Source organism: Oncorhynchus keta, chromosome 36, assembly GCF_023373465.1.
Source record: "Oncorhynchus keta strain PuntledgeMale-10-30-2019 chromosome 36, Oket_V2, whole genome shotgun sequence".
Taxonomy (NCBI): Eukaryota; Metazoa; Chordata; class Actinopteri; order Salmoniformes; family Salmonidae; genus Oncorhynchus; species Oncorhynchus keta.
Window position 1 is genome coordinate 4,178,057 of NC_068456.1, and position 249,723 is coordinate 4,427,779.

Here is a 249,723-nt window from a genome sequence, read left to right on the forward strand (position 1 = left end):
GAGCCCGGATCTCAATCCCTTTGAGCACGTTTGGGACCTGTTGGATCAGAGGGTGAGGGCTAGGGCCATTCCAAAAATAAATATCCTGGAACTTGCAGATGTCTTGATGGAAGAGGTGGGTAACATCTCACAGCAAGAACGGGCAAATCTGGTGCAGTGCATGAGGAGGAGATGCACTGCAGTACTTAATGCAGCTGGTGGCAACACCAGATGCTTTTGATTTTGACCACCCCCTTTGTTCAGGGACACATTATTCCATTTCTGTTAGTCACATGTCTGTGGAACTTGTTCAGTTTCTCTTTTTTTGAATCTCGTTATGTTCATACAAATATTTACACATGTTAAGTTTGCTGAAAATAAACGCAGTTGACAGTGAGCGGACGTTTCTTTTTTTTTGCTGAATTTCCCACTACCACAACCATACTCCAGGACTCAAAACTCCAACTACTGAGGCTCCACTCCAACCAACTGTATTTAATTGTGTGAACATTTTAACCACCCTCCTCCTATGATTGGAGCATCCTACTTACTGTTTCTCTCTTTGCATCTCTCGCCCCATGCCTCTTTATAACTTGTAGTCCATCTGTGTTTCTGGAGCAGCACTGTGAGAAGGAACATTTCTGTGGGGTTTGAGTCCAAGAAACAAGCTGTCAGTCCAAACTGCAAATGTCTGAGCTGCAGAGTTCAGGTTGAGGACTGGAGTTGGAAAACACTGTGCTAAGGCAACAAGCGAATAAGGCAGTGATGTAAGAATGCCGGATGTCCCAACTCGACCATTTTAAGCTTTTTCCGTACAGACTTGTATGCCGGAACATTAGCGCATTGTGGGAGGCAAACCATCTGTCTAGAGAGACTACCAGCCTACTCCCGCTCCCCCTCCCTGGCACTCAAAGGCGCCAGGCTCCTCAGCATTACGCACTCCTGCCACCATCATTACGCACACCTGCCTTCCCCACCATCACGTGCATCAGCGATTATTGGACTCAATCACCTCTGTCATTATCTCCCCTATATCTGTCTGGTTCCCTGCTCTGTTCCCTGCTTCAGCATTGTTTGTCATTGTTTACCTGTGTGCTGACACTGTTCTTGTTTTTTTACCTCTCTGTTCCTGAATATATGTTGACTCGCCGTACCTGCTTCTCATCTCCAGCGTCGGTCGTTACAGAATGCTGAAGCCATCACACAATGCCTTGGAGTGCTGGCGTTCTGGTTGGTGGTGACGTCGGGTCCAGGGGCCGCCACCAATGGATCCTGCCTAAGCCAGTTCGTCACGCCCTAGCTGGCTCGAGATGTTCTTGGCTCGGAAGGTTCCCATCCCACGTCGGGTCTCAGCCAGCTTGTCAGGCTGCTACGCCTCCGCCGGATCATCAGGCTCCCAAGTCTCAGCGGGATCGACAGGATTTCACGCTCCAGCTGGAACCCATGCATCTGCAGGTTCGTTGGGGGTTTACGCCCAGCAGGCTCGCCCAGGTTGGACACCGGTTGGCACCACTGGGGGGGTACTGTCACACCTACACCCCCTCCCTGGCACTCGAAGGCGTCAGGCTCCCCAGCATTACGCACTCCTGCCACCATCATTACGCAACCTGCCCCCCTCCCGTCACAATATCAGTAATGTCCACAGAAACATGTCAAAAGTTTTTTATAATCAATCCTCAGGTTGTTTTTAAAATATGTAATCGATAATATCGCTGGTTGAAAACTGTTTTCTGCCCCTCCCAAAAGATAGAATTTGTAGATTGGCCCTCTTTCTGGGACTCAACAAACAGGATTCAAGCCTGACCTGCTGAGGAGTGCGGACTCCATCCTAGCTGGAGGGGTGCTCTCATCTTATCTGCCAACATAGACAGGGCTCTAACTCCTCTAGCTCCACAATGAAATAGGGTGCAGGCCAGGCAGCAGGCTATTAGCCAGCCTGCCAGCATAGTGGAGTCTGCCACTAGCATAGTCAGTGTAGTCAGCTCAGCTATCACCATTGAGACCGTGTCTGTGCCTCGACCTAGGTTGGGCAAAACTAAACATGGCGGTGTTCGCCTTAGCAATCTCACTAGGATAAAGACCACCTCCATTCCTGTCATTACTGAAAGAGATCATGATACCTCACATCTCAAAATAGGGCTACTTAATGTTAGATCCCTTACTTCAAAGGCAATTATAGTCAATGAACTAATCACTGATCATAATCTTGATGTGATTGGCCTGACTGAAACATGGCTTAAGCCTGATGAATTTACTGTGTTAAATGAGGCCTCACCTCCTGGCTACACTAGTGACCATATCCCCCTGCATAAAGGCGGAGGTGTTGCTAACATTTACGATAGGCGTCTTTTGAGCTTCTAGTCATGAAATCTATGCAGCCTACTCAATCACTTTTTATAGCTACTGTTTACAGGCCTCCTGGGCCATATACAGCGTTTCTCACTGAGTTCCTGAATTCCTATCAGACCTTGTAGTCATTGCAGATAATATTCTAATCTTTGGTGACTTTAATATTCACATGGAAAAGTCCACAGACCCACTCCAAAAGGCTTTTGGAGCCATCATCGACTCAGTGGGTTTTGTCCAACATGTCTCTGGACCCACTCACTGTCACAGTCATACGCTGGACCTAGTTTTGTCCCATGGAATAAATGTTGTGGATCTTAATGTTTTTCCTCATAATCCTGGACTATCGGACCACCATTTTATTACGTTTGCAATTGCAACAAATAATCTGCTCAGACCCCAACCAAGGAACATCAAAAGTCGTGCTATAAATTCACAGACAACACAAAGATTCCTTGATGCCCTTCCAGACTCCCTCTGCCTACCCAAGGACGCCAGAGGACAAAAATCCGTTAACCACCTAACTGAGGATCTCAATTTAACCTTGCGCAATACCCTAGATGCAGTTGCACCCCTAAAAACTAAAAAATGTCTCATAAGAAACTAGCTCCCTGGTACACAGAAAATACCCGAGCTCTGAAGCAAGCTTCCAGAAAATTGGAACGGAAATGGCGCCACACCAAACTGGAAGTCTTCCGACTAGCTTGGAAGGACGGTACCCTGCAGTACCGAAGAGCCCTTACTGCTGCTCGATCGTCCTATTTTTCTAACTTAATTGAGGAAAATAAGAACAATCCGAAATTCCTTTTTGATACTGTGGCAAAGCTAACTAAAAAGCAGCATTCCCCAAGAGAGGATGACTTTCACTTTAGCAGTGATAAATTCATGAACTTCTTTGAGGAAAAGATTATGATTATTAGAAAGCAAATTACGGACTCCTCTTTAAACCTGCGTATTCCTCCAAACCTCAGTTGTCCTGAGTCTGCACAACTCTGCCAGGACCTAGGATCAAGAGAGACGCTCAAGTGTTTTAGTACTATATCTCTTGACACAATGATGAAAATAATCATGGCCTCTAAACCTTCAAGCTGTATACTGGACCCTATTCCAACTAAACTACTGAAAGAGCTGCTTCCTGTGCTTGGCCCTCCTATGTTGAACATAATAAACGGCTCTCTATCCACTGGATGTGTACCAAACTCACTAAAAGTGGCAGTAATAAAGCCTCTCTTGAAAAAGCCAAACCTTGACCCAGAAAATATAAAAACTATCGGCCTATATCGAATCTTCCATTCCTCTCAAAGATTTTAGAGAAGGCTGTTGCGCAGCAACTCACTGCCTTCCTGAAGACAAACAATGTATACGAAATGCTTCAGTCTGGTTTTAGACCCCATCATAGCACTGAGACGGCACTTGTGAAGGTGGTAAATGACATTTTAATGGCATCGGACCGAGGCTCTGCATCTGTCCTCGTGCTCCAGACCTTAGTGCTGCTTTTGATACCATCGATCACCACATTCTTTTGGAGAGAGAAACCCAAATTGGTCTACACGGACATGTTCTGGCCTGGTTTAGGTCTTATCTGTCGGAAAGATATCAGTTTGTCTCTGTGAATGGTTTGTCCTCTGACAAATCAACTGTACCAGTGTTCCTCAAGGTTCTGTTTTAGGACCACTATTGTTTTCACTATATATTTTACCTCTTGGGGATGTTATTCGAAAACATAATGTAAACTTTCACTGCTATGCGGATGACACACAGCTGTACATTTCAATGAAACATGGTGAAGCCCCAAAATTGCCTGTCCAGAAGCATGTGTTTCAGACATAAGGAAGTGGATGGCTGCAAACTTTCTACCTGACAAAACAGATGCTTGTTCTAGGTCCCAAGAAACAAAGAGATCTTCTGTTGAATCTGACAATTAATCCTGTACAGTCCAAAACTGTGAAGTCTCTCTGGACCCTGTCTCTTTTGAAGAGCATATCAAGACCATTTCGAGGACAGCTTTTTTCCATCTAACATTGCAAAAATCAGAAACTTTCTGTCCAAAAATGATGCAGAAAAATTAATCCATGCTTTTGTCTTCTAGGTTAGACTACTGCAATGCTCTAGAGTACCCGGATAAAGCCTAAATAAACTTCAGTTAGTGCCGGCTGCTAGAATCCTGACTAGAACCAAAAATTTGATCATATTACTCCAGTGCTAGCCTCTCTACACTGGCTTCCTGTCCAAGGGCTGATTTCAAGGTTTTACTGCTAACCTACAAAGCATTACATGGGCTTGCTCCTACCTACCTCTCTGATTTGGTCCTGCCAGTACATACCTACACGTACGCTACGGTCACAAGACGCAGGCCTCCTAATTGTCCCTAGAATTTCTAAGCAAACAGCTGGAGGCAGGGCTATAGAGCTCCATTTTTATGGAACGGTCTGCCTACCCATGTCAGAGAGCTCGGTCTCAACCTTTAAGTCTTTACTGAAGACTCATCTCTTCAGTGGGTCATATGATTGAGTGTAGTCTGGCCCAGGGTGGGAAGGTGAACGGAAAGGCTCTGGAGCAACGAACCGCCCTTGCTGTCTCTGCCTGGCCGGTTCCCCTCTTTCACTGGGATTCTCTGCCTCTAACCCTGTTACGGGGCTGAGTCACTGGCTTGCTGGGGCTCTCTCGTGCCGTCCCTGGGGGGTGCGTCACCTGGGTGGGTTGATTCACTGTTGTGGTCGGCCTGTCTTTGCCCCCCTTGGGTTGTACCGTGGCGGAGATCTTTGTGGGCTATACTCGGCCTTGTCTCAGGATGGTGAGTTGGTGGTTGAAGATATCCTCTAGTGGTGTGGGGGCTGTGCTTTGGCAAAGTGGGTGGGGTTATATCCTTCCTGTTTGGCCCTGTCCGGGGTGTCCTCGGATGGGGCCACAGTGTCTCCTGACCCCTCCTGTCTCAGCCTCCAGTATTTATGCTGCAGTAGTTTATGTGTCGGGGGCTAGGGTCAGTTTGTTATATCTGGAGTACTTCTCCTGTCCTATTCGGTGTCCTGTGTGAATCTAAGTGTGCGTTCTCTAATTCTCTCCTTCTCTCTTTCTTTCTCTCTCTCGGAGGACCTGAGCCCTAGGACCATGCCCCAGGACTACCTGACATGATGACTCCTTGCTGTCCCCAGTCCACCTGGCCATGCTGCTGCTCCAGTTTCAACTGGCCTGGGCCCTAGGACCATGTCCCAGGACTACCTGACATGAGGACTCCTTGCTGTCCCCAGTCCACCTGGCCATGCTCCTGCTCCAGTTTCAACTGTTCTGCCTTACTATTATTCAACCATGCTGGGTCATTTATGAACATTTGAACATCTTGGCCACGTTCTGTTATAATCTCCGGCACAGCCAAAAGAGGACTGGCCACCCCACATATGCTCTCTAATTCTCTCTTTCTTTCTCTCTCTCTCGGAGGACCTGAGCCCTAGGACAGTGCCCCAGGACTACCTGACATGATGGCTCCTTGCTGTCCCCATTCCACCTGACTGCTGCTGCTCCAGTTTCAACTGTTCTGCCTTATTATTATTCGACCATGCTGGTCATTTATGAACATTTGAACATCTTGGTCATGTTCTGTTATAATCTCTACCCGGCACAGCCAGAAGAGGACTGGCCACCCCACATAGCCCGGTTCCTCTCTAGGTTTCTTCCTAGGTTTTGGCCTTTCTAGGGAGTTTTTCCTAGCCACCGTGCTTTTACACCTGCATTGTTTGCTGTTTGGGGTTTTAGGCTGGGTTTCTGTACAGCACTTTGAGATATCAGCTGATGTACGAAGGGCTATATAAATAAATTTGATTTGATTTGATTTGATAATATATCAACCGCAACGGTCTTGTTCAGTAGGAGAGGGAAAATTAACAAACAGATTCCACCATACCTTCTCCGCTATGCAATCTAGTTTCAGAGCTGGTCATGGGTTCACCTCAGCCACGCTCAAGGTTCTAAATGACATCATAACCGCCATCGATAAGAGACATTAGTGTGCAGCCGTATTCATTGACCTGGCCAAGGCTTTGACTCTGTCAATCACAACATTCTTATTGGCTGAACAGCCTTGGTTTCTCAAATGATTGCCTCGCCTGGTTTACCAACTACTTCTCTGATAGAGTTCAGTGTGTCAAATCGGAGGGCCTGTTGTCAACTAGCCTACCTGGTTAAATAAGGTGAAATAGAAGCCACTTCCTGGTATGATTTTTCTCAGGGTTTCACCTGCAATATCAGTTCTGTTATACTCACAGACAATATTTTGACAGTTTTGGAAACTTTAGAGTGTTTTCTATCCTAATCTGTCAATTATATGCATATTCTAGCATCTGGTCCTGAGAAATAGGCCGTTTACTTTGGGAACATAATTTTTCCAAACATAAAAATAGTGCTTCAAGAGGTTAATAAGGTTTAGGCAAAGACCAGATGCTTGGAAAATGTATTTATCACATCGACAGCTCTAGGAATCTGGTCAGCATCTTTCAAAAAGAGGGTTGTGTCATCTGCAAGTTGATTTATGATAATATCTCTGTCCGCAATAGAGATCCCTCTTATATCACTGGATTTAACAAAACGTGTAAGAAGTTGGGATGCAAGAAGGCGAAACTGGGCAACCTTGCCTAATTCCTCTTTTCAAATCAAATCTAAGAGAAGTGCCATGCTTTAACTTAATTGAACTGTTCCCATTCATATAAAGAGTTTTAATAGTACTACAAAATAACTCCCCAAAACCAAATTTCTCAAGGAAGAGAAATAGAAGCTCATGTTCCACTGTATTGAAGGCTTTTTAAAAGTCTCAGAAGACAATAAAACTATATTTGAAGATTAAATCAGAATAGTCAATAAGGTATAACACCAGTCGGATATTATTAGATGTATGTCTATTCCTCATGAAGCCAGATTGGGTCTCTTCTATAATTGAGTTCAATACTGCCTTCATTCTTTTTGCTAATATAGAGGCAAATATTTTGCAGTCAATTATCGAGTAGAAGTAGGTCTTTCTTGGGCTTAGGGATTAATGTAATCAGACCTTAAGTCAAACTGTGAGGGAGAGCATTATTTACAATGTTTTCAGAAAATACCTCCAACAGAGAAGGGGCCAACTGTTGAGAAAAAGTTTTGTAAAACTCAGCAGATATACCATCAGTCCCAGGAGACATATTATATTTAAGGTGTTCAAAATAATAAATGATTGCTTCAACTATAATAGGGTCATCACACTGTACCCTCAGCCTCCCCAATTGATTTCACATCCCCCAGAGAGTCAAAGAAAGGTGTTGAGGAAACCTCACAATACTTAGAACTATATAAATTCCTGTAGAAGTTGCGACTAAAGTTGGAGATGAATTTGGTATCATCTGTGATGAGACCATTAATATTTAATTGTTGAATTGTATTTATTTTTAGTGGTATTTTTCTAAACAGAAAAAAATATGAATTTTGTTCACCCTTTAGCCACTTCTTCCTAGATCTGAAAAAGGCTCCCTCTGCTTTCAGTTTATACATATCATCCAACTTGTTTTGCATCTCAAACAGAACAGATTTGTCCTCCTCTGAGAGACTTTCAACAGGTTTTTGAACGAGAGAGGTGATCTTTGTAATTGCACTTTCTTCTTCAGCTCTCCTTGTCTTGGCAAGAATACTCCCATATTTTCTTAAATAGTTTCCAACCTCATATTTAAAAAGGTCCCAGTTATTACTGTATGAATTGTCATTTATAGCTTTGTTCCAAAAGTGTGTAATTAAATTGTTTATCTCCATGTTGACCAACTCATATTTTAATATAGAGCTATTAAGCTACCAGTAGGATGCTCTGCCAAGGCTTTATCAGAGATAAAAAGTTTAATGTCAATATAAATAGCTCTATGATCAGTAAGGGGAGTGGCCAGGATGTTAACGGAAATACCCTGTTTATCAAAACATTTAGACACCAGCCAATAATCTATGCGTGATTGTCTGGAGCATGCCTTATTACTCCAAGTGAAAGACTTGTCATTAGGAAACTTTACTCTCCAATTATCTATAATATCAAACCTCTCCATAAACTGCCTCAAACTTGTATTCATAGAAGTGGACGACAGTCCCCGAGGCCATCTATCAATTAAAATATTCAAAGAAGTATTAAAATCCCCACCTAAAATAAATAAAGCATTCGGGAACTTGGTTAGTTTCACGTTCTGACCCTAGTTCTTGTGTTATTTGTTTGTTTTAGTTGGTCAGGATGTGAGTTGGGTGTGCATTCTATGTTTTGTGTTTCTAGGTTGGTTTTCTGTGTTCCGCCTTGTATGGTTCTCAATCAGAGGCAGGTGTCGTTAGTTGTCTCTGATTGAGAATCATACTTAGGTAGCCTGGGTTTCACTGTTGTTTTGTGGGTGATTGTTTAAAATGTCTGTGTTTGTTCGCCACACGGTCGTTTTTTTTTCACATTTATTGTTTTGTATTTGTGTTCATGTTGAGTTTTTCATATTAAAAACCATGGACACTTACCACGCCGCATCTTGGTCCGATTGCTACACCGCCTCTTCAGACGAAGAGGAGGAAAACCTTTACAGAATCACCCACCAACCAAGGACCAAGCGGCGTGGCAACAGACAGCAGCAGCAGCAGCAGCGGCCAGCATCACAAGACTCCTGGACATGGGAGCAGATTTTGAACGGAGAAGGACCCTGGGCACAGGCTGGGGAATATCGCCGCCCCAAAGCAGAGCTGGAGGCAGTGAAAGCTGAGCGGCGGCGAAAAGAGGAGGCAGAACGGCAGCGCGACAGGTACGAGAGGCAGCCCCCCAAAACATTTTTTGGGGGGCACACGAGGAGTGTGGCTAAGCCAGGTAGCAGACCTGAGCTCACTCCTCGCGCTGCTTATAATAAGCACATTACTGGTCAGGCACCGTGTTATGCGGTTAAGCGCACGGTGTCGCCAGTACGTGCCCATAGCCCGGTGCGCTATAGGGCAGCTCCCCGAAAGTGTCAAGCGAGTGTGGGCATCCAGCCAGGGCATATGGTGCCTGCTCAGCATGTCTGGTCGCCGGTACCCCGTTTCGGTCCAGGGTATCCTGCGCCGGCTCTGCGTGCTGTGTCTCCGGGGCGCTGGGAGGGTGCAGTGAGTCCTATGCCTGCGCTCCTCTCATGCCGGGCAAATGTGGGGGTGGAGCCTAAGGGAGAGGGGTGCGGAGTAGGCACTAGATCTCCCGTGCTTACCCACAGCCCGGTTCAACCTGTGCCTGCACTCTGGAGGGTCCGGTAATAATAAGAGTAGTTATCCAGCCTGGGGAGTGGTGACAAAGCTGGGCACCAGAGCTCCAGTGCTCCCCACAGCCCGGTCCTTCAGGTGCTTCCTCCTAACACCAAGCCTCCTGGAGGTCTTCCCAGCCTGGTGGGTCCTGTGGCAGCCCCACGCACCAGGCTGTCTCTCTGTCTCCTCCCTACAGGTGCTCCAGTCTGTCGAGAGCTGCTAGAGTCTCCCGTCTCTCCAGAGCTGCTAGAGTCTCCCGTCTCTCCAGAGCTACTAGAATCTCACGTCTCCAGAGCTTCTAGAGTCTCCCGTCTCTCCAGAGCTGCTAGAGTCTCCCGCCTGTCCAGAGCTGCTAAGGTCTCACGCCTGTCCAGAGCTGCTAGAGTCTCACGCCTGTCCAGAGCTGCTAGAGTCTCCCGCCTGTCCAGAGTTGCTAGAGTCTCCCGCCTGTCCAGAGTTGCTAGAGTCTCCCGCCTGTCCAGAGCTGCTAGAGTCTCCCGCCTGTCCAGAGCTGCTAGAGTCTCCCGCCTGTCCAGAGCTGCTAGAGTCTCCCGCCTGTCCAGAGCTGCTAGAGTCTCCCGCCTGTCCAGAGCTGCTAGAGTCTCCCGCCTGTCCAGAGCTGCTAGAGTCTCCCGCCTGTCCAGAGCTGCTAGAGTCTCCCGCCTGTCCAGAGCTGCTAGAGTCTCCCGCCTGTCCAGAGCGGCTAGAGTCTCCCGCCTGTCCAGATAGAAGTGGTCCTGAGCCGAACCCGGTCCTGAGCCGCCAGAGCCGCCAGTCAGCATGGAGCCACCAGGAGCCGCCAGTCAACCAGGAGCTGCCAGAACGTCAGTCAGCCAGAAGCTGCAATCAACCAGCCTGAGCTACCCCTCAGTCCTGAGCTACCCCTCAGTCCTGAGCTACCCCTCAGTCCTGAGCTACCCTCATTCCTGAGCATAACCCTCAGTCCGGGAGGTGTCCCTCAGTCCTGTGGGCATATTTATTAGGTTCCCAATGCCTGTACTGCAGGTAAAATATCAGAAGGGAGAGAACAAATAAAATGGCAAATATCCATTACTTATCCAATCACCTTAGAGCCGGGAGTGGGATCTGATCACATCAGAGGTAGCTATCTAGGTAGCCTATGTTGACCACCAGGCACAGTCTATGACAGTCCTAAAGGAGGAAGGTTGATTTCAGATCCATTGGTGAAAGTGCGCCCTCCGATGAAGTAAGCCGCTTTCCCTTCTTTTCGTGCTTTTTCCACAGCTGGCCACAGTTCCTCTCTCCTTTCTCTGTCTGCTTTCGAGAGGTCTTCAGCAAATCGTAGATTGTTATCGCGTAGGAAAGTAGATTTCTTGGCTGCTTCCCAAATGGCATCCCTGTAGATCCGTGATGTGACCTGGAGAATGACACCTTTTGTCTTGGAGTCACCCTTCCTTCTCGTGCCGAGGCGATGTACATTGTCGACAACATCTTCTTGCTTAGCCTTCTCCACAGGTAGGATAGCTTGGCAGACTTTGATGGTCTCTTGCCGCACGTTCTTCCCATCTGCTTCGCGAACTCCATACAGTCTCAGATTCCACTGTCTGGAGTAGCTTTAGAGTTCCGCGATTCTTCTTTGGCACAAGTCCATCTTTCCCTCCTCCTTTTTGACACGCTTTTCGATATGGGCTACCTTCTTCTTAACATCATTGATTTCCATGCATGCAAAGTCAACAGTTTTTTTTTAAGCCCTGGATTTTCATTGCGTTGTCACCGACCATTTTCTCTATGGCATCGGACCTTGCATTGATGTGCCTGGAAAGAGTGGCGATAACATCATTATTGACAGTGGCATCTGTGCCCAATTCAAACATGCCTTTCTTGGAAGTTGGAGGTTTGTGTGGGCTTATGGGCAAAGAAGGAAAATCCTTGTCTAGTCTGTCAGATCAGTATAGTTGTGGCAGTTGTCAATCAAAGCATTTGCCTCCTGTGTAACGACATTGGATGATGCCTGTACATTGCTAGCTGAGGAGTTAGCCAAAAGACTTCTCTTTCTGTCAGAGCGCTGTAACATTTTGGAAAATAATCTTAAATCATCAATAACCTGGTGTTTTTAGCAAGCAAAGTATGAGTTTGGTAGTTCAAAATAATACACTTTTCACTATCTTTCAAAAGTTGGTATGCAGAGCTCAGTAGGAAGCGTGCATTCAAGCTGCCATCTTGGAGCCTCCTCCCTTATTGGCTGTCCTAAAAGTCACTTGAAGTCACTAAATGACGTCATCCCCGAATTTGCATAATTGGCCATGTGCATGTAATTGGAATGGAGAGATTAATAATGTTGTTGAAGAGACAAAAAGTGAGTAAACAACTACAAATTAACTTTCTTCTGTCGATTCTTGTTTTTTTAATGTCATAATTCCAACCCTCCTCCTTTATCCGGGCTTGGGACCGGCAAAAGTGACCCAAAAGAGACACTCAGGCGGAGTTATTTAGTATTTAAAAAAAAAAAAAAAATGTAATTGTCTTTCTCTTAAATGAAAGTGAAATCTCCAAAATATTGTTACTTTTTAAACAAAGTGATAATAATTATTATTAATTAATTTAGAATTATGTAAAAGCCCCTTAGATATTCTCACAGATCCTTACGGAAAATGCCCCTTAGATATTAATTTAGAGTCCAATCCTCTAAATGTAATTATTGGCGGAGAGTCACATCTGTAATGACTTCCACCGAAGTCGGCTCCTCTCCTTGTTCAGGCGGTGTTCGGCGATCGACGTCACCGGCTTTCTAGCCATCGCCGCTTCATCTCTCATATATCCATTTGTTTTGGCTTGTTCCATTACACACCTGGTTTTCATTCCATAATTACTGCATGTATTTAGTCCTCTGTTCCCCACCATGTCTTTGTGTGTAATTGTTTATTGTTATATGGATTTTGTCAGGCGCTATACTTTTGCTAAATTCCACGTTTTTGGCACGTTATTGTTCTTATGTGCTGTCATTTTTGTACCAGAATTAAAGTGGGCCTGTTCATTACACTCTGCTCTCCTGCACCTGACTTCACCTCCCGTACACACCCCTGACAATGTCATTAAAAATATATTTTTTTCGATATACTATAGGCCCACCACAGGCAAAATTAGTCTCACAAAGTGTTGAGTAACGTGCTGTTAAAAATGGTGTAGGTCTTACTTATTTCAAGAGCATATTGAAGTTAGAAGCAAAAGCCTACAACTATCTTAGCACCTTTTCGTGCTGCTCTGAGGCAAGCATGGGGACTGGTCTTGAAAAATCAGTGAGATTTTTATTTTCACTTAATCTCCGTTTGGGTATTGGTTGGACAACAATTAGAGAATTAGGGTGCATAAATGTTATGCTCTTAGTGTAACCTATATTACTTTATATACTTTCCCATGTTTACTACAGTATGTATTGTAGACTGCACAGTAGCCTAATAAACAAATAAACATTTAATTAATAAAAAATGATTAAAAAAATACCCTTTCAAAATGCACATGTTTTTTAAATGTATTTATTTATTTTTCACCCCTTTTTCATGGTATCCAATTGGCAGTAGTTACAGTCTTGTCTCATCGCTGAAACTCCCGTACGGACTTGGGAGAGGCGAAGGTCAAGAGCCATGCGTCCCCAGAAACACAACCCAACCTAGCCGCACTGCTTCTTGACACAGTGCACAGCCAGCCACAGCAATGTGGCGGAGGAAACACCGTACACCTGGCGACCTGGTCAGCGTGCGCTGCGCCCGGCCCGCCACAGGAGTCGTTAGTGCACAATGAGACAAGGATATCCCTGCCGGCCAAACCCTCCTTAACCCGGACGACGCTGGGCCAATTGTGCGTCGCCCCATGGACTTCCCGGTTGCGGCTCGAACCCACAAGTCTGGGCTCGAACCCACAATCTCTGGTGGCACAGCATTCTGTGGCACGTCATTTAATTGTCAGCCATTTTTTCTGTTACTGCAAGTTATTACTAGTTTGACCATCAGAGGGCATCTTTGAGAAGCATTTGATAGTATTCCATATTGGCATTACCAGAGAATCTAAAACCTTTTTTGTAATAACACAGTATATGGCACTTTTTTTGCCCCACTGTATGTGAACAGACATTTTCAGTGATTAAATATAAGTTAAGGCACAGATCATCTCTTACTGACTCTCACCTCTCAGCAATCGTGAGCATAGCGACGTCAGAAACTATACCTGACTTCACTGATCTAGTCAATGCCAATCAGATACTTCACTCCTCACACAGATTGAGTAGTTTAAATGTAATGTTGAGCTCTCTCTCTATCTTGTGTTTTTGTGCATACTGGTTAACAAGAGTTATGTGAGTGTACAATAACGTTTTTATTTCCAGAGAACTGGAAGGAAAGGCGGCCAGAGGAAGAATTGGCTTTGGGATGACCAGTGAAATATACCTGCTGGAGCACGTGCTACGGGTGGGTGCTGCTATGGTGACCAGTGAGCTGAGACGGGGCTTTACCAAGCAAAGACTTGTCGATAACCTGGAGCAAGTAGGTTTGGTGACGAGTATGAAGCGAGGGCCAGCCAACGAGAGTGTACAGGTCGCAGTGGTGGGTAGTATATCGGGCGTTGGTGACAAAATGGGTGGCACTGTGATAGACTGCATCCATTTTGTTGAGTAGAGTGTTGGAGACTATTTTGTAAATGACATCGCTGAAGTCAAGGATCGGTAGGATGGTCAGTTTTACGAGGGTATGTTTGGCTGAATGAGTGAAGGATGCATTGTTGCGATATAGGATTCTATTTCGAAATAGGATTCTAGAAAATTCTAGATTTAATTTTGGATTGGAGATGCTTAATGTGAGTCTGGAAGGAGAGTTTACAGTCTAACCAGACACCTAGGTATTTGTAGTTGTCCACATATTCTAAGTCAGAACCGTCCAGAGTAGTGATGCTGGACAGGCGGGCAGGTGTGTGCAGCGATCAGTTGAAGAGCATGTACTTAGTTTTACTTGCATTTAAGAGCAGTTGAAGGCCACGGAAGGAGAGTTGAATGACATTGAAGCTTGTCTGGAGGTTAGTCAACACAGTGTCCAAAGAAGGGCAAAGAGGTATACAGAATGTTGTCATCTGCGTAGAGGTGGATCAGAGAATCACCAGCAGCAAGAGCAACATCATTGATGTATACAGATAAGAGAGTCGGCCTGATAATTGAACCCTGTGGCACCCCCATAGAGACTGCCAGAGGTCCGGACAACAGGCCCTCCGATTTGACACACTGAACTCTATCTGAGAAGTAGTTGGTGAACCAGAGGAGGCAATAGCCTAGTGGTTAGAGTGTTGGACTAGTAACCGGAAGGTTGCGAGTTCAAACCCCCGAGCTGACAAGGTACAAATCTGTCGTTCTGCCCCTGAACAGGCAGTTAACCCACTGTTCCCAGGCCGTCATTGAAAATAAGAATGTGTTCTTAACTGACTTGCCTGGTTAAATAAATGTAAAAAAATAATAAAAAAATCATTTGACAAACCAAGGCTGTTGAGTCTGCCCATAAGAATGTGGTGATTGACCTAGTCGAAAGCCTATGGCTGCACAGTAATGTCTCTTATCGAAGGCGGTTATGATATCGTTTAGTACCTTGAGCGTGGCTGAGGTGCACCCATGACCAGCTCTGAAACCAGATTGCATAGCGGAGAAGGTACGGTGGGATTCGAAATGGTCGGTGTCTGTGTTTGTTAACTTGGCATTCGAAGATTTTAGAAAGGCAGGGCAGGATAGATGTAGGTCTGTAGTAGTTTGTGTCTAGACTGTCACCCCCTTTGAAGAGAGGGATGACCGCGGCAGTTTTCCAATCTTTGGGAATTTCAGACGATACGAAAGAGAGGTTGAACAAGCTAGTAATAGGGGTTGCAACAATTTCATCAGATAACTTTAGAAAGAGAGGGTCCAGATTGTCTAGCCCAGCTGATTTGTAGGGGTCCAGTGTTTGCAGCTTTTTCAGAACATCAGCTATCTGGATTTGGGTGAAGGAGAGATGGGGAGGCTTGGGTGAGTTGCTGTGGGGGGTGCAGGGCGGTTGATCGGGGTAGGGGTAGCCAGGTGGAAAGCATGGCCAGCAGAATCATTTTTTAAAATTGAAATTCAAAATTTAAGGGGATTTATCGGTGGTGACAGTGTTTTCTAGCTTCAGTGTAGTGGGCAGCTTGGAGGACGTGCTCTTCTCCATGAACTTTACAGTGTCCCAGAACTTTTTTGAGTTTGTGCTACAGGATGTACATTTCTGCTTGGAAAAGCTAGCCTTAGCTTTCCTAATTGTCTGTGTATGTTGGTTTCTAACTTCCCTGAAAAGTTGCATATCACGGGGGCTATTCGATGCTAATGAAGAACGCCACAGGATGTTTTTGTGTTGGTCAAGGGCAGTCAGGTCTGGAGCGATCCAAGGGAAATTTCTGATCCAGTTTCTAATTTTTTTTAATTGGGCATGCTTATTTAAGATGGTGAGGAATGCACTTTTAAAGAATAACCAGGCATCCTTTACTGATGGGACGAGGTCAATATCCTTCCGTGTTTACGGATTTGGTGTTGTATCTGGTGGGATCATTGATAATTTGTGTGAGGTTGAATGCATCAAGCTTAGATTGTAGGATGGCCGGGGTGTTAAGCATGTCCCAGTTTAGGTCACCTATCAGCACGAGCTCTGAAGATAGATGGGCGGCAATCATTTCACATATGGTGTCCAGGGCACAGCTGGGGCAGAGGGTGGTCTATAGCAAGTGGCAACAGTGAGAGATTTGTTTCTGGAAAGGTGGATTTTTAAAATAGAAGCTGGAATTGTTTGGATACAGACCTGGATAGTAAGTCAGAACTCTGCAGACTATCTCTGCAGTAGATTGCAACATGGCCCCCTTTGGCAGTTTTATCTTGTCGGAAATGTTATAGTTAGGGATGGATATTTCAGTGTTTTTGGTGGTCTTCCTAAGCCATGATTCAGACACGGCTAGGATATCCGGCTTGGCAGAGTGTGCTAAAGCAGTGAATAAAACAAACTTAAGAGGAGGCTTCTAATATTAACATGCATGAAACCAAGGCTTATATGGTTACAGAAGTCAACAAATGAGAGCACCTGGGGAGTAGGTGTTGAGCTAGGCACTGCAGAGCCTGGATTGACCTCTACATCCCCAGAGGAACAGAGGAGGAGTAGGATAAGGGTTTGGCTAAAGGCTCTCAGAACTGGCCGTCTAGTACGTTCAGAACAGAGAGTAAAAGGAGCAGTTTTCTGGGTGCGATAGAATAGATTCAAGGCATAATGTACAGACAAAGGTATGGTAGGATGTGAGTACATTGGAGTTAAACCTAGGCATTGAGTAATGATGAGAGAGATATATATATATTTGCCGGACTCTAACATTGTTCATTGTGATATTTCTTAATTTTGTTCTTTTTACTTTTTGTATTATGTGCGTATTGTTTTGTATTGCCAGGTATTATCACTGCATTTCGCTGCACCTGCGATAGCATCTGTGTACGCGACCAATAAACTTTAATTTGATATGAGAAGCAGAGAGCTCCAAACCCACTGGGGTATTGTACTGATTAAGGGCCTCAGTGAGCAGTAATCAATCAGTTTCTTCATCCCAGAAACTCTACATCATGCCATGTCATCCACTTAAAAGTGGAATTGTGTACTGTGTGTGTGTGCGCGTGTACGGTCCACTTGAGACTGACATTTACCCTGGGCGGATGATGCAATTATAAACTAATGAAGTGTCATCGGTTTTACTCATGTGGATCGTGTCCTTGATCACCAGTGGAAATGAGAATAGATTCCTAATCTATTTTGTGAACTGAAGCAGGCTCTCCTGCCCTATGTCTAGCTCCGAGCACATACACACTCACACATGCATGCGCGCGCAAATGCATGCATTTAGTTATTATCCTAAACCCCTATTGTAATTTTGGGGTACTATCCAGAAACCAAGCTATTATTCTAACCTGACCACGGATACCCCACAAAGATAGACAGTGCATTAATATTGCACTAAGACCTTCAGTGAAGCGGAGGTTTCACTCTGTCACCAACTAGCTGCTCAATGCTGGATACACACACACTCTGACATCTCTACCCAAAGGATAATAAAGACACTTCACACACCATCAGTAGCTGTGTCAATCACACACACACACACACACACACACACACACACACACACACACACACACACACACACACACACACACACACACACACACACACACACACACACACACACACACACACACACACACACACACACACACACACACACACACACACACACACACACACACACACACACACACACACACACCATTAGTGGCAGTCTAGACAGCCTTCTCACCACCTGGCCAAAAACAGACCTGGCAGAGCATAGACACAGATGGCTTTACCATATACCCCTTGGCACTATACACACACAGATAGACATAGACACACACACAGAGACACATAGACACAGAGACACACGCACACACAGTAATGAGATTCCCACCCATCACTCAGTGAGACCATTAGACCATCAGGTAGTAGGAGGACTAGTGTTGCGGTCTGTAAGATCAATATACTAGACACTAGCTCAGGTTGTTCATTGGAAAAGAAAGGCCATCCGTCGTTATAACACAGAGAACACTGACACAGCATGAATACAGCACTTTCACAATGTCACTGCAATGTATGTGGGTGTCTGGGATTAACCCATCCCATTCCAATGTTTTCCCCCTAAACTGTAACGACCAGAGCATTACCTATCCCAAGAGACCAACTGGCCACAACTTCAGCAGGGGCGACAGGAGAGAGAAAGAGAGAGAGAGAGAGGGACTGATGGAGAGAATGAGAGAGCGAGATGCAAAGAAAATATGTGAAAGAAACGATAAGAGTGACAACGAATGAGAAGCTTTTATACAGAGAAAGAGTGAACCTTTGTAAAAATAAATGTACGTGTAATATTCACAGCTTTCTGGGAGTTCAGCACCGTTTGCTTTGTTTGGAGGATTATCACATTCCACTTCTATGATGGAGGGTCATATTCACTTATGGTGAGGGGTTTAAGGTAAGCTTGGCTGAGCCGCACTCTATCGATTCCTACACTATTACCAGACTGACAACACACACATACACACACCCACAGGAAATAGAGTGAGGAGCAGATATGCCCTGCAAATTAATCCGATTTATAGTGTTCTCCTGGCTGAAATAGATTCACTGGGGCACACCTGCACAAGCGCGTGTGCACACACACATGTCAGGCAGGTATTACTTAATAAACAGTCTAAAGCATCATATTCCTTAAGAGAGATTGAAGTGCCCTCCACACCACCTCTCCATTCTGCAGAAGAAATATGGAGAGGATGAATGGATAGGGGGAGAGGAGAGGATGATGCAGGATAAATATTCTAATGCGGAATCTACCATTCCTCCGTGGGCCCTAGATTAACACACATCACCTCAGTTTGTTTGCCTCCTGAATGTGTTGGATTTGAGAAACGGTTGGACTCTTATTCAGGGACCTGTGTCGTACTGCAGTCAGATATCTTGGCAGAACAGATCAACTATGCTGTGTATACAGTACTTTGCTGTCCACCAAGGCTCTTAAACTGGAAAGCAGGTGTCAATTTTAAAATGCATTAGCCATTCAAATACCACCGTCATCACCGTACAGCACTTTTCAACCCACCACTTTCATGGTTTCCCACTTTCCTTTCTCAATGTGTCTACCCGAGGGCCTGAAGAAGACATGACATGCAAAAGAGGGAGGGGTTATACAGTGGGGCAAAAAAAAAGCCACCAATTGTGCAAGTTCTCCCACTTAAAAAGATAAGAGAGGCCTGTAATTTTCATCATAGGTACACTTCAACTATGACAGACAAAATTAGGGGGGGGAAATCCTGAAAATCACATTGTAGGATTTTTTATTAATTTATTTGCAAATTAAATTGGAAAATAAGTATTTGGTCAATAACAAACGTTTATTTCAATACTTTGTTATATGCCCTTTGTTGGCAATGACAGAGGTCAAACGTTTTCTGTAAGTCTTCACAAGGTTTTCACACACTGTTGCTGGTATTTTGGCCCATTCCTCCATGCAGATCCCCTCTAGAGCAGTGATGTTTTGGGGCTGTTGCTGGGCAACACGGACTTTCAACTCCCTCCAAAGATTTTCTATGGGGTTGAGATCTGGAGACTGGCTAGGCCACTCCAGGACCTTGAAATGCTTCTTACGAAGTCACTCCTTCATTGCCCGAGCGGTGTGTTTGAGATCATTGTCATACTGAAAGACCCAGCCACGTTTCATCTTCAATGCCCTTGCTGATGGAAGGAGTTTTTCACTCAAAATCTCACGATACATGGCCCCATTCATTCTTTCCTTTACACGGATCAGTCATCCTGGTCCCTTTGCATGATGTTTCCACCCCCATGCTTCACAGTAGGTATGGTGTTCTTTTGATGCAACTCAGCATTCTTTGTCCCCCAAACACGACGAGTTGAGTTTTTACCAAAAAGTTATATTTTGTTTTCATCTGACCATATGACATTCTCCCAATCTTCTTCTCGATCATCCACATGCTCTCTAGCAAACTTCAGATGGGCTTGGACATGTACTGGCTTAAGCAGGGGGACACGTCTGGCACTGCAGGATTTGGAGTCTCAGCCCTGCAGGGCGGTGTAGTGTGTTACTGATGGTAGGCTTTGTTACTTTGGTTCCAGCTGGGCTCTGCAGGTCATTCACATCCAGGTCCCCCGTGTGGTTCTGGCTCTCTCCACTGGCTTTTTTGCTCAAGACCATGGTGCTTCTTGTGATCACCTTTTGACACCACAGGGTGAGATCTCTGGCTCCCCAATGGTGGAACACACTCCCTCACGACGCCCAGATCGACCACCTTCCGGGAGATTATCAGTGGTCTTAGCAGACGCTTTTATGTCTTCCATTTACGTATGGGTGGTAATCAAAATTGCTACAAGCGCCATGCCACAGTTGTAATTTCTTAAAAGATTTTCAAACTGTTCCAAGCTGCTTACTTATAAATGACTTAAATGTAATGTAAAGATTTTTTCAGTCTTCCCAGGGTGAGATCCTGGTCGAGGGAGCAGGTCTTCCACAATTTTGTTTCTGCAGATTGTCTTCAGCTTTGACAGCTCTTTGGTCTTGGCCATAGTGGAGTTTGGAGTGTGACTGTTTGAGGTTGTGGACAGGTGTCTTTTATACTGATAACAAGTTCAAACAGGTGCCATTAATACAGGTAACAAGTAGAGGACAGAGGAGCCTCTTAAAGAAGAGGTTACAGGTCTGTGAGAGCCAAAAATCTTGCTTGTTTGTAGGTGACCAAATACTTATTTTCCACCATAATTTGCAAATAAATTCATTAAAAATCCTACAATGTGATTTTTCTGGATTTTTTTTAATCCCTTTGTCTGTCATAGTTGAAGTGTACCTATGATGAAAATTATAGGCCTCTCTCATCCTTTTACGTGGGAGAACTTGCACAAATGGTGGCTGACTAAATACTTTTTTGCCCCACTGTATTCTTTGCCAGACAGCAACGCCCTTAGAACTGACCCCAGGACTCTACCAGATGGACAAATGAACGCGTGGAACGAGGAGAAGAGAGGGGGGGGGGGTGAAGAGACAAAGGAGAAAAGTGCTGAATTTGAAAGAGAGTGAAGGATGAAGAGCTGGAGGGATGGAGGGTAGATATCTCCTGGGGTGGAAGGAAGAAGAGGGGAAGAGAAAGAGACGGGACTTAAGGGAAAGGAGGGGTATCCCTCTCTTCTTGCTAAAAGACCAGTGGGATGATTCCCATTCCAGAAATGATGAAAGGACGAGAGGAATATAAAATGAGAGGAGAGTACTGTTACAATAATGGAAAGAAGGAGGGCACGGATGAAGAGTCGCAGAAAGAGGGAAGGTTACAGCTGCCTTCATAAACGAGAGTCACACATGCACACACACTCACTTTCCACCGAACCCAGATAGAGAGAGTAAGAGAGAGAGAGGTCACGCAGAACCATTTGGGGTTAATTTAGTTTCTCCCCTAAAACCTGTAAGAAGAAATACCATTTTAGGATCAGAGACATGAGCAGGGGAACAATTTCCTTGTGGCATTTAATCCCTCAAAATAAACATGCTCAGTGGCCTTTGGACAGCGGCTGGTGACCTGCCTGCTCTAACCTTTCACGAGAGGAACCAATGAATCAAAGCATGATTTTGTACTGTGGGGACTGGGAAAACTGTTACACTGTGCTGCAAGGATCTAAGAGTGGAGAGGGATTCAAATAGGGAATTCAAACAGATCTGTGGTCTCTCTTTCTCTGATTTGTCTGCCTCTCTCCTCCACAGCCTCTCCCTCTCTCTATTCCATTATCTGTCTCTCCCTCTTTATCTCTCTGTCTTTCTTTTCCCTCTATGCCCTGTCAGTCTCTGAGCAGGTGTATGTGGGGGATTGATTGTTCCAGACAGAGCACTGGAGTATCTCTTTCTGTCTACCTCACTCTCCTATGTCTTTCCCTCTTGGAGTGTCTCTCTGAGGGGATCATGCAGGATCTTCAGTCAACACAGCCCTCCTCTGAACTGACCGAGTTAGAACACTGATCCACCCTCTGAGGGAGGAAGGGATGGAGGAAGGTAAAAAAGATGATGATGAAAGGGAGGTGAACAAGCTGCTCTTGCTTGCTTTCGTTCAGCGTCTCTCAGTTAAACTCACTCACACACACACACACACACACACACACACACACACACACACACACACACACACACACACACACACACACACACACACACACACACACACACACACACACACACACACACACACACACACACACACACACACACACACACACACACACACACACACACACAGCAAAATGCCCCTGAGGCGATACTTGTTTTGGAAAGAAGCGCTTTTCTAGCTTAACAGTACAATTTGTACTTGGACATTCCATCATATGCCTACTATAGAACATCCATCATTATTCAACCGGACCCATTGCTCTCTCTCTGTCAGGTCAAACTACAGTGAATTCAGAGTCATCTATCTGGGCACACACTGGTTGAATCAACATTGTTTTTGTGTCATTTCAATTGAATTATGTTGACCCAACATGTAATAGATGTAGAATTGACATCTGTGCCCAGTCGGATATAGATGACACACTCATACATGTCTCATAGGTCAAAGTAAAAGTAAATCCGGACACTCAAATTAGTATGATATTGTGGGGTTCTTGCTTGAAATACACTTATTTAATGTTGCCATACTAGAACTTATTGATTACTTGTATGTATGTATAAGGACTGTTGGGGTCAATGGCAGGGGTGTAATAACTAGGTGTATGGAAAGTAACTGAGTGAGGAAGGGGGAGTGCAGAAAATCTCATGGCTCCTAAAGAGGGAGGCAAAGGGCAACAGTCTGGTTGTAGTCACTGATAAGGTAGGACAGTCGTGTGTTGGGGAGGAGTGACGAATTTGGCCCTTCATCAAGTCAGATGAAGTGAGAAGGAACAGTCCTATCCCACACACATACAGTGGAAGTCGGATGTTTACATACACCTTAGCCAAATACATTCAAACTCAGTTTTTCACAATTGCTGACATTTAATCCTAGTAAAAAGTCCTGTCTTAAGTCAGTTCGGGGTGGCAGGTAGCCTAGTGGTTAGCACAACAAACTTATAACCGAAAGGTTGCAAGATTGAATCCCTGAGCAGACAAGGTAAAAATCTGTCGTTCTGCCCCTGAACAAGGGAGTTAACCCATCGTTCCTAGGCCGTCATTGAAAATAAGAATTTGTTCTTAACTGACATGCCTAGCTAAATAAAGGTTAAAAAAAAAATATATACAGTCAGATGTCAGAATAATAGTAGAGATAATTATTTATTTTGCTTTTATTTTATTACATACACTCAATTAGTATTTGGTAGCATTGCTTTTAAATTGTTTAACTTGGGTCAAATATTTCAGGTAGCCTTCCACAAGCTTCCCACAATAAGTTGGGTGAATTTTGGCCCATTCCTCCTGACAGAGCTTGTGTAACGGAGTCAGGTTTGTAGGCCTACTTGCTCACACGCCTTTTCAGTTCTGACCCCAAAATTTCTATAGGATTGAGGTCAGGGCTTTGTGATGGCCACTCAAATACCTTGACTTTGTTGTCCTCAAGACATTTTGCCACAACTTTGGAAGAATGTTTGAGGTCATTGTCCATTTGTAAGACCCATTGGAACCAAGCTTTAACTTCTTGACTGATGTCTTGAGATGTTGCTTTAATATATCCACATAATTTTCCTACCTCACGATGACATATATTTTGTGAAGTGCACCAGTCCGTCCTGCAGCAAAGCACCCCCACAACATGATGCTGCCACTCCCATGCCTCATGGTTGGAATGGTGTTCTTCGGCTTGCAAGCCTCCCCCTCTTTCCTCCAAACGTAAAGATGGTCATTATGGCCAAGCAGTTCTATTTTTGTTTCATCAGACCAGAGGACATTTCTCCAAAAAGTACGATATTTGTCCCCAGTTTGCAGTTGCAAACCGTAGTCTGGCTTTTTTATGGTGGTTTTGGAGCAGTGGCTTCTTCCTGAGTGGCCTTTCAGGTTATGTCGATATAGGACTCGTTTTACTGTGGATATATATACTTTTGTACCTGTTTGTTCCAGCATCTTCACAAGGTCCTTTGCTGTTGTTCTGGGATTGATTTCAACTTTTCGCACCAAAGTACGTTCATCTCTAGGAGACAGAACACATCTCCTTCATGAGTGATATGACGGCTGTGTGGTCCCATGGTGTTAATACTTGTGTAGTTTGTAAAGATGAACGTGGTACCTTCAGGCGTTTGCAAATTGCTCCCAAGGATGAACCATTTTTTTTCTGAGGTCCTGGCTGATTTATTTTGATTTTCCCATGATGTCAAGCAAAGAGGCATTGAGTTTGAACGTAGGCCTTGAAATACATCCACTGGTTCAGCTCCAATTGACTCAAATGATGTCAATTAGCCTATCAGAAGCTAATAAAGCCATGACATAATTTCTCGGATTTCCCAAGCTGTTTAAAGGCACAGACTAAGTTGACTATGTAAACTTCGGACCCCCTGGAATTGCGATACAGTGAATTATAAGTGAAATAATCTGTCTGCAAACAATTGTAGGAAAAAATGACATGTGTCATGTACAAAGTATATGTCCTAACCAACTTGACAAATCTATAGTTTGTTAACAAGAAATGTGTGGAGTGGTTGTAAAGTGTATGTAAACTTCCGACTTTCAATTGCATACTTCCACGCATCAGGCAATGTCATGACTACACCAGTGAGACAAACCAATTTAGTTTCTGACTAGCAACAGAGATGTATTGGCTGTCTAGATATGCAAGGAGTTGACTTGTAGGAGGCTATACATAGATGTGCTTGTGTAAACATGCATTTGACTTTGCAGCTGTATGACCCAGTAGGTGAATAAACTTGGTTTGAGCTTTTCCTAGTTGTCCATGAGTTTTTACTCTGTTTGTTCAGAACCCAGAACTCCAACCCGCCTTACAACTGCAGAACATGTGTAATCACACCAGCCCAGGACCTCCACATCCAGCTTCTTCACCTGATCATCTGAGACAAGCCACACGGACAGCTGATGGAACTGAGGAGTATTTTTGTCTGTAATAAAGCCCTTTTGTGGGGAGAACTCATTCTGATTGGCTGGTCCGGGCCCAGTGGGTGGGCCTGACTCCGAAGTATGTGGGCCTATGCCCTCCTAGGCCTACCGATGGTTGCGCCCCTGCCAGTCATGTGAAATCCATAGATTATGGCCTAATTTATTTATTTACATTAACTGATTCCCTTATAGAAATTGAAACTCAGAAAAATCATTAATTGTTGCATGTTGCGCTTATATTTTTGTCCACTACATTTTGTTTTTATTATACAGTACCAGTCAAAAGTTTGGACATACCTACTCATTCAAGTTTTTTATTTATTTTTGTGCTATTTTCTACATTGTTGAATAATAGTGAAGATATTAAATGCAATTACATAGTAACCAAAAATGTGTTAAACAAATGTAAATATATTTTATATTTGAGATTCTTCAAAGTAGCCACCCTTTGCCTTGATGACAGCTTTGCACACTCTTGGAATTCACTCAACCAGCTTCACCTGGAATGCTTTTCCAACAGTCTTGAAGGAGTTCCCACATATGCTGAGCACTTGCTGGCTGCTTTTCCTTCACTCTGCAGTCCAACTCATCCCAAACCATCTCAATTTGGTTGAGGTCGGGTGATTGTTGAGATGTGTCTGTTACTTGAACTCTGTGAAGCATTTATTTGGGCTGCCATTTCTGAGCCTGGTAACTCCAATGAACTTATCCTCTGCAGCAACTTTCCTGTGGCGGTCCTCATGAGAGCCTGTTTCATCATAGCACTTGATGGTTTTTGCGACTGCAAAGTCCTTGAAATTTTCCGGATTGACTGAACTTCATGTCTTATTAAAGTAATAATGTACTGTTGTTTCTCTTTGCTTACTTGAGCTGTTCTTGCCATAATATAGACTTGGTCTTTATGTCACAACACAACTGATTGACTCAAATTCATTAAGAAGGAAATAAATTCCACAAACTTTTAACAAGGCACACCTTGTTAAGCAGACTGTGTTTGTCTATTGCTGTGACTTAGATGAAGATCAACTTTTATGACCAATTTATGCAGAAATCCCGGTAATTCCTAAGGGTTCACATACTTTTTCTTGCCACTGCATATGTAGTAGAAATTGATGGGTTAGAAGAATCCTACATAACCAACCCAGAAAGTAAAATGTAACATCCATATATCCCTGGCTATGTAAACTTTAACAATGATTTATACTGCAATAGATGTCGTTCAATTGGTAACATACATTTTTGTCCTCTTCTAATGCCTCTTAAGGGAAAAGTAATCTAAAAGTAACGGAATGTAATCAGATTACGTTACTGAGTTTGGGTAATCCAAAAGTTACGTTACTGATTACAATTTCGGAGAGGTAATTAGTAACTGTAACGCAATACATTTAGAAAAGTAACCTACCCAAACCTGGAAGCATAGTGCTGGCTACGTCATGCTGTGGGGATGTTTTTCAATGGCAGGGACTGGGAGACTCGTCAGGATCGAGGCAAAGATGAGCATAGCAAAGTACAGAGAGATCCTTTATGAAATCCTGCTCCAGAGCCCCCAGGACCACAGACTGGGGCGAAGGTTGACCTTCCAACAGGACAGCGACCCTAAGCACACAGCCAAGACCACGCAAGAGTGGCGTCGGAAAAAGTCTCTGAATGTCCTTGAGTGGCCCAGCTAGAGCCCAGACTTGAACCATATCGAACATCTCTGGACAATATGTTTAGAATTGTATTTATTATTTTATCAGTTACAATAGGCCAACATAGGCAAAATATTGATCAACATGAGAAATAAAGGTGATAAATAATGGTGAGATCATTTGATACAAAAAAATAGAGCCATAAGCCTAATATAGGAACCCGGCCAGCCTTAAGTGTGCAGAACCCATTGATTCTTAGAAATATTAACACTTGCAAAAAAAAAAAGTAACAAAATGTCATATATCACGTAAAAGATAATTACTAAGGCTTTAGGAAATGCAACCAACTACAGAAATTGATTGGGAGGGGAGCGGGAGAGGAGGGGGACACATGGACCCCGCTTCAATCAAGCAGGCCTCAGTCACACACTTGGGTTCAGTCACCCCCACGATTGAAGTGGGAGACAAATCCAGCTATGGCCTTCTCCTTGTCAGGCCTCTCACACTGGGCAGACAGGGGATAGACAGCTCGCACAGCTTCCCCACATACGGTGCTGGATCAAAGGTGACCTTGTTAAAGAGAAGATCCAGGAGCCTGCCTACATAGCCTTTAGTGTTTTTGGAAAAGGAAATGTTAATTAAATGGGTAGTGAAATTAAGTTGCTGTTCTGAATTATGATGCCATCAATTCATTGATGCTGTGATCTAATCATTCTATGATGTGTTTTTGAAGTACTCAGTTTGAAATATGGTCACACACTTATTTGGTTGAGAAACTTTCAATGTTTGTATTTGGAATTGTGTGTGCATGAAATGCTCAGTTGATGCATATTTGAAACAATAACTATGACTTTGTAATGGGGACGCTGAGAGTCGAGAAGCAGGTGCAGGTGAAACTTTTAATGAACAACAAACATGGAAAAGAGACAACGTAACAGTAGCGTCTACGCATAAACACACAAACAATACTGACTGGGGAAAGAACCTAATGGAGTGCCGGATATAGGGGAGGTAATAAGTTAGGTGAGCAGGCTGGTCCGGGCTACATAAGTGGAAATCACGGATGATGTTGGGATCTAGAATGTCCTCCACCGGAACCCAACACCGCTCCTCTGTGCCATACCCCTCCCAGTCCATCAGGTACTGGAGCCGACCTCCACAACGTCGGGAGTCCAGTAGAGATCTGACGGTATATGCCGGACCCCCCTCATTGTCCGGGGGGGAGAGGGGAGTCGTAGGGTGCAGCATCAGCTAGGGGACCAGCAACCACCAGCCTGAGAAGGGAGACATGAAAAGAAGGTGAGATACGATAGTCACTGGGAAGCTGTAACCTATACGCCACCTCGTTGACCCTCCGCAGAACCTTGAATGGCCCCACAAACCAGGGGCTCAGTTTCTTTCAGGGCAGGTGGAGTTGGAGGTTCCTGGTAGAGAGCCAGGCACGGTGGTCGCACTGCGGTGGCGGTCTGCCTGCTTCTTTTGATGGTGGACAGTGCGCTGGAGTTTCACGTGAGCGCCGGTCTACACTTCTTCTGTGAGCCTGAACCACTCATCACCTGCAGGAGCTTCGCTCTGGCCGGGAGTCCACGGAGCCAGGTCCCGGCTGAAAACCCAAAACACACTGGAAGCGGGTCAACCCAGTTTAGGAGTGTTGTAGCAAGCTCTGGGCGTATTCTGCCCATGGAAGGAATCAAGCCCACTCTCCCTGCCTGTCCTGACAGTGACTCATCAGGAACCTCCCCAGCTCCTGGTTCATCCTCTCCACCTGCCCGTTGGACTGAGGTCTATACCCAGAAGTGAGGGGGACCATGACCCGAGCTTCTCCATAAAGGCTCTCCATACCCCTGATGTGAATTGGGGGCTACGGTCGGAGACGATGTCTTCCGGAAAGCCATAATGCCAGAAGACCTGCTGGATAGTGACTCAATGACCTGGAGACCAGAAAAAGGGATTAAACGACAGGATTTTGAAAATCTATCCACAACCACCAAAATGGTGTGAAACAATCAGAGGAAGGGAGATCAGTAACAAAGTCAATGGACAGATTGGGACAAGGGACGCTGAGGCACGGGAAGGAGTTTCCCTGCTGGAGCGTTCCGGGGGGGATTTGGTTTGGGCACATACGGAACAGGAGTTGACATAGCGAGTGATGTCCTGCGCCAACTTGGGCCACCAGTACTTCTCAGAGATCGATTGGGTAGTGCGAGAAATACCTGGATCCAGTTACGACAACTGTGTGCCCAGGTCAGCAGCCAATCCCTTATCTCTGTGGGAACGTAGATGCGCTTTGGAGGACAGTTAGTGGGTGCACCAGTGGGTGAACCAGGGTGCATTTTTTGGTGCGCTCCCTAGTGGGATAGTGTTCACACCAGTCCAAACTATCCGAAATAAGGGGGTAAACACAGCAGAGTTTGGAAAAACCACACCAAACCATTTTGGTTTGAAAGCCCCCTAGAGTGAGTGCTTTATCTTATTCCTGATTTATTTCCATTCTCCCTCTTGCAGTAAATCTAGAAATGGACCACTGAGCAGCGACCAGAGGGTTGGTGGTTTAAATCCAAAGTGCCGTTCTCTTCCGTTGAACAAGGCACTACTCCAGGTGCACCGTATTGTGGCTGACCCTTTGCTTCCAACTTTGCAATTGGTCTGTTTGTTTTATCAAGCAGAGACAAATCTCCAGTTCAATGATTAAACTGTAAAGCACTTTTCTAGTATCTATGTCAGCTACAGTAATTCCATAATTCTTACACTGTCAAAGTCTGCTCTCAAGTTACCTTAGCTAATTACTTTTTCTATTGTTGACACCTTAGCTAATTACTTTTTCTATTGTTGACACCAGACAAGACAGAGACAGCAACAGAAGAATAGGTAATGGAGAGAGACAGCAGACAGAACACAGAGACCGCAACAGAAGGATACGTGATGGAGAGAGAAACTCCACACAAGACAGAGACAGCAACAGAAGAATAGGATAAGACAGAGAGAGACACCAGAAGAACAGAACACGCCATAACAGAAGAAACAAAGGAGACAATAACATAGAATTCTAAAAGACAGCAACAGAAGAGGGCAGACAAGACAGACAGCAACAGACGACAAAGAGAGGCGAGGAGGAGTGAGCACACAGTAGACTGTATCACTTAAAGCTGCTCTATCGATTCGAATTACTGCAGAGAGAGAGAGAGTGTGTGTGTGTGTGTGTGTGTGTGTGTGTGTGTGTGTGTGTGTGTGTGTGTGTGTGAGTGTTTGTTTGTGAGAGAGATAGAGAGTGATGGTCACAGAGGCTCATTGGACAGGTCACAGTCTATGTTTGAAGTTATTGAGCGGTTTTTGGCAATACACTGTAGCATAGCAAGCCTTTGACATTACTGTTACACCAAAAACACCTAATTTCTAATGAGATTTTAGGATTGTTAGATGGAGCTGAAAAGTCCCCCCCAAAATATAATTTGCCAAAACTCAGGATATAGTGGTTGCTCAACTAAAGGTTTTGTGATTATGCTGCGGGACATAGAGGTAATTTGTGGTTTAGTACGGTACCCTGCATCATTACTTCATTGATTCAGACCAGTGCAAGGGGGAGTTAGAGCACTGATTATGTCTTTGGGTCCCAAGGTGCTACTATGTCTCTAACGGACACTTACTTTTGTGTTACTACTCGTCAGTATTACTTACTAAAATTGTGGTTACACTAAGATTTTTATTCTAAGAAAAATGTAGACTACAATTAGTCTAAGTGTTGGGATTATGTTGGGATTATTTTTGTCACGTTCTTTCAAAATCGAACCCAGAAGCAGACCAGGACAAGGAGAGCAGGAAGATGAGTATTTATTTACAAGTGAATGTGAATGGGTAGATATATCCAGGTGGCGTAGCGGGCAGCGGTGGTGAGTTGATGGGAGTAAATAGGTGGATCCAATGGGGTAGCGGAATCCTCCGACAACCAGGCGGGAATGGGGTAAATGATCCGGGTGAGTAACTGAAGACAGAACAAACGGAGGTAAGTTTAAGGCAAGCAATACGTAAAAAACAACAAAACAAATTCTATCCAACTTGAGGCTGACACTATGGCACAACATACTGTTCATGGCTAATGATCAGGCAGGGAATGGATGTCAGGTCCGGGCTTATGAAGAGGAGAGATGATGATCAGGACCAGGTGTGCAGACAGCTGATGGGATACAGGTGCGGGTAATCAGAACTCCCAACTGGCTACATTGCCCGGCAACCAGACAGGGTGCGTTCCAGGACTCCGGAAAAAACACTCCAGGACAGAACACAGGCAAAAAACAGACTCAGGAAACAGGATTCGTGACAATTTTGTTCTTACTGTAGTATTGTAGCCTACTCCCGACCATGTTGGACACTGCCCGAGTGGCACAGTGGTCTAACACACTGCATCCAGTGCAATCTGCAATACCTGTGCCGGCCACGACCGGGAGAACCATGAGGTGATGAGAGGCTTTTGATTTCTCTCCCTCTAAAAACAGAAATAAATCATTCTCAATAACAAACTGGCTTTATTTACAAATGAGTAACAATGTCTCACCTCAAGTTCAAGAATGGCCTTTTTCCTCGATTACTTTACACAACGTTTCAAGCAGGACAATATATATTGGTCATATTGGTCATGGCTCCCGAGTGGCGCACAATGGGATTGCCTTGCAGTTCTCCAGCTCAATTCACTGAGATAGCGGTAGGCGCACGAGATTCAAGGCACGAGGGAAGGAGGCACGGGATGGGCCACAGAGCAGCGCACCGAAGATGGACCTAGCCCATGGGGAAGGGAGGAGGAGGAAGGGGGAGCAACACTCTAAGAGGCATTGCATTAATAATGGCACTGACTAGGAAAACGTTCCTGCTGTTCTTAGCGCCTGTCTGCGTGTTCAAACTAAAACAATGTAACTAATAATGGCGCGAAAAATTCCCCTTAGATATGAATTCGGAGGGCCGAAATGATCCAATATTAGAACATTAGACCTCTCACTCAAGGCGTTAGTCAAAATGTATACTTAAATCCGAACTGGATTTAATGAAAAATGACATGAAAAGCGCACATTTGTAAATCCTAAACTAAAGGTAATTGGAAAGGTAGATACAAATTATTTGTAACATTGTGGTTACAATAAAGAATGGTAACAGGATGTAAAAGAAATGCTGACACCAAAGAGAACAGACAAAATGGACATCGTTTTCATCAAGCCAACTTTTTTGTATGGTGCTACCTATTCCAGGGTTAGGATTTTCAAGAGGACTTGAGAATGAAACGGAGCTGAGAGGATCACCAAAACTAAAGGTATTTTGGTTTCAGTCCAAAAAATTAAATAGTAAGAAAAAATGATAATTAATTTTTTTTTTAAATTATAATTTTGTACTAAAAACATGAAAGTGTTTTTGCAGAGCATACTGTACAATCATGTCGACAACCATCAGTGGACAAATGTCTGGACAACAGGCTGCACCGAAAAAACGCATGGTTGCCAAGAAAGCCATTAGTTTTGCTAGATTCTTATCATGTGTATGCAGCATTTGTGTGTTGGAGTCAATTTTAATTCTTAATTGATCTATCGTTTCTATCATAGACCACTGTAATCGATGGGGGCTGAGGGCAGGACCATTCTGCTCATCTGATGAATGTGCACATGGATCAGATTCAAACTTTGAAGACCGAGATCGAGTCACTGAAGGGAGACCAGCAGAAGAGAAACATCTGAGGGCAGAGATACAGGCGACAGCTGATGCATTGGTCTAGAGGCAGGCGGTATTGGCAGAGAATCAGGCGGATAATGGCACGTTGAAGAGGGCAAGAAACGAGATGGAGTCACAATCCATGCCAGGCACACCTGTGAGCTTTGGAACTCCACCTCCGACAGGCAGATTCAACATACGTGGCGGGTTCGTTAGGTCGTCGGTTCACCCTGACATTTCCATTCCTCTTCTGACATTTCTTAAAATCAATCCCATATACTATGTTCTTAAATTCTCTAGTAATGCCAATATTGAAGACTATCAAATGCTTCTCAAAGATGCCCTCTGTTGGTCAAACTAGCATTAATGGAAAAAATGGCTGACAATTAAATAACATGCCATAGAATTCTGCAGCAGCCCACAAGGTGTGCTGCAGTATGACGCAGGTTTTAAAGGAGGAACCACTGTATGTGCTTTGATTGAAACAAAATGCAGAAAAGGCTAATAGTTTCTTAACATCATCTGCTCTAATTCTCTAATGAAACAGCAATTAAAGATGTAAACTTATACAGTGCATTCGGAAAGTATTCAGACCCATTCACTTTTTCCACATTTTGTTACATTTTGTTACATTTTGTTACATTTTGTTACATTTTGTTATTTTCCCCCCCATCAATCTACACACAATACCCCATAATGACAAAGTAAAAACAGGTTTTTATAAATGTTTGCAAGTTTTTGTTTTTTAATACCTGAAATATATCACATTTACAAACAATACCAGTCAAACATTTGCAACACACCCACCCATTCAACAGTTTTCCTTTATTTTTACTATTTTCTCAGTACATTGTAGAATAATAGTGAACACATCAACACTATGAAATAGCACATATGGAATCATGTGGTAACCAAAAATGTGTTAAACAAATCAAAATAGATTTTAGATTCTTCAAAGTAGCCACCCTTTGCCTTGATGACAACTTTGCACACTCTTGGCATTCTCTCAACGAGCTTCATGAGGAATACATTTCCAACAGTCCTGAAGGAGTTCCCACATTTGCTGAGCACTTGTTGGCTGCTTTGCCTTCACTCTGCGGTCCAACTCATCCCAAACCATCTCAACTGGGTTGAGGTTGGGTGATTGTGGAGGCCGGGTCATCTGATGCAGCACTCCATCACTCTCGTTCTTGGTCAATTAGCCCTTACACATCCTGGAAGTATGTTTGGTCATTGTCCTGTTGAAAGATAAATGATAGTCCCACTAAGTGCAAACCAGATGGGATGGCGTATTGCTGCAGAATAATGTGGTAGCCATGCTGGTTCAGTGTGCCTTGAACTCTAAATAAATCACTGAGTGTCACCAGCGAAGCACCCCACACAGCAAAGCATCCTCCTCCATGCTTCACAGTAGGAACCACACATGCAGAGATAATCTGTTCACCTACTCTGAGCCTCACAAAGACACCGCAGTTGGAACCAAAAATCTGATTTCCACAGGTATAATTTCCATTGCTCGTGAAAGCAAGTCTCTTCTTATTATTGGTGTCCTTTAGTAGTGGTTTCCTTGCAGAAATTCGACCATAAAGGCCTTATTCATGCAGTCCTCTCTGAACAGTTAATGTTGAGATGTATCTGTTACTTGAACTCTGCGAAGCATTTATTTGGGTTGCAATTTCTGAAGCGGGTAACTGTAATGAACTTATCCTCTGCATCAGAGGTAACTCTGGGTCTTCCTTTCCTGTGGCGGTCCTCATGAGAGCCAGTTTCATCATAGCTCTGGATGATTTTTGCGATTGCACTTGAAGTAACTTTCAAAGTTCTTGAAATGTTCCGTATTGACTGACCTTCATGTCTTAAAGTAATGATGGACTGTCGTTTCTCTTTGCTTATTTGAGCTACTCTTGCCATAATATGGAAATAGGGCTATCTTCTGTATACACCCCCCCCCCTCCATATGTGTTATTTCATAGTTTTGATGTCTTCACTATTATTCTACAATGTAGAAAATAGTAAAAAGTAAAGAAAAACCCTTGAATGAGTAGGTGTTCTAAAACTTGACCGGTAGTTCAATTTATAACAGGGCGATCCAACCCTGTTCCAACCCTAGTCTAGCACATCTGATTCTAATAATTAGCTAGGTTTATAAGATGAATTGGGTTAGTTACAACTAGGGTTGGAGTGATGGTATTACTCCAAGAACAGCGTTGAAGAGCCATGTTAAGCTATTCAATAGGCTACATCTGTCGGTACAAACTTTGAGGAAATGATGATGTAATTTACATACTTTTTGCACCACGGCAGGTAAGATCTGTGGTAGGTCTGTAGCCGGTGATGTCTGTCTGCTGCATGTGTTCCCTGCTGGCTTCATCCATCTGAGCAGAAGCCAAAATGCAACTGTCCCATGCTCATTACGAACAGGGTAAATACAGTACCTTGAATGACATCCCCATGGACAACTCCTCCATTCACCTGGAGACTTTGTGCCATTATTTTTGATCTGCCGCTGACCATATTGTAGCCTTCTTCTCCATTTACATTGTGTCATAGCCTACCCTTGGATTAGCCTACACTGTAATTCATTACACTGGACACATTTATTTTACCGCACCATCATGGCAATCCAATGCATGCACGATTTATGCAATAAACTAAGATATATTGTGGCTCTGTACAATTGTTTTGGGCTGTGCTATAGAAGGCTATGTCAGTCCGCTAATATAGGACTAGTAAAGGCCCAGTGCACTACTTTTGTGACCGATTCAGGAATCTAGGCATATGTCTCAAGTCACGACTTCACAGGAGAGCGGTTTGAATGTAAAAAAATTGGGGGTTTTTCTTCTTCTAGAAAATGTGAACTTTCATGTGCCTTAATATCAAACGTGTATGCCATCTGTAAATATGAATAAAATAGTTAAATTACGACCCTAGTTGGTTTAGCCACAGAAAAAGTGAGCAACCTTCCCGCTAGTCATGATTGGCTGAGATAATGAGTGGGCTAGACATGCCGAGAGATGAGTTTGGATTGGTCTGCCAAATAGCACGCGTCTGTCTATTGGAGCTGGTCAGTATGTCTAGGAAATTCTGTCAAACGCTGCTTTTTCATGTATAGTGTAGTAAAACTGCATAAACCTAAATGTCAAGTTAAAGTGAACGGTTAGCTATCTAATGTTATGTGTATGCTCTCCACTTTCTGGAGGACCGAGTTTTGAAATCAGTGGAATTCGAGAATGATAGATAAGGAGATGGAGAAAACACCAGCCCGGGTCAGACAGGAGACGCGTCCAACCATAATGTATACTGGTAAGATAGTCTAGCTAGCTACATTTTCAGATAATACACATTTCTAATTTTGACAGAAAGTGATTTAATTTCAAGTGTACTGTTAGCTAGCTAACATTAGCTGGCTGGGTCGCTAGCTAACGTTATGTGTATGATCTTATTCTTCGTATCTCAGATGCATTTGCTTGACTAGTTATAACCATAAGTCCTGGTTAGTTAGCTACCTGCAGATAAATGTATTCATTGTTTAGCTATCTAGCTACATTTCTTAACAAAATACTCTCATTTTAGCATGCCAGAGTGCAGAATAACTGATTAATATTTGAACTCTCAACACCTGTTGAACATGTCCGTTGTCAGTAAACATCGGAAACAAAGCGTAATTCAATTGTAACGCTCTGGATAACATGAAAACAGCCAAACCAGCTCTGCAAGGAAGAGTAAAATGGTCAAAGTGGGGTGTTCTGTCATTACGGCAGGGTAGCCTAGTGGTTAGAGTGTTGGACTAGTAACCAAAAGGTTGCAAGTTCAAATCCTGAGCTGACCAGGTACAAATCTGTCGTTATGCCCCTGAACAGGCAGTTAACCCACTGATCCTAAGCCGTCATTGAAAATAAGAATTTGTTCTTAACTGACTTGCCTAGTTAAGTAATAAAAAAATTAAATGTGTCTGGAAGTAGCTAGCCAATGTTTGCTTGACTGTTCTCTCGTTATGTAGCTGGCAAGTTAGTACAGAATGCACAGATCAACCCTTTAAGAGATGGTGGGCCTAAAGCTTAAGTTGGTGTGAACAATGCTGAATGGGTGTAGACAAAGAAGGGCTCTCCAATAATAGTAACAAAACATTGAAAGACTGTTTTCTCATAGTGAATTTACAAGTTGATCAACTTTCAAAGCAGAATTACTTTCCCATTGACTGTATGATATACCATTTTGTAGCACTGTCTCTACTTTTATCTATTGCAAAAAAACCAAAAATTCAAATGTTGCTACATAAGACCGAATCCAGGTGGTGACTCACTTTTGTGAAAAACATTTGTTTGTGCCTATGCTAGAGATTGCTATATAGGCAAACTAATATAATACTAGTAAAGGCCCAGTGCACTACTTTTGTGATTTGTTTTTATTTTTTATTACGATTTTCAGGGTTTGCTGCACCACCCTCAGCACCCCATTTCCTGCGTCTATGGAGAGGAGTATCGCTTTTGTGCGCTTGCGCGAATCAATCCGGTGACCAAAAACCTGATAATCCTAGTGTGTGAGTGTGTCTGTAAATGTGTGTGTTCGCAGGCAACAAGCGCGTGTCGCTCACTGGTGGAGAGAGACAGAAGCCACTTTGGGTAGAGGAGAACGCACATCACCAGAGCAGTCCGGTCTGAAACTGAAATAACGAATTAACAGGCTACCAACGGGCTTGTCATTTAATAACATTTTATCAACCGTTAACTACACATGATTAAAGGAGAGAAAAAAAACAAAAAACACCATAAAACACAATTGAGATTCATCCTCAATAGTTTCCGTTCCAGCACCGGGAAATATGAAGACTAAAAACCGGGAGCAAAGCTTGTCTGATTCCAGAGAATTGGATGGATCGTATGACCAGCTGACTGGTGAGTGATGGGCTTTCCCAGCCCCGGCTTTATTAGACCAGTGAAAGATGCCATATGACTCTCGAAAAACTGGAATAGTTCTGTAGCCAATATATCCTAAAACGGTTTGCTTATAAAATTGTTTTAAGCTTGTGCTAGTCTACTTTCGATGCTTCTCAATTGTCATTTAGTGCGCGACCTGTTGTAAATAAAGTGTTGAAGCAGACAATGAAGGCTATATCGAAGTCTTTAAAAAAAGCGAGCAGCCTTTAATAACCTCATCTAATTACACAATGTATATATTGATTATGATATATAATTGTACATATATGTCATATTGTATCTTTTGTTGTGTTCACATGCATGTTGTTGCGTGAATTGTTAGTGCATGGCGATGGAATCTGTGCGTGGCGCTCAATTTTGCTGACCTGGCTTTTCTACGGGAGTCCATTGGCTGTCAGATTGAGATGCCCAAAGCGCATCTGGATTGGAGAAATTGGTGCTGGCCTTGAAGTCTTGGTGATATAAAATAAAGTTAGTCATGTTAGTGAAAGTGTGCCTTTTCTAATCACACAAACCAAATTCTGCTTTCTAATTTTTAGGACTGTTTTGCAAAATAGTTGTTGACTTATTATCTTGGGGTCTATATTTAATGAGCTTTGCCATGCTAAACTATTTGAGTTTGTAGTCCTACTGGTTTTTGCCACACATTATGTTTATTTTCTTGTGTGTGTGTGTGTGTGTGTGTGTGTGTGTGTGTGTGTGTGTGTGTGTGTGTGTGTGTGTGTGTGTGTGTGTGTGTGTGTGTGTGTGTGTGTGTGTGTGTGTGTGTGTGTGTGTGTCCATCAGGATTTTAGAATGTCACCTAGATGTGTGTTGCCAGAATGTCAAGACACTTTTAATTAAAAACAAAAACTGTGTGTGTGTGTGTGAGTACAGACATTCAGCAATACCAAACCCTCACATAATATAAGCAGAGTTTAGAAGAGGAACTGCAGACAATACTATTATTGTTATATAATTAATGGACTGTATAGGTGTGTGTGTGTGTGTGTGTGTGTGTGTGTGTGTGTGTGTGTGTGTGTGTGTGTGTGTGTGTGTGTGTGTGTGTGTGTGTGTGTGTGTGGTGTGTGCACATGCCTATGTGGATGTAATGTGTGTGCTTTGCAAGCTTTCCAAACACTGCCATTCCTTAATGCTCGGTGATGTACCATGAAACACCATTTGTCTGTTTAGTGCCAGCTGCTGGATTGAAATGATAGCATTTGTGGCCAAGGATATTGTTACTCTACAAGAGGCAGGCCATGCACTGGCTGCCGGACACACACAAGCAGACACACACCCACACCCACACACACACACACACACACACACACACACACACACACACACACACACACACACACACGCACATGCACACACACGCGCGCACACGCACACGCACACACGCACATACACACACACACTTTGTTTGCCCAGAGACTGTGCTGGGCCAATCTAATCACTACTCTACTGCTGCTGCATTAGGAGCTACACAACCATTTGTAGCCAATTTAATGCATAACAAATAAAGCTATGATTCCATTCCTGGGTCCTAGCCAGGAGGTCTGTCTGTGCGGGCTCACATAGAATTAGAATGAGTTGTTCTTAGAATTAGTAAGTCTAATTCTATGGATTTTGCTCTGACGGGTGTGTGTCTGTTTGTGCGTGCATGCATGCGCGCGTGTGTGTATTTGAGGATCAACGCCTGTCTAGTCTGTAAGCTTTGACTTGTTTTGGGGGGTGACGTTGTGAGGCTGCACATGGGAAAGTTCTTCCCGGAAAGATCATTTAGAATCAGTCTGTCCCTCGGTTCTGTATGAACAGCTGAAAGGCAGGCTCCAGAATCCACTAGAGGGATTATTGGGGAGGCTCTGTGTGCTGTCTCTGTTACTTTAAGCCAAGACTGAACCAAAAAAGACATTCCATTGGACAAACGGAATGGTTTAACGTTTAATAGTAATCTCTAAAATAAGAATTTTGAGATGTTCTTTAGAAGTCGATGCTTTTGTTCCTGCAATAGCCTGACAATGGCCTATGCTCTCCAAACATATTCTGTCAGCGGCAAATAGATGAAGGATATTTTTCCTGTCATCTCGTGAACATGACCCTGGACTAGCCACAATATGCTTTCTCCTAATTTTTCTGTACTTCTCCTTTGTCTTGCTCACTGACCAAGTTTTCCTGAAGGTCCCTTCTTCGCTTGTCCTTGTGGAGGGAAGTCAGATGACTTTCTAAAGTGAAGGTGTGAATAAGTGAACTAGTGCAGGGGAGCAATTCCCATCCTGACTTTGTTTAATGGGTTTTAGAAAGCTGTCAGTAGCTAAGTTTCCATCCAATTGGTGACACATTTATATGCAAATATTCTAAGATCTACATTTTAAAAAATATCCGTATTTTCCCACTAGTGTTGTTTCCACCAAAAGAACTTGTTGCGGATAAAAGTCTGTGCGTGATGAGGTAGTGCACACAAAATGTACTTTTTCATGTACCAAATAAAAATCTAAAGTTCAATGTGTTTCCATCGTATTTTCAACTCTACCGATAGATTTGTCACAAAAACTATTACATTATTAAATAGCAAATGTGCCTACTCTGATCTTTGCATCTGCGCTCTAGCCAACAGCTCGCAGATACAGTGCGGGCAGGCTAGTCTATTGTACATGATGATATTATTATGGATAATATTTGTATCTGTCAAACAGCAGCATCAATCATGTCACCAGAATTATACCCTCAATATTTCTTTGAAAGGAGCATCAAGATCACCGTACACTTTCACCACCCTGTTAATTTCCTCATTCCATCTGTAACCTAGTAAACTGCATGGTTTCCTGAGTCATAGTGGCAGGACCACACACCATATCATCGCTTGACTCCAAGTTTACTTTGATATGATGGTTATTCTATCAATATTTTCGCGTAAAGGTATTTCCACCACCATTTCTCGCATCGTTCATTTTACAGACACAAAAAGATGGACTGGATGTCGAACGAAAAAATTATCTATTGGCATTTATTGTACCAAAACTACCTGTTCCCATTACAGCTGTCGTGAATTGTTTTCTACGGTATGACTTTAATTGCATAAAAACTGTGGATGGAAGCGTGGTTTGTATGGCTAAAGGGATTGCCGTGAATTTGACAATATCTTAAAGATAGCAAAGTTGCAAATAATTTACTGTCTTTGTCACGCCCTGGCCATAGAGAGGCTTTTATTCTCTATTTTGGTTAGGCCAGGGTGTGACTAGGGTGGGCATTCTAGTTTCTTTATTTCTATGTTTTCTGTTTCTATGTTTTTGCCGGGTGTGGTTCTCAATCAGGTACAGCTGTCTATTGTTGTCTCTGATTGGGACTCATACTTAGGCAGCCTGTTTTTTTGTGGGTACTTGCCTTTGTTAGTGGTCTGTATAGCCCTAATCAGCGTCACATAAGTTTTTTTTTGTGTCTCTTGTTTTTGTTGGTGTCATTCTAAATAAAGGAGAAATGTATGCTTACCACGCCTCACCTTGGTCCGGTCATTTACCTGACGACGTTCGTGACAGTTTCATATTGCAGTACACCTACCTACTGCAGTACACCTACCTATCTAGAGTATCAAAGCAAGTACTGTGTAATGAAACACATTCTACAACAGGTTGGTCAAAACAAGCATTGTGATAGGTTGAGACGCATTCTAAGCCATACTAATAAACCAGTTTAGCGTGGGTAAGCCTATGACTCAAAAATGGGCATCTCGTTTTCTGTTCCATCTGAGAAATCCCTATGCATCCAGAGTCCCATCAGCCCAGCCAGCCAAATCATTTGATCTCACCTGTAAAAAAACATCTAGACATTATTTCCCCTTTCTTCTAGCCTAACCTGTGGTTTGCAACAGCAAAATGTTTTTTTTTACAAACTTTGTTGTCTATCTCTCGACATTTGCAGCATTGTTTCAATATTGAAATTCGATAACCAATGTCCTATTGAGAATTAATGTGTCAGGACTAGATGGACATATTTTCTCAGCCAGTCAAAATCATGAGTAAGCGTACTTATATGGATATTTACAAATAAATTAAATCAAATCAAATGTATTTATATAGCCCTTCTTACATCAGCTGATATCTCAAAGTGCTGTACAGAAACCCAGCCTAAAACCCCAAACAGCAAGCAATGCAGGTGAAGAAGCACAGTAGCTGGGAAAAACTCCCTAGAAAGGCAAAACCTAGGAAGAAACCTAGAGAGTAACCAGGCTATGAGGGGTTACTACCGCTCCTGCGGTAGAGACTAGAGAATTGAAAACAGCAAGTCTGGGACAGGTAGCACGTCCGGTGAACAGGTCAGTGTTCCATAGCCGCAGGCAGAACAGTTGAAACTGGAGCAGCAGCACAGCCAGGTGGAATGGGGACAGCAAGGCATCATCATGCCAGGTAGTCCTGAGGCATGGTCCTAGGGCTCAGGTCCTATGAGAGAGAGAAAGAAAGAGATAATTAGAGAGAGCATACTTAAATTCACACAGGACACCGGATAAGACAGGAGAAGTACTCCAGATATAACAGACTGACCCTAGCCCCCCGACACATAAACTACTGCAGCATAAATACTGGAGGCTGAGACAGGAGTGGTCAGGAGACACTGTGGCCCCACCGATGATATCCCCGGACAGGGCCAAACAGGCAGGATATAACCCCACCCACCTTGCCAAAGCACAGCACCCACACCACTAGAGGGATATCTTCAACAACCAACTTACCACCCCGAGACAAGGCCGAGTATAGCCCACAAAGATCTCCGCCACGGCACAACCCAAGGGGGGCGCCAACCCAGACAGGAAGATCACGTCATTGACTCAACCCACTTAAGTGACGCACCCCTCCTATGGAGGAAGAGCACCAGTAAGCCTGTGACTCAGCCCCTGTAACAGGGTTAGAGGCAGATAATCCCAGTGGAGAGAGGGGAACCGGCCAGGCAGAGACAGCAAGGGTGGTTCGTTGCTTCAGAGCCTTTCCGTTCACCTTTACACTCCTGCAGACCTTGCAGACCATTCCATGAAAATGGAGCTCTATATGAGAAAGCCCTGCCTCCAGCTGTTTGCTTAGAAATTCTAGGGACAATTAGGAGGCCTGCGTCTTGTGACCGTAGCATACATGTAGGTATGTACGGCAGGACCAAATCGGAAAGATAGGTAGAAGCAAGCCCATGTAATGCTTTGTAGGTTAGCAGTAGAACCTTGAAATCAGCCCTTGCCTTAACAAGAAGCCAGTGTAGGGAGGCTAGCACTGGAGTAATATGATCACATTTTTTGTTTCTAGTCAGGATTCTAGCAGCCGTATTTAGCACTAACTGAAGTTTATTTAGTGCTTTATCTGGGTAGCCTGAAAGTAGAGCACTGCAGTTGTTTAACCTAGAAGTAACAAAAAAAAGCATGGATTCATTTTTCTGCATAATCTTTGGACAGAAAGTTTCTGATTTTTGCAATGTTACATAGATGGAAAAAAGCTGTCATTGAAACAGTCTTGATATGTTTGACAAAAGAGAGATCAGGGTCCAGAGTAACGCCGAGGTCCTTCACAGTTTTATTTGAGACGACTGTGCAACCATTAATATTAATTGTCAGATTCAACAGAATATTTCTTTGTTTCTTGGGACCTAGAACAAGCATCTGTGTTTTGTCCGAGTTTAAAAGTAGAAAGTTTGCAGCCATCCACTTCCTTATGTCTGAAACACAGGCTTCTAGCGAGGGCAATTTTAGGGCTTCACCGTGTTTCATTGAAATGAACAGCTGTGTGTCATCCGCATAGCAGTGAAAGTTAACATTATGTTTTCGAATGACATCCCCAAGAGGTAAAATATATAGTGAAAACAATAGTGGTCCTAAAACGGAACCTTGAGGAACACCGAAATTTACAGTTGATTTGTCAGAGGACAAACCATTCACAGAGACAAACCGATATCTTTCCGACAGATAAGATCTAAACCAGGCCAGAACTTGTCCGTGTAGACCAATTTGGGTTTCCAATCTCTCCAAAAGAATGTGGTGATCGATGGTATCAAAAGCAGCACTAAGGTCTAGGAGCACGAGGACAGATGCAGAGCCTCCGTCTGACGCCATTAAAAGGTGATTTACCATCTTCACAAGTGCAGTCTCAGTGATGTGATGGGGTCTAAAACCAGACTGAAGCATTTTGTATACATTGTTTGTCTTCAGGAAGGTAGTGAGTTTCTGCGGAACAGCAACAGAGGAATGGAAGATTCGATATAGGCCGATAGTTTTTTCTATTTTCTGGGTCAAGATTTAGTTTTTCAAGAGAGGCTTTATTACTGCCCCTTTTATTGAGTTTGGTACACATCCGATGGATAGAGAGACGTTTATTATGTTCAACATAGGAGGGCCAAGCACAGGAGGCAGCTCTTTCAGTAGTTTAGTTGGAATAGGGTCCAGTATGCAGCTTGAAGGTTTAGAGGCCATTATTATTTTCATCATTGTGTCAAGAGATATAGTACTAAAACACTTGAGTGTCTCTCTTGATCCTAGGTCCTGGCAGAGTTGTGCAGACTCAGGACAACTGAGCTTTGGAGGAATACGCCGATTTAAAGAGGAGTCCGTAATTTGCTTTCTAATGATCATGAACTGTTCCTTAAAGAAGTTCATGAATGTATTACTGCTGAAGTGAAAGCCATCCTCTCTTGGGGAATGCTGATTTTTAGTTAGCTTTGCGACAGTATCAAAAATTAATTTAGGATTGTTCTTATTTTCCTCAATTAAGTTGGAAAAATCGGATGATCGCGCAACAGTGAGGGCTCTTTGATACTGCACGGTACTGTCTTTCCAAGCTAGTCGGAAGACTTCCAGGTTGGTGTGGAACAATTTCCGTTCTGATTTTCTGGAAGCTTGCTTCAGGGCTCAGGTATTTTCTGTATACCAGGGAGCTAGTTTCTTATGAAAAATGTTTTTAGTTTTTAGGGGTGCAACTGTATCTAGGGTATTACGCAAGGTTAAATTGAGTTCCTCAGTTAGTTGGTTAACTGATTTTTGTCCTCTGACGTCCTTGGGTAGGCAGAGGGAGTCTTGAAAGGCATCAAGGAATCTTTGGGTTGTCTGAGAATTTATAGCACGGATTTTGATGCTCCTTGGTTGGGGTCTGAGCAGATTATTTGTTGCGATTGCAAACATAATAAAATGGTGGTCCGATGGTCCAGGATTATAAGGAAAAACATTTATTCCATGGGACAAAACTAGGTCCAGAGTATGACTGTGACAGTGAGTAGGTCCAGAGACATGTTGGACGATGATGGCTCCGAAAGTCTTTGGACTTTACCATGTGAATATTGAAATCACCAAAATTAGAATATTATCTGCTATGACTAAAAGGTCCGATAGGAATTCAGGGAACTCAGTGAGGAACGCTGTATATGGCCCAAGAGGCCTGTAAACAGTAGCTATAAAAAGTGATTGAGTAGGCTGCATAGATTTCAAAGATTACATTTTTTTTTTTTTTGTAAATTGAATTTTGCTATTGTAAATGTTAGCAACACCCCCGCTTTTGCGAGATGCATGGGGGATATGGTCACTCGTGTAACCAGGAGGTGAGGCCTCATTTAATTTAACACAGTAAATTCATCAAGCTTAAGCCATGTTTGTCAGGCCAATCACATCAAGATTATGATCAGTGATTAGTTCATTGACTATAACTGCCTTTGAAGTGAGGGATCTAACATTAAGTAGCCCTATTTTGAGATGTGAGGTATCACGATCTCTTTCAATAATGGCAGGAATGGAGGAGGTTCTTTATTCTAGTGAGATTGCTAAGGCGAACACCGCCATGTTTAGTTTTGCCCAACCTAGGTCGAGGAACAGACACGGTCTCAATGGGGATAGCTGAGCTAACTACACTGACTGTGCTAGTGGCAGACTCCACTGAACTGTTAGCTAACAGCCTGCTGCCTGGCCTGCACCCTATTTCATTGTGGAGCTAGAGGAGTCAGAGCCCTGTCTATGCCCTGTCTATGTTGGTAGATAAGATGACAGCACCCTTCCAGCTTGGATGGAGTCCGTCACTCCTCAGCAGTCCAGGCTTGGTCCTGTTTGTGGGTGAGTCCCAGAAAGAGGGCTAATTATCTACAAATTCTATCTTTTGGGAGGGGCAGAAAACAGTTTTCAACCAGCGATTGAGTTGTGAGACTCTGCTGTAGAGCTCATCACTCCCCCTAACTGGGAGGGGGCCAAAGACAATTACTCGATGCCGACACATCTTTCTAGCTGATTTACACGCTGAAGCTATGTTCCGCTTGGTGACCTCTGACTGTTTCATCCTAACATCGTTGGTGCCGACGTGGATAACAATATCTCTATACTCTCTACTCTCGCCCGTTTTAGCTTTAGCCAGCACCATCTTCAGATTAGCCTTAACGTCGGTAGCCCTGCCCCCTGGTAAACCGTGTATGATCGCTGGATGATTCGCTTTAAGTCTAATACTGTGGGTAAGCTGTTTGGATACATCCATAAAACAATGAGCTAATGAAGTCGTAATGGATTCGCCAATGACTCCATTACTTTGCTGTTATTCCTAGCTGCACGGTTTGCAAGCAAGGTTTCATGAACGTTGCTAGCCAGTATGGCAACAGCGCATTTAGAACTCGTGACCGGGTCGTGTACATAGATAAAGAACAAAAAGACTTCACGACGACTGTCTGGCAAACGATCGAATGAACGTACATCTTTTCTCAACCAGTTTAAATCATGAATCATTTCTATGGATGTATGCAAAGAAATGTCCATAGAAAAACAGGTAAAACAACCATGAAACGCAGCTAGTTTGTTGTATTACCAGCTTCGGTTTGAAGTGATTGCGCTAGCGGTGTAGTTGTCTAGCTCCTCTGAGCAGTGGTCCTGACGAGCGGGCACGTCGTCTATGCCAGGCAAAATCGCACATCATTAGCTCATTGTTTTATGGATGTATCCAAAGCAGCTTAAACAAAAGCAAATACAGCTATTTTGCTGTTATTGTAGCTGCACTGTTTGACCTGAGTGTGTTAGCCGTAGTTGGCTAGCTATCACGCAAGGGATAAGAGACAGCATGGCAACCGAACACGTAGAATGAACAACTGGGTCGCGTCAAGAGCTATAGAACAAAAAGACTTAATGACTTGGTCGCGTTTCTGGCAACCCAACCGATAGAATGAACGGCCAGCCGGCTTGGCCAGTAACCATAGATGTGCCTATATTTTTGTTGAGGGATGAAATAGTAGCCTATGAATACATTTATCAAAATAACGTTAATTTTTATTTTTTATAATTGGTAACCCGTTGTAGAAAAGCAATTGTACACATGAGGTTGTGCAAACCAACTTTTTTACCATGACTGTGCTGATCTATGGTACTCGCCTCTGACTCATAACTATGACGCAGCGCAGCAATGCTAAATAAGTTGTCTTGTGTGCAATTGCTTTAGTACAATACTGTATAATTTACTGTAAAAAAAGGCTATAATGCTACTGTAAATGTAATGAATGAATAGATGGATTAATTAAATTCATTGAGGGGAGATGGAGTTTGTATTTTACCTTTATTTAACTAGGCAAGTCAGTTATGAACAATTTCTTATTTTCAATGATGGTCTAGGAACAGTGGGTTGGTTAACTGCCTTGTTCAGGAGCAGAATAACAGAATTTTACCTTGCCAGCTCGGGGATTTGATCTTGCAACCTTTCGGTTACTAGTCCAACACTAACCACTAGGCTACCTGCCACTCCATTTAAAGTTTTAAGACTTGCTGCCACTCCAATCTGTCTCCTATACAGTTTAAATTGATGGTGCACTACTACCACATGCCAGTTAAATTGGTACATCACTCTCACTCACGGATGCAACCAGGGATACTGTATATAATGACGAGGTGGTCTTGTCTTGCCCTAACAATGGGAGTCGCAGAATAAGCCCATTATAAACTCATTCAATATTGCTGTATTTCCCACTTGGACAGATTTTGACGGGAGTGGAATGGACCCTCTTACTTCATCTCTGTCTCTCTTGTGCAACAAATATAGCCACGTTTCAAAATATGTAAATGAGCCAGAAACAACAGTACCATGCACCTGGTCAAAAGGTTTTTGGCGTTCCAAAGATAATGTATGTTACTGTTTTCTGTGGGATTGAAATACAGTACAGTTTGAAATACAGCAATTTTTCCACCACCCACAACATTTTCCCATAATGCACCATCAATTACAGTATGGTGCAGTAAAATGTTTCACAGTGTTTTATTGTTCATAATACCCCAAATGACCGCATAAATTACAGTTTTCCGTTACAGTGTATCATGATGCATTGCACCACAGGGCCCGCCCGATGCATATTTTAACACCCATCCCTAGATGGGTTTTTAGAAATTAGGAACTGAAGAATGGGTGGTCCGTATTCCACACGACTGTGCTAGCCTAATAAGCTAAAGCCTATGAGGAGAGCTCTGGTAGATAGTAATGTGGTGTGTTTTAATGGTATGTGTCAATACATGTTTTATGTAGATCAGCTCCCCTGTGGTGAAACAACAGATGCAGATTAGCTACTGGTCTCCATCCCTGGGTCTATTGTGGAAACAAACACATGAGATAGGATTTGACAGTACTGCTGTCTGTAAGTGCATGTGACTTGCCTTTAAGGTAGCATGGGAGGAGGAAAGTACAAGCAGAGGCACAGCTAATGGTCGTCTAATCACACACACACAGCGATCTCAGAGTTGTCAGTCAGAGCTGTTCATCGAGTTGATAGTGGATAATTAGAGGGTTCATATCCTAGCTGCTGATGTGAAAGCTGTCCATCTGTCTATCATTATACCTGCCTGCTACATTACATAGTCCGAGAGAGAGAGAGAGAGAGAGAGAGAGAGAGAGAGAGAGAGAGAGAGAGAGAGAGTGAAAATGAGAGAATGATATGTGTGCGAAGAAGGACTGGTGACTCAGAACTCCTTCTCTTAACTCTGGAACTCTGCTTGCATGCTGTGTGTGTGTGCCTTTGTGTGTGTATGAGATGTGTGCTTGTTATGAGTCTGACCTGTGTAACTTTAAGGTAGTGTGGGTGGTCTCTAACCATCAGCTTTTGATAGAAGAGAAATGTAGCCCTCTAGAAATACTCCCTCGCAGCCCGTTGTAGCATACTGTTCCCTGTGTGTGTTTCTTTGTTAGTGTTTTTGCACATATGCATGTATATTTCTCTGTGTGTATGAGATGTGTGTGTGTGTGTGTGTGTGTGTGTGTGTGTGTGTGTGTGTGTGTGTGTGTGTGTGTGTGTGTGTGTGTGTGTGTGTGTGTGTGTGTGTGTGTGTGTGTGTGTGTGTGTGTCTGTGTGTCTGTGTGATGTGATGTCTCTTGAGTATCGTATCTGAGGCGGAAGAGCAGATTACCATACAACACTCCTATAATTACCTCATCTTTCAGCAAGCGCTCTCAAACACAATGGGGAATGATACCACATGCACGCACACACGCTCGCTTGCACGCATACATGCATGCACACAAGCACGCAATGGTGTGTGTGCGTTATGCCATGTCAACAGTCAACCCAGAGGACATCATGGTATTGAACACTGGTTGTAGAATGAAATTGTGTTAACCAGAAAATACGTATGTATTTGTTTGTACTCTGACCAGATAACACCCAGCATATGACTTTCCCATGATTCCTTTACCTGGTTGTTACAGAGACCATGACAACAACGAGTTCACAACCTTGTGCCACATTTTTCTGGGAAAGGGCTTCCACTCTTGATCTCATCTCCTTGTGTCAATCTACCTCTGGTATTCAAGTGACTGGATGACCTGTAAATGTCACATGCCCCTCCATGGCCCTCTCTGGTTTGGCCTCTTTCTTTCTCCTCTCCATTGTGGATTAGAGCTTAAACCCACTAACACTCATGCTCTCCCGTCGTCGTGTTTTTCTAACCCATTACACACTATAACACACCTACAGGCTAACAAAGAGAAATGCCCTGTGGAAAGACAGAAACATATGCAAGGTAATAGTGTGTTTTTGTATAGTATGTGTTTATGCATTGTTTCAGGGAAAGTGTGTACATACCTTTATATGGAAAAAAAGAAAAAAGAATGATGCTTTGGGGGGGAAAGAGACTAGTGTGTATTGGAACTTGTGAGTCGTGTAGTGTGTATGTCTGTGTGAGTAATGTATTGTGTTTGTGTGTGTGTGTCCAGGTTTGCGTGCGTGAGTGAGTGAGTGGGTGTGTGCAAGTTAAGTGAGTGTTCTTTAAGCACATTAGTTGTGTGTGAGAGCATAAGTAGGATGTTGCTGACTACACTGGATGGTGGGCAGTCTGCCTTTTCTGCCAGACACGAATATCCAATTAATTTAAGAGCTGGACATGATCCTCCAACCCACCCACACACACACACACACACACACACACACACACACACACACACACACACACACACACACACACACACACACACACACACACACACACACAGACAGAGGTAAGACATTTTAAATCAAATTTGACATTTGTTATTGTGACAGTGCAAGGAGTGTTACACTGTCTGGGGGTCGGGTATAGACATTGACTCAAAGGTAAAGTCATTATTAGACAGGAGCTCAGTGCAAACAAAAAGGTTGTTATTTAGAAAAAGGAAAATGCAGTCCTGGCTCTTCAGCTTTACAAGGTTCTGACTTTTACAGAATTAAGCTAAAACTTAAACACAGCAAAACACAAATGTCCCAGCCATACCGCTCACGTGTACTCTCAAGAGTGCTCTTCCTATAACAGAGTGAGAGCCTCACACCTTGAAGGGAGTGAATGAGGTCATTTGATTAAGCTGGCCCTGGTGGGCGGAGTTTGCCATCGATGAAAAGTGATTGCATTCGTTTTGGAACCGGGCTGCCTCCCGGCCGTGATCCTGGTGCCCCGCTCTGGCCGACGGCAGAGTCACCTCAAAAGAAAAGTGACGTATTTTAAGCACATGGAGTAATGAGTAGGATTCTGTGTTTTCACATGCAAAAGTCTAATGTGCCTTTACCTTTGAGTCAATGTCTATGCCCGACCCCCAGACAGTGTAAAACCCCCTGATAAAAACGCTTTTTCTGTTGTCCCAATGAAAACTCATTTGAAATTTCAAACATGTATTCTATGGAAAAGAGTTGTTGACAATATGACTGCGTAGATTAGTATTGGATTTGAGCAAGGCACACCTCCCTCGCCGGCTTCGCATGGTCACGTGACAGGCCAGAACCCGGTGCAACCTGGGCCAGTTTAATCGAACCCCCTAATTTAGAGGGCTGCCGTGCTGCACCACAGGTGTCTAGCCTCCTTTTTCTTCCACATCCCTTCCAAGCCCTCTACTCCCTCCTCTTTATCATCCCTTCTACTCCTCCCCCCTCCCCCTTGTCGCCTTCCTTCTTGTTCTCTCCCTACCACTGAATCAATAGGGTTAGGATCTTCCACTCCAAATGTGAAGACTTCACTGGACACAGGGCACAAAATGTACAATACGCACAACAGTCTTACAAAATACAGTAATTTGTTGCTTGTTGATTTAGAAGGTTGAGGCCAAGGGGCACATCTTTCCCACACCAACCGACATAGATTTCTTTCTGGTGCAGGTTTGATCTGGGGTGTGATGGGGGTTCTCTGTATGATAGATGATGAAGAGGTCCTGTTTTTCAGTTTTAAAGTTGGTAGAGTATGGCACTTAATAACTTCAGGATCTTTGGTTTGATTACCGCTAGGGTCAATCCATAAGAAAATATATTCACACTCTGCCACTACTGTAAGGGTTTTTGGATAAAAGCATATATTATATTTGTATTATTGACGTGTATTGTGATTGAGTAATGTGAATTGGCATTCATTTGGCTGTATGACAGTTGAATTGACCCAAGGTAGTTAAAATCATCTTTGATGATAACAAGACAGGAGTTTTGTCTCTACATAGTAGAGATGGTCCTACAGTATAGTGATAACTGTCATAGACACTTTTCTCCATGGTCACCTTCTAGCTATGTGTGTTGTTGAAATGCAAAATTCCTACTGGCGCTAATTGGTTTGCTTCAATGTGTCACCTAATTTGGCATGATGAGTTTGACACATTTCCCTGTCCAGCGCTCTCTAGTCTGGGCTAGTTGAAGCGTAGGAAGCATGCGTTTTCACTCGCTAAAGTAACAACACAACGTGGTCAAAGATTTAGTAACTTGGTTGCAGACACAATCTGGTTACCTATAACTACAACCATACTCATGTTTTAGCATTTTTACATATTTACAAATGTATTTGGGGATATCTTCTGACCTACCCACAATGCACTATTGAATTTGACTTTACTGCTATTAGCCCATAGAAACACATTGAAAAACAGCTTCATACATGGGATAAAAAAAAACAGCTGGTCCCGGCTACTATAGAAGTCATAACGCAAGTGTCACTATGCTGTCAAATCCCCCCACATTTCTAGTTTGACCAGCTGTGTTCAGCAACTAATATTTTTTAATTCGGTTGTCATATTGGCTGGTATGCTAGCATCAAACTATTAACTAGCTTCTAGCCTAGTGTTTGATATGCAATGCGATCTCGTTGTAATGAACAGTGTCGAGTGTCCTGGCGAAAAGGCAAACTGTTCTAGCTATGCCAGGAAAAATTGGGCATTATCAGCAAAATAAATTGATGCATGCCAGCAAAGCCACTACACAACACTAAACAATACATTTATTACACTTTAAGAGTGACAAACGGTGCCCAGAAACTGTTAGGGCTTACATAAAGCTTGATGAGGTGAATCCTTACTACTGCTATACCTGGCTATCAGCAGAGCCTTGTCTGACAGCAAAAAAGTTAACTCAGTCTCATTTACTGATATGTCTGACTTTATTAAATACATATGGTTTCTACTGACTCCTTGTTGATTTGTATAACTCGATAAAAAAAACTCATTCTCCTTCAATAATAATGAATGCCGAAATGAGTTTTGACAAAACTATACTAAATATAATCACTTTACCAGATAATTGACTGAAACATACTATTTTGCAATGAAGGTCTACAGTAGCCTCAACAGCATTCTGTAGGATAGCACCATGGTGTAGCCGGAGGACAGCTTCCGTCCTCCTCTGGGTACATTGAATTCAATACAAAGCCTAGGAGGCTCATGGTTCTCAACCTTCCATAGAATTACACAGTAAATTATGACAACCTCCGGAGATGTCCTCCAACCTATCAGAGCTCTTGCAGCATGAACTGACATGTTGTCCACTTAGTCGAAGGATCAGAGAATGAATCGAGTACTGAAAGCATAAGATACAGCTAGCTTGCACTGCAGTGCATACAATGTGGTGTGTAGTTGTCTCAAAAGAGAGAGAAAGACAATAGTTGAACAGTTTTTACAAAATAAAGAAGCAAGAAAGTTTCACTTATTTAGCTAGCAAATGCAGCTAGCTAGTTTAGCCTACTCAAACAACCTGCTTAAAAACAGAGGGACAGTATGTTAGCTAGCTGGTTATGACTATCCAACACAATACTGTAACTCTTCCAAGTCAAGGTAAGCTTTTGGTTTGATTAATTTATCGCTAAACTGCTTGCTGACTGTACACTGTAACTGTCATGCATAGGTGTAATAGGTGGCAGGGAAGTCAGGCGCAGGAGAGTCAAATGGAGTGTAAAATGGAGTCTTTTAATAAGGTCCACGGAGTATGCTCCATAACACTAAACGTACATAAACAAACAAACATGGGTACGAGGACCCGACGCTCACCTAATACAACAAACACACTATACTGACAATAAAACAATCTCTGACAAAGACATGAGGGGAAACAGAGGGTTAAATACACAACAGGTAATGAATGGGATAGAAAACAGGTGTGTGGGAAGACAAGACAAAACCAATGGAAAATGAAAAAAGGATCAATGATGGCTAGAAGACCGGTGACGTCGAACGCCGAGCACCGCCCGAACAAGGAGAGGCAACGACTTCGGCAGAAGTCGTGACAGTAACTTTACTGCATGTGTAACGTACTGGGTGTAGTGGGTGAGAAGTCAGGCACAGGAAGCAGAGAGTTCAGGGTAGTGCTATATTTAATGCACATAACGGCGAACATACGCCAAACCCACGAAAACACGTAACCCACAGACGTGCACACAAGTTACACAAAACATTCCCGCACAAAGATCAGGAGGGCCTACTGGGAAATAAAACGTGACTAATCAGCCTAAAACGCAAACAGGTGAAACCAATAAACAGAAAGGGGAAAAAGTATCAGTGGCAGCGAGTAGGCCAGTGATGACGAGCGCCACCCGAACAGAAAGGGGAGCAGCCTTTGGTAGGAGTCGTGACAGTACCCCCCCTGACGCGTGGCTCCCGCAGCGCGCTGACACCGGCCTCGAGGGCAACCCGGAGGGCGAGGCGCAGGGCGATCCGGATGGAGGCGATGGAAATCCCTCAACAGTGACGGGTCCAAGATGTCCCCCACCGGTACCCAACACCTCTCCTCCGGGCCGTACCCCTCCCAGTCCACGAGGTACTGCAGGCTCCTCACCCGGCAGAATGGCACGTATCGTGTACGCCGGGGACCCCTCGATATCCAGAGGGGGCAGAGGGACCTTCGGCACCTCATCTTCCTGCAGGGGAGCAGCTACCACCGGCCTGAGGAGAGACACATGAAACGAGGGGTTAATACGATAATAGGAAGGGAGTCTATAACACACCTCGTTTATCCTCCTCGGGACTTTGAAGAGCCCCACACACTGCGGCCCCAGCTTCCGGCAGGGCAAGCGGAGGGGTAGGTTTCGGGTCGAGAGCCAGACCCTGTCCCCCAGTACAAACACGGGGGCCTCACTGCGGTGGCGGTCAGCACTCCTCTTCTGCCGTCCAGTGGCTTGTTTGAGGGATTCCTGGACGGCTCTCCAGGTCTCCTTGGAGCTCTGCACCCAATCCTCCACAGCAGGAGTCTCGGTCTGACTCGGATGCCAAGGTGCCAGGACCGGCTGGTAGCCCAACACACTGAAATGGTGAGGACCAGCCGGACACTGAGGAGGCGCAGGTTCCGCCCGTAACGCCCGCTCGATGTCCGAGTCCAGCACCCATACCACTGGTGCCACCAGCCTAGAGGCTGTGAGGATGGGAGTAGGATCGGTGGGCCGATCCTCCGTGTCATAGAGACGGGACAGCACGTTGGCCTTCGTGCTCAGGGAGCCTGGTCAATAACACAGAGTGAACCTGAATCGGGTTTATCCCACCTTGCCTGATGTGGATTCAGTCTCCTAGCTGCCCGGATATACTCCAGATTCTGGTGGTCGGTCCAGATGAGAAAAGGGTGACTAGCCCCCTCAAGCCAGTGTCTCCACACCATCAGGGCCATTACCACTGCTAACAACTCCCCGTCCCCCACATCATAGTTACGCTCCGCCGGGCTGAGCTTCCTCAAAAAGAACGCGGACGGGCAGAGTTTTGGTGGCGTAGCCGAGTGCTGTGATAGCATGGAACCCACCCCAGCCTTCGATGCATCCACCTCCACTATGAATGCTAAAGAGGGGTCCGGATGCGCCAACACAGGTGCATCTGTGAACAGCACCTTCAACCTATTGAAGGCTCGGTCAGCCTCTGCCGACCTCCGCAAACGCACCCCCCTTCAGCAGTGAGGCAATGGGGGCCGCTACCTGGCCAAAACCCCGGATAAACCTCCGGAAGTAATCGGCAAACACTAAGAACCGCTGCACCTCCTTCACCGTGGTTGGAGTCGGCCAAATACGCACAGCCTTAATGCGGTCACACTCCATCACCACCCCCGAGGTGGAAATGTGATAACCCAAGAAGGAGATGGCTTGTTTGGAGAACACACACTTCTCAGCCTTGACCATATAGGTCATGCTCCGGCAGTCTACCAAGCACCAAGCCCACCAGAGACACATGCGCGGGTGGCGGAATAGATCAGAATGTCATCGATATAGACAACCATTCCCTGCCCGTGCAGGTCCTTGAGAATCTCATCTACAAAGGATTGAAAGACGGCTGGAGCCTTCCTTAACCCATACGGCAAAACGTGATTTTCCACTCGTCTCCATCCCGAATAAGTACCAGATTATACGCGCTCCTGAGGTCCAGTTTTGTGAAAAAACGTGCTCTGTGAAATGATTTCACCGCCGTAGCGATGAAGTATTGGGTAACTAAACCCCACCGTGATGGCATTTAGACCTCTATGATCAGTGCACGGACGCAGACCTCCCTCCTTTTTCTTCACAAAAAATAAACTCGAGGAGACGGGTGAAATGGAGGGCCGAATGTACCCCTATCCCAGAGATTCCGTAACATATGTCTCCATAGCCAACGTCTCCTCCTGCGACAATGGGTACACGTGACTCTTGGGAAGCGCAGCGTTTACCTGGAGATTTAACGCACAATCCCCCTGTCGATGAGGTGGTAATTTAGTCGCCCTCTTCTTACAGAAAGTGATTGCCAAATCAGCATATTCAAGGGGAATGGTCCGTCGGGAGCGCAAGACGGAGAGCGCCGGAGCCGGATGCGGAGGGAGGAGAAGGTGGATTCGTCGGAGGAACCGGAGGTGAAGAGAGGAGACCACTCCTTTCCCAACGGTCCATTCTCTCCATCATCTGATCCATCGCCGATCCCATCCGATGGAGGACGGTGGTATGATGGAGGACACGTTCCTCCATCGATGGAAGGGGGTTGGCAGCTGCTCCTGCTGACTCCATTACAAGGTGCGGGATTCTGTAACGTACTGGGTGTAGTGGGTGAGAAGTCAGGCACAGGAAGCAGAGTTCAGGGCAGTGCTATATTTAATGCACAAAACGGCGAACATAAGCCAACCGCACGAAAACACAGGCCGCACAACAAAACAAATGCCCCAAACACGGGGACTTAAACTGTCTAGCAAAACCCACTAAGTGGGAAACACGTAACCCACAGATGTGCACACAAGTTACAAAAAACATTACCGCACAAAGAGCAGGGCGGGCCTACTGGTAAATAAAGCCCAAATAATCAGAAAATACACAAACAGGTGAAACCAATAAACAGAAAGGGGAAAAAGGTAGTAGGCCGGTAGTAGGTCAGTGGCAGCTAGTAGGCCGGTGACGACGACCGCCGAGCGCCACCCGAACAGGAAGGGGAGTCACATTCGGTAGGAGTCGTGACAGCATGATTGTAGCAGGTTTACTAACGTGTTAGTCCTATTAGCTATGTTGACTATGACATTACTTTAGCTGTTTGTAGGAGTTACGATATGGTTTGGCTTGGAAAGGTTTTTTCACCTGGTCACATACAGCTGATGCGTTGTGCATTGAAGTCCACAAATGACAAAGGGAAAAGATGAGAGGAGGAGAGCGCATAGGTGCGAAAAGGAATGCAACGTGGCTGTTATGAAAGTGATCTGTGTTTACACGTGATCAGGGGTGTATTCATTCCATCGATTCTGTTGAAAAATGTTTCCTAAACCGGACAAAACATGAATAAACATACTTGCATTTGTCTAATAGATACTCTTGTTTGCAACTGTTGGACTAATGATTACACCCTACATCAGCTAGATGCAGACAAGAGTGTGCAAGGCGGTATTGAATGTTTCACTGTCTGTCCATGTGTCACTGTGATGTCACCTCACATTTTTCTCTCGATCTGTGTGGACCTGTTGTAAACTTTTATTCATAGGCTAGGTTGTAGCAACCTCATGATGGGCTTAGGGAAAATTTCAGTATCATGTGATAGCCTAAACCTGTAGTTGTTACATTTAACTGGGTGAATTAAATATGAATGACAACCATCCAATATGCTGTAATATATATAATTGAAGTCAGGCGTTTACATACACCTTAGCCAAATACATTTAAACTCAGTTTTTCACAATTCCTGACATTTAATCCTAGTAATAATTCCCTGTCTTAGGTCAGTTAGGATCACCACATTATTTTAAGAATGTGAAATATCAGAATAATAGTAGAGAGAATTATTTTTTTCCAGCTTTAATTTCTTTCATCACATTCCCAGTGGGTCAGAAGCGTACATACACTCAATTAGTATTTGGTAACATTGCCTTTAAATTGTTTAACATGGGTCAAACGTTTCGGGTTGCCTTCCACAAGCTTTTGGCCCATTCCTCTTTGACAGAGCTGGTGTAACTGAGTCAGGTTTCCTTGCTCGCACACACTTTTACAGTTCTGCCCACAAATTGTCTATAGGATTGAGGTCAGGGCTTTGTGATGGCCACTCCAATACCTTGACTTTGTTGTCCTTAAGCCATTTTGCCACAACTTTAGAAGTATGCTTGGGGTCATTGTCCATTTGGACGACCCATTTGCGACCAAATTTTAACTTCCTGACATGTCTGGAGATGAGGCTTCAATATATCCACATTATTTTCCATCCTCATGATGCCATCTATTTTGCGAAGTGCACCAGTCCCTCCTGCAGCAAAGCACCCCCACAATGTGCTTCACGGTTGGGATGGTGTTCTGTAAAGTATGTAAACTTCTGTCCCACTGGAATTGTGATACAGTGAATTACAAGTGAAATAATCTGTCTGTAAACAATTTTTGGAAAAATTACTTTTGTCATGCACAAAGTAGATGTCCTAACCGACTTGCCAAAACTATAGTTTGTTAACAAGAAGTTTGTGGAGTGGTTGAAAAACAAGTTTTAATGACTCCAACCTAAGTGTATGTAAACTTCCGACTTCAACTGTATATGGCCATGCTCATTAAAAAAAAACTTCCTCCTTCATCTTTAACGGCACTGGCCACTACTGCTCTCTTAGGTCACTAGTGGTCTGTGGGGTAATAGTAGAGGCAGCCAGAATCAATGCTAATGAGTTTTAATCTGGGAGTGTATCTTGGGAGGGAGGACTGGGATCGTTAATTAAAATAAGCACGGCTCTCCTCCTCCCCTGTAAATGCACACTCATCTATATATGCTTACTGTGCAGAGAAGAGAGGGGAGGAGGAGAGCAGAGGAGAGATTTGGGGTTGTGGACACATTTCTTTCCCTGCAGTGTCACGCTGTTGAAATACCATATTTCAAAAAAGTATCAGCTTTTTATGATGAAGTATTAATACAGAAGGTTGCCACAAAGCACCACTCCTGAGTCGTTAGTGTCTCAGTCTCTCTCTCCCTCTCTCCTTTTTAAGCACTTGTTCTCTGTCTCTCTCGCGCTCCTCGTCAGTCAGGTCAGAGAGAGAACATGTATTAGTGGATGGCATTCCACCATTAGCTCAGTCGGATTGTATTATACTAACAGCAACCATAACCGTGTACGTAAGTGAAGAAGACAGGAGCATATGATTCAATAGTAACTGCATTCACACTGGATTTTGACATTGTTCACAAGCTGATGAGCCCTCTACCCAAACAAAACCCCTGTCTGTATCTACGTAATTACCAGTGGGTTTTTGGGAGGGATGATATAAAATTCAATACTAATCATGGCTTGTCAGTGAACTAGTGTCCTCACTGTCCTTCACTCTCTCTTCTTTTACCCCTCCTCGATATTCATGACTCATGCAGTGTGTTATGTGTGTGTTGAAAGTCGTAGTGAGTATTGTCTTGTCTCATCATCAGGGTTATAATCACTGATCAGATGTAGTCTCTCGTCCTTTCTCTAGTCCTCTCTCTCTCTCTCTCAAACCCCTCAAACCATACAGTGTGAGATCGACAAAGAACAAGAGGATGGCAGGAGGAGAGAGAGGAGATAGAAAGAATGGAGAGGGAAAGCGGAGGAAGTTGGCAGTTATAGTATAAACTGCCCAAAGCGCTAGCTGTGCTATGTACCTTAGAGTATTTTACCGCCTGCCATATAGTGAATATAGTCAATATTGTCAATACCCTAACCCCTGCCTTGGACTCATACCCAACTGTAGCTTTATACTCTTATACACTGCGAGCACACACACACGCACACACACACACAAACACACACGACTCAAAAACCCACATGCAAATAGGGGCACACACACAGACGTGTACACATGCACATACAGACACACAGAGTGACACGTGTACCTACACACACACACGTCCTGTTGTGAGCTGAAAGATACCGCCACAGGGAAACACTGTGGGTGGACTGGTAGTCAATCAGTCAGTTAGTTTAGACAGGAGAAGAGCTGTAGTCAATATTTAGACAACACCAAAGTGGACAGGTCCTAGTCGATATCTGTCAGCCTGTCAGTCATTTTGCCAGTATAAACAGAACAAACCAACTATTTCTTGCTTGCAGCCCACTCAAACGTGTCATGTGACTAGGTTGTTGTGAGATTGCCCTCAAACAGCAGGGTTGCTGGTCCAAGCCACACTCTGATCATTCACCCTCAATAGCCTCAGTGATAATGTATATTATGAGTGATTATGGTTTGTGTCCTACATCATTTTTATTTAGTTGAATAATAGTGACACCCTGTAGTTGGTTGACTCTGAAATAGGTGCCAGTTTAAGATAAGGAAAAATCACCACGGGTCCCATTTTACAGGAAACAGTATGATGATGACATCCTTACACAAACACCAAATTGAAACAATGAAAACATTCATAGATGAACGTGACCCAGATGGTACGCACATCATGTGCACACACTAACAGAATGCGTACACACACAGATTCACACACTCGTTTCATTCATGATCAGAGGTGTCAGTGACAGTGGGAAAGAGAGGAACACCTGCTGCTGCTAATGGCATTTTGAATCAGCTGTTTTATGCAATTCATAGTATCGCCACAACAATCTCAGAATGTCACAAACGTGTCAACACTCACTGTTCTGTGGCGGCATGCTGAGAGCAACAATCTCCATTTCAGTTGTATTAGTTTGTGGACTTGACATCCTGCAACTGTGACCCTCCAAATAAGCAACCCCAATGTTGAGAAAAAGTTGACAAAATAACTGCAAAACAGCTGCGTTTTTGGCACAACCAAAAATTCCCATCTCTGTTGTGTTGTAGTCTGCCTTGCCGGTACTGCCAGGGGTAGAACAGTGTATCTGCTTCCAAAATGGCTTCCATCACCCTTGTCACAGCCTCAGGCCAGGTTGCCATTAGAGATCCTGACTGACAGCTTGTTACCACACAAATCCACACACACACACACACACACACACACACACACACACACACACACACACACACACACACACACACACACACACACACACACACACACACACACACACACACACACACACAGTATAATATTGACATGGCTCTTGACAAGTTAGACACTTCTCCAGACCCTTTACAAGGAAATGTAATCTGTACACACTTGCCTATGTGTGAATCTTGACTTGAATGTGATACCATACTAAAGTACTCCCATCTCTACTACAACACAGTCAGTCAACCCTCAAACCAATCAATACGTTTCACAGACAAAAGAGACAAGAAAACCCCAGAGAAAGTAGTTGTAAACGTTTCGATTATTTTACTGAATCATGTATACAGCCAACAGCAAGGCGCGGCACTCCGGGTTCAGGGTATGGCACTGGGAATCCTATTTTCCCAAAAACCCGGTTAAACGGATTACACACATCATATTCCACCATTCCAAGACTTGGTATCCCAAGGCACAGAGTTCACCACGCTCAAATTTCTTTCATAAGCTTTAATAATGGAGTCCCCAAACACAGACACACAAATAAACATGTACACACACACACACACACACACACACACACACACACACACACACACACACACACACACACACACACACACACACACACACACACACACACACACACACACACACTTGATTGATTGGTAAGGCAGCTGACATGACAGCAATGCAATTGGCCCAGACCTGGATTAGAGCAACCAACCAACAACATTAACATCAACATGGCATCGTACATAAAATGATTAACTGAGCGGGAGAGTGGTAGGAAAGAAGGGTGTGACATAGGGGAATAGTTGTTTTTCCCACTAGACACAGTTTCTTGATTGAAGACCCATTTAAAAAAATATATATTCTCTCGTGGTCATAATTTCCTACTGCCTGGGTGTGTGCGTATGTGCGTGTTTGAGTGCACGCAGTGAGCCGCGATGACAGACAGATTAAACACGTGTGAGTGAATGGTTTTAACAGTCTGGCTTGGCATCGTCTGATCTCTCTCTGCCTTCATCTCACTGACTCAGTCGTTTTCTCTCTCCCTCTCTTTATCGATATATTATAGGTCATTTATATAATGCTGCGCTAGGCTACACATCAACGTTTTGATTTAGTACGGGATGAAGCGTGACAAGTGTATTGGGGAATCATCATGTTAGCCAGAGACACAAAGGAATGTAAATAGGAATGGCTGGCTTTTCATCTCATTCAAATGTACATTTCAGTCATTTGTCAGATGCTTTTATACAGAGCGACCTACAGTAATGAGTGCATAGATTTTTATACCCCCCCCCCCCTGTCCCCGTGGGAATTGAACCCACAAGTCTGGTGCCATGCTCTACCAACTGAGCTGCACGTGGGGTAATCAAATGCCATTTATACATGCTGAGCTGACATTCAATACTATTTTTGCTACGACTGACCGTTGACTGACAGTTCTTTGAAACCCATGTGTCAAGCAACTTGGATGCAATATTGCAGTGAGATCATCTCAAGCTAATTCTCTGATACACGAAGCAACTCGAACCAAATGGAAATGCATCCAATCCTGTAGTTTATCAAATGATTTGTTTATCCAACTGTTTGGTTATCGTAACAGCATCGATATAAACAAAATGCTAGCTGTTCAGTTTAGCTGGCTAGCCAAAATGAAATTGCCACCACCTTTTATCAATTTGATTTAAAACTGGATAGGGAATGGTCTGCATTCACTTCATAAATATGTCACCTGGTAATGCAGAGTTTAGTTTTATCCTCTCACGTTTGCTGTGTTCGCATGTTTTTGAAGAGTGTTTGCTGTGCTCACATATTCCCAAGTGCTGTGTGTTTGATAACTGAAGTGTGAAATCGCACACGTGCTACCAATATGCATGTTCGCCAATGATATGCTCTAACCCAAATTGAGAGACAACATTCCTGCCTCTCTTTCCACTCTTGATTGTGCACAGGTGGACACGTGGAAGACTTCAACCACATAGATACAGTGCTCCACGACATCCACACAGACACCACCCCACCCATATGAGAATGTCCTCCCTCCCCCCGCACTCTATCAGGAACTGCGTGCGCAGCCTTCTGAAAGAGACGTTGGCTAGAGGAGCGGTGCGTGAGAGTGCTAGCCATTGGGCTGCACCTATTGTCCTGGTCAAGAAGAAGTATGGTACTTGCCGTTTCTGTGTTGACTACAGAAAGCTCAACGCAGTGACCCAAAAATGATGCCTATCCCCTCCCCTGGATTGAGGATTCCTTAACCACACTGAAAAAGGAGGCCTGGTACTCCACTCTTGACCTCCCCAGTGGCTACTGACAAATGGAGGTGGACATCCGTGACCGGGAGTAGACTGTTTTCACCACCCTGCTTTGGGTTGTTCGAGTTTGAGCGGATGCCATTTGGGTTGTGTAACGCACCAGCTACATTCCTGCAACTGATGCAAAGGTATCGGGGGAACCAGGTAGGATAGCCATTGCTGTTCTACCTTGGTGATGTAATTGTCTATTCCTCAGACTGAAACGCACTTGGCCCACTTGGAGGAAGTTCTTGAGCAGCTCTGGAGCCATGGATTGAAACTACAACATCGAAAGTGTCACGGAGGCAGGACACTTACCTTTGGCATGTGGTGGGCGCCCAGGGGGTCACGCCAGACCATGGTAATGTTGAACCAGTAAAGAAGGGGCTACCTCTACCACAGTGTGTAAGGTAAAATCGTTCCTGGGCTTTGTGGGGTATTGTCTGCCATGTATCCCTAAATTCTCTAGGGCACTGGTTTTGAAAAGTAACCTTTTTGCAACACCCAGTTTTGACATATGCAGATTTTTCTCTCCCCTTCCGGGTCTCAGTAGATGCAAGCTGTAGGCTGTGTTGTCTCAAGTGCAGGATGGACTGGAAAAGGGTCATTGCCTACGGCAGCCAGAGCCTGAGCCCAACTAAGTGAAATTACCAAAACTATAGCTCCTTCAAGCTGGAACTGCTGGGACTGAAATGAGTGGTAACAAAAACGTTTAAACCTTACCCGTGGGGCTCCAATTTCACTGTGTACACTGACAATAACCCACTTGTCCATCTACATACATCCGTCTCAGGGAAGTTGAGCAGTACTGTGCCACACAATTGGCAAACTACCAGTTCGGCATTGAGTACCGTCCAGGAGCCCGCAATATCAATGCTGATGTCCTCTTGCTTCCAGAAAAAGGAGTTGAAGAGATTCCCCAGACCCAGTTCATTGGAGGGACTTCAGTAGAGGGGGACCCCCCAAACACATGACCATGGAGTGTTTGGCAACATACCAACGATACCCTTCAAACAGTGGGAGCACTGTTAAACCAGGGCCAACCCTTCGACAACCCAGCATGGCAAGCAGTGCCCCAGCCCATCAAAATCTTACTGCAGAAGTGGAACCTGCTAAAAACATCAAGAGGGGGGATAGTCAGGCAGGTGCCAGATGAATGGACAGGGGGAAAAGGCAAGACGTATGGAAGCACTACAACACATGGGGGCAGAGAAGACCCGATCTGCACTACAAAGAGGTTTCTTTTGGCCAACCATTAGAGCAGATATTCAAATGCTCGATGTCCACAATGTGTGGTTACTAAACCTAGGCTCTCTATCCATGTGCCAATGCTTTGAGTGTCAACTAGTGCTCCAATACAAATGGTGGCCAGACTACCTTCCCCTGTGTCCCACCACTGGTGATGTTTGATGTGCTTTCCAGGTACGCTTGGGAGGTGCCCACAAAGGACCAGAAGGTCCACACCACAGCCCGGGTGCTATGGAAGCACCTCTTACAAACCTTCAGTTCTGCAGTGGTCAACAATTTGGGACTGGGTACACTACACACTTCCTAATGTTTGGTAGACATTCACTGTTGCCCATTGAATGTACCTTTGGAGTCAAATGTATCCAGACAGGTAGATCAGTGAGTGTAGCATCATCATGGGGTCCTCCTGGGGCCTATGAGAAGATGGGGAAGGCGGCCCGACAACGACGAAACTCCAGGCCACTGGCCCCACCTCTACTGCCGCAGAGCGTGTGCTTGTTTGTTGTTTCCACAGGAGATCATACGAAAAGTTGGTGGATCGTTGTGCGAACACACAGCTCTCTGGTGGCTGTCTGCTAACATTGTGCTGAAAATATAGAAGTTAAAAGGAATTCATATGGGGAAACTGTGATACCTACCTGACTTTCATAATTACACCGCCTTCTTCCTCCCGGGGCCGGACCTGAACCCTCCCTTCATGGAGACCGAAACCTGTGGAGAGAAAGAGATTCAATTGAGAGCTAAGGAGAAAAGGCTTAACTAAAGGGGAGGTACTGACACTACGGGTGGACACGAATACAGAGGCTACATTTGGATCATCAATCATTACTCGCACCTGCTTCTCATGATTAGGCTCACCTGGACTCCAGTTCCTCTCTCATTACCTCTCTTATATCCGGAACTCCCTTAGGTCTATTCCCCAGGCAGTATTAATGTTGTACCATGTCCGTACGCTACACTTGTGTCTTGCATTGTTCTCTGTTACCAGCGTCGTCTATACAGAATACTGCCTCAACAAATGGAAGCAGACGGTCAATGAACAGGAATGCTTACTTCGTAAGCACTACGACCAGCTGGCGCAACTGAAGACGGCTATGAGGATACTCTGCCACCAGTCGACCCAGCGAGCCAGCACATCAGTCTATTTAGCAGTCCGCCCACGTCAGAGATGCCCGTTTGTCCTTTCTGTATAAATATGACAGAATCCCATCTAAGTGCCGTGGCTTCCCACTCCATTGCTCCCTCTATTTTACGCATCAGATGGGAGCATTTACCATTGAGACATCCAAGGTTGCCATGGTTAATTCTCTGCTGACTGGGCGGGCGTTGGAGTGTCCAACATTGTAGTGTAGGAACTTTACTTTCATTAATCTGATTACTGTTGGTTATCTAATCAACTAACTATGTTTAATTGTTCAATTAAATGTATCATGTAACAATTAACTCATTAGGAATTTAGGGCACCACGAGCAGTTCTTTAAAGAGTTACCATCTCCCGAATTAAACTATAAAAGGTCTTTACCTATTACATCAATAAACATACAACTGATTAATCATTACCTCGTATCATATCATCATTCTAAACAGCTGTAACGTGCATCTGCAAAAACCCCAGCCGTAGTTATGATTCAGTACTGCATAAATTGGTTTAATTATTTAAACATACACACTTAATACATCAGTAAAAGGTTCCTATCTGACTGTCCCAATATGGCGGCTTGTTGCAAAATAGATGGGGGAGGCCTAGAGGGACAGACACATTTATAAACTATTCTCACAGTAATCATATACTTTGCACACGAACCGCCTCCCATTTGGAGTAAGAAATCATGAATGTATTTACTTGTAAATGTTTTGGTTTGTCGCATAGTTTTGATCAGAACTACAGAGTTGATTTCCCTTCTATTCGCTCCTGAAGCTACCTCGTTAAAGACTAGCCAGCCGTGTCGATGGTTCCAATTGGGGTGATGAGGGTGCTACGGGGATTTGAGAAGAGTAGTAGAATGGTCCCACTTAAGTTCACTTTTCTAGATACTTTACTTAGGACAGCTAATCAGCCGCACCAGTGTTTTCCCCGGAGGTGACGTTATTGTCTCTCGCAGAGAGTTTGAATCACTTTGGAAGTGTGCTGCAGCTCAACCCCTCTCTGGTCTGATATGTTCATTCTTAACCCACTGTTTAATACAGTTCATTCAAAAGGAGCGGTTCATGAGGCTGACACGCTCTCTGACCTCACTCAATGGACTACTCACTTGTACAAAGTTATAGAAACAATTTCCTCTTATAGTTTATGAGATCACATTCCTCTCTTAACCAAAACAAAAACACACATATTTCATACACAACATAGAGGATGGAGACTTTGTATATGTAGTGTATATACTTTTCAAGTTACAGTATTTCCTTTGTAACATTTTTAATGACATCACAAAATAACAACCAAAATGACAATATTATTCTTTAGATCACCGCTGACCATTCCCCATGTTCTATGATAGAAATATTGTTCCAGTATTCGCTTCAGAATGTCATAGAGTTTCGGCGGGAAAACGTCTGCGAAACAAAGGCACATTCTTGTTACGGCGAGAGAGTGTCTGGATGAATTCATCCATTGCCAAGCTCATCTGACGCATTTGGTTCCTCACAGGACAGTCATGGCAGTAGCAACAGTTTGGGGAAGGTGCTTTCCTGTTTCAGCATGACAATGCCCCTGTGCACAAAGCTAGGTCCATACAGAAATGGTTTGTCGAGATCGGTGTGGAAGAACTTGACTGGCCTGCACAGAGCCCTGTCCTCAACCACATCTAACACCTTTAGGATGCATTTGAACACTGACTGCGAGCCAGGCCTAACCGTTCCAACATCAGTGTATGACCTCACTAATGCCCTTGTGGCTGAATGGATGCAAGTCCCCTCAGCAATGTTCCAACATCTAGTCAAAAGCCTTCCGAGAAGATTGGAGGATGTTATAGCAGCAAAGGGGGGACCAACTCCATATTAATGCCCATGGTTTTGAAATGAGATGTTCTACCTGCAGTTGTCCACATACTTTTGGTCATGTAGTTCATGTTGACATGATAACTGTATTGGAGTTCCAAACAGAGTCATGTACACCCCCCTCCCTTTTTCCATGCAGGCTGAAGACCTTGCTAGCTTACACCAGACACAAATGAAAGGGGAGATCTTGAAGTATCTTTGCAACAGATGAAAAGGGAAAACACATAATGATAGTTGCTAACACACTGCAGTGAAATCTTAGCACCAGTGGACTAGCAAGCTTGCTATGTAAACCACATCCTTCTGTTAACACGCCAGATGCAATGGTGGTTACAAGGCGGTACTTATTGAACAAGAGAGTAAGACGTTACCATTGGGGTATTAAAATGAGCGGCTTAATGTCATGTCTCCAATAAGCTGGCTTCTTGAATTCAGGTTTTTGATGCAGAGGAAGCCAGTCATTTTGTTATACAACTTTATCCATGTACCAGTTATGGTTTATACTTTGGTCATCCTAATTTTAATCTAGATTCATCCGAATATCATCGAATTTGATGGAAAACATTATTTTGACTGTTTAGGACCTTTAAAAGATCAAACTTGGGGAAAGTTTCAGCACATTTTTCCATTGACTTCAATAGAGCTCTTTGTCTTCCTACGTCCTTAGACTGAAAATGTAATGTTCATGGCTGCTGCCCCTAGATGTTGGTCTTCGGTCAGTTTAATATTTCCCATCCTAATGGTGAAGGTTAGGATTGCAGCTGGGAAAGGTGATCCTAGAACTGTGCATACGGGAAACTTCACCGAGGAGTTGAATAATGTCCACTATCACATAGTGCTAAAGGTGACAGGCAAAGAGATAAATACATCACAAAATAATCAGCAATAATATTTTGTTCAGAGTAGATTTTGTGTGCTTGATATAACAAAGTAAGGCAAGAACATCTGTCAATAAGTAATTGTTCTTAACTAACATGCCTAGTTAAAGGTTCAATTTTAAAAAAGAGGAAAAAAAGATATCTGGTATCTGATTTTAGTGCACAATTTCACACATCTCTGAGCTAACAAGATAACCTAGACACGTTGACTGCGTTTACACAGGCAGTCCAATTCTGATATGTTTCCACTAATTGGTCAATTGACCAATCATGTCAGCTATTTTGCCAAGAATTGGGGAAAAGGTCAGAGTTGGAGTGCCTGTGTAAACACAGCCAGAGAGAAAATAAAAGTCTCCCACTGTCACGAATATTACCGAAGGTGGCTCCCCTTCTTGTTCGGGTGGCGCTCGGGTGTCGTCGTCGCCGGTCTACTAGCTGCCACCTGATCCTTTGTTCCGTGTTCGTTTGGTTTTGTCTAATTGGTTTCACCTGTTCATTGTTTGGTTGTTAGGGTGGGGTTATTTAAGTTTGTTTAGCCCGCTTCTGTTTGTGCGGGCTTGTTCTTCTGTATTTGTGAGAGGGGTTAGTGTTTTGTTGGGTTTTCTCGATGTTCTAGTATTTCACATAAGGGTACTAATTTGTTTTATAGTTACACCTGTGTTGGGTATACTATTTTGTTCCTGTGATTTTTTGGACATTAAAGTGTGTTTTTTTCCCGCATCTTTTGCTCTCTGTGCCTGACTCTACACCCATTCACTCATTGGGCGTTACACCCACTTGCATTGCTTCATCGAAGTTCAACATTCTACATAGCCCTTTGCCACATTATACAGTAGTTGTTTCATAGAACTTTGCATCAAAATGGTATATTTATGTGATCTATTTGCCTGAATATGCCTCTCATGAAGAGTGAGTATTTCTAGTTCATAATGTCAGTCACTTGCAACTCACTTTTGATGTAATTATTGAAAAATCAAGGCCTTCAGTGGTGTGTGTGTGTGTGTGTGTGTGTGTGTGTGTGTGCGCCACCCCTCACCCTTCGCTCCACCCTCATCCCCCTTCTCACCCCTACCTCTTTACTTCTCACCCCTCTTCTGTCTATACTGTATAATGGTTTGAAGAAAATACATTTGTGATGACTCCATTCTCTCCTCTTCCAACCTCTCTTTTCCTCTTCTCCCTAAGATGAGAGGTCTGCTTGGTGATTAAACTCTGTCTAAAGAGTCAGCTCCTCATTCCTCTCCTCACCTGTCAACCTCCTCCCTCTTCAGATGATCTCTGTAAGGTGATTAGGCTAAACACTCTGCAGTTAATAGTGTCAGGGGGGCTGTTATGCTTGTACGGTCTGCTGACGTTAGGGGACCGAAGGGGCAGCTGATGGAGAGGAATGGTTCGAGCATTCCATCAGAGTGTGTGTGCGTACATGTGTGGTTTATGATGCATTCACAGGTGAAACCCGTTAACAGAAGAACCTAAAGGGAAGACATACAAGGACTCAGGGTCCAGGCTAGAGCAGTGGTTCCCAAACTGAAGACGGACAGTGCATTCGGAAAGTATTCAGACCCCTTAACTTTTTTCAAATGTTGTTACGTTACAGCCTTATTCTAAAATGGATTAAGTAAAACAATTTCATCAGCAATCTACACACAATACCCCATAATGACAAAGCGAAAAACAGGTTTGTATACATTTTTGCAAATGTATTCTAAATAAAAAACAGATACCTTATTTACATAAGTATTCACACCCTTTGCTATGAGACTCATAATAGAGCTCAGGTGCATCTTGTTTGCATTGCTAATCCTTGAGATGTTTCTACAACTTGATTGGAGTCCACCTGCGCTAATTTAAATTGATTGGACGTGATTTGGAAAGGCACACACCTGTCTATATAAGGTCCCACAGTTGATAGTGCACATCAGATCAAAAACCAAGCCATGAGGTTGAAGGAATTGTCCGTAGAGCTCCGAGACAGGATTGTGTCGAGGCACAGATCTGGGGAAGGGTAACAAACCATTCTGCATTTCTGCTGTTATGGTCCCCAAGAACACAGTGGACTCCATCATTCTTAAATGGAAGAAGTTTTGAACCACCAAGACTTTTCCTAGTGCTGGCCGCCCGGCCGGAGGTGACCAAGAACCCAGTGGTCACTCTGACAGAGCTTTGGAGTTCCAGAAGGACAACCATCTCTGCAGCCACCACTCCACCACTGACTTTATGTTAGAGTGGGCATTCTGTAGCCACTCGTCAGTAAAAGGCACATGACAGCTCGAGTTTGCCAAAAGACATAACAAGTAATACAAAAAATATTGTGGTTAAACTCAAACTAATTGATCATTTTAAAATTATATTATAAATAGGACTGGTGGAGTTGTGTCACACATGCAACTAACACAAATGTGGAAATGTCTGCTCTACCCAAAGTTATAACCAACTGATTGCAGCATTACAGCCAAAATGGAAGAGGCAAGTGGAAGGGGGGAAAAGTAAGGAACTTGTCTGTCGGCCCTGCACTAAAGACCATAATTGGTTAAAGAAAATTGTGATTATTAAAAATATATACCCGTTTCATTTAAATACCAAAATATTGACAGCTGTGCTATATACATTGCAAAATAGTTGGGAAGAGATTTTCTTTGTACCGATTCCATGGCACATGGTTTATGAATTGACATGCAAAATAACACCGGATTTGAAACTTTGAATTTTTCAATTTCAATGAATATACAACATTTTTGCAGCCAATAGAATGCTACATAAGTTATACAACCTTCGCAGCTCTGCAGATTCGGCTGTGAGGGGGCAGAGTCATTAGATCATTTATTTTGGTACTGTCCATATGTAGCTCAATTTTGGTCACAGATCCAGGAATGGCTGAAGAATTGCAACATTTACTTAGAGCTAATGCTGCAGATAGCAATACTGGGTGATTTGAAAAGTCATTGTCAATCGATTAATAATAATTTGTGACTCACAACCTGGATTTAGTCTTATGTAGCAACATTTGAATTTCAGTTTTTTACATTGGATAAACGTAGAGACTCAGAGGTTCAAAATGGTATATCATACATTGCATTTGAGGTAACAATGAGAAAGCAAATTCTTATTTGAAAGTTGATCAACTTGTAAACTCACTTTTGAGAAAACCGTCTTTCAATGTTTTAGTCCTACTGTTGGAGAGCCCTTCTTTGTCTACACCCATTCAGCATTGTTCACACCATCTTAAGGTTGTTCTGAAACCTCTGACCTCACAACTGCAGTAAAGGACCCAAGCTAACTGGCAAACATTGGCTAGCTACTTCCAGACACATAATGAGAGAACACCACACTTTAACCATTTTACTCGCCCAAGTAGAGCTGGTTAGGCTGTTTTCATGTTGTCCAGAGACTTGGTGACTAACTGTGCTGCTGGCAACAATTTAATTACACTTTGTTTCCAACGTTTACTAACACTGGACATATTCAATGGGTGTTGATCATTCAAAAATGCATCAGTTATTCTGTGCTCTGGCACATTAAGACGAGAGTCTTTTGATAAGAAATGTAGTTAGATAGCGAGCTAGGTAAACAATGAATCCCAACGCATGATGTAACGTTAGGGAATTTGTAAAAAGAAAAACCTTGTCTTAGGTCAGATAGGATCACAACTTTATTTTAAGATTGTGAAATGTCAGAATAATAGTTGCGAGAATGATTTACTTCAGCTTTTATTTCAGCTTTTATTTCCTTCATCACATTCCCAGTGGGTCAGAAGTTTACATACACTCAATTAGTATTTGGTAGCATTGCCTTTAAATTGTTTAACTTGGGTCAAACGTTTCGGGTAGCCTTCCACAAGCTTCCCCCAATAAGTTGGGTGAATTTTGGCCCATTCCCCTGGACAGTGCTGGTGTAACTGAGTAAGGTTTGTAGGCCTCCTTGCTCGTACACGCTTTTTCAGTTCTGCCCACATATTTGCTATGGGATTGAGGTCAGGGCTTTGTGATGGCCACTCCAATACCTTGACTTTGTTGTCCTTAAGCCATTTTGCAACAACTTTGGAAGTATGCTTGGGGTCATTGTCCATTTGGAAGACCCATTTGCGACCAAGTTTTAACTTCCTGACTGATGTCTTGAGATGTTGCTTCAATATATCCACATCATTTTATTTTCTCATGATGCCATCTATTTTGTGAAGTGCACCAGTCCCTCCTGCAGCAAAGCACCCCCACCACATGATGCTGCCACCCCTGTGCTTCACGGTTGGGATGGTGTTCTTTGGCTTGCAAGCCTCCCACTTTTTCCTCCAAACATAACTATGGTCGTTATGGCCAAACAGTTCTATATTTCTTTCATCAGACCAGAGGACATTACCCCAAAAAGTATGATCTTTGTCCCCATGTGCGGTTGCAAACCGTAGTCTGGATTTTTTTATTAAGGTTTTGGTGCAGTGGCTTCATCCTTGCTGAGCGGCCTTTCAGGTTATGTCGATATCGGACTCGTTTTACTGTGGATATAGATACTTTAGTACCTGATTCCATCAGCACCTTCACAAGGTCCTTTGCTGTTGTTCTGGGATTGATTTGCACTTTTCGCCACAAAGTACGTTCATCTCTAGGAGACAGAACGCGTCTCCTTCCTGAGGTGTATGACGGCTGCGTGGTCCCATGGTGTTTATACTTGCGTACTATTGTTTGTACAGATGAACGTGGTACCTTCAGACGTTTTGAAATTGCTCCCAATGATGAACCAGACTTGTGGAGGTCTTCAATTTATTTCTGAGGTCTTGGCTGATTTCTTTGGATTTTCCCATGATGTCAAGCAAAGAGGCACTGAGTTTGAAGGTAGGCCTTGAAATACATCCAAAGTTACACCTGCAATTGACTCAAATTATGTCAATTAGCCTATCAGAAGCTTCTATAGCCATGACATCATTTTGTGGAATTTTCCAAGCTGTTTAAAGGCACAGTCAACTTAGTGTATGTAAACTTCTGACCCACTGGAATTGTGATACAGTGACTTATAAGTGAAATAATCTGTCTGTAAACAATTGTTGGAAAAATGACTTTGTCATGCACAAAGTAGATGTCCTAACCAAAACTTGCCAAAACTATAGTTTGTTAACAAAAAATGTGTGGAGTGGATGAAAAACGAGTTTTAATGACTCCAACCTTACTGTATGTAAACTTCAGACTTCAACTGTATATATATTTTTAAAGGTCCGTCATTAAACTTTCTCTTGAAAGCTATCATAGTAGAATGCACAAGGTGCAATTTCGAAATTGCATCATCAGTTCCTCTTGTCATGTTAGTCATTGCATACCTTCGAGAGCTATTCATAACTTGACAGAAATGTCCAGTTCAACAAGCCCATCCCAGCTAATGTTTTCTTACCTAGGTTTTCAGCCCATAGATTTTGTTTACATTGTTTTGTCACTCAAATATCACATGAATACACATTAGGCATAGCAAAATGTATAGAATTGCATGAACATGTGCTTTAAAACTGCTTAAATTATCTTATCAAATACTTGTCATGCAATAAAATCCAAATTAATTACTTAAAAATCATACAATGTGATTTTCTGGATTTTCATTTTAGATTCCGTCTCTCACAGTTGAAGTGTACCTATGATAAAAATTACAGACCTCTACATGCTTTGACCCGAAACACACAGCCAGGGCAACTAAGGAGTGGCTCCGTAAGAAGCGTCTCCAGACCTGAACTCAATAGAAAATCTTTGGAGGGAGCTGAAAGTCCGTATTGCCGAGCGACAGCCCCGAAACCTGAAAGATCTGGAGACGGTCTGTATGGAGGAGTGTGCCAAAATCCCTGCTGCAGTGTGTGCAAACCTGGTCAAGAACTACAGGAAACGTATGATCTCTGTAATTGCAAACAAATGTTTCTGTACCAAATATTAAGGTCTGCTTTTCTGATGTATCAAATACTTATGTCATGCAATAAAATGCAAATTAATTACTTAAAAATCACACAGTGATTTTCTGGATTTCTGTTTAAGATTCTGTCTCTCACAGTTGAAGTGTACCGATGATAAAAATGACAGACCTCTACATGCTTTGTAAGTAGGAAAACCTGCAAAATCGGCAGTGTATCAAATACTTGTTCTCCCCACTGTAAGTGTTCCTTTTGTCCAAGTGGGAAACGGCAGTGTGGAGTGCAATAGAGATTGCGTCATCTGTGGATCTGTTGGGGCGGTATGCACATTGGAATGGGTCTAGGGTTTCTGGGATGATGGTGTTGATGTGAGCCATGACCAGCCTTTCAAAGCATTTCATGGCTACAGACGTGAGTGCTATGGGTCAGTAGTTATTTAGGCAGGTTACCTTGGTGTTTTTGGGCACAGGGACTATGGTGGTCTACTTGAAAAATGTTGGTATTACAGACTCGGTCAGGGACAGGTTGAAAATGTCAGTGTAGATACTTGCCAGTTGGTCAGCACGTGGTCGGAATACACATCCTGGTAATCCGTCTGGCCATGTGGCTTGTGAATGTTGAACTGTTTGAACTGATCTTACTCACATCTGCTATGGAAAACGTGATCACACAGTAGTCCGGAACAGCTGGTGCTCTCATGCATGCTTCAGTGTTGCATGTCTCAAAGCGCGTATAGAAATCATTTAGCTCGTCTGGTAGGCTCATATCGCTGGGCAGCTCGCGGCTAGGCTTCCCTTTGTAATATGTAATAGTTTGCAAGCCCTCCCACATCCAAAAAGCGTCGAAGCCGATGTAGTACGATTCATTCTTAGTCCTGTATTGAGGCTTTGCCTGTTTGATTGTTTGGCGCAGGGCATAGCGGGATTTATTTTAAGCGTCTGAGTCCCGCTCCTTGAAAGTGGCAGATCAAATCAAATGTATTTATATAGCCCCTTTTACATCAGCTGATATCTCAAAGTGGTGTACAGAAACCCAGCCTAAAACCCAAACAGCAAGCAATGCAGGTGTAGAAGCACGGTGGCTAGGAAACATTCCTAGAAAGGCCAGAACCTAGGAAGAAACCTAGAGAGGAACCAGACTATGAGGGGTGGCCAGTCCTCTTCTGGCTGTGCTGGGTGGAAATTATAACAGAACATGGCCAAGATGTTCAAATGTTCAAAGATGACCAACAGGGTCAAATAATAATTATCACAGTGTTTTTCTTCGAGGGTGCAACAAATCAAATCATATTTTGCAGATGTTAATGCGAGTGTAGCGAAATGCTCGTGCTTCTACTTCCGACAATGCAGTAAATACCAACGAGTAATCTTACCTGACAATTCCACAACAACTATCTTATACACACAGTGTAAAGGAATGATGAATATGTACATACAAATATATGAATGAGTGATGGTACAGAATGGCATAGGCAAGATGCAGTAGATGGTATCGAGTACAGTATATACATATGAGATGAGTAATGTAGGCTATGTAAACATATAAAAGTGGCAATGTTTAACCTCTCTGGGATATGTGGGACGGTAGCGTCCCACCTGGCCAACATCCAGTGAAAATGCAGAGTGCCAAATTCAAATAAATTACTATAAAAATTCAACTTAGATGAAATCCCACATTCAATATACCAAATTAAATCCAGCCAACATGTCAGATTTCAAAAATGCTTTACGGCGAATGCAAACGATGCTATTATCTGAGGATAGCACCACAGTAAACAAAGAGAGAAAAGCATATTTCAACCCTGCAGGCGTGACACAACGCAGAAATAAAAATATAATTAATGCCTTACCTTTGACAAGCTTCTTCTGTTGGCACTCCAATATGTCCCATAAACATCACAAATGGTAATTTTGTTCAATTAATTCCGTCGATTATATATCCAAAATGTCAATTTTTTGGCGCGTTTGATCCAGAAAAACACTGGTTCCAACTTGTGCAACGTGACTACAAAATATCTCAAAAGTTACCTGTAAGCATTTTAAACTACTTTTGTAATACAACTTCAGGTATTTTTTTACGTAAATAATCGCTAAAATTGAAGACGGGATAAACAGCGTTCTATACAGGATGATAAAGTTTAGCGAGCATTTCTGGTCAAGCGCCTCTATCTAACAGTACACTTCAAGTTACCCTCGTTCTGGATGGCCTAACTTCTTTATTACACAAAGGAAAAACCTCAACCAATTTCTAAAGACTGTTGACATCCAGTGAAAGCGATGGGAACTACAAGCCACTGCCTTAGAATTCTAGATTCCCAATGAAATCCTTTGAAAAGAGTGACCTAAAAAAAAAAGTCCTGGATGGTTTGTCCTCTGGCTTTTGCCTGCCAAATACGTTCTGTTATACTTACAGACATCATTCAAACAGTTCTACAAATGTCAGAATGTTTTCTATCCAAATCTACTAATAATATGCATATCCTGGCTTCTGATCCAGAGTAGCAGGCCGTTTACTTTGGACATGCTTTTCATCTGGATGTGAAAATACAGCCCCCTATCCCAAAGAAGTTAAAGTGGCTAGTGATACATTTTTTTACATACATTTTTACATTATTAAAGTGGCTGGAGTTAAGTCAGTATGTTGGCAGCAGGCACTCAATGTTAGTGGTTTCTGTTTAACAGTCTGATGGCCTTGAGATAGAAGCTGTTTTTCAGTCTCTCTGTCCCTCTCTCTGTCCCCATGAAGCCCATGTCAGTGACTTGACCACTTGACCACTCAAGTGATGCACCCATCCTAGGGACGGCATGGAAGAGCACCAGTAAGCCAGTGACTCAGCCCCCGTAATAGGGTTAGAGGCAGAGAATCCCGGTGGAGAGAGGGGAACCGGCCAGGCAGAGACAGCAAGGGCGGTTCATTGCTCCAGTGCCTTTCCGTTCACCTTCACACTCCTGGGCCAGACTACACTCAATCATAGGACCTAATGAAGAGATGCGTCATCAATGAAGACTTAAAGGTTGAGACCGAGTCTGCGTCTCTCACATGGGTAGGCAGACCATTCCATAAAAATGGAGCTCTATAGGAGAAAGCCCTGCCTCCAGCTGTTTGCTTAGACATTCTAGCTCTACCCTTTAGCTAGTGCGGATGTTGCCTGTAATCCATGGCTTCTGGTTGGGGTATGTGCATACTTTTTGATGATGCCGTGACTGATGTGGTATACTCCTCAATGCCATCGGATGAATCCCAGAACATTTTCCAGTCTGAGCTAGCAAAACAGTCCTGTTACTTAGCATCTGCATCATCTGACCATTTCCGTATTGAACGAGTCACTAGCACGTCCAGCTTTAGTTTTTGCTTGTTAGAAGGAATCGGGAGGATATGATTATGGTCAGATTAACCAAATGGAGTGCAAGGGAGAGCTCTGTACATGTCTCTGTGTGTGGAGTAAAGGTGGTCTAGAGTTTTTTTCCCTCTGGTTGCACATGTAACATGCTGGTAGAAATGCGATAAAACAGATTTAAGTTTGGTTGAGCATTTTCTTGTTTGTTTATGGTCTTATACAGGTCGTTGAGTGCAGTCTTAGTGCCAGTATCAGTTTGGTGGTAAATATAAACTTTATTGGTAAATTGTGTGGTCTACAGCTTATCATGAGATACTACTTAATGTTAGATTTTGCGCACCAGCTGTTATAGACAAATAGACCCCTTGTCTTAGCGGAGGCAGCTGTTCTGTCTTGCCAACGCACGGAAAACTCAGCCAGCTGTATACTATCCATGTCGTCGCTCAGCCACAACTGGGTGAAACAATAGATATTACACTTTTTATTGTCCCGTTGGTAGGATAGTCTTGAACGGAGCTCATCCAGTTTATTCTCCAATGATTGCACGTTGGCCAATAGGACGGATGGTAGAGTCGGGTTTCCCACTCGGCAACAAATTCTCACAAGGCACCCGGACCTGCATCCCCTGTATCGGTGTCTCTTCTTCATGCAAATGACAGGGAGTTGGGCTTGGTCCGGTGTCCACAGTAAATACTTTGCATCCGACTAGGTAAAGGAAAAGCTTTGTCTAGTTCCAGGTGAGTAATAAGAGACAGTGCCAGAAACTGGTCACGCACTGACCTTAGAGAGCTTTTTATGTCTCTATTTTGGTTTAGTCAGGGTGTGATTTAGGTGGGAATTCTATGTTCCTTCTATGCTTTGTATTTCTTTGTTTTGGGCGGGTATGGTTCTCAATCAGGGACAGCTGTCTATCGTTGTCTCTGATTGGGAACCATACTTAGGTAGCTTTTTCCCACCTATGCTTTGTGGGTAAGTTGCACCTGACAGGACTGTTTCCGTTCCGTTTATTCTCTTTGTTATTTTGTTATAGTGTTCAGTTTAAATAAAAAGCATGAACACTTACCACGCTGCGCTTTGGTACGATTATTCCTCATCCGACGACGACACCCGTTACAGAAACATTATGAACAAAATGAACAAATTATGTTACAAACAAGGCGAAAAAACACACAAAATAGCACAATTAGTCATGGAGCCCGTAAAAATGCAGCCATCTCCTCCGGCGCCATTGCTGTATCCCTGCACCTTTTCCCTGCTGCACTTGACTAATAAAGTCAATCACAACAACAAGAATATGGATAAGATGTTGCTTCTGTTTTTACATTTTTACATCCCCTTTCTGTTAGTCGGAAGAGTGAAATTGTTGGAGGACAAAAGTTTATTTTCAAACTTTATCTAGGATCTACAGTGAATTAGTGAACTTGCGGTTAGATTGTCCGCCCTGAGATTGGAAGGTTGGGAATTCGATCCCTGGCCGTGTCATACCAAAGACTGTAAACATGTAGCGTCCGAATGGTTTGGTTTGGCCTACAAAACTAATACAACCACTCGTACAACCCCCACGGGACTCGTCTGAAGTCGGTAACGCTGATGCGAACCGTCTGGGCTCTATGACCCCCAAAAGTGCCAACGGACTCGTCTGAAGATAACCCAAACAAATGAATGGAAGTATGGAGGTAGTTTTGTGCCAACAAAAATAAGGGGTTAAATATGTGTCCAAAAATATTTACCCTAGATATAAGACAGACACTTCAAAACCTTATACCTTATGATTTACTGTCTTTTTTGCCATTTATGGATGTGTTATTCATTGCGTTTTCATGGGCTACAGTAGTAAAGGTCAAATTCAATATTTTCTGTATATGTGTATATTCTTTTAGATATACCTAAAGGGGTCTTAAAATCTAAATCAAATAGCTAATTGATCCATATGTTAGCTTCGTAGACCCCCTCAATGACTTATTAAGGACATAAAGTGGGGGTAAGGCCCTGCAATAGACTAGCGTCCTGTCCAGGGGGTGTACTTGTACATCAAGCTGCCTCACGCTACAGAAACAGGAGGTTCCTGCTCCTATGAGCCGTTCGGGCTCGCACAATCCAAGGCTTGTGCAAGGCTACTTACTTACTTTACAGTCAATTATGCTGTGTGTGTGTGTGTGTGTGTGTGTGTGTGTGTGTGTGTGTGTGTGTGTGTGTGTGTGTGTGTGTGTGTGTGTGTGAGAGAGAGAGAGAGAGATGAGGATCTAAATTCATTTATGCAGTCTTCCATGCGGGTGGTCTCTACAAGCAGAGTTTGGAGGATCTGTGGCGTCCTGCTGTTTTCTTGTCAACTCTGATTTAACAGAAGTAAAGCATCGGGATGAGTCTGAAGAGTTGGGGGGGCAAACTAGGACAATCTAAGACTTGCTATTTTTCCTTTTTTTAAAGTTAGACCATAAAAGGGAAACAAGGAAACTGTTGCTTCCTCACTTTCCCCTTTCCAAGGAGAGGAGATGTAAGACTAGAAGCCTGTTTTCAATTTGCAATTTGACATACAATTTGGTCTTATGTAGCAACATTTGGAATGGTATTTTTGACATTGGATAAAAGTAGAGACTCAGAGCTACAAAATGGTATATCATACATTGCATTTGAGGAACAATGGGATAAAGTAATTCGGCTTTGAAAATTGATAAAATTGCAACCCCACTTTTGAACGCTTCACGGCAGTGTGTCTTTTCCATTGGGTTTGTAGCTAGCTACAGTTTGTATGGCCCGTTGTCAAGTCACTCTGGTTGACTATGACCATGTGCAGAAAATGGTCCATCTCAACGTTTTCTCACTGATTTTTGTTGATAGCACCGGTTAAATTCTGGGCAGCAATGTTGTTGAGAGGATTATCGACATGTACTGAGCTGCTCCTGTTATAGACAGAGTCCGAGATGGCAAACCAATCCAAACTCATCTCTCTGCATGTCCAGCCCAGAGAGCAAGAGAGATAGAGTGTGCGTGTGTTTGTCAAGTTGTTTGGACCCCCACCCATTCACCCCACTCTGTGATCATGAAATATAAACTTTGACTATGTAGTCTGATGGCCTCTCATCTCACTCTCTGATCTTCTCTCTGTTTCATCACTCAAAGAGCAACACACACACACACGCACAGGCACTGTAATCTGCCAGCCAGCTGATAATACCCCAGCTAGCAGCTAATTCGAGGGAACTGCCATAAATACAATCAAATTAACTTCTTGCGTCGAGCCAACCCGGATCCGGGATCATGACTACAGCCTCAAGCCCATTACCATAACACAACGTTAACTATTCATGAAAATCGCAAATGAAATGAAATCAATATGCTAGCTCTCATGCTTAGCCTTTTGTTAACAACACTGTCATCTCAGATTTTCAAAAATATGCTTCTCTACCATAGCAAAACTAGCATTTAGCATTTAGCATTTAGCGTTAGCATTAGCATTTAGCATTAGCATCACCAGGCAACATTTTCACAAAAACCAGCAAAAACATTCAATAAATCATTTACCTTTGAAGAACTTCAGATGTTTTCAATGAGGAGACTCTCAGTTAGATAGCAAATGTTCAGTTTTCCTGAAAGATTATTTGTGCAGGAGAAATCGGTCCGTTTTCTGCGTCATGTTTGGCTACGAAAAAAAACGAAAATTCAGTTATAAAAACGCCAAACTTTTTCCAAAATTACTCCATAATATTGACTGAAACATGGCAAACGTTGTTTAGAATCAATCCTCAAGGTGTTTTTCTACATATCTCTTCAATGATGTATCGTTCCTGGAAGTGTGCTTCTCCCTCTGTATTGCATGGTAAAATGAGTGCTACTGAGAATTGCGCACCAATTTAGACAAAGGACACCAGGTGGACACCTGGCAAATGTAGTCTCTTATGGCCAATCTTCCAATGATATGCCTACAAATATGTCACAATGCTGCAGACATCTTGAACGAACGGCAGAGAGCATAAGCTCGTTCACAGCACATTCACGATAGTAAAACAGAGCTTCAAAAATTCAGCTCATTTCCTGTTTGATGTTTCATCTTGGTTTCGCCTGTAGCATCAGTGCTGGGGCACTCACAGATAATATCTTTGCAGTTTTGAAAACGTCAGAGTGTTTTCTTTCCAAAGCTGCCAATTATATGCATAGTCGAGCATCTTTTCGTGACAAAATATTGCGCTTAAAACAGGCACGTTTTTTTATCCAATAATAACATAGCGCCCCCATAGGTTGAAGAGGTTAATAGCTGTCCGGATGTGTTCAGTGGAACAATGGAAAAGTGCAGTGTACATCCAATCCATTGTTATGATTAAATTTAGCTTTTTAAGCATTTCTTATGGGACCTCAGAGAATAGATCATCTTGTCTGCAGCATAATGCGAGAGACTGAAAGGATATAAGTATATTCAGGGTTTGCTCAACAATCGAAAGATGTAAGCTTGAGCCAACAGAAGCTATTCTGCCGAAGAGTGTGTATGTGTGTCTGCGTTTGAAATTAACTGACATCCTCTGCTGTTGCATGATTCTTTCTCTCTTCTCCTCAAACACTGACATCCACATTCTTTCTCGCCCTCCCTCTCGCTCTCTTCCTCTCTGGCTTTCTCCCTCCCTACATCTCTCTCTCTCTCTTTCTCTCCTTCCTTTTCCCTCTGTCTTCTCTTCTCTCATGGTTGTTGTAACAAGAGCCCAAGAGTGTAGTCACGCACCCCAGTTGTGGTTGGTGGGAAACAGATATCCCCTAAGTACCACATTCCAGACCGAGATGTACAGTTCTGTTATTGACAGCACCCCCTTTCAAGCCACCACAAGAACGAACAAACGTCTCTCCCTTTCACTTTTTTACGAGTGGCACTGAGGGGGGTTGCAAGGCTGGAAACGGACACCTACTGCAAATCAGCAGACCATCTTATGACCTGCGTATGTATTTCAGGGGATGAGAAGTCAGGGATGTTTTTTTCCTTTGTAAAAAAAAAAAAAAAAAAAAAATAGTGCAAGGACATTTTAATACACCTTTCTGAACAATCTACAGTATTTAAAATGTACGGACTAATTACATGTTCAGATAACTTGAAGCATACTGTAATATTTCTCTTCTGATTATCCTACGTCGTTAAAAAGGATATTGTGTGCATGGAATGGAATGTGTGTATTTTACCCAAAGCATGTTTAGAACTTTTACAGGCTATGTATTTCATCCTGGGGACTATCGAACTATTTTCTGTACCGTATAAACATTCTGTGAACAGATTTATCTCAACGTCTGCTGTATGGATCTATCTTGAGGTTTCATAGCAAGAAAACAAAAACGCTGTATGCAATGTTTGTGCTGCTATTACTTCCCAAGAAGGGGAGAAAGTGAAATCGTTCAATACCATAAACCTAATTACTCATTTTGAAAGTGCATCGCCCCCAGACGTTCAGCGACTACTTAGGAAAAAAGCAGGGAAAAAAACTAACCTCCAACAACTAAACAATTTCAAGTCGAGCAGTCATTTGAAAGAGAAAGAACATTTCAAGTAAACAACTCAAAAGGTGAAATCCATTAACACCAAGATAATGGGATTCATTAACCTTGACAAGCAACCGTTCTCTGTCGTGGAAGATGTTGGCTTTCACCGACTGGTCGAGCACCTCGAGCCCCGGTACACACTACCAAGTAGGCGCTATTTTTCCGATGTTGCTCTACCGGAGTTACAAATTATTGTTGAAACGCACATCCGTGAGCTACTTGCTATGGGCGTCACTGCTATTAGCTTCACGACTGACATTTGGACCAGCGATGTCAGCCCCATGAGCATGTGGAGTCTGACAGCATGTCACGGTTTTCATGTGGTGAAGGAGAGTCGGACCAAACTGCAGCGTGTCTATTGCGATCCATGTTTATTTAAACAACGTAAACACGAATAAACACAAACACTACAAAACAATAAACAAAACGAAAACAGCCTATACTTGTGTCAACTAACACAGCACAAGGAACTCAGGACAATCACCCACAATACAACCAATGAATATGGCTGCCTAAATATGGTTCCCAATCAGAGACAACGATAAACACCTGCCTCTGATTGAGAACCACTTCAGACAGCCATAGACTCTCCTAGAACACCCCACTAAGCTACAATCCCACTAAGCTACACACCACATACAAAAACCCATGTCACACCCTGGCCTGACCAAATACATGAAGAAAAACACAAAATACTTCGACCAGGGCGTGACACAGCACAGTGGGTCGATGAGGATTTCGTACTGAGGAAAGCTGTATTTCATGCTCAAGAATGTGCCGGTTCACATACCGCTGCTGCCATTTCAATGACATTTGAGAACATTGTTTGAAACTTAGAAAATCCCCAGGAACAAAGTATACACTGTGCTACGTGGGCACGTAACATGACAAAGGCTTTGGAAGAATGCGGAGTCGCCAGTTAGTGTGCATGGCACACGCTGGAACTGGCTGTGAACGATGGCGTTTTGGACCAACGCGGCCTATCTGACAAAGTGGCAACAGGTAGGAAGATAGTGGGTCATTTTAAAACACTCACAGCTAGCATACAGCCGGCTGCAAGCAATACATGTTACCTGCAACAATCAGCACATACCAGGGGACTCTCACTGAAAACATGAACACACGCCAAGCTCCATTCGAACAACTGCCTCGAGAAATAAGCTCATCAACTGCGTCTGCAGCAGACACGATACCCTCTGTTATGGCATTGAAACACCTGTCAACAAAACTGCCGACACAGCCCATGGGGTTAAAACTCGCAAATGAACTCTAGTAGAACAAGCGATTCGGTGGCATTCTCACTAAGCCTCATGACTGTGTTGCCACCATGCTCGATGCTAGGTACAAGGGCCGCTACTTCGATGCAGACAAGAAACAGGGTTTGCGTGAAATGTTAGACACAGCTGGACAAGATGGAAACAGTGACAGTGCGCTCCGACGAAGAGGACCCACAACAGAAGAGGCCACGGACAGACAGAGCTGAAACTTGACATGTATGATGAAATCCTGGTTGAGAATGAAACGACGGAACAAATTAACAATGAAACAGCACAGCAAGCAAGTGAAATAAATAGGTTTTGATTATGTTTTACTGGTAATGGGGACATACGTACATGCCACCAAAATAACTTTTTGGTCATTGTCTGTGTGTGTGTTTGTGTGTGAGAGAGAGACATTGTATTTTCATTTTATGCTACTACATCAGCCAACCTTTGCCAATGTTGATCTATGCCTAATAGAATGCAAGAATAATGCAGTATGTTGTATTAAATGTACCCTTTCTGTCAGGACCCGGTTACGAACCCGGGTCTCCAGAGTGAGAAACAGTCACTTAACCAACTGAGCCACGAATAGTCGGCAGAACCCAGAAGATGAGGCAGACACAGCAGTACTTGAGACGGTGTATTTAATGAAGTAAAAAAGTGAAGTCCTTCAGGAAAACATGTAACTCCACAACCTCAAAAGGAATTCCACAAGAACAAAGGTAATCCTCCAAGACAAAAAGGTAAATCCACAAGGTGGTAGGTATAGCATAAAAAGCCTCAAAAGATACTCAAAAATAAATAAACAAGAACAAAAAACAGAATTCCACAAGAGAGTCCACCGGGATCAACAAGAGTTCACAGAATACTAGGGCTGGGTGCTAACATACAAACACAGAGCAAAGAACTGAGGAAAACTAAGGGTTTAAATACAATCAGGGGAAACGAGGCACCGGTGCAAATAATAATGGGGATCAAGGGAAAACAAAAGGTCAAAAAGCACAATGGGGGCATCTAGTGACCAAAAACCGGAACAACCCTGGCCAAATCCTGACAGAATCCCCCCCTAGGAACGGCTCTTGACGTTCCTACCAGCTCTCTCGGGGTGGAGGGCCCTGAACTGACGAATGAGGTCAGGGTCCAGTATGTCTTTGGCAGGAACCCAGGAGCGCTCCTCGGGACCGTAGCCTTCCCAGTCCACCAGATACTGCCAGGACCGCTGCACCCGGCGGGAATCCAGTATCCGATGGACGGTATAAGCAGGCTGGCCTCCAATGACACAAGGCAGAGGGGGAGGTCTGTCTGCCGGGACAAGGGGAGAAAAAACAACAGGTTTTAATAAGGAAATGTGAAACGTGGGATTAATCTTAAGGGATCTGGGTAAGTGTAGGCGATAAGAAACTGGGTTAACTCTCCTGGCAACCTTAAAGGGACCGATGTATTTTTGGGACAGCTTGCGAGACTCCACCCATAGTGGTAAGTCTCTTGTGGAGAGCCAGACTCTCTGGCCGGGGCGCAGGGTAGGCCCGGAACGCATAAGATTAAGACGGGTCTTCCTCCACATAAGCCGACAGCGTCTGACGAACTTCAAGGCTGAAGGCACTCTGACTTCTGCCTCCTGGTCCGGGAACAATGGAGGGGCATAGCCAAACTGACACTCGTGCGGGGACATACCAGTGGAGGAGGAGCGCAAGGTGTTGTGCGCGTATTCAGCCCAAACAATGAAGGACGACCATGTGGACGGGTTGTTACGAGTCATACATCGGAGGGTGGTTTCCAGCTCTTGATTCATCCTCTCTGTTTGGCCGTTGGACTCCGGATGGTACCCTGAAGATAGACTGGCAGAAGCCCCCATGAGTTGGCAGAAGGCCTTCCAAAACCTTGAGGCGAACTGGGGACCTCTGTCAGAAACCATATCTTGAGGAATGCCGAAGACTCGGAACACATGATTAATTACCAACTCAGCCGTTTCCTTGGCAGAAGGTAACTTAGTCAGAGGGACTAACCTGGCCGCCTTTGAAAACCTGTCGATTATGACTAGGATAGTAGTATTGCCATGGGATGGAGGAAGGCCAGTAATAAAGTCCAACGAGATATGGGACCAGGGTCTGTGGGGAACAGGTAAAGGGTGAAGGAGTCCTTGAGGGCGGAGGTGAGAAGATTTGCCCTGGCAGCACACGGGGCAGGCATTGACGAAAGTGGCAACATCTTCTCTTATGGTAGGCCACCAGAACTTACGCTGGATGAACTCCAAGGTGCGACCTACGCCCGGGTGACAGGTGAGGCGAGAGGAGTGCCCCCACAGAAGGACCTGAGTCCTCACTGCCTTGGGGACAAACAACCGATTGGCAGGACCTCCTTTCGGGTCCGGTTCGATAGCTTGAGCTCGTCTCACGGTATCCTCAACTTGCCACGAGATCGGAGCCACGATCTTAGCAGCAGGAAGGACAGGCATGTCCGTGTCATCTCGAATGGCAGGAACGTAGACTCGGGACAGGGCATCCGGTTTGAGATTCTTCGACCCGGGCCGATAGGTGAGGATAAACTGGAATCGATTGAAGAAAAGAGACCATCTAGCTTGTCTAGAGTTCAACGGCTTCGCCTGCTGGATATACTCCAGATTTTTGTGGTCCGTAAGCACTTGAAATGGGTGAGAAGCCCCCTCGAGCCAGTGTCTCCATTCCTTCAATGCCATCTTAACCGCTAGGAGTTCACGATCCCCCACATCGTAGTTCCTCTCAGCCGGGGTAAGCCGGTGTGAGAAGAAAGTGCACGCATGAAGCTTCTTGTCTTCACCCCTCTGAGACAGGACAGCTCCAACACCAACCTCTGAGGCGTCTACCTCCACCACAAACAGTTCATCCGTAGTCGGTAGTATCAGGATGGGAGCAGAGAGGACGCGCTGTTTGAGTCCTTGGAAGGCCGTCTCAGCTTCTCTTCCCCACAAAAACCTTGCGTTGCCACCCTTGGTTAAAGCTGAGAGAGGGGCTGCCACCAAGCTGAAGTTCTTGATGAACTTGCGGTAAAAGTCTGTGAAGCCCAGGAAACGCTGAACTTCCTTAACGGATTTGGGGGTGGGCCAATCCGCTACCGCCCCTACCTTCCTGGGGTCCATTTGGACTCGACCGGGTTCCACTACAAATCCCAGGAATTGTACTCGGGATGAATGGAATTCACATTTTTCCGGCTTAACGTACAGATGGCTGTCTAGTCTAGGAGGCGTTTGAGTACTTGTCTGACATGCTTTGTGTGTTCTTGAAGAGAGCTCGAAAAGATGAGGATGTCATCCAAGTAAACAAACACAAATATGTTAAGCATATCCCTAAGCACATCGTTTATGAGCGCTTGGAACACCGCTGGGGCGTTGGTCAGGCCGAAGGGCATCACCAAGTATTCATAGTGACCAGTAGGCGTGTTGAAAGCGGTCTTCCACTCGTCACCAGGTCTGATCCGCACAAGATGGTATGCGTTCCGCAGGTCAAGCTTAGTGAAAACAACTGCTTCCTGGAGCAGCTCGAAGGCTGTGGACATAAGGGGTAGCGGGTAACGGTTACGGACGGTTATGGCATTGAGTCCCCGGTAGTTGATGCAAGGACGTAATCCACCGTCTTTCTTGGCCACAAAGAAAAACCCTGCTCCCGCCGGGGAGGTGGATGGACGCATGAGGCCTGCTTCCAGAGCGTCCTTGATGTAGGTATCCATAGCAGCTCGTTCGGGTGGAGATAGGGAAAAGATCCGACCCCTGGGGGGGCAAGTGCCCGGAAACAGTTCGATGGGGCAATCATAAGGTCTATGGGGTGGTAGCATGGTGGCCCTCTGTTTGCTAAATACCAGTTTGAGGTCATGGTAACACTAGGGAACTCGGGTCAGGTCGATGGATTCTAAAGACTCGGGAGTAGAACTCGGGGAATTCGGGAAAATACAAGTAGCTTGGCACGTAGGACCCCACTGATTGATAGTGCCCACAGACCAGTCGATGTGAGGGTTATGGCTGTGAAGCCAGGGGTATCCAAGGACGAGAGGGAACTCGGAACAGGAGATCAAATGAAAGTTCATCAATTCCAGGTGTTGTGAAACTGAAAGTCGCAGGGAGGTAGTGACATGAGTGACAAGTCCAGATCCCAAAGTGCTTCCATCCAATGTAGTAACCCTCATGGGGTCACTTAGAGGTTCAGAGGGAACGCCATTCTCCTTCGCCCAGACACCATCCATGAAGTTACCTCCGGCTCCAGAGTCTACCAAGGCTTGAAGGTGAAGCTTGTGGTTGTCCCAGGAAAGGGTGACTGGAATGAGCAGACGGGAGTTGGACGGATGGGAGGAGGTTATGTTTCCCGTTACAGTTCCCCCCGGTCTGTACGGGACAGAGCGTTTCCCTGGAGCCCGGGACACGTGGAACGGAAATGGCCCAGTTTGCCGCAATATAGACAGCGTCGCTCCTCATCCGGCGGTCTCTCTCAGCCTGGGAGATGCGTCCAATCTGCATGGGTTCCGGTGGAGCCAGCGAGGATAAAGGTGGGGACTCGGAGCTGGGACTGATAGGGGCTAGAGGTCTACGGTTGAGTTCTCTCTCTCAGACGCTGGTCAATGCGTGAGGCCAACTTGATCAGGGACTCAAGATTGTCCGGTGGTTCCCGAGTGGCCAGTTCATCTTGGATAGTGTCGGAAAGGCCTTTCAGAAAGCACACCGTGAGCGCCTCGTTGTTCCAGCCACTCGCTGCTGCCACCGTGCGGAACTGGATGGCATAGTCCGTCACGCTGCGCCGACCTTGGTGGAGAGTCAGGAGCTGTTTGGCTGAGTCAGGACCACTGCTTGGGCCTTGAAACACTCGTTTGAATTCCTCAGCAAAGGCAGAGTAGCTGGCACAGCAGGAACTATGGGCATCCCACACAGCAGTAGCCCAGGCCAGAGCTTTTTCCGACAGCAGGGTGATGATATATGCGATCTTAGACCGGTCGGTGGGGAACGACGAGGGTTGCAGCTCGAAGGAGAGAGAACATTGGGTGAGAAACCCTTTACAAGCACTTGGATCACCTGAGAACCGTTGGGGAGGTGGAAGACGAGGTTCAGCCAGGGGGTTAACTGCCATGGGTACGTGAATCTGAGGTACTGGGACGGGAACTGTTGCCGGGGTAAGTCGATCAGATATCTGCTTTATGGAAGTCAGCATCTCCGACAGAAGATGAGAATTTCTAGCCATTAAGGCCTCTTGCTGAACCAGGGCGGCTTCGTGGCGTTGGACAGTCTCCTGGTGGTGGGACAGCATGGCAACAAGGTCCTGGGAACTGGCTGCCTCTGGGTTCATTTTTGACTCTGTGTTTCTGTCAGGACCCGGTTACGAACCCGGGTCTCCGGAGTGAGAAACAGTCACTTAACCAACTGAGCCACGAATAGTCGGCAGAACCCAGAAGATGAGGCAGACACAGCAGTACTTGAGACGGTGTATTTAATGAAGTAAAAAAGTGAAGTCCTTCAGGAAAACATGTAACTCCACAACCTCAAAAGGAATTCCACAAGAACAAAGGTAATCCTCCAAGACAAAAAGGTAAATCCACAAGGTGGTAGGTATAGCATAAAAAGCCTCAAAAGATACTCAAAAATAAATAAACAAGAACAAAAAACAGAATTCCACAAGAGAGTCCACCGGGATCAACAAGAGTTCACAGAATACTAGGGCTGGGTGCTAACATACAAACACAGAGCAAAGAACTGAGGAAAACTAAGGGTTTAAATACAATCAGGGGAAACGAGGCACAGGTGCAAATAATAATGGGGATCAAGGGAAAACAAAAGGTCAAAAAGCACAATGGGGGCATCTAGTGACCAAAAACCGGAACAACCCTGGCCAAATCCTGACACTTTCCAATTATATGCAGACACAGCATACCGGACAGAACCTACTATTCACAGGAATTAAGATACACTTGGATACTGGAGAAGTAACAAGCACCGTTTCCACATCCTAGCTAAAGCTGTGCGCAAGTATCTTGGTGCTCCCTGTACTGGTGTGGACAGTGAGCACATTTTCAGAGCAGCTTCACACATGTCACTAAGCAGAACAGGTCCTCGTTGTGAAGAAAAACCTCCCCCAAACGTTAAAATTGTAAATGGACAGTCATTTTGTAACCCAGCCATCTAGAGTCAATTTGACCTAGCCAAATGGCTTTTCTGTTGTTTATTCATGGCTGGAATAGGACAAGATTTGCATTTAAAGTAAAACAAAGCATTTTTGTTATTTTGAGATGATATGTTGTAAATTTTCTCGCATTTTCTAGTCAAGTCAGTTGAGCACATTTGAAAAGTTTAAGTTGTGTCATTTATAGCAGTTTTTTCATGCAGTTAAAGGTAAAATGATTAACTGCATTTTAGTTTAAACCAATATTCTTTCAAAGCATTTTTAAGTTTCTCCGTACTGTCAAGATTGGATAGTAAAGAAGATCCACCAACAACTTAACAATCTTTAATGCGGGGCAGCGAAAATATTTGTCATTAATATCTCTTGTGCGATAAAATACATTAATGGATTTGTCATTTTTGTCATTTACAAAAATCTGCCAGTCAGCCAGGATCCGCCATTCAGCCAGGATCTGCCAGTCAGCCAGGATCTGCCAGTCAGCCAGGATCCGCCAGTCAGCCAGGATCTGCCAGAACTGCCAGTCAGCCAAGATGTGCCAGAACTGCCAGTCAGCCAGGATCCGCCAGGATCCGCCAGAGCCACCAGTCTGCCAGGATCCGTCAGATCCGCCAGTCAGCCAGGATCCGCCATTCAGCCAGGATCTGCCAGAGCCGTCAGTCAGCCAGGATCCGCCAGTCTGCCAGGATCCACCATTCAGCCAGGATCCGCCAGAACTGCCAGTCAGCCAGGATCTGCCAGAACTGCCAGTCAGCCAGGATCTGCCAGAACTGCCAGTCAGCCAGGATCTGTCGGAACCACCAGTCAGCCAGGATCTGTCGGAACCACCAGTCAGCCAGGATCTGTCGGAACCACCAGTCAGCCAGGATCTGCCAGATCCATCAACCTGCCTGAGCTTCCTCTCAGTCCTGAGCTTCCTCTCAGTCCTGAGCTCCCCCTCAGTCCTGAGCTTCCCCTCAGTCCAGAGCTTCCGCTCAGTCCCGAGCTACCCCTCAGTCCCGAGCTACCCCTCAGTCCTGAGCTACCCCTCAGTCCTGAGCTACCTCAGTCCCGAGCTGGGGCCCATTGTTAGGGTTCCTAGGCCAAGGTCAGCGGCGAGGGTCGCCACTCAAGGGATGCTAAGGAGGTGGACTAAGACAATTATGGAGTGGGGTCCACGTCCAGCGCCAGAGCCGCCACCGTGGAGAGATGCCCACCCAGACCCTCCCCTATAGGTTTAGGTTGTGTGGTCCGAGTCCGCACCTTTGGGGGGGGGTACTGTCACGTTCTGACCATCGTTCTTGTGTGTTTTCCTTGTTTTAGTGTTGGTCAGGACGTGAGCTGGGTGGGAATTCTATACTGTGTGTCTGGTTTGTCTATTTCTATGTTTGGCCTGATATGGTTCTCAATCAAAGGCAGGTGTTAGTCATTGTCTCTGATTGGGAACCATATTTAGGTAGCCTGTTTTGTGTTGTGTTTTGTGGGTGGTTGTTTCCTGTGTCAGTGTTTGTACCACACGGGACTGTTTCGGGTTTGCATGTTTCTTGTTTTTGTAGTCTGTTCATGTATAGTTTCTTTATTTAAAAAAAACATGAATCATAACTACGCTGCGTCTTGGTCCGATCCCTGCTTATACACCTCTTCTTCAGAGGAAGAGGAAGAAGAGAACCGTTACACAAGTTATTAAACAATCTGTCCCTAACTGAACAAATGAACATATGACACTTTGTTTCAACTATTTAACTGTACTAGAATGCTTAAAAGGCAGACACAAATTTGAAATATCGTTATCGGTATCAGGTTTTTTTTGTCAAGGAAAATATTGGATATCTGTATTGGCCAAAAATGTCATATCGGTGCATCCCTAATCTCCTTTGTTTTGTTGACGTAGAGTGAGAGGGTGTTTTCCTGACACAACACTCCGAGCTCTCACCTCCTCCCTGTAGGCTGTCTCGTCGTTATTGGTAATCAGGACTACTACTGTTGTGACGTCTGCAAACTTGATGATTGAGTTGGAGGCAGTCATGGTTGAACAGTGAGTACAGGACGGGGCTGAGCACGCACCCTTGTGGGGGAGCAGTGTTGAGGATCAGCGAAGTGGAGGTGTTGTTTCCTACCTTCACCACCTGGGGGGCGGCCCGTCAGGAAGTCCAGCACCCATTTGCACAGGATGGGGTTGAGACCCAGGGCCTCAAGCTTATTGATGAGCTTGGAGGGTACTATGGGCTTGAATGCTCGGCTATAGTCAATGAACAGCATTCTTACATAGGTATTTCTCTTGTCCAGATGGGGTAGGGCATGTTTTGAAGCAATGAGCCCAATCAGTCCTCCATGACAAAAACATAAACAACACAGTAGCCTAATAAGTCTTTCTTTTTGGTAAAATAATACAATAATTAGACAAACCTATATTTCCATATTTCCAAGTCCCATTCTTGAAGGTCAAGGGGTATTCAATTAATTGGAATGACGGGAAATGTGACAGACTTTGGTTTTTAATGTAAATATATAGCCTAATGTTTTTATTATCTGTATTGAAGTAGAACGCAATGGGTTAGACATCTTTTTAACCCATAATGTAAAATGCAACGTCCATTTATGGCCAGCTATGTTAACTCTAAAATGTTCACACTTTATCTTGCAATAGATGTCATTCAATTCATAATATTCATTTTAGTCTTATTCCAATGCCTCTTAAAGGGGAAAGTAATCTAAAAGTAACTGAAAGTGATCAGATTGTTACCGAGTTTGGGTAATCCAAATATTTAGTTACTGATTACATTTTTGGACAGGTAACTAGTAACTTCAACTGATTGCATTATCCCTCTCTCCCGATTACCCACTCTCCCGCCCTATCTCTTGTTCGCCGCTGTGCTTGGAGACCTAGCACACTGTGACATTTACATGATAGCTGTGACAGCAATCTTTACCCCCCACCCCAGTACAAAGACCATTCTGTGAGATCCAGACAGCTAACTGTCAGGGAGTGAAAGGAAGGTTTCTGATCTCACAAAAGCTCACCTGCTGTATGAACACTGATACTGACTGTAGGAGGGATGTTTGGTGGGGTGAAATGGGCCATTGGAAGCAGCTAGGTGGATCTGTCTGGGGATTGAGTGGAGTGTGCGTGCAAGTGCAAGTGCGTAGGTCCATTCATGTGTGCGAGTGGGTGGGCGTGTGTGTGACTATTCCATCTCATCCAATCCCCTCTCCAGTCAATCCCAAGCTTACAGTGACAGTCGGAATGAAGTTCAGTCGATTTGACAAGAGTCAACTCTTCACCTCTATTTTAGGCTTATTACCATTCAAACTGTAGGCAGCAGTGAGATTGGGATTCACATATTTCTCCCACTTTAGGATGGCAAAGTCTAATGATGATGTTCATTGATCCATGTCTGTGGATTATATTTTGGTATGATAGCCCCGCATCGGAAGTAGCTAAATGTGTCACTGCATTATTCTGTATGTTGTGTTATTAACTCCATAATACAACACATATTAAGGTATGAAACAATTGGAATGTTAATGACATCTCGATGGCTCCACCTCCAGGGATCAAAGGTCATACATGTATGCATTCATGGTATGATAACCACACCAAATTTCACACAAAACAACAAGAGTCATCATAGACATTGTTTTCAAAATTAGTCCCAGCCATAGAGATAGATCGAGGACTCATCTTTGTATCAGTGCCATTATACTGTCTGTGAGAACATGAGCAGTGCCCTTGAACCCTGGCTCTGACCCCACTCTCCGAGGGTGTCTCAGGGGGAATGGAATATGCACAAAAAAACTCATTTCTAATTCAAAGGTGTGAAATAGTAAAACTTTAAGCACCCCACCAATTATTATGGCTATATCCATTTTAAAGTAGTCATTTTTCTTCTTCGCGATTGGCTGATCCCTTCTGATGTGTTACAATGAGGACAAAACCAAATGGTGGCCCAAGTATGTCAGATATACAGTACCAATCAAAGGTTTGGGCACACCTACTCATTCCAGGGTTTTTCTTTCTTTTTACTATAATCTACATTGTAGAAAGACATCAAAACTATGAAATAACATATGGAATCATGAAGTAACACAAAAAAGTGTTAAACAAATCAAAATATATTTTATATTTGAGATTCTTCAAAGTAGCCACCCTTCACCTCGATGACACTTGGCATTCTTTCAACCGGTTGCATGAGGTAGTCACCTGGAATGCATTTCAATTAACAGGCGTGCCTTGTTAAAAAAATCATTTGTGAATTGCTTTCCTTCTTAATGCGTTTGAGACAATCAGTTGTGTTGTGACAAGGTAGGGGTGGTATACAGAAAATAGCCCTATTTGGTAAAATACCAAAAACAACAAAACATCCATATTATGGCAAGAACAGCTGGAATAAGCAAAGAGCAACGACAATCAATCATTGCTTCAAGACATGAAGGTCAGTCAATGTGTAAAATTGAAGTGCAGTCACAAAAACCATCAAGCACTATGATGAAACTGGCTCTCATGAAGACCGCCACAGGAAAGGAAGACCCAGAGTTACCTCTGCTGCAGAGGATAAGTTCATTAGAGTTACCAGCCTCAGAAATTGCCCCCAAATAAATGCTTCACAGAGTTTAAGTAACAGACACATCTCAACATAAACTGTTCAGAGGAGACTGTGTGAATCAGGCCTTCATGGTTAACTTGCTATAAAAGAAACCACTACTAAAGGACACAAATAAGAGGGCCAAGAAACACGAGCAATTGACATTAGAATGGTGGGAATATGTCTTTTGGTCTGATGAGTCCAAATGTGTGATTTTTGGTTCCAACTGCCGTGTCTTTGTGGAACACAGAGTAGGTGAACGGATGACCTCTTTATGTGTAGTTCCCACCGTGAAGCATGGAGGAGGAGGTGTGATGGTGTGGGGGTGCTTTGCTGGTGACACTGTATGTGATTTATTTAGAGGTCAAGGCACACTTAACCAGCATGGCTACCACAGCATTCTGCAGTGAAACACCATCCCATCTGGTTTGTGCTTAGTGGAACTATCATTTGTTTTTCAACAGGACAATGACCCAACACTCCTCCAGGCTGTGTAAGGGCTATTTGACCAAGAAGGAGAGTGATGGAGTGCTGCATCAGATGACCTAGCCTCCACAATCACCCGACCTCAACCCAATTGCTATGGTTTGGGATGAGTTGGACAGCAGAGTGAAGGAAAAACAGCATATGTGAGAACTCCTTCAAGACTGTTGGAAAAGCATTCCAGGTGAAGCTGGTTGAGAGAATGCCAAGAGTGTGCAAAGCTGTCATCAAGGCAAAGGGTGGCTACTTTGAAGAATCTAAAATATTCAATTTATTTTGGCTCCAATTTTTGAGGGTGGTATCTCTAATGAACTTATCATCTGCAGCAGAGTTAACTCTGGGTCTTCCTTTCCTGTAGCGATCCTCATGAGAGCCAGTTTCATCATAACGCATCATGATGATTTTTGTGTTTGCACTTGAAGAAACTTTCAAAGTTCTTGATTTGTTTAACACTTGTTTGGTTACAACATGATTCCATATGTGTTATTTCATAGTTTTGATGTCTTCACTATTATTCTACAACGTAGAAAATAGTACAAATAAAGAAAAACCCTTGAATGAGTAGGTGTGTCCAATCTTTTGACTGGTACTGTATATGTTAACTACAAAGTAGCCTATGTCTACCTGGTAGAATGATACAGTATTATGATTATTTAAATCAATCCAGTAGCCATTTGTTTTGCAGATTTTGCAATCACACGAGCACTACAGAAACATGCTAACCCAACAATGTTCTCTGGCTGGTGCACAGTTTAATTTAAGGGTAACTACACCAACAACAAAACATGTATTAGGTCTCCTGATTTGGTTTAAGCATTGTTGTGGACTTAGAACATCCAATGGTGTTGTTTTTCTACAACACACCCTCAACACGGGGGCCCCTCAGGGGTGCGTGCTTAGTCCCATCCTCCTGTTCACCCATGACTGCGTGGCCTCGCACGACTCCAACACCATTATTAAGTTTGCTGAGGAAACAACGGTGGTTGGCCTGATCACCAACGACAATCAGACAGCCTATAGGGAGGAGGTCAGTGAGCTAGCAGTGTGGTGCCAGCACAACAAGCTCTCCCTCAACGTCAGCAAGACAAAGGAGCTGATCGTGGACTGCAGGAAAGGGAAGGCGGAGCACGCCCCCATTCACATCTATGAAGCTGTAGTGGAGCAGTTTCGAGAGCTTCAAGTTCCTCAGTGTCCACATCATTAAGGAATTATCATGGTGCACACACACCAAGAGAGCTGTGAAGAAGGCACAACAACCCCTCCTCCCCCTCAGGAGGCTGAAAAGATTTGGCATGGACCTTTTAGATCAAAAAGTTCTAACAGCTGCACCCTTGACAGCATCTTGAATGGCTGGCTCACCGCTTGGTATGGCAACAACTTGGCAAAAGTCAGCAAGGTGCTTCAGAGGGTATTGAGTACAGCCCAGGCCATCACTAGGGGCCGAGCTCCCTGCCATCCAGGACCTCTACTACAACAAGCGGTGTCAAGGGAACGCCTAAAAATTTGCAAAGATTCCAGCCACCCAAGTCATAGACTGTTCTCTCTGCTACTGCATGGCAAGCGGTACCAACGCACCAATTCTGGAACCAACAGGATCCTGAACAGCTTCTACCCCCAAACTATAAGACTGCTAAATAGTATGTTAAATAGTTAACCAATAGCTTCCCGGACTATCAGCATTTGCCCTTTTTGCAGTAACTCTTTTTAACTTATCACATACTCTGTTGCTACTGTTTATTATCTATCCTGTTGTCTATCCCTACCTACACTATCAAAATCTAAATGCTACATGCAACAATTTCCAAGATTTTACTGAGTTACAGTTCATAAAGCCCCCGCCTTATCTCAACTCACTGGTCACCATAGCAACACCCACCCTATCACGTACTCCAGCAGGTATATCTCACTAGTCAGCCCCAAAGCTAACACCCACTTTGGCCGCCTTTCCTTCCAGTTCTCTGCTGCCAATGACTGGAACGAATTGCAAATATCTCTGAAGTTGGAGACTTATATCTCCCTCACTAACTTTAAGCATCAGCTATCTGAGCAGCTTACAGATTGCTGCAGCTGTACATAGCACATCTGTTAATAGCCCACCCACCCAACCATCTACCTCATCCCCCATATTTATTTATTAACTTTTTTGCTCTTTTGCACACCAGTATTTCTACTTGCACACACACTGTATATAGATTGTTCTATTGTTATTAACTGTACTTTTGTTTATCCTATGCGTAACTGTTTTTTGTCGCACTGCTATGCTTTATCTTTGCCAGGGCGCAGTTGTAAATGAGAACTTGTTCTCAACTGGCCTACCTGGTTAAATCAAGGTTAAATATATTCATTTTTATTTTTAAATATAAGGAAATCAGTCAATTGAAATAAATAAATTAGGCCCTAATCTATGGATTTCACATGACTGGGAATACAGATATGCATATGACTGGGAATACAGATATGCATATGTTGGTCACAGACATCTTTAAAAAAAGTGTAAGGGTGTGAATTAGAAAACTGGTCAGTATCTGGTGTGACCACCATTTGCATAGAGTGGATCAGGCTGTTGATTGTGGCCTGTGGAATGTTGTCCCACTCCTTTTCAATGGCTGTGTGACGTTGCTGGATATTGGCGGGAATTGGAACACGTTGTCAAAAACATTGGTGTCTGGTGAGTATGCAGGCCACGGAAGAACTGGAACATTTTCAGCATCCAGGAATTGTGTACAAATTGTTGCGAATGGGGCCATGCATTATCATGCTGAAACATGAGGTGATGGCGGCTGATGAATGGCACGACAATGGGCCTCAAGATCTCGTCACTGTATCTCTGTACATTCAAATTGACATTGATAAAATGCAATTGTGTTTGTTGTCCTTAGCTTATGCCTGTCCATACCATAAATCCACTGCCACCATGGGGCACTCTGTTTACAACGTCAGCAAACCGCTCGCCCACACAATGCTGTACATGCTGTCTGCCATCTGCCCTGTACAACTGAAACTGGAATTAATCAGCGAAGAGCACACTTCTCCAGCATGCCAGTGGCCAACGAAGGTGAGCATTTGCCCACTGCCAAACGGCAGTCTGGTTAAGACACTGAGGAGGACGATGAGCACACAGATGAGCTTCCCTGAGATGGCTTCTGACAGTTTGTGCAGATATTCTTCAGTTGTGCAAACCCACAGTTGCAACAGGTGTCCGGGTGGCTGGTCTCAGATGATCCAGCAGGTGACACGTGGTGACACGTGGTCTGCGGTTGTGAGGCCAGTTGGACGTACTGCCAAATTCTCTAAAACAATGTTTGACGCAGCTTATAGGTAGATAAATGAACATTCAATACTCTGGCAACAGCTCTGGTGGACATTTCTGCAGTCTGCAGTCAGCATGCCAATTGCACCCTCCCACAACTTGACATCTGTGGCATTGTGTTGTGTGAAAAAAACGGCACATTTCTGAGTGGCCTTTTATTGTCCCCAGCACAAGGTGCACCTACGTAATGGTCATGCTGTTTAATCAGCTTCTTGATATGCTACACCTGTCAGGTGGATGGATTATCTTGGCAAAGAAGAAATGCTCACATAACATGGATGTTAACACATTTTTTCACGATTTGAGACGAATAAGCTTTTTCTGGGATCATTATTTTCAGCCCATGAAACATGGAACCAACATTTAACAAGTTTTTTTTCATTTGTATTTTTCTTCAATGTATATGTACATGTCTACTGTACCTCAATTACTTTGTTTCCCTGCACATCGACTCGGTACTGGTACCCCATGTTTATAGTTATCGTATCTATTCCTTGTGTTATTATTTTTCTAATATCTCTCTTTCTGCAATGTTGGGAATGGCCTGTAAGTAAGCATTTCACTGTTAGTCTGCACCTGTTGTTCACACAGCATGTGAGAAATAACATGTGATTTGAACCCAATGTTTTTTTTTACATTTTAAAATATGATACAATAATCCCACAATAACTCTTCAACATCTGAAATGGCGAGACTGACTAGCTACCACATGGACATACTTCATTAGTGTGTCTGTGTCGGGAGCATTTACATTACATTTACATTTAAGTCATTTAGCAGACGCTCTTATCCAGAGCGACTTACAAATTGGTGCATTCACCTTATGACATCCAGTGGAACAGCCACTTTACAATAGTGCATCTAAATCTTTTAAGGGGGGTGAGAAGGATTACTTTATCCTATCCTAGGTATTCCTTAAAGAGGTGGGGTTTCAGGTGTCTCCGGAAGGTGGTGATTGACTCCGCTGTCCTGGCGTCGTGAGGGAGTTTGTTCCACCATTGGGGGGCCAGAGCAGCGAACAGTTTTGACTGGGCTGAGCGGGAACTGTACTTCCTCAGTGGTAGGGAGGCGAGCAGGCCAGAGGTGGATGAACGCAGTGCCCTTGTTTGGGTATAGGGCCTGATCAGAGCCTGGAAGTACTGAGGTGCCGTTCCCCTCACAGCTCCGTAGGCAAGCACCATGGTCTTGTAGCGGATGCGAGCTTCAACTGGAAGCCAGTGGAGAGAGCGGAGGAGCGGGGTGACGTGAGATAACTTGGGAAGGTTGAACACCAGACGGGCTGCGGCGTTCTGGATGAGTTGTAGGGGTTTAATGGCACAAAGGGAGCCCAGCCAACATGCAGTAATCCTGACGGGAGATGACAAGTGCCTGGATTAGGACCTGCGCCGCTTCCTGTGAGGCAGGGTCGTACTCTGCGGATGTTGTAGAGCATGAACCTACAGGAACGGGCCACCGCCTTGATGTTAGTTGAGAACGACAGGGTGTTGTCCAGGATCACGCCAAGGTTCTTAGCGCTCTGGGAGGAGGACACAATGGAGTTGTCAACCGTGATGGCGAGATCATGGAACGGGCAGTCCTTCCCCGGGAGGAAGAGCTGCTCCGTCTTGCCGAGGTTCAGCTTGAGGTGGTGATCCGTCATCCACACTGATATGTCTGCCAGACATGCAGAGATGCGATTCGCCACCTGGTCATCAGAAGGGGGAAAGGAGAAGATTAATTAGGCATCTACGGTGCCTTGCAAAAGTATTCATCCCCCTTAAGGTTTTTCCTATTTCCTAAAAAACTGAAAAGTGGTGCGTGCATAAGTATGTATTCACCCCTTTGCTACGATGCCCCTAAATATGATCTGGTGCAACCAATTACCGTCATAATTAGTTAGATTGCACACAGGTGGACTTTATTTAAGTGTCACATGATCTTAGTATATACACCCGTTCCAAAATGCCCCAGAGTCTGCAACACCACTAAGCAAGTTGCTCTCCAAACAGGTCAGGGACGAAGTTGTTGTACAGATCAGAGTTGGGTTATAAAATAATATCCGAAATGTTGAACATCCCACGAAGCACCATTAAATCCATTATTAAAAAATTGAAAGAATATGGCACCACAACAAACCTGCCAAGAAAGGGCCACACACCAAAACTCACGGACCAGGCAAGAAGGGTATTAATCAGAGAGGCAATAAAGAGACCAAAGATAACCTTGAAGGAGCTGCGAAGCGGAGATTGGAGTATCTGTCCATAGGACCACTTTAAGCCGAACACTCCACAGAGCTGGGCTTTACGGAAGAGTGGCCAGAAAAAAAAATAAGCCAACACATTTGGTGTTCGCCAAAAGGCATGTGGGAGACTCCCCAAACATATGGAAGAAGGTACTCTGGTCAGATGAGACTAAAATGTAGCTTTTTGTCCATCAAGGAAAACGCTATGTCTTGCGCAAACCCAACACCTCTCATCACCCTAAGAATACCATCCCCACAGTGAAGCATGTTGGTGGCAGCATCATGCTGTGGGGATGTTTTTCATCTGCATGGACTGGGAAACTGGTCAGAATTGATGGCATTATGGATACAGGGAAATTCTTGAGGGAAACCTGTTTCAGACACCCAGAGATTTGAGACTGTGACGGAGGTTCACCTTCCAGCAGGACAATGATCCTAAACATGCTACTAAAGCAACACTCGAGTGGTTTAAGGGGAAACATTTAAATGTCTTGGAATTGCCTAGCGAAAGCCCAGACCTCAATCCAATTGAGAATCTGTGGTATGACTTAGAGATTGCTGTACACCAGCAGAACCCATCCAACTTGAAGGAGCTGGAGCAGTTTTGCCTTGAAGAATGGGCAAAAATCCCAGTGGCTAAATGTGCCAAGCTTATAGACATACCCCAAGAGTCTTGCAGCTGTTGTTGTTGCAAAAGGTGGCTCTACAAAGTATTGACATTGGAGGGTGAGTAGTTATGCACGCTCAAGTTATTTTTTTGTGTCTTATTTCTTGTTTGTTTCACAAGAAAAAATATTTTGCATCTTCAAAGTGGTAGGCATGTTGAGTAAATCAAATGATACAAACCCCCCAAATCTATTTTAATTACCAGGTTGTAAGGCAACCAAATAGGAAAAATGCAGAGGGGGGTGAATACTTTCGCAAGCCACTGTATCAGTGCATCTATTTAGTCAGACTATACCTACATTATTCTGATATATTTTGGAATGTAAAAATAATGTGAATGTCAAACCATAATGACATTGGGAAGGCCAATAAAAAATGCATTATGTTAATGCATACTTTTTTTGCGTTTATTTTTGCGTTCATAAGATACTTGCTCAGCCCCAATGGAAGATAAAATCACCTGCTAGTAGCTTTCTGTTGGCACAGGGCTGGTGTGCCACTGACAGATTTATCCTCAATGTCGTGCCCTGATTTTGTTCATGCGTTATGATAAACTTGGACACACGGTTTTCTATTTAATTCAATGCATTTAGTTGATTTTCTACTAAGTTCAATACATTTGGAATATTGTTGAATTTCTTTTTAATGTCTGGATTCAAATCAAATCAAATCAAAATTATTTATATAGCCCTTCGTACATCAGCTGATATCTCAAAATGCTGTACAGAAACCCAGCCTAAAACCCCAAACAGCAAGCAATGCAGGTGTAGAAGCACGGTGGCTAGGAAAAACTCCCTAGAAAGGCCAAAACCTAGGAAGAAACCTGGAGAGGAACCAGGTTATGTGGGGTGGCCAGTCCTCTTCTGGCTGTGCCGGGTGGAGATTATAACAGAACATGGCCAAGATGTTCAAATGTTCATAAATGACCAGCATGGTCGAATAATAATAAGGCAGAGCAGTTGAAACTGGAGCAGCAGCACAGTCAGGTGGACTGGGGACAGCAAGGAGTCATCATGTCAGGTAGTCCTGGGGCACGGTCCTAGGGCTCAGGTCCTCCGAGAGAAAGAAAGAGAGAATTAGAGAGAGCATATGTGGGGTGGCCAGTCCTCTTCTGGCTGTGCCGGGTGGAGATTATAACAGAACATAGCCAAGATGTTCAAATGTTCATAAATGACCAGCATGGTCGAATAATAGTAAGGCAGAACAGTTGAAACTGGAGCAGCAGCATGGCCAGGTGGACTGGGGACAGCAAGAAGTCATCATGTCAGGTAGTCCTGGGGCATGGTCCTAGGGCTCAGGTCCTCCGAGAGAGAGAAAGAAAGAGAGAAGGAGAGAATTAGAGAACGCACACTTAGATTCACACGGGACACCGAATAGGACAGGAGAAGTACTCCAGATATAACAAACTGACCCTAGCCCCCCGACACATAAACTACTGCCGCATAAATACTGGAGGCTGAGACATGATTCTGTCCGTGTTTTCCACAACGCAAATGTTATAGGGCCCTGATTATACTGATTATACTCTACTCTGCCTTCCCTCTCATTTCGTGTCCATCCAGAGCCATATATTTAGAGCCATATATTTAAATAATGCTATGTACCTGAATGTCTAGAATTGGAACAATATTCAAAGTTCTAAATGTTGGCCCAACCCTCTAAATACATGGCTCTGTCGCCATGGCATCCCTCTTCCCTCTCCCTCTCTCTCTCTAAGTGCATTGGCTTGTCTTTCTTAATGCAACTGAAGAGGAGACTTCTTCCATTTAAATGTAACCCAAGAGGACAGCAGCCACTCTGTCAGGATACACTGCTAATGCTGTTCTACGGTTGTCCTTGAGAGACTAATAGAGATGCAGCCGATACCGAAGATCGAACACCTGAGTAGTTAACCCCCAAGAGTCTAAATAACATAATCATCAAGATCTGTCAGTTTGAACTTGAGATGTGTTTTTTTTTATGTTGCATGGGCTGCTTCCCAATCCACCACATCCGCCAATGTCGTCCCTCCGCATCTGCGGTGGAAAGTGGCAGAGCTGTAGCAACGTTTGTCAGAACAGGAGACATCAGAAAATCTGTTTTCTCACGAAAACGTTGGTAGCATCTGAATGGTTTGGCCTACAAAAATTCATATCACTCTATAGAAAGGGGAGACTCTCACAAACACGATGGTGTTCTTCGTTTTGCTCTAAAAACCCCACAAGTGTCACGGGACTTGTCTATGTATCCCATACAAATGAATATAAGTATAGAGGTAGTTTTGTGGCAACAAAAATAGGGAGTTAAACTTTTACCCCTCATTTAATGTAAAAATAACCAAAAATATTTCCTGAGCTTTCTTATATCTCTAACATATAGGACAGACACTTCAAACCCTTATTCCATTTGACTGTCTTTTTTTGCCATTTATTAATGTGTTATTCAATGTGTTTCTATGGGCTATGGTAGTAAACACCAAATGTTATATTTTATTTTTATTAAAGTCTATATCCATTTAAATTAAGCTGCAATAAGTTCTACAATGAGAAGATTATCGTAAAGTTAATGCCAGTATATTTCCTAAAGTGGATGAATTCTGTTGTATAATAACGTTTTATGAGATTTGGCCAGTCAACTCAATTAGTCAGAGGATATGGAGGAATAGAGGTGCTGAGGAGAGGAAGGAGGGGGAGGGGGATAGAGAAAGGAGAGTGAGTTTCCTTCAGTGACACAACACACTGAAAAACAATGAATGTGAAAAGGTCAACTGAGACCCCAAACCCCATCCCTCTCTCTATTGTTCTCTCCATCCCTCTATCTGTTTGTTGTTTCCATGACCCTTCTCTTGTTAAGCTCTCCTGTACTGTTGGTGATGATGGTTGTCCCTAATGCTAAGAGGGTGTGTGTGTGTAAGTATGTGTTTGTGCATACATTTCATTCCCCTTTCATTCTCCACCATCTTTGTGCAAGTATAAGCAGAGAGGGACAAACCGTAGATTTAATCCCAGCTTGATGGCAACAGATGTCTTTACCCCCCCTCTCTTACTCTCTCTCCTCCTTCCCCTACAGGTGCAAATGTGATTAGATGTGGTGTCCTGGAGAGAGAAAGGCTGGAGTTTGACACTCACCATTAGGGGGGGAACAGAGGAACAGAGGATGATAGAGGGGGGTAAAGAGAGAGAGAGAGAGAGAGAGACAGAGAGAGAGAGAGAGAGAGGGGAGATCAATTTTGTAACAGATAAGAGTTGTAAATGGAGTGAGATGGAGGAGGATGAAGAAAAGAGCGATAGGTAATAGAGGAGTAATAGCCAGTGATGGATGAGAAGGTAGAATCCCCATACCATCTTTTTAGAACTCAAGACAGACTCGCAACTATTATTTGTTTCCGGTGAGGAGGAGGTTTTAAAAATGAAATGAGCCTTTGCACATCTCCATATGAAAGGGAAACTAACAACTCGTGTTTGTGTTTGTTAGACTGGGGAACAGGAGGGTATAGAAGCATTTACGATCAGTCCCAACTTTTATACAGTACCAGTCAAAAGTTTGGACAGACCTACTCATTCAAGGGTTTTTCTTTATTTGTACTATTTTCTACATTGTAGAATAATAGGGAATACATCAAAACTATGAAATAACACATATGGAAGAAAAAATTGTTAAACAAATCAAATTATATTTTACATTTTGGAATCTTCAAAGTAGCCAACCTTTGCCTTGACAGTTTTGCACACACTTGTCATTCTCTCAACCAGCTTCACCTGGAATGCTTTTCCAACAGTCTTGAAGGAGTTCCCACACATGCTGAGCACTTATTTGCTGTTTTTCCTTCACTCTGCGGTCCAACTCATCCCAAACCATCGCAATTGGGTTGAGGTCTGTAGATTGTTGATGGAGCGTTCCAGGAGCCTGGAGGAGTGTTGGGTCATTGTCCTGTTGATAAACAAATGATGGTCGCACTAAGCACAAACCAGATGGGAAGGTGTATCGCTGCAGAATGCTGTGGTAGACATGCTGTTTAAGTGTGCCTTGAATTCTAAATAAATCACAGACAGTGTCGCTAGCAGAGCACCCCCACACCATCACACCTCCTCCATGCTTCACAGTGGGAACCACACATGTTGAGATCACCCGTTCACCTACTCTGCGTCTCGCAAAGACACGGCGTTCAAAACCTAAAATCTCAAATTTGGACTCATCAGACCAAAGGACAGATTTCCACCAGTCTAATGTCCATTGCTCGTGTTTCTTGTCCCAAGCAAGTCTCTTTTATTTGCAGCAATTCGACCATGAAGGCCTGATTAACGCAGTCTCCTCTGAATAGTTGACGTTCAGAGGAGTTGATTACCTGAACTCTGTGAAGCATTTATCTGGACTGCAATTTCTGAGGCTGGTAACTCTCATGAACTTGTCCTCTGCAGCAGAGGTAACTCGGGGTCTTCCTTTCCTGTGGCGGTCCTCATGAGAGCCAGTTTCATCATCACCGCTTGATGGTTTTTGCGACTGGAATTGAAGAAACGTTCAAAGTTCTAGACATTTTCAGGATTGACTGCCCTTCATGTCTGTAAAGTAATGATGGACTGTCGTTTCTCTTTGCTTATTTGAGCTGTTTTTGCCATAATGTGGAATTGGGCTGTCTTCTGTATACCACCCCTACCTTGTCACAACACAACTGATTGTCTCAAATGCATTAAGAAGGAAAGAAATTCCACAAATGTACACCTGTTTATTGAAATGCATTCCAGGCGACTACCTGAATGAAGCTGGTTGAGAGAATGCAAAGAGTGGGCAAAGCTGTAATCAAGGCATAGGGTGGCTATTTAAAGAATCTCAAATCTCAAATATTTTTATATTTGTTTAACACTGTTTTGGTTACTGCATGATTCCATATGTCTTATTTCATAGTTTTGATTCTACAATGTAGATAATCGTAAAAAATAAAGAAAAACCCTGGAATGAGTAGGTGTTCTAAAACTTTTTACACGTAGTGTATATATTATCTATTAATATTGAGTTGTTCTTTTGTGTGTCTTCTCTCAGATCTATTTCTAACTCAAACTTCACACCTGTTTTTTGTTGCGATTCCCTTTAGTTGTTTCTGTGGTCTTCTCATGGTGAGACATTTTTGTACCCACAATGATACCAATATATACGCTGAGTGTACAAAACATTAGGAACACCTGCTTTTTTTCCCAAGAGTGACCAGGTGAATCCAGGTGAAAGCTATGATCCCTTAGAGATGTCACCTGTTAAATTCACTCCAATTAGTGTAGATGAAGGTGAGGAGACAGGTTAAAGAAGGTTTTTTAAGCCTTGAGACAATTGAGACAAGGATTGTGTATGTGTGCCATTGAAAGGGTGAATGGGCAAGACAAAAGATTTCGGTGCCTTTGAACGGTGTACGGTAGTAGGTGCAAAGCTCACCAATTTGAGTGTGTCAAGAACTGCAATGCTGCGCGGTTTTACACGCTCAACAGTTTCCCATGCGTATCGAGAATGGTCCATCACCAGAAGGACATCCAGCCAACTTGACACTACTATGGGAAGCATTGGAGTCATCATGGGCCATCCCTGTGGAATGCTTTCAACGCCTTGTAGAGTCCATGCCCCAATGAACTGAGGCAATTCTGAGGGCAAAAGAGGGTGAGAGAGAAAGAGAGACGTGTGTGTCGGGTTACACAAACCAGAGACAGCCAGGAGTACAGACACTTCATCAGGAGAGGGAGTGACCAAGGCGAGAGAGTCAGAGCGAAAGAATGAGAAAGAAAAAAAAAGATGTGGAGTTGAGTGTGCTCAAATAAGTGTTGGTTGAGAGACAGAGAGCTCCTTGAGAAAGCTCTAGTCTAGTAGGTGTAAGGATGGCTGGGTGTCTAATAATAAGCACTGAGCTTTGTTAACAGAGCAGTGCAGCTTTCCCGCAGCTACTTTTGAGGATTTTGCAAATTTGTTTCCACAGGTCATAAAAAGCTAAATTACCATGACACGAGCTGAATTACTACAAAATGCTTGTGGTACGCTCGGTGCTCTTTTGACAGTTCACAGAGAGACGCTTGTTTTTGTGGGAAAGGAATTTTGCATTGACATGAAGTGTATACTAAAATATGAAAATGCTACGTGGTGTCTCAAAATCTATATCTAATCTTACCTCTATGTTGTTTTATGTCCTGCGATTCGAGAAGAAAGATGACGAGTTCAATGAGAAAGTAAGCTTATCAGGTAGCCTTCAGTTTTTTTCCTCTTGCCTCCATTGATTTAGTCACCTTCATTTTGGCCATCATATAACGATAAGCACTCCAATAACGTTTGAACGGATTATGATAGAGATATATGGTTTGGACCATCGGGCTTCTTAAAGGATTATTTGCACAATTAATTGGTCAAAATATGCATGTTTGATTGGACACCCTACAATAACTGTACCTAACACAACCCTGTTACTGTCAAGGTCACCTCCTGTCCTAGTTAGTCTCACCTGTGGGATATGATGCCTCTTTCTCCTATCAGAACAGTGTGTGTGTGTGTGTGTGTGTGTGTGTGTGTGTGTGTGTGTGTGTGTGTGTGTGTGTGTGTGTGTGTGTGTGTGTGTGTGTGTGCACGTACTTATGTGTGTGTGACAGAGGGTGATTATGTAGTTATTATGATGCTATTAAGATCCAGATGGGCTGTTTACCCTCTACATCTGTCTTTATCAAACCATCAACCAGCCATGCTAATGATCCATGTCATTAGAAGGATGTAGAGAGAGGTAGATTAGAGACAACCACTTGATTTGTCACATTAGTTTAAGACTTGGTCCCAACCAGGTCATAATCCACTTTCAAATGTTATTATTTTGTTCCACAGGGCACTGGGAGCAACTGTGAAGTTGTTGACGTTCACAGGCAAGCTACTGTAGATGGGTAAGAGAAATAGGGAGAAGGAGAAGGGGAGGCTGCAGCACATGGCGTATTGAGGTTCTTCTCAGTCCAATTTCCTTTATCAAAGCCCCTGTAACTGTCTTGTTGAAGCTAATGAAGTGCAATTACAAAAACCTAGAGTTAGCAAGAGGGGGAGAGGGTGGGGGGGCTGTAAGGTCAGCAGCTGGGGCTGGGGGGGTGAGAGGAAGAGAAAAGAGGGGATTGAGAAGAAGAGGTAGTAACATGAAAGGTGGAAGCAGGCTTTCCCTTCATGGAAAACACTTTCGTTTTTATAAATTGTACGTCTGCTGAATTGCTGAACTACAAATTCAAGAAAAAGAGACATACTTAAAATACAGAAAGTAAATGCACTCCAAGGAAGTCTCCCTTTCATGTTTTATTTTTTTATTTTTTAGGTTGTCAGTCGGGGTCTCCACTTAATGTTGCGAAAAGTGGAATTCACAAGGTGCAATTTCGAAATTTGGTTGTGCATCAGCAGTTGATCTCTTGTTATGCCAGCCACTGACTGTCGCTCAATTAGCCAACCTTATTAAGATAGATAAATTAGTCTGGCCAGCTATCTAAACTTGTAGTAATCAAGGTCAAAATACAGATCGGGGGGCGCATTGATTTTGTTAGTATCAAAAGTAAAAGTACAAGTATAAATCATTTCAAATTCCTTATATTAAGCAACCAGATGGACACATTTTCTATTTTTATTTTATATATGGATAGCCAGGGGCATGCTCCAACTCTGACATAATTTACAAGCGAAGCATGTGTTTAGTGAGTCCGCCAGATCAGAGGCAGTAGGGATGACCAGGAATGTTCGCTTCATAAGTGTGTGAATTAGACAACTTTCCCGTCCTGCAAGTACTGGAAGCTTTTTAATTTTACCTTTATTTTACTAGGCAAGTCAGTTAAGAACAAATTCTTATTTTCAATGACGGCCTAGGAACAGTGGGTTAACTGCCTGTTCAGGGGCAGAACGACAGATTTGTACCTTGTCAGCTCAGGGATTCGAACTTGCAACCTTTCGGTTAGTCCAACGCTCTAACCACTAGGCTACCCTGTCACCCCGGTGCAAAACACCAGTCTGAATGTCAACAGTGAAGGGGCGACTCCGGGATGCTGGCCATCTAGGCAGAGTTGCAAAGAAAAAGCCATATCTCAGACTGGCCAATAAAAAGAAAAGATTAAGATGGGCAAGATAACACAGACACTGGACACAGAGGAACTCTGCCTAGAAGGCCAGCATCCCGGAGTCGCCTCTTCACTGTTGTCGTTGAGATGAGTGTTTTGAGGGTACTATTCAATGAAGCTGCCAGTTGAGAACTTGTGAGGCGTCTGTTTCTCAAGCTAGACACTCTAATGTACTTGTCCTCTTAGTCAGTTGTGCACCGGGGCCTCCCATTCCTCTTTCTATTCTGGTTAGGGCCAGTTTGCACTGTTCTGTGAAAGGAGTAGTACACAGTGTTGTATGAGATCTTCAGTTTCTTGGCAATTTCTCATATAGAATAGCCTTCATTTCTCAGAACAAGAATAGACTGACGTGTTTCAGAAGAAAGGTCTTTGTTTCTGGCCATTTTGAGCCTGTAATCAAACCCACAAATGCTGATGCTCCAGATACTCAACTTGTCTAAAGGACAGTTTTATTGCTTCTTAAATCACCACAACAGTTTTCAGCTGTGCTAACAGTTGCAAAAGGGTTTTCTAATGATCAATTAGCCTTTTAAAATTATAAAGTTGGAATAAGTAACACAAACTGCCATTGGAACACAGGAGTGATGGTTGCTGATAATGGGCCTTTAATGGGATTTAGTTTCCATTCAACTCATCTTAACAGTAGGCTACAGTTACCTTGACATGCAATAGGCCCATTTGAAGTCCCTTCTTGTGACTGTCAAATTTGTATCGCGCCTTACAATCATCACACACAGCGTAGCCGGCACTGCTATCATCCTCTTTTACCACTTCACCAAATATTTTCCAAACATTACTTTTCTGGACCTCCCTTCTCTTTCTTTTCAACTCTCCTTTCGCAGCGTTTTGTCTTGTTGAATTAAACTTCAACAATGTCCCTTTTGCCTCCGTGGATTGAGGTTAACTTTTTCTGCCAGTTCCCAAAACTTGGTGATAGGCTGTGTAAGCTATTAGGAGCGCATACACTTAATCCCTAAAGATTAGGTTGATTCACTAATACCAGATAGCCTAAAACAATGAAAGAAAAACCTCAATGTAGCCTATACATTGCACAAGAATTACACATCTGTTGATTTTTCAAGGTATTTGTTTTTCTTTATCCTACCAGCCTGCCACCCACCAGCCCTTCAGCCACACAATATTTAATGACCCTAAACCGTCTGCACCGCCGATATAACCGCGGGGACTGCTGGTTATGAGTCAAGTCGCGCATCGCTATTGACCAGCGTTTGCCTCATGAAGCGATACACATCTCCTTCGCATAGAGTTGATCAGGCTGTTGATTGTGGCCTGTGGAATATTATCCCACTCCTCTTCAATGGCTGTGCGAAGTTGCTGGATATTGACGGGAACTGGAACACATCGATCCAGAGCATCCCAAACATGCTCAATAGGTGATATGTCTGCTGAGTATGCAGGCCATGGAAGAACTGAGACATTTTCAGCTTCCAGGAATTGTATACAGATCCTTGTGACATGGGGCTTTGCATTATCGTGCTGAAACATGAGGTGATGGCGGTGGATGAATGGCACAACAATGGGCCTCAAGATCTCGTCACTGTATGTATGTGCATTCAAATTGCAGTTGATAAAATGCAATTGTGTTCATTGATCGTAGCTTATGCCTGCCCATACCATAAGCCCAATGATGCCATGGGGCACTCTGTTCACAACGTTGACATCAGACTGCTCGCACATACTGTACATGTTGTCTGCCATCTGCTGGTACAAAACTGCTGGTACAAACCGGGATTCACCCGTGAAGAGCACACTTCTCCAGTGTGCCAGTGGCCATCGAAGGTGAGCATTGGCCAACTGAAGTCGGTTACGACGCAAAAAATGCAGTCAGGTCAAGACCCTGGTGAGGACGACGAACACGCAGATGAGCTTCCCTGAGATGGTTTCTGACAGTTTTTGCAGAAACCCACAGTTTCATCAGCTGTATGGGACCGGTTGGACATACTGGCAAATTCTCTAAAATGATGTTGGAGGCAGCTTATGATGGAGAAATGAACAATAAATTATCTGGCAACAGCTCTGGTGGACATTTCTGCAGGCAGCATGCCAAACAACCGACACTGGAGTCAACCCGCACATTACTAACGTAAATACTCACACAAACACACACACACACACACACACACATACACACACACACACACACACACACACACACACACACACACAAACACACTAGTGTTCAAACTATGTGACCACAGGGCCGGTATACACACACACTGTGAAAGTTCAGTCTCTGACATTCACACGCACTCACTCATACACACACGTCTCTCATATATGGAAGGTAGGAAGTAGAAGACCACTGTGGTAAGCTATGCACGGAGGTCCAGAGGTACTGTGGTCAATGGCTCATCTGTGGAAGAACATTGCGCCACAGAAAAAAATCTGCCTGGATTTAAATGCGGGAGAGATGGAGAGAGAGTATTGGAAAATGTGTGTTTGTGTGTCATCAATATTTCAGAGCGGTGTGAATACCACTGGTTCCCCAGTGAGGTAATCAGAGTCGGTCCCAAGACATCAAAGCCCTCTGAGCCAACTCAATCTGTACCCTGATAACCCCCCCCCCCCCAACCACTCTCTCTGTTCCTCTCATCCCTCTCTCCTCCGGAGCCCTAATGCCCCAAACCCCTTCTACTTACCTGCACACTAGCTGTATCTGGTTTGTGTTAGCCCTGGTGTGGGTTCACGTGCACGTTCACACACACGCAAACACACACACGCCACATGAATTAGGTCACTTTCTCGTATTTTGGACGAGAATAATCTCTCGTGGACACACCTACGTAAAAATAACTGGTACCGTAGAATTTATCGGGAACTAATGGGATGTGTAGGATAGCCAGCATCAGTAGTTCTGGTGTTTGGCTTTTTCGTCAATGGTTATCTGGTGTTAGTCTTTCGTTTTTCGGAAGGAGATGGGACATTCAGCCCGTCACTTGCAAAGAGAGAGGGTGGAACTCCTCGTTCTGGTCCCAGTCATCACTCTAGCATCTCTTCATCTCTTCTCTTAACACGTATAGACCCAGAACTTAGTCGAGTAGCTGACCATTTACGTGAGACTTTAGTTCTGGGTTAACCTAGACCAGAATGACAATAGGACTAGAATGACAATCTCTCGTGAATAGACAGCATGGGCGGAAGAGAGGGAAGTAGAAGGGGAGAGTGGGGAGATGGAAAAGGACACAGCAAAAAAAGATAGTGAAAGCAAAGCCGAGAGAGAGAGGACAGCAGTTCTATCCTAATCTTGTTGACACTAGTAATCTTTACTCTGGTATTACCACTGGTTGCTGCTGCTGCCGTGGTGCACATGTGTGTGTGGAGCATTTACTGTTTCCCTTTTAAACACTGGCCTGCTGTGACCCCTACCCTGTAACATTAGCTTGATATACATTATATCATAACACTTCAGTGGTGGTCGGTGCTGTTTAAGATGAGGGAGGACGGCAGTATTTTCTATGATCACGGCCTTATTTCTATTGAAACATTTTGGATGACTGTCATTCATATTCCATTCACCCAGTTCAATGTAGCATCGATAGATTTAGGCTACTACATGATACTAAATATGTACCAATAACCATCCTGAGGTTGCTACAACCTAGCCTCTGAATGAAAGTTTACAACGTACTGTAGGTGCACAGTTCGAGAGAAAATTTGAGTAATGAAGGTGACCGACATTGACACATTCAATACCGCCTTGCACACTCTTGCCTGCATCTATACTGAACAAAAATATAAACGCAACATGTAACAAGATTTTACTGAGTTACAGTTCATATAAGGATATCAGTCAATTTAAGTAAATTCATTTAGGCCATAATCTATGGATTTTACATACAGATATGCATCTGTTGCTCACAGATACCTTAAAAAAGGTAGGGGTGAGAATCAGAAAACCAGTATCTGGCATGACCACCATTTGCCTCATTCAGCAACACATCTCCTTCGCATAGAGTTTCTCATGCTGTTGTTTGTGGCCTCTAGAATGTTGTTCTTCAGTGGCTGTGTGAAGTTCCTGGACATTGCTGGGAACTGGAACATGCTGTCATACACATTGGCCCCAGAGCAGGCCATGGAAGAACTGGGAAATGTTCAGCTTCCAGGAATTGTGTTTCAGATCCTTGCGGCATGGAGCTGTGCATTATCATGCTGAAACATGAGGTGATGATGAATGGCACGACATTGGGCCTCTCATCACAGTATCTCTGCATTCAAATTGCCATCAATAAAATGCAAGTGTGTTCATTTTCCGTAACTTATGCCTGCCCATACCAGAGAACCACTGCCACCATGGAGCACTCTGTTCATAACTTTGAAATCAGAAAAACGCTCGCCGACATAACGCCATACACTTGGTCTGCGGTTGTGAGGCCAGTTGGACGACCTGCCAAATTCTCATCAATGACGTTGGAGGCGGCTTAAGGTACAGAATAGGCTGAATGAATAAACAGAAACACAGTTCACTTTCATAGCAGCCACATACAAACAGCATGATCCCTTTAATCATTGTATAATTCCTTCTGGCATCTACACACTCTCTTCCTCTTACCTTTTCCCTTCACTTGTGGACTTCAGTGTACATCACATCAACACATCAGCTATCTGTGACCAGGCGAAAAATAAAAAAAAACTTTCCAAGCCAAACCTTCATATCATAACCGGTAACCGTTACACACAGCCTACATCGTTGTCACCATATTAGCTAGCGTCATAATCAACATAGCTACTAGAATTAACATGATAGTATACCCGCTACATTCATGCAGTACAGTGTACAGTCAGCAAGCAGTTTCGTAGGTACACTGGTGAGCCATGTGGCAATAAATTAATAAAACTTGGAAGAGTTCCAGTGTTGGATAGCCATAGTCAGCTAGCTAACATAGCATCCCTCTCTGTTTGAGCCGGGTGTTTGAGTAGCTAGCTGCATTCGCTAGCTAAATAAGTGAGAAATAAAATACAAACTAAATATAGTTGTCTTTCACTCTCGCTTCTGCTTAATTTTTGAATAAATTCATGTTTATTACTGTTTTTCTCTCTTAAAAGAGTCAACTACTCACCACATTTTATGCACTGCAGTGCTAGCTATCTGCAGTTTATGCCTTCAGTACTAGATTCATTCTCTGATCCTTTTATTGTGTGGACAACATGTCAGTTCATGCTGCAAGAGCTCTGATAGGTTGGCGGACGTCCTTACTGCTACCCTATAGAGTGCTGTTGATGCTACTATAGGTCTTCATTGCAAAACGGTGTGTTTGAATTATTATTTGGTGAAGTGAATATATTTAGAATAGTAGTTTTATGTTTCACCATTTTTATTTTTTATTAAATTCACTGAGGATGGTCCTCCACTTCCTCCTCTGAGGAGCCTCCACTGTGACACTTGCGTCTCATTTCATAGTCAGAAGGGAATTTAACAAAAGGTCAAACAAAAAAAGTATGTTTTTACTCTTGTTTTGTGAAAAGGACACCCGGGCCCGTATCCAAAAAGCATATCAGAAAGGTCCTATGAATCCTTTTAAACCCTGTTTTAAGAAAAAAAATAACTCTCCGGTTAGAGTAGGTTTTATAAGACACTGCTAAGGCAATGAGTAAAATCAACCCAATTTATAGGCATGCCCAATTTAGGAATATTTTTTAAAGAACTTGATATTGTGCTCCAAAGGAATAAATTGAAATAACATCATGTAGTTAGTTAACCCTTTGACTTGTACTATCAAATTTTTGTGATCATGATCTGCACATCTATCACCCCAGTGTTAATTTGCTGAATTGTAATTACTACTATGGCCTATTTATTGCCTTACCTACTCACTCCATTTGCACACACTGTACATAGATTCTATTGTGTTATTGACTGTACTTTTGTTTATCCCATGTGTAACTTCTGTGTTGTTTGTGTCGCACTGCTTTGCTTTATCTTGGCCAGGTCGCAGTTGTAAATGAGAACTTGTTCTCAACGGGCCTACCTGGTTAAATAAAGGTGAAAAAAAAATGTAATCATTGTTGAGTGGTCCCTGCAATGTACCACATCTTTGGCGATCAAAGGGGAGAAATGTAATATTGTTTAGAAAAGAGATACCTGTCAGCTAAGCTCACGGAGGAAAAATCCCAAAATGCCATTCACTATAAAACGCACAAAAGCAAAGTCAACGATGATAATAAGATCAACTTAGTTTGGCCACTTTTCAGATTATTACAAATCTTCAATGTGCTTGTTACAGTGTATGCAAGAACCGGAGCACATAACTTGACAAGTCATTTACAGTTTTGACAAATCACAAAACAAATCAAATGTTAACCTCACAGATTATCACCTCAAAATACAAGCCTAATGTCTAGCCTAGCCATAGCGTGAAAGCTAAACTGGGTTGACAGATTTGGGTGAAACTATTTTAGGGGGGTTTGAAGTCAGTAATACTTGAAGTTTATACAAATGTAACCACATTTTGAAAGGAGATCAAACACTGGTCCACCCACGTAACATTCAGCGCGTAGATGAATTGATCCACCCTGTTCTCATTCTCCTCTGCCCCGACCAGGATAAAACCTATCCAAGCCATAAAGCCAAAGGGGGTGAATACTTTTGCAAGGCACTGTACATGTCCAATGGTGATACGTTTACATGATGATAAAATGTAGGCAGTGCTGTAGCCTAGTTTTTCAGGGCAGAATAAATTAAATGAATTAAAAAATGAACTAAAAGTATTTTGGACGCCAGCATTTTTCTTAACCATGGTCGACATATGTAATATATGCTCATACCCCTCTCTCACTTTGTCTGTTAGCCACCATTGCACCTCAGGTTTCCCACCCTGTCTCACACTCGCAGCACCTCAGACTGGCTATTACCAAAGCTTTGTTGTGATAATAATACATGTAATATAGATGATGATAATAATAATATTTATATCATTATCAATAATACTATGGATACTCGCTGCTACTACTATAGGCAGAAGGTTTCACGTTTCAGGAGAAGACCCAGATGCAGACAATGTCGAAGTATCAAAAGTGTATTACTAGAACAGGGGGAAGGCAAAACGACAGGTCAAGAGCAGGCAAAGGTTAGTAATCCAGATCAGAGTCCATAAGGTACAGAACGCCAGGCAGTCTCGAGGTCAGGGCAGGCAGAGGTCAATAATTCAGGGTGGTGTGACAAGTTACAGAACAGCAGGCAGGCTCAGGGCAGGCAGAATGATAAAAACCGGGAAAACTAGAACACAGGAACTAGAAAAAGACAGGCGCAAGGGGAAACCACTGGTAGACTTGACGAACAAAACGAACTGACAACAGACAAACAGAGAACACAGGTATAAATACACTGGGGATAATGGGGAAGATGGGCAACACCTGGAGGGGGGTGGAGGCAAGCACAAAGACAGGTCAAACAGATCAGGGTGTGACAGAAAGGATAAGAGATTGAGTGGTTAAAAATATGCTTGTCTCCACTAATATTAAGCAAAACATGCGGTCTTGATGCAGTGAGGGGTGCAGAGAATAGCGGCAAAATGCAACAATCAAATTCTAGAACAGCGGCATATAATTCTGGTCTCGCTTGCAAAAGGAACTCACGCTGTAAGGGCCATTATTATTTTTTTTATTTTTTTTGCGTCAAAAGGTTAAATAATCGAAAGAAAAACAGGTTTATTTATTAGCCTAGTGGTTCTAAGTATTTAGGCATATTGTGTGAAATAGGCCTCATGAAATCATTGTCAAAGGCTTTCATAGGACCTTTACTGAGATGCTTTGTGGATACTGGCCCAGAGCCCGTAAAAGCTATACATGAATCCTCTTTAGTCATAAGAGTACCAGCTAAACGACAGATACACTACATGACCAAAAGTATGTGGACCCGTGCTCGTCGAACATCTCAATTGAAAATCATGGGCATTAATATAGAGTTGGTCACCCCTTCTCTGCTATAACAGCCTCCAATCTTCTGGGAAGGCTTTCCTCTAGATGTTGGAACATTGCTGCAGGGACTTGCTTCCATTCAGGCATAAGATCATCTGTATTGACATTGCTTTGTGCACGGGGGGCATTGTCATATTGAAACATGAAAGGGCCTTCCCCAAACTGTTGCCACAAAGTTGGAAGCACAGAATCATCTGGAATGTCATTGTACTGTATGCTGTAGCATTATGATTTGCCTTCACTTGAACTAAAGGGCTTAGCCCGAACCATGAAAACAGCCCCAGACCATTATTCCTCCTCCACCAAACTTTACAGTTGGCACTATGCATTGGGGTAGGAAGTGTTCTCCTGGCATCCGCTAAACCCAGAGTCGTTCATCAGACTGCCAGATGATGAAGCGTGATTCATCACTCCAGGGAACGCGTTTCCACTGCTCCAGAGTCCAGAGTACAATATATGCCATTTAGCAGACGCTTTTATCCATAGTGACTTAGTCAAGCATGCATAAATTTAACATATGGGTGGTGCCGTGAATACAACCCACTACTCTGGACTTACATGTGTCTGTCCTCTATCTCTTTCTTCCTTTTCATAAATGTTTTTACTATCTGTTTTGCCATGTATGAATTTACTGGGCTCTGAGGTGTCAACTAATGTGATTTCAACATGAAATCTCCCCCCAAAATTCCCCATGTCTTTGGATTTTTGTAAAAAGTTGGGTGATTGTTTTTTAAAAATCCAATCAGTTTTCCACGTTGATTCAATGTCATCATATTGAATTTTTGGGGTTAAAATGACATCTGTTTCTGCCAAGTGAGTTTCTGCCAAGTGGCTTGTTATGCAATGCTTTTCTATGGGCCAATAGCAGTAAGGCCAAATTCAATGTTTCATAAAATAATTTGAGGATATATTTTTGGGATATATTTTTGATCCCTACACGGGTCCTAAAATTCTAAATCAAATAACAGAACAATTATCCTTGGTATGACTATTTACAAACAGTTCCATATGTTATCTCAGTTGAAACCCAGCACTGGGCCCTTAATGAGTGATCTTTCAAACTTTTTATGCAACATTATCGGCAAGTCACTTGGTGCCTACTCTGTTGTTGAACGGGAGTGACGAGTGTGTTGATAAAACAGTAATATAATAAAACATTATTCAAAATATCAAAACATTGTAATAAATAAATAAATAATAAAAAAATTTAACAAATTAAAAATAATAAAAAGGCCAAAATACATACGAGGCAAAAATGTAAATTAAGCAAAGTGATCTTGCCAAGCAAAAATTATATTTACATTTACATTTAAGTCATTTAGCAGACGCTCTTATCCAGAGCGACTTACAATGTTTTTACCATTGCAACATTTCATGTACAGTCACATTCATAGAGTTCACGGCTAGTGATGCCTCATCGCAATTGGTTATTACCCATCAGTTGCAACAATGTCAATGGTGGGTAATAATGTGTCTTCTGCACTTAAATCGTACTCCACTCTCTTTCCTTTGCGATACTTCAAATTGTTGTGATTAACAGCTGAGAAACTTTTACGACTCAATTTTACTCATGGCTCAGAGTGTCTAAGCAGTATTTTAATTTCATCCTAAAACCAATTTTTTTTGTCTTTTTATCAGTATTCCCAGGACCTTTTATGAGATGCTTTGTGAACACGGGCCATGTGATGAGTTGAGCAGTGGTGGAAAAAGTACCCAATTGTCATACTTGAGTAAAAGTAAATATACCTTAAAAGAAAATGACTCAAGTAAAGGTGAAAGTCACCCAGAAAAATACTACTTGATTAAAAGTCAAAGTATTTGGTATTAAATATACTTAAGTGTCACAAGTAAAAGTATAAATCATTTCAAATTCTTTATGCCGACCAGACGGCACAATGCTCTTGTTTTTTAATTTACACAATGCCAGTCAGACTAATTTACAAACGACACATTTGTGTTTAGGTGAGTCTGCCAGATCAGAGGCAGTAAGGGATGACCAGGTATGTTCTCTTGATAAGTGTGTGAATTATACAATTTTCCTGTCCTGCTAAGCATTCAAAATTGGGTGTCGGGGAAAATTTAAGGAGTAAAAAGTACATTATTTTCTTTAGGAATGTAGTGGAGTAAAAGTAAAAGTTGTCAAAAATAGAAATAGTAAAGTACAGATACCAAAAAAAACGACTTAAATTGAACTTTACATTTTCTTTACTTGGGTACTTTACAACACTGGAGTTGAGTTTATGGATGCACTTTTTCTTTGTGGTCCAACACTACCTTTTAGTGGGTATTCGAGGTAAAGCCACCTGGCTCTACCTTGTTTAGGCTGCCCTCTGTTGGTACCAATCGGTCAGTACATGAAATTCACCAGGGTTGAACAAATTGGTCCAAACAGTTGCGTTTTGCAACAACAACAAAAAAATTCAGGTAGGTCCCTCCCTGTTTTCTTCCGTTTAAGAAATGTTTTGCAACAGAATCAGCGTAATGAATACGCCCCCAGTGCTGAATTCCAGATCAAACCCTGGCTTTAAAAGGAAAGGGGCGATACCTTGTCAAATGCACAACCGAATGCATTCAACCTAAATGTGTCTTCCGCATTTAACCCAACCCCTCTGAATCAGAGCGGTGCGGTGGGCTGCCTTAATCGACATCTATGTCATCAGAGACTGGGAAGCAGACTCTTGTTCCTAGCCATTCTTGTAGATGGATTGGATGGGTGGGTACAACATGGCAATTTCTTTCCCCTGCTAATCAGAAGGCAATATCATGAGATTACCATATCGTTTATTTCTATCCAATCATCAGATCTACACGAATGCCCACTTGGCAGACACGTAATAAAAGCTAAGCAATTTACAGTACAGGAGCAAGTGCATATACTTTTTGCATGTGTGCGTGATCCCTGCGAAAATTGAACCCATTACCTTGACATTCCTTGCCCCATGCACTTAACAACTGAGCCATACACATCATTTGGGAAACATCTGCCTTAAAATCTGCCTTACTTTATTCAGATGGAACCAACTGAATGGTAGACTTTAACTGAGTATATGTTGGTGTGTCTCAGCTGTAATACAACATCTGAACCAGTAGATGTGACCAGAGACTTAGTTTAGTGTGATCAGAGTCCTACACGTCAACGACATGTTGTTCCAGTCCTGAACTAACACACCGGATTACACCAACCAGCTGCTCATCAGGACTGTGATGAGTTGCGTCAAGTGGGTTAGTGTCGGGCTGGAACAGGAGCCAGCACACCCTGTAGCTATCTGGGACCAGGGTTGCCACCTCTGTGTTAGTGCATTGTTATTTTTGGCAGCATCATCTTTTTTTCCAAATTTTTTTCCTTTCACTAACCCTGTCTCCGCTCCTCTCGCTTCCTCTCGCTCCCCTGTTCTCCTTCCTCTTTCGCTAACCCTGTCTCCGCTCCTCTCGCTTCCTCTCGCTCCCCTGTTCTCCTTCCTCTTTCGCTAACCCTGTCTCCGCTCCTCTCGCTTCCTCTCGCTCCCCTGTTCTCCTTCCTCTTTCACTAACCCTGTCTCCGTTCCTCTCACTTCCTCTCGCTCCCCTGTTCTCCTTCCTCTTTCGCTAACCCTGTCTCCGCTCCTCTCACTTCTCCCGCTCCCCTGTTCTCCTTCCTCTTTCGCTAACCCTGTCTCCGTTCCTCTCGCTTCCTCTCGCTCCCCTGTTCTCCTTCCTCTTTCACTAACCCTGTCTCCGCTCCTCTCGCTTCCTCTCGCTCCCTGTTCTCCTTCCTCTTTCACTAACCCTGTCTCCGCTCCTCTCACTTCCTCCCGCTCCCTGTTCTCCTTACTCTTTCACTAACCCTGTCTCCGCTCCTCTCACTTCCTCCCGCTCCCCTGTTCTCCTTCCTCTTTCACTAACCCTGTCTCCGCTCCTCTCACTTCCTCTCGCTCCCCTGTTCTCCTTCCTCTTTCACTAACCCTGTCTCCGCTCCTCTCACTTCCTCTCGCTCCCCTGTTCTCCTTCCTCTTTCACTAACCCTGTCTCCGCTCCTCTCACTTCCTCTCGCTCCCCTGTTCTCCTTCCTCTTTCACTAACCCTGTCTCCGCTCCTCTCACTTCCTCTCGCTCCCCTGTTCTCCTTCCTCTTTCACTAACCCTGTCTCCGCTCCTCTCACTTCCTCTCGCTCCCCTGTTCTCCTTCCTCTTTCGCTAACCCTGTCTCCGCTCCTCTCACTTCCTCCCGCTCCCCTGTTCTCCTTCCTCTTTCGCTAACTTCTGACATACTGTCATCGTCCTGTGCTCCTGCTTTATGCAGAGGAGCAGAGGACTTTTCTAATCCTGCTGTAGTCTGGATTATAATCTACAGATTCCAACCGGTTTTCTTGTCTGTGTCAGGCCTTAAAAGACCTAGTGATATGAGTCATAAATTCAAGTAATCCCTTTAGAGCGCAATATCTTGTTGTTTAAAAAGATCCCTAAATTGGGCATGGCTATGAATTGGGAAATTGAGAGCATCTAGGGGCTATGTGTTCGGTGACCCCCTAGAGCAAGGATGGGCAACTGGCTGCCCCCCTTTTGTAGGCCCACGGACCAATTCAAAAATTCAAATGGAACTCAGTTCCAGTCTCAAGTTACTGTTGAGAGTTAGAATAATAGAATACACAAGGTGCCATTTAGATTTTTTTGGGTTGTGCATCAGTAGTCACTTAATTAGCCCAAGTCAGCAACAAAAAAAATAGATTGGTAAATTAGTCTAGCGGCCAGCTATCTAAACTCGTAGTAAGCATGGTTGAATTACCGACCGGGGTGGGGCCCACTGATTATCAGTTATCATAATAAAACTTCAAACCCTCGCCTCTCTCCTATTGCAAAATGTGTAGAATTGCAGGAAATTAGCTGTATACCTGCACATTTTTCTCTCTGCCCCATGGCAATATGTGTAGAATTGCTTAAAATGAGTTAGAAAATGTGCATAATTTTCTCTACGCCTATATCAAAACTTGCAGAATTGCAGGAAATTCACGTAAATTGTTTCTCTGTCGCTGTCAGCAATTGTTGTCGGGAGTGGCCCCCACCCCCATCAAACTATGGACCTTTTGGTTACTGGCCCAGAGCTCTTAACCACGACACCACCTGCCGCCCGTCTGCGTAAGGGTTCCACATTCAAGCAAAACTTTTTTATAATACTTGCATTGTTTAAATATTCTCCATGTAATGGCTATGGGGTGCTAACATGGCTGCAATATCATTTTGTATTGTCATGTAAATGAATTATAATGCAGAAACCTCAGAGTCCCAAATCTCTAAATACATGGCTTCGGTAAAACCCATTCATTTACATGCGTTTTGATTCAAATGAAGGTGCTATATTTGGGGGGTTTAAAACGTATTCAAGCAATCTCAACTGGCTGTATAGTTGATCCTTTGCCTCAGCACCATTACATCTAACTTCAACTTGAAAAATGCCTCTTCTGTACTAGAAATAGCTAAAAGTATTATGCAGGCTATATTGTGTCTAGCTAGCAACCTTGGAAAGGCTATCAAATGAATATCTTGATTCAAAAATTGTTAGCTAGCTAGATGGCTGGCTATAGGTTGCTTGAATGTTGTCATGTAGCTTGAGTCACTCACTTTTGGCCGTGCAGTCCGTCCCGGACGTAAATCTGATCTGCTATCGATGGCAGCTAGCTGGCTCAGGTCTTTGAATTGAACACAACGTGATGATGTTGTTTTCTCAACAATATGTCTGATTTCTGATGATGAGGAATGCCACTGCTTCTGCCTTGCCTCAGTATAGCTATTGCTAGGTCTACATGACATGCACAACACTTCACGAAAGTTCTTATTTTTTAGTTTATCTCAAATCAATTACAGTGATGCATATCATTTTTGCCTCGTCGATATTAGCTACTTTACAAGTAGTACTTAGCAGCCAATTTCATGCCTGGCTGGCTATTTTACCAGCTAATGTGTACAAGTTATTTTCAGTCCTAGCCTTAACTGCAGTGGAGAAGAACCAAAGCAAAAATACATGTGGTCATGTTCCCACTCATATTAGATACAAACCCACCAGACTTGTATGTTTTTATAGAGGCACGGGTCCTCGTAAGCATGCAGATGCTGTATTGAATTAGCATTTCACCACCTTGGCGTCATCGATTGAAATAAGTGACAAAAGTGATTTGTATCTTGACATTTGACTTGGTAACTTGCACGTCACATGTTAGGCATCAACTTGGTTATATAGACAGATCACATGGTTATGAAAATATTATTCTAAACCATTTAATGCAGCACTAAAAGGAAATGGATTTCAATGAGATTTCAATTCCCTTTTCTATACCCTTAATGGGCGAGACCGAAGCTGTTGCCAGGGACTCAAGGCCTTAACACGTCCGAACGTTTGACCTTGTCTTCCTCCATAGTATTCTAGGAGTAGTTCTGCGCTCAACTGCCAACAGATGAGATCACTCACTCAGCAGAAGCTACCACAGACCTGACAGGAGCAAGGACAAACACATGCACACGTAAACACACACACACACACACACACACACACACACACACACACACACACACACACACACACACACACTCCTCTTCTACAAACGGGGCCAAAGAGTTGCTAATGAATATTCATTACAAATCAACGCTGGTTCTATTTCTCTCTCTGTGGAGGAGACATGCATCATTAGTTTAGTCTAATGGGCTCCTTTAGACTCCATTACAACATCTTCGTTATCTCCCTCTCTCTTTGTCTTTCTACCTCTCTAAGGAGAAACTTTTCCTTCTGTTTATCACAGTGTTTCCCTTTTTTTCTATATGGGTAGATGCGTAGAGTGGAGGGAGAGGGGATGGAGTAAGATATATAGTAAGACATATATATTTGTGGGCGTGTGTGTGTGTGTGTTTGTTGTGTGCATGCACATATGTGCATGTGCATTGGTGACCTCATAGCATTGTCCAACGTTAGTCAGCAGTCTTTTGACACAAGCACTTCCACCTGGTGGCTCCCTCTTTCGTTCTCTCTATCTCTCTCTCTCCCGCCATCATGTTCACATTGAATCGAGTGTTGAGTCTGTCATACCAGCTGTTGCTTTTGCCTGCCACAGGAAGAGGTTGGGTGTGAGTCGTATCACATATGATCACTGGCTCCGTATCTCATGCACAAGGTTGTAAATCTCACTCTCTAAATCTATCTTTGTCACTCTATTTTCTGCTTCCTCTTTGTGCCCCCTCCACCTTTCTCTACATTCAATTCAGTTCTCTCCCGCTAGGTTTCCTTCTATGTCTGTCGCTCTGTTTCTTACTCTCTGACACTTACCCTCTCACCCCCTCCTCTGCCATCAGTGAGTAATCAATCCCTGTGATGAGTAAAGGAATGAATAAGCTGTTCAAAGCAGCACAAAAGGGCATCAGAAGGGCAGATTGTTTGCTTGCGTTTGTGACTGTCTGTATGCTATAGAGACAGACCATGGCTGGAACTTGAGGAAAAGACGATATCATCACTCACTCACAGGATTTGCATAATCTGATCCTAGATCTGTGGTTAGGGAAAACTTCTGCAGGCCAGGTTAAGAGAATGGGACTCAAGAGAAGGGTGATGTCACAATGAGACAGGTTGGTTTGTAAATCCAGATCGAATCAACGTTTAGTTGTCGCATACAGAGATTAGCAGATGTTAAAGAAGTTGCAATTCAATTATATTTCCAGCCCCCCTGCCGAGAATACAGTATGTACATATAAAGTGAGTAATCCATTTGTTTCATTTCTCAGAGAAGAAATTGAATTTCAACAGCTGATCGCTGTGTTTTGGCTCATCTCCTGTACATGTCTCACACAGTTAGAGGAACAACACCTCCGGGCCCCCACACACACACCTCTCGGCCCCCACACACGTCCCATGTTGGTTCTCACTCCTACCTACCGTCTGTCTAGACCTTTATCGGTGTTTGTGTCTCTGTGGTTAGGTGTCTGTACTGGTGCTAATTGATTCATTAAAAAGATGATGTATCTAAAGGTTTAGGCTATGTTGAAATCAATATGGCTGGACAGTCTAGCATCAGTTACAGCTTCACTTGGAACAACCACTCTCCCTGTCACGCCCTGATCTGTTTCACCTGTTCATGTGCTTGTCTCCACCCCCCCCTTCAGGTGTCACCCATCTTCCCCATTATCCCCTGGGTACTTATACCTGTGTTCTCCGTTTGTCTATTGCCAGTTCGTGTTGTTTCATCAAGCCTACCAGCGGTTTTCCATCTGTTCCTAATTGTTTCTGTTTTTCCAGGTTTTGACCTTTTCTGTCCGTCCTGAGCCTGCCTGACGTCCTGTACCTTTTCCCCACTACTCTGGATTACCGACCTCTGCCTGACCTGACCATGAGCTTGCCTGCCGTCCTGTACCTTTGCCCCACTACTCTGAATTACCGACCCCTGCCTGCCTTGACCTGTTGTTTGCCTGCCCCTATTTCTGTAATAAACATGGTTACTTCAACACTTGCTGTCGCTGTCACTCGTTCTCAGATAGAGATGAATGATGGGTAGTCCTCTCTCTCTCTCCTGAATTTGCCTCCATCAAAACTACGTACTGTACAGTATCATCAGATCACACTGACGCTGTGTGTGTGTTTGCTTGCGTACATGTGTTTGCATGTTTGTTTGTGTTATAGTTGAACAAAGTTGGTTGGAAAGAGTGAGTGCATCCTCCAGCTAATGTTGGCAAGGGGGCGGGGGGTCTGTGTGTGTTGTACTGTAGCTCTGTATGTATAGGTTCTAATCTTAGTCTGGCAGGATGCTTAGCTGTTCTTCAGAACACACACTTGTGCTGGGACCACTCTCAGAAGTACTCTGAATATTGACTTGCAAGAAAGTGAATGTGACAGCAAGTCGGTTGGTGGCACTTTAATTGGGGAGGACAGGCACATGTTAATGACTGGAGTGGAATTAGTGGAATGGTATCAAATACTTTACATCAAACACACGCTCGTTTCCAGCCATTACTATGAGTCGTTCTCCCCTCAGCAGCCTCCACTGCTGCAAGTGTGTGTTGTTTTTTCCACTCTACTGGCTGTGACAGGTCAGGGACTGAGAGAGGACGAGAGAGAGGACAGAGAGAGAGGACGAGAGAGAGGACGAGAGAGAGGACAGAGAGAGAGGACGAGAGAGAGAGAGAGAGAGAGAGAGAGAGAGAGAGAGAGAGAGAAAGATTCTTCTCCTACTCTCTTCTTTAGAGTATTAGAACCCTCATCCTCTCCTTTGACAGACTGATACCACCCTCATACCTTTCATTCTTTCACTCCATCAGCTGGGATTTCTACTACAATTGGAAAAACAACTGATTCACCTCTCCTACTGGGGTTTCTGTACTACACACAGAGGGAGAGCTCACGTCTTTCCTCCTCTGGCTCTACTGGGCTCTGGACATTTCATGCAACTATATTTTAGGAGAGAAAAACCAATTAAGACCAGATTAATTGACCAGGTTCTCCTACTCCTCTCTCTCTCTCTCTCTCTCTCTCTCTCTCTCTCTCTCTCTCTCTCTCTCTCTCTCTCTCTCTCTTCCCTCTGGTCCACACGAGAGCTGAGCATAGAATGGGAGAAGAGAAGAGAGGAGACGGATAAGATAGCGAGAGAGAGAGAGAAAAAACAGAGATTGAGGAAGGAGAGGGGGGCAGCGAATGACGCTAATTGCCGTGTTGGCTTTGTTTCTCCCCGTCACATTACTTACTCTCCCGCTGGAACACACAAACACACACACACAAACATGTACACTTACTCTCCCGCTGGAACACACACACACACACAAACATGCACACTCACTCTCCCGCTGGTTCACGCCAAAACAAACCTCCCAGGCAGTATTTGTTTCTTTGAAAGTAGCAAGTAGAGAAAAACAACAGGAGACAGACGAGAAGGAGAAAACAAATAGTCGCTGGGGGAAGAACAGGATAAAATTAAAAAGAGGAGAAGATAAGAGAGGAGAAAAACCTGTCACTCAGAGTACAGTAGTTGTATAGTAGACATCACTTGGACCGGAATTTTCCGCCACTCTCCCAGCCAATCAGATCGTGTGAGGGGATTCTCACAGGGTAAGGGGGAGGAGACAGAGCACTGTTGTTGATTGACAGCAGGAGGCCTAGAGGTGGAGCCACGGACGAAAGGAGATAGAGAAGGTGGAGAGAGAGAGAGAGAAGAGCAGCAAGCAGCTACACTTTGCACACCCTTTCCTTTTTCTCCCTTCTTTCTCTCTTTTCACTGTTTTTCTGCCTTGTCGAATCCCCCAACACTCGCCATTATCCCCACCTTGTGACTATCACTAGCCACTACAGAGTCAAGATGAGCCATTGCAGGAAGAGATGCAAGAGACAGCTGACCAAAGTGTTTCGCTTTTTCTACCGCTTCCTCACAGGGACACTCGAGAAAGGTAGGCAGTCTCTCCACTCTACCCCCCTCCTGGTCCTAACCCCCCTACTCCTAACCCAGATCCCCACAGCTGGCTCACCTCCACAGGTAAGGTGAGAGCAGAGGTCTGGGTCTGCTCCCGGTTCTTGCTTCAATACAGGAGTGCTTGGGACTAGGGGCCGGGGTGTTGTAGATCTATGGTTTTACATCTGCTGTTCCAGCTTTGTCATTCTATGTCTAAGAGCTGAAGTGTTCTAGCTGTGTGGTATTGTTGGTATCTGATATTATATCTCTATTGGTTCTGTGTGGTTTTCTGTGTAGGTAGGTGTGTGTGTGTGTGGATACGGTAAATGTACGTGTGTGGGTGCTTATTTTTGTCCTATTTCATACATACGAGTGTGTATCATACGAATGTCTGAATTGGAAATGTTACTTTTTTAATAATCTGAGACACCCTCTGGATAATGGGGTCACGGTCACTGGTGTGTGTGTTTGAGAGAGAGAGAGAGAGAGAGAGAGAGAGAGAGAGAGAGAGAGAGAGAGAGAGAGAGAGAGAGAGAGAGAGAGAGAGAGACTCTGTGCATAGAGATTACATGGTGATTATTAAATTAATTGAGCTGTGGATGTACTGTACACTGAACAAGAATCTAAACACAACATGTAAAGTGTTGGTCCCATGTTTCATGAGCTGAAATAAAAGATCCCACATTTTTTTACATATACACACACACATTTGTTTACATCCCTGTTAGTGAGCGTTTCCCCTTTTCCAAAAATAATCCACCCACCTGACAGGTGTGGCATATCAAGAAGCTGATTAAACAGCAAGATCATTACACAGCTGCACATTGTGCTGGGGACAATGAAAGGCCACTCCTAAAATGTGCAGTTTTGTCACACAATACAATGCCACAGATGTCTCAAGTTCTGAGGGAGCGTGCAATTGGCATGCAGATAATTTGATGTTGATTTCTCTACCATAAGCCAGCTCCAACGTCGTTTTAAAGAATTATGTCCAACCGGCCACACAACCGCAGACCACGTTAAGGGCATCATGCGGGCGAGCGGTTTGCTGATGTCAAATTTGTGGACAGAGTGCCCCATGGTGGCGGTGGCGTTATGGTACGGTACAGCTAATGAACACAATTGCATTTTATTGATGGCAATTTGAATGCACAGAAATACCGTGATGGGAGGCCCATTGTGAGGCCCATTTCGTTTTTAAGGGTTCTGTGAAATCCATAGATTAGGGCCTAATTCGTTTATTTCAATTGACTGATTTCTTCATATGAATTGGAACTCAGTTAAATATTAGACATTTTTACATGTTGCGTTTATAAATTTGTTCAGTACAGAATGAAAGGAAGACTGAGTCAACTTTTTTTTTTTTCATGAATCACTCTCTCGCTCCCCTCTTGTTTTCACTCCCTCTCTCGATATTTAAGCTTTTTACTATCTGAATCACTCTCTTTCCTCAGCAGAATTAAAAGACAATCATCCCCTACAAACTGTTGAGCAATGATATGATACCAGTATAGTTGACCTGTTCAGTGGGTTACTGTGATACGCTTATTTTATTGATCTACTTGACAAGGTACTTATTGCATCCTCTGTCATTACTCTTTCTTTCTTTCTCTCATTAGACTTTGACATCTAAAGAGGAACATGTTCATATTCAGAAAGCAAGTGCGTACACACACACACACACACACACACACACACACACACACACACACACACACACACACACACACACACACACACACACACACACACACACACACACACACTCAAACGCAGCAGAGCTGCTATCAGAAACACTATGCATAAAGAAATACTATAGTGTCCAGTAAGTCAGTGGTCTTATAATCATCAGATGCATTAAGTATTTATTAAATACTGTGTGTGTGCGTGCGTGCGTGCGTGCGTATGTGTGTTCATGTGTATTTCCGTAAGTTTACCCAGAGAGCGAGGTTTCCATGACAACCGGTTCCTGCGTGTCTGTTCCAGGAAGAGGAGGGTGACAAAGAGAGAAGGGTGTGGAGATGGAGAGGGGGATGTAGAAAATAGAGAGAGAGAGAGAGAGAGAGAGAGAGAGAGAGAGAGAGGTGAATGTGGTCCTCTGTGTATAGGAGCTAGCTAATAGTAGGCCTTTGCCATGATTTCATCAAAGTCCATCGTCGTTTGTATTTCGTTATCGTGGCATTTCAGGACATGCTAATGTCAAAGTGCCCAGCTAACAGACAGACTAGATGGATACACCATTTGTAGACCTCCAGTCCCTGATTAGAAGGGAAGGATGAAAATCTGTAGGCCCACAGTTCAGTACAAATGAGTTCAAAACAATGCCTTTTGTGAACGTTCGTTGTAGGGGACCACTTTTAATGCCACACCGTTTGAGCAAGCCATAGGGATCCCACATGAAATGATTAGGAGAGTGAACCAAATGTGGTTTTTCTGCCTTCCACCATGTCTGAGGGAGAGAGAGAAGGATGAAGGGAGGGAAAGAACTCTAACTGTGATAATTAACTCTGTCTGGTAAAGCTATAATTAAACTGGCTTGCGCAGCATAGACCTGATTTCTCAGGTGTGTGTGTTCTCCTCTCTGCACTAGGGCTCTGTTATATTGTTGTGTAACTATCTCTACTTTGACTAACAGGCATGAAACACTATCTGGCGAATCTCTCTCTCTCTCATTTTGTGTTGTCTGTCTGATAATAATATAATAATATATGCCATTTAGCAGACGCTTTTATCCAAAGCAACTTACAGTCATGTGTGCATACATTCTACGTATGGGTGGTCCCGGGAATTGAACCCACTACCCTGGCGTTACAAGCGCCATGCTCTACCAACTGTGCTAGATATTCATTGGGTTGTGTTATTCTCTGAATGGTAAGATACCAAATATTCAGGCAATCCTCGGCCTATATCTGATCATTACATGGTAACCAGCTGAGCTAAACGCCTAGGCATTAGCTCAGAGAGCTGACACAAGTCTTTCAGGTCTCAAGCGAGGTTACTCACTACCAGTTCAATGAAGCACCTCTAATATAGCTATAATCGATGCCAGCAGAGTAAGTAACAGAAGCACATATTCTATTGCCTTGTTGTTTTGCCAGACGGCTAATCTGCTATTCTCCGATGGAAGGGTATGAGCGTTGTCTTTTTGTTGCGTTTTGTCTCTCTCATTAGCTTCAGGTAGGGGCCGATTCCGACCTGAGTTAAGCATGTGTCATGTGCCATCTAAGTATGGGCCTATGCGTCGCCATTTCAACACCATCTCCTTGACACACAAAACATGTTTATGAAAGATATACAGTGTTTTGATTCATTCTGAAAAGTGCCACATTCAGCTGTTCAATAATCACAGGAGTTTTTGGTGGCACCTTAACGGAGGACAACGGGCTCGTGGCAACGGCTGGAGCAGAACTGGTGGAATGGCATCAACGACATCAAACACCTGGTTTCCATGTGTTTGATGTCATTCCCCTGCACTCCTTCCGAGCCATTATTATGAGCCGTCCTCCCCTCAGCAGCCCCCACTGATGGCAATGTAGGAAGTGTATAGAATTATGACAGGAGAATGGTGTACAATGGTAGGCAATTGTCTATTTGCCTGTGCTAACCATGGAACTGTGCGATGACAGAGCCAAGTGTTGTGTCGGGTTTAAACTGTTACGGCTTGGTCTCCGCTCTGCTCCTTAAGGATTTAGGTAGCCTAGACCGTTTAAAAAATGTTTATATTATCAACTGTTCCTAATGATCCTCAAAAACCACATGGCCATGACGGCATTTACAGAAGAAACGAATGAAGTTAAACGAATCAATGTAATTAAATGGAATGATAATGTAGGCTTTACCAACTGAAGGGAACGAACAGTGAATTGTCAGTGTAATATGTGTGGTTGTTAGGCCTACTGACGGTCGATACTGATAGTGGTATTTAACACGGTAGAAATAGGAAAACAGAGAAAGTCAGAGTAGCCGACAATGAAGACATTCGAGAGTGCCCATCCCTTCAAGTTAAAAGGTTGTACATGTCATTTAAATTCTGCACAATGGCATAGCATTTCTTAAACTTTACTGTGGGAAAGTTGATATGTTAATATGCTTCAGATTTCTGCCATATGACTGGTTTCACAGTTGTCACCAGCAATTATGAGGTCAAATAGATCGAAAAACAAGTGTAATTTACATGTACAATTCCCTTCTCCAAATGGATGACTCATTTACCGAGATCTTATCGATAGCTCCTATCAAGTTGTAAATTACGGTGCATGGAGAATGGTGCTATTTCTAAAGGAACAAATGTCCACTTGGAAACGGGTGGGTTCGGAAACGATAGGCTCGCTACTGTCACGTTCTGACCTCAGTTATTTTGTTATGTCTTTGTTTTAGTATGGTCAGGGCGTGAGTTGGGTGGGTTGCCTATGTTAGTTTTTCTATGATTTGCTATTTCTGTGTTTGGCCTGGTGTGGTTCTCAATCAGAGGCAGCTGTCAATCGTTGTCCCTGATTGAGAACCATATTTAGGGAGCCTGTTTTCTATTGTGTTTCGTGGGTGATTGTTTTCTGTGTCTGTGTGTTCCACACGGAACTGTTTCGCTTTTCGTTTCTGTCTTTCAATTTGTTATTTTGTATTTTCGTGTTCAGTGATTTTGTTCATTAAAACATGACGAACACGTACCACGTATTGGTCCGATCTCTCATACTCCTCGTCAGAGGAGGACGAATCCCGTTACAGCTACACCTTATTAATGGGTTTCGAGTTGGTCAGATTATGACATATCTGTAGACACACCTTCATGTATTCAATCCAAGACAAATAGCAGGTCAATAGCACACTATTCTCATGCTTAAATTCCAGGTCAGAATAACGCATAGAGAGAAAAGTTTATAAAAATTTACGCACGCTTAACTCGGGTCGGAATCAGGACCATAGAGAACAGGGCTGACTGATAGCAAACTAATTTACTGGAGACAAAGTCTTGTACACATGCACGGCAAAGCACGCACGTGCACACACACACACACACACACACACACACACACACACACACACACACACACACACACACACACACACACACACACACACACACACACACACACACAACACACACATACACACACACACATGCTGTACAGACACACACACGGACACACATACACGCACACACAAAGCCCCTCACTGTGGTGATGGAAGGGATATAGGATAGGGAGGGGAGGAGAAGAAGCACAAACCGTGGTAGAGATGTCGGCAACACAGCAACACACAGCAACACAGGGAGTCGACCAGTAGCAGCTATCAGTCAGAGAGTGACACGGTTGCTAAAGGAAACCCAAGGGTTCATTCCTCAGTCTCCCGGGAATGATAATACACACACTCCTTATTAATGACCTCTGATTACACAGCCCATATGGTGCTATACTTATACACACACACACACACACACACACACACACACACACACACACACACACACACACACACACACACACGCACACACACACACACAGATATCCTTATCTGACTTTTAATGCAGCAATAAGCCTATATTATCATAGTATAATATTGATGATGTCACCTTCTGCGCCGCTCTCTTTCTCTTCCTGCCCATCTCTCTCGCTTCGGTCGACCCGTCAAGTTTCTCTTCTTTACTGAATGGATACAAACTGTCAACATATAATAGACCATGAATAAACCATACGCTGGGTTACGTGAAAAGCACTGAAGAGCTGTTTGTGTGAAACGACTAACGGACCGTAGCATTTTATCCCAGCATGTGTTATTAATAGTCTCCACAGGAGAGGAAATGTTTACTTCCATAAAGAGAAATCACTCAAAACAAACCTCATATCTTCATAGTGGGACTCCCTGTGCATCTATCTATTTCTTCAGAGAGAATAGAGGAGACACTCAGCTGTGTGTTGTGTCGCTGTGTGTGTGTGTGTGTGTGTGTGTGTGTGTGTGCATGTGTGTAAAGCTCTGATATGACTGTATAATAGGCAATATCAGGACCCAGCAGGAGGCCAGAACAAAGCCTGGGGGTTGGATAGAGACGAGGATGGAGGCCAGAACAAAGCCTGGGGGTTGGATAGAGACGAGGATGGAGGCCATAGTGAGGACTGTGGGTTTGATAGAGACGAGGATAGAGGCCAGAACAAAGCCTGGGGGTTGGATAGAGACGAGGATGGAGGCCAGAACAAAGCCTGGGGGTTGGATAGAGACGAGGATGGAGGCCAGAGTGAGGACTGTGGGTTGGATAGAGACGAGGATGGAGGCCAGAACAAAGCCTGGGGGTTGGATAGAGACGAGGATGGAGGCCATAGTGAGGACTGTGGGTTTGATAGAGACGAGGATAGAGGCCAGAACAAAGCCTGGGGTTGGATAGAGACGAGGATGGAGGCCAGAGTGAGGACTGTGGGTTGGATAGAGACGAGGATGGAGGCCAGAACAAAGCCTGGGGGTTGGTTCGAGATGGATCCCAGCCATGGTGACAGGTTTGTGATGGCCAGAGTGTCGCTTGGGGGTTGGATAGAGATGGATCTAGGGCCAGGTCCAAAAACAAACCCCTCTTTCCGCTTGTATAGATCCGAGAGGATTGGATTGGCAGGCTAGTCAATATGACTGAAGTTCCAACATTGCTTATCAGCGGTGGTTACAACCACTTTGCTTATTACTTTACAATATTTCCACAAGTCTTATATAATTTTATCATTGTTGTATAGTGTTTTTAAAAAATAGGATATTGTTCAATGAGGACTAGTGTTTTATTTACAGTTGATCATTTAAGTACATCTAAAGTTATAGTAGCAAGCTTATACTCACTGGGTAGTTTATTAGGTACATCGATCTAGTACCGGGTCGGACTTCCCTTTTTTCCTCCAGAACAGCCAGAATTCTTCAGGGCATTCTACAAGGTGTTCGGAAACATTCCACAGGGATGCTGGTCTGACGCGCCTGGCTGAGAAATCAGCTGCAAAATGTAACGATGTAAATCAAAATGTAAAATGTAATATTATATTTGCACTTACTGAGTGCTGGCTTTAATTGCTACAAAGAAATAATTTGATATTGAAATCAAAATGGCTGCGTTGGACACCACTGAAAGATCACATCCAATTTTAAGGACACACTTTTTCTCCCTCCAGACGTAGAGTTGTGAAGATTCTCACTCATTTTCTCACCCATAATTGAATTTATTCCCTTTCTAAATCTGTAGCCCCTCTGTCGCTCACTGACACCTCCTGCTCTCACCTCACACACACACTTGCACATATGAATAGATGTTTTTTAAATATTATTTCACCTTTATTTAACCAGGTAGGCTAGTTGAGAACAAGTTCTCATTTACAACTGCGACTTGGCCAAGATAAAGCAAAGCAGTTCGACACATTCAACAACACAGAGTTGCACATGGAATAAATAAACATACAGTCAATAATACAGTAGAAAAAGTACATATACAGTATATGCAAATGAGGTAGGATAAGGAGGGTAAGACAATAAATTGGCCATGGTGGCAAAGTAATTACAATATATCAATTAAACACTGGAATGGTAGATGTGCAGAAGATGAATGTGCAAGTAGAGATACTGGGGTGCAAAGGAGCAAGATAAATAAATAAATACAGTATGGGGATGAGGTAGTTGGATGGGCTATTTACAGATGGGCTATGTATAGGTGCAGTGATCTGTGAGCTGCTCTTGCAGATGGTGCTTAAAGCTAGTGAGGGAGATATGAATTTCCAGCTTCAGTGATTTTTGCAATTCGTTCCAGTCATTAGCAGCAGAGAACTGAAAAGAAAGGCGACCAAATGAGGAATTGGCTTTGGGGGTGACCAGAGAGATATACCTGCTGGAGTGCGTGCTACGGGTGGGTGCCTTTATGGTGACCATTGAGCTGAGATAAGGCGGGGCTCGACCTAGCAGAGACTTGTTGATGACCTGGAGCCAGGGTGTTTGGCAACGAGTATGAAGCGAGTGCCAGCCAATGAGAGCGTACAGGTTGCAGTGGTGGGAAGGATATGGGGCTTTGGTGACAAAACCGATGGCACTGTGATAGACTGCATACAATTTGTTGAGTAGAGTGTTATTTTGTAAGAATATTTTGTAAATGACATCGCCGAAGTTGAGGATCGGTAGTATGGTCAGTTTTACGAGGGTATGTTTGGCAGCATGTGTGAAGGATGCTTTGTTTGCAAAAAAGGAAGCCAATTCTAGATTTAATTTTGGATTTGAGATGCTTAATGTGAGTCTTGAAGGAGAGTTTACAGTCTAACCAGACACCTAGGTGTTTGTAGTTGTCCACATATTCTAAGTCAGAACCATCCAGAGTAGTGATCCTAGACGGGCGGGCAGGTGCCGGCAGCGATCGGCTGAAGAGCATGCATTTAGTTTACTTGCATTTAAGAGCAGTTGGAGGCCACAGAAGGAGAGTTGTATGGCATTGAAGCTCGTCTGGAGGTTAACTGAGACAGTGTCCAAAGAAGGGCCAGAGGTATACAGAATGGTGTTGTCTGCGTAGAGGTGGATTAGAAAATCACCAGCAGCAAGAGCGACATCATTGATGTATACAGAGAAGAGAGTCGGCTCGAGAATTGAACCCTGTGGCACCCCCATAGAGACTGCCAGAGGTCCGGACAACAGGCCCTCCGATTTGGCAAACTGAACTCTATCTGAGAAGTAGTTGGTGAACCAGGCGAGGCAATCGTTTGAGAAACCAAGGCTGTTGAGTCTGCGGATAAGAATGTGGTGATTGACAGAGTCGAAAGCAATGGCCAGGCTGATGAATACGGCTGCACAGTAACGTCTCTTATCGATGGAAATTCTGATATCGTTTAGGACCTTGAGCGTGGCTGAGGTGCACCCATGACCAGCTCTGAAACCAGATTACATAGCGGAGAAGGTTTGGTAGGATTCGAAATTGTCAGTAATCTGTTTGTTAACTTGGCATTCGAAGACCTTAGAAAGGCAGGGTAGGATAGATATAGGTCTGGAGCCGTTTGGGTCTAGAGTGTCTCCACCTTTGATGAGGGGGATGACCACGGCAGCTTTCCAATCCTTGGGAATCTCAGACGATACCAAAGAGAGGTTGAACAGGCTAGTTAATAGGCGTTGCAACAATTTCGGCAGATAATTTTAGAACGAGATGGTCCAGATTATCTAGCCCGGCTGATTTGTAGGCGTCCAGATTTTGCAGCTCTTTCAGAACATCAGCTATCTGGATTTGAGTGAAGGAGAAATGGGAAGGCTTGGGCGAGTTGCTGTGGGGGGTGGAGGGCTGTTGATCAGGGTAGGGGTAGCCAGGTGGAAAGCATGGCCAGCCGTAGAAAAATGCTGATTGAAATTCTCAATTATAGTGGATTTATCGGTGGTGACAGTGTTTCCTAGCCTCAGTGCAGTGGGCAACTGGGAGGAGGTGCTCTTATTCTCCATGGACTTTACAGTGTCCCAGAACTTTTTTGAGTCAGACAATTTTGGTCATAAAGTCAGTCTCGTCTAAAATGTAGTTTGGAACCTGAGTACGTCACAACAAGTAAATGGAGGTTGGGTTTGGATTTCAATCATTTTAACAATTCATGCCCCCTTTTGCCAAACTCCAAGTGCAAATCGCCCCTCCACCCACTTAGCTTCCCTTCATTGAATGGGGCTCCGTTGTTTCATGCACGTTCAAAGGATCACAACCTTTTGAGACTGGTAAGCCCTGTATGGATTGATCAAGCCGGCTCCAGTTCGACAACGCATGCTTCCAGCAGGATGCACAGCCAACTATGGTTTGCATGCCCTGCTGAAGGACCCTATCATAGAGAATATGTGGTTGGAGATCATTGGTCCCCAAGTCTGTACCAGTAACACTACCTTACTTGAATAACTTGAAATTATCTTAGCTGACGACGTTAAATAACATTATTGCTGGTTGAATAGTTAGCTATCTTTGATAACGCAAGGCAGGCTAGCTAACATTTTAGCTAATGTTAGTGTAACTAGCTAGATAACAAGCTCGATAACTAGCTAGTTAACTACCTCAATACAACTTAGTGAGGTCGAAGCTCATACAGGTTTGTGTATGTTCGAGATGCTGCTGGTTATGAACCATATCATTTTATCATGCTAGAAAGGCAGGCTTGCTCATGTTATTTATATTGGAGCTGGGTGCAGGGTGAGCTGCGCAAAGTGGTCTTCCTACTAGGGCACACCGCCTCAGTGTAACAGTGTAACTCTGGTTCAAAGGCTCATGATTACTGCATACAATAGCTGTAGGATCAACAGAGGTATTTGGGGGAATTAGGGGGACATAAATTAAGTTACTTACATTGTGTCTGCCAACGCCCCTAGCATAATGTACATTTGATGCAGCATTATGAAGACTCATTGTCACAATGGTAGGGGTTAACTGAGCTGGTCTTGGGTCATTGATAAGTAATTGTTTCCAGAGTCCAGGAGCCAAGATGATTTGGATGGAGTCCGTCATTCCTGTAGAGTATCGTCTGTTTTCAGAAGGTGTCAAAGTTATCTATAAATGTGACTCCAGCAGAGCTAAAATAATGTTTTAGCCAGATGTGTAATGCCAGTAGCCTGCAGAATCTTTCACACCCGCTGCCCAACGATGGTACTGGACCTGAAATGATTGTCCGTTTTTCGTCTTTTAATGCTAAAAGCAGTTCTGTTAGGGATGTCGAGAATTTAAGCAGCTTTTCGCAGCTTTTTGTTAAAAATCGCGCAACATTTCAGCGCCCTGCTATTCATGCCAGGAATATAGTATATGCATATGATTAGTATGTGTGGATAGAAAACACTCAGACGTTTCTAAAACTGGTTAAATCATGGCTGTGACTATAACAGAATGTGCGTTTCATCGAAAAGTGCAGGAAAATCTGATCACTGAAAATGGAAAACAATATCCATGCACGACTTCCAGGAATTGTTATAGGTGAACCGGATTAAATGGGGCTGAGGTTGCAGTACCTACAGCTTCCACACGATCAAGGTCTCCGACCGGATGTTTTGGTTGAGATTTCTCAGGACAGTATTTCAAGAAGGACACCTATAGAATTGACATCGCCTCGTGATCAATTGTATCACTTATTAACGTGTACTAATACCTAAAGTTGCATTACAAAAGTATTTCGAAGTGTTTTGTGAAAGTTTATCGTCGACTTTTTTAATTAAAAAAATGACGTTACGTTCTAAAACGCAGTTTTTTTCCGTTGTTCACACAGTGTTCATAGATCGATATCTAGGCTATATATGGACCGATGTAATCGAAAAAAGACCCAAAATGATGTTTATGGGACATCTAGGAGTGCCAAGAAAGAAGCTCGTCAAAGGTAATGAATGTTTTATATTTTATTTCTGCGTTCTGAGTAGCCCCCGGCTATCGCAAAATCTGTCGTTAGGTGACGGTGCAGTATTTGTGGATACATGCTATCAGATAATAGCTTCTCATGCTTTCGCCGAAAAGCATTTTACAAATCTGACTCGGTAACTAGATTCACAATGAGGGTAGCTTTAATTCAGTATATTGTATGTGCATTTTAATGAAAGTTTGAGTTTTATCAAAAACTATACGTGGCACAATTGAAATTTCCGCTGATATATGTTCCCACCACGGGACCACTGCCCTAACAAGTTTAAAATACATTTTCAGATGTTCCGAGCTCGGCCTCCTGATGTCGTTTGACCCCACATAGGTTTACGACAGTGTCAGCTCCCGGCATCTATCGTAGAACAGTCGGAAACAGCCTACTTATGTCCTGTACTCGTGCTCCTGGGTAGCACAGAGTTTCTGCCTTGGGGACCGAGATGTTTCTCACCATAGAGCTGCCTATGATGACAGCTGGCGATGTTAAATGGGCCGGTCTCTCAGGCAGCCTCACGGTCTGGTGAGGGTGGGAGCTCCGAGGATCTGAACCCGAGGTAGAAGCCACCAGAGAGGGAGACAGAACAGAGGACGAATACGCAGGAACATCTGGATCCGGGGCGTCAAAGACGTTTCTGGTCTGTGTCAGGTCCGGGCTCACCATCTCCAAACAGATCCTCGTTATCAGAGGACTCTTTCTTCGACCTCCGCGGCGAGTGACGTATCTCCACGGCTGGTTGGGTCGAGAACAGCTCCGTTCTCCAGGGAATGAGTCGGGGTCTCCCCCCTTCATTCTCCAGCTCCATTCTCCAGTTGGCAGCCGCACATGTAACATAGAGAAGACTAGCAAGGGGACCCTCAACATCACGCAGGCATGCCCTCACTGTGAGCTGTAAATGGAGCAGTGAGGACACTTGAATCAGGTTGGTGACATTTGACCTGGGTAAAGGTCAAAACAGTTTCTAGTTCCTGTCCCAATTCACCTTTATAACTTTGCCTGGTGCAATCAGCCTGATCGCTGCGTTTTCCATTCTTTTTCACTTCACGTCTTGATATCTGAAGTGAAATAGAAAGGTGAATGCAGCAATCAGGTTGGTTCCATCATGCTAATCATAACCACCATTGATAATGTAATCAGTGCTCTGTGTGTGTGTGTGTGTGTTTGTGTGTGACCGACCAGTATGTTTGATGAGGGGCCAGAAGCTGATCTAGGCTGCCATGCCCATCAATGTGGCGCTGGCAAAGACCTCACCTCTAGACCTCACCTCCAGCTTCACCCCTTGCCTGCTCACCAATGGCCGTCAATGGGGAGACCGGGATTAGGTAGGTTTAGTTTGACCGGTTCAAACTTCAACATAGTATATGTTTGTTTGTCCAATATCACGTATCCTGCCATTGGTGATAGAACAGTGACTGTGTGTACGTGTTCACAGATGCATCTATGGAACCAGCACTTGGAGACTTGCAACATGATGTGATGTAGTTCTGACCGACAGAGAGGCTTGATACTGACGTCTCTGAATGGAGAGAGACCTGGCACTCAACACATCCACAATGTGGAACTGAAGGTGACTAGTAATGATACAGTACAGCAGAAATGTCCAGTATTTGCAACACCCTTTCATTCCGTGAGTAACTGATATACTCTGCCTATTTTTTACAGATGGAGAGATCTGTAGATGCTTTTGCCAGACGACGGCCTCGGTCGTTTGATGGGGAGTCTATAATTGAGTGGCTATTATCTGACCTGTTCAAACATTATCATACTACCTGTTTGTGTTTCAGATATTACATATCCTGACTGCCATTGGTAATGGAACAATGCCTATGTGTTTATGTGTTCACAGAAACATGTATTGAGCCAGCACATGGAGACTTGCAAGATGCGATGAAGTCCAGACTGAGAGACGGGCTTGATAATGTTGTCTCTGAATGGAGAGAGACCTGGCACTCTGCATTACAATTTTACTAGACATAACTTTGACTTGTATTGTCTTTTTTTATTATTGAACTGAATGGTATCAGTCAATATGGGGAGGGAGAAACCCGGTGTATAATTCATTCAGGATTAGGGTACTCCTGTTGAGAACAGAGCACACAGGAAGTTATGACCACCCTGACATGTTTGCCAAGATAGCCACATTTCCACCAGGCAAAATGTTGATAGGCAAAGTATCTGTATATACATTGTTGTATTAGCAGAACACTGCTTCTATGGTAATTATGTAAATAGTTGGACCTGTTACTACAATTGAAAGTTATCAAAACACTTAGTTTAGAATATCTACATGAATTCAACACTTGCATTCTCGTATTACTCTGTAGGCTACTGACCTGTTCAAAACTTCCTCCGGCATCACACAAAATACATCTGCCTGTAGGTGTTGAATTCAGCCTTTGTGAGGTTTGTTTGTTGTGATTGAGTGGTGGGAAGTATCTGCGGGCAAGGTTCTGACAGATGGGTGTGTCTTGGTGGTGACAATGGCACACCCAAGATGCACCCACATCAAACCACACCCCCAAGCCAACTCACGTACGCCTTCTGTCAGGGCCGCCAGCATTTCCTGAGGAGCAAGCCAAGAAACGAGGCTAAATCAGTGGGTGCAGATCCCGTTTAACCCTAACCAATCAGAATTATTACAAAAAATGTAATCCAATGCCTAAACTTCCTGAGGAGCTCGGAATGAATGCCTAAACTTAAAATCAAGGTTAGTTTCAATTTCACTTTTGCGCAGTTTGGCTTACAGCTAACAGATGGCAAAGCATAATTAAAAGGCCAGCACATTCGGTGATCTCTGTTGCCTACAGTTACGACAAATGTCTCCGTTTGTCTTTGAGGTTACATTGCAAATGTGTATTCTCTATCACACACACTGACTCTCCACTCTGTTCTTTTGGGCCATCAGAAGTAGAAGGTCTCACAGCATGTGTCCTTGTCTACCACCCTCCATCCCTTCGTCTCCCTTCCCACCTTCCCCCCCTCCCCCTCCCTCTTTCCCCTCCTCCCTTACGAGAAAGCTGTGAAACATCACCTTCATCCATCATCGACACACACACACCTCTCACACACCCACCGAAAATACGCACTCGCACACACACTAAAAATGAATTCCAATTAACAGCAGTCTGCCTGGGAGGAGGGGGAAGAGAGGAGAACAGATAAAAGAGACAGCGTGTACATGTCCGAAAGAAGAGGAGAAAGGTTAGGGAAGGAGAGGAGAAATAAGGAGTGAGCTGAGAAGGGAGGATAGGATAACAGAGAAAGAGATGACATGATGAAAAGTACAAAAAAAAGAGGGAAAGGGGAGGATAGGAGAAAGAAGAGAGAACTGAGATGAAGCATGCACAGACAACAATATATCACAGTTTCATGTAATTTATTGACGTCCTATAGTAAACATCGATTTTTTAATAGTAAACTGACCTCATGTCCCAAGGTTCTGTATTGTTTTTTTTTATAAACTAGGGTACCTGTGAGGATTTCCTACACTGGTTATTACAGCTGTTGATAAGTCATTGATAATAATATGGCAATTTCTTTTCCCCCTCCGTTACATTAAGATATGTGACCGACCGCCTCGATTCAGTCTTATGTAGCAAAATTTGAAATTGTGTTTTTTACATTGGATAAAAGTTGAGGAACACTCCAGCTGTTGAACAATAGGAAAGTCATTCTGATTTGAAAATGTGTAAACTTGTAACTCCACTTTTAGAAAATTGCTATTGAATGTTTTGGTACATCTACTGGAGAGCTCTTCTTTGTCTACACCCATTCAGCATCGTTCACACCCTTTTAAGCCTTAGCCCCGCCCATTTCTTTAAGGATTCATATCTGAGGCCATGTGGTAAACACACGCTATGTCAAATAAAAGTTTATTTGTCACATGCACAGGATACAGAAGGTGTAAATGGTACAGTGAAGTGGTTACTTGCATAGTAGCAATGTCAAAAACAGGAAGTGTCCAGATAAAAATATTTTATAAATATTTTATCATTGTTAGTTGACGCTTACCCGACACACTTGTCTAAATTGATGGGTCATGTGAAGGAAATGATATAACCACCCCCCCAGCCACATCTAGTGAAGTGGATGGGTCACTATTGTCTAGACATGTTCACATTTCATGAAATACAATAGATGGCCGTAATCAACCCCAGACACACCTGGCTAATTTGATGGGTCATGTAATAATCTGGCCGAGATGGAGTCTTTTGGTAGCTTTTGGTATTTTATTTAGCTAACTAGGTAAATAATGAACCGGCAAAATCCCAACTCATACTACTCATACTACTACCAATACAAACATTGTCTTAACTGTAGTATGAGTCTGCAGGTAAAGCTAACAAACTAAGTTCAATGTAAGCTAGCTAACATTAGGCTATAACTAGCAATACAAATGGGTTTCTGATTCAAATAATATTGCTACACAGAACATACACGTAATGTTAGCTAGCAAGCCAGCAAGCTAACGTTTGCTAGCTAACTAACAGTACGCTTTATCTTGCAGTAAAAACAACTTTCTGGGCCTCCCGAGTGGCACAGCGGACTAAGGCACGGCATTGCAGTGCTAGGGGCGTCACTACATATCCGGGTTTGTTCCAGGGCTGTGTCACAATCGGCCATTATTGGGAGTCCCATAGGACGATGCACAATTGGCCCAGCGTCGTCTGGGTTAGGGGAGGGTTTGGCCGGCGGGGCTTTACTTGGCTCATCGCGCTCTAGAGACCCCTTGTGGCAGGCCGGTGACTGCAGGCTGACCTTGGTCATCAGTTTAACGATTTTTCTGCCGACATAGTGGTGTGGCTGGCTTCTGGGTTAAGCAGGTGGGTGTTAAGAAGCGTCGTTTGGCGGGTCATGTTTCGGAGGACGCTAGACTCGACCTTCACCTCCCGAGCCCATTGGGGAGTTGCAGCGATGAGACATCATAGAAATTGGGGAGAAAAAAGGGGGTAAAATACAATAATATTAATAATAATAAAATAAACTACTTTCTGACAAAGTTAGAAAATGTAGCTAGACTCTTACCCTTAAACATTGATTAACGCTTCACAGCAGACTGGAACCACTTAACTCAGTTTTGTTTAAAGGAACATCTTGTTTGTGGCGTGTGCAGAAAGTAGCCCGTCACTTTTTCCAACGGATCTGTCGATACCGCCTGCTAAATTCAAGGCATCAATGTTTTTGATAAAAGTAGTAAAACATTTGTAGTACTCAATGGCTAATGTTATATCTTTCATAAATGGTGCAGTAGAAAGGACTGTCAACACATACTGAACAGCTTACATTGTAGACAGTAGCATGCTACAATCCAAACTCATCTCCCAGCATGTCCAGCCCAACCATTATCTCAGCCAATCATGGCTAGTGGAAAGGTTCCTGTCTTTTTCCGTGGCTAAACCAACTAAGCTCGTAATTTAACAATTTTATTCGTATTTATGGATGGAATATAAGTTTGTTATTAAGGCACATGAAAGGTCACATGTTCCAGAAGGCATTTCTACCTAAAAAATGTATGTTAAAATGCTACTCCTGTGAAGTAGTGACGTGCGACATACGACTAGTTTCCTGAAATGTGTCACATATAAGGGGGATCAAACATATGTTCAATAAAATTCAAGAGTTGATTAATTTTCTGTCCTTGCATTTCTGGCAGTGTAAGTTGTCATTATATTATATATTAAGCATTAATCAATTCAATTAGACATTGAACTTCATGTAAGAATCCTGGATCGAGCTGTCGGACATTTCTTTGTGTAAAGATCTCAGAAATGCCGTGTAACATTTCAAGTCTCCTTATGTTACGGGGGAAAACAGTTTCGTTTTCACGGGCAAACAAATCCCAAATAATGTATGCATTGCGAAATCGAATGCCTCTAAACGAAAGAGTAACCTTACTTCGATAATTAAAACCTAAATCGATACTGTAATTAATGCGGTTCTTCAATAATACTTGTTGGATGCACATGTGGTGTCCAGATGATTAGTTATGCTGTGTTATTTTCACACATCATCATCTGATCCAAAAGGAATTTTCTGAGTGACAGTCAAGAGACAAACAGCTGTTGTGATAGCACATGCTGGAAAAAAAAAGGTGTTTGCAAGGAATGTCCAGAATACTTGTGTTGTCTCATTCGTTACGCCGGTGAAGACAGCTGTGCCTGGATCCACGTTGGATCTAATATCCTAGCAACTTGATGTTGATCATCGGTTGTCTGCTTTATTTCCAGCAGGGTCTTGTTAGATTTAACAGAGAAAGCATCAAGGTAATGAGTTCATGTTTTTGTAGTGGGCAGTAATATTTGACATACAGTATTAATGATATAAAATCCTCACGTATGACTCGTAATAAGACTAAGCAGTTAGCCTAGTAAAAATCTGACTTCAAAGATAAAATATACACTCGAGCATTAGGCAATACGTCGACGTAGACCAGCAGTAATTGGTCTGAGAATGGTCTATATCAAAGGCATATATTTAATTAACATTGTACAATGAATGGATTAAAATACAAGGCACAAAGCTGAAGGTACAAGGCATTACCAAGCATTACAAGACATTATTCCTAGCACACAGATCCTAAGGTTAACTTACAGGACAAAGCATGAACAAAGATATTCTTACTAGGCCCGAGGCCTAGGTGTAACGGTTTTCTTCCGTTGAAGGAGAGGAGGACCAAAATGCAGCGTGGTTAGAGTTCAACATGTTTAATAAAGACCATAAACGTGAACACTACAAAATACCAAAACAACAAATGTCAAAAAACCGAAACAGTCCTATCTGGCGCATAGACACAAAGACAGAAGACAGAAAACAACCACCCACATAATACCCAAAAAACATGGCTGCCTAAATATGGTTCCCAATCAGAGACAATGATAAACACCTGCCTCTGATTGAGAAGCAATCTAGGCAACCATAGACTTAAATAAACACCTAGACTAGAAAACACCCCATAAACATACAAAACCCCTAGACCAGACAAAACACATAAATCCCCCTTGTCACACCCTGACCTAACCAAAATAATAAAGAAAACAAAGATAACTAAGGCCAGGGCGTGACACTAGGACATCAGAACTGATCATCCAACCTTCCTCCATGGACTGGATACATGATAAGAGAGAGAGAACAAAGGCATTTCATTCCAGTTATAACATCTGAAGCTGTAACCTTTCAACCCAAGACCAACCACCATTGACCAATCAAGCGATACCAATTTTACAGTATAACCTGACCACCAAGGCCCAATCTCCACAGGGTTTCACAGCATCTAAATGCATATGTGGGGGATGAGGCCAATGCAAATGAGAGGACGATATAATAATTTTGAGAGTCATTTAGAGTTCACCTTGTACAGATACAAGTTACCACAGTGATAATACATCCATATACTGTAGATTGCATCAGAATGATCCTCATTGAACAAGTTTCAGATAAGTGTAGATACCAAACATAGAAACTATAGGACTATTCTATCACATTCAACAGTCAGTCCTCTGAATACTGTAGAAACATTTTGCCCCTCGGAAGTGGGAAAGGGTGACTTGTCCTTTGGCATTGTTCTCGGTCTTCCAACTCCAGGTGTCAGAGAGCACATACATTATGGCCAAGCCTACATTTTCATGTTTCTGTGCCTCGGATTGGACACCGAGGCTACAGTGCCCAATTGTGTAGGATAGACTAGTCTGTTTTGAAGTGTCTGTCCTATATCTGAGAGATATGAGAAAGATCAGGAAACTTCATAACCCTTTTTTTTAGGCACTAAACTACTTTCATTAATTTTTTCAACTGGTACCGGGCTACCTTCAGGTGAGTCTTGTGAGGATTGTGGGCTTCCTAGAGCAAATTGTATTAGTGTGTAGCCCAAACTGTTTGGACGCTACAGACAGAGGTAGGCAGATCAGTGATACTGAATTCAGACGGTTCCACCCCCCTTTTTGGGGTCTCGGTTAGTTGTTAGCAGGATGTCGTGCATAATGTCACTTCCTCCAGAGTCCATAGAATGGGTAAGGCCTCTGGGAATAGGACACGGGGCTTTTATTCCATGTTTTGAACATTTTAAGCAAAATGAAATGGCGAAGAGCAGGAGCAGAGAACTCAGAAACACTGATTTTGGAATGAATGATCACTTCCCCACGGAGATCAGTGAAAGGAGAAAAAACTGTATCCCATCATGAAGGAAAAGCGTTGAGTCTCGTTGGTGATTAGGGTTGGGGAGGAACGGATTACATGTAATCCGTTACATGTAAGGGATTACAAAAAAAAAGGTAACTGTAATCCGTTACGTTACCAGCAGAAATATTGTAATCAGATTACCGATACTTTTGAAAAACTAGATGATTACTTCGAGGATGACTTGAAATTCAGAACGGATGTTGGCGGGGAAAAAAAATCTTTGACACTTCTCCGTTTTCTCAATGACATTCAAATCAGCATTTAAAAGGCTCAAGTTTAAGTTTGTTCCACCTGAGCGAGTCCGACCACAAGTCAGAGACCATTATGATCACACACAAAATGTTTTTGATGGATCATGGGAAAAGAGCAGGAATATCCTTTGGTTGGCTACAGTCCAAGCTATGCCTTCCAATGGTGCGACTGCTGTAGGCATCCAAAGATTAAATAAACGCTTGGAATAAACGCTTGGAATAAACGCTTGGAGGTAAGGATGATAGTAGGGGTGTAGTTTACAGCGATACGGCCATAACTTGTTATTGATGTGAATCACACTGCTGCTCTCTCATTTAGCAACTTGCGCCTTGGTTGTTGTGGATGGCTGTTCACAAATCTAAATCTGTATTGAATCCAATGATGGTTGAATTCAAGAAGTTTCAGCTGCCTATCAATCATTGTTTTTGAATCCAGTGGACAGTCAGTGAAAAATGCGCTCTTGTAACAGCTGCATAGTGTGGATCCCAGCCTGTGGAATAAAAGTGGGGCTTTCGTTGCTCAATTGAATTCATTCTGATAAAACAAAAATCCATAGGCCCAATGGAAACATGCTCAAACTTTGGACACGTTTGATAGACTTAAAGGGACAATCTATAGTTGCTACATCTATTTTTGGACTTACAAATAATATATACAGTACCAGTCAAAGGTTTGGACACACCTACTCATTAACGGGGTTTTCTTTATTTTTCTTACTATTTCCTACATTGTAGAATAATAGTGAAGACATCAAAACGATGAACTAACACGAGGAATCATTTAGTAAACAAAAAAATGTTAAACAAATCAAAATATATTTTATTTTCTCCAAAGTAACCACCCCTTTGCCTTGATGACAGCTTTCCACAGTCTTGGCAAAGCATGCCATTCCACGAGCGTCGCATTTATTTTTCAACTCAAGTCAATGAGCCCAATCAGTCCTCCGTGACAATAAAATCGCAAACAACAGAGTAGAGCTGGCTAATAAGTCCTTAGTTTTGAGATCATGCTCAGGTAAAACAATTTGACTAATTGACAGTATAATTGACAGTATACTTCCATATTTCCAAGTCCTATTCTTGAAGATCAAGGGGTATAACATTTATTGGAATGACTGGAATTCTGATATACTTTGGTTTTTAATGTAAAGATAAAATGTTATCGTATTATTATATGCAGTAGAGTGATGGGTTACAAGAAGCCTACATAACATTTACATTTACATTTAAGTCATTTAGCAGACGCTCTTATCCAGAGCGACTTACAAATTGGGGCATTCACCTTATGACATCCAGTGGAACAGCCACTTTACAATAGTGCATCTAAATCTTTTAAGGGGGGTGAGAAGGATTACTTTATCCTATCCTAGGTATTCCTTAAAGAGGTGGGGTTTCAGGTGTCTCCGGAAGGTGGTGATTGACTCCGCTGTCCTGGCGTCGTGAGGAGTTTGTTCCACCATTGGGGGCCAGAGCAGCGAACAGTTTTGACTGGGCTGAGCGGGAACTGTACTTCCTCAGTGGTAGGGAGGCGAGCAGGCCAGAGGTGGATGAACGCAGTGCCCTTGTTTGGGTGTAGGGCCTGATCAGAGCCTGGGGGTACTGAGGTGCCGTTCCCCTCACAGCTCCGTAGGCAAGCACCATGGTCTTGTAGCGGATGCGAGCTTCAACTGGAAGCCAGTGGAGAGAGCGGAGGAGCGGGGTGACGTGAGAGAACTTGGGAAGGTTGAACACCAGACGGGCTGCGGCGTTCTGGATGAGTTGTAGGGGTTTAATGGCACAGGCAGGGAGCCCAGCCAACAGCGAGTTGCAGTAATCCAGACGGGAGATGACAAGTGCCTGGATTAGGACCTGCGCCGCTTCCTGTGTGAGGCAGGGTCGTACTCTGCGGATGTTGTAGAGCATGAACCTACAGGAACGGGCCACCGCCTTGATGTTAGTTGGGAACGACAGGGTGTTGTCCAGGATCACGCCAAGGTTCTTAGCGCTCTGGGAGGAGGACACAATGGAGTTGTCAACCGTGATGGCGAGATCATGGAACGGGCAGTCCTTCCCCGGGAGGAAGAGCAGCTCCGTCTTGCCGAGGTTCAGCTTGAGGTGGTGATCCGTCATCCACACTGATATGTCTGCCAGACATGCAGAGATGCGATTCGCCACCTGGTCATCAGAAGGGGGAAAGGAGAAGATTAATTGTGTGTCGTCTGCATAGCAATGATAGGAGAGACCATGTGAGGTTATGACAGAGCCAAGTGACTTGGTGTATAGCGAGAATAGGAGAGGGCCTAGAACAGAGCCCTGGGGGACACCAGTGGTGAGAGCGCGTGGTGAGGAGACAGATTCTCGCCACACCACCTGGTAGCGTGACCAACCCATAGAGTAAAATGTAACATCCATATATCCCTGGCTATGTAAACTTTAACATGGATTTACCCTGCAATAGATGTCGTTCAATTGGTAACATACATTGTTGTCTTCTTTTAATGCCTCTTAAGTGGAAAGTAATCTAAAAGTAACAGAATGTAATCAGATAATGTTACTGAGTTTGGGTAATCCAAAAGTTACATTACTGATTTTCAGTTTTTTTTAAACTGTAAAGGGTCGAGAGAAACTAACTGGCTATTTTAATCCAATGTTCAAATCTGAGTTTGTGTGTTGTAGTGTATGTTGACAACTTCAACTATAATGAATTCATGCTCTTTTGATCTTCACTTGACAAGGAAAGGGTTGCATATAGCTCAGGTTAATGTATGTAGCCTTCCTAACAAAATACACGAGGGTTTTTAACTTGGTCAACATAAATACTATTCATATTTTTAGCTTTGACCCAAACACATTTGGATGCATCTGTAAATGATGGGAAAATGAACATTCATGGATATAGTCTACTGAGAAGGGACAGGAATCATGGATATAGTCTACTGAGAAGGGACAGGAATCATGGATATAGTCTACTGAGAAGGGACAGGAATCATGGATATAGTCTACTGAGAAGGGACAGGAATCATGGATATAGTCTACTGAGAAGGGACAGGAATCATGGATATAGTCTACTGAGAAGGGACAGGAATCATGGATATAGTCTACTGAGAAGGGACAGGAATCATGGATATAGTCTACTGAGAAGGGACAGGAATCATGGATATAGTCTACTGAGAAGGGACAGGAATCATGGATATAGTCTACTGAGAAGGGACAGGAATCATGGATATAGTCTACTGAGAAGGGACAGGAATCATGGATATAGTCTACTGAGAAGGGACAGGAATCATGGATATAGTCTACTGAGAAGGGACAGGAATCATGGATATAGTCTACTGAGAAGGGACAGGAATCATGGATATAGTCTACTGAGAAGGGACAGGAATAGGAATGGTGGGGGTGTAGCACTGTACATTCAGAATCACATACTTTTTAAGAGGTGGGATGACCTTAATGTATGTCAAATAGAGGCACTATGGGCTCAAGTACATCTGCCTCACCAGGCACCCATATTGGTAGGATGTGTGTATATAGACCTCCTAGCTCTAAGGTGTCCTATCTGGATGACTTATGCACTGGGTTTGACCAGGCCACAGATAGTAACAGAGATGTATTTATCTTGGGTCATTTTAATATAAATTGGAAGGATCACGATAATTGAAATAGAACTCAATTAATGAGATATGCCGAGAGCTGTGGTTTGAAACAAATGGTTAATGATACTACTAGATCATCAACTAAGTTAGGTCACCGTTCAGACACGTGCATTGATCTGATGTTCTGTAATATACCATTGCAATGCTTAAAAGCCAGATCAATGCCAGTGGGCTGGACACTGAGGTAATGGCCCATCATGCCCCAGTAAGAAAGAGTACAGTCGGGGCTCGTCCATCTCCATGGACTGATGTTGAACTGGGTGAGGCATTTTCCTCCCAAAAAATATTGTAAAAGTCTTAGCAGCCAAATCTAAACTAGAAATTGATTAACAGAATTATAGAACACGACGTAATTATGCAGTTAAATTAAATCGAAGGGAAAAAAACAGGATTTTACAATAATGCTTTTTAAAAAGGTATGGGATACAGTAAAGGGCTTACTTGGTTCATCTATTTCATCATGCCCAACTAAATCAAATCAAATCAAATCAAATCAAATTTTATTTGTCACATACACATGGTTAGCAGATGTTAAATGCGAGTGTAGCGAAATGCTTGTGCTTCTAGTTCCGACAATGCAGTGATAACCAACAAGTAATCTAACTAACAATTCCAAAACTACTGTCTTATACACAGTGTAAGGGGATAAGGAACATGTACATAAGGATATATGAATGAGTGATGGTACAGAGCAGCATACAGTAGATGGTATCGAGTACAGTATATACATATGAGATGAGTGTGTAGACAAAGTAAACAAAGTGGCATAGTTAAAGTGGCTAGTGATACATGTGTTACATAAGGATGCAGTCGATGATGTAGAGTACAGTATATACATATGCATATGAGATGAATAATGTAGGGTAAGTAACATTATATAAGGTAGCATTGTTTAAAGTGGCTAGTGATATATTTACATAATTTCCCATCAATTCCCATTATTAAAATGGCTGGAGTTGGGTCAGTGTCAATGACAGTGTGTTGGCAGCAGCCACTCAATGTTAGTGGTGGCTGTTTAACAGTCTGATGGCCTTGAGATAGAAGCTGTTTTTCAGTCTCTCGGTCCCAGCTTTGATGCACCTGTACTGACCTCGCCTTCTGGATGATAGCGGGGTGAACAGGCAGTGGTTCGGGTGGTTGATGTCCTTGATGATCTTTATGGCCTTCCTGTAACAACGGGTGGTGTAGGTGTCCTGGAGGGCAGGTAGTTTGCCCCGGTGATGCGTTGTGCAGTCCTCACTACCCTCTGGAGAGCCTTACGGTTGAGGGCGGAGCAGTTGCCGTACCAGGCGGTGATACAGCCCGCCAGGATGCTCTCGATTGTGCATCTGTAGAAGTTTGTGAGTGCTTTTGGTGACAAGCCGAATTTCTTCAGCCTCCTGAGGTTGAATAGGCGCTGCTGCGCCTTCTTCACGACGCTGTCAGTGTGAGTGGACCAATTCAGTTTGTCTGTGATGTGTATGCCGAGGAACTTAAAACTAGCTACCCTCTCCACTACTGTTCCATCGATGTGGATCGATGTGTGGATGTTGACGGGAGAACAATAAGAAAACCAGCTGATATTGTCAATCATTTTGCAGATTTTTTTTTACAAAGAACTTTTATTTACTGAGCAATAATGTAAACACCCATTCTTCCAAACAAGCTATTGTCCAATGGAATGATGATCATATTATGAGCAAAAAAAACAACGTTCCCTTTCAGTCTACAAATGGTGTCAGTTTTTGAGCTATTAAAGCTATTGAAGTTATTACCCAATGGTAAATATACAGGTTATAATTTTATGGAAAAGATCGCTATGCTGCTCCCCAGATTGCAGCTTCACTGAAATACATGTTTAATTGGTCACTGGAAAAGGGGACATTTGCAAATGTATGGAAGCATGCAAAATTGTGTCCAATCCAGAAAGACAGCAATGAACCCATTACTCCTGCCAATAGTCAACCAATTAGTGAACTCCCTTCACTCAGTAAGATATTGGATTTTATTATGAGTAGACAAGTATGGGAGTACATGGAAAATAATAATCTGATTACAGCCAATCAGCATGCTTATCACAAAAAAAACATTCCACTACTACTGCATTGGTTGACATGACTGACCAGTGGCTCAATGCTATGGATAATGGCAGGTTTGTGGGTGTACTATTTTTAGATTTTAGTGCATTTGATTTAGTGGATCATGAAAAAAAAGACAAAATTATTGCATTATGGGTTTAAGAAGGCAGCATTGAATTGTGTACAGTCGTATATAACTTACAGGAAACAGTTCACCTAGATCAATGGGTCGTTTTCTTCCCCTCGTGCTTTAAACTGTGGAATACCACAGGGCAGCTGCCTTGGGCCACTTCTTTACTTAATATATACCAACAATCTTCCTTGTGCCTTATCTGAAACTCAAGCTATTATATTTGTAGATGATATTACAGTTCATACAGCAAGACAGTTCTGGGGAAATGCATCAGGAAGTTAAATTAGGAGGCTGCAGATTGGACAGCAATGATTGTTTTAAGGTGGAGATATGGTTCTTCTGTTGTAGTCATGCTCAATGCTCTTGGTTGGTCATTAAATCAACAAGATAATTGAAAAAAGACATGCTTATATTATTTCACAATGTACACCATTTAAAATGGCCAAACTCTATTCACAACAGTATTCAGCTGGTAAGAGACAGATATTCAGTAAATACTAGGAATAGATTGTCCACCATCTATGTGTTATCTAGACAGAAAATAGACAAAAAAAACAGAAACCTTTCAATATATAAATTCAAACAATACTTTAGAACCATTTAAATATTATAAATTGGGAGGTTGTGCGGGACTATGATAGATGAAGGAATCAATCTATCTTTTCAGACTGTTAGAGTATTTATCTGGTCAATATGTCAGTGTATTATGTTTGTTTGTGTGTTATATGTGTGTTATATGTGAAAATGATTGTATTATATATTGTATTTTAATGTTTAAGGACTCTTGAAAGATTAGTCCAAATGAGGACTAAAATAGATCCTAATAAAATATAATCAAATATCAAATGGTTCCACCCCCTTTTGGGGGTCGCAGAGCAAAACGAGGAACACCATCGTGTTTGTGAGAGTCTCATCTTTCCATAGAGCGGTCATATTAGTTAGTAGGCTGTTTTTGTTTTTGTGACAAGACCAATGTTTGGGATGTCTCATGGTCTGACAAACAGCTGTAGCTCGGCCACCTTCCACCGGAAATGCGGAAGGCCGCCATTGACGGCCTTCAGATATATGTAGCTTAGAGACAGATTTTGATGAAGATTTGTTTTATTATGCTAATTGGATTTCCGTGAGGCGCGGACATCAACTCTAGAGGGAAACAATACAAGGGGCTTGAAGTAGCCTTCTTGAACATGAGTTTGGAGCTCAGAAACGAAAGTACTGGAATAGGCCTACCTTGAAAATGAGACATTTCCTCAATTTGCTGCTTGAAAAGTTCTCCTGCTCCCTCATAATTATCTGTGATTACATTTTTGTATCATTTTTTTTTGTGAGAGATGTGGCAACTGTTGTTTGTTTCCCGCCACTTCAATTGTAGGGTGTTGTGCTACTCTCTTGCGGTAAAACCACATGTGTTTATTAAACTTGAAAACGTCTCATAATAAAAACAGCGACGTTGATATTCAAATGATGAGATGAATGCTATTTGTGGCTTTATTATGTGTGCCTGTGTAGGCCACATACTGTAGGCTACAGAAAAATCGCCATTCATGCATCCAATCTATTTAGTCAGGCAATGTCCGCATTATTCTCACATATTTTAGAATGTAATAACAATTTGAATATCAATGCATTGGCAAGGCCAAAATAAATCATACTTAAAGTGGTAAAGGCCTACTTTAAAACAATTTTTAACTTTTGCATGCTTTTGGGTGAGGGGGGGTTCTATATTATGCCCTATATGTATAATGATATAAATTATGCAATTTTTTAACACTGATGTCCTTAATTTACAATTAAGTGCTTGAAAGAGTCCCTGAAAGTCCTTGAATTTGACTTGCCAATGTCTGTATGAACCAAAGGATGTATAGTCCTAGGCAGAGCCGTTGCCAAGAAAAAAAACCTACCGGGCCCCTAACATAGAAATCAGAATGTTTCAGATTAAATAACGTACTGAACAATATGTGTTTTTAAATGTGCTAACTATAAGCTTCTGCTGCTCTATACTAATACTGTTTAATAGTATACATATCAAATAGAATACGTGTTTAAGTGTGTAATGCTGCTGCTGCTACAAAACAACTGCCTCACCTCCAAGGTCCTCTGTTTCAACTTCAGGTAATAGACACACGTCGGAATTTTTGTCTATAGCAGTAGTAGTAGTAGTAGCATCTACAGTATGGATAGGGAGGCTACATGTTAGGTTTCAATTTTAGTCTAGCTAGCTAACAAATATCACGCAAATATTGGGGAATACAGTTATAATAATATCTAAATAATAGCTAATTAGCTAGCCATAGCTGTTAGTGGTGGCTCATCATCATCATGTTAGTAATTACTGCTCTGCCCGAGCCGAGTGAGTCCACGGTAGGTATCAAGCTATCAAGCTAGCTATATTGGCTAGCTAGGCTACTCAGTTCGGCAAGCCGTCTGCACTGACTTACCACGCAAATTATTTTTTTCCTCGTAGTGAGTTTCCTTTCTTTCCTTTTTCTGGAAACCCAATTTCGTTTGTGAGGGGGACATAGTGGTTATCTCTCGTGAATGCTTAGGCTAGATGCCTGGAGCAACTGTCAGATCAGACACGCCTAGGCCTACGTTGTTGTATCGGTGGAGTTATGGGCCAATTTGCATATGTTCACTTCTAATTCCTCTTAAGTACACATGTGGAACTGCATGAGCATCCTTTTTCTTTGTGTTTCAAACCATTTAGAAATGTTTACTCCAATGTCACACATTTGCCCCATTATTTATAGAAAGACCCATTTAGGCACACAGCTCCCACATGAGGTCTAGACAGTTTAGGCTCACAGAAACAACCCTACGGTTTAGTTAATGGATTCCTTCTACTGGGTTAAGCGTTAAGGTTTTGGATAGGGTTCAAACAAAAAACAACTCGAGTTAAATTCAAACATTATTTCCGATTGGATTAACAGTTCAGGGTTTCATTCTGATTGGTTAAATTAAGGATTAAGGTTTGGGATATGGTTAATTAAGTTCAGCCATTAATTCTGATTGGTTAAATGAAGGATTAAGCTTTGGGATAGGAAAAAAACAGAAAAACAACTCCATGGTTAAGTTTAGCCATGAATTAAGACTGGCCTAACACATTTCGGATGGATTGCGCAGTGGTCGAAGCAGTGAGCCCTTGCTCCATAGGCGGTGACTTCAATCCCAGGTCTAGGTATTTGTTTAGATTTTTTTATTGTATTTTTTAGTACGGTTTGACTGCTTCTCCCAATGTCCTGGGGACCTGCAAAACATTACATCCCATCTAGAATATGAAGGAATCTCTCTGGCACAGAAGGAGATGAATGGATACGGGAGGACAGGGTGAGGAGGAGAGGAAATGACAAAAGAGAAAGATGATGAGAGAAGAGAATGGAGGAGTGTAATTCTTTCATTCATGGTACTGGTGAGCTATAGGGTGTTCGGGCTTTATTTCCAGCCCTTCACTAACTACCTTATTACACTAATCACAGTCTTTATGATTATATTGGTGAATCGGGTGTTGCTTTAGGACCAAGGCTGAACCTAAAGTCTGCACACACTGTAGAGCTCTCTCTATCCCTCCCTCTCTCTAAATGTTTCCAAAATTCAGATGTTGATGTACTAATGGTTTCCAGGGGGAATAGGGGGATAGAACCCTTGCCTCATTGATCATTATCTGTGTGTGTGTGTGTGTGTGTGTGTGTGTGTGTGTGTGTGTGTGTGTGTGTGTGTGTGTGTGTGTGTGTGTGTGTGTGTGTGTGTGTGTGTGTGTGTGTGTTTGCGTGCGTGCGTGCGTGCGTCCATGCATGCATGCGTGAGAGCAGAGAAATGGTAAGAGAGAGAGTGATAATTTCAAGATGCTTAATGATCTGTCCCTGCCTTTTTCTGTCTCTCCCATGGCTGTCGTATGCATCTCTCTCTTTCTCCCCCTCTCTCCTTCCTTTCCCTCCCCCCTCTACTTCCCCTTTGAGAATTTATGAGCTTGGGAAAAACACACACACACACGTGGTTGTGTGACTGAAATTCTCTAGGCATTTAGGAGAAAGAGTAGATGCCAGCCTCTTCAAGTACCACCAGCTGTTGGCCCTGTGTGAATGGCAGGTGCAGCACACTGTGTGTCTGTGTGTGTGTGTGTGCTTTTAGTTTGTATGTTTTGTTTACTCTCTCTATCCCTGTCTTTGGTGCTGAAGCAAGGAGAGCTCTATCCTTAAACAGCTCTAGCCCTGTCTGTGATGCTGAAACAAGGAGTGCTCTAGCCCGAAACAGCTTTAGCCCTGTCCATGGTGCTGAAATAAGAGGCTTTACTCTTAAAACAGCTCTATCCCTATCCCTGTCCCTGGTGCTCTCCTAAAGAGCTCTATCCAGGTCTGTGGTGCTGAAATATGCAGAGCTCTCCATTTCTATCTCTCTTTTGCACATTTGCCCCGTCATCAGTATGTGTGAAGTAGCTGTCTCCTCTCTCCTGACCTTTCTGCTCAACCCCACATTGGTTGTGCGTATAAAAATATACCTTGCGCTCTCCCCTCTTTCCCTCTCTGTCCCCAGTCTCATTCTGGGTGTTGAAACGCAAGCCTATATCTCTTATCGAGACCGATTAGCAATAAATCAATACAGGCATATATCACCAGGCTTTTCTGGGCGCTATTAGACTGTGTCTCTACTGTATATACAGTGTACTACACCTAGAGAATGACAGGGGCTGTACGTAACGATCACATTCCGTTCATCGCCCTTCACCTCTGTACTCTTCTTCGCCATGTTTTTCCTCTTCTTCTACTCCTGTCCTCCTTATCATCTCCTCTTTCGCTCCTCTCAATCTTCACTCTCTTTCTCATTCTATGAAACGCTTCTCACTTCTACATTCGCTTCCTCTCCTCCCTTCATCTCCTCCTTTCCTTCTGTCCAAACACGCAAGTACGCATGTACGCGCACACACCAACTCAAACGCAACCACACACCTGCACATCATCCGTAATCGACAGTCAGAAAATACACTTTTTTAACATAATGACTAGCTCATGATTTCATGGACATTGTTAGTAGTATTTTGGTAAATAATACATTTTCTAATCAGTGTCTTTTCACACAGATCTTTAGTCATTAGAAGCTTAGAAAGCTTAAAGTAACAGCTAAACCTATGACGTGTTCTTCAGTGTGTGTGTGTGTGTGTGTGTGTGTGTGTGTGTGTGTGTGTGTGTGACGTCCTACTATGGCAGGTGGATAAATGTAATCTAACTATAGCTATCACAGCGGTGAATAAATCTAGTCTAACTATAGCTATTAAACGCCTGAGGGATCTCTCCATTCACACACACACACACCTCGTTCCCTGTCTCTCTCTTCCATTAGATTTGGATTAACTTTTGGTTCGTAGCCAAGATGAACCTATATGCGTGCATGTTTGTCCGTGCGTGTGGCCCAAATTTGACCTCTAGAAGCAGGATCTTCCGAACACAGACACACTCAAACACACACACACAGTCGTTGTGTGTGTGCCTGCCTGCGTCCCTTGTTTGTGTGTGTGTGCATGTGTGCGCCTGTGTGTATGCGAGTGTTTCTAGACCGGTAAAAGTGTGTGACTAGCTTGTGGGAATTGCTTGTCTACTCCAGTCAGCTAGCGAGACGAGATCTTGGAGAGAGATGACCTTGAAACACTCTCACTATGACTCCTACTGAGTACTGCAGAGAGAAAGCAGGAGGGGGAGTTGAAGTTAGGGAGAGGTATTGGAGAGGGCAAGAGACAAGGGAAGAGAAGACCGTGTGAAAGGTGGGAATAGAGAAATGGAAAAAGATAATGTTAACAAACAAAGTGAGGTGAGAGAGGGAGCTGTGGGGATAGAGCGAGAGCACTACATTGCTCCCTGGCATAAGATGAGGAACCGTGTCTGACAGACCAATCAACCTGCACAAGTCCTCTATGCTTATTGTTATTGTTCAATGTATGGCTATTTTGATCCTTGATTATTGTTGTTACTGACAATAATGATCATTATTATGTTAATTATGTTAATATTGTAAATCTCCAAAGAAAGCTTTGGCAATTATTAAAGCAAATTGAATTTAAATTGAGAGAGAGAGAGAAATGGACAGAATGTCTATGGAAGAGGGAAGGATGTTTCTCAATTAAGACACTTAATTGAGCTCCTTATCATTTATCTCCTTCTACATCAAGTCAAGCCTTTTTCATTTCACTCTCATCCAACCATCTGAATACTCAATAGATTTGAAATCTGTCTCAAAACGTTCACATTGTTTAAATGCTAGTGATTGCATTCAGAGGTTGGGGGTTGCATTCAGAGGTTGGGTTGTCAGTGGAATACTAACACAGCTCAACCAGACTTATTGTTTGTAAAGAGGTTTTCACTTAGTCTCAAACTCATATGACACTTATGGGCTTTAAGATAAACAGGGCTGTGTTCATTAGACACCAAACAGAAGAAAACATACTGAAACCACGAGGAACAACCTGAACCTCTCAAATGTGACCGATTCAGGAAACTAGGCGTATGTCGCAAGTCACCACTTCCTAGGAGAGCTGTTTGAACTTTTAAAAATATATATTTTTATAAAAGTGTGTTTTTTGGCAGAAATTCCTTCTCGAACATGTGAACTTTTATGTGCCTTAATATCAAACTTGTATGCCATCTGTGGGGCGGCAGGGTACCCTAGTGGTTAGAGCATTGGACTAGTAACCGAAAGGTTGCAAGTTCAAATCCCCGAGCTGACAAGGTACAAAATCTGTCGTTCTGCCCCTGAACAGGCAGTTAACCCACTGTTCCTAGGCCGTCATTGAAAATAAGAATTTGTTCTTAACTGACTTGCCTAGTAAAATAAAAGTTAAAAAAAACACGAATAAAATTGTTAATTAGGAGCCTAATTGGTTTAACTATAGAAAAAGTCAGCAACCTTCCCACTAGCCATGATTGGCTGACATAATGCATGAGCTGGACATGCCGAAAGATGAGTTTGGATTGGTCTGCCATATAGCACGCTTCTGTCTATTGGAGATGGTCAGTATGTCTAGGTAATGGTGTCAAATGCTGCTTTAAAAAAAATATATATCGCTTAGTAAAAATGCATAAACCTAATGTCAAGTAAATGTCTACTGTTTGCTAGTTAAAGTGTACTGTTAGCTAGCTGACATTTGCTGGCTGGGTCGCTAGCTAACATTGTGTATGATCTTATTCTTCGTATCGCAGACGTAACAAAAGACTCCACGCAAGTATCCATTTCAATTGAATGTCACAGCAACTGTTGATAGATGTACTACCTGGTAAATTCGCTCTGGCTACCTACTCCAATTTCAGGCCACGCGTAAGATAGTCTAGCTAGCTACATTTTCAGATATTACACGTTTCTAATTTAGACAGAAAGTGGTTTCATTTCAAGTGTACTGTTAGCTAGCTAACATTAGCTGGCTGGCTCGCTAGCTAACGTTATGTGTATGATCTTATTCTTCGTATCTCAGACACATTTGCTTGACTAGTTATAGCCAAAGAACCTGGTTGGTTAGCTACCTGCAGATTCATGCATTGTAGTAACGTTATGAGTTGTGATTACGGTCCATTGTTTAGCTAGCTAGAAAGCTACATGTCGTAACAAAAGACTCCACTCTAATTTTGACAAATTATTTTAATTTCGAGTTAGTGTACTGTTAGCTAACAAGCTCATGTTAGCTGGCTGGCTCACGTCACATCATGCGTTGGGATTCATTCTTTACCTAGCTAGCTATCTAGCTACATTTCTTAACAAAAGACTCTCGTCTTAGCCAGAGTGCAGAATATCTGATGGAATATTGAACAATCCAAATCTGTTGACGTCGGCAACAAAATGTTATTCAGTTGTTGCCAGCAACACAGTTACAGTCACCAATGCTCTGAGTAACATGAAAACAGCCTAAATAGCTCTGCTAGGTAGAGTAAAATGGTCAGAGTGGGGTATTCTCTCATTATGTGTCTGGAAGTAGCTAGCCAATGTTATCCAGTTAGCTTGGGTGCTTGACTGTCGTTGTGAGGTCAGAGCTTTTGAAACAACCCCACTTATTGACCGTAGCGTCCAGTGTGCGCTCTGAATTCGAAATGCTCAGAGGTTACGAACGGACAATCTGCCAGCACGGTTGTAGTCACCAATGCACTGGATAACATACCAGCCTAACCATCTCTGCTATGGCAAGTAATGTTCAGTGAGCTGTTCTCTCTCTCTCTCTCGTACAGGTCTGGAAGTAGCTGGCAAGTTAGTACAGAACGCACAGATCATCCCTTGGGTGGGGCTAAGGCTTAAGAGGGTGTGAACAATGCTGAATGGGTGTAGACAAAGAGCGGCTCTCCAATAGTAGTACCAAAACATTGAAAGTTCATGTCGAGCCATTTTGGAGTTTAATTCAATTAGAAAAAAGCTGGGAAATGGAGAATTCAAAATAGGGCCAGAACAGTCGTCTAATTTTTGGGGAAGGATTTGGTTCTAACGGTTTTCTAGGTGTGGTGAAGGAGAGTCGGACCAAAATGCAGCGTGTAGATTGCGATCCATGTGTAATGGAAAAAAAAACACGTAAACACGAATCAATACAAAACACTACAAAAACAATTAACTTAACGAAAACAGCCTATACTTGTGTCAACTAACACAGAACAAGGTCATCTGGACACTAAGGACAATCACCCACAACACAACCAAAGAATATGGCTGCCTAAATATGGTTCCCAATCAGAGACAACGATAAACACCTGACTCTGATTGAGAACCACTCCAGACAGCCATAGACTCTGCTAGATCACCCCACTAGCTACAATCCCACTATATACCAAAACCCCAAGACAAAAAACACCACAATACAAAAACCCCATGCCACACCCTGGCCTGACCCAATACATAAAGATAAACACAAAATACTTCGACCAGGGCGTGACATTGGTGAAGTGGCAAAAGAGGATGATTGCAGAATGTTATGTGTGATGACATTCAGAAGACCGGGGACTTTACATATGGCACGTCAAGGGAATTGTACTGTTCAGATGTGTTAAATGGAATAGGACCCGAAATCTGGACACTGACTGTAGGTCCATAAACTCTCACATTGTGTAATATAACAGGCTGTTAACTCCTGCAGAATTCCGCATTTCGTGCAGTAAAATGATACACCGAACTTAGATTTTGACTCAGGGACAGGAGTGGAGAAATAGGATTTATTTCTTTCCGCATCTTAAGAAATTGTGAATGCGTAATAGGGACAGTCTGTGTAGGGACCGTTTGTATTTGCAACATATAAGCTGATAGTATTTCAACCAATTAGCTGAAGTATGCATCCAAGCTGAACTGAAATCTTATCAGAAACATATTGGGACATTTTCACAGCTTTAAATTTTCTTTCAACCTTTCAAACAGAAAATCTTTCCTGTTTTTTTGCTCTTGCGTTTTCTGTCCGGTCTCTAAACGTACTTGCTCCGCAAGAGAAGCAGATACGACGGAGAAGAGATTGAAGCATTCATTCTAGAATTTATTAGTAGTATTCTGGTGAGCAATGGCTTAGTTAGACTTCTAGGGCAACAAGTAATGACAGAAGAGAAGCTGCATGTATCTAATTATAGATAAGTGGACTAACAAATAGCCTACCAAAATGCATTTTCTGTATTTGCGGGTTAAGGTCTGGCGGTTGCCAATGGTTTATTAGGGCAGGCGAGCGGGTCTTATCACTTCCTGACCTCTCTGAAGATGTACAGTACCAGTCAAAAGTTTGGACAGACCTACTCATTCAAGGGTTTTTCATTATTTTACTATTTTCTGCATTGTAGAATGATAGTGAAGACATCAAAACTATGAAATAACACATACTGTATAGTGTCATGTAGTAACCAAAAAAGTGTTAAACAACTCAAAATGTATTTTATATTTGAGATTCTTCAAAGTAGCCACCCTTTGTCTTGATGACAGCTTTTCACACTCTTGGCATTCTCTCAACCAGCTCCATGAGGTGCATTTCAATTAACAGGTGTGCCTCAATAAAAGTTAATTTGTGTAATTTCTTTCCTTCTTAATGCGTTTGAGCTTATCAGTTGTGTTGTGACAAGGTAGTGGTGGAAATCTGATCTTTGGAATGATGAGTCCAAATTTGAGATTTTTGGTTCCAACTGCCATGTCTTTGTGAGACGCAGAGTAGGTGAACAGATGGAGGAGGAGGAGGTGTTATGGTGTGGGGATGCTTTGCTGGTGGATCTGTCTGTGATTTATTTAGAATTCAAGGCCCACTTAACCAGCATGGCTACCACAGCATTCTGCAGCGATACGCCATCCCATCTGGTTTGCCCTTGGTGAGAGTGGTGTCCAAACTTTTAACTGTTACTCTAAAGACTGGTATCTGTGCTCACTCAAAATACGCTTTCTGACGTGACAGAAAGTGTGAAAACCACTCAATGGGCACTACAGATCCTGAGTACTTCTGTGTCCTGTCTGTGACATCCCCTCTACTCGCTGAGAAGTGCTGACACTAAAGACAGTGATACAGGTTGTTCTCTTGACACTCACACCTCACCATTGTTACAGCCATCAGTCTTGTGTGTTTTCATGGTCATCAGTCAACTCAAGTAAAGTTTGTCAAGGTCCTGACATCAGTTCTACCTTCAACCAAAAAGGGTTCTTCAAAGGGATTCTGTCAGGGTTTTCCTGTGGTGAAGTAGAGGAGGACCAAAACGCAGCGTGGTTATATTGACTCATGTTTAATCAAAAACGGATAAACATGAACACTACAAAACAATGAACGTGGAAAACCAAAAACAGCCCTATCTGGTGCAAAACACAGAGACAGGAACAATCACCCACAAAACCCAACACAAAACAGGCTACCTAAATATGGTTCCCAATCAGAGACAATGACTAACACCTGCCTCTGATTGAGAACCATATCAGGCCAAACATAGAAATAGACAAACCAGACACACAACATAGAATGCCCACCCAGCTCACGTCCTGACCAACACTAAAACAAGGAAAACACATACGAACGATGGACAGAACGTGACAGTTTCTCTTCAAGGTTCAAATAGCACCTTTTTTTCTAAGAGTGTACCCCTCACTTGGCCCTTCTCTGGTCTACTGATGCGATTAAGTCCTCGAACTCAAGTGGGCACTAGGGTGGGGATCTCACGAAAAACAAGTTGGGGTCTTCTGGGTATGTCTCCACCTCAGACATCATGTTTTCTGTAGCCCCCTCAAAGCGCTGCCTTTCTCCAGCAGAGAGTTCATTATTTCGACTATGGCCTGTTAAATACAATATACCCTAGGTTATCCTAATAAACACGTCATGATGCGCGGAAAAATGCTAATAACGGTCCCGTGATTTGAATGGGATTTTTTGTTGTTGTTGAAACAGCTCCAGGAAAACTAAACCAAAGGATAAATTGTCATACCATGTCGCTAGACTGCTTACAGGGTAAGGAAACCAATGTGTTATTTTGTAAGTTGGGTGAACAAATTGGTACACACTTATGAACTAGCCCATCTCCGACGACACCGCATTCACTTTTCTTTGCGTCCCTCTCTGATGCTCTGTCTGGCCTGTCTGACGATCGATGCTTCTCTGTTCAGTCCAATATCGGTTTGCAGCTGCATTTCGAAGGAATGAGTCAGTGGAGTCGGAGGAGTTAGGGTGGTGTATTAGCTAAGGTTCTATACACAAATCCTTGAGAAAATAGTAAGATGTTGGAACTATGTTTGTCAGTCCATGTCTTTTTGGGACTAACTCACATTCAAAGTCTGCTTTACTCCACTCTCAAGTATACGGGTGTTGCAGACTGGTCTTACTGAGACATTCAATTATTCAATTATTACGTTTTTGCATGATATTCACACAACTGTCATGCAACATATTTGGGAATGTGTAACAATCTCTAAATCAATCAAACCTTATTTTTTTTTCAAAGTAAACAATGTTGTCAAATATAAAGTCTGATAGAAGTTTGTCCTCACCTTTCGTGCGGCTTACATTTGTCCTCCTTTGCTTACCAGGTTGCATTAGCTTGCTTTAGTCAAAACAGCACTGTGCAATTTCTTACCCCTGCATCTTATGTGAAATCCACATAACACGTCTGCTAAGTAGCTAGTTGTTATTGGCTATATTGCCGTTGGCTGTGACATTAGCAATTTAGCTAGCTAACTTAGCTAGAGGAAGTCCGCGTTGTTTAGTGTCTGTCCACTAGGGTTTTGGGGTGCCAAAGTAGATTTCCAAGCAAGAGGGACCAAGGCACTCTTTTTGACTAGCTAGCAATGTCATTTCAACTTCCAGATCCAGTGTTATATGCCTGTTTATAAATACTATCTAACTAGCTACACGTCTGCTGTTCTATGCTTTCAACTCTACTTTAAGTATTTAACTAGCTTCAGAAGCAGAAGCAGAAGCAAACATGTCTGCCTCCAAATTGGAAGAGCTCTTACTACTTCTGGGAAATAAAAACAAACGAGGAAGAAAATGGCATGTTCGTCCACTGAACACTTCAAGACGGCATGATGGAGAATATGTCTCTTGTCCGACCTATGCGAAGCGTTGACGGGGAAAGACATGTTCAGTACGTACAGATGTCGGCTGCGAGATTTGACAACTTGCTTCAGTGGCTTGTCCCTCACATCTCACACGAGAGAAATCTTGCCCGTAAGTGCTGATGAAAGGTTGACTGTCACCATTCGGCGTATTCGGATCTGAGCTCCGGCAAACTCGGGCAGCAAGTACTACAACTACTACAACTCAAGGGCTATTTCTCAATGGCCCAGATGGCAGTCTGCGATGTAAAGTACCACTTCACCATGGTCGACGTGGGCGGATTTCGTCAGGAGGGAGATGAGGGAATCTTCTCACGAAGCAAGTTCGGATCCGGAACTCATTGCAGGCCAGCTGCCACTTCCGAGGCCAGAGTCTTTGCCAGGGACCCAAACACAAAGCCCATATGTCTTCATGGAGACGAGGTATTCCCTCTGAAGGTCAACATGATGTGACCATAACCAGGTAAGATATTGTAAATTATGTGAAAACAATTTGTAATGTTGTAATGATATGCCTCACATAAAAGTGCAGTCCAAAATATAGACAGTTGTTACAGTCAGTGCTTGACTTAATTAAAATAGGTACTGGTACTCATTTTGGGTGTGGGTACTGTTTATATTTAGGTGCAAGAAATCCACAATGCTTTTGAACTAATATTCAATAAGAGGAACTGGAGATTAAGCAGTAGAACATGTGAAGTATCGGTATTCAGCTCTGGTGAGCTCCTGCCCAAGTCAAGCACTAGTTACTGTACATATTTAATGGCCTTCATGTTACTTTTCAACACTGACATTCTTCTTTTATTCATAGGTTCTTCTGGCCTTGATGATGCCAAGAAGATCTGCAATTACCGTCACTCAAGTGGTAGAATAATTTTAGAGAACTGCTTTGGCATCCTTGCTGCGAGATGGAGGATCCTGGGACGAGTCCTTGGGGTTGCCCCAGAGAAAGATGAGACCATTGTGAAGGCCTGTGTGAACCTCCACAACGACAGTGCCTTCAGAAAGTTTTCACAACCCTTGACGTATTCCACATTTTATTGTGTTACATCCTGAATTTAAAATTGATTAAATTGAGATTTATTTTCACTGGCCTACACACACCACCCCATAATGTCAAAGTGGAATTATGTTGTATTTATGTAATAAAAAATGAAAAGCGGCACTTGTGTCAACAAGTATTCAACTCATTTTTTTTATGGCAAGCCTAAATACGTTCAGGAGTACAAATGTGACCAACCGGCTCAAATCGGTCTTATTTAGCAAAATTTGAATTGTGTTTTTTACATTGGATAAAAGTAGAGACTCAGAGCTACAATGTCGTATATCATACAGTACAGTTGAGGAACAATGATAATGTAATTTTGCTTTGGCAGTTGATAAACTTGTAAAATAGCCTTTGAATGTTTTGGTACTACTGTTGGAGAGCCCTTTCTTTGTCTTTACGCGGTCAGCATTGTTCACACCCTCTTAAGTTTTAGCCCCACCCATCTCTTTAAGGGCTGATCCGAATGTACTAACAACAGCAGTCAAGCACCCAAGCTAACTTGCTAGCTACTTCCAGACATCTAAGTGAGAGAGAACAAACCGCTCACGGAACATTATTCACCCTAGCAGAACTGGTTAGGCAGTTATGTTATCCAGAGCGTTGGTGACTGCAACAGTGTTGCCAGATTGTCCGTTCGTAAATTCAGAGCGTTTCGCGTTCAGAGCGCACACCTGATGCTCTAGCCGATTAATAGGGTTGATCCGAACATTCTGCCCTAACAACAGCAGTCAAGCACCCGAGCCAACTGTTTAATATTGGCTAGCTTGATAGCGACTTCCAGACACATAATGAGAGAACACCTCACTCTGACAAATTTACTCACCCTAGCAGAGCTGGTTAGGCTGTTATGTTATCCAGAGCGTCGGTGACTGCAACTGGGCTGTTGGCAACAATTTAATTCCACTTTTATGCCGACAATTGCTGACACCAGCCATTTTCAACGGGTGTTTAGCATTCGTAAATTCATCAGTTATTCTGCGATCTCTGGCACACTCAGACCAGAGTGCTCTGAAATTGGAGTAGATGGCCAGACTGAATTTACGAACACACCCGAAATGGTTATTTGCAGAGCGGAGTATTTTGTTAAGACATGTAGCTAGCTAGCTAGGTAAACAATGAAACATAATCACAACTCATTACGTCACTACCCTGCATGAATCTGCAAGTGGACTAACCAACCAGGTTCAATGTTAGCTAGCTAACATTAGGCTATAGCTAGCCAAGCAAATGTTTTTTTCTGTCAAAATTAGAAATGTGTAATATCTGAAAATGTAGCTAGCTAGACTATCTTTCCCGTTTTACGCATCATGGTTGCCCTTAGTTTGAATATGTAATCCGGGGACAGGTGTTTCCTCAATCTCCTCAATACTCGAATTCCAGTGATTTCAAAACTCAGTCCTCCAGATAGTGGAGAGCAACTCTTAAGCAGTTTTAATACACAATACATTTTATTTTAAGCCACTCTAGACAGGATTATCTACACAGACTGGCCAGCTACAATAGACAGAAGTGTGCAATATGGCAGACAAATCCCAGTGCATCTCTCAGCATGTCCAGCCCACTCATTATCTCAGCCAATAATGGCTAGCGGGAAGGTTGCCCGCTTGTTCTGTGGCTAAACCAACTAGGCTGGTAATTTAACAGTTTTATTCGTATTTACAGACGGCATACACGTTTGTTATTAAGGCGCATGAAAGTTCACTTGTTTGTAAAGGCATTTCTGCAAAAAAATGCATTTTGATCCCAATTTCTTTTGTTACGTTCAAACGGCTCTCCTGTGAAGTAGTGACCAATGACATCCACCTAGTTTCCTGAATCGGGTCACAAGTTTGCTTAACAAGTCACATAATAAGTTGCATAGTGTTTAACATGACTAAACACAGAGTGAGTCCATGCAACTCTGTACCCCACACATACAATTATCTGTAAGGTTCTCAAGTCCAGGGAGGTTTTTGGTTCTAGTTGCACAGAAAACAGAAAATCGCTTGGAAACAGGCCTTTTTACGTAATGTTTGTGGGTGAAAAACAACAAAAATGAAATGATTGAAATACTTAATTTGTTCTTATGGGTTCTTATTTATCTGTTCTCTTCCTAACCTGAGAAACTGACACATTTACATTTATCCAGTCCCAGAGTACCTCAGTGGTGATGGAGGGGCAGGATGAGGAAGCAGGAACAGTTTTCTGGTGATTTTACACTTGACGTCTTCTGAGAGCTGTTTGAAACACTCCTATGGAATACTAACGTGTGTGTGTGTGCGTGCATGCGTGTGTGTTTGTGTGTGTGCGTGTGTGTTTGTATGTGTGCCTGTGTGTGTGTGAACTGTTCCATCCTTTCTGAATGTTTGGACTTTCTGATTTAATCCAATCATATCTGTAAAGACCGAGAGCCCTATTGTGTATTCAGGCGTTTGTGGATAGGTTGTTTTGTCCTCTGGTTGATGTTACAGGATTGTTTTTAGACAAAACTCTGTATCATCAATCACACATATAAATGCAGCACTGCCGTCTACGCACACATACACACGCATGCACGCACTCAGGAACGTAGGCAGGCACACATGCACGCCCCCAACCCCCCCTCCAGAGTGTCTGCATATTATTCTACTACCGACTACACTGCCCGCTAGTGTCTGTATAATGAACGTACATGCGTCCAGGATGTGCTGGTAAGGAGTCTGTGAGTTTGCACGTTTTAAATTAAATAAACCTTTTTTGTATATATATTAATGAGTACCTGTCAATGAGAAAGACAGAAAGAGTGTTCAGTGAGATAGTGAGAGAGTTGCAAGCCTGTAGGGAACAGCTCACAAAGTCAGTTTTGAGTGGTCTGTGTGTGTGTGTGTGTGTGTGTGTGTGTGTGTGTGTGTGTGTGTGTGTGTGTGTGTGTGTGTGTGTGTGTGTGTGTGTGTGTGTGTGTGTGTGTGTGTGTGTGTGTGTGTGTGTGTGTGTGTGTGTGTGTGTGTGTGACCTAGGTCTTCCTCTCTATGAGGGGAGTACCAACATCACTAATATATGAGGTGTCTCTGCTCTATTCCCTGACTATTGTTTTCATTTACTGCTCTCTCTTTCTGTCTTTCTTTCAGTTTATCTTTCACTTTCCTCTTTCCCTTTCTCTCTCTCTCTCTCTCTCTCTCTCTCTCTCTCTCTCTCTCTCTCTCTCTCTCTCTCTCAATTAAATTAAGTTAAATTAAATAGACTTTATTGACATGGCAAGTTAAATTACTTACATTGTCAAAGTATACATAAAGCAAGAAGGGTGGGACCAACAGCAACAACAGCAACAATAGTAGTAGTGGAAATGGTATTACCATTAACAGCAACTACATCAACAATATTACAGTTTTTCTCAATTGCTAAAACACTAAAACCCATAGGCTGAACAAAGTTCTCAGTTGCCTGGACTGATTTAGCTAATTATGCAGTCTGTTGTCAATACCTTAAACCATTTCAAATGATAAAACACTATTTGCAGATCTCACTTAAGACTTTTCAGCAAAACTCTAAACACATTCTCATTCTCAAAACACATTCTGCACTCAAATGCACATGTCATCCATACTGGTAAACACAAGTGGCAACAATCAAATACAAATAGAGAACATATGTCATTGATTGAACACAACCACTCAAAATGGATTTAACCTGTTTCAAATTATGCGACCCAACCAATATAAGCCAGTTCAGAGAGCAAACAGGTTGTTGAAGGTGGGAAGGAGAAAGTCTGAGAATGGATACTGTAGTACAGTGCATTGTAGGCTGCATACTGTACAATGGATGAATTGTATGGCCCTGAACACTGTGCTTTCCATTTATTAACAGTACTGACTGCTCAATAGATTTTGACTGGTTGCAGGTTCATATCAACAAAGAACAAGAATTACAGTATCACAGAGACAAAGGACAAGTTTGTGAGATGCAGGGTACAGCACTGTAAAAATAAGGGTACAAGGAGGAGGAAGAACAAAAAACAAAATTGCAAAGAGCAAAGCAGAGTAGTATTTTCTGATCAATTTTGACCTACTATGATAGAACATGTTTTTGTTCGTCAAATGACAATTGAAACATTTATTTAAAATGTACTTCTCCCTGAGAATTATATGTTTTGAACAATGTGTTTTCTATTTTTCGCTGTATTGTTTACTGACTGCTTGAGAGTGTATATCGTTTTGATCACTTTGTTTATGATTTGAGAGCAGTGTTTGATTTTGAACACAGGTGAAAACTGTTTTGAGGCGAATGTTTCATTTTGCGAGAGGAGTCAGAGGTTATGTAAATAGTGGTTGAAGATGAGGTTTTGTGTTTAATGGTTTCAGGAAATGGAGCAAGGTTTCAGTAATTGTGTTTTAGCAATTGAGAAAAACAATACGTTAAAGCAATAGTAGTAGACCACTCTCGACATGACTGAGAAGCCACATGACATGGTATGAAAGCCAAAACAAAACTAAATGTGAAATATTATTGACATTACATTGCACTTTTCACTGGCTGTCCCTCAGGTTGTGGCAGGAGGACACATATTTGGCTGCCAAAACTGCACATTTAGGCTTTTCACCCAATAAATATTCATTTTTTTATTTTTATAGTTTCAAATTCGTTGTACTGAATGATAATTTGGGCAAATTCTCTTAGGTCTGAGTATTTGTCACAATGTAATAGGAAATGCAGCTCTGTCTCTACCTCTCCCTTGGAGCAGAGTGAGCACAACCTGTCCTCTCTGGGCAGCCAGGTTTTCCTGTGATGACCGTTCTCTTTTGCCAGGCTGTGCTCACTGAGTTTGTACCTAGTCAGTGTTTTCAGTTTTATATCAGTCACAGTGGTCAGATAGTCTGCCACCATGTACTGTCTGCCAAATAGCATTGAAGTTTACTTAGATTTTTATGGTGTCTTTCCAATAGGTGATATATTTTTCTTTTTGCTTTGTGATGATTTGGTAGGGCCAGATTGTCTGAGTGATGTCTTGAGGCAGTCTAGCAAAACTTTGCATGCAGTATTTTCATTGGATGTTTGTCCCATTTGGTAAAGTCATTATTAGACAGTGGACCCCATACTTTGCAGCCATATAGAGCAATTGGTTCTATAACTGATTGGAAAATTCTGTGCCAGATTGTAATTGTAATTTCGATTTTAATGTTCCTTTTAATGGCATAGAATGCTCTTCTTGCTTTGTCTCTCAGCTCATTGCTGATATTTAGTCCTAGATACGTGATAGTTTAGTCCTAGATAGTCCCAGTCCCTGTGGCAAGGGACAACAGGTGTGGACAAAAAACAGACTCTCTCTCTCTCTCTCTCTCTCTCTCTCTCTCTCTCTCTCTCTCTCTCTCTCTCTCTCTCTCTCTCTCTGTTCTGTTTATTCTGTGTTGGACAGAGTTTTATAAAACAGACTCAGGTTTTCAGCCTGGGAACCTGGGTGTTTGAGACAGAATAAACAGAACAGACACACACACACACACACACACACACACACACACACACACACACAGAGAGAGAGAGAGAGAGAGAGAGAGAGAGAGAGAGAGAGAGAGAGAGAGAGAGAGAGAGAGAGAGAGAGAGTCTGTTTTTTGTCCACACCTGTTGTCCCTTGCCACAGGGAATGACGGCGGCAAACAACATTGTAACTTCACAATAACAAACGTTCAATGACTAGCAGGCACAAAAGCACAAAAAGCCCTCAATAGCTTACACACATACAGTACGTGACAATAGCATACAACGCACCTACAGTATAGCCGTAAACACTGGCTAGGTTCTGGTAAACCATTTCTAGAACTGAAATTAGGCCACACATAATGAACACAGATGATGGTACAGGGATGGGTGTGTTTGTGTTTGTGTGTTCTTGTTTAGAAGGGAGTGGACACTTTGGGTGTGGCAGTAGGTCAGAATATAACCTCCTCACACACACACATTCAAACACACACTTGTTCACTCACACACATACCGTGATGGCTATGCTTGTCAGGTCATTAACGTTTCCAAGCCTCCCAGAGGAGGCGATGGGAGGTATCTATGCTGTAATCATCATGTCTCTATTCCCTCTATCTTATCTGCTTATCTGCTGTTTGGAAAGGGTGAGTGAGTCTAGCACGCACGCACGAGTATGCCCTAAATCTTATCTTGAAGAATAGTCCTATTCCATATTCAACAATTGTCTTTTGGGTGTTGTTTTTACTCTCTCCGCCCACTAGGTGGCCTAATTTAGCTGAAAGATTTTTAGCACAGATAATGAAGACTATAGAGACTAGACTGTCTGTGTCTCTACAGCAGAATTGAGGCCTGTTTCACGTGATAAATGATAAACAACCTGCTCAATGAATAACTTAGCAGATGTATGATGTAGATGTATGGCCTCGGCGAGAATGAATGGATAGGGGTGGAAGGGCATTGAGAATGAATGGATAGGGAAGGAAGGGCATTGAGAATGAATGGATAGGGAGGAAGGGCATTGAGAATGAATGGATAGGAGAGGAAGGGCATTGAGAATGAATGGATGGGGAGGAAGGGCATTGAGAATGAATGAATAGGGAGGAAGGGCATTGAGAATGAATGGATAGGGGTGGAAGGGCATTGAGAATGAATGGATAGGGAGGAAGGGCATTGAGAATGAATGGATAGGGGTGGAAGGGCATTGAGAATGAATGGATAGGGAGGAAGGTCATTGAGAATGAATGGATAGGGGTGGAAGGGCATTGAGAATGAATGGATAGGGAGGAAGGGCATTGAGAATGAATGGATAGGGGTGGAAGGGCATTGAGAATGAATGGATAGGGAGGAAGGGCATTGAGAATGAATGGATAGGGGTGGAAGGGCATTGAGAATGAATGGATAGGTGAGGAAGGGCATTGAGAATGAATGGATAGGGAGGAAGGGCATTGAGAAGTAATGGATAGGGAGGAAGGGCATTGAGAATGAATGGATAGGGAGGTAGGGCATTGATAATGAATGGATAGGGATGAAGGGCATTGAGAATGAATGGATAGGTGAGGAAGGGCATTGAGAATGAATGGATAGGGAGGTAGGGCATTGAGAATGAATGGATAGGGAGGAAGGGCATTAAGAATGAATGGATAGGGAGGAAGGGCATTGAGAAGGAATGGATAGGCGAGGAAGGGCATTGAGAAGAAATGGATAGGGAAGGAAGGGCATTGAGAATTAATGGGTAGGGGAGGAAGGGCATTGAGAATTGAAATGGGTGAGAAGGAATGGGGGAGGAAGGGCATTGAGAAGAAATGGATAGGGAAGAAGGAATGGATAGGGAGGAAGGGCATTGAGAAGGATGATGAAGGGCATTGAGAAGAAATGGATAGGGAAGGAAGGGCATTGAGAATGAATGGATAGGGGAGGAAGGGCATTGAGAATGAATGGATAGGGAGGAAGGGCATTGAGAATGAATGGATGGGGAGGAATGGAATGGAGGCGAGGAAGGGCATTGAGAAGAAATGGATGAGAATGGGAAGGAAGGGCATTGAGAATTAATGGATAGGGGAGGAAGGGCATTGAGAAGGAATGGATAGGCGAGGAAGGGCATTGAGAATGGAAATGGATTGAGAAGAATGGAAGGAAGGGCATTGAGAATTAATGGATAGGGAGGAAGGGCATTGAGAAGGAATGGATAGGCGAGGAAGGGCATTGAGAAGAAATGGATAGGGAAGGAAGGGCATTGAGAATGAATGGATAGGGGAGGAAGGGCATTGAGAAGGAATGGATAGGCGAGGAAGGGCATTGAGAAGAAATGGAGAGGGAAGGAAGGGCATTGAGAATGAATGGATGGGGGAGGAAGGGCATTGAGAAGGAATGGATAGGCGAGGAAGGGCATTGAGAAGAAATGGATAGGGAAGGAAGGGCATTGAGAATGAATGGATAGGGGAGGAAGGGCATTGAGAAGGAATGGATAGGCGAGGAAGGGCATTGAGAAGAAATGGATAGGGAAGGAAGGGCATTGAGAATGAATGGATAGGGATGAAGGGCATTGAGAATGAATGGATAGGGAGGAAGGGCATTGAGTGCGTCTGCGTGTGAGCGCGTCCGCGTGTGTGTGAGAGAGACACAGAGAGAGCGAGAAAGAGAGAAAGAGGTTGGCAATATGTCTAAAAGGAAATGGAGTGGAGTGAGTATGGAATGGAGCTCAGTCGTTTAAGATATCCCACCACCGCTCAGTGTGTGCGTACAGCAGCCATCCACACGCCTCGGAAATAACAATAGGAACAGCGCCAGCCCTGCCTGTCTCTCTATCACATTTACTACTAACGCTTCAGAGCGCTCTAGAATATATATATATATATATATATTTTAAACACACAGACAAGTTTCTTCACTTATATTGGACTGTGCTTTTGATAGGCTTGGTGTGTGTGTGTGTGGGGGGGTGAGTGTGGGTGTCGGTGTTTGTGCATGTGTTTCTAATGGTCTTTGTTAGTTGTGCCTGTGTGTCCTCTTCTCTCTGCCTCGCCCTGACAGATTAGTGAGTGTATTGGATAGCAGCATTACTGTATGGAGGGTACGTGATAGGGCTAAATGAAAGCTGTGTGTTGTTTAGCACTCGTTAGGTCATCTTTATGAGGGCACTGAGACTAATGTGTATTTCCTCCTCGTCTTGCTTGCTGGGATGGAGAATTAAATAGCAACTGTGTGGGTGTGGGTGTGGGTGTGGGTGGGTGTGTTTGTGTGCGCCTGCGTGCGTGCATGGGGGTTTAGGGAGGAGATATATTGAGAGCTAAAGAGGAGGGGTGGAGAGGAGAAGAAGAGAGGAGGAGGAGAAGAGAGCAGAGGAGAGGAGAGGAGAAGAGGGGAGCAAAAGAGAGAGGGAGGAGGAGGAGGAGGGAGGAGAGGTGATAATACAACTATATAACACATCGACGAGGCCAATTTACCTGCTGACAGCTAGAATGAGGTGAAGAATACTGCAGGAGAAAAGAGATGCTGGAGGTAATACAGTAGGGATTGTTTTTCCTCTCCTCTCGTTGTCGTTCTCTCGCTGACACAATGTCATCAGGCCTTAGTCACTCCACATGGGTCATTTCTCTTTATCTGTCTCTGTTTCTCTCTCATTCTCTGTGGTTCCTTCCCTTGTTTTCTTTTTTCTCCTCTCATCCTTCCCTATATACAGTATGACACCTCATCAATACATCCACGAGAAGGAGAATCTTTAACAAACATGCCTCCAGAGAATAATGTGTGTGCGTGCGTGTGTGTGTGTGTGTGTGTGTCTGCGCACCTTTTACTAGTGCTTTCTCGGGATCTTCCCTATGACTGCCCTGCTAATGTGCTCTGCTGGACGTGGTAAACTATGGAAAGTAGACATGTAACTGATCCAAATGTTCTCCTAATCAGGCGTAAACTGGATGCAGTTATTTCGGAATGAAAAATGCATTCGAAACACAGGGCTTTTTGAGCGATTATCCAAATGCATTAAATAGTCTATTGTTTAATTATTCAAGGCTCCCTTTGTTGTGCCATGAATGACTCCAATGCTGTATGAATTCGTGATTGATTGAGATACATTGAGGTAGGCCCAAGTGACGTTAATGACAGCTATGAGAGGGCACACTCACAGCTCGATGTTGGATAGATAGATTATACACGGCTAATTATACACGGCTAACGTTGATTTCTTTGACCTTTTGGAACCATGTAAACAAAAGTAAAAACATTTTAAGAAATCCCAGAGTTTTTTTCAAACAAAGCCTTTGTTACAGCAAAGACAAAAAAACTACAAACTAAAAGCATTCATGAAATGAAATAGCTTTGTCCATCATTTTGCAGTTGCGTGAGGCTTGGAGCGCAATTGATATCGGATTGGATTGTGGAATCTGTTTTAAAGGGATTCTTCAGGATTTTGGCAATGAAGCCATTTACTTACTTTCTCAGAGTCCGATGATCTCGTGGATACCATTTGTATGTCTCTGCGTGCAATTTGAAGGAAGTTGCTAACTAGCGTTAGCGCAATTGCAAACTGCCATTAGCGCAATGAAAGGAAGTCTATGGTAAACTGCTAGCATGCTAGTAGATATCATAGACTTCCAGTCATTGCGATTAACGCTAGTTAGCATTAGATCCCGAAACTACCTCTAAGTTCCTTCATACTGGATTCAGAGACATAAAAATGTTATCTGTGAGTTCATCTGGAATTAGATAAAGGGCTTCATTGCCAAAATCACAAAGTATCCCTTTGAACAAAAACTCTAAAACAGGCAAGAGCAGCTAGATCTGTCTAACTTCTGAAGCTATGGAGGTTTTTATAAAGCCTGACACGTTCAACAGCTGTTGAGTTTTCCTCTGCTCACTTTGATTAGAAAACATGATTTGCTCGTCTCCTCAAACCACTGATGCCTCCATCACATTGTTCTCACCGGTTCTCACCTGATTTGTCGGACTCAGGTTATGGTCGGGCTAGGTTGGACAGCGCTCAAATTTTCAGGCCAATGACAATTCTAGCTCTTGTGCGTGTGTGTTGACAGGAAGGGTACTAATGTTTCTGAAAATAGCCTGTGCTCAATACGGACATATGCATTACTGTCAACATCCGTTGGAGGAACCGGTTACACCATAGTGTTTGTTTTGTTGTCAAACCCAAAGTGCTGTACAGAAACCCAACCTAAAACCCCAAACAGCAAGCAATGCAGGTGTAGAAGCACGGTGGCTGGGAAAAACTCCCTAGAAAGGCCAAAACCTAGGAAGAAACCTAGAGAGGAACCAGGCTTTGTGGGGTGGCCAGTCCTCTTCTGGCTGTGCCGGGTGGAGATTATAACAGAACATAGCCAAGATGTTCAAATGTTCATAAATGACCAGCATGGTCGAATAATAATAAGGCAGAACAGTTGAAACTGGAGCAGCAGCACGGCCAGGTGGACTGGGGACAGCAAGGAGTCATCATGTCAGGTAGTCCTGGGGCATGGTCCTAGGGGCTCAGGTCCTCCGAGAGAGAGAAAGAAAGAGAGAAGGAGAGAATTAGAGAACGCACACTTAGATTCACACAGGACACCGAATAGGACAGGAGAAGTACTCCAGATATAACAAACTGACCCTAGCCCCCCGACACATAAACTACTGCAGCATAAATAGGGTCCAGGTGTATGTTGGTGGCTACAGCTCCATGTATTACCCTCCATTGGAGGTCAGCTGTCCTCTAATCAATAGGCAGTTTGTATAATGATCACCAACAGCCTTTTGGAGAGACACCTGGACCAAGCACACCCGCCTTCCTCATCGATTTTACCCCTTCCAGGGAAGAGGCATGGGACACCTTTATACATATTCTGTACATGGCCTTCTTTTCCCACCTCCTTGAACTCCCCCAGCTCCGGGGTATCAAAGAAAAGCAGCATTTCCACGTCCTCCTCGAATGCCCCCATCGCAGCACTAACAATCAGTACAGGGAACACATAATCCAGACTCTCCTTCCACCGATCAGAATTGGAAGTATCAGTCACATACTGCAGATGAAGCACTGGCAAGGAGTCACAGACCTCAGCGAAGACCTTCCTCAGTTGGCGAGATGATCGCATCCCCACTCTTTCTCCCAGCTCCTCCACCGATCTGCTCCTGCTCTGCATCAGATGACCCAGCTTGGTACACCCCACGCCTAACAGGTATGAATGTAGGCTAGCTGAAACCAGAACGCGGGACTGGATGGCAGTGTTGTGAAAAATAGGCTCTTCAAAAAGCCACATCCCTGGTGGCGTGCAGGCCTTATGGGACTTGACAAGGACTCTCCAAGACTGCCTAACAGACTCAGAAAATTGAGTCAGGACAGGCAAATCACCCCCCTCGAGCTTTAAGAGGAAAAGGTGCTTGTCTCAGCCCAAAAAGCCCGCTCTCCTCATCAATGTGTAGGCTCTTTCGACCCAGCTAGAACTGTCTCTGTACAACAATCTCTGGGCTGTTTGAAGCCGGAAAGCCATGATTCTAGAGGAAATGTCCACCAGGCCTTGCACACCCTCGTACAGTGGCAGGTACAGGGCTGCAGCTTTAATCCAGTGTTGTCCAGACCAGAAGAAATTGACAAGGGTCCTCTGAAGCTCTTGTGTCAGACCCTTTGGTGGCTGCAAAATCCTTAGTCTGTGCCACTGGGTAGAGGCAGCAAGATTACTAGCTACCAGGACCCTTCCCCTATAAGACAGCTGGGGCAGCAACCATTTCCATCTTGACAGTCTGGCACACACCTTCTCCAATACACCCTCCCAGTTCTTTTTATGAAAGACATCAGAGCCTAGAAACAAAAACAATGTCTTCATCCCATCTCTGCCCCACTGAAGCCCCCCTGGTAACCATGGAGCGGACCCCATCTGAAGCTGACCTGCCCACAGCGCTTCACTCTTTCCCCAATTGACTCTAGCTGAGGAGGCCCCGTCATACACCTTTAAAGCGTTTAAGAGAACCTTAACATCCTCACGCCCTGTAATAAAAACTGTCTCGTCATCTGCATACGCAGATAGTGCTATCGTGGGACCCTTCATTACACCTGGCACAGAGAAACCAGTAAGCTTCGCTCTTAAAAAACAAAGCATTGGTTCAATCGCCAGACTATATAACTGCTCTGAAATTGGGCATCCCTGCCTGATGCCCCTTTGGACAGGGATGGGGCAAACCACCTCCCACCTTCACCATACACGAGGCCCCAGCATACAGTAAATTCATCCAAGACAAAAAAACGTCCCCAAACCCAAAGGCTTTCATTGTTTTAAACAAGTTCTGGTGGTCCACACGATCAAAAGCCTTCTCCTGATCCAAAGAAAGTAAACCCACATTTACGACAGACAGTTTACAAATGTCTACAACATCTCTTATCAGAAACAAGTTATCAACGATAGAGCGATCAGGTACACAGTAGGACTGGTCCTTGTGGACCAACAATCCCAGATACTCTTTCAACCTGTTCGAGAGACATTTAGAAACAATTTTGTATTCTGCGCACAGCAAAGCAACAGGTCTCCAATTTTTTACGAGAGCCAAATCCCCCTTTTTAGGCAACAGTGAAAGCACCGAACGTTGACAGGATACAGGAAGAGAACCCTCATGAAAGAATTCACACACCACTTCATAAAAATATTCCCCAATAGACCCCCAAAAGTGCTTATAAAACTCAGATAAACCATCAATGCCAGGGGCTCGGCCGGTTGAGAGCTGCATAACTGCTGTGGACAGCTCTTGCAGTGTAATGTCAGAGTCCAATGCGACTCTCTGCTCAGGTCCCAATTGAAGAAGACCGTGTAACAACTGTTCAGTACACAGAGAGTCACAATCCTCCGCCTTATAGAGGGCCGAGTAGAAATCCACGGCATGTTGACACATTTTACTGTCATCTGTGGTCACCTTCCCATCAGGGAGACGAAGGCAGACCATCTGTTTACATTGCAATGTCGACTGTCCTAGTTTTTTTTTAAACGCTAGGAGCATCCATATCCTTGAGGGAAGCGAAACGAGACCTAATCAAGGCACCCTTCACTCTTTCATGCAGAAACGACCTCAGTTCATTCAGTTCTCTTGTCCTGTAAGCGCATGACTCATCCAGGGTCGTTCTGAGTGAGCAGTTTAATTCAATAGACTTGATGTCCTGTTAAAGGGCCTTGATAGTCTCTTTAACTTCAACTTGAGACAAAGCAGTACACTATTGACAAAATAATCGTATTTGGGCCTCCCCAAGCTCCCACCATTGTCTCAAGGACTCAAAATTCCCTTTTGTAACCCTCCATTTTTCCCAAAACAACAAAAACCTTTCCCAAAACATGACATCATGTAACAATTTAACATTAAAATACCAGTAAGGTATTTCGTGGACAGGACAAGTGAATATCAACAGTAACAATATGATGATCAGAGAAACCCACAGGAGTAATGGCACACTTTCCAACCCTACTACAGTATTGCTCAGATACATACAACTTGTCTAACCTTGCTGCACTGACATGACCTTCATTAATTTTTAGCCATGTGTACTGCCTAACTTTTGCATTTCTTACTCTCCACACATCAGAAAGCTCAAACTCAGTTAATAGGCCAGACAGGCAAGTGGCTGACCGCAGGTGAGGTTCTTCAGCGGTGCTATCAACAGTAACATCCACTGTACAGTTCCAGTCACCCCCTAAAACCATACACCCCTCTTGGTCACACTGTTTTAAGGTTTCCTTTATTTGATCAAATACAGCAATAGGCTCTGTACCCTCATTAGGAGCATAAACATTAAAAAAAACATAACATCCACCTTGACCAATAAAACCAGACCCTTGGCAATCTGTGTTGTAGATACCACAGTCACCCCTAAACCTGAGGAAAACTAGATTGCCACCCCAGCACTGAAATTAGTACCATGACTGAGTATATGCTGCCCCTCCCACCACATACACAAGTCAACCTCATTTTCCTCATCACTATGTGTCTCCTGTAGGAAAACTACATGAAGCCTTTTCTGTTTTATTACTTCTAATACCCAAGCCCTCTTATTCCTGTCCCTTCCCCCATTAATATTGAGAGAACCTACCCTTAGTACCTCCACGTAGAAAAGAGAAAAGAAAAGCAGAAGAAACCAAAAGAGAAAAAAGACACCCTATGAAGCATGATCATCATCGTTTTAATCTTCTCTTATTAACCTGACCACGTTTCCCACCACCTTTTGCTGCTGCAACAGCAGTAATACATTTCCTCAAGCGAAACCGCTTGTTCTCATTCAATTGGTCTAACCCCACCGCACTTGTAGTGGGCATCTCCTCCACTCCCTGGGAGCCTAGCTCCACATGAAAACCCTCCTGTACCCCATTACTTATAGTGGGAATCTCCTCCACTCCCTGGGAGCCTAGCTCCACATGAAAACCCTCCTGTACCCCGTTACTCATAGTGGGCATCTCCTCCACTACCTGGGAGCCTAGTTCCACATGAACCCCCTCCTTTACCCCAGCACTCGTACTGGGCACCTCCTCCACTACCTGGGAGCCTAGCTCCACATGAACTCCCTCCTTTACCCCAGCACTCGTACTGGGCACCTGCTCACCAGTCTGAGGAACTGGCTCTTCAGATACATCCTTACCTTCTACAACAATACTTTTCTGCTGCATAACATTTCCCTCTAATACAAGTTGCAACTCTGTGCCCTCAACACAAATAACTTGTTCCTCAGCAACAGGCGCTTTTGGCTGCTCTACCTCTGTCGCTCCACCTCTCCCTACATCAGAGGGCCCAGGCATTACAATGACCACCTGCGCCCCTCCTTCTGCCTTCTCCCTTTTCGGGCAAGCATGTCGCTTATGACCAACATACCCACACTCAAAACACTGTTGACTACCCGTACTAGAATAAGCCATATACATTCTATTGTCATACTTGATTTTAAACGATAACTCTAAAGTCTGCTCCGGTGAGTCCAAAAACATAAACACCTGTCGCAGAAATGACATAACCTGTTTCAATGCCCGGGGTTTGCAACCCAACAGGACATTCTTAATTGAACTGGCGAACTTCCCAAAGCGCAATAACTCGCGCTCCAATAGCTCATTTGGAATAAACGGCGGTGCATTTGAAATCGTTACCCTTGTTGACGGAGAAAAAAGCGACGTAACTTGAATAAACATTCCTTTAAGAAGTACGCCATGCTCAACCATAAGATCAACAAGGCGCTCTTCTTTAAGAAAAATACCACCACCACTTTATTCATCCGGGATGCATAAGCAACATTCTCCTACCTTCTCTCCTATGGCGACCAGAAACTCCTCCGCCGTGACAGTAGCTTCAGTAACACACCTAAAGCCGTGCCGAAGTGACAGGGACGGCATCCCCATTCGGGCTGCCATCCCCGCCAAAATCAGGGTAATTTCGATACGAAAAACAAAATACTTAATTCTACCACAACAAAAATAAGAACCTTAATCATGCACAGAAGAAAATCAAGAAACGCCACCAAGAAATAGAAAACCGAAAGAAAGTTCTGAATATCTAACTCTACACAACACACGCACTCCTTCGCTCATACAATTCCCAGCATGCAGAGAGAGAGAGAGAGAGAGAGAGAGAGAGAGAGAGAGAGAGAGAGAGAGAGAATGCTTTGAGAGTGTTGTTGTTTCTGTAGTACAGAGATATGTGATATCTTCATTGGGACAGGACTTTGAGCCTTTCCACCCTGCCTCCCTCTGGTGGCTCTCAACTCCATGCTAAGCAGGGCCTGGTCGATCCTTGGATGGGAGACCAGATGCTGCTGGAAGTGGTGTTGGGGGGCCAGTAGGGGGAAATCCTCTTCTGGTTTGAAGTACACCTCAATACCCCAGGGCTGTGACGGGGACACTGCCCTGTAGATGGTACCATTCGTCGCAAAATGAAGCTGAGGCACTGACTCTCTGTGGTCACTGAAGATCCCATGGCACTGATCAAAAGAGTAGGGGAGTCCTGGCTTATTCTAATATCATTCAAAGGCGAAATGGAGATTAGGTTAATGGTACTGCAGTGGTAATGTCTACTACATCCACATCTCATCAGGGTAATGACGGCATTGCGGTCTGACCCTGACCAGTCATCACTCCTACTAATGGTTAAGTGTCTGTTCATTGCCCGAGCGAGGTAGCCAAGCTTAATGTGCGTGTCTATGCGTGTGTGTTCGGAGGAGGCTGGTGGGAGGAGCTATAGGAAGATGGTCTCATTGTAATGGTAGGAATGGAATGAATGGAACGGTATCAAACACATCAACACATCATATTTAACAATGTTCAGAATCTCCTGGATAGCTTTTTGGACACTGTAGCATTGCTAGTGGAAACCGGTTGTATCAGTTAGCCTTGCGTTGAAAAGCATGGGAAAAGGGATGGGTACCAAATGATCACCGTGGAACACAGACCTCTTAACCCATGCTTTGTGAATACAGAAGGCAGCCATGTCTATCTCGGAGAGAGACGACAGACATCATTCAACTAGAGTGACACTCACAAGTGGGGAGGACTGGCCGTTTCGTTTCTCTTTTCCTCTTTTCTTTCTTTCAAATCTTTGTTGTCCTGCAGTGTCTCCCTTCAGCCCTCGCTCCCTCTTGTCATGTAGTGAAATAGTACTTAAATGAACTGGGTTTTGGTCTTTCTCTACCTCCTTGTGATTGGGTCCATCTTTGTGATCCATTGTTTTTGGGTTGAAACATCAGAGTCTAAGTCATTAGTTGTTGTTGTTTTTACCAGTGTTCCTCCATCTAATTGTTTCCTCTGCCCAGATCCATCTCTTTCTGTTCCTCCTAAAGCTACTACTGAAGGGATTTTGTGCTGGTGTTCACGCAGCCTAACGAAATATTGCATTCATTATGTGGGTAGAGGTGTACTGAAGACACCATAGGCTTCCGCGAATTTGACTGTTATTTACAGCTCATTCTGAAGTGAAATTGTAATGTACTATAAATACGGTATCAAAGCAAGTACTGTGTAATGACACACAACAATACATTTACCGTGAAATTGACTGCGTTATTACTGTAGGAAATAAATCCAGTTATAGTTACTGCGATCAGAATGAATGAATTATTAGATTAATTCATTCAAGTAAATTGAGGGTAGGGGTTTGTATTTCACAGTATTTTACTGTAATCAGAAGGAATTGGTGCAGGAAGGTTGGCTGTAGGTAAAGTGTTTACACATTACAGCATATTAATGAATTTTTGGTGTTTTTATATCACTTGCTCTTCTAGAGGCCTTAACAAAGGCTTTCAAACTGGCAGAGACTACAGTGTAAAACACACCAAAAGGGCATGGCAAAATGCTCAACCATTTAAGGTGTAAGACTTGCTGTCTTACCCGCTCCTCCGCTCTCTCCACTGGCTTCCAGTTGAAGCTCGCATCCGCTACAAGACCATGGTGCTTGCCTACGGAGCTGTGAGGGGAACGGCACCTCAGTACCTCCAGGCTCTGATCAGGCCCTACACCCAAACAAGGGCACTGCATTCATCCACCTCTGGCCTGCTCGCCTCCCTACCACTGAGGAAGTACAGTTCCCGCTCAGCCCAGTCAAAACTGTTCGCTGCTCTGCCCCCAATGGTGGAACAAACTCCCTCAGGCAGCGGAGTCAAACCTTCCGGAGACACCTGAAACCCCACCTCTTTAAGGAATACCTAGGATAGGATAAAGTAATCCTTCTCACCCCCCCCCCCCTTAAAAGATTTAGATGCACTATTGTAAAGTGGCTGTTCCACTGGATGTCATAAGGTCAATGCACCAATTTGTAAGTCGCTCTGGATAAGAGCGTCTGCTAAATGACTTAAATGTAAATGTAAATGTAAATGTCTTATAGTGCATGTTGGGGCGACCTTAACCACAGAGCAGTTCAATTGGTACAGCATTTTCACTCATGGGTGCAACACACATAGTCTCTTACAAGGCACGCTTCAAAGTATAAGCCAGGAACAGCAATAGCACAGGTAGAGCAATGAGCCAGATGTTTCGCCTGATGTATAACTCTGAAGCATCTGGTTGGCATTTCCACTCAACACCAAATAATGTGATGAGAGGAAGCCAGTGGCCGGCAGTGGGAGAAGATGAAGAGAGATGTATTTTGGCCAACATTCTGCTCTCAATACTGTTTTCTGTTCCCCAAACTACAATCTGTTTCGAACAGGGTGTTTGGTAGACTTAACCCTTTGCCAAAGTTTCTCAAAATAGTGTTGTTTAGGACTGCAAGGGTGAATTGAGTTATTGCACACACGCACTTCGCAGAGCAAGCGTTCGGAAATATGCAAATACATGCTAGAACGCGCCAATAGGAAATCGCTAGTGCATGTTCGGATCTGCACACCTCCTTGCTTGTTCTGGCCACTATCATTCATTTGCTCCCGTTGGAAATGACAGGCTGTAGCCTATCTTGCATTACTTACAGTATAAGAATCACCATGCACCATGTGGTCAAAGGTTTTTGGCTCTCCAAAGATACGGTACGGAACTGTATTCTGTGGGGTGGAATTCGAAATACAGCAATTCTTTCCCACAAAATTATCATAGAAATTAAATACATTCACTTGTTAATTATACATGTATAAGCAAGACAGATTTAGTTCTGTTGTCACGCCTGTTCTGGAGTTCGGGTCTCCCAAACATTCTCAGCCAGTTACCTTGGAAACCACATAAGGTAAATCAATGAGGGTGATGGGCATACCTCCCTTTCCCCCCTCTCTCTCTCTCTTCTCTCCTCTCTCTCTCTCTCTCTCTCTCTCTCTCTCTCTCTCTCTCTCTCTCTCTCTCTCTCTCTCTCTCTCTCTCTCTCTCTCTCTCTCTCTCTCTCTCTCTCACATACTCTCCTGCCTCCCACCTACTCTATCTCTCCCTTCCTTCCCTCTTTCTCCCTCCGTCTCCTGCATCTCCCACACTCTGTCACTCTAACTCTCCTTCACACACACACAACCACAGCCAAAGGGATTAGGAGACAGCACTTTCCCCTGGATTCCTTTACTCGAACAGGGGTTGGAGGACAGGAAAGAGAGCAGAAAGAAAAGGAAGAAGGGAATGTTGGAGGAGGCAGGGGGAGTCTTTACCGGATTGTAGTCCGGGACTGATCCCGTATTGTCTCTCACTCTCGCTCTCAGGGGGAGGGGGGTTGGGTTGGGTTACATTGGATGTACCCATCTTGAATCTGGTTGACCCAGCTCGGTTCTGAGGGACTGCTCTGTCTGGGGAAAGATGCACAAGATATAGGTCTATTCCGGCATAAGGACTGGGTCTGGGTGGGCCTGGGCCAAGTTCGATGAGATCGTGTCCCCAGGATGTTGAGTTTGGATGGGTTGGAGATGATAGCTGTCCTGGTGCTGATGGGACTGTTCGTCAAAGTTCTGGAGCAGTTTGGACTCTTTGAAGTTGTAAGATGGGAAGGTAACGGACGGAGGGTGTGTGTGTGTGTGTGTGTGTGTGTGTGTGTGTGTGTGTGTGTGTGTGTGTGTGTGTGTGTGTGTGTGTGTGTGTGTGTGTGTGTGTGTGTGTGTGTGTGTGTGTGTGTGCGTGTGAGAGCCTCTGTTCTCCGCATTGCTTCTGTCCTGAGGTGGCCTCTTTGTCTATGGCTAAGGAGTTGGCTTACTGACGGAACTGTTGGCTCTGTCACACACACAGACACATACACACACACATACACACAGACCATACCATATGTAACTATAACTTTTTGTGAGGGACTCTCTGATATTCTCTTTTCCCCTCATCCCTCACTCCCCTCCTCTGTTGATATGAGCTTTTACCCTTTAATCAATAGCACTATGGAGAGAGTGGCTGAGGGCTCTGGCTCTTGTCTTACTGAGGGAAACTCAGCTTCGGTGTGTTTTAAAGGGGGAAAGGGCAGGATTGTGTTTCCCAAATGGTAGATCGTCCATAACTGTTGGGCTGTGGATAATAATAAGTAAATCGCACTGCACCAACTCTTCCAGTCAACTGCTATGCGATGTCGGGGCAATGCGGTTTGTTTGAGTCCCAGCTTAAAATGGTGTCAAAGGCGAGTCAGTCTTATGACAAGGATATGTACAGTGTGAGGGTTACCCAGTGTGTTGTTTTTAATCAGACGTTTGAATGGCCCTTACTTTTCTCTCGCACCCTGTTAGTACTTTCATCTGCTCTCACTCGGAGTGACGCTGTGAAATATTCTAATCTCACCAACACACACACACACACACACACACACACACACACTCTTATCGCAGATGCCCAGGGTGCCCTCCTCTCAGACAATAAGACAATGACTGGGTTTCTGGCCTGTTGTAATTCCAGGGGTCACCTCTTCCTATGAAAGTTTGCACTTCTACTAAATTCACTGAAGTTGCCTTCTCATTTTAGGGCTGTCTGTCAAGCACTCTTAGTACTCAGCTGAATTGTTATGAAGAATACTTGATCGTTAATTTAGCAATGGATATCTGACATAATCATTTTAGATGCAGTTAAAGAGCTGTATAGATAGACGACTGTCAAACACACAACTATGTCTTATTATACTTGTGAGGACTTTTTGGGGAATTGATTCACATTCCTAATCCTATTTTCCCTAACCCTAAACCTAACCCTAACCTTTACCCTAAACTTAACCGCTAAACCTGACCCTCATTTTAACCCTAACCCTAACCATAGTTCTACCCCGACCATAGTTCTAACCCTAACCCTAAACCTAACCCTAACCTTTACCCTAACCTTTACCCTAACCTTAACCGCTAAACCTAACCCTAATATTAATCCTAACCCTAACCATAGTTCTAAACCTAAAATAGACCTTTTGCAAGTGAGGACCGGCAAAATGTCCTCACTTCTCTGGATTTTAGTTGGTTTGCTATTCTTTTGAGGACTTCTCACAAGTATAGAAAGCATATACACACACGCACTCACACGCAGACACACACACACACAAGCACGCACACACACACACAGACACGCACACACATACACACACACGCATGCACACACACACACACACACAGACACACACACACAGACACAGACACGCACACACTCACACACAGACACGCGCACACACACACACACACACAATCTCTATGTCTGTTGGACAGTACCAGGTGTTCAAGGTGTGCCAGCTGGTTCATCATCTGTGGAACAAAAGTTAAGTTCTATAGAACTCTCCCTCTCCAGTCCCTGTGCCAGGATTGGCCCACTCAGAGTGATTGAATAAGCAGCCTCTCTCTATAGTGCATTAGGCTTTGGCAGATCTGACCAGATCCTTGAAAAATCCTTGGAAAGGGGCATCTCCAAAAAGTACTTCAATATGTGTGTGTGTACTTGTATGCGTGTGTGTGTGTGTGTGTGTGTGTGTGTGTGTGTGTGTGTGTGTGTGTGTGTGTGTGTGTGTGTGTGTGTGTGTGTGTGTGTGTGTGTGTGTGTGTGTGTGTGTGTGTGTGTGTGTGTGTGTGTGTGTGTACGTGTGTACGTGTGCGTGTGTGTGTACGTGTGTACGTGTGTACGTGTACGTGTGTGTCCTGTTGGCAGTTCATCAAGGTGATATGATATTTACTCATTACAGTATTCAGCAGGTCAGAGAAGAGGTGGGAAGCTCGTTGCTTTATCGTTTTATTTAAAGAAATGGATTGTGTGTATGGGAACGTATGGGACCGACCGGCTCAAATCGCTCTTTATGTAGCAAAATGTGAAATTGTGTTTTTACCTTGGATAAAAGTTGAGACGCAGCGCTACAAAATCGTATATCATACACTGCAGTTGAGGAACAATGGGAAAGTATGTTTGTGACAGAACAGCTCACTGAACATTACTCGCCCTAGCAGAGCTGTTGAGGCTGTTATGTTCTCCAGAGTGTTGGTGACTGCAACTGTGCAGTCAGATTGTCCATTCGTAAATTCTAAACGTGCCGCTCTAGAAGCGTTCCAATTTGTAAGTCGCTCTGGATAAGAGCGTCTGCTAAATGACTTAAATGTAAATTATGTAAATGTTCAGAGCACACACCAGACGCTCTGACCGATGAGTAGGGTTGATCTGAACGTTCTGACCTCACAACCGCAGTCAAGCACCCGAGCTAACTGGCTAACATTGGCTACTTGCTAGCTACTTCCAGACACATAATGAGAGAACACCCCACTCTGACCATTTTACTCGCCCTAGCAGAGCTGCTTAGACTATTTTCATGTTATCCAGAGCGTTGGTGACTAACTGTGCTGCTGGCAACAATTTCATAAAGTTTTTTGCCGACGTTTACTGACACCGGCCATATTCAATGGGTGTTGAGCGTTCGTAAATTTATCAGTTATTCTGCTCTCTGGCACACTCAGGAGACACTGTGGCCCCATCCGATGATACCCCCGGACAGGGCCAAACAGGAAGGATATAACCCCACCCACTTTGCCAAAGCACAGCCCCCACACCACTAGAGGGATATCTTCAACCACCAACTTACCATCCTGAGACAAAGTATAGCCCACAAAGATCTCCGCCACGGCACAACCCAAGGGGGGCGCCAACCCAGACAGGAAGATCACATCAGTGACTCAACCCACTCAAGTGACGCACCCCTCCTAGGAACGAGCACCAGTAAGCCAGTGACTCAGCCCCTGTAATAGGGTTAGAGGCAGAGAATCCCAGTGGAAAATGGAAAGTTGCAGTGTTCAAAGGCACTTAAATCATTTTTTTGCCCCATTCACCTTCTGAATGGCAGACTTACACAATCCATGTTGTGATTGTCTCAGGGCTTATTAACCTGTCTCCTCCCTGTAACGAACTTCGTCTGTCGTTTGAAGAGAGTCAGACCGAAATGCAGCGTGTAGGTTACTCATGACTTTTAATGAAGATAATCCGGTACATGAAATAACTGAAAATACAAAAACAACAAACGAGTGAAACTAATTACAGCCTATCTGGTGACTAACACAGAGACAGGTACAATCACCCACGAAATACAACGCGCACTCAGGCTGCCTAAATACGGTTCCCAATCCGAGACAACGAGAATCAGCTGACTCCAATTAGGAATCGCCTCAGGCAGCCAAGCCTAACTAGACACACCCCTAATAATACACACTCCCAATTAATACAAACCCCAATACGAAATACAACATATAAACCCATGTCACACCCTGGCCTACCCAAACATATAACAAAAACACAAGATACAATGACCAAGGCGTGACAGAACCCCCCCTAAGGTGCGGACTCCGGGACGCACCTCAAGAGCATAGGGAGGGTCCGGGTGGGCGTCTGTCCATGGTGGCGGTTCTGGCTCGGGACGTGGACCCCACTCCATAAATGTCCTAGTTCCTCCCCTTCGCGTCCTAGGATAATCCACCTTCTCCGCCGACCATGGCCTAATAGTCCTCACCCTGATCCCCACATAACTGAGGGGCAGCTCGGGACCGAGGGCAGCTCGGGACCGAGGGGCAGCTCGGGACCGAGGGGCAGCTCGGGACCGAGGGGCAGCTCGGGACAGAGGGGCAGCTCGGGACAGAGGGGCAGCTCGGGACAGAGGGGCAGCTCGGGACAGAGGGGCAGCTCGGGACAGAGGGGCAACTCAGGATAGAGGGGCAGCTCAGGACAGCAGGGCAGCTCAGGACAGAGGGGCAGCCCGGGACAGAGGAGCAGCCCGGGACCGAAGCAGCCCAGTACTGAGGGGAAGCCCGGTACTGAGAGGGAGCCCAGTACAGAGAGGAAGCCTAGTACTGAAAGGAAGCTCAGTACTGAGAGGAAGCTCAGGCAGGTAGTAGGCTCCGGTAAATCCTGGCTGGCTGGTGGACCTGGATGATTCAGGTTGTCTGGCCGATCTAGAAGATCTAGGTTGACGGGCAGATCTGGAAGAGACTGGTTGTCGGGCAGATCTGGAAGAGACTGGTTGTCTGGCAGATCTGGAAGAGACTGGTTGTCTGGCAGATCTGGAAGAGACTGGTTGTCTGGCAGATCTGGAAGAGACTGGTTGTCTGGCAGATCTGGAGCAGACTGGTTGTCTGGCAGATCTGGAACAGACTGGTTGTCTGGCAGATCTGGAAGAGACTGGTTGTCTGGCAGATCTGAAAGAGACTGGTTGTCTGGCAGATCTGGAAGAGACTGGTTGTCTGGCAGATCTGGAAGAGACTGGTTGTCTGGCGGCGCTGGGAGGACTGGCGGCACTGGCGGCGCTGGGCAGACTGGCGGTACTGGCGACGCTGGGCAGACTGGGAGCACTGGCGGCGCTGGGCAGACTGGGAGCACTGGCGGCGCTGGGCAGACTGGGAGCACTGGCGGCGCTGGGCAGACTGGCGGCACTGGCGGCGCTGGGCAGACTGGCGGCACTGGCGGCGCTGGGCAGACTGGCACTTCTGGCGGATCCTGGCAGACTGGTGACGCTGGGCCGACTGGCGGCGCTGGGCAGACAGGAGACTCCGGCAGCGCAGGAGAGGAGAAAAGCTCTGGCTGCTCTAAACTGGCGAGGCGCACTGGACGCGCTGGGCCGACTGGGAGCACTGGCGGCGCTGGACAGACAGGAGACTCCGGCAGCACAGGAGAGGAGAAAGGCACTGGCTGCGCTGAACAGGCGAGGCGCACTGGAGGCCTGGTGCGTGGTGCTGGAACTGGTGGTACTGGCGCGAGGACACGCACAGGAAGCCTGGTGCGGGAGTTGCTACCGGAGGACTGGTGTGTAGAGGTGGCTCTGGATAGACCGGACCGTGCTCTTGAGCACCGGGCCTGCCCAAGCTTACCTGGCTCGATGCCCACTCTAGCCCGGCCAATAGGAAGGGCTGGTATGTGCCGCACCGGGCTATGCTCCCGCACTGAAAACACCGTGCGCTCCATAGCATAACACGGTGCCTGCCCGGTCTCTCTGGGCCCAACGGTGAGCACAGGGAGTATGCGCAGGTCTCCTACCTGGCATAACTATTCTCCCTTCTAGCTCCCCCCCAATAATTTTTTTGGGCTGCTTTTCCGGTTTCCTTGCCAACCGTGTTCCCTCGTATCTTCGGCTCCTATCTCCCGCTGCCTCTGCTCTCCTTAGTGCCTCCACCTGTTCCCATGGGAGGCGATCTCTTCCGGCCAATATCTCCTCCCAAGTGTAACAACCTTTACCATCCAACACGTCTTCCCATGTCCATTCTCCAAATAATTCATTCTCCCTTTGCTGCTCCAGCTGTCGCTGCCTGTTTAAACCAGCGCTTCTCCGTTTTCCCAGCGTGTCTTTTCTTTGACTCGATTCCCCTGTAGCCTTCTTCGCACTGCTGTAGGGAATCCCAGGCGGGCTCCTGCACTCGCTCTGGGTCGGCCGCCCACCTGTCGATTTCTTCCCACGTCGTATATTCCTTGCTTCTGTTGTCCATAACGTCCTCCTTTAGATCCTGCCAGTTCACACGCTGCTCGGTCTGTGAATGGTGGGTGATTCTGTAACGAACTTCGTCTGTCGTTTGAAGAGAGTCAGACCGAAATGCAGCGTGTAGGTTACTCATGACTTTTAATGAAGATAATGCGGTACATGAAATAACTGAAAAATACAAAAACAACAAACGAGTGAAACTAATTACAGCCTATCTGGTGACTAACACAGAGACAGGTACAATCACCCACGAAATACAACGCGCACTCAGGCTGCCTAAATACGGTTCCCAATCCGAGACAACGAGAATCAGCTGACTCCAATTAGGAATCGCCTCAGGCAGCCAAGCCTAACTAGACACACCCTAATAATACACACTCCCAATTAATACAAACCCCAATACGAAATACAACATATAAACCCATGTCACACCCTGGCCTACCCAAACATATAACAAAAACACAAGATACAATGACCAAGGCGTGACACTCCCCTTCATCTGCACTGATTGAAGTGGATTTAAAACAAGATGCATCAATAAGAGATCATAGCTTTCATCTGGATTTACCTGGTCAGTCTGTGTCATGGAAAAAGCAAGTGTGTTTCATGTTTTCTGTTTTCATTCTATGCTGACTAACTGTAAAATTATATAAGTTTACCTCATAAATGTATCAAAATGACAGAAATGTATGTTGGAAGGTAAAAACCAAATCATTAATGGATGTGGCATTAAATACACCATTCTCCATCAGCCAGTGTGCTTCATTAGGACAAAGTGGAAGGAGTCACTCGATGTGATACCATTTAGAATTGTAGTGTAGTGTACAATGCACTGCTGAAATACCTGGGTTTCATATAACAATATATTCCACTCATTGATACATTGTAAACATATACATTTCAAGCAGAGATACAGGCAATACTGTATCCATTGACAAGTCACATAGAGAAGGTGATCTTGTACAATGGTGTATGGGGGCAGAAATGGTATACTACACCGTGCTATGTTTTTACAGTATTTTTACAGAAAATTTAAGACGGACATATTTCACAACATGATCACAACCTCCCATTGGTTACAAATTATTTTTAAAATGATGCATGTCAAGTTATAGTCAAATACTGTACGGAAAATTATATTTAACATCAGGGCCGGATTACCCGAACTGGCACGCAGGAGCGTGCCCCCAACCTTCAGGGAGCCCCCAACCCCCAAAAAAGATAGCATATGATAGCAGAATGTGTAGAATTATTTCAGCCTCATGGCAAAATGTGTAAAATAGCAGGAAGGTATGGAGGTCAGTGGTACTATTGTAGACCATTTATCCCTTTTACAGAAATATAAAGTACACCTCATAGAATAGAACATCCACGTATGTGTTTCTATTTAATTATTTAAACAGCAACGGATCTAATTGCAGGACTGGCAGGTTCGTTAAATAGTACCCGCAAAACACCAGTCTCAACGTCAACAGTGGAGAGGCGACTCATGGATGCTGGCCTTATAGGTAGAGTTGCTAAGAAAAAGCCATATCTCAGACTGCCCAAAAATAATAAAATATTAAGATGGGGAAAAGAATACAAAAACACTGGACAGAGGAACTCTGCCTAAAACTCCAGCATCCCGGAGTCGCCTCTTCACTGTTGACGTTGGGACTGGTGTTTTGAGGGTACTATTTAATGAAGCTGCCAGTTGAGGACTTGTGAGGCATCTATTTCTCAAACTAGACACTCTAATGTACTTGTCCTCTTGCTCGGTTGTGCACCGGGGCCTCCCACTCCTCTTTTTATTGTGGTTAGAGCCAGTTTGCGCTGTTCTGTGAAGGGAGTAGTACAAAGCGTTTACGAGATCTTCAGTTTCTTAGCAATTTCTCACATGGAACAGCCTTCATTTCTCAGAACAAAAATAGGCTGACGAGTTTCAGAAGAAAGTTCTTTGTTTCTGGCCATTTTGCGTGAACTCACAAATGATGATGCTCCAGATACTCAACTATTCTAAAGAAGGCCAGTTTTCAGCTGTGCTAACATAATTGCAAAAGGGTTTTCTAATGATCAATTAGCCTTTTAAAATGATAAACTTGGATTAGCTAACACAACGTGCCATTGGAACACAGGAGTGATGGTTGCTGATAATGGGCATCTGTACGCCTATGTAGATATTCCCTTACAAATATTCTGTTTCCAGCTACAATAGTCATTTACATCATTAACAATGTCTACACTGTATTTCTGATCAATATGATATTATTTTAATGGGCAAAAAATGGCTTTTATTTAAAAAACAAGGACATTTCAAAGTGACCCCAAAGTTTTGAACGGTAGTGTATAATTGGAGAGTTGAGGTAAAGTGCATTTGGAACAAATTCAGACCCCTTTAATTTTTCCATATTTTGTTACATTACAAACTATTTCTAAAATGTATTAAATTGTTTTTTTCCCCTCATCAATCTACATACAATACCTCATAATGACAAAGCAAAACATAGGTTTTTAGAAATTTTAGCAAATGTATAAAAAAGACAAAACTGAAATATCACATTTACATAAGTATTCAGACCCTTTACCCAGTATTTTGTTGAAGCACCTTTGGCAGCGATTACAGTCTTCTTGGGTATGAAACTACAAGCTTGCCACATCTGTATTTGGAAGTTTCTCCCATTCTTCTATGCAGATCCTCTCAAGCTCTGACAGTCCAGGCTCTGGCTGGGCCACTCAAGGACATTCAGAGACTTGTTCGAAGCCGCTCCTGCATTGTCTTGGCTGTGTACTTAGGTCGTTGGCCTGTTGGAAGTTAAACCTTCACCCCAGTCTGAGGTCCTGAGCATCAAGGATCTCTTTGTACATAGCTCCGTTCATCTTTCCTCGATCCTGACTAGTCTCCCAGTACCTGCCGCTGAAAAACATCCCCGCAACAGGATGCTAACAACACCATGCTTCACCGTAGGGATATTGCCAGGTTTCTTCCAGACGTGACGCTTGGCATTCAAACCAAATAGTTCCAACTCCAAGCAGGCTTTAATGTGCCTTTAACTGAGTAGTCGTCACTTCCGTCTGGTCCCTCTACCATGAAGGCCTGATTGGTGGAGTGCTGCAGAGATTGTTGTCCTTCTGGAAGGTTTTCCCTTCTCCACAGAGGAACTCTAGAGCTCTGTCTCCTCCCTCCCTCCCCTCCCTCCCTCCCTCCCTCCCTCCCATCGGGTTCTTGGTCACCTCCCTGAGGCCCTTCTCCCTTGATTGCTTAGTTTGGCTGGGCAGCCCGCTCTAGGAAGAGTCTTGGTAGTTCCAAACCTCTTCCATTTAAGAATGATGGAGGTGTTTTTGGGGACCTTCAATGCTGCAGACAAAATTCTTAAACCTTATATTCACTTTGTCGTTGTGGGGTATTGTGTTGAGATTGATGAGGAATGTATAGGATTTCATACATTTTAGAATAAGGCTGTAACATGACAAAATGTGGGAAAAGTCAAAGGCACTGAAAACGTTCTAAATGCACTGTAGAAAAAGGTTTGTGGTCATACAAGAACCTGCTGGGCTAATAAAGTATACATACAAAAATAAAGAAAAGGCCTGCACACTATATATGCTCCCAACATTTTGATCCCAAGGATTTTCGTCAGGTCAAGTAGAGGTATAATACATGAACGTGTGTGATGTTCCTTTCCAAATCATCCTTTAGCCCCAAATCAACCTTTAGCCCCATGTCGATCCTACGGACGTGCGGTGTGCGTGTGGCATCCTGTACTGTGGTTCTGTCAGTGAATTAGAGAACATGTGGTATTGACACCCTGTTGCTCTGCTGTCAGGGAGCTGCAGGTCCATAATAACACACACACACACACACACACACACACACACACACACACACACACACACACACACACACACACACACACACACACACACACACACACACACACACACACACACACACACACACACACACACACACAGTGAGCTGACCTTCAACTCTTCTCCTGATAACTCATTACTCTGAGAGGATGTTCTATTCATCTCTCTCTACCCCCTCTCCCTCCTTCTCTGTTCTCTCTCTTGTCTCTCTCTCTCTCACTCTGTCTCATTTTATTTCTCTGTACCTTTAACCTTATCCTGGGCACATAGCCACTGGACCTCTCATTCCTTCCTCCTCAGCATCTCTTCCCTCCCTCCCTCCCTCCCTCCCTCCCTCCCTCCCTCCCTCCCTCCCTTATAATCTCCTTCTCTTCCCACTCATTGAATGTCAGTGGACAGAAGTGTATGTATTGCTTATTTGTACTCTGAGGAAAATTGTGAGGGTATAGGAAGTTGCCAAATATCAAAGGTGCTTTTGACACCCTGCGTTGCCACGGTCAGTTGGTTGAGCCTCCTGGAAGTACCGCGCGCCTGGTTAGATTTAGGCATTAATTCAGAATGGTTACCTTAAGGGTTTAGGTTTGGGATGGGGTTAAAACCAAAACACTTAAATTGAGTGTCTAGCACTGTGATTGAACATGTAACCCTCGTAGCTAGAGCTCAATTATTACTCCCATCCACCATCCCCGTCCACAACACCCTAGCAAAACCCAAGCCTACTCTATGGTAATAGCGTATACCTTTGCCCCTAGTGGTGGGTTTAGAAGAGATCTCCTGACATCCTCGGGACGTGGATGGACATCCAATTTTGAAGAGAATCTTGAGCGACCTGGTTTGGTGTGTGTGTGTGTGTGTGTGTGTGTGTGTGTGTGTGTGTGCACATAATCCAGCATAAGTGCATGCTAGATCTACACCATGCATGGTGCTCTTTAGTTGCATATCACTTGGGCATTGTGACTGCTGTTATTTTAACTCGTGGATTTCTCTCACGACTCTCACTGCGGCATAAATGCATAACTTAATATCTGACTGTTTCACTATTTTGTCTGTTAACATGGCGGTGTATATTTGCACTCAGCTATAATTCATTATAATTACAAGTAATATCTCCCTTCAACTCTGCAGGTAAAATGCTGTTACGTTATCTTCTGCCAGTGTTTAATGTTAGATGTAGATTTTTAAACTGGTATCATTTCCTCTCACTCTACGATGTGGGCGGACAGACAGAGAGACAGAAGACGTCTCTGGCTAGTAGTGGGACTTTAAATATCAAACACACATATACAGTTCAAATATGCAGCAGGAGAAAGCCTTTCATGGGCATTCATTTACAGTTTTCTTTTTACAATCGCTAGGACACATTTCTCAATACTTAGGTCACTCTTCACACATTGAGCACAACAGCAGTCTATGTGGGCTAAACTATGATCGTTTTTCATTGCTTTGTCTGTAACGGTTTTCTAATGGTGAAGGAGAGTCGGACCAAAATGCAGCGTGTAGATTGCGATCCATGTTTAATGGAAAAACACACATAAACACGAATCAATACAAAACACTACAAAAACAATAAACGTAACGAAAACCGAAAACAGCCTATACTTGTGTCAACTAACACAGAACAAGGACATCAGGACACTAAGGACACTAAGGACAATCACCCACAACACAACCAAAGAATATGGCTGCCTAAATATGGTTCCCAATCAGAGACAACGATAAACACCTGCCTCTGATTGAGAACCACTTCAGACAGCCATAGACTTGCCTAGAACACCCCACTAAGCTACAATCCCACTACAAACAAAAACCCATGTCACACCCTGGCCTGACCAAATAAATGAAAATAAACACAAAATACTTCGACCAGGGCGTGACAGAACCCCCCCTAAGGTGCGGACTCCCGAACGCACCTCAAAACAATAGGGAGGGTCCGGGTGGGCGTCTGTCCATGGTGGCGGCTCCGGCGCGGGACGTGGACTCCACTCAACACCTGTCTTAGTCCCTCCTCGCGTCCTTGGATAGTCCACCCTCGCCGCCGACCATGGCCTAGTAGTCCTCACCCAGAACCCCACTAGACTGAGGAGCAGATCGGGACTGAGGGCCAGCTCGGTACTGAGGCAGCTTGGGACTGAGGGGAAGCTCGGGACTGAGGGGAAGCTCGGGACTGAGGGGAAGCTCAGGAGTGAAAGGAAGCTCAGGAGTGAAAGGAAGCTCAGGAGTGAAAGGAAGCTCAGGAGTGAAAGGAAGCTCAGGAGTGAGAGGAAGCTCAGGCAGGTTGATGAATCTACCAGATCCTGGCTGACTGGCAGATCCTGGCTGACTGGCGGATCCTGGCTGACTGGCGGATCCTGGCCGACTGGCGGATCCTGGCCAACTGGCAGATCCTGGCTGACTGGCAGTTCTGGCAGATCCCGGCTGACTGGCAGATCTGGAAGAGTCTGGCTGACTGGCAGATCTGGAAGAGCCTGGTTGACTGGCAGATCTGGAAGATCTGGTTGCTCCATGCTGACTGGCGGCTCTGACTGCTCCACGCTGACTGGCGGCTCTGGCTGCTCCATGTAGGCTGACAGCTCTGGCGGCTTCTTACAGACTAGCAGCTCTGGCGGCTCCGTGCAGACTGGCAGCTCCTTGCAGACTGGCAGCTCCTTGCAGACTGGCAGCTCCTTGCAGACTGACAGCTCCTTGCAGACTGACAGCTCCTTGCAGACTGACAGCTCTGGCTGCTTCATGCAGACTGACAGCTCTGACTGCTCCATGCAGGCTGGCAGCTCTGACTGCTCCATGCAGGCTGGCAGCTCTGGCTGCGCTGAACAGACAGGAGACTCCAGTAGCGCAGGAGAGGAGAAAGGCTCCGACAGCGCTGGAGAGGCGGGAGACTCCGACAGCGCAGGAGAGGCGAGGCGCACTGTAGGCCTGATGCGTGGTGCTGGCACTGGTGGTACTGGACCGAGGACACGCACAGGAAGCCTGGTGCGGGGAGCTGCTACCGGAGGGCTGGGGTGTGGAGGTGGTACTGGATAGACCGGACCGTGCAGGCGCACTGGAGCTCTTGAGCACCGAGCCTGCCCAACCTTACCTGGTTGAATACTCTCGGTCGCCTTGCCAGTGCGGCGAGGTGGAATAGCCCGCACTGGGCTATGCAGGCGGACCCGGAGACACAGAGCGCAAGGCTGGTGCCATGTAAGCCGGCCCAAGGAGACACACTGGGGACCAGATGCGTAGAGCCGGCTTCATGGCATTTGGCTCGACGCTCAATCTAGCCCGGCCGATACGCGGAGCTGGAATATACCGCACCGGGCTATGCACCCGCACCGGGGACACCGTGCGCACCACTGCATAACACGGTGCCTGCCCGGTCTCTCTAGCCCCCCGGTAAGCACAGGGAGTTTGCGCAGGTCTCCTACCTGGCGTAGCCATACACCCTGTGAGCCCCCCCCCAATAAATTTTTGGGGCTGACTCCCGGGCTTCCTTGCCAACCGTGTTCCCTCATATCGCCGGCTCCTCTCTCCGGTTGCCTCTGCTCTCCTCGCTGCCTCCACCTGTTCCCATGGAAGGCGATCCCTTACCGCCAGGATCTCCTCCCATGTGTAGCAACCCTTGCCATCCAATATATCGTCTCATGTCCATTCCTCATTGCGCCGCTGTTGCTGCCTTTGTTGCTTCTCCAGCGGCTCCTGCATGTTGACATGCTGCTTGGTCCTGTAGTGGGTGATTCTGTAACGGTTTTCTAATGGTGAAGGAGGGTCGGACCAAAATGCAGCGTGCAGATTGCGATCCATGTTTAATGGAAAAACACACATAAACACGAATCAATACAAAACACTACAAAAACAATAAACGTAACGAAAACCGAAAACAGCCTATACTTGTGTCAACTAACACAGAACAAGGACACTAAGGACACTAAGGACAATCACCCACAACACAACCAAAGAATATGGCTGTCTAAATATGGTTCCCAATCAGAGACAACGATAAACACCTGCCTCTGATTGTGAACCACTTCAGACAGCCATAGACTTGCCTAGAACACCCCACTAAGCTACAATCCCACTACAAACAAAAACCCATGTCACACCCTGGCCTGACCAAATAAATGAAAATAAACACAAAATACTTCGACCAGGGCGTGACATTGTCACAAAATGCATTCAATGACTACGTCTTTCAAATTTCCTTGAATTATTTTCCCACCAACAAAACTCTATGTACCTATAGGCCAATTTTTCAAAACTGTTATACTTAAGTTCAAAACCTAACATAACCCAAAATTGAATAAGACAACAATTTGCTACATTTCTACAGTAATACCGTATTGAAATATATTCCAAATCTAAAAAATGAAATACTATCACAACAATTGGACCAACCACAGCTGATTCCCATTGTAGCTGAACACCGACCCAGGTGTTAGTCTTAAAATTTCATCTATACAAAAGGGGACATCTTAGGAATAAATAATGCTGTACTGTAATGTAAACATGGACCCAGCCAGAGATAGAGAAGTGGCTGACAGAGGAAGAAGAGTGGCTGGGAGAGGAAGAGGGAGAGGGGTACGTATGCGTGGTGGAAGAAGACTGAGAGGAAGATCAAGAGCTGTAGTCTCAGGTGAGATAAGGGCTACTATAATTGATCATATAGTAAATCATGGTCTATCAATGAGAGAGGCTGGTCTGAGAGTGCAGCCAAATCTGCGACGCTCAACAGTGGCATCTATTGTGAGAAATTTCCGGCAAAACAACAGGTAAGATGTGCATTCTGCAAGGGCATCTGACTGAACTGCACATTACAGAAGTCAATTGAGCACAGCCTCCAAACTCACTTGTGTGTAATTGTTTTTATATTTCTGCTTAGGACCCAGTGGTTACCTCTCACAGGTGGGAGAGGTAGGACTTTCACTGCTGTGCAGGAAACTGCAATCGTTGATATGGTCATCAGAAACAATGGTATAAAACTCACAGATCTTCGGGACAGAGTGTTGGTAGCCAACATTACATTTGGAAATACTCACAATGTAAGCACAACAGCTATTTCTAGAGTCCCGAAACAACATAAAGTCAGGATGAAGCAGTTGTACCCTGTCCCCTTTGAGGGGAACTCTGAACGAGTCAAGTAACTCAGAAACCAATATGTCCAGGTAATATGACTATAAAATACAGAACTGGTTTCGAACAAGAACCAAACAGGGCAGAGGCACAAAATGGCATGTTTTTAGGTATAATGTAAATGACCGTAATAGCCTAACTCTTATGCTGCATTGTGGATTTATTATAGAGAGTCATGGAGATTGAAGCCACGAAAACACCCCACATTATTCATCTTTGTGGTTGAGGCTGGTTTCAACTTGGCCAAAACACGGCGGCAAGGAAGGAATGTGATTGGGAAAAGAGACACTGTGGATGTCCCGGGCCAGAGGGGTACCAACATCACAATGTCTGTAGCAATATCCTCTGATGGATGGCTGTTACACAAACCGCTAATTGGGCCATACAACACCGAGCGTCTCATTTCATTCCTGGATGACCTCTTATGGAAGGGTTGTGCCAGTTGAGGAAAGGGTTGCAAGTGAGGCGAAATCGGCCAACGTTTGTAATTGTATGGGACAATGTGGCATTTCACCACTCCCGTACAGTCACAGAGTGGTTTGCAGCCCATCTCAGGATGGTGTCACTTTTCCTTCCACCTTACACTCCATTCCTCAACCCCATAGAGGATTTATTTTACTCATGGAGGTGGAAGGTTTATGACCGCCATCCACATGATCAAATGTCCCTCTTGGACGCAATGAATGGTGGATGCCTGGACATATCTGCAGAAGATTGCCAGGGATGGACCAGGCATGTCAAAATATGATTTCCTAGGTGTATTGCCCAAGATGTGATGTGGATGAGAACCTGTGGTCAAATGCAGAAGACAGGGTTGACTAGCATTGCTACTGTATCTGTATCGGTAGATGGTGTATACACAAATGACTGTATTTTGGAATCACTTAATGCCAAAAAATAACATAAAACATATTGAAGCATATTGCATCCTGTCTGATTCATTCCGGTAACATATACTGCAGTGAATTCTAAACAGTAGAGAGGTGTCATTCTTGTTTTGTAAAGACATTTGACAAAAGAAAACATTGTGTAATGCAACCTGTTGTTAGTGTTTTATAGGTCATTGCTTTATGAGTGACAAAGCGTGCTTGTTGGGTGACGACCTTTGCTAGTGTTGTGGAAGAATGAGTTGATTTGAGACATGTATGAAGTGTTTTGGTAGTTTTAGTTTTAGGAGAACTGTGTGAAGAGTTTTGACAAAGTGACCTAAGCATGGAGAAATGGGTCCTAGCGATTGTAAAAGAAAACTATAAAAAAAAACTGTAAATACAACTTTAATGTTCTGTCAGATATTAGACATTATTGACCCAAGTCTGTAGAATGGGAAACAGTGTGAGGCGCATGAATGTATCAACATTGTACCCACAAACCTGGTTATACGTTTGTAGAAGCCAGACAACAGCCTCAGCAGCCCTCAGCCCACAGCAGCCTCCAGTGTTGTGCATATGAATGGCAGTGGGAAGAAGAGTGAATATTAATAGGTGTAGAGGAGGATGGGAGAGAATGGGTGTGTGGATGTACAGTATATCACAAAAGTGAGTATACCCCTCACATTCTTGTAAATATTTGAGTATATCTTTTCATGTGACAACACTGAAGAAATTACACTTTGCTACAATGTAAAGTAGTGAGTGTACAGCTTGTATAACAGTGTCAATTTTCTGTCCCCTCAAAATAACTCAACACACAGCCATTAATGTCTAAACCGCTGGCAACAAAAGTGAATACACCCCTAGGTGAAAATGTCCAAATTGGGCTCAATTAGCCATTTTCCCTCCCCGGTGTCATGTGACTCGTTAGTGTTACAAGGTCTCAGGTGTGAATGGGGAGCAGGTGTGTTAAAATCACACTCCCTCATACTGACAGGTCACTGGAAGTTCAACATGGCACCACATGGCAAAGAACTCTCTGAGGATCTGAAAAAAAGAATTGTTGCTCTACATAAAGATGGCCTGGGCCATAAGAAGAATGCTAAGACCCTGAAACTGAGCTGCAGCACGCACGGTGGTCAAGACCATACAGCGGTTTAACTGGACAGGTTCCACTCAGAACAGGCCTCACCATGGTCGACCAAAGAAGTTGAGTGCACGTGCTCAGCGTCATATCCAGAGGTTGTCTTTGGGAAATAGACGTATGAGTGCTGCCAGCATTGCTGCAGAGGATGAAGGGGTGGGGGTGTCAGTGCTCAGACTGTACGCCGTACACTGCATCAAATTGGTCTGCATGGCTGTCGTCCCAGAAGGAAGCCTCTTCTAAAGATGATGCACATGAAAGCCTGCAAACAGTTTGCTGAAGACAAGCAGACTAAGGACATGGATTACTGGAACCATGTCTTGTGGTCTGATGAGACCAAGACAAAACGTATTTTGTTCAGATGGTGTCAAGCGTGTGTGGCGGCAACCAGGTGAGGAGTACAAAGACAAGCGTGTCTTGCCAACAGTCAAGCATGGTGGTAGAAGGGTCATGGTCTGGGGCTGCACGAGTGCTGCCGTCACTGGGGAGCTACAGTTCATTGAGGGAACCATGAATGCCAACATGTACTGTGACATATACTGAAGCAGAGCATGATCCCCTCCCTTCGGAGACTGGGCCGCAGGGCAGTATTCCAACATGATAACGACCCCAAACACACCTCCAAGACGACCACTGCCTTGCTAAAGAAGCTGAGGGTAAAGGTGATGGACTGGCCAAGCATGTCTCCAGACCTAAACCCTATTGAGCATCTGTGGGGCATCCTCAAACGGAAAGGTGGAGGAGTGCAAGGTCTCTAACATTCACCAGCTCCGTGATGTCGTCATGGAGGTGTGGAAGAGGATTCCAGTGGCAACCTGTGAAGCTCTGGTGAACTCCATGCCCAAGAGGGTTAAGGCATTAAGGCAGTGCTGGAAAATGCTGGAAAATGATGGTGGCCACACAAAATATTGACAGTTTGGGCCCAATTTGGACATTTTCACTTAGGGGTGTACTCACTTTTGTTGCCAGGGGTTTAGACATGAATGTCTGTGTGTTGAGGTATTTTGAGGGGACAGCACATTTACACTGTTATACAAGCTGTACACTTACTACTTTTACATGTTAGCAAAGTGTGATTTCTTCAGTGTTGTCACATGGAAATATATACAAAAATATTTACAAAAATGTGAGGGGTGTACTCACTTTTGTGATATACTGTATATGGTTTATGTTGGTTTATGTTGTATGTGGATGAAGGAGAATGGACGAGAAAGTTGACGTATGAAGGGGTGTAAATGTGTCTGAGAAGAGGAGGGGAGGGAGGCAAAACATGGGGGGTTTGACTTGGGTGGGCAAGGATGGGAGGGTGGGACAAACTTGCCTTGAGGAGGGAGGGGGGGTAAAGGAGTGAGGAAAACTGGGAGCTTGGCTTGGGAAAGAAGGATTTATTTATACTACAATGTAATTGTATTTATGAATAAGAGTTCTGGACAAATTAGGAGAGTTATTACTATTCCTTGTTTGCCATTATAGTTAAGGTCCAATTTTTTTGTGAGAGTGAAGATGGGCTCTATGCAAGGGACAGGGACGGGGAAGCTGGGAGGACATCAGACTGACCACTGACCACAGTATTGAAGTGGCAGTCTTTCTCCAATGCATTTATAATGACTTAATCCACACATTTTTGCTACATTAGGGGAGGAGGAGGAACTTAAAAGCGCCTCAAAGTACAAAGAAGTACTTGCTTTATGTTTTTAGTGTGTTCTCTGATATCTACAGGAGCAGTGTTCCAATACCGGGATGATTGTTGCTAACGTGCGCTAATGTGACTAGAATGACGTTGTAAGTGACAGCCAACTGACATAGACATGTCCTGGAGAAAGCTTACATTCTTGTTAATCTAACTTTCACTGTAGTTGTTACAGTGAACAAAATACCATGCTATTTGAGGAGAGCACATAACAACAATGTATGTATGAATGTATCAAACCAGTTGCCTTTTATCACAGCAACGGGTTTGAAGGTCACTAATGTACTTTACATTCAGTAATCTTGCTCTGATTTGTCATCCTGAGGGTCCCAGAGAAAAAACATACCATTGTTTTTTGATAAAAAATATCCATGTTTATTTTCAATTGTAGGAACCTGGGTTCTACAGTTTGAACCCCTTGCTTGTGTCTGCCCAACTCATTCCGAACCATCTCCATTGGGTTGTGGTCGGGTGATTGTTGAGGTCAGGTCATCTGATGCAGCACTCCATCACTCTCCTTCTAGGTCAAAGAGCCCTTACGCAGCCTGGAGGTGTGTTGGGTCATTGTTCTGTTGTAAAACAAATCATAGTCCCACTAAGAGCAAACCAGATGGGATGGCACATCGCTGCAGAATGCTGTGGTAGCCATGCTGGTTAAGTGTGCCATGAATTATATATAAATCAGAGACAGTGCCACCAGAAAAGCACCCCCACACCATCACACCTTCACATCCATGCTTCAACAGTGGGAACCGCTCAGATCATCCGTTCAGCTACTCGCCGTCTCACAAAGACACAGTGGTTAAAACCAAAACTCTCAAATTTGGGCTCATCAGACCTAAGGACAGATTTCCACCAGTCTCATGTCCATTGCTCAGGTTTCTTGGCCTAAGCAAGTCTCTTCTTCTCATTGGTGTCCTTTAGTGGTGGCTTCTGTGCAGCAATTTGACCATGAAGGCCTGATTCACGCAGTCTCCTCTAAACAGTTGATGTTGAGATGTGTCTGTTACTTGAACTCTGTCAAGCATATGTATACGTATATACTGTATTCTATATCATCTACTGCATCCTTATGTAATACATGTATCACTAGCCACTTTAACTATGCCACTTTGTTTACATACTCATCTCATATGTATATACTGTACTCAATACCATCTACTGTATCTTGCCTATGCCGCTCTGTACCATCACTCATTCATATATCTTTATGTACATATTCTTTATCCCCTTACTCTTGTGTCTATAAGGTAGTAGATTTGGAATTGTTAGCTAGATTACTTGTTGGTTATTACTGCATTGTCGGAACTAGAAGCACAAGCATTTCGCTACACTCGCATTAACATCTGCTAACCATGTGTATGTGACAAATACAATTTGATTTTTATTTATTTATTTTACCTTTATTTAACTAGGCAAGTCAGTTAAGAACAAATTCTTATTTTCAATGACGGCCTAGGAACAGTGGGTTAACTGCCTGTTCAGGGGCAGAACGACAGATTTGTACCTTGTCAGCTCGGGGATATCGAACTTGCAACCTTTGATTTGATTTGACATATATATATATATATATATATATATATATATATATATATATATATATATATATATATATATATAAATGCACACACACGTATATGCAAACACACAAACATATATAAACACACACACACACACACACTTGGAAGTGAGGAGAGCGATGAAAGGGAGGAGTGCTTTACAGACATGATCTGTTGACCTCAATTGACTTCACCACTTCAGACTGTATCATAGTTACTGCTGATTTTTATACAACACTGCTATAGATAACGGTTATGTTGTTGATGATAATCATCATCATAACTGTTAGCACCAACATAACACGAAGAAATTGTTTCAGTATAAGCCATACTGTGCTGTACGAGCGTACCTGTGTGCCTGCATGCGTGCACATGTTTTTTTACATTTACATTTACATTTAAGTCATTTAGCAGACGCTCTTATCCTTCATTGTCTTCCCACTGTTTGTCTGTGCAGTCATAATCTGAATGAAAGACAGTTCCAGAAAGGGAGAGAAGAGACAGACAGGCAAGGCAGCCAGAGATGCAGTCAGACAGACAGGCAGGCAGGCAGGCAGGCAGGAAAAAAACGAGGTAGAAGTTAGACTGACAAATCACTGTTGCATACAAATGTTAATGACAATGCTCCATTTGATTTACACAACGCTGCCCTCTTGTGGAGCATTAGTGGATTCCAATCATGAATTCATTATTGATTGTCATGGCAAATGTATCATGCACAATTACAATTGCGTGAGCAACAAAGAACATCATGTGATCAGAAGAATTCCCCAGTCAACGTTGAATGTTGCCCAAGAAAGAAGACTTTGACACAACTTTGACACAACGTGACTCTAAAAAGGCAGAACTTCCTCAAAGCAGATGTTTCAACACTGCCAGCCGAGTGCCTCTGTGCCTGTGTGTGGTGCATGTTTCTGTTATGAATACAGTGAAGATTTTTCCTACTTTGTAATCAGATTTTGTCAGTTTATGTAGTTCATGCCAAAAGGGCCAAGTTAATGTAATTCGTCTATTTTGTCCTAGATCCCTATTTAAAAATACCTAAAGCTAATGATCTATGGAAATTGATCTCGCCTTTCATTTACAGTAATTTGGAACTCATTACTGTATTTTGAGCACCGTTCGTCAATGTCCCTCTCTGTCTCTCACCTATACACACACACGCACGCACGTGTGCACAAACACACACACACACACACACACACACACCTAGACATTTTAATTAGCTTATTATCTTTGAGAGGGATAATTGCACAGATAGAAGTCTAAATCTGGAGGTGTTTCAATTATTCTGTCTGGCTGGCTGCAGGCAAAGTATCCCTCATCATAACTAATACATAGTCTGGCTGATTAGCTTAAGACACCACACCGTTTGCTCTCCAATAGGGCTGTGTGTGTGTGTGTGTGTGTGTGTGTGTGTGTGTGTGTGTGTGTGTGTGTGTGTGTGTGTGTGTGTGTGTGTGTGTGTGTGTGTGTGTGTGTGTGTGTGTGTGTGTGTGTGTGTGTGTGTGTGTGTGTGTGTTGGCCAAGGTTATCTGATTTAGCAAGGACTGAATCTTGGAGCCCTCAGTTGCTCGTTGGTGTGGCTGAGTGTTAAGTGGTCACTAGGTGCTGTTGCTGAGGAGCTTAGTTCCAATACAGCCTGTGGAGCATTAATCACTGAGCTGGCAGACCAGTCCTCCTTACTCTTCTACCCCCTTTCTCAACTCTCTGTTTCCCCCCTCTATTTCCCCCTTTTTTCAACTGGTCCCTTATTATTATTGTAAATGCATTGAGAACACTCACACACGCACACAAATGCGCATGCGCACACCCACGCACACACACCCCTGTCCCGCAAACCACACATCTTATCCCGTGTACATTTGTTACTCTTCCTCCCCAGTTCCATCGCTCTCATTGAGATTGTATTTCCACTTGTTGATAGTGTCCCATATCGTGTATCTAAACGCTTGTGACATAATGTATTTCTCTTTCTGCTGTTAAAGTCAGGCACCTTTTTTTTAGGATTCAGCGTACAGCAATAGATTTCCTGGTTAGTTGAGTCATTCGGTGTTGGTTGAATTTGGTTTGGTTTGGTTTAGTTTTGGCCACTTACTCTATCCTTGACTGTTTAGTTTAACTGTGGTTAGTTTGTCCGTCTCTGCTTAGTTTGACTGGGTAAGGTACACTGTGGTTGGTATGTCATTCTGGTTAACTGTTGGTTTGGTGACAGTTTTTGGTTAGTTGGGTGTTGTGGTGTTATTACTGCATCCGTGTATCAGGTGCCAAGCTAAACAACCTGAGGCCTGGCATCTTACTGGCACAAAGACATGATACACCTGGAGTCAGATTTCACTCAATGACACACACTACAGCTCACTGGGACATACAGGCCTGCAAGTGTGTATGTGTGTTTGTGTAGGTGAAAGGGAAGCACCCATAGTAAAGAGAGCCACATCCGTGAGTTTGCCCACTGCTGCCAATGTCACGCCAGTCCCAAATGCATGTCGGTCTCTCTCCTCACTCCCCCATTCCACCCCTTTCCTCGCAGACTCACGGCATTTCTGAAGTGATCTCTCTGCTTTCCATCCCTCCTCTCCTCCCTCCTCAGTCCGCTATCCTGTCTCTTCTCTCCTCCCTCTTCCCCTCTCCTCCTTCTTCTGTCCTCCCTCTCTCCCCTTCTCCCAGCTCTCCTCCTTCTTTCATCCTTCTCTCCTAGCTCTTCCTTACCTCTATCCAAACTCATGCCACTTACCCAATTACACACTAGGAGGGACTGAGCAGGAGGGGATGGAGAGAGGGAGGGAAGGGAAACAAACAGAATGACAGAAAGAAACGGTTATAGGTAGACGAATAGGAGTGAGAGTAAAATAATAAACCTTAGATATACCTTAGAACTACAGTGGACTATAATCACCTCTCGACTCTGGTTAATGGCGTTCGTCTAACTTTTAACAATTGTTATCTGGACTTACGGACGCTTGATGACAGTTGACGAGGCTGGCTGACAGGTCCAATCGGAGGGCGGCTGAGTTACGGAGGAACCGTCTCTGTGCCCTCTGAGGCATCAAGGCTTTGACTAACAACTACCTGTGAGCCGTTCTTGACAGGGCAGCTACTACGGACAGTCAACTCTATACTGTCAATACTACCTACCACAGACAGGAGAGAGGGGATAGAGGGATTTTGTCTCAACATCGTCGTCACTTCTGACCTTAGTGGACGTGCCATGACTTTTTACTGGCAGATAGTGGGAGACTGAACAAAAGAGAGAGAACAGGTGGACAGAGTGATATAAATGCGACTGGGGGACCGGAGGGGTTCTGAGCTAAGGGGGGCTCTCTTGGATTGACACGGACAGACAGAGAGAACGAGAGAAAGATAGAGGGAAAGGAGAGATCTCTCCATCTCTGGGACAGTGTGTCAAGATGCAGTTGATTTTTTTCCGTGAGGTGTGGGAGATGGAGGGGTTGCAGACAGTGGGGATACTCCTGGTGGTCTGTAGCTCCCTCAAACTGATGCACTTCCTGGGGCTCATCGATTTCTCCTCCGGAGGTAAGATACAGGGGCCTGAGGGCTGGGTATGAAACATGGGACAGATATGGTTAAAGGACAGGAAGGGTGGGGGGGGTTAGGGACAGGGATAGGGGTAGGAGAAGAGGCAAGGTTATGGGCTGGGTACAGAGGGGCTTGAGGTTAGGGAGAGGGTTAGGGTGTGGGAGAGATGTCTATGTATGGCAAGAAGACTCAATCCTTAATCTGTCTGATGAATGGTGGACTTTAATGGCTGTAATTCAGGTCATTGGGTGTCAAATCGAGCTTGCGTACATTTTTTCGGTACACTTTCCAAATGTCGACTAAACAAAATACGCTAGACAAGGTGGGATCTTTTTGTATCTGGAAAATTAATTATGTGAGAAATATTGATGGAAATGCTTTTATGTGCAAATATTGATATATGAATCATCATATTGAAGTAAACGACATGTTGTGTGGTCCTCCCACTATGACTCGTCAGGAAAGCATGCAGTTTATTAGGCTACAGATGAAATCAATTCTTTCGGAACTTCACAGGGTGGTGAAAGGGCAAGGTGATGAGTTTGACGCTCCTTTCCAATAACTATCGTGGGTCTTATGTCATAACACATGATAATCGATGAATGGCAGAATTTTGACAACTAAAAATAATTTTGCTCTTTTGTCAATAATAATATATGCCATTTAGCTGACGCTTTTATCCAAAGCGACTTACAGTCATGTGTGCATACATTCTACGTATGGGTGGTCCCGGGAATCGAACCCACTACCCTGGCGTTACAAGCGCCATGCTCTACCAACTGAGCCACAGAAGGACTCTTCATATATAAACTATACGTGTGCTCTTAGCCAACAGTGAGAAGATAGCGCTGTGGCTAGAGCGCACTTTCCAATTTCAGAGTGGGCACACTCACTATATAACCCACATTTTTTTTTATGAGAAAATCAGTAGAGTTGAAAATGCTTTTCGCAAAAAGTATTTTTATGTGCATTACCTCGTCACGCACAGCCTTTTATCTGCCACGAGTCAGTTTGATAGAAACACATCTCTGGTGGGAAAATGTTTTTTTTTAATGCAGATTTTAGAAAAATTGCATGAAAATATGTCACCAATTGGATGACCTAGCTTGTGTCTACATCTATTTTTCCTCTCTCACTCTTCTCTGTGCCTAATGAGCTGTCTATACTTTATATTACTAATGGACAGATTCCCAGATGGTTAGTTGGCCATGGATTACAGCCGTTTGAGGGTAATAGCAGACACGTTTTTCCAAAACATAGTTTGTGTATAGGTGCCCTCGAGGGAACACAAGGCAGAGCTAGCCGAAACGACACAAAACAATTGCTTTCCGGACATTCGTTAATTTGAGATGTTAAGGTTAATTTCATCAATTGCTTGTCCTTGTAATTGGAATGTACACTACCGTTCAAAAGTGTGGGGTCACTTAGAAATCTCCTTGTTTTTGAAAGAAAAGCACATTTGTTTTGTCTACTAAAATAACATCAAATTGATCAGAAATCCAGTGTAAACATTGTTAATGTTGTAAATGACTATTGTAGCTGGAAACGGCTGATTTTTTAAATGGAATATCTACATAGGCGTACAGAGGCCCATTATCAGCAACCATCACCCAAATATTCCATTTTATTTGGAATGGCAAGCCAGACAAAATTAAATGGTCCTATTTATGCAAGGAATATGAATTCGCAAAAACTTAAGGACTCAAACAAATGTTATACTTAAATCCGAACTGGTTCTTTAGCAGATTAGTAAGAATGTCTCATTCCCATGTTCAAGAATGGCCATCTTCCCTTTATTCAGATTAAAACTTGTGACTTTTGGTTAATTGAAAATGAAATAATCTTCAAAATATTGTTATTTTAAAACAAGCTGTTTTAAAAGTTGGGTGCAATTTTAGTTTAATCCACCAGAAAAGACAGAAAAATAATACAACAAATAATGTGGTTAAACTCAAATATACTATTTGATTAAAAAAAGAACATTATAAAAATAAAGTTATAGTCTTTGTAAATGATATCATCAATAGGACTGGTGGAGTTATGCCACACATGCAGCTAACAATATAAGGAAGTATCTGCTCTACCAAAAATGACAACCAACTAATTGCAGCATTACTTCAAAAATGGAAGAGGCGGAAAATTCATTCCTTAAAAAGGAATTTTTACTTAAAAATCATACAATGTGATTTTCTGTGTTTTTGTTTTAGATTCAGTCTCTCACAGTTGAAGTGTACTTATGATTAAAAAAAATACAGACCTCTACATGCTTTGTAAGTAGTAAAACCTTCAAAATCGATAGTGTATCAAATAATTGTTCTCCCCACTGTATATATATATATATATATATATATATATATATATATATATATATATATGGGGGATACAACCATTCCAGCACACTTAAAAATATGTGGTAAATAGAAATCTAACTGGATGGTCTTCAGAAATAGATGGGAGTAGGATAGGAGTAAAAACAAACAAAATATAACCATAGTTAAGTAGATTGTGTCCAAAACATGTATATAGTATGTATAAGCTGGAAGTAGAAGCCTAAGTGTTGTTGTTCATTCGTTTACTCCAATTAGGGGAGGGGTGGTAGGGTCAGTTGAAAATAATAAAGGAAAATATATTTTTAAAAGGTGTGTGTGTTTAAGGTCACCGTTATGAAAACTTAGGACACTAAAGAGGCCTTTCTACTAACTACTGACTCTCTTTCTACTGACACCAAAAGAAAGATGCCCAGTGTCCCTGCTCATCTGCATGAACGTGCCTTAGGCATACTGCAAGGAGGCATGAGGACTGCAGATGTGGACAGGGCAATAAATTGGCAGGGAGACAGGACGGACAGCTGATCGTCCTCGCAGTGGCAGACCACGTGTAACAACACCTGCACAGGATCGGTACATCGAATATCACACCTGCGGGACAGGTACAGGATGGCAACAACAACTGCCCGAGTTACACCATGATTGCAAAATCCCTCCATCAATGCTCAGAATATATGCATTAGGCTGAGAGAGGCTGGACTGACGGCTTGTAGGCCTGTCGTAAGGCAGGTCACCATTGGCAACAACGTCGCTTAACCTTAGAAAAATGGAACATAAGAAAACAAGCAAAAAGTGCAAAAAAAAAAAAAAATTCTGGAGTTGTTTCCGTAGTTGTCTGAATCGGAACAGTTTTTTTTTTTTTTGCAAACCCACCGTCGCTGGACCAGACAGGACTGGCAAAAAAGTGCTCTTCACTGACGAATCGCAATTTTGTCTCACCAGGGGTGATGGTCAGACTCGCATTTATAGTCGAAGGATGAGCGTTACATCGAGGCCTGTACTCTGGAGCGCGATCGATTTGGAGGTGGAGGGTCCATCATGGTCTGGGGAAGTGTGTCACAGCATCATCGGACTGAGCTTGTTGTCATTGCAGGCAATCTCAACGCTGTGCGTTACAGGGAAGATACCCTCCTCCCTTATGTGGTACCCTTCCTGCAGGCTCATCCTGACATGACCCTCCAGCATGACAATACCACCAGCCATACTGTTTGTTCTGTGTGTGATTTCCTGCAAGACAGGAATGTCAGGGTTCTGCCATGGCCAGCGAAGAGCCCAGATCTCAATCCCATTGAGCAGGTCTGGGACCTGTTGGATCGGAGGGTGAGGCTTGGGCCATTCCCCCCAGAAATGTTTGGGAACTTGCAGGTCCCCCCTTTGTTCAGGGACACATTACTCAATTTCTGTTAGTCATATGTCTGTGGAACGTTTTTTTATGTCTCAGTTGTTGAATCTTGTTATGTTCATACAAATATTTACACATGTTAAGTTTGCTGAAAATAAACGCAGTTGACAGTAAGAGGACGTTACTTTTTTTGCTGAGTTTCTGTATATTTATTTCATATGTATGTGTACGTATTGTAGCGGTTTCAGGGGTTGTGTGGTGGGTGGAAGGACGGTATGTGCCTGAAAGGTTTGTTTGTTTTCTGGCTGCCAGGACCACGGAAAGCAATGAGAAGTATTCCCCAGAGGTAGGACCATGGACAGCTCATGGGGAACCTTCTAGACTGCAGCAGAACAACCACACCTGTCTCCAGTTGTAATCAGAGGCAAACTGCAGACAGGTGAAACCAATCAGGGCCTCTACTTAACCGCGCCCTGGATATCCTTCCTTCCTTTGTCTTTTCTTTGACCCCGGTAGGTGAAGGAGTAATAGGTTATTGGGGAGACAGAGCGTACAGTGGAGAAGGCGGTTTACCGGAAGATAGGGACTGATGATTTTAAACAAGGATTTTACCCCCAAAGACCAAGATTGGAGGACCTTCCACTGATAAGTTTGTTTTGAGTTTGGTATATCAGGAACGCTGCCAAAACCTGATAATAATAATAAGCCGTTTTAACCCTTTACTTGGACTGGTGGTGTGTGTTTGTATGCGTAAACCCTGTCTTACAAAGATCTTGGCGCCGAAACCGCCACATTGGTGGAGAATGTGAGCAGGCTGTGAGGATACACACACACACACACGCAGCCATAAAAAAATGTGGGTGGAGGGTGGTTTTAAGGAGAGACAACCATGGAAGATCTGTTGAAGCAATTAGCCACTTCCAATAACATGCAACAAAAAGCCAATCGGCAGCAAGCGGAAACGAAACGCCTCTTATTGGAGGAACAAATGAAGTGTCAACTGTAGGTTAATATGGACATACAAAAGTTAACTGCTGAAATCACTGCGGTGAACATTGCTCAACAGACCATTGTGGCCAGTCGATATCTGCAGAAAATGACACCTGATTTTGAGGCTTTCCTAAAGATATTTGAGCGCACGGCAGAACGAGAGGCATGGCCACAGATACAATTTCAGGAATACTGGCTCTATTCCTTTGTGGGGATGCACATCAGGCGTGGTCTGATCTGGAAGCAACAGAAGCCAATGACTACTGAAGAAGGAAATATTAGCACAGTTTGGAGTCACCATTTCTTTAAGGGCCCAGCGCTTACATACTTGGACGTATCAACCCGAGAAGGCACCCAGGTCACAGATATTTGACCTGGTTCACCTAGCAAAAAAATGGCTGGAGCCCGCAACCCTCAGTACTGGGGGCATTGTGGAAAGAATAGTGATTGACCACTACATGGCCTTACTTTACGAGCTAAAGAAGGTTGTCAGCCAGGGCAGTCCCACCACAGCAGACAGAGTGGTGGACCTCATTGAGAGGTGTCGAGCAACTGACAAACTGCTCAAACCCAGTCGTCTGGACAGAACCACCCAAGAAAAGGGAGGCCTCAAATGAGGAAGCAAGAAATCTCACCTGCAGACTCCCCGGGTTTGGAAAGGAAGAATCCAAAGAGCGGATGGGGAATGTGGGTGCCAGGACCAGGGTTTCCAACCTGAAGCAAAGGTGAGGAATAGAGTGGTTGATACCGACACCTGGGAGTGCTACCACTGTGGCAAAATAGGACAGATCACATGGCACTGTCCCAAGAAGGAGGAACCTATGCTGTTCACATTTCCAATCTACACCACTGCCATGTCATTTCAGCCCATGTCCAAGCCCACCGCTACCCACCACACCTCAGTTGGGTACAGGTCCAAGGGAAAGAAGTAGATGCTCTTCTAGACTCCGGGAGCATGTTCTCCCTCATCAGACCATCACTATTATCCCAGCCGCAGAGGACTGCCTCTCCAACCAGGGACATCACCTGTGTTCACGGGGACACCAAAACCTACCCAAACTCAGATGTAGAGATTAACACCAGCAGAGTGCAGTTCAGAGTTAACCTAGGATTGATTGAGAACCTACCATATCCCGTGCTACTAGGTCACGACTGTCCATATTTTCAAGAATTGTGGAAAGGACTACAGGACGAAGGAGATGGCGGTGCCAGATAATAGGGCATGCCAGGCGATATTTACATTTTTGCAGTGAAAAGAAAAGAAAACCGCTACCAAAGAACTATCTGACCTATGAAAGGAAAGTTAACAAATTGGTACTTACCTGCCCGACTCCTGTAGCCGACACTAGAGTTCTCCTGGAAGAAGAAGGGGAAGGACACGACGAAAAGGCAGGAAACCCAGTGTGGATAAGTGGGCCATAAATGGTGGAAGAGGAGGAACAGGAAGCACAGGCCGAGGGGCCTGGAAATTCTTATGCACATCAAATTTTTCCTCCTGAGTTAACACAGTATAGGGGAAGGTTTGGTACTGCTCAGATAGAAGACCCCACACTACAGAACGCCAGACAGAATGTCAAGGTAATAGATCATGTGTACCTGTAAATCGTGCTAATGTACTCACCTTTCCCCATTTTCCATGAGGAACAATCTCTTATACCAGGTATCGAAGTCCAATGACATCACAGTGGAGCAGCTGTTGGTTCCAACCCCGTTTCATGTGATAGTGCTGAACCTGGCCCATAACCACTTGTTGGGAGGATATTTAAGGAGAGAAACACAAGAACGGGTGTTACAACACTTTTTCTGGCCGGGGTGTATGCGGTAAGATATTGTCAGGTGTGTCCTGACTGTCAGAGAACCTCACCCCTTCCTGATTTACACAATTCCTTAATCCCGTTGCCAATGATAGACACGCCCTTCGATAGAATTGCTAGGGATTTAATTGAACCATTATCACGGTCTGCAAAAGGTTTTCAACATCTACTGGTCGTAGTGGATTATGCCACCAGGTATCCCGAGGCTATTCCCTTGCACAGTGCCAACACCTAGAGCATTGTCAGAGAACTGCTACAGATGTTCTCCAGGGTAGGTTTACCCGAGAGATCCTGATGGACCCAGGTATGGTGTTCATGTCTAAGGTGATGAAAGATTTATGTAAATTGCTTCAAATCAAACAACCCTGCACTTCTGTATATCACCCACAGACGGACGGCCTAGTCGAGAGATTCAATAGAACCCTGAAATCCATGCTCAGACGGACCACGGAGCGGGATTCGGCAAAACTGGGACCAGCTGCTGCCGTTTTTGATGTTTGCTATAGGAGAAGTACCCCAGGCATCCACTGGTTTTCCCCCATTTGAGCTACTGTTTTCCCACAGGCCCAGTGGATTGTTAGATGTAACAAAGGAGAACTGGGAACAACAGCCCAGCCCCCAGAACCCTGTCATAGAACACATAGAATAAACCATGTAATGCCCATTGAAGCAACATTTACAGCAGAGTCAAGTCGACAACCGTCTCGTTCAACCCGAGAGTTCGCCCCAGAGGATCGGGTTATGGTGTCAGTACCCATGACGGAATGTAAATTCCTGGCCACATGGTGAAGTCCCTACGAGGTGCTGCAGAAAATGGGGCCTGTGAACTACCTCATCTGTCAGCCAGGGAGAAGGAAGCAAAAACAGATGTGTCATGTTAACCTGTTAACAAAGTGGATAAGTCAAGAAGTACTGTGCGGTGGGGGACAAACCAACAGACTTCAGTACCTTCGGGAAGATGTAATCAGGGCCAAACTGCAGGGCCTCTACTTAACCGCGCCCTACATTTCCTTTCTTTGTCTTTTCTTTGACCCCGGCAGATGAAGGAGTAATAGGTTATTGGGGAGACAGAGCGTGTGGTGTAGGTTTACCGGAAGAAAGGAACTAATGATTTTCAACATTTTCAAAATAAAGATAAAACATTAAATGAGTATTAGGTCCAAACGTTTGACTGGTACAGTATGTACAGTGTATGTATATATATATATTTTATATATGGGGGATTGCAAGTGATGCAGACAATTACGTTGATGGAAGCTTCAATCTATCTGCAATGTTAAAGCTGATTTCTCCTCAAAAACAAATTTGATTTTAAAAAAATAATTATGTAGGGAATAATGTCACCCTGTGTGTGTGTGTGTGTGTGTGTGTGCGTGCATGCATTTTGGCTAGGGATAGAGCAGTGTGTGATTGACTCAGCCCTGGTGGCCATAATGGCTTTGATGTCCCTGCGTGGGTCAGATCAAACACACACACACTCCATCCCGTCTCCCAAGGCTACTCTCTGTGTGTGTGTGTGTGTGTGTGGGTGGGTGTGTGTCAGTACATTTTGCTCCAATCTCTAACCTCGTACTGCCTATTTTGGCAGCATACCTGTAGGGGGTGGGACAGAAAGCTTATGGGGAAGACAGGGAGTGACACGGTCAGCAGATCAACAGCTTGTCCTTAGTACATAATAGGGATTGTGTCAACCTGTGTGCGCATGCGTGTGTTCATTCAGAGGTGTGTTAATTTATTGGTATAGTTACAGGTCATACAATACTGGTCTGTATCATGGCCTTCATCCCTCCACCATCTGGAGATCTACTAGAAGTAGTGAAGTTGCTGTTACTTCGGAGATGCAGGTGCTCTCTTCTTCTCTCTGCAGTATGACTTCGCTCTGACAGTACCAGGTCTGATTCTTACTGATTGTGTCTTCGAATTGCACTGTGATTATTCTTGGTTCCAACTTGGGTTGTACTTGTGCTGTTTGTGTGGTCAGTGGGTTGAGGGTGCGTAGTGAGTAACATGAGCTGATTTCTGGTGGATGAGTTCTGATGAATGAGTTCTGATGAATGAATTCTGTTGGATGACTTCTGAAGGACGAGTCCTGGAGTTCTGATGGATGACTTTGGAGTTCTGGTGGACGAGTTCTGATGGATGAGTTCTAGTGGTTGAATTCTGATCTGTTCAAATGTGAGGACTGATTGGGTTTGAGTCGTTTGATCAAGGTCCTGCTGAATGTTGATCTAACACAGATGTTTTCAAAGTGTGAGGCGCGCCTCACCAGGGGGTTACTAGTCACTGTAATGGATTACATTTAGAAAGTAACCTACCCAAACTGTGAATGTTGTTATTGATGTTCCACATTTAAATTACACAAGATATTAACCTCATTAACAGTTAAACATTTATTTTGGGGGTTATTTAACACACGTCAGAGAATTACGCCCACCTCTCCATTCTTCTGTATGAAATTGCACAAACTCCAAACATTTTGCGGTGCATGTTGGGATACCACTTTTCTTTGGAGCCTGCAGACTTGCTGGCTTGGTCAAATAGGCTATTGGAGGTTCTAATTAGCCCCTACACCCTTGATCATTTTTACGCCCTCAGCTTTTGGACACGCACATATGGCAGGGCTGCGCGTGAGCGTGCAAATGTAGGGGCCGAGGGACTGGTTTGGGATTCAGCATAACTGTATTCGGTTCTCTAATAATGAATAAATATTAGACCTGTTTCTCGTTACAATCGTGGGGAAAACACACATTTTAAAGCAGTTTGGTGGCTCCATTTAAAATGAGGGGTATTCCAGCTTTCCAGTGCTACCACATTTATTTCACAATTCCTAAAATTGCTTGCATGGCAAAAATGCATACAACCAGAATTTGTCGCAGAGCTCTTAAAGGGGCAACGGTGTTTTAAAAGGGCAATGACATACTTTGTGAAATAAACAACAACTAAACGTTTTTAGACTGAATTAACTGTATATTTTGAAAGCACTTTTATTGATTTAAAGTATGTTGCATGTTCATTAAGTTGTGTCCAAAGAAATATAAAATAAAATCTGTTTTCTAACAGTTTCATTGCAACTATATATTTTAAAACTAAATACATGTATATAATGGAAAGTATTGTATTGATGTTCCCTGAAGGGAGGCCACTGTCTCAGACTTTGAAAACGCCTGGAGTAGAGAGTTGGGCTTGAGCTCAACAAGCTAACCATATGGCTTTTCTCTAGGAGGCATTATGTCTATCAAAAACTATTGTACTGGTAGTCTAGGAATTGCCTAGAAATTGCGTTGCATTGATTCCTAGAAATCTTTGAAAAGGTCACGTAAATGTGGATTTTTAACTCATAAGAACCCTTTTGCCCTTCCCTCAGTTTCCTGTAGTCCATTCAGACTGAAGATAATTATGGCTTCATACTGAGTGTTAATTATTTCTTTGTGTTTGCCAATGACTCACCCGTAGAGGTCTGTGTATGCTGATGTAAGCTATCAGCTGAAATGGACGCACACGCCTGTCCTAGAAAAGCCAGGTCAGCAAACCGAACCGTTGCCCTTACTATGGGAGACTGCTGTGCATGCTTTAATGAGTTGCATGTTGCTTATGCTGTGCGTTCGTGTGTGTGTGTGTGTGTGTGTGTGTGTGTGTGTGTGTGTGTGTGTGTGTGTGTGTGTGTGTGTGTGTGTGTGTGTGTGTGTGTGTGTGTGTGTGTGTGTGTGTGTGTGTGTGTGTGTGTGTGTGTGTGTGCATGGTTGTGGGTGTGCACGTCAGGCCTGTGTCTGTGAGTTTTTCTTTCTTTGTGTGTCTATGTGTGCTCTATGTCTAACCTCTGCTATGGTTGGTGATTACAGGTAACACTCCCACCATCAAAAGTAAAAAGACTATAAAGCAGAGATTCCTCAAGCTGCTGCCCTGCTGCACGCCTTCTGTTGCTGCCTCAGTCAGTCAATGCAAGTGACTCTTCACTCTTCACTCTCCCTACACACACATACACACATGGGCCCGCAAATGCACACACACGCAATCTTACTCTTACACACACACACACACACACACACACTCGCGCGCGCGCGCGAGTGCACACACACACACGCACGCACACACACACACACACAAACACACACACACACATGGCACACACACATGTGCATGCTTACACACAGACACAGACACAGACAGATACACACACACCTTCTCTCTCTCTCTCTCTTTCTCTCTCACACATACACACACTGTATACAATATATCTGGATATATCTCAGTATTATTGAACTGTGTGTTCTGGAGGTATATTTGTCTGGTATGGTGAGTGACTGATGTATGTTTAAAGGTGAGAAGTGAGATGCGGACAGACAGTCAGCCCTGCTTTGCATCTTGGGATAAGAGGAGAGGAGGAGTGAGGCATGATTGTCTTCAGCTGACTGTGTGTGTAATAAGGTTGGAAGAGAGGGATGAGTGGAGAGAGATGGGTGGGGAGGGAGAGATGGAGTGTGAGGACCATATTATCATATTGCCTGAAGATCTGAGGGCTTTTGTCATTTCACTGATGTTTCGATGGTTTACCACTACTTTCACTGAAAGTTATCATCGCGTTACTAAATGAACTTCTCCATAGACATTCAGGAATCTGTGATGTTGATATGTTTTTGTTTTCTATTGACGACTTGACGACTACCTGTCTTTCTTTGTGCACTTCAGTTTTGGGGAATTGCAATACAATGTAAATGTAGAGATTTATCATCTCACGGTATGTTTAAGTAAAGCTAATATCTGCTAACATGAATTCAATGATATTTCAACAGTTCATAATTAACATTGATTTAGTTGGCTGTGTTTTTACCATTATAATTCTAGTACCAATTAAAAGGTGTGCCAGGCTGGCACTTGTAGGAGTAGCCTATAGCAGTGGATGCTGGTGGGAGGAGCAATAACTGTACGGCTCATTGTAATGGCTGGAACGGAATTAATGGAACGATAATAAACGTATGGAAACCACATTTGACTCCGTTCCACTGATTCCACTCCAGCCAATAGAATAAACCTGCCCTCTTATAGCTCCTCCCACCAGCCTCCACTGACCTATAGGTATATCTAACAGTCCTCTCTGTCCCACAGACAGCGTAGAGGATGACTTTGAGTTGTCCACTGTGTGCCATCGACCAGAGGGGCTGGACAAACTACAGGAGCAGACCAAGTTCAACAAGAAGGAACTACAAGTTCTCTACAGGGGCTTCAAGAACGTGAGTTTGGGGGTGCGGGGAAGAGAGGGAATGGGGATCTGGGAAGGCTAGAGACCTGGGGCTGAGGGTTGGGAAAATTGCACATCCGTCAATCAGTCGAGTCACGCTGTAAAATATATATACACTGCTCAAAAAAATAATGGGAACACTAAAATAACACATCCTAGATCTGAATGAATGAAATATTCTTATTAAATACTTTTTCTTTACATAGTTGAATGTGCTGACAACAGAATCACACACAAATTATCAATGGAAATCAAATTTATCAACCCATGGAGGTCTGGATTTGGAGTCACACTCAAAATGAAAGTGGAAAACCACACTACAGGCTGATCCAGCTTTGATGTAATGTCCTTAAAACAAGTCAAAATGAGGCTCAGTAGTGTGTGTGGCCTCCACGTGCCTGTATGACCTCCCTACAATGCCTGGGCATGCTCCTGATGAGGTGGCGGATGGTCTCCTGAGGGATCTCCTCCCAGACCTGGACTAAAGCATCCGCCAACTCCTGGACAGTCTGTGGTGCAACGTTGGTGGATGGAGCGAGACATGATGTCCCAGATGTGCTCAATTGGATTCAGGTCTGGGGAACGTGCGGGCCAGTCCATAGCATCAATGCCTTCCTCTTGCAGGAACTGCTCACACACTCCAGCCACATGAGGTCTAGCATTGTCTTGCATTAGGAGGAACCCAGGGCCAACTGCACCGGCATATGGTCTCACAAGGGGTCTGAGGATCTCATCTCGGTACCTAATGGCAGTCAGGCTACCTCTGGCGAGCACATGGAGCACGTGCGGCCCCTCAAAGAAATGCCACCCCACACCATGACTGACCCACCACCAAACCGGTCATGCTGGAGGATGTTGCAGGCAGCAGAACGTTCTCCACGGCGTCTCCAGACTCTCTCACGTCTGTCACGTGCTCAGTGTGAACCTGCTTTCATCTGTGAAGAGCACAGGGCGCCAGTGGCAAATTTGCCAATCTTGTTGTTCTCTGGCAAATGCCAAACGTCCTGCACGGTGTTGGGCTGTAAGCACAACCCCCACCTGTGGACGTCGGGCCCTCATACCACCCTCATGGTGTCTGTTTCTGACCGTTTGAGCAGACACATGCACATTTGTGGCCTGCTGGAGGTCATTTTGCAGGGCCCTGGCAGTGCTCCTCCTGCTCCTCCTTGCACAAAGACGGAGGTAGCGGTCCTGCTGCTGGGTTGTTGTCCTCCTACGGCCTCCTCCACGTCTCCTGATGTACTGCCCTGTCTCCTGGTAGAGCCTCCATGCTCTGGACACTACGCTGACAGACACAGCAAACCTTCTTGCCACATCTCACATTGATGTGCCATCCTGGATGAGCTACACTACCTGAACCACTTCTGTGGGTTGTAGACTCCGTCTCATGCTACCACTAGAGTGAAAGCACCGCCAGCATTCAAAAGTGACCAAAACATCAGCCAGGAAGCATAGGAACTGAGAAGTGGTCTGCCCCCTATATCGAAGAAGTTAATCATCAATCAAATTGTAGACGGGGCAATCAGTATTCAATACAGCAAGTAAACAAACCATGCTCCTTTTTACATCTTGCGCAACTCTCAATAGTGTAACGTTGGTCCAGGATGTGCTTCTTCTTCGTGACATCCAGTGGACTGGTGACATCCAGTGGAAGTGGCAGGAACTGAAAAATGGTTCCTATCAAATATCCCTTGGCAAAGACAACTGAGGGAGAAGTCAGAGGCAAAAAAAAAATCTGAACAGTTAGTCCTCGGGGTTTCGCCTGCTACATAAATTCTATTATACTCACAGACATGATTCAAACAGTTTTAGAAATTTCAGAGTGTTTTCTATCCATATCTACTAATAATATGCATATCTTATATTCCTGGCATGAGTAGCAGGAAGTTGACATTGGGCACGCTATTTATCAAAAAGTGAAAATGCTGCACCCTATACCTTAAAAGGTTAAGGATTCACGTGAGACCATGTTCTAAATAGAGTGAGTACGGTAGTGTACTAAACAATGGTTGGTTTATACTACGTCTATCGACATGTCTGTAGACAGTTGTGGCAGTGACATCATGAGCATTCTATTGTCGTCTCACGTCAACCTTTTCGCTGTCATTATGAAAAGTATAAATACAAAACCTACAGGTTGCATGACATCAGCAAACTGGTGGTACAAAATAGCCTAACTGGTGTAATTTAACACCAATTAACCCAAATTAAATTATCACACGTCAATCTAGCAAAAATATATCAAATACAAGCTTTATTTGTCACATGCACAGGATACAGAAGGTGTAAACAGTACAGTGAAATGGTTACCTGCATAACATATTTTTTTGTTAAGCATGTAGCTAAACAATGAACCATTATCCCAACTCATAACGTTACTACCCTGCATAAATCTGTAAGTAGCTAACCAACTAGGTTCAATGTTAGCTTGCTAGCTAACATTAGGCTGTAACTTGCAATGAAAATGACTTCATGACTGAATTAGAAATGTATAATATCTGAATGTAGCTAGCTAGATTCTCTTACACATATACATGGATGAACGATTCTCCTTCTCTGTCACGGAGGCCATGGTTGCCCTTAGTTTGAAAATGTAGTCCGGAGGCAGGTGTTTTATACAACAGCCTTCATTCAGTGTTCTCTTTCCGACTCCCTCTGCGTATTTGCAATCAAACGCCAGCATTTTCTCCATCTACTTAGCTATCATACTCTGCTTCCACTAGAAATTCCACTGAGATCTCTATGATGTCTTTAAAAAGGCTGCATTTGAAAGGATTACCTACACATACAGAGCAGCTCATGTTATAGACAGAAGCATGCTACATGGCAAATCAATCCGAACTCATCTCTCGGCATGTCCATCCCATCCATTATCTCAGCCAATCATGGCTAGTGGGAAGGTTCCTGACTTTTTCCATGGCTAAACCAACTAGGCTCGCAATTGAACAATGTTATTCGTATTTACAGATGTAATACACGTTTGTTATTAAGGCACATGAAAGGTCACATGTTCTAGAAAGCATTTCTGCCAAAAAAATGCCTCGCCTGTGAAGAAGTGACCTGTGACATACGCCTACTTTCCTGAATCGAGACACATAATGCCACTTGCTGACAGTCACTCATTTAGCCCATGTCAATTAAAATGGTTTAGATTGGTAAATTAGTCTAGTCAGCTATCTAAACTTGTAGTAATTATGGCAGAATAAAACCTCTCCAAAGCAAAAACCGTAGACAGATGGTAGCATTCGCGCCAAACTGAAAGTGTGAATCATTGCATTTAACCACTGCAAGATGACTTGGAATATGGTTTAATACAAACAAATCGCCATTGCATTGCACACTGCCCTATTTCATCTGGACAAGAGGAATACCTACGTAAGAACACTGTTCATACATCTCAGACCTCAACACCTCAACACCATAGTACCCTCCAGATGTACCCTACAGCTCCAGATGTCACAGTAAGGCCAAAAAAGGAACTCAGCCACCTGAGCCATGGCCTGTTCACCCAGCTAACATCCAGAAGGCGATGTCAGTACAGGTGCATCAAAGCTGTGACCGAGAGACTGAAAAACAGCTTTTATCTCAAGGCCATCATATAGCCATAACTAGCCAGCCTCCACCCAGCACCCTGCCATGAACTTAGTCACTGTCGCTAGCCGGCTATCACCTGGTTACTCAACCCTGTACCTTAGAGGCTGCTGCCCTATGTACATACACATGAACTCACTGGTCAGTTGTATAATGTTTACATACTGTTTTTCTTATTTAATATGTATAATACTGTATTCTAGTCAAGGCCATCCTATTCAACTATTGCTGTACATATATATATATATACTGTATATATATAGATATATATATATATACAGTGTATATATATATATATATATATATACTGTATATATATAGATATATATATATATACAGTGTATGTAAATAATGTATTTATGTTTTTGTTTATTATAAATTTGCAAACATTTCTTAACTTGTTTACACTTTGTCATTATGGGGTATTGTGTGTAGATTGATCAGAAAATATACTAATTGAATAAGGCTGTAACCTAACAAAATTTGGAAAAAGTAAAGGGGTCTGAATACTTTCTGAAGGCACTATATATATATCCTCCGGACTCCTACATTGCTTGTCGTAATGTTTCTATTTGTATTAATTCCATTCTTTTACCCTTAGATTTGTGTGTATTGTTGTGTATTGTTTGATATTATTGCACTGTTGGAACTAGGAACACAAGCATTTCGTTACACCCGCACTAACATCTGCTAAATATGTGAATTGCGACCAATAAAATTTGATTTGATTTGACCTCCAGGGGGCCCCCATTGATTTCTGTTAGTCACTCTCACTCAGATATCATATTAACCTGTCATAAGTCATGACAAAATGTGTAGAATTACATGAAATTTGCTTTAAAACTGCAAATATTTCTCCCTCTTTCAAGAACGTATAATAGGATATGGATGGCAGAAGACTTGCCTTCTGACTGATCCTGTTCTTTCTGTTGTGTTGTTGGTAGGAGTGTCCGAGTGGAGTGGTGAATGAGGAGTCCTTTAAAACCATCTACTCCACATTCTTCCCCCAGGGAGGTGAGTCAATGACCGTTAAACCTTTGACCCCTGACCTATAACCCTAAACCCAAACTAAGCATTTTAAAGATCTGTTACTCCCCAAAGTAACTGAGACATTTAACAAGAGTAACAACATTTAAGACCAGTGATATTTGTATTGATGTGATGTCCCATTTTTTAACCATTATGTCTGCACTACTTACAGTAGGGCACTTACAGTACAAGGCCTTGTTTGAAATGATATTTAGGTTGAAGATGTATCTAACTACTTGTTACAGAATAAAAGTGTGTTGTCTGAAATTACATTTATGTGCTAACAACGTATTTGATCAGGTTTTGTTCCAAATATATTTACCCACTTGGAATTTTTGGTATATTGTTGTCTCAGATACATTTCAATGACATATTCTGTACGTCTCTATCCGTTCAGATTCGGGTGCGTATGCACATTTCTTGTTTGAGGCCTTTGACACTAACAAGAATGGATCGATTAGTTTCGAGGTAAGATTATTTTTTACTATTGTCTACTTCCTGAGTGAGGAAAAACTATCTCAGTCTGCGTACTGTATATGCAGCTGCAGCTGAATATGTATACAAATAGAATGAATGCCTTTCTGCTCCTCTCAACACATACAGACACACACACACATACACGTGCGACCTAAGGGTCGAAACATTGTTGATGGACACTCTGGGAGAAAATAGTGTATTGCAGTGAGCCACACCATCTTCTTTGCTGATGCTATAGCCCAGGGGATGGGCGACACATGTTACTTCTGTTCTCAGAACCGATTAAAAATGTTCAGTTTTACCAGTCAGGAAGCGCATGGCTTCGTTCCCACAACCACTTCCAAGGAACCAAATGTGCTTCTAGTGGTGGGGAAAAAGGTGTGTAAGTGTATGGAGTATGATGGGTGGTGAAGAATGTTTACAAAAATGTTAAATCTCTCTCTCTCTCTTTCTCTCTCTCTCTTTCTCTCCCTCTCAATATCTTTGGCTTTCACTCTTTTTTTCTCAGGACTTTGTGTTTGGTCTGTCTATCATTCTGAGAGGAACGATAAACGACCGGCTAAACTGGGCCTTCAACCTGTACGACCTGAACAAAGACGGCTGCATCACCAAAGAGGTAACACACACGGCTGCACACAAACACAGATGCACACACACACACACACACACACACACACACACACACATATACCATACTTGAAAATACAGAGTATCAACAACATTACTGGCCTGTATGACCGCTTGAAAATAATGAAGTTTTTGTTTTTAAAAATCTGCACCAAATCATCCATTCTGTTTGCAACAAGGCCATTAAGTAATACTGCAAGACAACACGGCAAAGAAATGCACTTTTTGGCCTAAATGGTTTAAGTCAAATCCTCGGCATTTTCAAGTTTTGTGGTGGCAGCATCATATTATGGGTATGCTTGTCACTGGCAGGGACTGGGGAGTTTGTCAGGATCAAAATTAAAAAATTAATGGAGCAAAGCCCAGCTACAAAGTTAGAGGAAAAAACGTCTCAGTCTTCTGGAAACCTAACCCTGGGATATAATTGTATTTTTCAGCAGGACAATTAAAACACGTTTTTAAAAAAGACACACTAGAATGGCTTTCCAAGAGGTGCTGAGTGTTCCTTAGTGGTCCAGTCTCAGCCCAGACTTAAATTTCCATGAAAATCAGAGACAACGTTTGAATATTGCTGTTCATCAATGACTCCCAACCAAAGTTATTGAGCTTGAGCAATTTTGACAAAAACAATGTCTATACAATGGGGCAACAAAGTATTTAGTCAGCCACCAATTGAGCAAGTTCTCCCACTTAAAAAGATGAGAGAGGCCTGTAATTTTCATCATAGGTACACTTCAACTATGACAGACAAAATGAGGGAAAAAATGATTTTTAATGAATTTATTTGCAAATTATGGTGGAAAATAAGTATTTGGTCACCTACAAACAAGCAAGATTTCTGGCTCTCACAGACCTGTAACTTCTTCTTTATGAGGCCCCTCTGTCCTCCACTCGTTACCTGTATTAATAGCACCTGTTTGAACTTGTTATCAGTATAAAAGACACCTGTCCACAACCTCAAACAGTCACACTCCAAACTCCACTATGGCCAAGACCAAAGAGTTGTCAAAGGACACCAGAAACAAAATTGTAGACCTGCACCAGGCTGGGAAGACTGAATCTGCAATAGGTAAGCAGCTTGGTTTGAAGAAATCAACTGTGGGAGCAATTATTAGGAAATGGAAGACATAAACACCACTGATAATCTCCCTCGATCTGGAGCTTCACGGAAGATCTCACCCCGTGGGGTCAAAATGATCACAAGAACGGTGAGCAAAAATCCCAGAATCACACGGGGGGACCTAGTGAATGACCTGCAGAGAGCTGGGACCAAAGTAACAAAGCCTACCATCAGTAACACACTACGCCGCCAGGGACTCAATTCGTGCAGTGCCAGACGTGTCCCCCTGCTTAAGCCAGTACATGTCCAGGCCCGTCTGAAGTTTGCTAGAGAGCATTTGGATGATCCAGAAGAAGATTGGGAGAATGTCATATGGTCAGATGAAACCAAAATACAACTTTTTGGTAAAAACTCAACTCGTCGTGTTTGGAGGACAAAGAATGCTGAGTTGCATCCAAAGAACACCATACCTACTGTGAAGCATGGGGGTTATTTTTCTGCAAAGGGACCAGGATGACTGATCCGAGTAAAGGAAAGAATGAATGGGGCCATGTATGAGATTTTGGGTGAAAACCTCCTTCCATCAGCAAGGGCATTGAAGATGAAACGTGGCTGGGTCTTTCAGCATGACAATGATCCCAAACACACCACCCGGGCAATGAAGGAGTGGCTTTGTAAGAAGTATTTTAAGGTCCTTAAGTGGCCTCGCCAGTCTCTAGATCTCAACCCCATAGAAAATCTTTGGAGGGAGTTGAACGGCCATGTTGCCCAGCAACAGCCCCAAAACATCACTGCTCTAGAGGAGATCTGCATGGAGGAATGGGCCAAAATACCAGCAACAGTGTGTGAAAACCTTGTGAAGACTTACAGAAAACGTTTGACCTCTGTCATTGCCAACAAAGGGTACATAACAAAGTATTGAGATAAGCTTTTGTTATTGACTAAATACTTATTTTCCACCATAATTTGCAAATAAATTCATAAAAAATCCTACAATGTGATTTTCTGGAGAAAAAAAATATAATTTTGTCTGTCATAGTTGAAGTGTACCTGTGATCAAAATTACAGGCCTCTCTCATCTTTTTAAGTGGAAGAACTTGCACAATTGGTGGCTGACTAAATACTTTTTTGCCCCACTGTATGTTACCCTAAGAGTTGTACCAAGATAGTAGAATCTTATTCAAATGGCTGCCAATGGTGCTTCAACCAAGTATTAACTCTGTGGTGTCAAGACATCTACCATTTCTTCTTTTTAATTATTTTCATAAATGTTCGATATTGACCTTTTACTTAAAAAATGTTGTGTAGATCCGTAGAAATTTTAAGGCAGTAAAATGTGAAGATTGTGCAAGGGGTGTGTAGACTGTACCTCTCCATTCTTAAATCAGAGTCTCCTCTTCTAAGTTCTGAGCTCTCTATCCATGTTATAAATCTAAAGTCTATTCTAAAATTGACAGTTCTCAAGTTGACCCTCAATCTCAGATTGGAGAGTGGTTGACTGATCTTGTGCTGTGACATTACCCAGCTTCCACATAATGTTCTGAGAACCTTGTGTTTTTTAGAGCTTGGTGAGAGTGTGGTTGTCCTATGGTTATTTTGCATACAACCTTCCCACAACTTTCTGGGAATGGTGCAGGATAGTTGCTTTGATTTTGGAACGTTCTCAGCACATTTAAGGAACTTCACAAAAAACACATTATGTTCTTGGTATTTCATTACCTTAACAGGACAATTCCTAAAAGTTCAATCATGATTACATTTCATTTACATTTTGGGAATGTTCTGGGAATGTTCTCCAACCGGTTTGGTATTGGGAACGTTCTCAAATAATACAGATAACATCAAGAAACAACATTCTGATGTGGCAATTTCAGTACTTCAGCATAGCGTTTCCTACAGGTTTTCTAATGGTTCTGTTAAAAGTCATGTTTTTAAATTGCCCCGAGAACGTTAAGAAAGCGTTACATAAAAACACAAGAAACCTTTCGTAACATTCAGAGAACATTCCAAGGATGTTATTTAACAACATACATTACGTTCTCAGAACATGAAGAAAACTTAACATAAAAAGCGCAAGAAAACTTGAGTAACATTCAGAGAACGTTCTGAGAATGTTTAAAAAAAACATATATCTCAGCATCAACAAAACTCTCGGTAGCCTCCTCCTTGTTAAGTGTGTTCAGGTGTTTCCTTTGAAATGGAGTCTTTTTGAATAGACTAAAATAAACAGCTTTGTATGCGTAAAACAATCATGGCATGCTAGCTCCATCTGGGTGGTGCAGTGGTCTAATTCCATGGACAGAGAATCAGAAGATAATAGATTCAAATCCCACTGATTCCATGTCAAAATAGGTATTGCATGATTTGGGTCTTGTTTCTGGTTTGACTTTTGTGGGAACGAAGCGATACGTTTCCTGATGGGTAAAGCTGAAATGACAATTGTTTTGCAGGGAGGTTCCCTGAAAGTTTTCCTGGGAGGATTTATTAACGCTCTGAGAATGGAAATTATAGGTTTTTGAAACTTCCTTAAAAATGTCACTAAATGTTTCAATAAGACTTCTAATAATACTGTTAGCTCATTTTGAGTTAACTCTAAGCACAGATAACTCTGTTAGCTCAAAATGAGAACAGCATTATTAAAAGTCTTATTGAAACATTCAGTGACATTTTTAAGGAAGTTTCAAAAACCTATCATTTCCATTCTCAGAGCGTTAATAAATCCTCCCAGGAAAACTTTCAGGGAACCAGAGTCAAATATTCTCAGAACCTCCCTGCAAAACAATTGTCATTTCAGTTTTACCCATCAGGAAACGTATCGCTTCGTTCCCACAAAAGTGAAACCAAAAACATACATTCCCCCAACTTCCAAGGAAACCAAATGCTAGCTGGGTATACCCTGTGTCATCTCTCTCTCTCTCTCTCTCTCTCTCTCTCTTTCTGTCTCTCTGTAGGAGATGATGGATATAATGAAGTCTATCTATGATATGATGGGGAAGTACACATACCCCTGTATGCAGGACGAGGCACCCAGGGAACATGTGGAGAGCTTTTTCCAGGTCAACATTCAATTTCTGTTTATCAAACCCAATTCTTTAGAGCGAGCCCTTGAGCAAGGTACTCAAACCGCAAACTGCTCCAGGGGCACTGAACAACGTTTGTCCCCTTTTTCCTGCCCTTTCTCTCCCTTCTAGAAAATGGATCGTAATAATGATGGTGTGGTCACTATTGATGAGTTCATCGAGTCGTGCCAAAAGGTAGGTTGTGTGTGTGTAGTGTGTGAAAGTTCTTGTTTGTAAGACAGGATCTCACTAAGGTTAATTAGGGCATTCCCCACGGTTTGGTTTTAGGACCGTTACTGCTTGCACATTTTATATTCCCTTTTCACCCATTTTCCAACATTGTTTTGGGTTGTGAGCCATTTAAAATGCACTTTAAATAAATTCTGATAGAGAGAGAGTGAGCAGAGAGGAAACTGTCTGAGCCGACTCCTCTGAGCTTCACCTTTTACTGTCATCTCTATCTTAAGGAGTCTGACTCCCTTGAAAAAGTAAGCTGAAACAAAGAGGTATTAATTGTGCCTCGAGAAACTTGCTACCCCTGTTGTCTCTCTATGCTTAACATTTCTATCTCTCTCCTTTTCACTCTCAACCCCCCCCCCCCCCCACCCTCTCTTCAGGATGAGAACATCATGCAGTCCATGCAGCTGTTCGACAACGTCATCTAGGAGCCTCTGACATAGGAAAGTGGCTAGAGGACTGGGGAGGTGTGTGTGTGTGAGTGTGCACCACAGGAGGTTGGTGGCACCTTAACTGGGCAGGAATGGCTTGTGGTGATGGTTGTAGCGGAGTAAGTGGAATGGTATCAAATACATCCAACACATGGTTTCCATGTGTTTGATGCCATTACGTTTGCTCCTTTAGTGGCCATTATGTGTGTGTGTGTGTGTGTGTGTGTGTGTGTGTGTGTGTGTGTGTGTGTGTGTGTGTGTGTGTGTGTGTGTGTGTGTGTGTGTGTGTGTGTGTGTGTGTGTGTGTGTGTGTGTGTGTGTGTGTGTGTGTGTGTATTTCTCTCTGCCCTCACTCCAAGCCAAAAGGGGGTGCCCCCTCTTATCCAGCCCTTCATCTCTCCCAGAGACATAGAGAAGAGAGGGGCTGGTGATCCACATCCACATCAAGGACCGGTTCAGGAGTGAGCAACGTTACAGAACATTCAGATAGAAATGTGTTGTGTAGAACAAATATGATTGCCTGTCCTGTGTAATAGGGAGTCAATCGTGTCAGCTCTATTCGTTACGTCTATATGCAACTTTTGGAGTGCTTTGTCTGGTTGAAAACACCCCTGGTTCGTTAACTATTGTATTATTTTAACACTCCTGTTTCTGACACAGCTGCTGTAGCATGCTGCCTGGACTCAATGTAGGATAAAGTCCCCCATACTCACTGACCAATTGTCAGTTTTGCATGTCCCCACCTCATGGTTAAGGTTAGGGTCGGGGGTGGCTAATCCTAGATCTGTGGTTAGAAGCAACTTCTACCAGAGCAGCTGGACCCCTGACACCTCTGTCATTAAAACTAAGGTAACTACCGCCACTTAGTGGACAAAAGGAGGAAAGGACACTTGGAAAAGGGACAATGGAACTGAAGGGACTGAGGATCTGAAGGATGAGACTTCTTGCGAACAGAAGACAGAGACAGAGTTGTTTTTAATAAGGGACTGATTTGAATATCGCAATAATGATGTCAATAATAATAACTTGTACATATATACAGAAATACTCCAAAGCCTGTCTGCCTGTCTGCTGTTGCAAGAGTCATCCACCGGTGCCTCGCTCCGTGTGTGTGTGTGCGCGTCCGTGTGCGTACTTGTCATTCCTGTCTCTGGTAGGAAACCATTCAAATTTCAACTCCATATGAGGCCTCCTTTGTACTAACACTAACATATGCTGACTGTTGTACCTCTTCCAATTACCCTGCGGTCAAGAACTACTAGACAGTCTAATGTGGGGCTGAATTGAAGAACATGCTACTTCGACCCTCTAGGCTTCAGTAGACTCCTTACCGTATTTACAGGTGACTAGCTGATGCAGTGAACTATGGGAATAGGAGTCGAAACGGAAATGTCTGACTTATCAAATACTGTAATGCGTCATATTATGCCTATCTTTCATTATACTGATCATGCAACGGAAGCTGAAAGCATTTCTGTTTAGATCGACCATGAAAGAGCAGCAACATGTCGAGGACAATTCTACCTGATACAGTATCCAAGTTATGCTTCTTGTTTCATGTCTACGTACACAAAATCAGGCGTGGGTGTTGTAGTGTGTGTGTGTGAGTGTTTGTGTGTGCGTGAAGGTGGGCAGGTGGGTAGGTGAGTGAGTCGGTGGGTGGGTGGGTGTGAGGACACCAGTACTGTTTCTACCAAAGAGTCAGACACACAAACTGAAGAAGTATTTAAAGCCACCTGCAGTTATATCAGGCTATAAATAGGCACATGTGTGAAATGTCGGAGGAGAGGAGGAAGTGGAGAACGAGATAAAGAGAGATTAGAGTGGAAAGGGATAGAATGTGAATGCTTTTGTGTGTAGGGGTGTTGGGTTGTGTGTGTGTCACTGCGTAAGAGAGTGATTTGTCACCTGAATAGTACAGTTTCCCAAGTCTTTGCCAACTTCAAGTTTCGAACTGGGGATTAAAAAAGTGTTTGAAATGCCTTTGTGGTTCTGAAGAGAATGTTGATCTTTTGTTAAATAACATTACCTGTCTCCATCAACTACTTCTTATGTGTCTCATTAAATTACGTCATCACTTTCAGCCCTACAACAGTGGCATAAGCAATAACGTCCATATTCTACACCCTTTTACCTGTTCCTGGGAGTAGATAACCAACGGGTCAAGGGTCAGATATTCGTACAGCCGCATACTCATTAAGGTTAGGATTGAGTAGGATAACTGATCCTAGGACTCTGGTTAAATTACAACATTTAATTTTGATTTCCTTACCCTGTAAGCAGTCTATGGTCAAGGTATGACAACAATCCATGCTTTGGTTTTGTTTACCTGGCATTGAACTATTTTTTCCAAATGCTGACGTTGTAGCATTTGTGGCACAAATCCGATGCAAGTCAATGGTACTTATATTAGCAAATCCAAATCAACCTGAAATATCTCATATTGATCGTGTAGCTCAAATAAAGCCCTACTTATATATGGTGCTAACATGCCATCTTTGTCCTGATCCTGCCCACATTCTGATTGTGCCTACATTTTTTGCCAGGTGTAGATGATTTAAAGACACATTGTGATCTGATTGTGATCAGATTTTGCCGAACACCTCCGGAGGTAGTCAGGCAGACGTACCTGGATATCAATCAAGAGTAAACAGACCCAGATGGTAAAATCATTAAAATCATAATTTGACCAGCCTCTAAAGTCCTTGACAGGTTGACATATGACATCATCAAATGTCTTAAAATAAACCAAATCATAACATTTTGAAAGAACATCTGTCAAATAATTTGCATAGAGGGAGGCAGCAGCTAATATTGTCACAATGCAGACACATTTGAACGGATAAGAGACATTTTTTAAAACAATGTGTAGATGTGACAAACCTTGGTCACATCGTGATTGGATCATATAGATCAGGTCATAAAACTCACATGTTAGCGCAAGGTGTAAACAAGGCTTAAGTCACTTATAGATAGATGAGTTGGACATGAATCGCAAAAATGCTTAATAGAGGTGCCAGTGACTTGCATTAGGTTTGTGCCACAAATGCTAAAATGCTTGAATTTGAAAACAGTTCCAGAGAAACAAAGCCAAATCATGGATTGCTGCCACAACTTGTCCATAGACTGCATAAACTCATATGTCATTTTGTAATTTTGGTAAACTATCACTGGGCCAACTTCTACCTGGAGTGTATTATTAATCGGTTAACACTTGTAATAACATTTAATCCACTTGAATATGTTTTCACAATCTTTTTTTTTGGGGGGGGGTCTGGCTCTGATTGTCTGCTTGCAGGTTCCGTAGGTGATTTCATGCACTGAGCACCATTGAAACCCATTTATACTCCATGTACTGTGTCATAGAACAATGATACCTACTAACCCGTTGTTACTGACTGTGTGTAGTTAGTTAGCTCGCCTCAACTGGTTGCATTGCATATGTAAGATGTGTATATTTTGTACAGAGACAATACAAATCACATTGCTATGCATCTTTGTGCGTGAAGTGTTTTTCGTGATCATTTTGCTTCATTCACAGTGAAAGCCAGGCAAACTATGTGACTACAGCCTATTCCTAAACTGTCCATTGAGAATGAAACAGCTAATCATCTGGTGGGATATGAAGTACTGAAAATACTGAGATGGTTCAATATTGCCTTTATTTAAGGCATTAAAATAAGAGAGGGCTATGTACATATCTGGTAACATGCACACTCACACACACACACACACACACACACTCACACTCACTCACTCACTCACTCACTCACTCACTCACACCACACACACACCAACAGTAGTGTCCAAAGCAATATACAAAAGATAATATTACTTTTGGCAATCGAGTTCCCCAGAGTCAGATAAAATAGTGAAAGTACAGTCCCTCTAAGTTCCTTCATACTAGATGCCGAGACGTACGAATGGTTTGCATGAGTTCTTCTGACTCTGGGGAAACAAAAAGAGCTTCATTGCCAGAATCCCGAAGTATCCCTTTCAGTGTACAAAGATTGCCCTCCAGTCACAACTCTGCAAATTGTATAGGTATAAATTGCCTCCAACCACTGAGTCAGATACAGTGCCTTCGGAAAGTATTCAGACCCCTCGACTTATTCTAAATAAAATAAAACAATTTCTAAACTTCTAAATTATTCTAAATTAAACAATTTCACAATACCCCATAATGACAAAGCAAAAAATGATTTTATAATTTTTGCAAATGTATTAAAAAGAAAAAACAGAAATACCATATTTACATAAGTATTCAGACCCTTTGATATGAGACTCGAAATTGAGCTCAAGCGCATCCTGTTTCCATTGATCATCCTTGAGATGTTTCTACAACTTCATTGGAGTCCACCTGTGGTAAATTCAATTGATTGGTCGTGGTTTGGAAAGGCACACACCTGTATATATAAGGTCCCATAGTTGACAGTGCATATCAGAGCAAAAACCAAGTCATGAGGTTGAAGGAGCTCCGAGAGAGGATTGTGTCAATGGCACAGATCTGGAGAAAGGTTCCAAAACAATTCTGCAACATTGAAGGTCCCCAAGAACACAGTGGCCTCCATCATTCTTAAATGGAAGATGTTTGGAACCACCGAGACTCTTCCTAGATCTGGCTGCCCGGCCAAACTGGGCAATGGAGGGAGGTGACCAAGAACCCAATGGTCACTATTTCAGAGCTCCAGAGTTCCTCTGTGGAGATGGGAGAGCCTTCCAGAAGAACCACCTGCAGCATTGCACCAATCAGGCCTTTATGGTAGAGTGGCAAGACAGAAGCCACTCCTCAGTAAAAGGCACATGACCGCCTGCTTGGAGTTTGCCAAGAGGTACCTAAAGGACTCCCAGACCATGAGAAACAAGATTCTCTGGTCTGATGAAAACAAGATTTAATTATTTGGTCTGAATGCCTCACCACGTCTGGACGAACCCTGGCACCATCCCTACAGTGAAACATGACAGCATCATGCTGTGGGGATGTTTTTCAGTGGCAGGGACTGGGAAACTAGTCAGGATCAAGGGAAAAATGAACGGCGCTGTTCTGTGAAGGGAGTAGTACACAGCGTTGTATGAGATCTTCAGTTTCTTGGCAATTTATCGCATAGAATAGCCTTCATTTCTCAGAACAAGAACAGGCTGACGAGTTTCAGAAGAAATGTCTTTGTTCCTGGCCATTTTGAGCCTGTAATCGAACCCACAAATGATGATGCTCCAGATACTCAACTAGTCTAAAGAAGGCCATTTTTATTGCTTCTTAAATCAAGTTTTTTAAACAAGTTTTAATGACTCCAACCTAAGTATATGCAAACTTCCGACTTCAACTGTACAAATGTAAACTTCAGACTTAAACTGTATGTAAACCTACATATAAGTTTACATACACTTAGATTGGAGTCATTAAAACTTGTTTAAAAAACTTGATTAAAGAAGCAATAAAACTGGGGGGGAGGCTTGCAAGCCGAAGAACACCATCCCAACCGTGAAGCAGGGGGGTGGCAGCATCATGTTGTGGGGTGCTTTGCTGCAGGAGGGGCTGGAAAGGTGGATATATTGAAGCAACATCTCAAGACATCAGTCAGGAAGTTCAAGCTTGGCAGCAAATGGGTCTTCCAAATGGACAATGAGCATACTTCCAAAGTTGTGACAAAATGGCTTAAGGACAACAAAGTCAATGTATTGGAATGGCCATCACAATCCTATAGAAAATGTGTGGGCAGAACTGAAAAAGCGTGTGCGAGCAAGGAGGCCTACAAACCTGTCTCAGTTACACCAGTTCTGTAGGAGGAATGGGCCAAAATTCACCCAACTTATTGTGGAAAGCTTGTGGAAGTATACCCAAAATTTTTGACCCAAGTTAAACTATTTAAAGGCAATGGTACCAAATACGAATTGAGTGTATGTGAACGTCTGCCCCACTGGGAATGTGATGGAAGAAGCAAAAGCTGAAAAAACTAATTCTCTCTCCTATTATTCTGACATTTCACATTCCTGAAATAAGGTGGTGATCCTAACTGACCTAAGACAAGGAATGTTTACTCGGATTAAATGTCAAGAATAACATTTAAACGGAGGTGTATGTAAACTTCCAACTTCAACTGTAAATACACACATATACACACATATATATGTTGACTTGTACGTACCAGTCAAAAGTTTTGACACCTACTCATTCAAGGGTTTTCTTTATTTTTACTATTTTCTACATTGTAGAATAATAGTGAAGACATCAAAACGAAATAACACATATGGAATCATGTAGTAACCAAGAAAGTGTTAAACAAATCTAAATTTTAGATTCATCAAAGTAGCCACCCTTTGCATTGATGACAGCTATGCACACTCTTGGGATTCTCTCAACCAGCTTCATGAGGTAGTCACCTGGTATGCATTTCAAGTAACAGGTGTGCCATGTTAAAAGTGTTTTGGTATTTATATCCTTCTTAATGTGTTTGTGCCAATCATTTGTGTGGTAACAAGTTAGGGGTGATATACAGAAGATAGTCCTATTTGGTAAAGACCAAGTCCATATTATGGTAAGAACAGCTCAAATAAGCAAAGATAATTGACAGTCCATCATTACTTTAAGACATGAAGGTCAGGCAATCCGTAAAATTTCAAGAACTTGACATTTTCTTCAAGTGCAGTCACAAAAACGAAGTGCTATGATGAAACTGGCTCTCATGAGTACTGCCACAGGAAAGGTAGACCCAGAGTTACCTCTGCTGCAGAGGATACATTCCTTAGAGTTAAACTGCACCTCAGATTGCAGCCCAAATAAATGCTTCACAGAATTCAAGTAGCAGACACATCTCAACATCAACTGTTCAGAGGAAACTGCGTGAATCAGGCCTTCATGGTTGAATTGCTGCACAGAAACCACTACTAAAGGACACCAATAAGAAGAACAGACTTGCATGGGCCAAGACACACGAGCAATGGACATTAGTTATCACGGCACCACGTGGTATTTGTAAGGGAAGGGCAATTTACTGTATCTACGCATTGTGCCTTCTCCTTTTCATTGATGATTACATTTTGTGATTGTACTTCGACTCACATTGAAAACTACAGTCTAATCATAATTAAGTTAATTTAATATTTAAATTAACTTCCGCATGATTCTCCGCCTATGTAGGAAGCCTACTCTATTTCAAAGAGACCAAATGTAATGGGCACACTTGAACTCTCACGCCCAACTAAAAGAGGTAGGCTACTGAAGTAGAAGCAGTGAATTCTGAATGCGTGTATAATGTGGGAAACAAATGTGTTTTTAATACAACATGTAGGCTAATACAATGCAGAGAGCGGACCATTTCCAAATAATCTGTCGGATAACAAAAATACAATATTTTCATCCCAAAGTCCTCTGTCTGACCGCAAGCTCCCGCCAGCAGACAGTGCAGCAATGATCTCGTTAAGAACTTGTCGGTTGCGCAGTCATCCAGCGGGAATGCAGCCCTCTATAGTGCACAGTCAGTACGCAACACTTTGCGCACCGTCATTGTAAAAAATAATTTGTTCTTAACTGGCTTGCCTAGTTAAATAAAGGTTAAAGAAAAATAAATCAAATAAAATCATGTCTTAGCAAGATTAGATGGTGACAGGGGTCCCAACAGGGTCAGACAGCCAGGGAAGACCAGTCCACAGAGCTCAGAGCTCTGATGAGACCAAATTTTAGATTTTTGGTTCCAACCGCGTGCCTTTGAAAGATGCAGAGTAGGTGAATGGAGGGTCCCTGCATGTGTGGTTCCCATCGTAAAGCACGGAGGATGAGGTGTGATGATGTGGGGGTGATTGTCTGGTGGCACTCATTGATTTATTTAGAATTCAAGGCACACTTAATCAGCATGGCTACCACATCATTCTGTAGCGATACGCCGTTCCATCTGGTTTTCGTTTAGTGGGACTGTCATTTGTTTTCCAACAGGATAATGTCCCAAAACACACCTCCAGGCCTTGTAAGAAGGAGAGTGATGGAGTGCTGCATCAGATGACCTCAACCCAATTGAGATGGTTTGGGATGAGTTGGACCACAGAGCAAAGGAAAAGCAGCCAACAAGTGCTCCGCATATGTGGGAACTCCAAGACTGTTGGAAAAGCATTCCTCATGAAGCTGGTTAAGAGAATGCCAAGAGTGTGCAAAGCTGTCATCAAGGCAAAGGGTGGCTACTTTAAATATATTTTTTGATTTGTTGAACTGTTTTTGTTACTAAATGATTTGTTTTTTCATAGTTTGAATGTACACTAATTATTCAACAATGTAGAAAATAGTAAAAATAAAGAAAAACCCTGGAATGAGTAGGCGTGTCCAAACCTTTGACTTGTACTGTAAGTATTCAGACCCTTTACTCAATCTTTGTTGAAGCGGCTTTGGCAGCGATTACAGTATCAATTCTTCTTTAATATCACGCTACAAGCTTGGCACACCTGTATTTGGGGAAACTCTGTCAGGTTGGATGGTGAGCGTCGCTGCACAGCTATTTTCAAGTCTCTCCCGAGATGTTCACGTCGAAGCTCTGACTGGGCCACTTAAGGACATTTAGAGACTTGTCCTGAAGGCATTCCTGCGTTGTCTTGGCTGTGTGCTTAGAGTCGTTGTCCTGCTGGAAGGTAAAACCTTCATCCCAGTCTGAGGTCCTGAGCGCTCTGGAGCAGGTTTTCATCAAGGATCTCCCTTTACTTTGCACCGTTCATCTTTCCCTCGATCCTGACTAGTTTCCCACACTCTGCCGCTGAAAAACATCCCCACAGCATGATGCTGCCACCATCATGCTTCACCTTAGGGATGGTGCCAGGTTTCCTCCAGACGTGAGGCTTGGCATTCAGGCCAAGACTTAAATCTTGGTTTCATCAAACCAGATAGTCTTGTTTCTCATGGTTTGAGAGTCCTTTAGGTGCGTTTTGGCAAACTCCAAGCAGACTGTCATGTGCCTTTTACTGAGGAGTAGCTTCCGTCTGGCCGCTCTACCATAATGGCCTGATTGGTGGAGTGCTGCAGAGATGGTTGTCTTTCTGGAAGGTTCTCCCATATCCACAGAGGAACTCTGGAGCTCTGTTAGAGTGACTATTGGGTTCTTGTTCACCTCCCTGACCAAGGCCCTTCTCCCCCGATTGCTCAGTTTGGCTGGGCAGCCAGCTCTTGGAAGAGTCTTGGTGGTTCCAAACTTCTTCCATTTAAGAATGATGGAGGCCACTGTGTTCTTGGGGACATTCAATGCTGCAGAAATGTTTTGGTACCCTTCCCCAGATCTGTGCCTCCACACAATCCTGTCTCGGAACTCTACAGATAATTCCTTCGACCTCATTGCTTGGTTTTTGCTCTGACATGCACTGTCAACTGTGGGACCTTATATAGACAGGTGTGTGCCTTTCCAAATCATGTCCAATCAATTGAATTTACCACAGGTGGACTCCATTCAAGCTATTGAAACATCTCAAGGATAATCAATGGAAACAGGATGCGCCTGAGATCAATTTGAGTCTCATTGCAAAGGGTCTGAAAACGTACGTAAATATGGTATTTTGTATTTTATTTTTAATACATTTAAAAAACCTTCTAAAAACCTGATTTTCCCTTTGTCATTATGGGGTATTGTGTGTAGATTCATGAGGACAATACTTTTTTAAATACATTTTTAGAAAAGGCTGTAATGTTTAAAAAAAAATGGGAAAAGGGAAGGGTTCTTAATACTTTCCAAATGCATTGTAAAAGGTAAGTATGACTCAGATAACCATTTAGACTCTAACCTTTTCTATAGATCATGTGCTTGTGTACACCACATACATGTTTAAGACAACAACAACAAAAATAGACAATTGTCACATGCGTCTTCTTTGAGTGTTGTTGAGGGGAGGGGAGACACAAAGCGCTGTGCTCCCTCTCCGCCTGCAGATGGCAGCAGGCATAAATAATTCCCAACTGAAATCCTTGGAGGACTCAGACCAAAATAATAGTGGATTACAACCATAAACAGTCATTGATTACAACAATATCCAAGCCATGTTTTATAAATACAATGTGATCCCATAATCTTATTGGCAGCCTCAACTATAGTGTTTGAATATAAACATTCAAACTTAGATACAGTAGGTTTCTGTGCGTTTTCAAAACTTGTTTTTCTGAAATGATAAACCTGCAATAGTCTACGCCATCTCAATCTAATCTCCAAATGAGATGGCAATTATTATCTTATCAATTAGAAAAAAAATCTGCCCTGCTATAAGTGAGATTTATGTATTGATTTGAAATATCTGCAAAGTAAAAAATAAAATGTTTCTGAAATTTCAGGGCAATAAAATGCATTAAAAAAAATATAATAATCTGAGTACATTTGAGTACATCTGAGTACATCAGCAATTTCAACGGCCCCCTTAGTCACTTTATCCTGGAGCCAGGTATGACACAATAGTAGACTACTTCTTTCAGTTTTTTGCATTCATTTGGTAAGGGCTGCATTTAATAGAGTAATTGCCCATCTAAACGTCATTGCTGTCCATTGTGCTGACACCGTGCAGCAGAGATAGGCTACAGATTTCAAAAGCACTCGATAATGATCTCCGTGTCTCGCCGTGTGTGCCACTGCCAAACAGGTGTTAGATAAAAAATGTTCTTCCTATATTATTATTATTATTATTACTAAGTACTATAGTAGCCTATATAAAAGTAAGAGACTGCCAGTCATGCCTTAAAATACAACCAATCTTTTTACTTTGAAAATAAAATAACAAATGACATTTTCTGGCTAATTAGGCCATGGCCTAAGTATTAAAACAACAGAAGAGAACACAACAGAAGAACACGTCAATAAAATAACAGACGAAGTCTGTCGAATAAATAAATACACGCTCTGGATATTATTAGGCTACTATAGCCTAAGCATTAAGGCAACCGAACAGAACACTATAGAAGAACGCATAAATAAATAGTCTTGAATAATTAAATAATAAATAAATGTTCTGGATATTATTATTTTTTTTTTTTAATACATCAAAACACAACAGAAGAACACATACTGTATTTTAGTAGAAGTCCTGGTGGTCTTGCCGCTAGCAAGCTGAAATCAAATTGAAATTGAATAACTGATATAAATAATTGAATATAAAACTACATCAACCAACTTACTGAAAATGTAACGATTGTCAGAAGAAGTAGGCTACTAGGACATGTAGACCTCTGCGTTTAAGTTTACTTCAAATGAATTGTCTACTTGCATAAAGTAGGATTTTCTACACATTATCGCATAGAAACAGGATCCCCAGTGGAGGGTTTCAGCATTGTTCTCCTCTGGTCGATGGTTCAGTCTGCCATGCTTCCTCTACACTTGACGTGGCCAGTTGATTCTCTAGTTGTATCAACAACCAAGTCAAATATCTTCCACACATCTGACTTTTCTTCCCGACCATCCAGTATACTTTCCTATGTGGCAAGTTTCTTTTTAATATCCTCCGCATCCATTTTGCTGTCACATCTGTAATAATGGTATGATGGAGTTGTTGTAACAAATGTATTGCTGTGATATACGATTGGCTATCGTATGTTCAGACCCTACCCTATTGGTCGGTCACAGGTGTATGCTTGTGTCACGTGAAAAAACGCTTTTTTTGCAGTCTCAACCACTGGCGACCCGTCATTCAGAGCCCCACCTGTTTTGAGCCCCACATTTTAAGCTAAAAAATTTTTTTTTTAAACATCATACTTTCAAAATCTTAGCTAGCAGTCATGAATGATCATGAAAGTCCTTTTTAATCCTTGTCAAGGACAACAACCACCCAAGCCACTGCCTGTTCAACCCCGCTACCATCAGGAAGGTGAGGTCAGTACAGGTGCATCAAAGCTGGGACTGAGAGACTGAAAAACAGGTTCTATCTCAAGGCCATCAGACTGTTAAGCAGCCATCACTAACACAGAGAGGCTGCTGCCTACATACCGACTTGAAATCATTGGCCACTTTAATAAATGGATCACTGGTCACTTTAATTAATAATGCCTCTTTAATAATGTTTACATATCTTGCATTACTTATCTCATATGTATATACTGTATTTTATACCATCTATTGCATCTTGCCTATGCTGCTCTTTCATTGCTCATCCATATATTTATACAGTGGGGCAAAAAGGTATTTAGTCAGCCACCAATTGTGCAAGTTCTCCCACTTAAAAAGATGAGAGGCCTGTAATTTTCATCATAGGTACACTTCAACTATGACAGACAAAATGAGAAAAAAAATCCAGAAAATCACATTGTAGGATTTTTTATGAATTTATTTGCAAATTATGGTGGAAAATAAGTATTTGGTCACCTACAAACAAGCAAGATTTCTGGCTCTGATTTGATTTGATTTGATTATCGTTCTGATCGGCCATTGGACATAAACATTACACAACAAGTGAGAAATCGCAAATTCAACAATGAGTGGTTTGGAAGGAATCAGTGGCTAACTGCAAGCATTGCAAATCAATCACTAGCCTGCTATTCAGTGTAGTGTGTGTGTGGTCCCAATTCTGGGTTTCAGGGTTTATTTTCAAGCCTTAAAATGATAAACATTCAACATTGGTCAGGCTGTCAATCCAGCATGATTTATGTTGCGCTCAAAGCAACTGTTAACGGGGAAATCTGACTTCTGTGAGTTCAAGACAACTGAGAACTTGGGAAAAATGAGCTCTGACTGAAAAAACATGTTTTGAACGGTAAACCAACTCGGTATTGTAAATCGGGAACTCGGGCCTCTTTCTAGAGCTACGACCTGAAGATCACTGACGTCATCATGGTTCAACCTTGTTTTCTCCCGAGTTCCCAGTTGTCTTGAAAGCCCCATAAATCCAGAACATGCCAGACTTTGATGACAAAATTTGCCCATGAAGGATTGCCACGCCACCTTCCTGTTCAAGTGAGCACAGCAAAACAAGGTGAGTACAAAAATGTATTGTACACTGCTGCACAAATGATGTAATATGCCAGGGAGATATGTATACTGTAGCTAAGAAAGTAATGCTAAGTGTATGTTGTGCAGTAAACTGTTAGTAGCAACGAGGGTGCAGAAGGGGGCATTGCCTCCTTATTTGGAATATTTTGCCCCTCAGATTTGTATCCCTATTCTGTCCCAATCTGCCCACTCCATCATGCCAAACCAATTTGTTGTGTATGTGTAATAACTCAGGACATCATTAATATTTGACAAGGTAATGAGACATTAACAGACATTCAGAGACATGACTTATAATCATTTTTTAAAATTTTTATGTCTCAGAAGTTTGAGGGATTTCTAAAATTGTAACAGTTCAATGAAAATAACAAAAACATATTACATTTTCCCACCCCATTTACATTTCTGAGTATACTATTTGGCCAAGAAAATAATAATGATAATAAAATAGTTATGATGGGAACACAACCAATCATGAATTTCAATCCATGGTTAACTAAAATGGAGGCATGACAAAAATAAACGCTCTGTAGATTCTGAATCAGAGGAAGCCTTCCATGCATCATACGTACACCATGCACATTTTAGCAGTTGACCTTCACAGTTGAATGGCGGGATCAATTTGACCATTTAGCTTATGTACTACCACACTTTTTTTGGGGGGGGGATAACGTTAACTGTTAGGTAGGTAGCTGATAGCACGATGGATATTAGAAAGTTTGCTTCGCCGGGGCACAACGGCAGCATCGGATCAAAGCGGTGGGGAGGGAGAGAAGCATGCCTCAGAGGCCAAGGCCGCTAAAACCGCCGATAATCACCTAGGTCAAGGCTGTCGAGTCCAGCAGCAAATTCATCTGCACAATGGTCTTGCAGCCTGGCGACATAGGAGGTAACCAACCCGAGGAGAGGCCTGCAACTGGCATTTTGTAGCGCGTGGTTCAAAAACAGAGAGGGGCTGGAGTATTCCTGCAAGGACTTACAAGCACTCGGTCCAAGCAAACGGCAAAGGGTAGTGAGTCGTACTCTGAAAGAATATGCGGTCGAAACAACAATGGGCCAGCAAGGTGAGGATAATGAGAGGGAGTGTGAAATACCTTTTTTTTCAGCACTCTGGATGCTGGACTAGGAGAAATGTCAGAAAGATTTAACGAACGAAACAGCCAACTTGTTGAGGCCCTGTGTGCCTTGCACCCAGAGAATAAAAACCTTTATGGATGTGGACAAGGTGAAACCACTGCCAGACTTCGTGGAAACGGAGTTTACTGTCGCCCGATCTGGAGAAGAAAAATGGACTAACGTCATGTAGAGCATTTTGGATAGATACTCCAGTCCTCTAACAGCTATGCCTACTTTGATGATGGCATTGGAGCTGGGATTAACATTTGGAGCATCCACAGCAATTTGCGATAACTATTTTTCAACATTGAAAAAATGTATTCCGTAAGCACAGACGGAGCATGTTGCACAGGAGGAAAGGGCTGCTGATTCAACTGACATTTGAGAGGGATCTTACAATCAAATTCCATAGGGAGTGGAACGAGAGACTGCTGAGGAGGTTCAATACAGCATCAAGGATGCTGCAAATCTTTTGAATCTGGGTAAAAACAGGCAGCCTGGCTGGGCTTGTATTATTTTGTTGTTTGCTAGGTTTTGACATTGTGGTGCTCATGAAGCCTATAACCTGTTTTAGAGAAATGTAACCATCGAATATTGTAAGAGCTTTCATTGTCTGCTTATACGCTCCCTTTATTTATCCTACCATTCTGTCTTGGTGTACAGGGAAGAACGGCCCATGTTCTGAATTGTGTCGCTGTACATTTGAAAAGTGCTGAACAAATAGTTATATTGACTTCGTCCTTCCTAGTTCGCTCGTTAATGTCTTAATCTAAATTACGGATTGCCTCTAATCCGCTTGTCGTCCCCTTATGCCATAGTTTGTACATCTCAATTGACAGCAGAAACCACATTTGTTTCAGCAAGTCAGCCATGTCAGGTATGTTTTTTCAGTAAATAAGTCAGTAAATAAGGCTGAATGAACTGTTTCGTTGCCAGACAAGGCTCCACTGATAGCCAGGAGTAGCAGTGGTAAGGTGTTGGGACTACTGTTGGGACTCTGCTGTTGGGACAGCTTTATATAGGCCCTAACAGTTTGTGGGCACCGTTTGTCACCGTTATATTGCAATTAATGTATTGTTTAGTGTTGTGTTGTTTTGTGTAGTGACTTGCTGGCATGCATCACCAACATTTGTTTTTTTGTTTGCCCCACCAAGATTTACATACTAACATCGCCACTGGTCTCATTAAATGAGGGATTTTGCTGACATAACTTTTTAGTCCGAACCCAGTCCGAATCAATTCTTAAAACACAGATCCCATCGGGCCCTGTCAGGTTGCGCCTGGAACTGAGAATGCTACCGAGAACCACCCACCAGTTCCAGAGAAATGGCAGTCAGCACCATGGATAGTGCTATCACCGTCAGCATCAGCAGCGCCTGCGCTGCATAGCAACCTGCCAATCGAACGGACGAACAGTCGGCTTGGCTGGCAATCCTAGATTTGTGTTGGTACTATATTCTCATGGAGGGATGAAATAGCATGAATACATTTATCAAAATGACGTTTTTTTTTTATGACAATGTGTCACTCGTTGTTTTCATTCGTAACCTCTTGTAGAAAAGTAATTGTGCACTCAAGGTTGTGTAATACGACTTTTTTTTAACACTGCAGTGGTGTTCTACTGTAACTATTTACAGGGGCACAACTTCCACTGGGGATGGGGAGAGGGGTCATGTCCCCCCCCCCCACATTCTGAAACAATACTGAAACAATTTCCCCCTCCAGTTTTATGGTTACAATGTGATACAAAAAAAATGGTGTGTTTTAAGACCATGCAGGCCTCTGAGCGGTCAGGTAGGCTGTTTGGAGTGTTCAACCGGCTGGATTTAGGACAGGGCAGAAACCACAGAGCGGCTGACAGGCTGTGTGAAGGCAAAGCTTCTGGAAGCAGAGTTACCATGTCCACGGTTTTCCTGCAAAAATTGGGCTACTTTGAAAACGATGTTGCTGGTGAAAATGTATTGGTCATGGGTTGTGGGTTTTTGTGCTATTTCTCAATTGCATCACTGCCATCATGGCATTTTTTGTTAAAATATATACAGTACCAGTCAAAAGTTTGGACACGCCTACTCATTCAAGGGTTGTTCTTTATTGAAATGTTTTATATTGTAGAATAACTGTGAAGACATCAAAACTATTAAATAACACATATGGAATCATGTAGTTACCAAAAAAGTGTTAAACAAATCAAAATATATTTTATATTTGAGATCCTTTGCCTTGTTGACAGCTTTGCACACTATTCGCATTCTCGCAACCAGCTTCATGAGGTAGTCACCTGGAATGCATTTCAAATAACAGGTGTGCCTTGTTAAAAGTTCATTTGTGGAATTTCTTTCCTTCTTAATACATTTCAGCCAATCAGTTGTGTTGTGACAAGGTAGGTTTGGTATACAGAAGATAGCCCTATCTGGTAAAAGACCAAATAAGCAAAGAAAAATGACAGTCCATCATTACAGTCCATCATTACTTACCCAGAACAAGTGCAGTCGCAAAAACCATAAGCGCTATGATGAAACTGGCTCTCATGAGGACCGCCACAGGAAAGGAAGACTCTGCTGCAGAGGATGAGTTCATTAGAGTTAACTGCACCTCAGATTCAAGCACAAATAATTGCTTCACAGAGTTCAAGTAACAGACACATCTCAACATAAACTGCTCAGAAGAGACTGCGTTAATCAGGCCTTCCTAGTCAAACTGCTGTAAAGAGACCACTACTTAAGGACACCAATAACAAGAAGAGACTTGTTTGGGACAAGAAACGTGAGCAATGGACATTAGACCGCTGGAAATCTGTCATTTTGTCTGAGTCCAAATTTGAGATTTTTGGTTCCAACCGCCATGACTTTGTGAGATGCAGAGTAGGTGTATGGATGATGTCCCCATGTGTGGTTCAAACAGTGAAGCATGGAGGAGGAGGTGTGATGGTGGGGGGATGCTTTGCTGGTGACACTAAGTGATTTATTTAGAATTCAAGGAATTCCACAGCATTCTGCAACGAATACTTCATCCCATCTGGTTTGCACTTATGGGACTATCATTTGTTTTTCAACAGGACAATGACCCAACACACCTCCAGGCTGTGTAAGAGCTATTTGACCAAGAAGGAGAGTGATGGAGTGCTGCATCAGATGACCCAGCCTCCACAATCACCTGACCTCAACCCAATTGAGATGGTTTGGGAT

The 249,723-nt window shown here is 43.4% G+C and overlaps 1 protein-coding gene and 1 long non-coding RNA gene across 4 annotated transcripts; both read left to right on the forward strand.

Annotated features, from left to right (window-relative positions):
* Nucleotides 1-37,021: 37,021 nt before the first annotated feature.
* LOC118369384 (Kv channel-interacting protein 2-like) lies at nt 37,022-234,127 on the forward strand. 3 transcript variants are annotated; one of them, XM_052498346.1, is made up of 9 exons: nt 37,022-37,393; nt 220,586-220,688; nt 221,854-221,974; nt 226,518-226,587; nt 227,000-227,070; nt 227,588-227,695; nt 231,718-231,822; nt 231,958-232,020; nt 232,443-234,127. In XM_052498346.1, the coding sequence occupies exons 1-9, from the start codon at nt 37,321-37,323 to the stop codon at nt 232,488-232,490; spliced, it is 762 nt and encodes a 253-aa protein (XP_052354306.1). In that variant the 5' UTR covers nt 37,022-37,320; the 3' UTR covers nt 232,491-234,127. The 3 variants fall into 3 exon arrangements, with proteins under 3 accessions (XP_052354306.1, XP_035609660.2, XP_052354307.1); XM_035753767.2 differs by lacking the exons at nt 37,022-37,393; nt 220,586-220,688 and adding an exon at nt 127,427-127,659 and having other exon boundaries at nt 221,850-221,974; XM_052498347.1 differs by lacking the exons at nt 37,022-37,393; nt 220,586-220,688 and adding an exon at nt 186,481-186,620 and having other exon boundaries at nt 221,850-221,974.
* Nucleotides 139,055-140,556, forward strand: LOC118369480 (uncharacterized). The gene is made up of 3 exons (XR_004822618.2): nt 139,055-139,928; nt 140,186-140,328; nt 140,439-140,556. It is a non-coding gene; the product is annotated as an uncharacterized LOC118369480 (long non-coding RNA).
* Nucleotides 234,128-249,723: the final 15,596 nt, after the last annotated feature.

What these genes read in the sequence shown, in the direction of transcription:
- LOC118369384 (XM_052498346.1), top strand. Translation starts at nt 37,321, where the DNA reads ATGAAGACTAAAAACCGGGAGCAAAGCTTGTCTGATTCCAGAGAATTG. An exon ending in GCCTCAGTCAGTCAATGCAA is followed by an intron (nt 220,689 to 221,853) that starts GTGACTCTTCAC and finishes TCCCACAGACAG; the next exon opens with CGTAGAGGATGACTTTGAGT. An exon ending in TCATCGAGTCGTGCCAAAAG is followed by an intron (nt 232,021 to 232,442) that starts GTAGGTTGTGTG and finishes CCCTCTCTTCAG; the next exon opens with GATGAGAACATCATGCAGTC.